Raw genomic sequence first — 251,111 nt, forward strand, 5'->3', positions numbered from 1 at the left:
ATAAATTAGATTATGGCGGGGGAGAGGGAGGAGTCAAGGATGATGCCTGGAGATCTGGCTGGGTATCTGGGTGGATGGTGGTGTTGCCCACTGAGAAGGGGACTTTGCCATCCCTGATATGCTCTGGGTCCAGGCTCTGCCAAGGCTGATCTCAGAAAGTAGCCTGAGAAGTGTACAGGGAGGGGGGCCCTGCTTTGCAAAAGGGTCCTTGTTCCTGGCCCACAAACTGGCATGAGGCCCCATGTGCCCGGGACTGGGAGGGGATCTTGTCACCTTAGGAATCAGAGAGCGGCTCTAGAGAGGGGCATGTTGAGTTAAGGGGTGCTGCTTGGAGACCCACGGAGCCCCCACTGTGGGCTCTCAGCAGAATAAGTTGCCCTTACCAGGCAGCTCTGAGAGCCCTGTGCCCTCCCAGGCTGAGAGAGGCTTGATCCCACGTTGTGGAATCAGGAGGATTCCATCATAATGCCATGGATGAGCTGGGGTGCAGACCAGGGACCTGGGTCTACTGGCCGGTCCAGGGAGGGCAGGGGTTGGTTCCAGGTCCTTGGTCCTGAGTGGGAGTCCTGGGGCCAGGGTTGGGTCTGGAGCAGGAGTGGTGAGCACTGACTGGAGTAGCTCTGGAGTCCAACTGCTGTTGTCAGGTCCCAGGTTCATGGTGACCTGTTAAGGGTTCTAGGTCCAGTCTGGGTCCTGATTGGATGTCCTGGTCGTGGGTCCCTGTCCAGAGTTCTTGTTGTTGGGTCTAGGACCCTGGCCTGCAATTGACCGTCCAAGCCCAGGTCTGGGCCCTGCCCCCAAATCCAGGCTTTAGGGTCATGATAATGGGCTGTGTCTGGGATTGGAATCAAGGTTGGGGGTCAGTAACCAGGATGGGATCAAGGTTGTGGTCTGTGGTTGGGATCAGTGTTTGAAGTCATGGTCCAAATCTGGATCTGGGGTCCTGTTGGGGGTCTTGGGTCAGTGTCAGGGTCTGGCTGTGGGGTCGGAGACCTAGGGTTGTGATCCAAGGTCGTGGTCAGAGTCTGAGGTGGTGGTCCAAGGTCTGGGTCTGGGGTCCTGTTTGGCGTCTGGGGTCAGTAATGTTATCCAGGTCTGATGTCAGGTGGTGGACTGCGTCCAAGGTCAGAGTGGCGGGTTTAAAGCCAAGGTCTGAGACCCAGGTCCCGGGGATCGAGTTCTGAGGTGCCAGCCTGGGGTCAGGGATGGTGGAATCTGGGATCCGTGTGAGGATCCGAGTGGCGGTCAACGTCTGGGTCTAGGGTCTCCTTCGGTGCCGGGGCCCTGTCGCGTTCCGGGTCTGGGGTCAGGGCGCACGGCCAGGCCCGGGGAGGGGCCGGGGCCGGAGGGCCGAGGCCAGGTCGGCTGCGAGCCGGGGTCGGGGCGGCCGCGGGGGCAGGCTCGCTCCGCTCGCGCGGCCTCCAGGGGGCGCCGCCGCCCGCCGCCGCCGCCCGGCCCCGCGCGGGTTCGCAGGCGCTGTGCGCGGCAGGCGGGGCCGGAGGCGGCGGCGGCGGCGGCTCCGGGGCGCGGGCGGCGGCGGCGGCGGCGGCGGCGGCGGCGGCGGCGGCGGCGGCGGCGGCCCGACTGCAGTCCCGGCGGGAGCGGAGCGAGCCGGGGCCGGGCCCGAGCCGGCGCCATGGGGCGGCGCCGCCTGTGAGCCGCGGCGAGCGGAGCCGCGGGCGCCGAGCGGGCGGGCGGCAGGCGGGCGGCGGGCGGGCGGCGGCGCCCGAGGCCGACGGAGCGGCCGGGCCGGGCCGAGGCGCGGAGCGGAGCCGAGCGGAGCCGAGCGGCGGGAGAGGACGCCGCCGCCGCCAAGATGGCGGACCTGGAGGCGGTGCTGGCCGACGTGAGCTACCTGATGGCCATGGAGAAGAGCAAGGCCACGCCGGCGGCGCGCGCCAGCAAGAAGATCCTGCTGCCCGAGCCCAGGTGAGGCGGCCGCCGGCGGCTCCCCGCGCCCGCCCGGCCCGGCCCCGCGCACCTGAGCCCGGGCGCCCCGCGCCGCCTTCCCACCCGCTTCTCCCCGAGCGCCCCGGCCCCGCTCCGCCCGCTTCCCCTTCCTGCGCTCTGCCCGGCCCTCTTCGCCGGCAGCCCCTGCTCCTGCCTTCTCCCCGGGGGCCCCATGCTCCCTCCATCCTCCTCCGGCAGCCCTCGGTCCCCGTGGGGTCCCCTCCTCCGGCTGCCACCATCTAGCTACCTGGCCTGACTCGACGGCCCACCCTTTCGCTGCCTCTGTTCTCAGCACCCCTCCGTGGGGTTCCACTGCCCCCTCCTCTAACCCGCTCTGGTCAACACTTGTGCGAGGTCTGGGGGAGACAGCAATCTTCCGGGGTCTTCCCCACCCTTCTGGTGGGTCACTGGCTTGGAGTGGGGGTTGACAGTGCTTAGGGGACCGGGGTGGTGGTGGGGGACAGGGTGTGGTCGTGCCCCATCTCAGTGGGAGAGACACCCACTCTCCCTCTGCCCTCACATTCCCCCTCTGGTGGGCCCTGCGTTTGGTGTCCTGTGGGTGCTGTTTGCAGGGGAACATCCTGGAACCCCTGCAGCAGCTGGACCAAGGCTGCCACCTCTCCGTGAGACATCTGATGTTGTTGCACCTGGTCTCAAAGTTTAAACTGTTCAGCATGTATACAGTATACATGTGTACAGTAGTATACAGCACACAGATGATAGCTGAGGCTTGTCCAGCATTTTATGGCTCCTAGAGTATTTTCCCGTTGTTTGAGCCTGACGGCAGCCCATGGAAAGGTAGGACAGGTGTGGTTTTGTTCTCGTGGAACAGGTGGAGAAGCTGAAGCCCCAGAGGTGAGTGGCCTGCCCAGTGTCACAGGTAATTCAGAGTGGGGCCTGGCCACCGGATCAGGGCTTCCGGCTTCTGGTTCCACATTGTGTCCGCCACCCTGGCCTGAGCTGGGGCCTGGCTGTTGTGCATCTACGAGAGCCGTGTGCCCACCACAATTCCTCGTGTCGTGTGGCAAGGCCAGTCTCAGCAACTCCTCCGTACCTGCCTGAGAGCTGGCATGCTGGTGCCTGGCCGGCCCGGGAGCCTGGGCCTGTGCTAGCTGTTATGGTCTTACCATGTGACTTTGGGCAAGTCCCTGGCCATTTCTGGGACTTGGTTTTCTCATCTGTGAAATGTGGATGGTGTGAAATAAGGGCCGAGACTCTGCAGCGTCCTGAGTCTTTGAAGCAGGTCCCAGAGCTGCAGGGGTGCCACGCCGATGTCTCCAGTGACCCCATCCGTGTCTCATTCTTGCTGGGTTTCGGATTGACTGAACACCAGGCCCAGGAGAGGAAAATTGGTCTGCATTTTGAAAAGGCCGTTAGGGCCCTTTTTTTTCGAAGACATTTGCAATCAGATTTCTCAAAACAGGAACCAGACTGACTGTCAGCTGGGGGCTGTCCAGGGAGCAGCGACAGTTAGAACAAAAATGAGTTCAGAAATGACAAAGCCACGAGGGAGGAAATGGGGGAAATCAACCTTTGGGTTCGCAACGGCTCTCCTTGGTGGCCACGGCCTTGAGACCCTCCTGCCGGATGGAGTTCTGCAAAGTGTGAGGCAGGGCTTTTTCTGGAACTCTCTGCCTTTGGGTAATCTCTCCCCAGAATGCATTGCTCCTGATGGGGCCCCGCCTTGGGTTGGCTGTGCAGGTGTTAGAACCCTGAGAAACGAGACATTCCTCTTTTCCTGTCCCCTTTACTGTCCGTAGTACTGATGGTAGCAATAGGAGTAATGGCGGAAATTATACTAATTTATTGTTTATTTTGACATCTGTCATCTCAGTTGATCCAAAGCCAACCTGTGAAGTTGGCAAGGCCGTGCCTCGCGTGTAGTACTTGCTCAAGAAATATCAGGACTGTGATGTCTGGAACCAGGGAGGCTGTGAGTTTTAGGGGAATGGCAGGAAGTGGGAGCCAGGTGTCATGGTTCTCGCATAGGGTCGCCATCTGGCACATGATGGTAGGCAGATTGCCCCCATTTGTGAGATGGACCAGGGGCTCAAGCAGTGACCATCAGTGAGCTGAGGCCAGGGGAGGGCCAGAGCTGCTCTGTGCAGCAGATCTGGGCTGGTCCCAGGAGTCCGGCCCCCTGCATCGGAGGACACGTCACCCTTTGCTTTGTGCTTTGCACACCCGGTGGATCAAATGCCTCCTGCCCCGGAAGGTCGTTATGACTGTATCTTATATTCTCCTGGCATTTGCTTTTTACTCCATTTTATCCCCTTCACAACTGCAGGCAGCAGGCACAGCAGGTGGTATGCTTCCATTTAATAGCTGAAGCAACCGAGGCTCAGAAAGGGCGGGTGGGGGGCTTGGTCACAGAGGGGAGCTGGAATTTGAACGCGGGTCTCTGCACCCCTGGGGGCTCTTTCGTTGCTGTGCTACATTTCTTCCGCAAACGCCTCTGCACCTCTGGTTTGTGGAATGTGCCAGCTGGCCCCCCTTGTCTGGGGAGCTGTGGGTCTGGGGAGGCGGCCTGGAAGCAGCAGGGCAGCCCCCAGCACTGTCACCTGCCCTGGTTCACAAGGCCCAGCCCCCTCCCCGGCAGCTGGGACAGAACCGAGGTGCCCTGGCAAAGCTGATGCTTGGAGCAGGCACTTCCATCTCTGGGGTCACGTCCCCTCACCCACAAGGTCAGAGTCAGGGAGAAAGGCCATGGTTCGTGCATGACAAGGTGCCATTTGGAGTTATTCCCACCTTGGGGTGGTCCATCTTGGCAGCCTCCCTGTGCCTGGTGCCCGGCTTGTGGCTTGGCCAGGAGCTGGGGCTGGCATCTCAGCTCTGACTTCGCAGGCCTGGGGAACGGGAGCTGTTGGGCACAGTGCCACTTTGAGTTGGCACAGGGGCCTCCCCTTCTGTCACCCTATAGAATCCAAGGAAACAGACCCGTTTCTCCACCTCCGATTGGAAGGAGGGAGCGTCGGGTAGCTGGAAGACAGGAGACCTGGTTTCTAATCCCGCTGCAGTACCAGCTCATGTGGGACCCAGGCACATCCCTGAGGCTGGCTGAGCCCGCCTCACTTGCCACCTTGGTAAAACGAGGGGGCTGCCCCTTCACCCAGGACCTCTCAGGGCTCCTTCAGCTCTCGGGGTCTGCGGTCGGTGCCTCTCCCTGAAGGAGCTGTTGTCTCCCTTCCCAGCAGCGGCAGCAGTCCTGTAATTATTGTCATTTGCTTAATATGACCACGGAGGCCTCGTGTAATTAATCTCTAGGCTCCCAGCTGAGGAGCCCGGCCTGGGCGGTCCCAAGAGATGCCCCTGCCCTCCCTGGTGACAGTGGCAGCCCCAGCAGCAGATTGTCGGAGCCGGGTGCCTCTTGCAGCCTCCCATTTTCTTGGCTCTTTCCTGGTCCCTCCCCCACCAGGGATTTCCTCCTTCCTGCCCTTTCCTGGCTTCCCTGTCTCCCAGACCCCCCACTCTTCCTCTGTTGCTTCTTCGTTCCTGTTAACTCTTTGCCTCCAGGACTTCCTGCCCTTGATTTGTGGGGGAAGGGGTGCAGGGGACGGTTTTCTCCCTTCCTCCTCCCTCCACTTCTCCATCACCAGCAGAAACCCTGCTGTTTCCAGCCTTTATGCCTTACCCAGAACTTTCCACTCCAGTAGCAGCGTTCTCTCTCCTCCTGCCCCTGCAAACAAGATTATCTCTTCGGCAGTCATTCCCTCTGGGTCTTTGAAGCCCTACTTTCCCCAGGAATGAGTCTCTGGGACGCCTTTTCCCATCTGTTCTCCTTTCCAGAGCATGGGTTTCACATTTTTGCCATTAAGTTGCTCGCCCGCCCGCCGTTCCCTTGGTAAATGGATTTGAAGGGAGCGTGAGCCTTACAGGTTGGAATCCGTGCAGCGGAATCTGGGCTCTGTCAACCCAGGAATAATGTGTCCTATTAATGCACGATCAATTCCTAGTAGTAAATTCCCGGTGACGTCAGGTGTAGGCACACTCTGCAGCGGGCGTTTCCTCCCGCCCCGGGCACCCAGCTCGGCTTTGCAGGAGGACTGAGCACTCGGGGGCCTACAGCTTCGGCTGCGTGCACATGGCTGAGTGCTTCCAGGATATTCTGCTTCTGCCTCGGAGCGAACAGCAGGGGTCACGCACAACTGCACAGACTTCATCACACCTGCCCTTTCTTCCTGCGGCCCCTCCCAACTCTCCTGTGGCCACGAGGACCCAGTGTCCCCCGCTGGTCGTATAAGATGGGGTTACACTCAAGTTATCACTGATCTCTTTCAATTAAGAGACACTAAAATCGAGGTGTTTGGCTGCAGCTTTTTTCTAAAACAGTAACGTTCCTTCTCTGCATCGCCACTCTCTGCAAAGGGTAGCGTCTACGCCAGCTGAAGAGCAGAGTTTCAGAAGTGGGTTTTCTGCGTTAACACATTAGCAGCTCCGTTCTCTGAGGGGGCAGTTCTCTGATTCTGGAGGCCGTCCTCGGTTTGGGGTGGGGGACAGCCTCCTCCTGGGAACTGCAAGGCAAGGAGCCCTGGAAGTTTGTTCTTGTGCATTCTAACGTGGTGGCAGTAAATTGCAGGGTGTGGTGCTCGTGTCACGTTCGTGTAGAAGCCATGGCATATGATAAGGCCGCCGTAGTGCCTCTTCCTGCACATCCTGCATGGAGCCACTTTGAGGCCACCGTGCTGTCGGGAGCCTGGGTTGCTGTGGACATTCACGGTGGGCCTGTGTGTGTGGTGCCCGGTGGGTGTCATCTCTTCCAGGGCCCAGGCTTGCTCCAGAGGTGGCCCTGTGGGTTGGTCTTTCCCATTTGGTGTGTGGCCCCGTCCTTGGACTCTGAGGACCTTGTCAGCCCCAGGGAGAGTCATTGAGAAATATTAATAAGAAGCTCCAGGGGACTTCCTCCTACCACTGCCACCTCAGTGCCAGGTTTCCTGGAAATGCCACAGAGGAGTGTCTCAGCCGCGGCCACGGCCTCTGCTCTGCTGGCTTGTTAACCATCATCTCCCAGGGCCCAGCTGTTCCTGGCGGGGCTGCACCAGACCCGCCAGGCTCGTAGCCCCCGTGCCGTCTTGCACCATCCTGGGATTTCGTGGCTCTGGCATCCTTGTCACACAGGAGCGTAGGACCCATGGCCCCTGGCCTGCCGGGTGCCAGCCAGAGCTGCCCCAGCCTGCTGGGCTTCCGGAGGGATGCTGTCTGCAGCCAGGGCACGAGTCCGGGGTCCCCTGAGACCCTGCACCCAGCTCTTCCACAGACGCCGAGGGGCGGCCTCTGCCTGGTGGAAACCCTTTCTCAGGGAGCCTCAGATGTTTTCTTGCCACTAACTCAATGTGGGACACGGCGAGCTGCTCAGCTCCTTCTCGCCTTGATTTCCTCACCATCAAAACAACTGTGTTTGCCTCTGACCCCTGCTGTCCCTCCTAGTCCACACAAGCTACGGTCTGTGACCCTGAGTGGGAGTCACCTGTGAGCGCCCAGGCCGCTGCGCCACAAAGCGGGAGACTTTGCTTTTCCTCTGAGCCACATGGTGCTGAAAGGTACCGGAAGTTCTCCCCCTCAGCCCTCACCCCCTTCCTGCCATCCTGTCACCTCAACCTGCACTCGGGGCTGGAGGGAGGAAGTGCTCTCTGCCCCCAGCGTCAGGCTGGGCCTGCTCCTCAGCAGCGGAGGCCCGAGGGAACAGCCTAGGCTGCAGGCGGCAGTGCCCTGCCATGATAGAGTGGGCCTCCTACCAGGGGCCCTCGAGCCTTTGGCAGGGGAGGTATTGGGCTCTGCCCGCCGGGGCCCCCAGCTGAGCAACGTGAGTGTATGAGGCTGGTCCGGGAGCAGAGTGGAGTTGCAGCCGCTTGCCTGGCTCAGGGACTGCTCATGGGCCCAGCCCTGGTCAGGGCTCCCTGTCAAGAGGCCTCCTGGCCATAGGCCCTGCCCTCCGAGGACATGGCAGGTGTGGGACAGAGACCTGAACAAGACCATGTAGCTTATGATCACATTCTAGAAGGTGCAGGCTGTGGTGTCCCAGAAGGAGGGCTCCCTCCAGGAGGCGGATGTGAGCTGGCAGCCCTCGCAGCGAGGCTGGCCTCTTAAGAGAGTGCTCCTTCTTCTGTGTCCTCTCTGGCTTTTTAAATGGCCAGTGTGGTGGTGGTAATCAGCATTTTGTTGACATCCTCGTTTTATAAATGGGGAAACTGGACATTTAAAGTTTGTGATTTGGCCTGGCCTCCAGGGAAGGAGGTAGGGAGAGCCATTTGGGACCCAGGCCTGGACGTCCAGCCGACCATGAGAGTAACGGCGGCCCCAAGGCCCTTTCCCAGAGGGGCTGGGTGCCTTTGGTCCATCTGGTGGGGAAGATGTAAATGTTTGGCTTTCTTGACAACCCGGAGTCGATCTGGGAGCCACGTGCTCCTGGATGTCGGGGTTGTTGACCTGGGCGGGGGCAGGAATGCTGCACTGGGCTCGTGGCCACTCCAGACTCTGCCAGTATGGGAGCAGGTTTTGGAGACGAAGGTGACCCAGCCCAGAAGGCTGCCACCGCCTCCCGTGCCAGCCTGTACTTGCCACCCTGACGAGAACATCCCCTATGGCACATTTTTCTAACCTGCCAGCTCGCTTGGCCACCAGCCCCGTGGGAACGGATGGGAAACCCTCACGTTGCCGCTTCGCGGGCCTTCCCTTCGAGGGCTCTGTTTGAGTCTGACCTCGTGTTTGATTGGGGGGGGGGGGTTGTTTATTTTATTTAGAAAACATTTTTTTCTTTTTAAGGAAGAAAGTGGAGTGTTGTGGGCTGGGAAGAATGCTGTGGCCATCCCATGCAGGCTTCCGAGGGGGGGCGGGGTCTGCCGCCAAGGCAGCTCAGAGCCCAGGGCCTGCTTTCTGCTGTTCCCTGGGCTGAGCCGCCAGCAGAGCTGCCGGGAGGCAGAAGGCTCTGCATGGGCGCAGCCCCTGAGCACGGCCGGTTCCCGCCTCTCCCTTCGGAGGCAGGCCGTCTCTGAGAGCGCGTTTCCTGGTGGGGACCTTGGCGTGTCCAGTTCGAGGCTGCTCTGGAGGGCCGCCACGTCACATGGCTGGAAGTGCTCCCTGGCTCCCGGGTGGCATTCCCACTGCGTCGCCTTTGCTGAGCTGGCGCCAGTCTTGCTGGTTCCCAGGAAGCGAGTTTGGGGCTCAGGAGGGCTTCCCAGGGGCTGTTTCAGTGGCTGTGCCCAGCTGCCTGGTGGGGTCATCCCTTACAGGCTGGGCTCACTTTGCCTGTCATCTGCATCTACCTGTCTGACATTCCAGCTGACCGTGCCTGACCACCGTCTGACCAGCTACCTCCATGGAGGATCCACATTATATGATATTTTTTCCTTCCTTCTAGCTTTTTCTCATCCTCTGCTGCAGACCAAAATGTCTTGAAACACAGGAATGGGTGCAGACGCAGAGAGCCAAGACCTGAGCCAAGGGGTCGTGAGGGTCCAGCCTTCCTGTCCCCATCACAGGAGGAATCCGGGCATGTGGCCCTGGTGGGGCTCCCGGACTCCACACCCCTGACTCCTGGCTGCCTGGTCTTGAGACCCTGCCGAGCCTTTGCTGCCTTGGCCTAGGTCCTTCTGGCCGCACTCCACCCCAGCACAGCCCTGGCCTGTCCCGCCGTCTGAACAGGAGGTCCCAAGCTGTCCCTCGCAGAGCCCAGAGCCCTGATTGCTCAGTGTGGACTGTGCCCTGTGGCCTCTGGGGGCTCAGGTCTCCAGTCTGCAGGCCCCAGGGTGGGGGCTGTGTCTTTCTCAGTTTCATAGATTTTTCAAGCTCCTGGTGTTTGTGAAGCATACATGGGACTTGGAGTCTGGCCTTGCCTCTTGAGTCCCTCTGAGTCCCACGGGGCCAGCGGGACGTGTCCTTGACAGTGGCTGGTGGACGTGAACTGGGGTGTGGCTCCAGGAGGGGCAGGTGTGCCAGCGTGGTGAGGGCCACATCCCGGCCCTGGAGTCCCCACCGGTTGTGGAGGGTGTCCTCACTTTCCCAGAGGGAACCTGAACTGGCAGCTCAGGGCCACCGGCCCTCAGCTGGAGCTTTTCTCTTGTAGGCCTGAGTCACAGGATGGGGACACGGGACGGCTATCCTGGTCGTCAGCGCCCTTCTTCCTGTTGGAGACGGTTTCGGAGGAGGGCGGGGAGGCCGGAGAGGGGGTCATGACTTCAGGATTGTGCTGACAACCGCTCTGCATGCTCCCGGGTTATCTTGCGTGGCCTTTTCTGTGTGGCTTGAATGTGGGCAAGGGCCTGGGAAGGCCGGGGCCTGGCTTCCACTCAGGCCGTCTCAGTAGGAAAGTGCTAAGTGGACAAGGGCAGGGGTCCCCAGCCTTGGATCCCAGGCCCGGAGGCTGGGCAGGGTCCACTGGCCACGCTGGTCCTGCCTGGAGCCCACTCTCTGACAGGGCCCCAGACCTCGAAAGGCTCGCAGGCTTGGCCCGCCGTCCATCTGGCCTTGTTGACTCTTCTCCCATCCACAGCCCGAGCTCCTACCCCACCTGTCTCTTTCCCTCTTTCCTGGCTCAGTGTCATCATCTACATCTACCTGGGCTCCCGCCCATCGGTGCCTCTGGTGGAGTCTGTGCACTCGCCGCCCTGGACCCAGCTTGCCAGGTTCCTCTGCCGAGCCCCCTCCCTGCCCGATGGCCTCCTCTCGTCTCTGGCCGTGCCTTCTCCTGCCTGTCCCCACGTTCACCCACCTGCCCTGGGCTTCACCACCTGTTGACATCCTCTTTGCACTTGAGGAACGCAGTGAAGTTCCGCCTTCTCCACACAGCCTGTCCCAACAGTGCAGAACACTTCCCTCCTGAGTCTCCTCGCACTGACCGGGCCCCCCTTAGGCTTTGTCACATGGTGTCTACTGTCATAGAACCACAGACGCAGGACATCTGCCCTGGGAGGACCTGCCTGCATGGCACCTTCCAGTGGGTGGTGTGCAGTGGGTCCCCGTGAACAAGGCTCCTCCGAGACGGGGTGCAGGGACGCAGAGAGGCAGGGGCACAAAGCCGGACCTTCTGATCCGAGTCCTCACCAGCCGTAGTCTCTTCATCAGTGGCCTGCTGGTGACCCCACATTTCCTAAGGGCTGTGTGAGCATTGCATGGGCTCAGGTGTGACTGCCCAGCACGGCCCTCGGTATGGGCAGCTTGAGAACATTCCTCAGGAGCCTGGGCTAGTGAGGGCCAGAGGTGCCCACAGCTGGCCATCACAACAGCCAGGCTGGCAGGGCTGGACTGCAGGTGGCCCGGGAGCGGGGAGGAGGGGACAGCAATGTTCGCCTGAGACATGAAGTGTAGCCTGGCTTTACTCTCCTAGACGGCGCTCGGTGTTGGGGTGAGATAAACAGGCGGGGAGCGTGGGGATGGGCTTCTGTGGTCACAATGGCCAGCCTCTCACCTGCTCCCCACCAAGCAACTCAGGCGCAGGGGGCACATTTTAAATATAGCTGTTAGGGCACGGAAATTGAGGCTTGGCTTTTTATTTTTTTTCTATTTTTAAAAATTGGGATGTAATTCACATAACGTAAAATTCCTCATTTATAGTGTACAATTCAGTAGATTTTAGTAGATTCACTATGTTGTACAACCCTCACATAATTCAAGAACATGTGCATCACCCCAGAAGAAACCCCGTACCCATTAACAGCCACTCCCCTGCCCTAGCCCGGTCCCTGGCACCCCCAGTCTGCTTTCTGTCTCTGTACATTTGCCTGTTCTGGACAGGGGTGTAGATGGAATTAGATGATATGTAGCCTTTGTGACTATCTTTTTTCACTTAGCAAAGTGCTTTCAAGATTCATCTGTATCATAACACTCGTGTATTTCAGTGCTTCGTTCCATTTCATGGCCGAGCAGTATTCCACTGCAAGGATAGGCCACATTTTGGTTATCCATCATCTGCTGATGGATGAGGCCTGGCTTTTGAGGTTTAGCCAAGTTCCCAAAGGCAGCACGAGGCAGCACTGGGACCAAACTCTGAGCAGCCACCTGCTGGCCACCCTAGCTTTTGGGGACAGAGCCTTGGTGGGCAGGCACAGGCTTCCTCAGGTCCCTCTAGCGTGACATGCGGTCAGGTCTGACAGGGGTGGCTGCCTTCCTGGAGGGAGTGGTGACGCCCACCAGGAGTGTCCTCCACTCCGGATTCTGGGAGAGGAGGCAGCGGCCTCCCAGGGAAGCAGGGTCAGGGGAGGGCCAGCAGGGCTGGCCGGAGCCTCGAGGGCTGCGAGTAACAGCAGCCCCTCTGTTTTCAGCATCCGCAGCGTCATGCAGAAGTACCTGGAGGACCGGGGCGAGGTGACCTTTGAGAAGATCTTCTCTCAGAAGCTGGGTGAGTACAGTGGGGGCTCTGCCAGCCCCAAGGACTTTCTGCCACTTGTCCAGCTGCCCAGGCCCGGGGCGTGAGGGGCAAGAGGACCCCGAGGCCGCCTTCCAGCCCCCGCCCCAGCTGCCTGGGCTGTGTTCCCCTCTCCCAGGAGACTTGGCCTCCCATCCACTGGGGTATAGGACAGCCAGCGAGCCCCTGGGTGGCAGTGGGGCTGCTCAGGGCCGTGACCCGTAATGCCTCCCAGCCCCTGGCTATTGGCCCAGGGAGCCCCGTGAAGGGGGTGGGGGCCCAGCAGTCTTCCAGGGCCGCCGGGGAAGTTCCTCCTTTGGGGTTTTTGTTTTTGAGAGTTGCAGCTTCCCCTTGGCGCAGGCACAGCTGCTCTGGGCCGTTGGTAGAACTGACAGGAAGGGGCGGGGCCCTTCCTGTGGCGCCTGCCGCTCTGTGGTCGGCCTGTCCCCGCCCCCGTGGGCCCTCTTTGTGAGCAACCTGCTTTGGCAGGCCCCTTCATCCTTCTCCTCCAGTGCCTGTTGTCTCAGACGTATCGTGGGTCCACCCCACAGACCTGGCCCACAGGGCAGGCTTGGAGCAGGTCGCAGGGAAGCAGGCTCCAGCCACACACGACTCTGATTTGGCCTTCTGGAGAACAGGATCTCAGCTCTGAAGTGGGAGGGGCCGGGCCTGTCCCGGCCTGGCAGGATCAGGCCTTAGAGGTCAGGCTTGGGGAGTCAGGAAGCCCACAGTTTGGGTCCCCTGCCTGCACTGTGTGACCTTGGGCACATCTCTTCACCTCTCTGAGCCTGCTGGTGTCCTCATCTGGGAACCAGGACTCCGGAGCCCCACTGCCCAGGACTCTTGGAGGATGGTGGTCAGCAAAAGCCCCTGACCCACTGGGAAGCCCTGGTCACTAGTTACCCAAAGGCACGATATTGAAAGGCCAGGCCACTGTTAGCAGAAGTGGTGGCCGCGAGCTCTGACAGAGGTGCCCAGGGAGTGCCCCCAAAGAGGCACGGGAAGCCACTAGTACAAGCCTGGTCACCTGTGTCGGGCTGGAAGGAGTGAGGACCACCCTTACTTCCGCTTTGCCCTCCAGGGTTGCTCGGGGGCCAGGCCTCAGCGCCCACTCGCTGGGAGGGGAGTGGGCTCCAGTGAGCCCTTTCCATAGCCTGTCTTACCTCTTCCCGTCCCCAGTGGCCTTATGCCCTTCAGGTCCCCCTGCAGCATGGCCCCATCCCCAGCCTGTCTTTCCCAGGACCTGCCACCTCATAGAGGAACCTCATGTCCTACTGATGCCTGCCACATACCACCTGCCCAACACGCCTCTCCGAGCCTCAGTTTCCCCAAGTGGACCTGCCCTCCCTGTCTGTTTCTCAGGGCCACTGTGAGAATCAGCCAGATGATGGAGGGGGTGCAAGGTCCGGGGAGAGGACTGTGGCCCCCCCCGGAGGCTGCCTTCCTCCCCATGCTGTGGCTCTGGCCTGGCCCAGGTGGATCTCATGGCACCCTCACAGCCTGCCCGGTGGGGATGTTGCCCTCGGAGGAGCTGCAGGCCCAGACTGCAATGATAAGGCAGGGGGCCTGGGCGCCAGAGCCAGCTGTAGCCTCTGCCTCACCCGGGTGCCCATCACATCCCAGCTGCAGTCTGAGGAAGCAGATTCCGGGAAGGGTAGAAATGCAGGTGCCCCTACCCTGAATCCGCAAATCTGCAGCTGGGGGCAGCCTTCAGGCTGCCTTGCCCTGCCAAGGCCCCGCCTGGGGCAGGGACCACCTCTCCTGCCTCCTTGGCCAGTTCTGCCCAGGGAGCCCCAAGCCCACACCTCCCCTGTGATGGGAAGGCCTCTGAGGAATGTGGCTCAGTGCGGCCAACACCTGCTTTCAGGGTACCTGCTCTTCCGAGACTTCTGCCTGAAACACCTGGAGGAGGCCAAGCCCTTGGTGGAGTTCTATGAGGAGGTGAGGCCAGGGGGCTACTGGGGGGCCGGCAGGGCCTGGGCCCTGCTCTCGCAGGAGCAAGGGGAGGAGGTTGGGGCTTCTTTTGTTGAATCCACAAGATGCCTGGTCTTGGCGTCCCATGTCACCTGTGGGGACGTTGTCCTCTAGATCAAGAAATACGAGAAGCTGGAGACAGAGGAGGAGCGCCTGGCCCGCAGCCGGGAGATCTTCGACACCTACATCATGAAGGAGCTGCTGGCCCGCTCGCACGTGAGTGCCCCGGCCAGCTTGTCCTCAGGCCCAGACCTGCGCGCCGGCCCAGAGCGACCTGGGCGTTGGGAAGGGATGAAAGGACCCTGCGGAGAATTCATGGCCACCTCTGTCTTCCCCAGCCCTTCTCGAAAAGTGCCACTGAGCACGTCCAGGGCCACCTGGTGAAGAAGCAGGTGCCTCCGGATCTCTTCCAGGTGTGTGCTGGGCTTTTCCCCGCTGCCTCGCAGCCCAGCCAGGGTCACCTGGGGCAGCCCAGGTCAGGGAGCCTAGTCGGCTCCCCCTCTGGCTCAGTCACCAACCTCCAGCTTCCTTCTTTAGCCATACATCGAAGAGATTTGTCAGAACCTCCGAGGGGATGTGTTCCAGAAATTCATTGAGAGGTGAGAGCAGGGCGTGTGCGGGAGAGGCAGAGGCTGCCGTGAGAAGGGTTATGGATGGCGTGGAGGAGAGGGGCTGCCTGTTTTAGGCCCCGGCAGGCAGGCCCTGGGCCCATCTGCAGCCCAGTGCAGGGACCCCTGGGTGGTCAGACAGATTCCCCATCACCTCTGCCTCTGCACTCCTGCCCCACGCTTCTTAGCACCAGGCATCTCCAGGCCTGTCCTAGGCGATTCTCCAGGGACTGAGGGGCCACCGATGTGTCTTTCTTTCCCGTGGACGGTCTAGCACCTTGCTGGGCCCATCTGGGCTGAGATGCATCAGGGTGGTGGTCGAGGCGGGCACGAGAGGGCACACTGCCCCCAACCCTGTGGCCCTCATGGCCAGAGCCGCCCTGGTGGGTGGGGGTTGTAGGCAGATCTCAGCTTGAAGTGGAACAGCTGGGTTAGGGTCCTGGCTGCCCAGCTATGGAGTGGGGGCTTCATGGGGAGTGGGTGCTGTGTCGCTGGAGGTGTGCAAGCAGGGACAAGATTAGCATTGTCAAGGATATGGTAGCAGGAAGTCTGGGTCAGGCTGGAAGACTCCTCTCTAGGCTTGTCTGATCCCAGCAGGAACCCAGAGACAGGTGGCCAGGCCCGCTCAGGCCAGCACTGTTCCTGGGCGGTCCCAGAAGAGGACCTGAGGCTCGGGACCCAGGGAATGGCAGTGGGGTGGGGCAGGCTCGCGCTCAGCATCATTCCAGCCACCTTCTGAGGCTCATCTGAGCCCTGGGTTCCTCTCTTACAGCGATAAATTCACACGGTTTTGCCAGTGGAAGAACGTGGAGCTCAATATCCATGTGAGTGGGCTGGGTGGTTGTGGAGAGCCGTGTTCCCTGCTGCTCCTCCTGGGGAGCTGGGCGCCGTGGCTTGGCCAGGGCTGGGGAGGTCAGGAGAGTCTGCCCTTCAACCCCCAGGGCAGTGGCTGTGGGGTCAGTGCCAGGATCCCTGGGGAGGGGGGTGGCTCAGGGCAGGTAAGTGTGTCGTGAGGGTGGCCCTGGGTGTGGGGACCCTGACATGGGACCAGCCCCCGCTGCCTGGGTGCCTCTGTCCCGGGGCGGGGCCCGGGCAGCCTGCAGTGACCCAGTTGGTGCCACCCCCACAGCTGACCATGAATGACTTCAGCGTGCACCGCATCATCGGGCGCGGGGGCTTTGGCGAGGTCTACGGGTGCCGGAAGGCCGACACGGGCAAGATGTGAGCATGGGCTCAGCCACCATTGGGTGGGATGTCTGAGGAGGGGAGGGCCCTGGGGGTACCCTGAAGGCATGGGGCGTCCATGGAGAGCTGTGACAGGGACCAGGGCCCCAGCATTGAAGGCCCTGGGAGCCAGGTGGCAGGATCCTGAAGTGGCATGTGTCTGCAAAGGGCCATACACCATTCCCTGCACCCCACTGTCCCCCTCCCTCGCATCTTTGCTTGTGCTGTTATCTGCCTCACAGAGCCCCTGACCCACCATTACTTTCTCCTGCCTTCTCTGCGTCTCTGATTCTCTGATGTGTGTCATAGCTTGTTGTGGTAACTAGCCTTCCCTCCCCGAGAGGCAGCCCTGCGCTCTGCACAAGTGTGCATGTGGACTGACTGACTGACTGACAGCCCCCTCCCCCTCCCAGGTATGCCATGAAGTGTCTGGACAAGAAGCGCATCAAGATGAAGCAGGGGGAGACCCTGGCCCTGAATGAGCGCATCATGCTCTCGCTCGTCAGCACCGGGGTGAGCCGGCGGGCCCAGGCTGGCCACCGGAGCGGCCTTAGGGTCCAGAACCTTGGGCAGCCCTGCTGACCTCCCCTCCCATCCCCTCCTAGGACTGCCCATTCATTGTCTGCATGTCGTATGCATTCCACACGCCGGACAAGCTCAGCTTCATCCTGGATCTCATGAACGGTGAGTGTGCGGCCTGGCCCCAAGTGGACTGCAGGGCTGGGGGCTGGGCAGGGAGCTGAGCGCCACTTGCGGGGCTGCCTCCCTCAGGTGGGGACCTGCACTACCACCTGTCCCAGCACGGGGTCTTCTCCGAGGCCGAGATGCGCTTCTATGCGGCCGAGATCATCCTGGGCCTGGAGCACATGCACAACCGCTTCGTCGTCTACCGGGACCTGAAGGTGAGGCGCCACCACAGTCCCGTCCCTCCTCAGCACAGCTGGCTGCCAGGCCCATGGGAGTGGTGTCCCAGGACAGGGTGGCCCGGCTCCTCCCCTTGCACCCTCCCTCCCACCCAGCCATTTTCTGGATTTGAGTTGTGATTGGGGAAGGAGGGGACGCCCCACCTGGGGCCTTTGTCCCTGGACACCCATAACCCTCTAGAGCGAAGACAGTGACCCAGCTGGCATCTTGCCTGGCCGGGCCCTGCCCTGAGCCGCCCTGGGGCAGCTCACTGGGCTCCTTCCACAGCCGGCCAATATCCTTCTGGACGAGCATGGCCACGTGCGCATTTCAGACCTGGGCTTGGCCTGCGACTTCTCCAAGAAGAAGCCCCACGCCAGCGTGTGAGTGTCCCAGCCCCCCACTCTCCCTTCCCACACTCTCGGCCAAACCTGCTCATGGCCTCCTTGCCTCCATAGGGGCACCCATGGGTACATGGCCCCCGAGGTTCTGCAGAAGGGTGTGGCCTACGATAGCAGCGCCGACTGGTTCTCCCTGGGCTGCATGCTCTTCAAGTTGCTGCGGGGGTGAGTGGGCCGTCCCGGGGAGCGGGTAGGCCAGGACAGAGAGAAGCTCTTCCCCAGGCCAGGCGGGAGGCTGGGGGCCGGGAGCCCACGGCTGCTTGGGTGTTAGTGGAGGCACCATCCCTGGCTTTGGACGAGGATCATTCATGCTACCTGCCTCAGTTTCCCCATTCCTGTCTCTGACCTTGGACTTCGGCCTCTCTTGCCTAGGCACAGCCCTTTCCGGCAGCACAAGACCAAAGATAAGCATGAGATTGACCGCATGACGTTGACAATGGTGAGTGTAGGCTCCCAACCCTGGGAGGCTGGGTGGAGGTCCGGGGGGCTGCAGTGGGACTGGGGTCTCCTGTGGGTATGAGGGTCATGGACTCTTGCTTCTCACCAACTAGCAAGATCTCGAGCCACTTATCCCCACTCTGGCCTCCTGCCCCGCAGGCTCCCCGCTCTCTGTGTTGTCAGAGCAAACACGTCCGCTGGGGGGGTTAGGAAGCTGTGCCCTGTCTCTCCCTGTGCACTGGGGCCCCAGATCTGTGATGGGGCCAGAGGCCCTCCCTTGGCCTGTCAACACCCCACTCCTCCTCCCGCAGGCCGTGGAGCTGCCCGACTCTTTCTCCCCGGAGCTCCGCTCCTTGTTGGAGGGGCTGCTGCAGAGGGATGTCAACCGGAGACTGGGCTGCCTAGGCCGAGGGTGAGTGCCCGGGACCAGGGCCACTGTCCCAGGCCTGCCCTCCCTGTGGGCCCTGGGCGCTGGGGCATGCTGCTGTGTTCAGCAGGCCGCTGGGCCAGCCTGCCCAGGCCTCCGCCTGTGCCGCCCTGAGGACAGGGCTGTGTCCTGTCACTGGAGCGCCCTCCATGGTCCCAGCTTCCTTTGAGGAGCTCACAGGTTGGGGCACGACCAGCCCCATCCAGTGTTCTCAGGGTGTGGGGCTGCCCCAGGGTGCAGCTGCCAGAGCCGCCTGGGGACCGCCTTCCGGAGGGGCCCTTGTAACAAAGACAGTGATGATAACGATGATGACAGCAGCTTTTTATGTTTATTAAACATTTACCAAGTGCCAGGCATGATGTTGCAAGAAGTACAAATACTAAGATTCAGAACAGCCCTGCGATGTGGGAACTGCCGCTCTCCCCATTTTAGAGATGAGGAAACAGGCTGAGATTTAAGGAACTTGGTCAAGGTCACAGAGCCAGGGTGGCAGAACCAGGAGGTAGCCTGGGCCACCTGCCCCAGGGCCACACTTAGCCCCCAGCCTGGATGACCCGCACCTCCCCACAGGGCCCAGGAAGTGAAGGAGAGCTCTTTCTTCCGCTCCCTGGACTGGCAGATGGTCTTCCTGCAGAAGGTAAAGCCTAGGGCCGGGCCGGGCGGGCGCCCTGCAGTGCCTGGCCCTGCTGACACCCAGCCCCCGTTCTGCTGCAGTATACGCCCCCGCTGATCCCCCCACGAGGGGAGGTGAATGCGGCCGACGCCTTCGACATCGGCTCCTTTGATGAGGAGGACACAAAAGGCATCAAGGTACTGGGCCTTGCCTGGCCTCTCACACCTGAGCCCGCCCGGGTGGCGGCCTCCTCCTCCTCTGCCCGTGAGACCCCACGGCAGCCCTGTCAGCTGCTGGGGCTCAGGCTCCTCCTCCCCAGACGTCCCTGAGGGTGGCGGTTGGACCAGACCACTCTGCCCCAGGGTCAGGGCTGGGCAGGCCCGTGGCTGATGGCTGTTCCTGCCCCGTCCGCACGGTGAAGTTACTGGACAGCGACCAGGAGCTCTACCGCAACTTCCCCCTCACCATCTCGGAGCGGTGGCAGCAGGAGGTGGCAGAGACTGTCTTTGACACCATCAACGCCGAGACGGACCGGCTGGAGACCCGCAAGAAAACCAAAAACAAGCAGCTGGGCCATGAGGAAGGTGAGGATCCACGGCTGCGGTGGGCGCCCACTGCCCGCTCTAGAGATGAGAAACAGGCCCGGGTTCAGGAACCCAGCCACGGCCACAGCCAGAGAACAGCCAGACCAGGATCCAAACCCAGGCGGGGCTGGGCCGGGCTGAGGCCGCCTCTCTCGCTCTCTTTGGTCAGACTACGCCCTGGGCAAGGACTGCATCATGCACGGCTACATGTCCAAGATGGGCAACCCCTTCCTGACCCAGTGGCAGCGGCGGTACTTCTACCTGTTCCCAAACCGGCTCGAGTGGCGGGGCGAGGGCGAGGCCCCGGTAAGGAGCGGGGCTGGCGCCGGGAGCCTGTGGGGTCGGCGGTGGCTGGGCCTGGCCTGCGCTCTCACCGCCCCCTCCCCGCCCCGCAGCAGAGCCTGCTGACCATGGAGGAGATCCAGTCGGTGGAAGAGACGCAGATCAAGGAGCGGAAGTGCCTCCTTCTCAAGATCCGGGGCGGGAAACAGTTCGTCCTGCAGTGCGACGTGAGTGGGGCCGGGGCAGGCAGGCAGTGGGGGCGGGTGGGAACAGAGGGGCCTTCGGGGCGCCCAGCCGGCCTGACAGCCTCTGGGGCGTGTGCAGAGCGACCCAGAGCTGGTGCAGTGGAAGAAGGAGCTGCGGGACGCCTACCGCGAGGCCCAGCAGCTGGTGCAGCGGGTGCCCAAGATGAAGAACAAGCCCCGCTCACCGGTGGTGGAGCTGAGCAAGGTGCCGCTGATCCAGCGTGGCAGCGCCAACGGCCTCTGACCCGCCCGCCCACCTGCCCGCCCACCTGCCCGCCTTTTATAAACCTCTAATTTATTTTGTCGAATTTTTATTATTTGTTTTCCCGCAAAGCGGAAAAGGTTTTATTTTGTAATTATTGTGATTTCCTGTGGCCCCAGCCTGGCCCAGCCCCCAGGGAGGGGCCCGCTTGCCTTGGCTCCTGCTGCCACCAACCCAGCCACTGTCTGGCCACCCTCAGCCCTGACCCCTCAGGGGCCGCCCGCTCCCAGTGTCTTCCTGTGGGAGGAGAGCAGCCCCCAGCAGCCCTCCCACCCCTCCCCGGGGATGACGCCACCCCGAGTTGTGCCACCTCAGGCCCTGTGGGCTGTGCTCTGCGCCCACAGCACAGCTGGGTGGCCCAGCGTCCCCCACCCCAGGGGAGGCCGCAGCACAGGGATGCTACTTGGAGTTTCCCACCGCGGCCCCTCCTGCAACAGGGACACAGGCCTGCACTGTCCTGCCCTCCAGCCAGGGGGTGGAGGAGGGCCTCCCACGGTGACCTGCGCTCCTGCACCCTTGCTCGGGAAGAGCACCTGTGTCACTGACTGCCTCCATTCCCACCTTCCCTGGACACTGTGGGCTCAGCCAGGAGGGTGGCCTTGGCAGTGGGCACTGCTGCCCTCACTGCAGCCCCCTCTTCCTTCCGCCCCAGCGCCCTGGCTCAGGGACCACAGAAAGGCCACTGCGGGTTGTGCCACACTGGCCTAGCCTGGCCCCAAGGTCCTCCTTTCCCCTCATCTGCCCAGGACCATAGGGGGCCAGCGGCTGGCCAGGCAGCACAGTGAGAGGGGGCCTGGTGGGGCCAGCCCTCCCTGCCCAAGCCGGTCAGAGTGCCCCCCGGGCTGTCTAGCCCCACAGCCCGACGTCCCATCAGTGCCACCGCCTGTAGGGCGCCACCTCACCCACCGCATGCCCCCTTGTGCCAGTCGCGCTGCCATGTGTGGTGTCGCACCCTCTCCCCCCGGGGCTGGGTTGGCGCACCCTCCCCCATCTACTCACTCCCCAGGGCGTTTCTTTGCCGAATTTTGAATGTGATTTTAAAGAGTGGAAAATGATACTATGCGTTTTTATAAAAAATGGTGCCTGACTCCTTGGCTGTGTCAGACTCTTTTGTGCCCCATGTTAATTTTCAGCCTCTGCTGGGCGGGGCCTGAGGGGAGAGGGTCTTGGTGGCACCAGCTCCCCTCCCCTTCCATGGCAGGCATCCAGGGCCCGCCGCCTCAGGCCCAAGCCCTCTCCGGGGCGGGGCACTCCCCCTGCCCTTCTCCCACCCCGACAGCTCATCCTCCCACTCGGGGAGCAGGAGGTCTTCTGCCCACTGCCCAGGGGAGCAGGAGAAGGTGCTTGCAGATCGGCCCTTGGTATCATGTTTGGACTGACGGACGGAGCACCCCAGCTTGCCAGGCACCGTGCTGAGGACACCCTGCCCTCAGGGCCACACCGCACCCTCTGGGCCCTTGGCCTTCTCTGGCTTTGGTCTCCCTCTGGCCTCACCATTCAGCCTCCAGGAGGAGTCCCTGAGGCTGGGGGGATCCCCCAGCACCAGGCCTCATCTGCCCAGAGGCTCTGGTCAACTTCCTTTTCCCCGTGTCCTTGCCTGACAGGCCCCCGTGGGTGGTGTCCATTGCTGCCCACCCTCCTCGGGGCTCTGCTGGGCAAGACTGAGGGACTCATGGAGTCTCGGAGGAAATGGCCTCTGTGCTGGGCCTCCAGCACTGGGGTGGAGGAGGTAAGGGGACATTTCTGATGCAGGGAAGGGCCAGGCAGTCAGGAGTGTCTCAGGTTCGGGAAAGAGCCAGGCCTGGGAGGTCCTGAATGCCAGGATAACCTGGCCCAGAGCCCGACGTGCACTTACTGTCTACAAACAGAGATGGGAATGGACGTGGAGCCTGGGCTGGGATAGGCTCTGGGGAGGCCTTAAAGGCTCTGGACAGGGGCTGGGGTGATGAGAGCTGGCTGGAAAAGTAAGTCGCTGATGACCCGTGTGTAGGACGCGTGGAGGGCGGCGAAGGATGGGAAACAGGGAGAGGGGTTAGGGGTCACTGCTTCTGTCCAAGGAAGAGATGTCATAACGGTGGTGGGAGAGGAAGAGACACAAAGAGGCCAGATGGGAAGAACACGGCCCAGCAGGAATGGGTGGGACCTGGGGAGGAGAGAAAGGTGGCAGTCCCAGATGGCACACAAGGACAGCCAGGAGCAGAGCTGGCCTGAGGGGAAGAGGGTGAATGTGGCCGGATCTGGTTTCAGACATGCTGATGGGATAGCATGGGACACTGGGCACAGAGATGTCCCAGAGGGAGCTGAAATGTGGTCCTGGAAGTGGCATCAGAGTGACGGTGGGAACAAACAGGCTTTCAGCCAGGGAGAAGTCCGACTTGGAGGTCGGGGAGGGGGAAAGGGCCCCTGGAAAAGGTTTGAGAAGACAACAGGACTAGGATCCAGGGCCAGTGGGGAGCTGTGTTCCAGACCGCAGAGGTCAGGAGAGGCTGGGCCCCAGAAAGTCCTGCTGCATTTGGAGTGAAGACGGCTTGCAGAAGGGGTGGCCCTTTTAAGAAAGGTGGAAGCTAGAGAGGGCGGCAGCAGTGGCGGCCAGCAGGGCCTGATTTTAGAGTTCTGGACATTCAGAGGCCTTTGAGCTACTGTAGACCAAGGACATTACAGTGACCTGATGACACTACACGGCAAGGTGGCTGAGCTATCCCAGATGGCCCAGGAGCCCCCCAGGCACAATGAGAGGGCAGAGGGAAATGGCAACCAGGACCTCCCAGCCCAGACTCAGCTCAAACTTCTAGATCACACTATCTAGTCATATCATAGCTAGGAAGACTGAGACCAGAGGGTCAGCCTTGGCCAAGCCTGGCCGCTGCCTCACCATCCAACAAGAGCCAGGGCTAGACCCAGGCTAAGGCAAGGGTAAGGCCGCCATTGCTTGGCCGACTGAGGCCTGCACCCTGGTTCCGGTGTGGGTGGAGGGGCCAGCCCTGATTTCGAAACTCTCCTTCCCCTCCTGACACTGGCAGCAACGCGCAGCCTCTGCAAAAGGGCTCCACGCAGTGGGTGAACGCAGCCGTTCACGGTGGACAGTCCTCCACCAGGGGGGGCCAGAGCCAGGCCTGCTCCCCCCCAACCCCCACTGGCCAATACTCCCAACCCTGACTCCAGACCCCTGAGGAGCCGCCTCCCTGCGTGGCTGGGCCCAGCCCGTGGTGTGGCCACCACCAGACACCGGCCCCGGTCCCTGGAGAAGGCGCTTCATGCTAAGCTGGCCAGCATTTAGGGGTATCTGCGAGGTGATGGAGCCAGGAACTAGGACCTCCCACCTCCCCCGCACTCAGAGGCATAATCAGTATCTGCGAGGCCTGGGGTAGGAAGACCGGGACATGGGCGGGTGGCTGCTGGGGAGACGCAAGTAACCCAAGGCAGCAGGACCCGCAGCCCGCTGCACACGCACGCGCACACGCGCGCGCACGGCCCGAGAGCCCAGGCCCCACCCCTCGCCGAGCCGCCCCGCCCTCGGGCGCCCTCCTCCCCCTTCCGGACCCGCACGGAGGGGTCTGCGCTGGGCCTGGAGCGCCCCCTGCAGGCCGCGGGCGGAGTTTGGCCAGGCCCCGCCCCCCGGACCGCCCCCCGCAGACCCCTGCCCGGCTGAGGCCCGGGCGGAGACCGGGGTCCCGGCCTCGCCGCTGGCGCGCGTGGTTGCCATGGCGGCTGGGCAGCGCCCCCCGCCCGCCCCCGGCGCGCGCGGGTCCGGCTGCGGTTGCCATGGCTGCGGGAGGCGAGGGGGCGCGCGGCCCGACGCCCCGCCCCGCCCCGGCGCAGCCCCGCCCGGCCCGCCAGCCCCGCCGCCTGCGCCGCCGCCGCCGCCGCCGCCGCCACTGCCGCGGGGGCGCGGGGCCGCGGGGGCCGCGGTGGGCGCAGCTCGCGCGTGGCGTGGACGCGAAGCGAGGGGGCCGCGCCAGGCCCGAAGCCGAGGCGGGGCCGGGCCGCCCCCGCCGCGCCCGCCCGCCCGCCCGGGATGTCGCGCTGAGGCCCAGCATGGCCGGCCCGGGCCCCACCTTCCCGCTGCACCGGCTCGTCTGGGCGAACCGGCACCGCGAACTGGAGGCCGCGCTGCACAGCCGCCAGGTGAGGCCCGCCGGGCACCCAGGCCTTCCTCCGGGCCCCCCACCCAAAGCTGTGGTCCCCATCCTGGAGGCCGCCCGCCCCTGCTCAGCTCCGCAGCCGCTTCCCTGCGCCCCCTCCTCGGCCCAATCCGAAGCCCAGGGCACCTGCCCCTCGCGCTTGAGCCTCTGGCCTCGGCTCCCCGCGCTGGGCCCTGCCCTGCCAGTCTACCCACTTCACGCTGCTTCTAGCTCCCGAACTCGCGCCGCACCACGCCTGAGCCAGGCTGAGAGCAAGCCGCCTGGTCCTGGTCCCCAGGCCGGTCCAAACTCTTGACAGCCGCAGCTGCATCTCTGCCTGCCCAGACCTCGCCCCTGGACCCACAGCTCTGCCCCTGGCAGAGGGCAGGAGAGGTGGGCAGGCCCTTGCCGCCTGCCGCCTCCTCTCCCCTATCAGGACACGCAGGCCACCCTCTGCCATTCCACCTCCTGTCTGCCATCCTTATCTCCTGCGGTGACTCCCAACCCTGTTCAGCCCAGTGGCATTCTTGCCCTGGCCTCTCCTTACTTGTCCTGTGCTAAGTGTCCCCTCTCCCCCAGCACGACATTGAACAGGAGGACCCCCGGGGGCGTACCCCTCTGGAACTGGCTGTGTCCCTGGGGAACTTGGAGTCCGTGAGAGTCCTCCTTCGACACAATGCCAATGTGGGCAAAGAGAGCTGCCAGGGCTGGGCAGGTACTGCAGAGGGTAGCGGGGCTCCCCTGAGGCTGACAGCAGGGTTGGTGGGTGGGTGTGATGGCTGGTCCTGGGGCCATCAAGAGAGCTCCCCTCAGTACCCTGCCACCACCAGTGCTGCAGGAGGCAGTCAGCACTGGGGACCCAGAGATGGTGCAGCTGGTGCTCCAGTATCGGGACTACCAAAGGGCCACACAGAGGCTGGCTGGCATTCCAGAATTGCTCAACAAACTCCGCCAGGTACAGCAGGGCACAGAGGTGTGGCCAGTAAGAGGGGGTGGGGTGGGGCGGGTACCATGGCAGAGGTCCATGACAGACTGCATGGGGATCACTCTGGCCACCCTTGCCAGGCCTGGCCTTGGAAGGGCTTCAGCCTGTGTGACATGCTCTCCCGACGCTGTCAGCGAGGTCCCTCTCTGTTGACCCCAGTGCAGGATCATGTAGGAAGGAGAGGAGTCCAGGCCCACATGGGTGAGAGTGGGCCCTTTGGGAGGAAAGCCTTTGCCAGCATCGAGGGTCCCTTGGTGCCAGAAATCTCAGCAGAGCCTAGACCATGGCTCCCTGGAGGGAGAATTTCACCCTACTGAGCGTATGGGGCCTGGGCCCCTGGAATACCTGTCCCCACTTCTCAGAGCACCCAGTGGGGCCCGGCTGGGAGAGCACACTGCCTACCTCCTGCCCCCCACCCCAGGGGCAGGCCCAGAGGGGCTCATTGTGCCCTCTTTACAGATGAGGACTCTGGGGCCCAGAGGGGCAGAAGCTCCCCCGGGGCCCCCCCAGTGGGCTAGTGGCCAGGTTGAGACTGGCCCCCATGCCTCCAGATGCTTATAGCCTGATTACTCGCAGACCTTCTTTAGGGCCCCACTTGGCCCACCCTTTCTGGTTAGGGTTTGGTTGGGGTGGGGGCGTGGCTGGGCCATGGCTGCTCAGCAAGACTTGCTGAAGGGCTGGGCTCTCAGAAGGGGGGCTGCCGACAAAGAGCTCCCCAGGCCGCTGGCTCCCAGCAGCGGGCAGGGCCCTGACAGGTGCTCTGGTCCATCTCAGGCCCCCGATTTCTACGTGGAGATGAAGTGGGAGTTCACCAGCTGGGGTGAGTTGGACCACTAACCATCCTCGGCCCTGGGGTTGGGCTTTTGGGAAAGAACCCCGGTGACCTCTGCACCCCCTACAGTGCCCCTCGTGTCCAAGATGTGCCCCAGCGACGTGTACCGCGTGTGGAAGCGGGGTGAGAGCCTGCGGGTGGACACCAGTCTCCTGGGCTTCGAGCACATGACCTGGCAGCGCGGCCGGAGAAGCTTCATCTTTAAGGGCCAGGGTGAGTCCTGGGGGACTCATGGCGAGCACGCGGGAGGCCAGAGCCCGTGGATCTTCCCACGGCTTGTAAGGACGATGCTGTCCTTCCTTTCCACCCTTCAGATGTGGAAATGGAGGTTGGGGGTGGAGGTCACATCCACTCAGCAGCAGGTGGCTGAGGGCACCATGATGGCCCTCTCCCTGCTGCCAGGGGCCTGGCCCTGATCTGTCCCCCCAAAACACCCCCCACCGCCTGGCAGAGGCAGGAGCCTTGGTGATGGAAGTGGACCATGACCGGCAGGTGGTGCACACGGAAACGCTGGGGCTCGCCCTACATGAGCCAGAAGCGCTGCTGGCCGCCATGCGGCCCAGTGAGGAGCACGTGGCCAGTCGCCTCACCTCTCCTATTGTCTCCACCCACTTGGACACTCGAAACGTGGCCTTTGAGAGGTCAGTTGGGGCCCGGCCACACGTTGGGTGGTGCCCTTGAGGCTCCTGGTTCAGGCTTTGAGAAGCTGAGCCACTCGCAGAGGCTGCTCAGGTTGGGGAGGGAGTCACTGTAGGCCCCGTGTCCCACCCAGACCGCCTGCAAGTGGCCGGGCCCCCAGGGCAGCCTTCAGGCCCCTGCATGCCTGTCCTTGCTGGCAGCTGTCTTCCTGGGACGGATCCTAGCTAGGTCAGAGTGTCTCCAGTTTCTTGACTTCTGACCTCACATGTTTTCCCATAAAAACAGGGATTTAGGCTGTGGGTCAGGGCAGCTGTTCCCAGCAGTGTTGGCTTCTCCATGGTGTGGCTGTGTCTGGGCCAAAGAGTCCTTTGTGGGGAGCCTAGGAACCCGACGCTTCCAGCCAGAGTGTTATTTCTCTGGCAACATATGCCCCAGTTCCAGTAATAGACTTCAGAAATGCTATAGAAAAGAAGACAGATTTATTGAGATATAACTTTATGTGCCATACAGTTAGCTTATTTAATGTGTACAGTCAGGGGTCTGTGGTGTATTCACGGGTAGACAGTCATCATCACGGTCAATTTTAGAGCACTTTTCATCACCTCGAAAAGAAACCCCATCCCCTTTAACTGATCGCCCCCATCCCTTATCCCCCCATCTTCTCCCTGAGCCCTAACCAACAACTAATCTCCTTTGTGTCTCTATAGATTTCCCTATTCTGGATTTTCATATAAGCGGAATCATACAATCTGTGGTCTTTTGTGACTGGCTTCTTTCACTTAGCATAGTGTTTTCAAAGGTCACGCAAGTTGTAGCATATAACTACTTTATTCCTTTTTATGGCCAAATCCGTTGTATGAGTATACCACGTTTTGTTTATTCATTCGTCCGCTGATGGACATTTGGGTTGTTTCCCCCTTTTGACTATGATGAATAGTGCAGCTGTGAACATCAGTGTACAAGTTTTTGTGTGGACTTGTGTTTTCCTTTCTCTTGGGGATGTACCCAGGAGTGGAATTGCTGGGTCATGTGGTAACTGCATGTTTAATTGTCTGAAGAGCTGCCAAACTGTTGACCGAAGGGGCTGCAGAATTTTACATTCCTGTCTGCAGGGTATGAGGGTTCCAGTTTCTCCACATCCTCACCGACACTTATTATGGTTCATTCATTTATTTATTTTTGGAGTTTAACCATCCTAGCAGGTGTGGAGTGGTATCTCATTGTGGTTTTCATATGCATTTTCATAATGTCTAATGATTTGAGCATTTTTTCATGGGCTTATTGTCCATTTGTATGTCATCTTTGGAGAAATATCTATTCAGATCCTTTGCCCATTTAAAAAATTGGGTTATCTTTTTATTATTGAATTGTAAGAATTCTTTATATATTCTAGATATAGGTCGCTTATCAGATATATGATTTCCAAATATTTTCTCTGATTCTGTGTGTTGTCTTTCCACTTTCTTGAAGTTGTCCTTTGAAACACAAAAGTTTAAATTTTTTTTTTTTTCTTGAGGAAGATTAGCCCTGAGATAACATTTGTGCCAGTCTTCCTCCACTTTATATGTGGGTCGCTGCCACAGCATGGCTGACGAGCTGTGTTGGTCCCTGCCCAGGATCCGAACTTGCAAATCCGGGTTGCCAAAGCGGAGTGCACTGAACTCAACCATTACACCATGGGGCTGGCCCCCACAAGTTTTTAATTTTTATGAAGTCCATTTTACCTGTTTTTTTCTGTTGTTGCTCATGCTTTAAGTGTCATAACTGACAGTAGTTTGCCAAATCCAAAGTCATGAAGGTTTTTCCTCATGTTTTCTTCTGAAAGTTTTATAGTTTTAGATCTTACATTTAGGTCTTTGATCCATTTTGAGTTAATATTTGTATATGGTGGGAGGTAAGAGTCCAACTTCATTCTTTTGCTTGTGACGATCCAGTTGTCCCAGCACGGTTTGTTGAAAAGACTGTACTTTTCCTGTTGAATGATTTTGGCACCCTTGTGGAAAATCAGTTGACCAAAGACGTATGGGTTTATTGTTGGACTGTCAGTTCTTTTCCATTGATCTGTATGTCTCTCTTTGTGCCAGTCCCATACTGTCTTAATCTCCACTGCTTTATAGTAAGTTTTGAAATCGGAAAGTGCGAGTCTTCCTACTTTGTTCTTTTTCAAGATTATTTTTGAGTATTCCGGTTCCCTTGCAATTTTAGATGAATTCTAGATTCACCTTGTCAGTTTCCACAAAGAAATCAGGTGGGATTCTGATAAAGTTTGCGTTAAATCTGTAAATCATTTTGGGGAGTGTTGCCATCTTAACAGTGTTGTCTTCTGATCCATGAACATGGGATATTTTCCCATTTATTTAGACCATTCCTTTCTTTTAATGATGTTTTATAGTTTTTGGAGTATAAGTTTTACATTTCTTTTGTTAAATTTATTCTAAGTATTTTATTCTTTTTGATGCTATTATGAATGGAATTGTCTTCTTAATTACATTTTTTAATTGTTCATTGCAAATCTATAAGAATACAATTGATTTTTGTATATTGATCTTAGATCCTGCAATCTTGCTAAACTCATTTTTTTAGTTCTAATGGATTTCTTATGATTTTTTTATATGTAAGATCATGTCATCTGTTAATAGAGTTTTACTTCTTCCTGTCCAATCTGGATACCTTTTATTTCTTTTTCTTCTCTAATTGCTCTGGCTAGAATCGCCAGTAGAATGTTGAATAAAAGTGGCAAGAGCAGACGTCTTTGTCTTGTTTCCGACCTTAAGGGGAAAGCTTTAAGTCTTTCACCATTAAGTATGATGTTAGTTGTGGGTGCCTTTTATCACATGGAGGAAGTTCCCTTCTACTCCTAGTTTGTTGAGTGTTTTTATCATGAAAGGGTTTGGATTTTTTTTCAAATTTTTCTGTGTATCAATATGATCCTGTGACGTTTATTTTTGTTCTATTGATGTGTGTGTGACATTAATTGATTTTCAGATGTTGAACCAACCTTGTATTCCTGGGATAAATTCCACTTGGTCATGGTGTGTAATTCTTTTCATATGTTGCTAAATTCAGTTGGCTGGTATTTTGTGTCCCTATACATAAGAGTTATTGGTCTGTAGTTTTCTTTTCTTGTGATGTCTTTGTCTGGTTTTGGAATCTGGGCAGTACCTCATAGAATAAATTAGGCAGTGTCACCTCTTTGTCTATTTTTTGCAAGAGCTTGTAAATAATTGGTATTAATTCTTCTTTAAATGTTGGGTGGGGTTCATTGGTGGAGCCACTTGGGCCTGGGCTTTTCTTTGAGGGTATTTTTTTAAACTACTAATTCAGTCTCTTCACTTGTTACAGATCTATTCAGATTGTTTATTTCTTCTTGAGTTAGTTGTGGTGGTTTTTCTCTCTCTAGGATTTGTCCATTTCATCCAGATTATCTAATTTGTTGGGGTACAATTGTTCACTGTATTCCTTTATAATCCTTTTTATTTCTGTAATGTCAGTAATAATGCTCCTTTCTCATTTCTGATTCTAGTAATTTGAGTCTTCTCTCTTATCCATCTAGCTAAAGGTTTGTCAATTTTTTTGATCTTTTCAAAGAACCCGTTTTGGTTTCCCAGCTTTGGTTTCATTGAATTTCTCTATTTTTCTACTTACTTTTATTTCCTTAGTTTTCACTCTGATACTTATTATTTCCTTGCTTCTGCCTGCTGTGGGTTTAGCTGCTCTGTTCCCAGTGTCTTAATATGGAAGATTAGGTTATTGATTTGAGATCTTTCTTCTTTCCTCATAGAGTCCTTGATAGCTATGAATTTCCCTCTAAGCACTGCTTTAGCTGTGTCCCATAGTTTTGATATGCTGTGTCTTCATTTCCATTCATCTCATGATATTTTCTGATTTCCCTTTTGATTTATTGTTTGATCTATTGGTTGTTTAGGAATGTGTGGTTTATTTTCCACATGTTTGTCAGTTTCCCAAATCTTTTTTCTGTTATTGATTTCTAATTTCATTCCATTGTGATTGGAGACATACTTTGTATAATTTCTACCCTGTAAATTTTATTGAGTTTTCTTTTATGGTCTAGCATATGGTCTGTCTGAAGAATGTTCCATGTGCACTTGAAAAGAATGTGTACTCTGTTATTGTTGGATGGAGTGTTTTAAAGGATGTCTGTTAAGTCCAGTTCATGGTGCGTTCAAGTCTTCTCTTTCCTTGTTGATCTTCTGTCAGCTTGTTCTGTCCATTATTGAAAGTGGAGTATTGAAGTCCCCAACTATTATTGTTGAATCAGACATACTTTTAACTTTTTATTATGGACAATTTTAAACATATGAAAGAAGAGAGAATCGTCTAACGTGCTCATCACCCAGCTTCATTTATCACTTTTTTTTTTCTCCTTTTTCCCTGGACTGTCTGAAAGCACATCCCAGACGTCATATCATTTCAGCAGTAAACGCTTCTGCACGTGACTCTGACAGATAAGGATGTTTCACAACAGCCAGCCCCACCACCGTTATCACATCTAACAAAATTAGTGATAATCCCTCAGCGCCTTCCAGCCTGCAGCCCTTGTTCAGTTGCCCCCAGGTGTGCAGGCATCCTCTTCAAGGCCCTGCCCGTTTCACGGTGGAAGGGCTGCTTGGGGGGAGCGGTCTTTGGAAGGGGAGGCTCTGGCCAGGGCTGGGGGGTGTGGGTCCTCACAAGCTCCTGTTTGGTCTGTTTCAGGAACAAATGTGGTATCTGGGGCTGGCGGTCTGAGAAGATGGAAACCGTTAGCGGCTACGAGGCCAAGGCAGGAGAGGCTAGTGGTGGGGGCTGGGGTAGGAGACGAGGCCCAGGAACCCTGTGCTTCTCCACATCCACCCATGTGGAGGGAGAGACAGTGGCCCGTGGGCTCTGGAAGCCCTGCGCGGCCATGGGGACTCAGTGGGGCCCTGGGTGAGCATGCAGGGATCACCCACAGCATGGGCCCCCACCCGGGGTTCCAAGATGAAAGGAGGAGCATTTTCCCCCCAGTAGTGACTCCCTGGGGTTCAGACCCCGCCCCCTCCTCCACTGTGGGCAGTGAGATCTCATCTGTCCCTGCGGACAGGAGAACTTGGGTCCTGTGCTGATGAGGCTGAGTGTGGGGAACAGGCTCTGAGCCCCCAGCTTCCCCTGTGTCCCCCCTACTCCCTAGGTGTACAGTGCCACCAATGTGGAGCTGGTGACACGCACACGCACGGAGCACCTCTCTGATCAGGACAAGTCGAGGAGCAAAGGTAAACCCAGGTGCGCCTGCCTGCTGCCCAGTCACACCGCGTGGTGGGGTCACCCTGGTCTAGGGGGGCCGGCATATCGGGACAAGCTGGGAGGCCTCTACATTCTCATCTGCCCTGTCTCCATCTCCCACCTGACAGGAGGCTCCCATGATGGAGGGTGGGTGGGAACAGTCTGAGAGCAGTGGCCCAAGTCCCCTCATGGGCTCCCACTCCTCCTTAGGGGGGAAGACTCCGTTCCAGTCCTTCCTCGGGATGGCCCAGCAGCACTCCTCCCACAACGGGGTGAGCCAGCGCTGGGGGTGGGGGCTGGGGGGTGGGCCGGGCAGGCACCGTCCTGCTAAGCCCTGTCCTGGGGCCCACCCAGGCTCCTGTGCAGCAGGCAGCCAGCCCCACCAACCCCACAGCCATCTCCCCCGACGAGTACTTCGACCCCAACTTCAGCCTGGAGTCGAGGAACATTGGCCGCCCCATCGAGATGTCCAGCAAAGTACAGAGGTGACGTCTAGGGATTGGCTGGGGACTTCCTTCAGGGTCCCCCTGAGCCCTTGTAGACTCCTGTCACGGGGCCCACCGGAGTCAGGGACCCACTCACCCAGCCAGCTTCTTCCTAGACTCCACCCCTTGGGGGCAGGAGCCGGGTCTGTCTTATCCCTTGGTCCTTGGCACCTGGCAAGCTCAGGCTTGGCCCGAGGACTGGTCCTCTTCCTTGGTGAATGAATTGGCAGCACCACCCATGCATGGTTTTCTCTTCAATTTAATGAGCACCCGCTGGGAGCCAGCTTATGGCAGAGTGGGAAGGGCACACAGCTCTGCCACCTCCTGGCTTTGTGACCCGAGGAAATGCCTTCTGCTCTGAGAGTCTAGTCTCCTCAGTAAAATGAGAACAGTCACACTTGGCCGCCTGCTCCCACGGGCGCCATGAGCATCTGAGGAGCTGTGACAGCTGATGCTGAGCCCAGCACCGCCTCAGGGACCTCATGGAGACTCTCAGCCACCCGAGGGTGGAGCTGGGATTCAAACCCTGGCAGTCCGGACCCCTGGGCTCTGCTGAGCACAAAAGCATAGCAAAGCGTGAGGCTCTGGCTGCCCGTGGGCTGAGGAGGAGGAGGGATTGTGGACAGGGCCCAGACCGAAGCCAGCAGCCCGGCCCTGCCCTCCTCATCCAGATGAGCTGAGCTGGCGCAAACCACCATAGGCCCCAGCGTGGGCCCAGGGTCTGGGGGGCAGCTCGGGCCATAGGCCCAGAAGGATACAAGCTGCTGGAGGAGGCAGGCAGGTGCCCCAGGCCAGGTCGGGGCATGAGTAAAGGCGGGCGTCCAGCGTGGGTGGGCCTTAGCAGAGGAGCCAGCAGAGGTTCCTTGACCAGCGTCCTGCGGTCGGCTGGGCAGGTTCAAGGCAACATTGTGGCTGAGTGAGGAGCACCCGCTCTCCCTGGGTGACCAGGTGACGCCCATCATCGACCTGATGGCCATCAGCAACGCTCACTTTGCCAAGCTGCGAGACTTCATCACCCTGCGCCTCCCACCTGGCTTCCCGGTCAAGATTGGTGAGAGCTGGGGCCGAGGCAGCAGGAGGGCCTCGGGCAGTTCCTGGAGAGTCACATAGATATGGGCTCCAGCTCAGGGTTGGCTGTCTCCTCACAGAGATCCCCCTTTTCCACGTGCTCAACGCCCGCATCACCTTCAGCAACCTGTGTGGCTGTGACGAGCCCCTGAGCTCAGTGTGGGTGCCGGCCCCTGGCTCGGCTGTCACAGCTTCAGGTACCACTGCAGGAGGGAGGGGGGCCGTGCGGCTCGCTGGTCTCCAAGCAGTGGGGGCTGAGTGGGGCGCCTCCGTCGCACGCAGGGAGCCCTTTCCCGTGCGAGGTGGACCCCGCCGTGTTCGAGGTGCCCGAAGGGTACAGTGTGCTGGGCGCGGAGCGCAGTGAGCCCCTCCGTGACGAGGACGATGACCTGCTGCAGTTTGCCATCCAGCAGAGCCTGCTCGAGGCGGGCGCGGAGGCGGAGCAGGTGGGGCGCGGGCAGGGCCGGCCCCTGGCCTCTGCAGCCACAGGTGGCAGAGGCAACAGCTCTGTGCTCCGGCTACTGCAGGTGACTGTCTGGGAAGCCCTGACCACCACCGGGCCTGGTGCCCACCCTCCTCCCCACGTCACGGCTTATGAGGAGCAGCTTCAGCTGGAGCGGTGAGGCCCCCTAGGACCTCTCGGTCCAGGTCTCGGGCCCGCCCTGCCTCAGCCACCCTGCCAGTCAGGGGTCCTTGGCTGGTGGGGTGCAGGGAGGTGCTGGTCCCAGGACCCCATGCCCTCTCCAAGGCTACCCATCAGCTGTGCTGCCCCCACTGAGGTGTCATGAGGGATGGGGACACAGGGCCCCGCCTTGTCTCTTCTCTCTGGTCTCCCAGGTCCTAGCCACCCTGTCTTTGTCCTTGTCCTCTAACCATGTGCCAGCCCTTGGCCTCCTCCCCTGGCCTTAGTGCTCACCGGTCTGCTCTCCCCTCTCACACCTTGCCTGGAAGGGCCCTCCAGGAAAGCCTGCGGATGTCCACCGAGCCCCGGGGCCCGGGATCCCCGCATAGGACGCCCCCGGCCCTGGCCCCCCCCAGTTTTGAGGAGCAGCTTCGCCTGGCCCTGGAGTTGTCCTCACGGGAGCAGGAGGAGCGGGAGCGACGGGGGCAGCAGGAGGAGGAGGACTTACAGCGGATCCTGCAGCTGTCACTCACGGAGCACTGAGCCCCGAGGCCCGGCCCGGGAGGGCTGTCCGGCTGCACCCCCTCCCGCTTTTGTAACTTATTTATTTATAAACTGTCTGCTGCTGGGCTGGGGGCCTGGAGCCCTGGGGGCGGGCTTGCGTTAGAGACCAAGATGGAAATAAAGAGACCTTCAGCAGCAGGCTTGCTCTGCTCAATGGGGGTAGTAAGGTGCCCCCCCCATTAAGGCCTGATTGTCTGATCTTCCCCAAAACCTGTCTGTCCAGTCCTGCGTCCCTAGGTCCCAAGGGGGGCGCTGAGGGGAGACTGTGGATGATGGCCTCAGACCTGGGTTCGAATCCTGGCCATGGCCCCCTTAGCCTCTCTGAGCCTCAGTTTTGTCAGCTGTAAAATTACACCCCCGTCCCCCAGGGTTGTTGGGACGGTCGAATGAGCCAAGAGGTGTGAAGGGCCCTCACAGAGCAGGTGTTCCCTAGACATCAGTGCTCCGGAGCCCTGTCCCACCTCCTAGAGACCGTCGTTCCTCCTGCCCCCCAGGCTGGCTTTCCCAGAACCCCTCCGCGCTCCTGTCGCGGATGGGGAAAGGCTGGGCCTCCAGATCTACTTACAGCCAGAGCCCCTTGCACCCTGGACCTAGGTTCCTTGGGCGTGTTCTCGGGTATCAGAGTGACTTTGGGCAAGTCACTTCCCTTGGCAGCAGCTCTGAACTGCGCAGCCCTGCCCTGCTCACCTCCAAGGCGGTGGCCCTGAGGATCCCCTGGGAGCCTCATGGGTTAGTTCTAAATCCCTCCTGATTTTCCTGAAGCTTTGCCGGTCTCCCAGTGATTCATGCAGAGCATGGAAGCTGAGGGCCAACCGGCAAGGAGAAAGACGTTTGGGGTGCCCCCCCCATTAAGGCCCAATTGTCTGATCTTCCCCAAGACCTGTCTCTCCAGTCCTGCGTCCCTAGGTCCCAACTCTGCTGGGTAACAGAACGGTTGAGGCCCAAAGCAGAGCTCAGGTGACCTAACTGGGCGGAGCAGCGAGGGCAGGGGCAGGGGCGCTTCCTGAGAGGAGGGATCGAACCCCGCGATGAAGGCAAGGGGCCCGACCTCTGGCCACGGCCCTGAGGGCCGCCGGACTCCGCACCTGCGCCGCGCCCCGCCCCGGCCCCGCCCCCGCCCCCGCCCCCAGCGTGTTTGCGGGGCGCGGGCGAGGCGGGCCGAACCGGAGGAGACGCGAGGGGAGGGGCGGCAGCCGCTCGGTGCCGGCTCCGCAGGCCGGGCTGCTCGGGTGTCTGGCCCTTTAAGGGCCACCCCCGAGGAGGTGCCAGGCCCTAGTGGCTCGGTCTCTCCTTCCTGGTCCTGCGGGGCAGCCACTGTCCGTGGGGCTGTGGGAGGACCCCGTGCCCGGTGCCGGCCCAGGTGTCCCCGGCCTGGCCCCATGGCCCTGGTCACAGTGAGCCGCTCGCCGCCGGTCAGCGGCCACTCCACGCCTGTGGGGCCCACGGTGAGTCTGGCTTTGCTGTGGTCCTGCCCACGCAGTTGGCTGCTAGCTGGGCCTGGGGAAGTGGGTCCTGCCCAGGGGCAGGCTACCTTCAAGCCTGGGGGTGTGTGCAGGGGGACACCAAGTCTCAGGCTGGAGGGGATTGAGGGGGCTCTGGAAGCTCCCAGGAACTCAGACCAAGTTAGATCCAGAGCCCTGAGCGCCAGCCCAGCCTGCGGGAGGCCCTACCCACTTCCCAGCCAGCCGGAGCTGGGCCTACCCAGACACCTCCAGCACCCCTCCCACCCTTACCCCTGCTGCCCTACCTGGACCTGGGCCTGGGCTCCCCCAGGATCTCCAGATGGGGAGTGGACTAGGGGTGGGAGGGGATCTGATACCTTTTCTGGTTCCACTCCCCACTGGAGGGCGATTCCCACACTCCCCCACTTCCCCAGCCCTGAGAGCGGGGAGGGGAGAGGAGTCCTTACCCCCTCACTCTGCCCTGGGGGCTGCTTTCTCAGCAGGACCAGGCGGCCAAGAGGAGAAGCTGGCTCCAGCGAAGGTGAGCGCCTCCCCCAACACAGACACCCCCATCCAGCTGCCAGGCCTGGCCCCTGCCATCCTGGAGGACTCACCAAAGCCACCTACTGACTGTGTGGGGCAGTGTCGCCCGTGAGCATAGCTGGTGGGCACGGCCAGCTTGCAGCACTGGTCTGGCTGCCTTTGTTTTGTCTTCCCGCTGGTCAGTTGGGGCTCCTTCACCCACTATCCTGGACCCTGGCCCAGGCCAGTGGTCACAAGCCAAAGGGCAGGATGGGACAACAGGGCCTGAGGACTCCTGGGTCCCCACCAAGTTTGCAGCATCTCCTGAGGTGGGCAGGTGGGAAGGGAAAGGGGACAGCCTCCGCCCCCTCAGGAAAGAATGGATGGGCTGGGGGCTTCAGTGAGTGCCTCCAAGGTGTGGGTCTCAAAGTGTGGCAGCATCTCCTAGGAGCTAGCTAGAAATGCACATTCTCAGGCCTCCACTGCAGGCCTGCTGACTCTCTGGGGATGGGGCCCAATGCCTGTGTTAAGAAGTCCGCCAGCTGATTCTGACACAGCCCTGTCCTAAGGGGCATGACCGGCCATATGGTTTCCCTGCCGCCCTGCCAGGCAGAGCTTTGCAGTGCTCCGCGGGGCTGTCCTGGGACTGCAGGATGGCGGGGATGGTGAAGATGCAGCTGAGGCCAGCCCGGAGCCAGCGGAGGAGCCCCCGGGCGAAGAGCAGCCCTGCAGGGATGAGACAGACGACGGGCCTGGGCCCCAGAGTCCCCGGAAGCAGGAGCAGAGTCAGCACCTGCACCTCATGGTGGAGCTGCTGAGGCCGCAGGACGACATCCGCCTGGTGAGGGGCTGTCCACCCCAGGGGTAGGGAGAGGAGAGGGCCAAATGCAGCCAGTTGTCTGTCTGGGGAGCCCTGGTGTGAGGGCAGGGGGCACCCTGGGGAGTGCAGGGTTACCCAAACCCCGACAACCCTGCTGTTTCAGCCAGAGTTGTTTTAACACAGTGATGTCATGTCTTCAGGTCTCCGGAGGGCTGGGAAAGGACTGGGAGGTTTGTCCTGCTTGAGCCCGTAGGGCCAAATTAGGTCTAGGTCCCAGAGCTGGGAATTACACAGACGCGGGCTTCTGTGCAACCAGCGCGAGACCTTCCTGAGATATGAGTTGTCCATAAATGGACTGGCGTTTGGGGGGCCTGCTGAGCCCCCACCAGGGGCTGGCGTGCTGGAGGGGCCCGTGGGGGGATGGGACGTGGGTGGCAGTCGGGGGATCACTTCCCAGATGCCTGTGGGACATCTCACTGTCCACAGCGAAATGGGAAAAACAAGATGCAGGCAGTCTGTCGTACAGCCGAATTTATTCCACGGAAGCACCGTGCTTTATTGTGAGGTTGTGTCCTTAATATTTCTTTGGTGAGAAACAATTCTCGAATCAAATGGTGGTAATGGCAAGTGAAAGGCTTTTTGAAACCTCCTTCCTAGGCAGAAATAAAAAATGGACAATCTACATCAGGCCCACTCTCTCCTTTTTTCCATACACATCCTCCTTTAGGAAAAATTTTTAAACATTTTGTTGGACCACAAAATCCAATAGTTGGGAACCACTGGGTTGTAACCAGTGATCTGGTATCTGGGAAGAGGGGGATGGGCACAGAGGGAGCAGGTGGCAGTCTGTTCCAGGCCCGGGTGTGTGTGAGGTGGGGATGGGGGAGCAGGGTCCTCTGGGCCACTGTGACCCTGGGCTCGTCCCTCCCCATCTTCCTCAGGCAGCCCAGCTGGAGGCAGCACGGCCCCCCCGGCTCCGCTACCTGCTGGTGGTTTCCACAAGAGAACCCCTGAGCCAGGATGAGACAGTCCTCCTGGGAGTGGACTTCCCTGACAGCAGGTGGGAGCAGGGAGAAGAAGGGAGGGGGGCAAGGAAGTCAGGGGCTGGGGGTCAATGGCTTTCCCTCTGTCCTCTGCCAGCTCCCCCAGCTGCACCCTGGGCCTGGTCTTGCCTCTCTGGAGTGACACCCAGGTGTACCTAGATGGAGATGGGTAAGAGGTGGCAACTGGAGTGGGGAGGGGACAGGAGGGGCCTGGAGAGGGAATAACCAAGGAATTGTATCTGATGGGGCATTTGGGCATTGAGGAGCAGTAAAGAACTCCAGGCCGGGTGTCTCGGCCTGGGCGTACTCAGCTTTACCTCAGATTTGCTGCGTGATCCTGGGCAAGTCAACTAACTTCTCTGGGTCTCACCTGCCCCATATTTGGCAAACGGGGCTTATTTTGAAACTCAGATGGTGTGTACATATTCTGAGGGCCAGCCTCCTAGGGTGGCTGGCGGCTGGGCCTCTCAGGGCTCTGTCCCAGAGCCGAGAGTCGGGTTCCACCTCTACCTGGTCTCCTGCAGGGGCTTCAGTGTGACATCTGGCGGGCAGAGCCGAATCTTCAAGCCCATCTCCATCCAGACCATGTGGTAAGGGCTAGGGTGCCCAGCTCAGGCCAGTCTCCTCTTCTCGGAGACGGCTGCAGGGTCTGGGAGGGGCAGCAGGGAGGACAACATGACCCAGCCTTCCCTCTGTCCCAGGGCCACACTCCAGGTATTGCACCAGGCGTGTGAGGTGGCTCTGGGCAGCGGTCTTGTGCCAGGGGGCAGTGCCCTCACCTGGGCCGGCCACTACCAGGACAGACTGAGCTCTGATCAGAGCTGCCTCAACGAGTGGACGGCCATGGCTGACCTGGAATCTCTGCGGCCTCCCAGCGCTGAGCCTGGCCGGTCAGTGCACGGAGGGGAGGAAGAGCGGGGTGGGTGCCATGGCAGGCGGGGAAGGGGGCCCTGGACTGACAGACTCGGCTCGGCTCCCAGGCCCTCAGAACAGGAGCAGATGGAGCAGGCGATCCGGGCCGAGCTGTGGGAGGTGCTGGACACCAGTGACCTGGAGAGCATCACTTCCAAAGAGGTGGGCAGGGTGCCAGGGCCGGGCAGGGAGCTGGGCCCAGCGGGGGGCCCTCAGTGGGGCCCAGGGCTTCCCTCTCCTTGGAGCGCTCCCACCTTGCTTTCCTCCCGTCCTGAGCCTGTTGCGGATGCCTGACCTCAGCTCCTCTGACCAGATGAGACAGTTACCGTCCTCACAGGCCCCAGAGGGAAGGGCGGGGTGTCAGGAAGGTTGCGAGGCGCCCCGGAGCCTCTCCTCCCTTCTGGCTCTGCCTGCAGATCCGCCAGGCCCTGGAGCAGCGCCTGGGCTGCCCTCTCCAACAGTACCGCGACTTCATTGACAACCAGATGCTGCTGCTCATGGCCCAGCAAGACCGGGCCTCCCGCATCTTCCCTCACCTCTACCTGGTGAGCTGCAGGGCAGGGTGAGGTGAGGGCAGGGGTGGGAGATGAGGCCTGGTACAGCCAGCGGAGAGGGAGAATGGTGCTTCTCTCCCTGTCCGCAGGGCTCAGAGTGGAATGCAGCCAACCTGGAGGAGCTGCAGAGAAACAGGTAGGGTTCCGAGCCCACTCGGGACCACCCCGGCTCTGTCCTCCCCCTGCGCTTGGCCTCCCCTAAGGGGCAGCCTGGACAGAAACCGCTGACCCCCTCAAAAGCGGCTAGCTCTGTTTCCTGGAGCTGCTCCCCTTGCTTGGCCTCAGGCCAGGAAAGGAGAACAACCTTGCTGCCCTGCAGGCGCTCCCTGGCCCACCCCCTCCCTCCCCCCACTGTAAAGCAGAAAAGCTCCTCTCCGCCTGAGCACCTCCAGGAGAAGGAGGTGCCCCTCCCCCAGGGGGCACCTGGCTGCCTTCTCCCATAGATTCCTGTCATTTGTCCACCACAGGCTTCTAGGAAACCTGCTATGGCCTCTGTCACTCAGTTGCTGAAGATCCACTTGATCTCAGCTTAGCTCAAAAGCTGTGCTCTGGGGCCAGCCCGGTGGCACGGCGGTTAAGCTCGCATGCTCCGCTTCGGCGGCCCAGGGTTCGCAGGTTCGGATCCCAGGTGCGGACATGGCACCGCTTGTCAAGCCATGCTGTGGCAGGCGTCCCACATATAAAGTAGAGGAAGATGGGCACGGATGTTAGCTCAGGGCCATTCTTCCTCAGCAAAAAGAGGAGGATTGGCAGCAGATGTTAGCTCGGGGCTAATCTTCCTCAAAAAATAATTAATTAATTAATTAATTTAAAAAGTTGTTCTCTGACTTCCAAGAATAATAGAAGGGTCAGTGTTGCGGTGGACCCCAGCAGCTACCTGGACTCGAGGGGAAACTCAAGCCCAGCGGGGTGAAATGATTTGCTCAGGGTCACAGTCCTCTTCTCCCCCCACCATAACTGTGCCGCCCCCACCTGACTCAGAACCGAGAACTAAACAGAAAGCCCCAGGGTCTGCCGGGTCCTCTGGCCCATGGGCCTGGCCTCACACTCCCTGCTGCAGGGTCAGCCACATCCTGAACATGGCCCGGGAGATTGACAACTTCTACCCTGAGCGCTTCACCTACCACAACGTGCGCCTCTGGGACGAGGAGTCCGCCCAGCTGCTGCCCCACTGGAAGGAGACACACCGCTTCGTGGAGGCTGCAAGGTGGGCATCTCCCTGCCCCCCTGCTTACCCCACCCCAGCTCCAAGCAGTCCTATGCCCTCCTGCTCGCTCTGCCCTCAGCTCTGGGACCTCGGGGTCCTTCCTTCTTTCCCCCTCTCCTCTGGGTAGTGGGCCCACCACGTGCCCTTCTCCCATGCTGCAGGGCTCATCACAGCCAGGGGGTGGGGAGGGGGCGCTGACCATGCTCTGCCTCCACAGGGCGCAGGGCACCCGGGTGCTAGTCCACTGCAAGATGGGCGTCAGCCGCTCAGCTGCCACCGTGATCGCCTATGCCATGAAGCAGTACGGCTGGAGCCTGGAGCAGGCCCTGCGCCACGTGCAGGAGCTCCGGCCCATCGTCCGCCCCAACCCCGGCTTCCTGCGCCAGCTGCAGACCTATCAGGGCATCCTGACTGCCAGGTACTGGGGGGGCACAAGGGAAGGGGGTGGGCATGTGTGGATGCTGGGGGTGGCTGCTGGGTCAACCAAGCTGACTCAGGGCCACCTCCTCACAGCCGGCAGAGCCATGTCTGGGAGCAGAAAGCGGGTGGGGCCTCCCCAGAGGAGCCCCTGGCCCCCGAGGTCTCTACACCATTCCCACCTCTTCCGCCAGAACCGGGGGGTAGTGGGGAGGTGAAGGTTATAGAACCAGAGGAGAGCCAGGCAGCCCCAACAGAAGAGCCTGGGCCGCGACCCCGCATCAACCTCCGCGGAGTCATGAGGTCCATCAGCCTCCTGGAGCCTCCCTCGGAGCTGGAAAGCACCTCAGGGGCTGAAGACCCACCAGAGGTGAGGCTGGGGCTAGGGAAGGAGCCCCAGCTGAGGCAGGGTGGGGGCCAAAAGGAGGAGGGAGCAGATGGCAGGAGGATGGAGAAAGACCAGGACTGGGGGCACCTGAGCACAGAGACCACACCCTGGGCAGCTCCCTTTGGTCCCCTCAGAGCAGCCGAGGAGCCCTGGGGAGGGCAGGCAAGCACTGCCCTCCGCAGAGCTGGGGAGCCGTCATGGGCCGGGGCCTGCGTCATGGGCTGGGGCCTGCGTGTGGGCTCCGTGCTGGGCCGGTCCTGGGCTGAAGGCTGCAGGCAGCCCTCAACCTGACGCGAGGACTCTCTTCCGAGGGGCTGGGCTGCCCAGCCATTGGGTGAGCATCCTCCCCAGGCCAGTAGCTGGACAACCAGCTGCTGGTCCTGGATGGGGTGGACAGGACGAGCTCTGCAGGCCCTCCCAAATCTGAGGGGCAGCCCATCAAAGGATGGGGTGCAGAGGGGTCAGGGCACTCACACCACCAAAGGACTGGCTGAGGCATGGAGCACCCTCTCTGTGCTGAGTGCACAGGGCACAAGGGTAAGACCAGGAGCTGGCCCTGGCCTTAGGAAGCCAGGCCCCCCACAGGACTCAAGGCCAAGATGGCTGATGGGGAGGAAGGAGCACTCATCTCATGGAGGGCAGGGACATTTAGGAGAGGCTTCCTGGAGGAGGTGACACTGGGTGCGGAAGGATGGGGAGGGATGGGTGGTTGATGGATAGGTGTGGGTGTTCCTAAAGCAGGGTGCCCTCACTTGGGACCCAGCACAGGGCCTGGCCCCGTAAGGAGTTTCACTTGTGGCTCACCGGACAACTGTACCGAGGTAGAGGGAGCAAGAGGAGGAGGAGAGGGCCTCAAGGACACGGCAGGTGCAGGGGAGCTGAGGAGAGCTTCGGGGGGCCAGAAGGAAGCTGCAGACGTGTGAGGGCCCAGGAGCGGGGGCAGTAGGGCTGGGGTGCTGTCTTCCCTCCTAGGGAAATGGGACCCTTGAGTAGCTCAGTATTTCTCTATTCATTCAACAAACATTTGGCACCTACCCTTTTCCAGGCCCTGTGCTCCAGGGGAGACGTCCCTCTGACTCTTCTTCCTTATACTCTTACCCTTCCAGGTTTTCTCTTCAAACGAGTCTTCAGATGAAGACCCTCCACAGCCCTTCCCTCAGCTATCAAAGGCCAAGGGAGGTGGGCGGGTCGGCAAGGGGCCTTGGCCATCCCTGAAGTCCCGCCAGTCTGTGGTTGCCCTCAACAGCGCCGCCCTGGTGGCCAGCCGGAGCCAGGTCTTCCAGGAGCAGGGGGAGGCTGGCCGCTCCTCCACACGCAGGCTCCGGAAGGTGGTGAGGCAGGCCAGCGTGGATGGCAGTGGGGAGGAGGGCGAGGCCTAGCCCTCCGCATGCCCAGGCCCCTAGACACGAATAGAGGTGCCTGAACAGCTCCCGGGACCAGCACCCCTCACTCCTGTCAGCCTGCAGCCCTCCTCTTAGCTCCTCCCCAGGAGGCCCCAGACCCCTGTCACTACAGCCCCAGCTGCACAGCCTTAAGTCTTGGACCCATGTCCACCTGTCCAAGGGCTCAAGACTGTCTCGATACGGGGATGAGGTAGAGAGACTAAAGGTGCCTTTGCGGGCAACAGCACCAGCTGCATTCTCAACTGCTGCTGAACCTGGAACCTTGCCGCCACGGAATAAAACACCAAGTTCCCCAGCGCCGAAAGCCTCCGGCTCCTCCCTCACCCCCACCTGTGTGCCTCATCCCTGCCCCCTCATTCCTGGGGCCCACTAGGCCAGAGGACCAGTGGCCCCAAAGGCTGAGAGTAACTCAGTCCGCAGTCCCCAGCCCTAGGGGGCTCTGAGGAGCCGAGGCCGGGCCCCCCTCCAACAGCCCACAACCGGCCCGAGTCTTTTGCTGCTGCCCGTCACCCTCCCCACCCCCCACGGCACTACACTGGCTCACAGAGCACAGACCAAAGAGTCTTCTCTTCGACCTCACGGCCTCTGACCAGTTTTTCATAGTCTTCATAGTATCTGGCTTTGTACTTAGAAATAAAGAACATTTTCATATTATTTTCAATTTTATGAGAAAGCCGTCTACCCATCAGCCCTCTCCTTCTCTGGTTACAGAGTTTGGCCTCTCCTTACCCCTTCCAGGCGCCTCACAGTTCCCAGGTGTCTCGTGACAGGCCGTTTAGCGGGTGGTGTTTTTGGTGGGGAGGGAAGAAGGTTGGGGAAGGGAAGAGGGGAGGTCAGCCTGTCTCCCTTGTCTCCCAGGGCAGGGCCTGGGTCCTCGTTAGCTGCGCACGCCCGTCAGGCAGGGGCCGGGGAACAAGTGTACACGGGGCAGCAGGTGCTCGGCTCTGTTGGGACAGCTGAAGGCAGTTACCCAGGAGGAAGGAGAAGCTGCCAACGCCTATCTGGACAGGACCGAGCCTGTTCCAGAAGCGAAGGCTCCTTTTGGACATTTGGTGCTAGTTCTTGAGCACACTTTGGACCCCGAGAATCTTCTTGCTACAATGCAAGGCAGCCGGGTTTTCTAAGGCAGCCCATCACTGCCAGGGAAGAAGGACCCTCAGTGGGCCCTCCCCTTCTGCCTCGGGGTTCCGTCGGCTCAGTCTCAGTGTTCATGAAGAGTAAGTGGTTCCATCTTTGTCACTTCTAATCTCCTTTTCCCACGATCATATTCTCCGCCATATAACACACTACTTTGGTTGGGATGGGTACACAACTCCTTCCCTCAAAGCAGGCCTCAGAGGCAGGAGCTGGCACCGGCTGTTCTCATTGAGCCCTCATGCCCAGCGTTAAGAATGAGTCTCTCACCCAGACCCTGAGGGGCCCCCCCGCACTGCTCTAACCCCAGAGGACTGAGGGGCAGGAGATTTGGTTCCAGCCCCGGCTTTACCACTTACGAGTTACGTCACCTCGAGTCTTTCTGTAAAACAAAGGGATTAGACCGCGCAGTCCCTAAGTGTCCCCCTCCCACCTTGACATTTTAACAACACATGTCATCTAGACGTTGATGAATTCAGTCTCGACGTGCTCTCTAGAAGAGGCATCATTTGTACCTGTCTGGGGGGTGGCATGCCTAGGGTCTCAAGGTGGGGTACAGAGAAGCTGGTTCTGATTCTCGATCCACTTGGCCGGTCTGCTCTGTTGAGCAAACACTGGGGGCTGCCTGCCATCGTACAGCCAACCCTGAGTCCCACCCAGACCGCCCTTTCAGTAGTCCTAGGCCGGGGGTGGGGACAGGTGGGGGTGACAGTGTCAGGAGGGAAGCCAAGGCTGTGCAGTTGGGAGGGCAGGGTCCAATCCTGAACTCAGAGCTGTGGGGCCAATAAGAATCCATGGAGGACCCTGAGAGGTAAGAATTCAGCGTGTGGGGATAAAAAACTAGAGAGGAAACTGTTTGCATAAAAAATGCAGACAAATGGTTAAGAACTGTATATATAAAGCACACCAAACTGCTATCAAGGGCAAAAAATATATTTTTTAAAAATATAAAATGAAAAGTATGTCTCCCTCTGATCTTGTCCTCTGATCCTTCACTGGCAACCATTGTCACCAGTTTCTTCTGAGTTCTTTCAGAGACATTCCATGCTTATATCATCAAATATATGTGTGCATTCTTTTGTAAATATAAATTACAGCTCTTATACTATTCTGCACTTTGAAAATTTTTTTCATATCACAAACAGTTGCACATCAGTACAGAAAGCTCTGCTTGATTTTTTTCTTTAAAGATTTTTTTCCTTTTTCTCCCCAAAGCCCCCCAGTACATAGTTGTATATTCTTCGTTGTGGGTCCTTCCAGTTGTGGCATGTGGGACGCTGCCTCAGCGTGGTTTGATGAGCAGTGCCATGTCCGCGCCCAGGATTCGAACCAACGAAACACCAGGCTGCCTGCAGTGGAGCGCGTGAACTTAACCACTCGGCCACGGGGCCAGCCCCCTCTGCTTGATTTTTAAAATAACCACACACACTCTATTTTATGGAACCCATCGTTTATTTAAGTGGTCATTTACTGATGAACATTTAGGTTGTTTATGGGTTTTTTTCCCATTCCAAGTAATGCTTAAGTACGCATGTATATACTTTCTCGTGCCACAGCCACTAAAACTGTAGGACACATTTCTAGAATTACTGAAGCAGTCTATGTGCATTTGTAATTTTGAAAGGCATTGCCTAATTTCCTTCCAAGAAGTTGCACCAATTTACAGCGAATGGTAATGCCTATTTGTCCTTAAAGGACTGTCCAGCCTACACATCAGTGTCATGATATGAACCTTGCAACACCGCCAGAGGAGAAAAGGCAGGCATTAACGACCACTGTCTTAGAAATAAGGAAACTGAGGCCCAGAGAAGTAACTGAGACTCTGACAGAGGCTGAACTAGGTCCCAGTTTCTAGATCTCAGTCCAGAGGTCCAACTCGGGAGGGGAGAGGGTGGTTCCCGGGCAATCAAGGCACTGAGTTCACAGTCCTGTCCAAGGTGGGTCGGAGGGTCAGACCCAGCCCTGCTCACGGAGCCCCGACTCAACTCCCACCTGACATAGGAGCCCAGCCCCGACTTGACACTTGCTGGGACAAGGAGCTCGCGGCCCCCGGGCAGCCGGTCCCTCTGCGCCAGCTCCCACCTTCACAATGTTCTCCCCGCGCCGGGCCCGGCTCGGTCCCAGCTGGGACGGGCCACGAGCGGACGGCCCCCCATCCGGACAAGTTTTCGACCGGCAATATCGAACGCGCCGAAGAGCCCGCGCCCCCGTCCCTTCACCCTGCATCTCAGACGCCTCCGAGCCGCGGCTGCCGGGAGAAACTACCTGTCAGGCCTCCGCGGCCTCTCCTCCGCCGGCAGGACCCGGGGTGCTGGGATCCCAGCGACTCGCATCCCACCGCGACGCTCGGGCGCCATCTTGCGTCCGTTCCTCCGGCCGCTGGCTGACAGCCCCGAAACCACAACTCCCAGCGTGCCTAGCGCATCCGCGCAGGCGCAAAGAGCCCCCTCTCGTTTCCATGGGAACCTCGCCCCCCGGAGTCCCGGCGGCTCAACTCTGCCCAGCGTGAAGCTGTTGCTCCCCCCAGGTTCCCCGGCGCTAGGACGGGGGTCTGTGGACGTTTGGGGCGCAGAGGAGGGGGCCTGAGGGGAGGAGGCCAGGCGGCCCTGCCTCCTGGGACCAGCGCTCCCAAATTCTCCTCGGCGTCCGGCCGTCCGCGCTCCCGGGGCCTCGGCGTTCCAAGGCCAAGGCGCCCAGGGCGGCCCGGGTTGGCGAGGCCATGTTGGGCTCCGGCCCGCACGGCCCCCTCGCTCCGCGCCAGCGCCTGTCACCCCCGGCCGAGGGCCTGCGCGCCCAGACAGGTACTCCCGGGGCGCGGGCCGGGCGCGGAAGGTAGACGTGCAGGTGGCGCCGGGCAGGGCAACGGGCGCCTGCGGTCGGATCCGGCTCTGCCTCTGAGGGAGCCGGGACCCGGGGCTCAGCCTCCCTGGGCTTCAGTTCCCTCTCTGTCAAATCGGGCTTGGACTGGAATTCCACTGCACATGCAACTCCGTTGCAGAGCAGCCCCTGGCTCTCTCTGACCCCAGGGACAAGTTTCCTTCTCTGTAAAGTAAGGAGGTTGAAGCAGGTGACCCCTAAGGTCTTTTTACCGGATATGGAATCATTGCCCCTAGTTGCCCACCAAGTGCAAGAAGGAAGAAAGGGAACTGGGTGGTTTAAGCTCAGGGTCTAGAGTCAGAGAAACTTCGGTATGTGACTCTGGATGAAGTTGTTACATCTCTTGAGCCCCAGTTTCCTCGTTTGCAAAACGAGGTCGTGACAGTACCATCTCAGGTTTTTGAAGATTAAATGAGACAATGCATGTAAGCTTTTTGCCAGGGGCCTCCACATAGCAAGCGCTATCTCAAGTCCCAGGTGTCATTTCTGATATTTTAAAAAATGTTCCTTAGCCACTGTGAGACCTTTTTTGAATTTTTGGAGCCGTTTCCTTTATTGCTGGACAAATCCATTCTCCTAGGCGGGATGGTTATGTAGGCAGAGTCCGATGGGGAAGCCTGCGTCTTCTTCCCCAAGGCTGGACACTCATAGCTGGTGTATCTCCTCACTTCAGCTGTAGTCCGGGTCAATCACTACGGGGCAGCATCTAGGGAGGTGCAAACCCCCCACGACGTAGTTCAGGAGATACTTTCCCTTCCTCGAGATTCATAGAGGTTGTGAGCTCTTACATATTATGATGCAGAAACAGCTGGATATTGAAATATAATATTTACATAATATTATAACATTTACATAAGCCTGGATACACACAGTTGTAAGAAATACCTAAGAATCTTATGCTACTTGCATTGAGTTCAAGCTTTGTGTTAATTGGGAAAATCCTAACAAGGAGTTTTAAATTAGTGATAAAGAATGTTTTTGGGTTTTTTTTTTTTTAAGTCTGGGAACTCCCACTAGCTTTATAAACAAGGCTTCACTCATCCAACAGGCATGTTTATGTGGAAGCTGTATTCCATGAGTATTTTTTGAGCACCTATTATGTACATGGTACTGTGATGGGTATTCTGAGGGACACAAAGATGTATAAGACACTCTTTGCCCTCAAGAAACATAGAGTCTAGTAGAGGAGATAACTAGGAATACAAAACAGATAACACAAGTAGAAAGCGATGTGTCATAAGAGAGGGAAAGGTAACTAACTCTGCTGTGAACGTTCAGAGGCTGGGGACGCCACTGCTAAGTGGCTATATAATGAGAGCATCAAGGAGCACACAGCATTTGAGTGGGGCCTTGAAGGATGTGGAAAACGTGGATATGCCAAGAAGTAGGGAAAAGATACTCTGGGCACCCTCCTCACAGCCCTGAGATGTGGAGGAGAAATTTCTAGCCCTGACTACATGGTGAGCTCCTGAGAGGCAGGGACTGGGTTTTGGTCAGTGTTTTTTGTTTTTTTGTTTTTTTTAATTTTAATTAATTAATTAATTTTATTGCAATAACGTTGAATTATAACATTATGTAAGTTTCAGGTGTACATCGTAATATATTTCAAATTCTCTGTAGGCTACATCATGTTCACGACCCAAAGACTAATGACAATCCATCACCACACATGTGCTTAATCACCCCTTTCACCCTCCCCCCTCCCCCTCTGGTAACCACCAATCCAATCTCTGTTGCTATGTGTTTGTTTGTCATTGTTTTTATCTTCTACTTATGAGTGAAATCATATGGTGTATGACTTTCTCCGTCTGACTTATTTCACTCAGCATAATACCCTCAAGGTCCATCCATGTTGTCACAAATGGCTGGATGTCATCGTTCCTTATGGCTGAGTGCTATTCCATTGTGCATATACACCACATCTTTATCCATTCGTCCCTTGATGGGCACCTAGGTTGCTTCCAAGTCTTGGCTATTGTGAATAGTGCTGCGATGAACATAGGGGTGCATGCATCTTTATGCATTCGTGTTTTCAAGTTCTTTGGGTAAATACCCAGCAGTGGAATAGCTGGATCATTTAGTAGATCTATGCTTAATTTTCTGAGGAAACTCCCTACTGTTTTCCATAGTGGCTGTGCCAGTTTGCACTCCCACCAGCAGTATACAAAGGTTCCCTTCTCTCCACATTCTCTCCACCACTTGTTGTTTCCTGTCTTGTTAATTATAGCCATTCTGACAGAAATGAGGTGATATCGCATTGTAGTTTTGATTTGCGTTTCCCTGATGGCTAATGATGTTGAGCATCTTTTCCTGTGCCTGTTGGCCATCTGTATATCTTCTTTGGAGAAATCTCTGTTCAGATCTTTTGCCCACTTTTTAATTGGGTTGTTGGTTTTTTCGTTGTTGAGACGTATGAGTTCTTTGTATATTTTGGATATTAACCCCTTATCTGATATATGGTTTGCAAATATCTTCTCCCAATTGTTCGGTTGTCTTTTCGTTTTGTTGGTGGTTTCCTTTGCTGTGCAGAAGCGTTTTAGTTTGATGTAGCCCCATTTGTTTATTTTGTTTTGTTTCCCTTGCCTGGTCAGTTGGTCAGTGTTTTATTCCCACCTTGGCACGTGGATGGCATGCAGTAAATGTTAGCAAAGGAACGGGGGCTATGAGTTTCCTGCAGAGAGGAACCAAGCGGTGGTCTCACTCTTACCCTGAGGCCCTTTTGTTAGGCTCACATGCCCTCTTACAGCCACTCTTTTAGGGGGAGAATGTGAATAGGCAGATGATTATCGGGCAAGGGCCACATTGTTGGCGTATTTAGTGCAGGACCAGCCAACCTGGAGCCCAGTGAACAGGGTCGCCTGAACCAGTAGGAGAGTTTGTGAGCCTCTTTCTCTGGAAACGAGCTAAACAACCACAAGGGGTGGAAACTGCAGCCCAGGGTCATGAAGCAGTCTTGAGGACCAGTGATGCATACTCCTTTGGCTCTGGTGGCATTTGTGTCTCTTCTTGGCTCTTCTTTTGCTATGGCCCACCTACCCCCAGAGACATTTTTTTTCTCATCTGTGACCCATCTGGGAGTGGGAAACTATGTCCACCATGCCAACAGATTGCCAGGCCTCCAGCTGCTGCCAAGGATGAAGTTGGCTTCAGCAGCACCATCCTCAGGCTGATTTCTGGGCCCTGCCCTTCCAGTCCTGCCTAGGGCTGAACCTGTGCCAGGAGCTAGCACTGCAGGAGACCACTCAGAGCAACTCTCCAGTGGCCCTGGGGGTGGAGAGCTCTCTGAGGATCTGGGGTGGAAGTGTCGCTTGAGGAGGGAAAAGCAGAGAACGTTGAAAGGGGAGTGGCTTGAGACCAGGGCAAACCATCCCGCATCCTGTTTAGACGTCCCCCTGGGATCCTCTGTCACTCACAGAGGGTGCAGTCATCCTCAGAACAAGGAAGCTGGGGAAAGGTTAAGTGGGTATAAACAAAGAAGGGTTGGGGCACCACTGACTGCCTGTTTTGTCCCTAGATATGGGATGGTGTGGGACTTCTAGGGGCCACAAATGCTCCTTTTCCTGGAGATGTGACCCAAGCTGAGCTGTTCCACCATCTTCCTGACGATCCGTGCTCCCGTCCTGAAGCCCTGCTCTTCCTCTCCGTCCTGCCTCTCCAGTTGGCTCCCATTCCACTGGCTGCAGGTAAGTGCCTGTCGGGTGTGTCAAGATGCCTGTGGAGCTAAGTGCTGTTGGAGCCTTAATAACTCCAGACCTGGCACTTGAGAGGTTACAGCAGCTCAGTGCCTGCCATAGAGGCCTATGTCAGCCTACTTCAGGGGCATGTTGATCTTTTACAATTTACAGCAGCTGGAAAGTCTTTTTTCTTGTTTTTGAGGAAGATTAGCCCTGAGCTAATATCCACCACCAATCTTCCTCTTTTTGCTGAGGAAGATTGGCCCTGAGCTAACATCTGCTGCCAATCCTCCTCTTTTTGCTGAGGAAAACTGGCCCTGAGCTAACATCTGTGCCCATCTTCCTCTACTTTATATGTGGGATGCCTGCCACAGCATGGCTTGCCAAGCCGCGTGTTGGTCCGTGCCCGGGATCCGAACCTGTGAACCCCAGGCTGCCCAAGCACAGCGTGTGAACTTAACCGCTACGCCACCAGGCTGGCCCCGGTGGAAAGTCTTGTATTACAACTTTCACTTTTCTATCTGAGGGATCTGCGTTCTTAGCTTGTAGGTCAAAGAGCCAAATGATGGCATAGAGACCAGTGATCTTTCCACTGCCTCAGCTCTCACTGAAAGGCTGCCATCTGCCTACTGGTGAGGCCACTGTCCTAGGTTAACCTGAAGTTAGACCAAGACTCTCCTTCTTTCCCATTTCAGCCGGAACTTCCTGCCAATTTTCCTCAGTCTTCCAGCCCAGCTCAGCTTCTCTCCATCCTGGGACATATTTGCCAGAGTCTCTCACTCTCCTGCGCTCACTAGACACGGCCTTATTCCCATGGCAGCAGGTCCCATCAGAGAGCTGGGGCTCGTCCCCTTACCCTGGCAGGTTTGCCCACTCCCAGGCAGCCACCCTGGGTAGCTGGGACACTTTAGGGGATTCTGTATCTGGGCTAGAGGACCAAGAATATGGAAGCTATTCTCCTACCAGTTGGGGAGGCAAGTTGGCCAAGTTTGCCTCGTGGGATTCTCTGACCTGGGTCGTAATGCTGCAGCCCACCCCAGTGGCCCCCCTGGTGGCAGCTCAGTGAGTCTCAGAGGTAAAGGTGGGGAGGTGGTGTGGCAGGAAGGGGCACACGGAACAAGCCCAGACTAAAGCAAGGCCCCACATGCGGGCCTAACTCAAGCCAGATGTGCTTGGGCGGGGGTGGGGGTGGGGTGACAGAGGAGGATGCCCCTGGAGGCTGGAGTGGGAGATGGAGCTCATTATATGCGCCCCACATAGTTTATCTTCATGTGGCCTGAGAAGGCCTAGAGCTAGGCAGCTGTGCCCAGGACGGCAGCTGCCTGTCTCCCCAGGCAGCACACTGCTGTGCAGTTCATCTCTTGGTTTGGTGGACTGACTGCCATCCCATGAAGCCCTCAGGAGCCCTTCTTCATGGCTTCCACCCTCACTGGTGCCTCGGCTAGATGCCTTCTCCAGCCTTGTCCAGTCTGATTGTCTCAGTGTCCCAGATGTTCCCATGCTAGGCTGCATGCTGCCTCGTCAGGATGTCCACATTCCTGCCAACCTCAAGCTCTTAGTTTGGGCAATAGATGGGATATTTGGAGTTCAGTGGGATGCCCAAGCTGGTAAGCAGAGATCCCCCGACCCCAGTACCACCGGGTATCCCATGTGGCAGGTGGGGCTGGCTAGAGCATAGCCTACATCTGCTGCAGGCCGTCCCTGCTGCCATAGCCACCATCCAGCTGCAGCCTCCCCGTCCCCCTCAGCCCTGCTCTCTCGTCTTCCCTCTCCCCCTCCACCCCTGGCCCACCCCCACCTAAGCTTCTCAGGAGTACCCATCTTGGCTGCAGGACTGGTACTCCTTGCACATATCTCTGATTCCCCTCCTCTCACAGAGGAAAAAAGACTCAGATAAGAGAGGAGGTTAGGGCAGGAAGATGGAACTATGTGCAGGCTGAGTGGGAGGGAAGCCAGTGAAGGGACGCCACCAGAGAAGGACTGCAGGTACCAGTTCACTCTGGGTTGCAGGGCCAGGTGAGGCTGGTCCGGTGGAGAATTCTTTTCTGGTTGGACCCTGTTTGACAGCCTGAGGACCTGTGAAGGATCCCTTTGACAGGAAGGATGGGAGAATATTAAACCCATTCTTTTTTCTTACAGTTCATCTCTGTGAGTCTTGAGCTGCAAACCAGCCTCTCCTGATGACTTTCCTGTTTCCTCTCTTCTCCTCCACCCAGGTGTAAACCTCAGGGGGATAACTCTCACTTTCCACGTTTAATCAGTTGTCATATTCTGATGGTCCGTCTAGCCCAAGTCCCTGCTCCGATGACTAGGCTACTGCAATAGCCGCCTAGCTGGTTCCACCCTTCAGTGGGTCCAGAGCACCATGACTAGATTAATCCTTGGAAGTATTGCATCACTTCCTATATGTTACTCCCATGTTTATCGCTGTCGGTGGTGCTCCCCATTGCCTGCCAAGTGCAGTACAGACTCTGTCCTTTTGCTCAGGGCCTTTCCCAATCTGGCACCAGCCTACCTTTCTGGCTTGATCTCCCAGAATGTCCGAATATGCATCTTTCACTCAAATCAAACTAGACTACTGACTATTCCTTGAAAACACTTTCTCCATCTCTTCCCCTTTGTTCATGCTGTTCTCTCTATTTGGGAGGGTCCCCTCTTGCATTCATTTATTCATTTAAAAATATTTATTGAGCACTTTCTTTTTATTTTGACAACTTCAGACCTACAGAAGAGCTGAAAGGATAGTACAATGAACGCATACGTACCCTACATCTAGATCAACCAGTTGTTAATCTTTTGCCACATTTCTTTCTCTTTTTTCTCTTTTTTTCTGGACCCATTGAAAATAAGTTGCAGGCATTAGGACATTTCACCTCTAAATATTTTGGCCCATATCTCCTAATAATAAGGTATCCTACATAACCTCAATATCCTTTTTTAAAAGAAAAAAATTGTGGTAAAATATACATAACACAAAATTTATTATCTTAACCATTTTAAGTGTACAATTCAGTGGTATTAAGTACATTCACAATGTTGTGCAACCATCATTGCTATCCATTTCCAGAACTTTTTCATCATCATAAGTAGAAAGTCTGTACCCCATCCCCCTGGTAACCTCTACTCTACTTTCTGTCTATAAATTTGCCTATTCTAGGTACCTTATATAAGTGGAATCACAATGTTTGTCCTTTTGTGTCTGGCTTATTTCACTCAGTATAATGTCTTCAAGGTTCATCCGTGTTGTAGCATGTGTCAGAATTCCATTCCTTTTTAAGGCTGAATAATATTCCACTGTGTGTGTATGTGTATAATACATTTAGTTTAGCCATTCATCTGTTGGTAGACGTATGGGTCGTTTCCACGTTTTGGCTGTTGTGAATAATATTGCTGTGAACATTGGTGTATAAGCCTCTGTTTGCACCCCTGCTTTCAATTCTTTGGGGTGTATACCTAGAAGTAAAGTTGCTGGATCATATGGTAAGTCTATTTTTAACTTTCTGTGGAACCGCCCATCTGTTTCCTTTAGCAACCAAGAAATTTCACAGTGATGCAATATTACTATCTAGACTACCAACCGTAATTACATTTCTCCAAATATCCCTAAAATTTCTGTTATAGCTTTAAAAAAAAATTGTATTCGGGTCAGGGATCACGGATTACATTTGGTTGTCATGTCTCTTGATTCTTCTTTAATCTAGAATATTCCTGCCGTTTTGTTTTTCATGACATTGACATTTTTGAAGAATCCATGCTAGTTGTCTTGTAGAAGAATTCCTCAATTTGGATTTGTTTGGAATGTTTTCTCACAATTAGATTCAGGCTAAACCTTTTTGCACGAATACTAGATAAGTGATATGTTCTTTCTGTTTCATTACCTCTGTCACATAATATTGCTTTATCTCATTGTTAATGCTGAATTTGACTATTTGGTTAAGGCAGTATCCGCTAGATCTCTCCGTTGTCAAGGAGCCCTTTACCCTTTGCAGTCATAAGTAATCTGTGGGGTGGTAAGTTGAGACTGTGTGAATATCCTGTCTCCAGCAGTCAGTCGTTGGTTTCAGTATCAAGTAATGATCTTTGCCTAAATTATTTCATTTTGTTTTTTAAAATTATATCATTCCTTCTGCATTAAATATAATAAGGTATTATTCTTCAGTAAAGAAGAATTTTCCCTAGTCTCCTTTTTTAGTATCACCCAGCTAATGTGTTTTTTTATTCAGCATGTTATAAGCCCTTACCTTCGTTATTCTTTGAGATGCTCAGATTTTCCTTTATTTGGCCAGTGAGAGCTTCTTCAAGCTGGTCCCAGGTCCTTTTGTCATGCTCCTATTAGTGTTTGAGCACGTTGGTGCCTTCTAGCCCAACATAATGTTCCAGACGCACCTTGTGTCTTCCCTGTCCTGAACCTGGAGTCGGCTATTTGTCCACAGACCTCTGGTTTCTTTAAGTGGGAAAGATTTAGAAACCAAGGTCTATGTTCTGGGTGCTCGTTGCTGCTGGGGTTTATTCCTTCCAGGCCTTTGCAATGGGCAGAGAATGAAAACTGCATTTTAATCATTGAATTCTAGGACTTCTGCTTCTGACCATGTTGGAGCCTTCCCATTTAAACAACTACAAAACTGAGAAATATATATAGGGCAACTGTTATTAGGCTTTGAACAGTAAGTCGAACTGTGAGTAGTGAGTGAAGGAAAACCCTTAAGGTGAGCCCCACATTAACCCTGGCCCCCGCCCCTCTGCCTGGGAACAGTTTGCTGACCACAGCACAGAGCTGGAGCCCAAGCAGATGACAACAGTTCCGCTGAGCTGAGAAGGCAGAGATCAGAGTTGGAGGCTGCTGAAGCAGCTGGACATTGCAGGGCACAGTGCTGGAAAGGTGGGAGCTGTGCAGAGCGGGGGATACCCAGAAGTTCATATGTGGGTTCTCTGTGGGTCCTGAGCTGTGGGCTGGGCAGCACAGGTGCAAGGTGAGACTTCGTGTGACCTGGCAGAGTTGCTGCTGTGGAGTTGTGATTGGAATGGAGATACTAAAGATCACACAGTGCTGGGAAAACTTGAGTTCTGGCCTAGCCAGAGAGGGATACTTCAGTAATACCCTGGGTATTGGGCTGAGACACGGGAAAGGCCATGCCTGAGCACTAAGGACTATGACCTGGAGCAGAGGTCGGCAAATTATTGCCTGCCCGGATCTCGCCCACGTGGGCCAACGGCGCCCATGCCTCCCTATTTGTTTACATATTGTCTGTGGCTGATTTCACACTTCAGTGGCAGAGCTGAGTGGTTGTGACAGAGACCATATGGCGTGAAAATAATTTACTCTCTGGCTCTTTACAGGGGTCAGCTTTTTGCTAACCTCCTCCTAAGAATAAGGGCTACCCTAGACCTGGCCTAATAAACCTAAAACCAAGACACGAAAGGTTCGAGGAGAATTGCCAGAAATGAATTGCCGCCAGAACAAAACTCAGCATTCTTTAAAGGAAGATGGTATTACCCAAAGTCCAGCATATTACTTAGTCCTTCAAGGAAGGGGAAAACATGCCCCATAATCAAGAAGAAGTCAGTGGAAACACATCCGGAGAAGATGCAGATGTTTACGTTAGTGTGCAAGGACTTTAAAGCAGTTACTATAAACGTGATTAAGGACTTAAAGGAAAATATGGTGGTCTTAATGGGGCATCTTAGCAGAGTAATCGAAACTGTAAAAAAGAACCAAATATATTGAAAAATCCATTGGATGAGGTTAACAGAAGATTGAAGGAGAAGGCTGGGAGAAGAAAAGGCCATGAGCTTAAGGACAGGTCCAGAGATGTTCTCATCCGAAAATCAGAAAGAAAAATATCGAATAGAAATTAACAGTGCCTCATTGATCTGTGGGACAACATCAAGCAGTCTAACATATGTGTCTGGAGTTCCAGAAGGAGAGAAGAAAAAGAATGGGAAAGAAAAAATATTTGAAGAGATGCTGGTAAAAAATAATCCTGAAATTTGATGAGAAACCTTCACTTACAGATTCAAGAAGCTTGGCAAACTACAAACAGGATGAGCACAAAGAAAGTCACACCTAGACTAGGCACGTCATAGTCACAGTGCTGAAAACCAGAGGTAAAGGAAATATTTTGACAGCAGGTGGAGAAAAAAGGCACTTTACATTAGGGAAACAATGACGTGAGAAAATGGAGGCTAGAAGACCATGGAATCGCACCGTTAAAGTGCTGATAAAGAAGAGATTCAGTCTAGAATTCTATAACCAATGAAAATATCTTCCAAAATGAGGGGGAAAAAAGGCATTTTAAGAAAAATAAAAGATGAGAGAATTTGTTGCCAGCAGGCCAGCACTATGAGAAATGCTAAAGGAAGTTATTCAGGTTGGAAGGAAATTTGGAGACTTAAATTTGTCAGAAAGAATGAAGAGCCACAGAAATGATAGATGTCTGGGTAAATATAAAAGAATGGCTTTTTCTTTCTTGTAATTTCCATAAAAAACAAATATCTGTTTACAGAAAAAGTAATATTTTTGTAAGATACAGTTTATGATCTATGTAGGAATAAAGTATATGATAATAGCACAAAAAATGGGGGAGTAAATAAAATTATATTGTTGTGAGGTTCTTATCCTTGTGAAATGTGAAGAAGCCCCATTGGACTGTGATAAATTAGTGATGCGTATTATAATTTCTAGGGCAACCATTAACAAATAATAAAAAGAGATATAATCAAAAAGCAAAGAGAAGAAATAAAATGTAAAATTAATTATACTTAATATAATATATTGAATATTGAATTATAATATGTAAATATAATATTAATTTTATTCAGTTCCTCAAAAGAAGGCAGGAAAAGAACTGAGGAAGAAAAGAACATGTGGGACAAATAGGAAACAAATAGCAAGATGACAGGCTTTGTTATGGGTTGAATTATCCCCCCAACTCATATGTTGAAATCCTAACCCCCAGCACCTCAGAATGTGACAGTATTTGGAGATAGTCTTTACAGAGGTATTACGTTAAGATGAGGTCATGAGGGTGGACCCTAATCCAACATGACTGGTGTCCTTGTAAGAAGAAGAAATTTGGGGGCGGGCCTGTCGCCGAGTGGTTAAGTTCACTCTGCTTTGGTGGCCCAGGGTTTCGCCAGTTCGGATCCTGAGCACGGACGTGGCACCACTCATCAAGCCATGCTAAGGTGGCGTCCTATATGCCACAACTAGAAGGACCCACAGCTAAAAAAAATATACAACTATGTACTAGGGAACTTTGGGGAGAAAAAGGAAAAATAAAATCTTTAAAAAAAAAAAGAGGAGAAGTTTGTATATAGACACGCACAGAAGGGAAACAATGTGAAGACACAGGGAGAAGTCAGCCGTCCACAAGCCGAGGAGACAGGCCTGGAACAGATCCTTTCCTCACAGCCCTCAGAAGGAACCGGCCCTGCCGACGCCTTCATCTCACACTTCTAGTTTCCTGAACTGTGAGAAAATAAACTTCTGTTGTTTAAAGCACCCAGTGTGTGGTTCTTTGCTATGGCGGCCCTAGAAAACTAACACAGACTTAAACCCCGTATTGATAATCCCATTAAACATAAACACTCCAATTAAAAGGCAGAGCTTGTCAAGACCCAACTATATGATATCTGAAAGAGATATAATTTTCATGTACAGGCACAGATAGAAAGTAGAAGGATGAAAAAAGATATACTATGCATATAGAAAGCACAAGAAAGCTGGTATGCCTACATCAATATAAAACAAAGTAAACATCAAGACAAGGAGAATTAGCAGAGATAAATAAAGAGGGACATTTCATAGTCAGAAAAGGGTCAACTGAAGGAAGGTATAATTGTAAATGTGTGTGTACCTAGTAACGGAGCTACAAAAAGTGAAGTAAAAACTGACAGAACTAAAGGGAGAAACAGACAAATGCACAATCATAGAGATTTGAGACCTCCTCTTATTGATAACGGATAGAAAAACTAGACAGAATAGCAATAGGATATAGAAAATCTGAATAATACAACCAACCAACTAGAAATAATTGACATTAAAGAAACTCTACCCCATAATTGTAGAACACATTTTTTTCAAGCACATGTGGAACATTCACTAAGCTACATTACATTCTGGGCATAAAAAGCCTCACTAAATCTCAAAAGATTAAAATCTCACAGAATATGCTCTCTGATCAAATGGAATTAAATTAGAAATAAATAAATAATATATCTAGGAAATCCTCAAATATTTAGAAATTAAAGAATATATTTCCATATAACGAGTCAAATAAGAAAACAAATGAACTTAGAAAATATTTCAAACTGAACAATAATGAAAGCTCAGCATATCAAAATTTGTGTAGTGCTGCTAAAGAAGTGCTTAGTGGAAAATGTATGGCTTTAAATGCCTATATCGGAAAACAAAATAAAAAGGTTTAAAGTAAATATTGTATGATTCTACCTTAAGAAGTTAGAAAAACTTTGGCAGTTTCTCAAAAAGTTAAACAGAATTACCACATGACCCAGCAATTCTAGTCCTAAGTATATACCCAAGAGAACTGAAAACATATATTCGTACAAAAACAAGTGTTCATAGACGCGTTAGTCATATAGCCAAAAAGTAGAAACAACTCAAATATCCACCAGCTTATGGATGGAGGAACAAAATGGGGTATATCCACATGATGGAGTACTATTCAGCTGTAAAAAAGAATGGAGTGGTTACACACTACAATATGGATGAACCTTGAAAACCTTATGCTAAGTGAAAGAAGCCAGACACAAGAGGCCACATATTATATGATTCCATTCATGTAAAATGTTCAGACTAGGCAAATTCATAGAGACAGAAAGTAAGTTAGTGGTTGGCCGGGGGGAATTGGGACTGATTACTAACAGGTACAGGATTTCTTTCCAGAGCGATGAAAATGTTCTGGAATTAGATAGTGGCAATCATTGCACAACACAGAAATATGCTAAAAACTGTTGACCTGTACACTTTTAAATGGTGAATTTTATGTTATTTGAATTATATCTCAAAAAAAGAATAAAATAAAAAAGCTAGAAAAAGAACAAGCTAAACCCAAAGGAGGAAAATAGCGAAGAGCAGAGATTATGAAATAAAAAAATACACGAAGAACAGAAAAAGTTAGCAAAGCCAAAAGTTGGTTCTTTGAAAAAATTAATAAAATTGATGATCCCCTAGCAAAACTGAAAGAGAAAATACAAGTTACCAATTATCAGGAATGAAAGAGTGAAAATTAATTCAAAACAGATGTTACATCTAAATGGAAAGGTAAAACAATAAAACACCTAGAAAAAAACATAGGAGAAAATATTTGTTACTTTGGGGTAGATAAATATTTCTTAGTACCTGAAAAGCTCTAAAATAAAAAAAAAATTGATGTTAGATTTCATCAAAATTTAAAAGTTTGGTTCTTCAAAAGAGACTGTGAAGAAAATGAAAAGGCAATCTGCAGGCTGGGAGAAAATATTCACAATACATATATTTAACGAAAGTTGTCTATCCAGAATATAGTAAAGAACTCTTACCACTCAATAATGAGAAGCCAAACAACCTGATTTTAAAATGGGCAAAAGAGGTGAAGAGACACTTCACCAAAGAAAATATACAAATGGCAAATAAGCCTGTGAAAAGATATCCAACATTAGGAAAATGCAAATTAAAACCACAACGAGACAGTGCTTCACTCTCATAGAATGACTAAAATTTAAGAGACTGACGATATGAAGTGTTGATAGGATATGGGGCAACTAAAACTTTCATATGCTCTTGATGGGAATGTAAAATGGTAGGCCCACTTTGGAAGATAGATCAGCAGTTTCTCATAAAGTTAAGTGTACATATGCTACATCACCCAGCAGTCCGACTCCTTGACATTTACCCAAGAGAAGTGAAAACATATGCCCACACAAAGACTTGTCCATAAATGCTCACAACAGCTTGATTCATCAGAGCCCGAAACTAGAAACAACCCAAAAGCTCATCGACTGATAAATGGATAGCTACATTTTAGTATATTCATACAATGGAATATTACTCAGCAACAAAAATGAATGAAGTGCTGATATACATAAGCCAGATTTGCTGAATGGTGGCATTTATATAAGTTCTAGAACCGGTAAAACTCGTCTTTGATTATACATCAAATTGCCTAGGATGGGAGAGGAGGGGAGGATGGAATGCAAAGGAGAGTGAGGAAACTTTCTGGGCTGATGGAAATGTTCCAGATCTTAATTGGGTTGCTGGTTACATTCGTGCAGCATTTACCAAAACTATATGCTTAAAATCTGTAATTTTGTTGTAGACAAATTATACTTCAGTAAAGTTAAAAAATTTTAAAATCTACATACTGATAATCTCCAATTCAAATCCAACTCTTCAGGATTCTCACCTTCCCGCATTCCATATTTTATCTCCCTCTTTTCACAGTGCGATCTCTGGTTCCCAGCACCTATATATTTATTCTTTCTTTTCTATCCTTCATGCAAAAAGAGCAAAACAGTTTGAGAATTTCTACGCCAAAACCATTATCCACAACAAACCTATTACGTAAAGTACAAGATGTTTTTTGTCATCCTTGGGAAACCCATGAACTGTATTTAAAATTTACTTGATTCTTATATTCTTTTTTCTATGTGGTTATATTATCAATTTGATATACAGTTTGGTTCATTTGTTACTGTTTGTATTCAATTTTAGGATTTTTAAAATCTCTTTGGATACATTTTTGAATCTGTAAAATATTCATATGATTCAAGAACTGAGACCATATAAAAACAGTACTTAGAGAAATCTCACTCCCATCCTCTCTTCCACCCCATTCTTACCCACCCCTAGTAGTAAGCATTTTATTCCTTTCTAGTTTACTCCTCCTATGTTTCTTTTTTCAAATATGTATTTTATTACCCCTTCTGTCTTACACAACAGGTAGTGTACGACTTATTTAACAATTTATTCTAGAAGTCACTCCATATCAGCTAATGGAAATCTTCCTCACTTTTTTTTTTTTAATAGCTCACAGTACTGCATTGGGTGGATTAATTTAATCTGTCTCTGTGGACAGGAACTTGGGTTGTTTCCAACATTCTGCTAATACAAATAATGCCACAGTGAATAAGCTTGTGCATGTGTCGTTATATGTTTGTGAAAGTGTCTCTTTGGGGTAAATTCCTAGAAGCGGGATTGCTGGGTCAAAGGTAAATGCGACGTCATCTCATTAGTACTACCAAGTTCCCTCTTTAGAGGCTGGCCATGCTGTGCTCCTGCATGTTTCCCCTAAGCCTTGCCAAAAGAGTATATGGCCCAAGTTTTTCAGCTTTTGCCAGTCTTAGAGTGAAGTTGAGCATCTTTTCATATATTTAAGGGAGGACTGAAAACTCTTCAAGGCTAGGGACCCAAGGTGTACGTTCCACCCACTACTCATGCTAATAGGGGCCCCATCTGCACTTGTTAGATGAATAAAACGATGAGCTGGACTCATCATGTTTGGACTCTTGTGAAACCTGTCACCCTGATAAGTTGACTGTTGTCCCAGGGTGGGGCAGTACCAGGTGCCTGGCAGGGATCTAGTACAAGATTAGATGGGCCTTCTAGAGGGAGCAAGTCCTGGACCTTCCCGCTGCCAGGACCCCACCATAAAGACCCATAGAAGACCCCCTTCTCCCAGTAGGATGTAAAGAGTGCAGCATTTTGAGTCCAGAGACATCCACAAAGCCATGCAACATGTGACCCAATAACCCCTTTACCCGAGTAGCATTGTTTCTGTTATTTTTATATCTGTTAAATACATCCACATAGACATGGTAAGACTTTTTTCCTATTGATTGATTAAATAGGTCATATAGTTACACAGTTCAAAATTCAAAAATACTGGTCAAGGAAAAACTTCCCCTCATTTCTGTTTCCAAGCCACCAAGTTACCTTCCTCTCGACGGCAACTGATGGTATCAGTTTCTTGGATGCCCCTTCAGAGACATTGTATGCATAATACAAGCGAAGTCCACACACACATTTTTACCCAGGTTGTAGCGTGTTATACACACTGTTCTATAAATCCTTCTTTTTTCCCCCACTTAGCTATATATTTTAGAGATCATCCTACTTTATATCAACACACAAAGAGCTTCCTCGAACTTTTTCACAGTACAGTATCCAGAGTGTAGCATAACTCACTTTCTCAGTGCCTTATTGATAGACATTTAGGCTGTTTATAGTCTTTGCTATTACAAACAGTACTATAATAAATAAATAAATAATAGGTTATTTTACACATACAAGTGTATCTGTAGGATAAATTTCCAGATACGGACTGAAAGGGATATGTGCATTTATAATTTTGATAAATAATGCCAAATCGGCCTCCTTGGAGTTATACCAGTTTACACCCCAGCCTTGTGGACTAGTAGCATCCTGGGCTGCCGTGCTCTCGAGGGCATGTAGGGAAGTGGGCCGGATGGTCCTCTGCACTCCAGATGGGATGATGGGCTCTACTCTCCCATCTGGGAGGACCTCAGATGAGCACTCAGCAGGCTGGCCCAGTGGGGGCCCAGGCTCTGAAACAGGAAACGAAAAGGAGCTTGCTTCTGGAGTTGACAGCTTTGATGCCTTCCTTGCTAAGAAGTCTTTAGGAAAAGCTGGCTCCTGCCATCACAGCCATGCAACCCCCGGGAGGAGTGACTCAGATGGAGACCAAATTTCACTGGCATTTACAACTGGCCTTCACAACTGGTGCATAAACGATTCTCACAGGCTGGACTGGGCCAACAGGCCAAACAGTAGGTAGGAGTGAAGGGGGAAAGTTCCATCAGCTTTGAGTGCTTACTATGTAGCTATCCCTGTGCTAGGTACGCTGACAAGGACAAAAGACTCTCTAGCAGAAACATCTTGTAGCGTTGCCATGTGCTGTAATAAAATATAAACGGGTTACCGCTGGGACGCTTCTTTGGGAAGGCTGCACAGAGAGAAACAGCTTGCCATCGAGGGTAGCACTTGCAGGACCAGGAGCCATTGGAACCTCTAGGTGAGGTGAAGGAGGCATCCACCCCAAAGGTTTCTAGAAAATGCCTTTTCCGTCAAGAGACACAAGACCAAAGGAGGGCTCAAGAAGGACCCAGGACCTTGTCCACCTTGTGGCAACCCCTACTCATTCTTAAATACTCAGCTAAAGGGCCTTCTTCAGGAAGTCTGAGTTCCCACAGCATCAAGTTCACACCTGTCTTGAGGCAATGTTTGAATTCACTTGCGCGTCTTTTCTCTCCCTCTCTCCCACTGCAGTAAGCTCTTAGAGCTTAGGGACTGGGGTTCAAATCATTTGCATCTGCCATGACTAGCACGAAGCCATTGTTTTCCAGTTTAGGACTCGGTGGATGAACTGGAGACCTACCTGCAGAGAAAACTAGCGATCGTATTGAGGATCCCATAGGTCCTAGAGGTGGTGTTAGCTCCAATCCGCCTCAAGCTCGCACTGCTGTGGCTTCCATCTACTTCAAGATTAATTCCGAAACCTGTTCCTTTCCCTTGTTTACTTAGTTTCTTGGTACATTAGCTCCTTAAGCCTTCATGCTACTGGTGAGTTTGTCTGAGTTTGAGTGTGGATAAACGTTGCCACACCTGAGTCAATAAAGAACGAATCGGTGTGGCCCTGATTGATGGCTGTGGCACTGGTTACTGTGACAGCTGGGGATGCCAGAGAGAACTATGGAACGGGGCCAGAGGGAAGTGGGAAATGTGGGGACAGAATTAGGGTGAGCCGTCCTGTAGCCTTCCCGTCTCCTCCTAACGTCTTCCTTGATGTCTCGGCAGTGGCACACCAGCCGCCAGCACTTGTGAAGCTCTCCAGCACCTCCCGGCCACTGCTCTGCCTCGACTCTCCTGCCACTCTGACACTCTCTCCTCTAGTTTGCTAGTCATCCACCTTCTTCCAGAGAGAATTTTCCCGAGTGCTATCTTTGGTCCCGTCTTCGCACCCTCTTCCTGTCTCTTTTTACTCTGGGAGAACTCTTCCATGCTCATGGACCCAAGTGTCAGTTCTACGCAGGTGATTCCCCTCTGTCCCCAGGACACCACATTCTCCCCTGACCTCACTGCTGGTTTCCATTGCCTACTAGAGGTTTCCATTTGGGTGTCCTGTCATCATCGCAAACTAAACGTGCATGAAATTGAGCCTGTCTTCCCCTCCCAGTTTGCGTTTTCTGCCCGTGGCATCAGCATCCTCTCACCCACCTAAGCTCGAAACCTGAGTCATGTTTGCTGCCCCGCTTCTTCCCTTCCCAAACACAAGTCTTGCCAACGTCCTTTGCAACATCTCTTATAGCTCTTTGTCCTGTCCATTCTGTCTGCTAATCCAGGGTCTCAGTGCCTGTGTGTTGAGTATTTGATAGCTTCCCACTTGGTCTTCCCACCCACAGTTTCTTCCCTCTCTAGACTTTCTTTCATACCTGGCCAGACAGACCCTCCAGAATGACTGTTTTGATCCTCTCTCTCTCCTACTCAGAAACTTCAGGGGCTGTCATCACCAGAGATAAGTCCAGACTCCTTTGCCTCAGGCTCAAGACCCTGTGTTTGGTTCCAGGTGACCTCACTATCCTTATCCCGCATGATACACATGCAGTCTCTGGAGCCGGACTCTGGGATCAAACCCTATTCCCAATACTTAGAGGCTGTGTGACTCTGGGCAAGTACTTCATCTCTCTCTGTGCCTGAATTTCCTCTTTAAAATTGCGTCATAAAAAGTTTGATAATCACGTCTAGGGTTGCTGTGAGGATAAAAGGCACTTAGAACAGTGTTGGATGCGTGGTAAGCACTGAAATGCTAGCTTTTTATTGCACTGATTTTCGCAGAGTGAGTCTGCAGTCTGCACGTTTCTCCCGGGGGTGCACACATCCGCCTCTCCTTGTTGCCTTTGCGCAGCCCAATCCCTCCGTCTAGAATGGTCTTCTCTGCCCACTGACTCTTACTCTCTAAGGGCCACTGCCCTCCCATTTCCTTCCAGTAAATGCTCGTTCAGTGTTTTCTGCAGTGCTGCTCAGCTTGCGCTGGGGGGTGGCAGGCGTATCAGGTGTATGAAGCCACCCATAGGCCACACGTGGCACATCTTCCTGGAGAGTTCATTCCCTTGATAAGCAAGTTCATCTGTTTAATGTTACAACAGCTACTCCAGACATATCTTGGAGAACACAAAACTGGCCAAAGGTTTGTAAGCTAAAACACAGAACTACTAAGAATATTCAGAGTGGAAGTGTCTTGGGCCAAGCCCAGCCCCAGGGCAGGGGGAGTCTGCTTTCATTCTGCAGGGGAAGGTCTGGGAAGCAGGGACATGTGAGTGGACGGGGCTCGGTGCCGATGAAGTAAAGCAGGGGTAGTACCAAAGCTGCGGGGGGCGGCTGTCCCTGTGCCCAGGGCCCCATGGAGAGGGCCCCGTTACCGGGTGGTGCTCTCTCCTTCCTGAGAACTCCGTGTCTATACTGCTCCCAGTTGCCCCGAGGGAGCCCTTGTATTACAGTGTTCTCTAACTTTCCACAAGGGTAGGTCATCTGTCTTCAACACCATCCTAAGCACGGTGCGCAGGTGCCGGTGGGAGTGCAGGTGCAGGGTGATGAGTGGGAAGACAGACCTGGTGAGAATTCAGGCCCTGACTGAGTGAGTCTTCCTCTCAGCCTCCGTTTCCTTATCTGTGAAACATGGCTAGTACTTACTAATGAGATTGTTCTGAGGAGTCACCAGAGAGCGGAAGTGCAGGATTCGGCACCGCGGAGGGCACGGGTGGCACTTAGCAAACCTCAGCTCCCTCCCAGCGTCCCGGGCTCTCGGCAAACATCTGATTCTCGAATGTTCCCAGCCCCAAACGTAGCCCCTGCCCGCCTCTCCTCCCATGTCCTCTGCCTCCCTTCCTGTCACGGTGGACGCTCCTCTCTAAGGCCATCCCCCTCCTCATGTGCTAGTCCTGGCCCTTCTCACCTTCACAGAGACCTCCCTCCGACAGCTGCCGCCTCCGTCTCCTGCAGCATCAGTGTCCCTCCCTACTGGATCACTCTCTTCACAGTGTAATTGTGCTGTAATATCACTCTGTCCAAAACAAAACAACAAACAAAAAACCCTCCCTTGATCCCACACCCTTCTGCTTACCACTCCGTTTCTCTGCTCCATTTACAGTAAGCAGTCCTTGAAAGAATTGGCACACTCCCTGTGTCCACTGCTACTGCCATTCCCTCTGACCCCACTCCAGGCACACTCTTATCCCCTTCACTCCATGGAAACCACTCTCATCAAGGTCTCCAGTGACCTCTGCATTGCCAAGTCCATCGTGCTGTTCTCAGGTTTCATTTTACCAGCCTCTCAGAAGCATCTGAGACCTTGAAACACCCTCTGGCCAGGCCTCCCAGACCCCACCCTCTCCTGACTTTCCTCAAGTCTTGCTGGCCACTCCTCAGTCTCCTTAGCTGCATGCCCTCTTCTCTTTTCCCTCGTCTCTAAGTGTAGAAGGCAGCAGGGCTGTCCTTGGACCCCTTCTGCTCTCTATCTCTACTCACTCAGGTAACTCATCCACACTCATGGCTTTAAATGCCATCTAGAAGACGCCAAAACTTCCATCTCAAATCCAGAGCTCTCCCCAGAATTGCAGACTTGCATGTCCACTGCCTAGTCCCCATCTCCGCTTGGATATGTCACAGACTTCAAGTCCAATGCGTCTAAAACTGAACCCTTGATTCCCCACCCTACCTTTCCCACAGTCTTCCCCATCTTAGTGATGGGATCTCTGTCCTTCCAGTTGCTCGAGCTAAAACCTTTGGGGTTATCCTTAGCTCCTCTCTCTCTCTTAAACCCCACAGCCAACCGATCAGGAAGTCTTGTCAGTCAGTTCTCCCTTCAGAGGAAGAACAGAAAGAATCCGGCAATTTCTTACCCCCTCCATCTCCCCACCCTGGTCCACATCACCGTCACCTCTCACGAGACCAACCCCAATAACCTCCTGAGTGCTTCTGCTGCCTCTTGTCCCCCAACCCCACAATCTGTTCTCCACCAGCAGAGTAATGTTTTCAAAACAGAAGTTTGATTATGTCATTTATTGGCACCACCAATGTCTTCCTGTCTCACTCACAATAAAATCCAGATTCCTTATCCTGGCCTGCAAGGCCCTGTGGGAAAGACCTGCTTCTTCTCTGGCCTCATTTCCCAGCACGCTGCCCTGGCTCCTTCCGCCCCGACCGCCCTGGCCGCCATGCTGCTCCTTGACCAGGCCGGGAACACTCCTGCCTTGGGCGGGGGGGTGGGGGGGGGTGGGGGGTGTGCTTTTTGTTCCTTCTGTCTGGAGCACTCACAGAGGTGCAAGGCTCGCTCCCGTCCTTCCTTCAGGTTTCTGCCCAGATGTCCCCTGTCAGAGAGCCTTTCCTGACCAATCTCTCTTAGCACCTTTGGCATCCCCTGACCTCTAACCCTAATTTTGCCTATCACTGACCACCACCTGACGTAATATTTACGTGTTTGTTTTTGTCCATCTCCTCACCACTAACAACCCCCAGGAGGCCCTCCAGAGCCTGGCACGCAGCAGGTGCTCAGAAACAGGCAGGGGCATGGTACAGATAGGAGGAGCCCTGGTCTCTACGCCACCACCAACCTGCTGGAGCTCCTGGGCAACTTTGCACAACCTTTCCAGGCTTCAGTTCTCTCTCTCTGGAAAAGCTACCTCGCAGGCTTGTTAGGAAGTTTAGAGATAAGACATTTGAAGCATGGTCAGTGATCAATAAAATGGGGGTGAAAAAGGCCACTTGGCCACTCTCTGGGCCTGTTTCCCAGGAGTTAAGAAGGCTGTCTCTCTTTGCCCCAGGATGCAGGGCTGGTCCATCAAATGAAGGTAACAGCATATAAGGGGTCTGCTTCCATTCTCCATGTCATACGGTCCCAAGGTCCCCTAAGCATTGTTTCCAGCTCCAGCCAGTTTTCCTCCATCCCCAGTACCATCCAATTCTACCAAAGCCCCTCAGATGATGGCCATCTCTGAGCAGGTCCTGCAGGTAGAAACCTTCCCCCAGCCCTGCTTTGGATGCAGGTGGCCCCCATGTGGGAAGCAGAGATACTTGCTTGGAATGTGCAGGTGTGTCTGCACTTTATGAGCCATGGGGCCCATGGATCCTTCTCTGACAAAGGACCCATTTTTGTGAGGTGGGCAACACTGGGCAGACCAGTTTGGTAGGTTTTCCCTTGCTGGTCAGTGAAGGGGACCAGAGTCGTTTCCCTATGCACCACCAGGGGGCGCCAGAGGTTGCTCAGCTCCAGTGAGGACTCGGCCGTTAGTGTTTAAAGGTGTCTTTCCTCCCTCTCAGGTCTAGGGTTAGGCAGCGGAAGAGGCCAGTGCACCTCGCAGGAAAGGGAGGTGCTAGCTCTCTCCCATCTGTCAAGCTGCCGGGTGCTGCCAGCCCAGGCAGGGCCACAGTAAGGGACTGGAGGTCAGGCTTCCAGGCTCAGTGTTCTTTATTCATAAGCATCAGTGAACCCCTTGCCCTGTGAGCTCTGCCAGTTCTGCCCTTCGATTCCCAGCTTCAGGTGGGGAGTAATCTCCCCCTCTTAGATCATCCGTCTGACTCTGGCTCTGCCTAAGGCTGCGCCTCGTTTGCCACCCCATCCCGAGGACCACAGTGGCAAGCACTGGAAGGGTCATGGCCAAGTCTTTGTCCTCAGAGACCACTCTCCACGTCGGAGGTGCTCGGCTTCAGCGGCACTGGCTCTCAGACGTGGCTCCAGGAGCCTGCTGGTCAAATGCAGGGCTGAGCCGTGGAGACTTCCAGATTCAGCTTCTTTCCTTCCCTTTGAGACTCTTTCCTGCCAGACATTCTCTACAGCAGAGCTGAGCTGAAGGGCAGCAACTGGCTCGTGTTTGTGTCCTGAGGTTCTCGGGTAGCGGGCAGGAGGTCTTAGGTGGTGGTTCAAAGGGGATAGAGATGCCAGAGGCTGTGCAAGGGGAGGGTGGGAGGAGAAACCAGAGAAAGTCACTTAAGGTCCCTTGATCTGATTTCACCAGCCCCAGTTCTTGGCTACGGCCTATAGTCCTTAGCCAACTCCTCAGTACTAAACAGACAGTCCCTTGGGCCCTGGATGCACCCTTCCCCCACCATTTGCTCAGAGATAAGAACTATTAAAGCAGCCTTCTGCCCTCCTGAGGTGGCACTCCTGCCAGGCACCTTGTAGAACCTTCTTGCCTGCTCAGCAAGGACTCCCAATTGCATTGATTTCTCCCTCAGATCAGGGAAGCTCCCACCTGGGCCAGCAGGCTGGTGGTGCCCGGAGAAGGCCCTGACTCCTCTGAAAGCCCTCCCAGCCAGTCTCTGACCTGCACTGGACACGGGGATCTCCAGGGTGGGTCTGCAGCACCTGATACACTTCTAAGGGAGGCTCCAAGCCCATCTGCTTTGCCCGATGCCAGCGCTGCAGCCGTGTGATCCCTGCCCAGAGGGAGGAGAAGACATTGGGACCTCATGGAGGGCAAGGAAGAGTGCAGGCTAGAGAATGTGTGTGGAGGGGTGTGTCAGGACCTTCACACACCCCCGTCTCAGGAGACAGTGCCCGAGAGGGTCGAACAGGGGCTTGGGTTGCTTCAGAGACATGTGGGTGACAGGACTGGCTCCAAGATGTGCTCCTGGGGCCTGAGGGCGTCCTCACCTGTACAGGGCCCATACTGCCAGGCCAGGTCGAACTGCCTCAGCAGCTCCAGCTCGGCTTCATCCACATTCAGGGTCTGGGGCTCTTCCCCTGCAATGACACACTGTTCCTCAGGCCTGCCCAGGCCTGTGCCCTGCAGGGCTGGTCCCCTGCCCCTCACCTCCCAGCTGTCCCACTGCTCCCCAGCCTTCACCAGCCCTTTGCTTCTGCCGTCCGCTGCCAGGCCTGGTGTAGGAAGTAGAGGACATACTTCACTTCCTCCTCCATTGCCCATGTCCACCCACGTCCTCCCATGTCCCTCCGTGTCCACTCCTCCCCTCCCCTCGTCCCCCCACCTCAGAGACCTAGGTCTGGTGCCAGCTCCCCCTTGCAGTGTCCAGCGGGGCCCTCCCTCCTCTTCACTACAGGGTAGGAGTCAGTGATGAGCCGCTTCCGGCCCATGGCGGCCACCCAGGCAGGCGGAGAAGGAGGCGACTGCGGGGAAGAAGAGAGACAGGCCAGCAGGCACGAGAGAGACAGCTGCTGAGAGGGAGTGAGAGAGGGCTGGGGCCAGAGAGCGAGCCTGGGGCCAGCGACGGGCAGACAGGATGACCCAGACAAGCAGAGAGAGGAAGTCCGCCAGTTCCAGGGGATGACGCCTCTCCTCCACCCCAACAAGCACACAAACATCGAAGACTAAGCCAATGGCAGGCCGCCTCTGCGGGGCGGGGCCTGACTCCAGCCAATGGCAAGCGGCGCAGGCAGAGGGGGCGGGGCAGCTGCTGCAGCTGTGTTCTGGGAGAGAAGGGGTGAGGCTGGGGTGGGGGACCTGTCAAGATGCCCCAGACTGCACCACCTCCTCCTGCCCCCCCCCCCCACTGGTCTGCAGTGGGTCTCGGGGGACTTACAGAGCGTTATCCTCAGCCTCTCACTTCCCGTTTTCCCTTCCTAGGCAAATGTTCTTTTCAGCCTCACTAATCCCCGTGGCCGGTTTGTAACTCCCCAGAGCCCAGCTGGAGCCTTCCACTACCGCCCCTTGGCCCTCAGACTCTTGTGGGGGGCAGGTCTGGAGGTCCGACGAGGGTATGGGCTAATCCAGCCCCCTTCCCTGCTCCCACCCTACCCCCACCGGCCCCAAGGAGACCTGACTAGAGAACCCATGGGTTCACAAAGCTCCTTTCTCACAGTCTGTGCTCAAAGACACTGCCCACTCCTAGTCCAGGCAAGCGTTTGCCTTGTTGGCTCTCCTGGGGTCCCACAGCCTGCCGCTGCCTGCCCTGCTAGTCAGGAAGATCCCACACCGAACAGGAGGCCAGAGCATGTTTGGATCCCCAGTTATTCATCAGTAAAATCTGCCTTGTCTGTCTCACACTAATGTGAGATATGAGCAGCGAATACCAACAGTAAACCGAATACTCATGTGGCACTGACAGTGTGCCAAGGACCGTGCCAGGCACTTTCCCACATCCTCAGCTAAAATAATGTGAAAAGGTTCTTGACAGTAGGAAGCGCTGATAGGCACTGTGGGGCCCCAGTTAAAGCACAGCTCCTCCATGCCCCCCAGGAGCTCACAGGCTAACAGGGCAGGCAGACAGGACGCAAGTCAGTACAAGGATAAAATTCCTAACAAACGGGAGATAGGGAAGGGTAGGTCAGAGATGGGTTGGACCACAGGGCTGGTTTAGCACTGGAAGACCTCCTGGAGGAGGCGGGCTGCTGTAAACACTGTCTTGCAATTCTCCACCCATGACCTTTGTCCCTTGGGCTCCTGTCATCGCTGACTCACCCCTACACCCGCCTCCCCCTCACCAACTTCCTGGCAGCAGGCGAAAGTGCTGGCCAGTGGGAGTCTGGGAATCAGCACAGGGACTGGCCCAGCTCTAATCGACCTCTAGAATCCCATCTAATTCTTCCTTCCAAGGTGCGAGGGCCTGCTCGGAGACTTCTGCCTGCCCCCTGCCGTCACTCTGGGGTCTGGGTGGGCACAGGGAGGACAACGCTCTGGAGAGTGGACCACCAGAGGGGAGGAGCAGGAGCAAGCCACGTCTTCAGGGGCCTCCTCCTGCCGGGCTCTCCCCATCTACTTCCTTGAGGAGGGCGGAGTGGAGGAGTGAGAGCTCGTGGGCGCGCTGCATGGAGCTGGAGGGCCCGTCGCTGCTTTATTGTCTGGGCTGGGCCTGGTCTAATCCCCTCATCTGCCTCCTGGACTAAGTGGGGCCCACACCGAGGGAGGCAGGGGCCCTGCTGCCTGGGGAGGGCAGCAGGGAGCCCTGTCACTGGGCCTGGCAATGGCTCAGGGGTGGGGTCCAGTCAGGCACTGAGCACTCTGTGGAGGGATGGTGCCCAGGCTCTGTGGGACTGACCACCTCCTCCCCAGAGGGTGTTCCCAGAGGTGTGTGGCACCCAACTCCTGAGCCCACAAAGCCCTGAGGGAGTAGGGAGCCATGGGTGAGGCAGACCCCTCCTCATTCCTGGTCCCTCCCACCCCTGAAAGCTGATAGCCGTGGGGCCCTGCCACCGCCCAGGGAGCGTGAAATAGGGTGTGCCACTGGGCGGCCACAGCGGCTCCTTCTGCCGCCGGAGCCTATTCCCTCTCCCCTCTGGCACCCTGACCTGCTCTGTGGGCACTGTCTGGGCCATCCCTGCCAGCTGCCCCCGGCGCTGCCTGGCTCAGACCCTGCTAGCTTCTCCCACCCAGCCTGAAAAATGTCTCCCTTGGGCTTCAGATGCCCCCAGCCCCAAGAAGGAGAATCAGGGTGGTGAGCTCAGTGCAGGTACCCTAGGACTGGCTTTCTGGCCTGGAGTTGAGGGGACTCTCCACAGGCAGCACTGCACTCCTCTCCTAGTCAGACAGCAGTGGCTCAAGCCCCTAGGCTTGAAGGAGTTGTCACCAGGGGTTTTGGAACCATCCCTGTCCAATTGGCATCCTTCCCTGACTTGGCATCTGGATCCCTACGGTGTGCTGGCAACTAGACCAGACCTTGGCCTGCCCATCCTGGGTTTTTTTCCTTCTTTACTCCCCCAACCCTGTCTGCCCCCATCACCTTCCTTCCTGGAACCCCTCAGGCAGCCTCCTGGCCTGTCCCCAAAACTGCTGTCCTGGAGCCTGTCACAGTTCCAACTTGTGGCTGAAGGGCCAGGCCTGAGGTCTGAGTTGGGGGGCTAACCTCTCTCTCCAGGGGATTTCCTGAGACTTAGGTGTAGGTTGCTGTGTCAGCCCTGACCCCTAGAGGCAGATGATGGGACTAGCAGGAGTGACCTTTGCACCTTGGCCTGGGAACACTCAAGGCCCTTGCTTCATGGCCAAGGCCAAAGTTGGGGGAACCCAAGAGAAAAGGAGTGAAAAGAACTGAAACAGAAGCCCAGCACCTTCTACGGAGGTGGGCTGAGGCCCACCACAGACTGCTCCAAGGGGAAGGGAGATTAGGCCTGGTTTAGCTCAGACAATGGCAGGATGTGGTGGGGGGTGTCATTTCTCAGCACTGCACATGAGCCCTAAAAGCCCCTTCCCCTCCCCCAGCTCACAACAGGGCTTGTGGGGAGAGCCAGCTAGAGCTAGGAAGGTAGGGGCAGGTGGAGGGAGGGAAGCAGCTGCAGGGGCCCAGTGGGCTGTGAGGTGTAGCCCCAGCACCCCCCTTCCTCCGGCCCTCAGGCCCTGCCACCCACCCTGAGCTGGAGATTCTGGGCAGCCAGACTCACACTCCCAGCCCCCACATACTCACACACCCTGGGCCCCATTCCCCACCCTGTGGGCCAAAATTCTTTCAGGCAGCTCCTCCTCGTCCCTCACGACCCTCCCACACATCCCACTTCTCCCTGCCCCAGGTTCTGTAGCCTAGTGGGCTTGATGGAAGGCAAAGGTTTCCCTGGGTCTGAATTTTTCTGCCACTGGATGTCTCTTCTGCCCTGTCCCAACCACCCCCTCCAAACCTCCTCCTGTCACCTCCCCTTTCACCTAGGCTGCCTTGACTCTAGAGAAGTTCCCAGGAAATTAAAAAAGGGGCCCTTCTGACCATTCTTCACCTTGGCCACCAGGTGTCAGACTTTGTCCAGCTGGTAGGAAGGTCCTAGTTTCCACTCCATCAGCCAGACCTTGGAGATCAGGGTAAGCTGGGGAGGGGCCTAGGGGTGACCTCTGAACTAGGGAGGCTGAGGGACCCTGAAAGTTGAGACGAGGGAAGGACTGGAACTCTGGTTCTAAAGCTCACAGTTACTCCCTCACTGTCCCCACCCACCCCTACCCCACTGACAAGGGCTTTGTCCACTGCTGGGAAATTGGGGAACCAGGCTGAGTCAGGGAGCTCAAGAATTGAAGGGACAAAGGCAGGGAAAGTTGTGGCTCCAGAGAAGAAGGGGGAGCTAAGGGGGAGCCACCTATCAGAGCATTCAGCCAGGCCCAGATCACTGGCTCTTGCCCTCTAGGTTAAGGGGAACAAGGGCCTCCTTTGGCCCGCCCCTATTTGGGGTGACAGTGGCAAGCGGGTGAATGTGTGTGTGTGAGTGTGAGATGAGTGCTTGAATGAGCCTCCTCACATACAGAGGGAGCCCTAAGTCAGTCTTGGAGAAAGCAGGAAGCAGGCAAGGCGTGACTACCTTTTGCCACCCCGCATCAGAGCCTCTTCTGTTCTCACTCTTACCCTCCTAGGAGTTGCATCTCCCAAGGGACAGTTCTCCATCTTGTGTGCATCCTCTAAAACACAGGGGTGTTTCCAGGTCCCCAGGATGCCGATGAGATTTCTAATCCACTCCGTGCTATCTCGAAATGACAGAGAGGAGGGCTTTCTCTCCCTCCCTCCCACTGTCCCTAGGCTCCCTGGGAACAGAAGGACTTCTAGAGATAACTGCCTCCCCCATGACACTGCAGGGCACAGGTATGCCAGGGTCTTAGGTTGACTTCTGCATACCTGGGCCCCTGACTATAAGGCCATACTTAAGAGGTGGAACCTAAGAGCACCTATGAAAACTCACTGCCTCTCCTGAAGCAGCTGTGGATGGAGAACCAATGACAAACTCATTCACTGGAAAGCCTGATGAGTTGTCATTTACCAGGCACTGCCTGCTCTGTAGTCCACAGTGCCAAATCCGGAGAGGGCCTCACACCCCTGACACCATCAGTAGGGAGCTATTTGGGGGAGGGTTCAGGAAGTCAAACTGAGGCGCCCTTTCTGCCTGGGCTGTCTGCGTCCACCCTGCCTTGCTCCTTAGGATGCACCTCTGCATCCTCACAGGGAGTGAACTCCAGCACTCCCCGCCTTTTCCCGCTCACTCCCTCACCCTGCATGGCTCACAGCCTCTCCACAGTACAGTTTCTAGCCCTCTAGAAACTCTTGCCCCTTGCTTCTCTGCCATTCCTCCCTTGTCAGTCCTCAGCCTTGGGAAAGGCCCTCTCTACACTCTGTCCCCACCTCTGGCGATCTCTGGCTTGCTGGAGAATGTCACAATCCATATTGAATGGGCCCACGACACAGATGTGTGTGCTTGTGTCACCTGGTTCCACATGGCTGCCCAGCAATGCTTTTGATTCTCCTCTGTCTGTCCCTGATTCCACGCTTCAGGCCTCTCACTTCTCCAGCCGCCACCCCTCACACAGCAATGACATGTTTAGATCTCTTCTGTTGAAACACAGCGACAGCAAACCAACCAACCAAAAAAACACCTCCTATGATCCTGCTACCTCTACATGCTCCCTCTGCCACCAAACTCCTGAGGGAGTATATTTACCCCTTCTACCTCCTTCTCACTGTTTCCTTCTTGAGTCTCACAATTTGGTGTCTGCTTCTCAACTGCTCCTGGAAAGGTCACCTGTGACTTCTTGATTACCAAAGGCAGTGGATTTTCCCTGTATTCTTCTCTCAGTTCTTCTGGGGCATCTGACAGTGTTGATCAACTACCTGTTTAAAACTCTCTTCTCTTGACTTCTAATACACTATTGTCTTGACGCTTTTTCAATCAGATTAAATCAAATTATCGAGAACTTTAGTCTGCGCCCAGCATTGTGCTAAAATGCTGTAGAGATGCAAAGATGAATAAATTGTGGAGCCTGCCCTCAAGATGCTACCTGCTTAAAAGGAAGAAAAACACACTCAACTAACCCTTGTCCTGCCCAGCCTCCAAGAACAGTGTCAAATCCCACCTCTCCTGGTTATGTGAAGGCACCTACTGTGTGCCAGGCATTGGAAATATTATAGCCGTGACTTTAGACACCATTGCCTCCCGGTAGGGCTCACAAACTAGAAGGGCCCTCCATCACTCCTTCCTTGACTTCCATGGTATTTTGCTTGGGTCTTTCTGCACTTAATCAAATTCTGCCCTGGCTTCTAGCATTTGCGGGGAGGGCAGCTCCTACTCCCTTTTCCAGATTGCTTTATTCAACATGCTAATTGAACACCTTCTCTGGGAGTGACCCTCAGCTGGGTGCTAGGATAAAGAGATGGGGAAGACTTGGAATCTGCCCCCAAGAAGCTCACGGTACAGTAGTGTGGGGCATACCTTCCTTCTCCCTGTATTCCGTATTGCCCTTTGCTTGGTGCCTTACACCTTACAGGCTGCTACTCATTTTGCCCTGCATGGGGACAGGCCAGATGCCCTCTCCTTTCTGTCTTGTAGGGCAGGAGGCAGGGCCTGAAGGTGCCCCTGGCCATGCCAGGGCAGATGTCTCTGCCTGGACCCCTAAGGGCAGACATGTTTCCTCCAACTTGGGCCAGGTGACTCAGGGACATTCAGCAGAGAGTGGCTCGCCCTACCCACAAGCCAGTCCAATAGCTCCCGCAGCTATACTCTGACCGCTGCCTTTTCCACAGCTCACACAACTGTCGGAACTTCCCTGTGCATGTTGCACATGTGTGCTTCTGTCCTGCTTATTTCAGGTAAGCTGGTCTTCTCTTCCAGGATAGAACCACAGGCTCTGCAAGGCCGGGAGCCAAGCCAGGTCTTGGACTTCTTTTGGCTTTCCTACACCAGTTAGCAGTGATGGGCAGGTAATTAGGTCTTTAAAACATTTGTCAACTGATTGACATCACCATCATTTGTTACTTCCTTCGCTTAGGGCACTGTCTCCAGGAGGCCCTTGTAAAATACCCATGTATTACCTGGGAGCAATTAGCCCATTAATTTACCCAGTGGCTCTTCACTAGAGACTCATGACGTGCTGATTGATATGTCCCGAATAATCTGTAATTACCAATTGCTGCTGCTGCAGCCAAGCATCTTACCTTTATTATTTCTCTTATCCTTTCCAGCAATCTTATAATGGTATTTAATTATCCCTACTTTACAGATGGGAAAACTGGAGAATAGAGAGCTTTAAGTAATTTATCCAAGGTCACTCAGCTACTAGGGTATGAACCTGGGATTTCAATTTAGGTCATCCCTTGAATAGCATCTTTCCCATTCACTTGTAGTCCAATAGGAGTTTTTCTCTTGCCCCCTAATCTGCCGCCTTACTTGCAGAGAAAGGAGTAAAGTCACAGTGGAGACTTGTGACTTGGCCGCAGTCTAGCGTCCTCCCTAGGAGATGAAGGGTATTGTGAAGGCTAGGGTCACTCCTGGGGGGCGCCAGTGGGCCACCACAGGTGGGGGTCCTGGGGAAGCTGAGGGTTGAATGCGCGGAGCTGACTGCTTGGAGAGCGCACTGGAGGGGCAGATAGAAAACTTTGTAGGGAGACAGACCTATAAGACCATTAAAGCAATCCAGAGAGGTGAGGCCGACTGAGCAAAGAAACAGACAAGATACTGGGGAGGACTAAAGGAACCTGGTGTTGGTGGACGGAGCAGGAGAGAAGCCTGCTGTATGTACATCCACCCGGTGGAGGGAGGGAGAGAGCCTCTTGCCCAAGCTCTCTGCCCCTCCTGAGCCCCCGGGCCTTCCAGGCTCTCCACCAGAGGTGGTGGTTCACCTCCGTCACCAGGACGGTGAAGGGCCAGGAGAACAAGTGACGAGAGTCAGGAAGAGGGGCAAGGCCAAGCAAAGAGACGCAGCTCTGGGGCAAGCATTTTATTTGTTAATACAAGAATAGAAATTCTGCAATAAATATCATCTAATAAATAACATCTCCAAATAAATAAATATTAATACAACAAACTTAGAGTCATGAGTGGGTGGGGCTTGGAGGGCAGGGCCTGGGGGAGCTGCCCCCTGCACCCCAAATGCTACTGCAATGTAAACTTTCAGGAAATCCTGTGGCTGTGGCTATGGTTGCCCTCCCCAGCCTGGGCAACCCACAGATACCCTGGGAAGGGGGCAAAGGGGGCACTGTGATGCCGGCAAGAAAATGCAAGGCAAGGTCCTTTTGGTTGCCACCCTGTGCCACGGATTGCCTTGGTGACCCCTGGGTCCAGTCTGCCCCTGCCCCTCTGCTTTGAGTATTACCTCCAATGCAGACCCCCACCTCTTCCATTTGCAATCCCATCTCCTCCTGTTTGGACTTGCCACCGTGTTTGTTTCCTGAATTGACGTATTGAGTTATTTGGGGGTAGGAGAGCAACACCCATCTAAGGAGAGTGGGGCAGCCAAAGGGCTTCACCCCAGAAAGGCACGTGCTATGGTGGCCCCCTCCCTTCCCTACAGGCATGCTTCCTAGACGTGCCACTCGAGGGGCTAGGTGGGCACTGGCAAGTGGTAGGCAGGAAGCAGGAAGCTGTAAGAGCCTTGGCGCCAACTTGAACCACTTCGGGCTCCCTTGAGCATTACTTCCTGTGGAAATGGGATGGGGCCTATTGCACCTCTTCCCCAGACCTGTAGGACTTTGGGAAGCGGGGAAGGGACAGGCCTTATTGCATCACACCCTCCTCCAAGTCTGGGGAGGGCCAGAGGCTCATGGCTTCTGTCTCCTGGCTCAACGAGTGTTGGCACACAGGTTTCTCCCTCCCAGCGTGGGAGTAGGGTTTGAAGGAGGAGGGGAAAGAGAAGGTGGTAAAGGTCAGAGATCAGAAGCCATGGGCCTCCAGGCGCAGGGTGACTGCAGCTGCTGGAGGCTGCATCTTCTTCTTGAGCCGGTTGAAGTCCTTGGCTGAGCGCCACAGCCAGGTCTGCAGCTCCTTCAGCAGCCAGAAGTCATCCATCTTCTGGAGGAAGTCGCTGTGGGCAGGGTCAGGAGACCAGGTGGGCTCAGTCCCAGGCAGAGGCTGGGGCAGTGGGTAGCCCAGAGCTGCCATGACACCCGCAATGCTGCCCAGCAGACCCTGGAGGCTGGTGCAGAAGTGTGCCAGGCTGCGGCGCAGCTCGGCTGTGGCGGCCTGGCGGTTGAGGCCACGCAGGTAGCACAGAAGGTGGCTGTAGGCCTCGTAGTTCTGGGTCAGCCGAAGTTTGTCACTGAGGTTTTGCCACACATCCAAGTTGACAGTGGCCCTGGGCAGAGTCTCTGCCCCCAGCCGAGGTGGGTTGAAGTCAGGTTCGTTGAAAGGGGGGCCCAGGTAGTTAAGCTGTGAAAAGGAGAGGGCGATGGGGACGGAGGAGGGCGAAGCAGCCAGCTCACTGCCAGCACATACCTGCCCCCAAGCTTCTATTTCCTATGTCACCTGACACTGGCTCCATCTCCATGCTAGGCCTCTCTGTTCACAGGCCTCCCCTAAGTTTCTCCAGGGATGTCATCTGCATGGAGGTGACAGTTGCAGCAGTGAGGTGATGAGCTCTCCTATGGAGAGGTGTAGAGAGAGAAGAACACTCGGGAGATACTCAGGAAGGATGCGCTGATTGGCTGTGTGTGCAAGCCTTAGGAGAGTGCCCACCAGGGACCGGGCAGAGAGGAAGAGGAGCCACGAGGACCAGGAGGCTGGGCTGCAGAGGTAGAAGGTGGACGAGAAGAGTGCAGAGTCAAGAAGAGGAGTTCAAGAAGGCAGCAGTGCTCAACAGAGTGGCTGTAAAAGAGAGAGCAGGGAGAATGAGCCTGAGAAAGTGCTGTAGGGTTTGGGAAGAAGAGGTGCCTGACGACCTTGGAGAGAACCGATTCAGTGGCCTGGAAGCCAGATTGCAGGGGGTTAAGGAGTGAGTGGGTGGAGAGGAAGTGGAGGCAGAGGGTGTAGACCACTCCTTCGAGAAATTTGGCAGGGAAAGCCAGGAGAGAAAAAGGATCGGGAGCTAGAGGGGGTAGCAGAGTCAAGCAAAGGTTTTCTGGATGGGGAAACCAGAGAGGGAAAAGTGGGTGGAAGGCAGAGGGCCCGTGGGCATCAGGGCTCCGTTTGCCTCTTGAAGCTGAAAGGTGGGGGACAGAAGGTACTCCCTAACTCCCCAAGGAAGGGCTCGTAGGAGCAGGGCTGTAGAAGGAAGAAACTGAGGCAGTCTCATGAGTAGGGCAGGAGGAAGGGTATGGAAGACAGTCTAGAGAAGAGGACAGAGCCTTGCCAACCCTCCGGGGAGAGGCCTGGGGCCCAGGGAAAGGGCTGAGGGAGAGTTTCAGGCGGGAGAGAAAGGGAGACGATAGGGGCGAGGCCTGGGATAGGCAAGGGCCCGGGGGGCGGTTCACACGCTGACAAGCACAGAGACAAACTAATTTCCTCGGTGTATCCTGGGGCTGGAGCCAGCTCCCCCGCCACCCTCCTCCCCTCTCTCTCCCTGGCTCCAGAGTAGGGCCTGGGATGTGGAAGAGGAACACGGGAAGAGGGGGCCGGTTCCCCATGGTCCTCAACAACTCTGACCCTCCTTCCTTCTCTTGGGCTCTCTGAACACCTCTGGACTGCCCCCAAATCCTTACGGCCCAACTTCCATCCACACCCTGAACTCCCTGCCACTACTGGCCTGGGTTCCCTGCAGCCACCTTCCCCCAAGTCCCCCCTAGGAGGCCCAGCTAGGATGGGAGAGGCAGACAGAAGGGAGGCCCAAGGGTCCAGAGCAGCAGGGCCCCAGGTCTGGGGCAGAGGCGAGCTGGAACACAGGCATGGGAGGTGGGGCCCCTCCATCCCCACCCAGCCCCGCCCGTGCGAGAGACACCACAACACGGTGTAAACAGAGGAGACTTCCCCGGCCCCCAGGGGGAGGCGGGTGGCTGGGCTGGCAGCCAGTGGGGCAGTGGGCCAAGGCGGGTGCGAGGCCTGCCCACATGCCTAGTCCTGGGGCCAGGGATGGGGAGGAGGGGGCACCTAAGAGGGAAGGGCAGGAGATAGGCCAGACACGACACGGAGCCTGCGTGGAGCAAAAGGGCCCCTCCTCATCACCCCATCATTCGCCAAGATCCCTCTACCATTCTGTCTCTCTTCCCCCAACTCCTCTTCTCATCCTTTACCCAACTCCCAGACTCCTAAGCTGCCCTGGATACTCACGTAGGTCCCAGCCAAGCTGCGGAGTTGGTGCTCCAGGTAGCGGGTGAGGTCATAGGTTTTCTGGATGGAGGGGCCAGGCCCTGGGTCCCCAGTGCGATTGAGGGCTGGCACTGCAGGGAGGTGCCAGAGTACGGTGCACAGGCAAGCTAGCATCCCCCACGAGTCCCCTGTGGACAGGATGGGCAAGAAGCATGAGGGCGGGCCCCATCGAGGAAGCAGCTGGCAGCCCCTCAGGTGTCTGTCCCCACCTTGGGCTGGGAGGGGGGGTGAGGGTGGGACGCCAGATGGGAGGCAGGGGGGATGGAGGAGGGAAGCATTCCTGGCCCGAGAAAGTGTGTATGTGTGTGTGTGTGTGTGTGGAGGCATGTATGTGTTTGAGGAGGAAGACTTGGCCTGTGTGCGTGTGTGTTTACCAGTAGACACTGGAGAGTATATTTGTGTGTCAGCTAAGAAAGAGTCACTGTATGTGTGCCAACACGTATGTGTGTGTGCACCGATGGACGGGGCCAGGCCTAGGGACTGCAAATCAGTGTTCCCAGGGTCCAGTTGTACCTCAGCCTCCTCTCCCAGCTTCCCAGGCCCACTGCAGCTGTGGGCGGGTGGGGGTGAGGGGTAGGAAACAGCACATGTCGGAGCTGCCAGCTGAGAGCAGTCAGCCCTGGAAGGGGCACAAGAGACAGGCTGCCCGAGAATGCATCTGAGTCGAGCCATAGGAGGCAAGATGTAGGGTTAGACCACTGAGGTCAGGCTGAGGGACACAGGGCTGGCTCGTGTAGTCAGTGATGGGATATGATTCCTGGGTGCGGAAAGTGGAGGATAGGGTTAGACTGAAGGAGATTTAGCATTCACTCCAGGGACTGGCTGCAGTATGGAGGTTTGCCCCATTCTTATCTAGCGTGTTAGATGGGGAAAGTTTGACCTGAAGGAGGCCTTCTGATCAGCCTGCAATGAAGAGAGAGAGAGAGAATTTGATGAGTTGGGCTTGTCAGCTGATGGTGCTGGAGAGTTTGGGTATCCCAGGATGCCAGAGGCCAGGGGTCAGGGCTGTGAGGACATAGGCACTTGGGAAAATATGATTTTCCAGGCTTTTAGGTGAGGTCCAAGGTCAAGAGCATTAGGCTAGGATTCAGTGGGCATTGGAACTGGGTACAGGCAGGCAGGGTTAGGACAGGGTAAGGTTGTACTTGGCATTGAGCTAGGTTAGGTTTAAGGGCTGGGTTACTTGTAAAGTTTCAGGTTAGTTTATTGGGATTTGGCTGACTGAGTGTGGTTGAGGTTTGAGTCCAGCTGGGGATGTGGTTAGGCTTGGGCAGGCAGAAGGCTGGCTGGGACTAAGGTTTGTGAATCTGTTGATTTAGATGTCAGATGGGGCGATGCACGGCGTGTCACTAGGAGTAGGGCTAGTGTGGGTTTTAAGCTTGGATAGGTCTGAGATCATGAGTGGTTTCTTTCTTCTAGGTTATATTTTATACTTTCAAATGTTCTATAATGACATATTGCTTTCATGGTTAGAAATAAGTTGGACTGTACTCAGAGTTGGGATAGGTTTGGAGTTAAGAAACAAGACAAAAAAAAAGAAAAAGAGAAAGAACAGAGTGTAGGTGTCAGGTGGTGACTTCTGCTGTGGCCCAACTGGTCAGTCCTGACTCTTTCATTTTTTTTTTTTTTTTGGAGGAATATTAGCCCTGAGCTAACTACGGCCAATCCTCCTCTTTTTGCTGAGGAAGACTGGCCCTGAGCTAACATCCATGCCCATCTTCCTCTACTTTATACGTGGGACGCCTACCACAGCATGGCTTGCCAAGCGGTGACATGTCCGCACCCGGGATCCGAGCCGGCGAACCCCGGGCCGTGGAAGCAGAATTTGCAAACTTAACCGCTGTACCACTGGGCTGGCCCCAGTCCTGACGCTTTCAGATGCTTGACTGGCTGGCTTTACTGATGGAGCTTGGGAGAAGGGGTGCCACTAGTCTCAGGGACCCTGCCCCCATGATTTAGGGCTCTTGGCTTGAGGGTGTGAGTTTGTGCATGTGTGCCCTGCAAGCATGTGTGTTTTAGGACAGAGAGCAGAGTCAGGCACATAAGTGCTCCCTGGGGAGACAGGCTCCCCTTTTCCTCGTCCTCATCTGCAGCCTGTGGCTTCCCTCCTAAAGGCTTGGTCCTCATTCTTCCTTTCCATCCCTAGCTCTTGCTGACTCTCTGAATTCTTTCTATTCACAGTGGTTCTTCACATCCCAAAACAACTCCAAGCCATTCTCCTCTGCAGGAAGCCTTGGGCTGCCCTCAGCCTGGCTATCTGGCTGAGTCGCCTCCAGGTTCCTGTGGGTACAATTTGGGGTTCGTTTCAGAGTTTGGAGACCTGCTGAGGTGGGCAATGCCCCTTCCAGCCTTGAGGCAGCTTTCAGGACTGAGTCTGGCCTCGCTCACAGTTAGTGGCAATGCTGGGGGGTCCCAGCTGAAGCCCTGCTTTGGGCAGCCCTGCTGGCCAGAGTTCTGGGACTGGGCTCTGCCTGTCCCATGGTGGGGTTGGTCAGGAACCCAGCTCCTGGCTTGCTTCTCCCCCTCCCCTTCTGGGCCCTGTGGGAGATCCCTGGGGAGGACTGGCTCCCTACACAGGGACAGCAGGGGGAGAAACCTTTGGATAAACAAGAGCTAAATCATCTGGGCAGAAAAACGGCTCATGAAATTAACCAGACGAGGCCGGTGTTTCCAGGAATATTTCAGTTCTGAGGTAACTGTCACTGCAGGCTGGGGAGGGGGGCAGGGGAGAGAGCAGAAGGATCCGACCGACCCACCCGTGGAGAGAACCAGAGAGAGGGAAGAAGTCTCAGAAATCCAGAGGGAGAAGAGGCTAGGAGAGGAGACAGGGGACAGGGCTCTACCCTCCATTACGACAGCTTTCATTCTGGGCAAGCTGTCCCCATATCTCAGGCAGCAAAGCTGAAAGCCGCGTGGGGCAGAGGACACCTGTGCTTTAGTTGTAAGCACTGGAACTTGGCGCAGCCCACAGCTTGCCTGCGTCCCTAGGAGGGAGAGTGCGGTGGGCACCCTGGAGCCCTCATCTATCCTCCTCTCCAGGCTCCTGGTGTGCAGGTAGACTCGGTCACTGGGGGCTGTGTCCTGGGCCCCCTCCCCCAGTCCTGGCCCCCTGCCCGGCCCCCCGCCCCAGCTCTGCCTCTGGCTGCTGCCCACTGATTGTTTACATCCCGTCTTCCCCTGTGTTTATAAATCCGGCTGAGCACGTGAGGAGCTAATGAGTGCAGCTCACGTTTCCTGCTGCACCCCCCCACCCCCCATCCTGGCCCCCGCCCTGCGGGCCAGCCTCTAATTCCATCCAGATCCCTGGGCCCTGGGAACCGAGGCCCCCCCTCATGAACACACACACACATACTCAGCCCACGCAAGCGCATGGCCACCCTGACACGGCTGCACAGGCAGGCATACGCTCGGACGCAAGCCTTTAGCCAGCTGCCCCTCAGCCTGGGGCTTGTATCCCCCAAGCTGACCTCACTCAGTGAGGCGGGGGCGGGGGGCTCAGCAGTGCAGATGTGCCAAGGTGGTCAGAGTGGGCAGGACAAGTCAGCCAGGAGACTCTGCACCTGGGATTGGTGGCTAAGAGTTATCAGCCAAAAACGTGGGAGCCATGGAGGCATCACAGAGCTCCAGAGGCTTTGGGCTAAATGTGGGAGCCAGAAGGAAAGGCCCTGCTCTCAGGCCAAACCAGGCCCAGCATCCTGGGGACTCTGGAGGGTCTGCTGAGGGGAATTGGGGGAATGAAGCAGTTTGGGGGGTGGTGTGTCCACTGTGGTGTGAGACCCAGGCATTGAGACTGTAGGAAATGGCCCTTGGGGGTGCCACCCGACTGCCTTCCTAGGGAAAAGCCCACAGAACAGCCTGTCCTGCCTCGTCCTCCGGGCTGGCTGCCTTCCCCTCTCTTCCTCCTCTCCCTTCCGTCCTCTCCTTGGTTCCCTATCTCCCAGGCGGCTGAGAAGTGGCTTAATGAGAGGGTGCCCATGTGCCCAAAAGTTAGGAGACCTAGTTTTGCCACCAGCCCGTCAGGTCCCTGGGCTTGCCTGAGGGAGTTGCACTGTGCACACTGAAGTTCCTCTCAGCCAAACCATGGGGGCTCCATCTCTGCTGTCCTCTTCAGCAGCCCCTCCCTGCCCTTCTCCTCCGGTCTACGTGACAGAAGAAGAAACTGAGGCCCAGAGAAAGAAGCAGACGGCGGGCCAGCGGCCCTGCCTTGTGAAGTCAATAGGGACACAAGGAGGCGGGCTTTGGTTGGAGTGAGAGTGTTCCAGGTCATGCCGCAGGAGAAAGCTGAGTGTGCTCAGGGAGAGCAGGTGAAGCCTGGGGACGCTGGGCAGCCAGCTGAAAGGGTGTTGTTATCCAGAGGTGTGGGAGGGGCTCGGCGAGCTGGGGCCAGGGTGCGAACAGGCAGGTGGGATTGTGGGGAGGAATGTGAAGTGTCACTCACAGAGGAGCTGGTGTGGAGGGGTGGTGTGCCGAGGTGTGAACCGGGCAGGAGCGAACCGGGCAGGAGTGCGGGGCTCTGTGTGTGGGGGAGAGGGGCGGGCATTACACCAGTCAGGAGGACAAGCTTCTGGGGTTGCTGGGTGACAGTTGCTGCCATCTCTGCCTGGTGGCTGTTTCCTCCCTGGTCGAGTGTGTGGCTCCAGGCAGGGAGGGTGTCTGAGCCAGTGGGGGGAGCGGGTCTGGTCAGCAAGGGTGTTTGAGCCAGTGGGGGGAGCGGGTCTGGTCTGGCAGAGGAATGTGTCCCTGTGTCCCGAGGGAGGGCAGTGTGTGCTTGGGAGGGGAGCGGGGTCTGTCGGGGGCACTGAAAGCAAGGAGATGTCAGCCGGCTGGGTCAGGGTCAGAGAACACCTGACAGAGGAGTGTGTCCAGTGTCCCCCACCTACAGCCTCTGTCTGAGGCTCGGACCGCGCCGGACCTCCAGCCTCTGTCCCCTCCTGGCAGCCCCCCTCCTACCCCAGGGGGCAGGGCCAGGCTGGGCGCAGAAGGAAACAGGGACGGGTCCTCTGGGATTGGGGGTGTGGGGAGGGCTTCTGGAGCGCAGTGTGGAGTTGCTGGGAAGGAAGGCGGGGAGAGGAGAGATGAGGGAACTCAGGCGAGGCCCGGGGGACTTGGGGTTCCCTCGAGCGGCCCGGCGCGGCCACTCGCCGGCCCACCCCGCAGGCGGTGACCTCTCGCTCCCGGCCCCCTCCCGTGGCGGCGGCGCCTTCCCCCTGTGTGGCCCCGGCGCCCCCGGCCCCGCCCCCGGCCCGCTCCCGCCCGGTCGCTCCCTTCCCGGCGGCGGGGGCGGGGGCGGGGTCCGGGGCGCCGGGCTCCGGGCTCGGCCGGGCCGCTGCCCTTTCCCGCGCGTCAACTCCCTGCCCGCCCTCCACGGGCCGCTGGCCCGAGCGCCGCTGCCGCCGCTCCCCGGCCGGTGACGGGCTTTTTCCTGCCCGGTCCGGCCGGGCTGCGCCTGCCCCCCCGGCGCCCCGCACTAATGACTCCCAGGCCACGGCGGGCCGGCCCGGGGCTCGCGGACGCCACCCGCCCCGCCGCCCGCCCCTACCTGCCGCCGGCTCCGCGGCCGCGGGCAGCATGGTGGGCTCCGGCCGCGCGGCGCGCAGCGAGGGAGCCGCAAGTCCCGCGGCCCGGCCCGGCCGGCTCTGCCCTCCGCCCTCCTCTCTCCTCTCGCCCGCCCTCCTTCCCGCCCACCCTCCCGGCGGCCGGGGAGGGAGAGCGGCGCGGCCCGAGGTGTCGGCCTCCCCTGCCTCCCGCCGGCCCGGCCTCGGGCTCCCCCGCCTCCCGCCCGCCCTCCCTCTTCCTCTCCCGGCCCCCTCCCCCCGCAGCCCCGCTCCCCGCCTCGGACTCGCTCGCCCCGCTTTTGCGCGGGACTCTGTCCGCCGGGATCCCCGGGACCCCGCCTCGCTGGGGCTCCAGGTGGCGGCTCCCCAGATCTGCGGCTCGCCGGGCTCCCCGCCGCGCTCGCGGCCACCTCCCGGCCCGCCGACCGGACTGCAGGAATGCCGCGTCCCCGCCCGGCCCCTCTTGAGGGCGCCGGCCGTGCCTCCCCGGCCCGAGCCCTGCAGGCGGGGGCAGCCCCGGCGCCCGCCCGGCCCGGCTCGGGGTCCGGGCAGCGACGGAAGCGGATCTCGCGGCTCCCGGGCGGGGGCGGGGGCCGGGGCCTCGGACGCCTGGCTCCTACCTGCTCGGAGGTCCATGGGGCTGGGGGCCGGGCCGGCGGGCGCGGCTCCTCTCCCGGAGGCTGGCGGAGTGGGAGGGCGAGCCGCGGCTCCGGCGAAGCTTTAATAATCCCATCCGCCAGGCCCACTCGCAGGTTTTTTTCCCTCGGTTTCGGATTTTTTTTTTTCGGTGTGGGACATTCTGCAAACTTTTTTTTTTTTTCTGACGTGTAAAGCTGTAACCACAAATTGTAGCGGCCCTCCCCGGGGTGGGGGGAAGCGGGGGGAGGAGGGAAGGGAGGGCTTCTGGGGCTCCTCTCCCTCCCACAACACCGAGGGGGGGTGAGGTGAGGCGAGGCTGCGGCGGTACCACCCCGGGCCCCCTGGGGGAGGGGGCGAGGAGGGCATCAGTCCGTCTGCAGACTCCCGGGGCTGGGGCAGTGATCCTCCCGCTCCTTTTCTTCTCCCTCGGTGTCAGCCTGGGGTGCCTGCCCCCTGCCTCGTGCGGGGTCCCTTCTCTCACCCTACCTCTGCCTCCTCATCACTAACCTTCCCTCCCTCCCCCTCCCCCTGAGTAAATGCAGTGACACATTCTCTCAAATGCCAGCGAGCTGGCCTCGAAGCAAGTGATGGTGTTTTTCCTGCTGCCCTTTGTCTGGGCTGACCGCCCCCCTTGCCTATTGTCCCGCCGCCTGTCCCATTTCCAAAAGCTGGGGCTAAGGCGCCGGGGCTGGGGCAGGTGACTAACCGGCTCACAATGCCCCCTGTGGGGGAGGAAGAGGGCACCACCGGCCCACTGCCCAGCTCGAAGGAAAGAAGAGGGCACTTGGCCCAAGGTTTTCCCTCAAGTTCACAAGCTTCTTCATTCTTCTTCCCAGTGGCCAGGAGAGTGCACATGGGTGGGGGATTCGTAATTCATTAATCAGCACAAGGCACCGGACCAGTTTCAACACCAGAGGCTCCACGGGTGACTCAGCGGGAACGCTCCCACTCAAGGCGATGGACAGACCAAGAGCCCCATTTGTGAAATGCTTCCCCATAAAGACATTTGGCTTTCTCCTGCCTTTGGGGTTTTGGGTTGTTGGTTTTTTCCGGTGGTGGGGTAGGGGTGGTTTGGCTGTAGAGTGCTCTCCCTCCTTCCTTCCCTCAGGCCTGGGCTGGGACTTGCTGGGCGGGATACCTAGGGGACCCATAAGCCTAGAGCTTCCCTGGAGAGTCTGCCTTCATCCCTCTACAGAGGGCTGCCAGGGAGAGTGCAAAGGAAACAGCTCCCCTCTGGGGCATGCAGACATCCCCACTTCGTGACTTTTCCTGGGGGACAGTCCTTTGGTCTCCAAAGCTTGAATGCTCTAGAACCCGACCAGCAATTAAATCATTTTGTAGTGAATTGCTTTTGTTGCTGTTTGTTGTTTCAAAGGGGGAGGGGGTGGTGGGCCAGACCTGGAAGGTGCTTCCTCTCTCTGGAATGGCATCAGAGCCTTCACTCCCCATTCCTGCCCTGATGCCCCCAGAGGAGGCAAAGCGCCCGTCAGCCCTGCCACAGCCCCTCCAGCCTGTGGGTCAGAGCAGTCGTCGTGGTCATGACCAGTGCCGGACTCCCAGGACGGCTCTTCCCTTTTCTGCGCTGCGAGGACTGGGGTGGGGGGGTGGGGGGAGTGGGGAAGAAGTTTGTTTTCAATTACCTCACTGGAGTGGGACAGACTTTGTTGTTGGGTTTTTTTTCTCTTTCTTTTTTTTTCCCTAAACAAGGAGAAAAAGAGCTGGGAAAGGGGAGCTGGCCTGGGGGTGGGGGTAGGGGACTTTCTGGGGCAGCAGCAGCAGCTCTGATGAAACCTGCCTTGGAGGGGCTCTTCTGAAAAGTGCTGGGGGGGGGGCTCCCTCTTCCTCCTCATCCTCCCTCCCCCAGCCAGAACGCTGGAGTTTCAATGACATTCTTGGCGGGTGAGCCCGACAATCTTTTGATGCCCAGCCCAAGGTCAAGAAGGCAGATGCCCAATGGGTGACTGGCACTCTGGCTGGCCAGGAGGTCCCCTAGCAGCCACCCTTTCAGAGAGAGGGAGCCACAAAGGGGAGAGGAGGGGAGGGGAGAGGGAGAGGGGAGCAGCTCCAGTCCTCCTCGGGTTTGCAGCCTGCTCCTGTGGAGTGTCTGCACAGACAATGTGGTTTGGATTTGGCTGAGCCCCCTCAGCACCTTATAAAGCACCTTGCTGAGTCAGGGAGAAAGCAGCCCCAATGCGGGAGGGGAGGAGGGGGCCAGGAGAGAAAGGGGAAAGGGAGAGAGGGGAGCCGAAGGAGGCGGGTGGGGGCTGAGGGAGGACAGAGAAGCCTCGGGCAGGACAGAGGAGACACAAAGAGGAAAGAAACGGTGGGAGTGGGAGGGAGGGAGGAGGCAGGACCGAGGAGGAAGAGGAGCGCACCGCAGTGGAAGAGGAGGGCGCTTACTGTGTTGCCCCCCCACCCCAAGCGAGCGTTCACCTCAGAGTCTAGAAAGCATTGGTTTGCAGGAACTGAGGGCTGCGGCTCTGAAATGAGGACCCAGGCCAGGTGGGTACAGGGACAATTGGCTTCCACACAGCCCCCCCCCCCCACCCCCGCTTGCTGCCGCAACCCCACAAACTGGGGAAGTCATATTTTCCCTCTGCCTCTTGTCTGGACTTGCATCCCTGCCCTCTCCCCTCACGTGGGGGTCAAGCCTCTCCCTTCCCCCATCTCCCCCACTGCCAAAGGGAAAATCAGCTCCGTCTCCAAGCTGCCAGTGCCCCTCTGCCATGTCTGGGCAAAGGCAGCAGGCTAGGAGCTGCCAGTTGGGGTGGGGTGGGGTGGGGTGGGGGCTGGGATAAAGACTATGTCTTTATTCTGCCAAATCCCAAGTGAGGGTGGGCTGTTGGAATTGGGGGGAGAAAGAAGAAAGCAGAGGCAGAGCAGGAGTAGCCCCTCCTGGGTTTCTGAGGGGTGGCCGGGCACAGGTGGCTGCCCTCTGATTTCTAGCTGGGGACCTCATGAAAGTTCCTGCTCCCCTGTGGCTCTTATAAAGGATTCTTGTTGGGGGCCCTTCTAGCTCTAATAATCTGGGCTTGCTGGGGGCAGGGAGCAGGGCAGAGGTTAGAGAAGACCCTGCTCCGGACCTTGAGCTCCAGATCCATCTGTCCCATGGTGCTTGTGCAAGCATTTCCTGAGCCCCTGCTGGGTGCTAGGCCCTGTAAAGGACAGAGGGACAAGGAAAACCCACCTGCCTTCAAGAGATTCACAATCTTGTGACAGGGGGCACTCACTAAACCATCTGCGATCAGAGGATGGTGAGGGAAGGGGAGCTCTGGGAGGAGGTGGAGCTTCCGGGTGGAAAAGTGGCTGGATGGCAGGAGGGGCAGTGGCAACCATAGGCAGAGGCGCCGAGGTAGCACTGGGCATAGCCCACATGGCTCCCTGCAGGGGCAGAGGGCCAGGCTGGGAGTCAGGATGCCCGGCTTCCAATTAGCCAGCGTGGCCTTGGGTCATGGCCATCACCTCTCCGTGGAAGGGGATATGACCACCTCTGCTCTCCTCCCACAGGATGGTGGCAGTATCAGCGAATTGGTGAGGAGAAGACTGCTTTGCTGCCTTCTCTGGTCTTCCAGACTCCAGGCCTCAACATCCGCAGGGTGAGTGGCAGGGCTGGCACCAGGTGATGACTGAGCTGCCTTCCGAGGGTGTAGGGGTGAGTCAGTATTGTCTCAGGGACAGGCTAGGGTCCCATTGTTCCTCCCTCGTCCTACAACTAGCGTCCCCAGGGAAGGTCTCCAGATGCCCAAAAAACACCATGTCCCACACAGCTGCAGAATTGGCATTGAAGGGGCCCTAGCCCCGGGGTGTCCTGGATTCCCGAACCAGGGAAGCCTGTAGTCTGGTCCCCTTTGATAGGTGAGCAGAGGCGTGGTGTTGGAGAAGCCCACAGAGGTAAGAAATTCACTAATTCATTCATTTGTTCACCAGACATTCCATGCCAGGTCCCAAGGACACAGAGAGGAGCGCTGAGAGGCCACAGGGTTGAGGGGAGGAGGCTGACCTGTGTGCAGGCAGGAGAAGCAGGGACCCTCCACCACGACTCTGTCAGCCTGCTACCAGGCCTGGCGTCGCTTGGTGACATGTTACTCCTTTGGGCCTCTAGTTTAAACGTACTGAGCTCTCACCAGGCTTCACATGGGCCATCTCATTTCTTTCTTACAATAACTCTACAGATTAGGAAGTGTTCTTTCCCCATTTTATACATGAGGAAACTGAGGCTTGGTAAGATGAAGTCATCTGTCTCAGGTCACACAAGTGGTAGAAACAGGACTGGAACCCAGGACTGTCTGCCTTCAGCACCACGCCATTTTATATGGTGCGGGTGCAAACCTTGGGGCAGGGGTGGGGGGCACTGAGGTCGGGGGACTCGTGAAAGAAGAGGCTGGCAGCTGAGAGCAGCTCCAGAGACAGCAGGACTGGCTGAGCACCCCGGGCTATGAGCTATCTAACCGGGGCATGCCTGGTCTCTTCAGGACACTAAGCCGTTCCTTGGGACAGAAAGAGAGTCCCCATGTGCCTGGAGCAGGAGACCTGGACTCTCCTGCCCACCAGTCACCACCCACTCCTGACATGAACTGACTGTGTGACGCTGGGCCAGGCACCCTACCTCGCCGCCCCAAGAGCGCTTGAGTCCAGGCTCAGAGCCCGGCCTGAGCTGCCAGGGCCTGACGAGGCCCCCTGGGACCCACATCCCTAATGCTCCGCTCCAGTGTGAATGTGCAGGCGCCTGGGCCACCGAGGGCAGGAGGGGGAGGGAAGGCAGCAGAGGGGTGCACTTGCCCTTTCTCTCCAGTGGGCAGAAGCCCAGAGGGCATTGCCTCACCCTGAGCTGGCCATGATGTCAGCAGAAACCCCGGGGCCTCAGCAACAGCCCTACCCTGCCCTGCGTCCCCCACCCACACCTAGACAATCTCCGGCCTCCTGGAGGACACTGGCCCCCCACACCCTGCTTCCCCGTGAAGCTGAGAGGAGCCACGTCCTACTGCTGCCTCTCCCCGGCCCTATCTCCCCATCTGCAAGGATGTCTGGGTGATGGGTGTGTGAGGAGGGCCGGGGCAGAAGGGTTACCCCCAGGTGTTCAGCTCCTCCCTCGCCCGCCAGGAGCTTTCCCCGCCATTCTCTCAGGATGTTCCATTGCCCTGGCCAACCCATGCCGCGGGCTCCGTGACTCCGTCTCCCCTGGCAGAGGAGTGGGGTTACCTCTCCCTGGGCTGGAAGATCCTTATCCTGCCCTGCTGAGTCACTACCGGCTCCTCCCGCTCTGTCCCCTCCCTCCCCACCCGCCTCCCTCCCTCAGGCTTCTCACGGCTTTCTCCAGACTGTCTGGGTTCCTCAGGGGACTCACCCAGGGGTCAGAGGATGGACAGCACCTTCCCTGGGGCCATTGGGCAAGTGACCTTGGGCAAGTCACTTGACCCCCCCCCCACACACACCTCAGTTTTCTCCTGCATAAAACAGGGATGACGATAATGGTACCTTCCTTAGAATAAGGGATGACTGAGTTAATGCAAGTAAAATCTCTGGCACTTAGCACCCAATAATGGTAAATATTATTCTTGTCGGCCCCTCATGCCCTATCCTCCTGTCTCTGCTAATGATGTCCCCTCTCTAGTCTGCCACCTCCCCCTTGCAAGCCCCCCATGTCTACATGTCCCCACCTTCTCTGTTCTTTTCATTCTGCCTTCTTCCCGAGGCCCGTCCCCATCACCCCGACTCTGACTCCCCACACAGGGCACAGACACAGACTCTCTAGGGGCCATTGCTCATCTCTCCTCCAACAATGAAGGAGTCCAGAGGATTTGACCTTGCATCCTAGACAGCCTCCTCTTAGGGATTTGGTGTGTTGAAGGGGAACAGTGTGAGCCCTGAAGGAATGGGAGGAGCCAGCGGATCCTGGTGTGCAGGGGCCGGCCCCATCTGTCTGCAAGGCGTGGGTGGTTTGGGTCTGTGAAGAGCTCAGCCCTCCCCGGCCCCCACAGGCACCTTTCTGAGGTCCACCTCGTGGTCCTCAACAGAGCACTCTGAGCATTCGTCAGGATCAGCCTCTGACCACTGCAAAATTTGTTAAATGAAGTAGCGACTCCGGAACTCAAGAAGGTGTGCCAAGGGCTGTGGTGCAGAGAAAGGAGAGGTCAGAGGAGAGAGGAGCTGTCAGGGAAGACTTCTAGAGACCCTGAGGAGAATCTGAGTGGCAGAAAGGGAAAAGCCACTTCTGGTCTGGAGCCAGTACCGAGGCAGGGGGGGAGCTGACACTCAGACCTCTGGGGTTCAGTCACCCCTCAAAGCTTTCGGAAGCACCTCCTATATGTGCAGACTGCCCTGAAGAACAGTGTGGACCTACAGAGACCCACACCCTGCTCTCCTGGGATAGAGGGCAAGATGGCTCCAGAGCCGCCGCCCTCTTAACTAATGACCTTCTCCCTGCTCTGCCCTCGGTTCCCTGAGGTCTTCCCTGTCCTCCCTCCACTGCAGGAAGCCCATCTCAGCCAAGAAGGATGGCTTCTCGGGCCCTCTCTCCTCGGGTGCCTAGCTCAGCATGCAGCAGCGAGCTGGGGCCCACAGTCGCTTGCTTGCCCGATGCAAGGCAGAGCAGCCTGGTCTCTGTTCTGGGAGCTGGGACTGGATGCGGTGTCTGTCTCCCTCTGCTGGTCCCTCAGGGGACAGCCCGGGTAGATGCTTTCCCCAGAGCTGATGGTGCCCCTGTCTCCCCAAACAGAGGATGGCGAGTGTTGGGGCGGTTAAGGAAAGGGCCTGGGGACTCAGGCTGGGCCCCAGCCTGCAGGAACACGGCACTGCCTCCTGGGTCCCTGCAGGCCGGAGCCTGCCTCCAACAGGGGCCCCGAGGGGTGGTCTGAGGGAGGCCAGGTAGCCTCCCCGATGCCTTCCCCAGGGGCCAGCGGGCCCCGAACAGCCTCCTTTCCCTTCCAACCCATGAATGGAGCTGTCATCCATGGATTATCTAAACCTTTTGTGAAGCTATTTCTCTTTCCAGCCGAGACCACATCTTGGGGTAATGAGTTCCATCGGTGTCCCCCCCGCTGGGCGAAGCACGCTGCCTTTGATTTGTCCTAAACTTACCTCACTCGCGCTCAAAGGGGGCCCTGTAACTGCAGCATGCCAGGTTGTGGTGAACAAGCCGGAGCTTTCCCCTTCCCATCCCCGCTGTGGGTTTAAAAAATTCCATCCCCTCTCCCCTCCACCTCCAGCCCTGCGGACTGAAGAGACCTGTCTCTCGTCTGCGCGTGGAGCCCGGCAGTGTGGGCACAGCCGTTACTCATGCCAGCCTCCGGTAGCTTGCGAGGACGGCAAGGCCTCACATTCTCCTCACGAGGCAGAGGGCACCGAGGACCCAGAATCAATGGAGGCATGGGCTGGTGGCAGCAGCCGCAGCCTCCCCTCCTGTCCCCACCCGAGTCCTCAGGGTATTTTCCAGTCCCCGGGCTCCAGGCCTTTTCTTTTTAAAGTTTCTCTGGGGGGGACTTTCCTCCCAGGTTCCTCGATTCACCCTTGCTTTGTCCACACTAATGACTTATTTTAACCCCGGTCCTGGCCCTAGGATACTGTGAGGGTACTCTCCAGAGATGGAGGACGGAGGTGGTAGGACACAGCAATGGCAACACTGACGGTGTGTACTAAGAGCTCTATAAACATTGGCTGAGTTCATCCTCACGACAGCCCTGTGAGATAGGGTCTGTTATTGCCCCCCCCCAATTTACGGATGAGGAAACTGAGGCTCAGAGAATATAAGCAACACGTCCATTTGTACAGAACTTGAAAGCGATGGAACCAGGATTCAGATGCGGGCAGGCTGGTGCCTAGAACCCCACTGTCCTCCAGACAGACAGACAACTTGAGTTCAAGTCTTGGAACCTCTCTGAATCCTATACTCTTCAGTCTTTCCACATATGCTTATGAAACCACTGCTACGTGCCAAACTTGTTCTGGTTGCTGGGAGAAATGCTGGGGAACGGGAAAGGCCTGGGCAGCGCTTGCCTGTGGGGTCTGGTGGCACCTGGTATGCCACAAACGCAGGACACGTGCGCAAGTAGCACTCTGCCAGCTTAGTGCCCCCAGCAGCTCAGAGCTGCCTGGCTCGCTTGGTTACCCCAGAATAACCCACAAATACCATTGTCTGTGTGTGCACAGCACAGCAGACTGCCATCAGAGCCTCGGCACAGGCCACTCCCTCTGGTCGGTCTCTGCCCCAGAATGGAAGCCACAAGAGTGAGGATTTTTGTCTTGAACTCTCTTTCCCGAACTTAGAAAAGTGTGTCTAATATGCATTGAATGAATGAATTACTGAGCTCTGGGGATTCCTGCGACTTCAAGACCAACCAGTTGGTGAGAAATGGTGGCTGAAAGGAAATTTCCCGACAGATAATTATTTTAAGAGTTGATACGGTAACCACTTCCCCCATTCCATATCTGCCCCCCGCACACACACATTCCCACATGCTTACATCCTCAAGCATTTGTAGGAAACCACCTCTAACGGGGCAGTGGCAAAGACTGTGAGAACTTTGGGTCTGAAAGGATCCTGAGGGAGCCTCTCATCCAACAGACTCATTTCATCAAGGAGGAAACTGAGGCCCAGAGAAGGGCCTCGACTTGCTCCAGTCTGGCACAGACCGCACATCGTCTTTGGGTCCCTAGACCCATCCCTTGCCCAACACAAAGGGTCCCTGATGGTTTCGAGGCCCCCGTCCCCTACTGCGCATCCTCCCTTCTGGCCCTGGAAGGTGCTATTGGCTGCGCCAACTGCAAGCTCGAAGAGGCTCTTGGCCTCAGATTGGAGAGCTCCCTGCCAGCCCCCCGACCTGGGGGAAGCAGGACAGCCAATTACAGCTCCTCTCCAGGGCTGTGGCCAGATGAGGGGCCCAGGGAAGCCGGGGGGCCCCTTCAGGATCATGGCGTGTCAAGGTTGGAAGGGACCTCAACAGGCATCTCATCTTACCAACCACATTATACAGACAAGGAAACAACCACAGAGACAGGGAGACACTGGTATAAAGTCACAAAGCTTGTCATGTTGAAGCACACACTAGAAACCCGGGACTCCGATTCCCAGCTCTACGCTCTTTTCTGGTGTCCGAACCCTTCAGAAGGGTGAGGTGATTCCTGACTTTTGGCAGGTGTGTGTGTGTGTGACTGAAGAAAGACATTAAAAGTCCTAAAGAGGGGCCGGCCCCGTGGCCGAGTGGTTAAGTTCGCGTGCTCTGCTTCAGGGGCCCAGTTTTTTGCCGGTTCGAATCCTGGGCATGGACACGGCACCGCTCATCAGGCCATGCTGAGGCAGCGTCCCACATAGCACAACCAGAAGGACCTGCAACTAGAATACACAACTACGTACTGGGGGGCTTTGGGGAGAAGAAGGAGGAAAAAAAAAGATTGGCAACAGATGTTAGCTCAGGTGCCAATCTTTAAAAAAAAAAGTCCTAAAGAGTTACGTCTCTCCCCCTTTCCCCAGGGCCTCGTTCCAAAGACCTCAAGGCCACAGGACCTTACAGCCCCGCGGGGGTCAGAGGCAGAGGCACGGCCATATGGTCATTCTCAGCTTCCCCTGCTGGCCTTTCAAGGAGCTTTGGCGTCTTAGGTCCTGTTGCAGTCGGGCTGCGCAGGTCATGGTGTGGGGCAGGCGTGGAGCTGCCGGGGAGGCTACGCTGATTCACACGGGGATAAAAAGAGAGGGAGAGAGATTCTGAGAGGAGGAGGAAAGGTAAGGACGAGAGTAGCTAATGCTAGGTTCTTTTGTCTCTTTGACAGACCGTGGGGGGACAGCTGTTGCCTGGGGAAGAGGGGCACTGTGGGCAGAGGCTGCAAGCGGGATTTGTTTCTCTCATCACAGCTGCGTGCTAAAAGCGACTGGGGGCAACTCGGCTTCATTTGGATCACACATTTATTCACTGAACACACACTTAGTGACCATCTACTGAGGACCAGGCCCTGTGTGAGGCACAGGGTGGGTCCAGCAACAAGACATACTCCCTGCCCTCACGGGGCTGACATAGCCACGAGGAAGACAGCCATTAAATAAGTAGATACACGTAGGAAAGAACGTTGAGTTGTGGTTAAGTGTTGCGTATAATACAGCAAGGGCTCAGCTGGAGAGTCTGGGGACGGGGGGCACCAGGGGCAGAGAAGGCCTATCTGCGGATGGGCAGCTGAAGCTGAGCCCTGAGGAAGAGAAGGAGCCAGCATATGAGAGGGAGGAAGAGCATCCCAAGTGGTGGGAACAGCAGTGCAGAGATCCCAAGGTGGAAAAGGATGAGGTGGGTTCAGGGAACTGATGGGGCCAGCCGGCTGCAGAGGAAAGCCAGAGACAGGAAAGATGGGTGGGCTGGCTCCTTGCAGGTTCAGGGTAAGGAGCTTGGATTTTATGGCAAATGTAGTAGGCGGCAACCACTGGAGGATCTGAACAAGGGAGAGGGGGCTGGCCCGGTGGTGCAGTGCTTAAGCGCGCACCTTCCGCTTCGGCGGCCCGGGGTTCGCCAGTTCAGATCCCAGGTGCGGACATGGCACTGCTTGGCAAGCCATGCTGTGGTAGGCGTCCCACATATAAAGTAGAGGAAGATGGGCATGGATGTGAGCTCAGGGCCAGTCTTCCTCAGCAAGAAGAGGAGGATTGGCAGCAGATGTTAGCTCAGGGCTAATCTTCCTCAAAAGAAAATAAAAATAAACAAGGGAGAGGTGCGACACAGATGTTTCAGGAAGGTCACTTTGGTGTCATACAGAGAGTGGACTGGAGGAGACAGCCTGGAGGCATGAGACCACTCAGAGGGCTCTTACATCCTCCAGCTGAGAGATGACAGTGGCCTGAGCCAGGGTGTCAGTCGGGGAGATGGAAGAGGAGGGCAAAGTGGCCATCTGCTTGGGAGGTGGAGCAGTCAAGACTTGCGGAAGGATCGCAGTTTGTGGGGTGAGGGAGAGGCTGCTGTCAAGGATGACTCCCAGTGATCTAAATGCCTGGATAGAGGTGGTGTCATTTGCATTGATTCTCCTCCCGGGAAGGGGGAAGGGAAGAATTACTCCCCGCCCCCCACCCCGGTGCTCTAGGGAGGGGCCGGCTGAGAGCAAGGAGGAGAAACAGAGTAGGGTCCAGAATTGCAGGCCAGGAGCCAGAGGGCAAGGGGGCCCGCAGACAAATACAGCCTACTCACCGTAGACGGCACGAGAGGGGCAAGACCAGGCCGGCCCTACAGGAACGCAGGGATGCCCAGGGTCCTACACAGAACCTTGGTGCGGGGGGACTGGAGGTCAGCGAGCCCGTGCAGGTGATTCCCTCCCACCTTACACACGTGGGGACTGAGGCCCTGGGCAAGGGGCAGACCTCCCCGCTGATGAACCCCTCCTTTTGCACAGTCCCGGAGTCTTTTTCAAACGGCCCCATAAGCAGGAAACGTTTCCAGCGCTTCGCAGCACTGCCCCTCATTGCTTGGCAGCCCCCACCCCTCTGCGAGGCTCACAGACCCACTTCCGCCTCCAAGGGCAAAGCCCCCCGCTGAGCCTTTACTCTCGCTCTTCCCGTGCCAGGTAGCCCTTCCGCCCCCTTCTACCCGGAGAATCTTCTGTTCTTCAAGGCTCAACGAAGGATCCTCAAAGCCAGAGTGAACGGCAACGTCCCACCCCGGGATCCTGCAGCAAGCTGCTTCAGTCTCTTTTTAGCGCTGCTGGTTGCTGCCAGTGTCCGAGTCCCCGACCCGGACTGGGTGCGCACGGTCTCGCTTCGACCCGGTCGCCCCGATGACGCCCAGGAAATCCGTCCTAAATCAGTGACCCAGGAGTGCGGGCCCGCACGGCTCAGGACTCCGAGCCCAGGGCTCGCTCCCCCGCAGCGGCACCTCGTGTCCCGGGCCGCGTCCTCTGTGCTCCCCGCGTTCGCGGGCGCAGCCGCCGGGTCCCCAGGGGCGCGGGAGGCCGGGGCGGGCCGGGACTGCGGGGACCTGCGAGCGCAGCCGGCGCCGGGCGCTCCCCGCTCACGTGACCAGGGCCCGCCCCGCTCCAACTCCGTCACGTGACGGCGGGGCGGGCGAGCGTTTTTCTCACGTGACGGAGGCGCGGGTGTGTGGACCAATGAGGATGCGGGGGCGGGCCCGCCGGGGGCGGCGCGCGGGAAGGGAGCCCCCGTATCGGCGGCGGGCGGCGGGGGAGACCCGGAGGGGGCCAGCCGCCAGTCTCAGCCCGCTCGCAGGCCAGGCCCGGGCTCGGGCTGGGGCAGCATGAAGTGTCTGGTCACGGGCGGCAACGTGAAGGGTGAGTTGGGGTCGGCCGGGGGGCGGGGACACGTGTGACGGCCCGAGGCGCCAGCCTAACCCCCGTTTCTCCTCTCCTCCCCGCAGTGCTGGGCAAGGCTGTCCACTCCCTGTCCCGCATCGGGGACGAGCTCTACCTGGAGCCCCTGGAGGACGGGGTGAGGGGCTGCGATGTGGGGAGGGCTGGGATGCCAGCAGGGAGGCCCTAACCTGGGCGAGTCCCCTCCACCGGGCGGGGGCCGGTGGGCAGAGTGTCTGCTGAGTTTCAGTTTCCTGCCCGGCCGCTGGGGCTTCACGTTGGGCCCTGTCATCTTCCCAGGCCAGTGCGTGAATTGAGAGCAGTTGCCCTCCCTGAAATGCCCAGTGGCGGGTGGGGCGACTTGGGGAAAGGTAGCAAGAGTGCTGACGGCTCTGTAGGGCCCTTGGCCATGGGAACAGCGCTGAGGTGGACTCGGGGAAGACTTCGTGGGGAAGGTACCCGCTGACTGGAAGGAGAAGGGAGGATGTCCACAGGTGATGGTGGAGTTGGAGGGGATTAGGGCAAGTGTGTGAGCACAAGTGGACCAGAGGGCTGGGCCTGTCGCTGCCCCTTGACCGCATCCCTCCCCCTTCTTCTCCTGGCCCAGCTCTCCCTCCGGACGGTGAACTCCTCCCGCTCGGCCTATGCCTGCTTCCTCTTTGCCCCGCTCTTCTTCCAGCAGTACCAGGTGGCCACCTCTGGTCAGGACCCCCTGCGCTGTAAGATCCTGATGAAGGTGAGACCCTTCCCTCACTAGTGCAATGCACCCCTGCCCCCCAACCCCCACCAGCAGTGCGTCTGCTCTCAGGCACTGAGTAGATACTAACTGGGGAGAGAGACTGTGCAGAGCAATGCAGTGCAAAATGCAGTGAGGGGCCTGGTAAAGACACCCACAGACGGTCATGGGGGTATGGAGAGGGGTACTGATTCTGCCAGGGACCTGGAGAGAGTGGTAACATTCAGGCATGTCTTCCAAGGCATTCAGATACGGAGAACAGCATGAGCAAGGGCCTGGACGTGTGTAAACATCCTGCATGTTGCGGGAGCTCCTTTCCTGGTGCAACAGTGCTGAGCTGGTGATGGGCCAGGGCCTACAGGGGACATGAGAGCTGGCTGGTGGAGGCGCAGCACTGGGCTAATATGTTTCCCCCACCCAGTCGTTCCTGTCCGTCTTCCGCTCTCTGGCGATGCTGGAGAAGACTGTGGACAAATGCTGCATCTCCCTGAATGGCCGGAGCAGCCGCCTGGTGGTCCAGCTGCACTGCAAATACGGTGAGTGGGCAGCCAGCTGGCCAGGGGGTCCCTGGGGTGTGGGGGTGGAGGTTGGCGAGGCCTACTGAGACCCTCTCTGCCCATCCAGGGGTGAGGAAAACTCACAACCTGTCCTTCCAGGACTGCGAGTCCCTGCAGGCTGTCTTCGACCCGGCCTTGTGCCCCCACGTGCTCCGTGCCCCAGCAAGGTGAGCACGCGCCCTGGCCGCAAGCTGAGCCCTGGGTCCCTCTCTTCTTCCTGGGGCCTCGAGGGTCCATTTAAGGAAGGTGCCTTCTGCATTTTCCCTGCAGGGTTTCTGTGAACCTCAAAGAGTCCAGCCAGCTCAGTTTGCTCTCATTCAGGTCCTTGTCTGGCTCTTTAAGGGCAGAGGCTGGAGTGGAGGACGAGCAGGGTACTCCCTTCCTTCACGCGCCTCCCTGTCTTCAGAAGCCTGTGTTCTCCACCCCAGAGGTCCAGCTTGGCTTTCTGGTCACTCAGACTTTCAAGTCATTCTGACGCCTCTTCTCGAGAGGAGGTCTCTGGCCTGTCCTCATATCTTCTCTGGCCTGAGCAGCCTTGAAAGTCCCTTGTTAATCTTTGTGGCTCAGGGGCTCAAAACTCTTCTCTGGCCTGGTCATCCTTCTGGGAATGCTCCCCGTTCAAGGGCAGCCTCTCTTCCTACCTGCCTGGGCTCCAGCCTTGAGGAGTCCCTCGGCAAGGCAGGAGGCTGAGTGGGGAGGTCATGGTCCACGACGCCTGCCTGCACAAGCAGCTGTAGGGTGGAGCCCTTCCGGACAACCAGAGCATCTAGAGGCTGTGCAGGACCCCAGAGGGGGACTCCAGTGGAGGCGAAGTTTCCTGGTGAAGACCACAGAGAGGAGTGGCTCCCCTCCTGCCCTGTGCTGGACGCTGCTTGCATTTAAGTGGCCCAAGGGCTCGTTCATTTCTTTTGCTAGGCGTAGGATGCGATAACCCGAAGGTCCCTTTGGGTCCTGACAGTGTGTCCTTCTGCGTTCTATTGAGATAGCACTGCTCAGGACTCCTTCAGGTAGAGAAAGCAGGAAGGCTGTCACCTCTAGTCTGGATTTGAGGCTATTTCTTTCTCTCTCTTTTTTTTTTTAACTTTTATATTTATTTATTCATCTTTGAGGAAGATTAGCCCTGAGCTAACATCCACTACCAATCCTCCTCTTTTGCTGAGGAAGACTGGCCCTGAGCTAACATCCGTGCCCATCTTCCTCTGGTTTATATGTGGGATGCCTGCCATACAGCATGGCTTGATGGGTGGTGCGTAGGTCCCCGCCGGGATCCGAACTGGCGAACCCTGGGCCCCTGAAGCGGAATGTGCGCACTTAACCACTGCGCCACCAGGCCAGCCCCCTTTTTCTCTTTTTTTTAGTGAGCAGTTGTTGCTCTTTCTCTTAGGGACACCTTCAAATACATATAAAAGCAGATGTCAGCTTCTGTCCCAATTGTTTTGAGGCAAATTCCAGATGTTACTTCATCTGTAAATATTTGTCAGTGTGTTTCCCTAAAAGCAAAGGATTTCAGGGCTTTTTCTGAGGGCCGAGTTTATAGGGACAGCATGACTGTGGTTTCCCACCCGTGGATGGGCAGGTACTGCCTGCCCAGTGCAAACAGCCCATCCCCCCTGCTGCCTTCTCTGAGCCCCGCTCTTGTCTGCCCGCTCCCTTGCAGTGGACTTCTCTCCCACAGCAGCCTGGGAGCCTTCGATGGGGCAGGGGCCTGTCCTCCTGCCCGCGCGCATGCTAGGCCTGGCCCACGGCATTTATGGGACGCTGGTGTGTGTTTGCCGCCCTGCCTTAGGTCCTCGGAGAGCAAAGCCACTGGGCAGGGCTGGGCCTTGGGTGTACAGTCACGCGTCACTTAACGACAGGGATCTGTTCTGAGATGTGTGTCATTAGGTGGTTTTGTCATTGTGCAAACATCATAGAGCGCACTTACATAAACCTAGATGGTATAGCCTACTGTCCACCTAGCCTACGTGGGACTAATCTTATGGGATCACCATCGTACATGTGGTCCATCGTGACTGACTGAAACGTCATTATGCGGCACACGACTGTAATGCTGTGCCCTCTGTACAGGGTCCTAGGGGAGGCTGTTCTGCCCTTCCCCCCTGCCCTGGCCGAAGTGACGCTGGGCATTGGCCATGGCCGCAGGGTCATCCTGCGTAGCTACCAGGAGGAGGAGGCAGGTAAGGGAGCTGGACACAGCCTGGGACAGGGAGGGGAGCTGGGGTGGGAGGGGGCGGGGCCCAGAGGCCCTGGTTTCTCCTGTCCCTGCCCCCACAGACAGCACCGTCAAAGCCATGGTGACTGAGATGAGCATCGGGGAGGAGGATTTCCAGCAGCTGCAGGCCCAAGAAGGAGTGGCCATCACTTTCTGCCTCAAGGAACTCCGGGTGAGGCTCCCCGCACACACTCACCACCCTGTCCTCCCGGCCTGCCCAGGGCCTGGCCTCACCGCTCTGCCTCTCCCGTCCCAGGGGCTCCTGAGCTTCGCGGAGTCAGCAAACTTGTCTCTCAGCATTCACTTCGATGCTCCGGGCAGGTAATTCCCAGCCTCAGGACAGGGAGGGGAGGGCTCTGGGATGCCAGGAGCTGAAGGGCCCTGACCTTGCGGGGACCCATCACCTGCCCAGGCCAGCCATCTTTGCCATTGAGGACTCTCTGCTGAACGGCCACTTTGTCCTGGCCACACTCTCGGAGCCGTACCCGCACTCCCAGGACCTGCGCTCCCCGGAGCTCTGCCGGCCAGCGCCGCAGCTCCAGGCGCACAGGTGAGGGCCCCCCCACCCCGTGCACCCTGACCTGAGCCCGCTCCTCCAGTTCCTGCACCTCCCCCACACACACTTCCTGTCAGGCCCCAGCCCCTAGTGTTCATGGCTTCCAGCCGGCAGGCTCGGCCTTCCTGGTCAGCTGTGCTCGCAGAGCCCTCCCACCCAGGGAAGTGTCCCCAAGGTCGGGCTGGCTTCCTTCTCTGGCTGAGGCCTCCCCTTCGAGTCTCCCCCAAGGCCAAGGAGGGAAAGGGCTGCCGGGAGGCAGGGGGCTGCTTGGGGTGGGGGAAGCAGGTGGCTGGAAGGGCAGGTGGGTTGGGGAGGATGGGCCCAGTGTAGTTTAAGCAGAGGAAGTTTGGCCTGGCCCCCCGCCCAGCATGTCCCTGGGCTCCAGTGCTCTCCAGCTCCTGTCCCCTGGGAAGGTGGGGGCTTAGGCCCTGGGTGGCCCAGCTCACAGGACTTGCTGCTCCCCTCCCCCAGCTGAGCTAAACTTGTCCCCAGGATGCCTCCCTCAGGCCCCTACCTGAACTCTGATCAAACGGATTCCAGGCCCACCCCCTCCAGGAAGCCGCCACTTAACCCCCCCTGCATCCTCTCCCCTCCAACTCAGTCAAGAAGTAGTAAAACCAAGAGATCACCAGTGATCAAGAGCTCCCTGCAGCCCTCTCTGAGCCTTCCAGGTTGGGGCTCTGTGTCTGTACCCCCTCCTCTCTCCTTGTTCATCGATGACACCATCTCTATCTGCAGCACACCCCTCCTGGATGACTTTGCCAATGACGACATTGACTCTTATATGATTGCCATGGAAACCACCGTGGGCTGTGAGGGCTCCCGGGCACTGCCCTCCCTCTCCCTTCCACCTGGCCTCCAGCCCCCCTGTAGCCCTGGCCCCCACTCAGAGGAGGAGGAAGACGAAGACGAGCCCAGTACAGTGCCTGGGACTCCCCCACCCAAGAAGGTAGGGGCCAGAGTTGGAGGCAGGGGATGGGAGGCCAGGAGGGAGCAGCCTCCAGAAATTCACTCAGCTTCCTCTTTTCTCCTTCCAGTTCCGTTCCCTGTTCTTTGGCTCCATCTTGGCCCCTGCACACTCTCCCCAGGGCCCCAGACCTGTGCTTGCTGAAGACAGCGAGGGTGAAGGCTGAACTGACATCCTCAAGTCTGTGTCAAGAGGCCCTGGGCGAGATGCAGCCACAGCCTCCCCTTGCCCCGGCACTGGCCAGGGGCAGGGCTGGGTCTCCGCCCTGGTGGGTGGTAAAGCTCAGCTGGCTGGTCCTGCTGCCTCCTCAGGCCCCGCCCGGCTATTGGTGACTGGCCCTCCAACCCCCAACCAATCATGTCTGTTCCCAGGCTTGGCACTGAGCTGCCACCTGACAGGAGGTCCTTCACTTCTTATTCCAACCATGTGGCCAGGGCTAGACCCCTGCCTTCTTAAGCCCACCTCCCTAAGAAAAAAAATCACAATGGGGCTGCTGGCCCCTGCTGATCCACCTTCCCTGCCAATCATGATCTCTCTTCCTTAAATTCTGGGCACACCTCTGGGATCCGCTGTGGCTGGCACAGACTATTTTTCTTGCTTTCTCGATACACTTGGCCCTGGCTTGGAATTCTGAGCACCCCTGTGGACCTGAACGTGTGGCTGGAGTTGCCCTGCTGGGGCCTCGTGCCCAGTAAGCCTGCCCTGTCAAGTGGCTCCAGGCAGAAGGGCTGCCAGGCCCAGGTGTTTGGGACGAGGGAGACAGAGGCCAGAGTGAGAATCCAGCTTTGACCTTTATTCAAGAGACCAGATGGGTTGTCCCGGGGTCCAGCTGCCAGCCGTGAGGCCAAGCAGGGCTGGAGACCCACAATCTGGCCCTGCTTTGCCCTGAGCTGCAGCCTCAGCCCCAGGATCCTGCTCGCAGCCACCACAGGTGCAGGCAGAGGGAGCCCTGGGGGACCGGACGCTGCTAGTGATTCATTAAAAAAAAAATACACCAAGGCTCCGTGTTCCCCGTGACGATGGGCCTGGGGAGCCCGCGTGACCCCCACGGCTGCATGATTTCTGTATAATCCACCAGCTGGGGTAGAGAGCGGGCACGCGGAGGCTATTTCTTGGCTTTGGCGGAGTTGCGGGGTGGGGTGATGGGCCGGCCTCCAGGGTTCAGGCCACTGAACTGCCCGTATTTCCCCTTGTTCTTGTCCGCGGGCTTGAGGATCTAAGAGAGACAAAGCTGGTCAGGCTCATGGGACCAAGCCACAGGGCCACCAGCCCCTTCCTTCCCGTTTCCCACCTGGAAGGAGCACATGAGCGTCTCGTCCACGCTCATCATGGCACCTGCGTTGTCAAACTCGCCACAGTAGTTGGGAGCTGAGAAGAGTGTCACCAGCTGCCGCTTGGCAAAGAACTCATAGCCATCTTCCACCACCTGGAGGGGGATGGGGGCAGCTAGTTCAGCGGGTGCTGGCTGCCCAGGCCCCACTCCCACCGGACCAGAGCTGCCAGCCCACCTGGTGCGCCCGGCAGATGAGGTCCAAATCGTGCTTGTGCAGGAACTTGGCCACCACCTCAGCCCCGAAAGTAAAGGAGACCCCACGGTCGTTCTCGCCCCAGCCCTGCACGTCCTTGTCCGGGTCGGACCACAGCAGGTCACACAGCAGCCCCTGGTCAGGCACGTCTGTGGGCCGCATGATACGCCGAATCTGTTCCATGGACTGCAGGTCGGGCGACAGCCCTGGGGGGTGCAGAGGGCAGGTCATTTCCTCAAATAAGCATCACAACAAGGACCCCCTCCTCCAGAAAGCCTTTGGTGGTCAGCCTCTGCCGGCCCCGTCCCCCACCTGGCGGTCTCCTGGGAGCCCAGGCAGGCAGAACTCATCACCTTCTGCCTCTTCAAGTCTCTGCCCTTAAGGAGTCAGAGCTCCTTGGAGAAACGAGACAAGTGAATTCCACGCTCCGTGCTGAGGCCCCCATGGGGGAGTGAGTACAGCCTAAGACTGGGGTGCGGGGCATTTCCTGGAAGAAGGGATATCCAAGCCCGGACCCCAGGGAGAGCTGTTCCAGGCACTAACAGCTCCATCGCGAGTCCCCCGGGGATGTGGCCGGGCTCCTCCTTCCCAAGCACTCCCTCAGCAGGTGCCCCAGAGCCGCCCTCACCTCCGTGGCAGCAGAAGATCTTCTCGTCCACGATGGCAGCGATGGGCAGGCAGTTGAAGCAGTCGGTGAAGGTTTTCCACAGTTTAATGTTGTAGCGTCTCTTGCCTGCCCAGAGGAAGGAGATGGCTCGTGAAGAGGCCTGGGTGCTCCACCCTCAGCCTGGGTCTCTCGGCCCTCCAGGACATTTTGTGGGCTGTTTAGACACAGCTGGGAGAAGAGAGTGGAAAGCAAGAAGGAAAACCCCCACCCCACTGCCTGCCAGCATTCTAAGGGGTTCTAGAGCAGCTGGGTCCACAGGGACCCCCAAGTTCCAATCTGGAACAGCCTCAGGGTTGGCACCCACCCGTGAGCAGGGAGCAGGGCCAGGCCAAGACCAGGTCTGGTTTATCTCAGCTTCTGGCCGGCACAGTCCGGTCCAGATAGGCATCCTATGTGCTTAAGTAACGGATGTACTGGAGGGAGTGTCACCAGGCAGGGCCCTGCATTAGAATATGGTCAGCTCTTCAGTCAGCAACCATTCACAGACCCCTCCTGAGTGCCAGGCCCTAGGCCAGGAGGGCAGGGCCCTGCCTTCACGGAGCTCACAGTCCAGCAGGTATCTGCCAGACATGATATCCTTACCACCAGGACAAGGTGAGGGTCCCACCGAATAGCGGAGGGAGCTCTTCAGGACCTGGGCAGCCCCAGACACCCAGCCCACTCACACTCATCATAGAAACCGTAGATGCGGTTGATGCTGGCACACTCATGGTTCCCGCGGAGCAGGAAGAAGTTCTCGGGGTACTTGATCTTATAGGCCAGCAGCAGGCAGATGGTCTCCAAAGACTGCTTGCCCCGGTCCACGTAGTCCCCCAGGAAGAGGTAGTTGCTCTCTGGAGGGAAGCCACCATACTCGAACAGCCGCAGAAGATCGTAGTACTGGCCATGGATGTCACCTGTGACCCAGGGAACCGGGTCAGCAACACTAGGCGCAAGGTCTAGACTTGAATCCCGGGCCAGGGTTGGGCTCAAGAAAAGAGGGATCCAGGGACTTTGGGAGGCCAGTGCCACTTTCAAGAAGCAAGGGAGCCTGGGTAGGGGGCTCACCACAGATCTTGAGGGGCGCCTCCAGCTCCAGAAGAATTGGCTGGCTCAGGAAGATCTCCCGGGATTTGAGGCACAGACCACGGATCTCGTTCTCTGTCAGCTGTACATTCTTTCCAGGCCGTGAGCCCTGCACTGGGGGCGGAATGGGACGTCAGGACCCTCGTCCCTCAGGCAGGAGGAGGGTGGGTGACACAGGTGGCCCCAGGGGCACTTCTGGAGGCTCCCAGGCCCCTCCTTGCTCAGGGGCAGCTGTTGCTGTTGGGCCTCCCGGGACCTCCGCCTCAAGCCTCCCAGGACGAAACCCCAACTACCCTCCAGGCACTCGAGGGGACTGCCACGGAAACCCCATAGCAGGACCCCTTCCCGGGGGTGGGTGGGGGGGGGAGGCTAGGTTTCTCCGGCTGCTCCCTCATCCCAAGAGCCCCGGCCACCCCGTGCGACCCCGGCCCAGGAGAGGGGGCTGCTCCCGTGCCGGAGCGGCCCCAGACCTCCTAGGCGCGCCGCGAGGGGAGACGGCCGCGGCCCTCGAGGCCCGTCCCCGCCCAGTCTAAGCTGGCCCTGGGAGCCGCAGGCCCGCCCGCGCGCCACTTCCGGGCCGGGCTGGGGGCCAGGGCGCGGCGGGCGCCCACCTCCCCCGCCCCGGCCAACCTTCCAGCAAGCGCCCGATGATAGAGTCCAGGTTGAGCTTCTCGCTGTCGGACATGGCGGCGCCGCCGCTCCGGCCCAGCAGCTCCGGGCCCACTCCTGCCTCCCGCCCTCCCGCGGCCTCCTTCCGGCCTGGCACTCCTTCCGCCCTCCCCGGCCCGCCCCGGCCCGTCGCCCCGCCTCCTCGGCCGCCCGCCCCGCCCCGCCCGGCCCGTCCCCGAGGCCCGCCCCGCCCCGCCCCGCCCCGCCTCGCCTGCTGTCCCAGCGCTCTAGCGCCTCCGCCGGACGCCGAGCGCAGGGGCGCCGGAGGCCCGGGAGGCGGGGCCTCGACTGTGGGCGGGGCTCCGTGTGCCTGGGGCGGGGCCTGCTCGGTGGGCGGGGCTTCGTGGGGCAGGGTTGAGTCTGGCCCCGCCTCTGGGGATCACCCAGTCTCTTGGGGGAGGATCTGGGGCCGGAAGGACTGTAGAAGTTGTTTTTCTCTTTTAAAAGCTAAACAGTCCTGCCCACTCCTGCCCTGGGAGGGAGGGCGGTGTGAGCACGCTGATAACCGTCTCCCCAAAGACTGGGGATTAAGTCTTCGAAGTGCAGAAAAGGAAACAGCTTTAGCGATCGCAAGGGGCTGGTCCAAGACCCGGCCTGACTTTCACGGAGGACCTCTACCTCCTGAGTCTCTGTGGCCCCCAGACACTGACCTGACCCAGACACTTGCCGCAGACCTCCGAGCCCATTTTGGTCCACACTGCCTGTGGTGCGCACTAATTATTATTTTTTTATAAGCCCCATCATAATCTGCATCGTGTGCTTGTTAAAAGCATTACTTTGTAAAGAATAAACATTAAATAATTCTTATAGGAACCCCGAATTGGGTGTTTTACATGCCAGTAACCTCAAAACTGGAGATGACCTGGTCTGTCTGGCTCTTGCAGACCTTGGCCTCATCAACCCCCCTAGCACAGGAACCCAAGCCTGCAGCCACCGAGCCCACGGGGAGGGTGGGAGGAGCCCATGGCCCAGGGGCACTGGGCAGGCCGGAAGAGCCTCGGGGAGGAAGGGGGGGACACCCCCCCACACTTGGGAGGGGCCCCCCAGTGGGTTGCTGAAGCTGCGGCTGTGGAGGAAGTGAGAGGAGGAGGTGAGGTGCAACTGGGAGGTAAGCTGGGCTGGTGGGGACGGGGGCTGGGCCAGGGGCTACTTCCTGTACGGAGGCCTGGCCTCTCTGCCACTTCGGGGCCTAGCCCCCCCCCAGTAGAAGAGAGAACAGAAGGAGCTTGGTGAAATACCCTGAAACCTCCCCCCTCTGACCCTACAGCCAGGCCCTCAGGCTGGGGACCAGCTGGATGGGAGCTCAGGCCCAAGGCCGGCCAGGAGCTGCCTCTCACACTGGCTCTCCCCACGTCTTGCAGCCTGTGGCATCGGGGGGCACCATGGCCCAGGCCCTGGGGGAGGACCTCGTGCAGCCTTGCGAGCTGCAGGATGACTCCAGTTCTTTGGGGTCTGACTCAGAGCTGAGTGGGCCCGGCCCATATCGCCAGGCTGATCGCTATGGCTTCATTGGGGGCAGCTCGGCAGAGCCAGGGTAAGTGGGGCAGGAATGGGGGTGGTGGGGTACTGGGATTGAGGATGGGGTCTGAGGGCTGAATTCTAGAGTGAGGCCCAACCTCAAGAGTCCTGGGGCCTAGGGACTCAGCCAGTGCCACCCCTCCTCAGGCTCCAGGTGGAATCCCAAGGCTGGCAGGGCTAGGGGTAGGCTGTCCCTGTATATCTCTTTTACCCCCAACCTCTGAAGGTTTGCACCCACCCTTAGGGCTGACCCTTCCCCTTTTAATCTCTGGCCCAGGAATCACAGATCCAAATCATAAAACCTCTTCTCCCACCTTCACCCGTTCCCAATATACAGACAGAAAAACAAGTCCAGAGACAGGTAGGAACTTGCCCAAGGTCACACAGCAGATCAGAGCCAGAACCAGACTCAAACTCAGGACTCCTGTCTTCTAGTCCAGGGCTCTGTCCACCCAGCTTCCCCTGTGAGCTGTCTGTGTCCCTATCCTGGGGGACAGCCAACTAGACCCTCCCCCAACACACACCTACACACCCCTTCAGTCTTTCCTGTTTCCGCCCGCACTGGAACCACTTTCTTTCCTGTCCCCATGACAACCACTGGCAACTCCTGGGTGACAGGTCACCTCCAGGGCTCCCCAGAGATCTCCAGGGCCAGGACCTGGACTCACCCAGGTAGCGTGCAGGATGGCAGATATGGGCTCTAGGTAACGGCTGCCCAGCACCTGCATGTCTGTGCCGTGTGCCCCCCAGACCGGGTCACCCTCCTGCAGACCTCATCCGCCAGCGGGAGATGAAGTGGGTGGAGATGACCTCTCACTGGGAGAAAACCATGTCTCGGCGCTACAAGAAGGTGAGGGGACAGTGGTCCCACCCAGGCTTCCTTGGCTCATTTCCCTTTGCCTCCGCCCATGCCCTGGCAAAATTCACCCATCCTGTCTCCCGCACCTCCTGCTTTTTCTCCCTACCACCCAAAGTGCCCCCCAGCCCCTGCCCAATGACAAGTTGTGCTTGGGGCCTGCCGACAGGAGCAGGGGAGGCTAGCCTGGCCGGCCTAACGGGGCCCCTTGGCCTCACCCACAGGTAAAGATGCAGTGCCGGAAAGGCATCCCCTCGGCCCTGCGGGCCCGGTGCTGGCCCCTGTTGTGCGGGGCCCATGTGTGTCAGAAGAACAGCCCTGGCACCTATCAGGTAAGGGGGTTGGCAGGGGTCCTGCCTCCCTTCCCAGAGCCCCTCATCACTCTGAGCCCTCATAGTCATCTTCTGCCCACCCACAGGAACTGGCTGAGGCCCCTGGAGACCCACAGTGGATGGAGACCATAGGCAGGGACTTGCACCGCCAGTTCCCTCTGCATGAGATGTTTGTGTCACCCCAGGGTCATGGGTACGAAGCCAGTGATGCCCAGGGCCCCCCAGCCCCACAACCCCCAGGCGCTTCGGCCCAGTCTCCTACCCCACTTTATATCCTTGCATCTTGGGGGACCCAGCGAGGCCCAGGGGGCTGAGGCCTGGGCAGACGCTGCAAGAGGGTGGGAAGGGATGCCCAGAGGACTGGCCCCTAATGGGGTCTTCTGGCACAGGCAGCAGGGGCTCCTGCAAGTACTCAAGGCCTACACCCTGTATCGGCCTGAACAGGGCTACTGCCAGGCCCAGGGCCCTGTGGCTGCCGTGCTGCTCATGCATCTGCCCCCAGAGGTGAGTGCCCTTGACCCTGCTCCAGGGACCTGAGACCCTGAACCCTCAGCCCCAGTGGGACCCAGTGATCCATGACACCCAACCCCAGGGACTCTGACTTCAGGGACCCAAGACTCTTGATCCCCCAATCCTAGTGACCTAATAATCCTATGTCCTGGACCCATGACCTCCAACCCCAGGAACTCTGGCCTCAGGGACCTGGGATCTTGACTCCCAGATCCTGTCCTAGTGACTCGGGGCCTCATGACCACCAACCTCAGTGACCTTCACACCCAATGACCCTGACACTGGGAACCTGGGACCCTTGACCCCGACCCTTACCCCAGTGGTCCAGGAGTCTGGCGTTCTCACCTTGACCTCATAACTCCTGATTCTGAACCCTGTGATCCCTGACCCCAATAACCCCAGGGACCCAGGATTTGAACTTCGAGACCCTCCTAACCCTTGGCCAGTGAGCCCCAACCCTGTGACCCTCAAATTCAACACCCAGAGCCCTGTGACTTCCAACCCCTTAAACCCATCAGTTGGCCTCCATCTGGGTGGGGGAGGCTTTTGGTAACCGCTCCCCCACACTAAGTGCATGCTCCTGGCTCCAGAGTCACCCCAGATGGTGTCTAGGTCCTCTCCTGCACCCCTTTCCCCTGCCCTGCAGTCCCCTCCATGGTCCCCTCTGTGTGGGCACTCACGGCCTGTGCCCTGCCCCCAGGAGGCCTTCTGGTGCCTGGTACAGATCTGCGAGGTCTACCTCCCCGGCTACTACGGGCCCCACATGGTGAGAGGCTGGGATGCGGCCAGAGGGTACAGGGGGAGGGGCTGGGCAGGCGGGTGGCGGCCTGGGGACCCAGGGGACAGAGGCTGGGCTTTGGGAGTGGAGGTGCTGATGGGTGTGGCCGCAGGAGGCCGTGCAGCTGGACGCCGAGGTGTTCATGGCCCTGCTGCGGCGGCTGCTCCCGCGCGTGCACAAGCACCTGCAGCAGGTGGGCGTCGGGCCCCTGCTCTACCTGCCCGAGTGGTTCCTGTGCCTCTTCGCCCGCTCCCTGCCCTTCCCCACAGTGCTGCGTGTCTGGGACGCCTTCCTCAGCGAGGGTGAGTGGGGTGGCTGGCTGGGCGGGTGGTGGTAGGGGGCGCAGTGCCCAGGGCTGGGAGCCTTGGGGTGCGAGGTGCTCACCAAGTAAGCACGCCAGTTGTGCTCTGCCCCGCCTACCACTGCCAATCCTGGCCCTGGGTCTGGGTGCGCCAAGGGTGATGGCGCCCTGCCCAGCTCCGGGGAGACAGCCCAGCCCCTGGCCGCACATCACCACGGTAGTGAATGGTGGCTCCTGCCCGCTGTGATGAGACACCACAGGGAGGGCAGGCTCTGCGTGGGGCTGGGCTGGGTCTGGGGAGGCTCCCCCTGAGGCAGATGGAGCAGGAGCTGGGGAGACCACAGCAATGGAGGGGCTCAGCGACTGGGCACAGTGGGGGCATGGCCCACAGGTGAGCCCTCGCTGGTAGCAGGCACTGCTCTGGACACTGGGGGCCACCTACCTGAGTGAGCGAGACCTACATTCCGCTGGGGGTGGGGATAGGAGGTAACCAAATTAACAAGATATTTATAGATTGTCATAAGTGCCACGAAGAAAATAAAACAGGGGATGTGACAGAGTGTTAGTGGAGCGGCGGGAGGACGTGCTGTTTTTAAAGATGCTCCGGCTGCTCCACGGAGGAGGCAAATGGGCAGGGGCGGTGTGGAGGGTGGGAGGCCAGGAAGGACACTGTCCACAGGGTTCAGACTGCAGATGACATGGCGTGGGAGGTGCGTGGAGAGAGGAATAGTCAGAGAGGTGGACGCCAGGGCCAGGCCGAGAGTGGGGGCGAGTCGGGGCAGAGCTGAGCTAGACTCTGGGTCTTTGGAGCCCCGGCTCGGTAACCCCATCAGTAACCCACCTGCATTCTGGTCCACGTGGAATGCTGGCGGTTGCACCTAAAAAATGGTAGATATCAATCACTAGATTTATTGAGTACCTGCTATGTGCCCAGCTAGCTCCAGGCCCAGCCCACTGGGAAAGGACCACGGACTGGCTTAGAGCTCTGACCATGAGCGTCCAAGTCGCCATCTACGCGTCACCTTCCCTCCAGCCTCAGACCTCGAGGGCGGGGCAGGGCAGGGCCCAGTCAGTGTGGCTAAGCCATCTTTGCCCTCTCCACCGCGGACAGCACTGCTCCAGGCTCCCGTTCATAATCATGGTGACATTCGTAGTTGCTATTGGCCCTTTACAAGTCACAGTTGTCACTAGACCTCACTGGTCCCCTAACTACTCTTCTCAGCTGATCTGAGGCTGTCAGGAAGGGATTCTGAGGCTCTGGGAATGGCCCAAGGTCACACCCACGTGCGTGTGCGTTCGTGAGTGTGTGCACGTGTGCACCATGCTCTTGGCTTAGGGGTGGGGAGCTCTGCCTAGAATCTCTCTAGAATCAGACAGTCACAGATGTGACCTGGAAAGGCCTTCAGGCACCCCTGGCCCTTCCGTGTGGAACGAGGAGCTGAAGCCCAGGGACAAGGCTTGGCGTGAGGTTGGCAGTAGCGCCTGGCTCCTGCAGGCCACTCTGCCCAGGAGTGTCTGCGCCTGCTGAGACTTACTCACCGGTGCCCCCACATTGCGACCCCACTCTCAGTCGTTGCTCCTGGCCTGAGTCAAGGCTGCAGAGCAGCAGGAGGGCAGAGGCTGGCTGTGGGCAGGTTCAGGTGCGGAAGTGAGGAGGGGCAGGGCTGGTCCCCCACTGAGTGAGCCCCTGCCTGCAGGTGTGAAGGTGCTGTTCCGTGTGGGGCTGACGCTGGTGCGCCTGGCGCTGGGCACTGCAGAACAGCGCCTGGCCTGCCCGGGGCTCCTGGAGACACTCGGTGCCCTGCGAACCATCCCCCCAGCCCAGCTGCAGGAGGAGGCCTTCATGTCCCAGGTCAGTGCCCTTTGCCTGCCCTCTGCAATGGGCCAGCCCCTGCTGCACAGCTGGGGAAACTGAGTCCCAGAGTGGGAAGTCAGACTGAGAACCGGGGTTCAGTTCCCTGTCCTCTGAGCAGCAGAGAATGTGAAAACCCCAGGCCTCCAGTGGCTTTCTATGACTCCCTCAGCGAGGCTGTCTGTCAGCCCCTCAGCCCTCAGCCACTTCCTGGGGCTGTCTGCTGCCCGCCCTCGTCAGGACCTCATGGTTTCCTGCCCTCCCCCGGTCCAGGCAAACTCAGTACCAACCGCTCCCCACAGGTGCACAGCGTGGCCCTGTCCGAGCACGACCTGCAGCGGCAGATCAGAGCCCAGCTCGCCCAGCTGCCCGAGTCGGCGTCCGGGCCACCCCCACGGCCACAGGCCCGCCTGCCCGGGGCTCAAGCCATCTTTGAGGCCCAGCAGCTGGCAGGGGCGCGGGGAGGCACCAGGCCTGAGGTGCCCCGAATTGTGGTGCAGCCCCCAGAGGAGCCCAGGCCGCCCCGGCGCAAACCCCAGACCCGAGGCAAGACTTTCCATGGGCTCCTGACTCGGTCCCGGGGCCCCCCTATCGAAGGCCCCTCCAGGTCTCATCGAGGCTCCACTTCCTTCCTGGACACCCGATTCTGAAGGTCCTGCTTCTGAAGGGACCGTGGACTCAGTGTCCCCCAGCCCCAATTGCCTGAAGGGCTGATGCCAGCCTCACAAATGGGCACTGCACTTTAAGGCTGGGATTTGGTGACTCGGCTCCCCTCGCACGGACTGTATCAGGCACAGGGATGAAGGAAGGGGTAGGATTTGGGGGACCCAGGCCCGCCATCTGCCCACGGAGCTGTCCTGGAGCCTGGGCACTTGCAAGCATCAAGCTGGCGCTAAGGTCGTTGGCCGGGCTAGGGGACCCCAAAGGGCTCCTGGGAGGCCTGGAATAAAGTCTGACTGAGCAGAAGCCTGGATGGAGTTGGATCAAATGCCTTCCACCCCCAAACCCGAGACCAGAGGCCCCTTCCTCTCCCGCCCTCACCCCGACAGCCCCACCTCTCCTGGTCCAGCCCTGGTTCCCACAGGACACCCGAGGCTGCCCATTGGCTGCTGGCAGGTGTTTACCAGCAACAGGAACCAGTGGTGAGCCGCCTTGCCCAACCTCTTGGGGGCAGGTAAGGCTCCCGCACCTGTAGGAGGAGGGCCCCCCAGGTGGATGCTGGCCCTAGAAGTGGGATTCTATCCCCTGTTCTGCCCCCTGCGCCACTGGTTCGGGACACCCAGGGGTGGGTAGACTCTAATCCAAGTCCGCCCTCCACCCATGGTCCTGGTCCTGTCCACAGAGAGAGCCAGCGAGAACAAAGGCCTAGTGTGCCAAGACAAAGGAGAAAGGTCCCACTGGCCCTTGCCCCCTCCCTGAGCCCGGCTGCACCCCCTTGGGACTGCCGCCATGGAAACCCCCTCCCACACTCTCTAATTGCCCCCATGGGTGCCTGGGGTGCCTGGGACGTGAGCCATCGCCAGGAGAACGGGGCTGGTTCCATGCTGGCTTGTGTCCCTGCAGTGCCCGTTCCCGGTGTCCTGCCTCCCTGAGCATCCTTCCCCGAAGAGTGGAGGGTGGGGGGCACAGCAGGATTCGGGGGTGCCGGGAGAAAGTTTCTGAAGTCGCACTTAAATGGTGGAGTGTTCAGTCTGCCCATCCCAATGGCTGTGCTGGAACATGGGCGTGGCCACCCGTCAGACCACCGATTCAGAATGGCCTAGTGACAGAGCCACCGGGTGCAAGAATACACTCACTCTACGTATGTTCTTGTGGCACTTACTCTGTGACTGGCCAGGCCCTGGGTCCGGGGAAGACCATCCCACTCCCCAGGAGCCTGGAGGAGGGAATCATGGGGTTCCAGACCCAGATCCACTGTCTCCTGGGGGGAAATTGAGGCTCAGCAGGGGAGGGAACTTGGCCAACGGCAGACCCAAGGTTTACCCCTGCCCCACATCGGCAGCCATGAACCTGCCACCCACCACTGGGAACCCACCTTGGTCTGTCGCCCGGGGTGCTCTCTCTCCTGTTCCCGCCCACTCCCCCCAGCCCTGCCCCAGCCTGGGTCCCAGCCCCTCTGAGTGTGGGGCAGCCGGGGGGGGGGGGGGGGGGCCCCTGTGAGTTAAAGAGAGCTTGCCGAGCCCTCCCTCTCCCCTCCCCTCCCCCCTGGGGTCCCTGCAGCTTAATAATGACCCACTCACCTGGAGTTCACAGACCCCTTTCTCAGAGCCCCTCCCCACCCCACACCCCCTCTCTCTGCAGGGGGCAGTGACAGCCTCATTAGAGCAAGGGGAAATGGTGAGCTTGAGTACCGGGGTCCAAGATCACAGCGAGGGGCAGAGCCGCTGAGCACAGATCTCTGTGCCTTCTCGACAATGTCTTAGCCTTTGAGGGGCATCTAAGGAATCCCAGGCGCCGTGTGGGGCAGGGGGTGATGGGACACACCTGCAGGGAGCTTAGGGAGTCCGCCCATAGCTGCCTGCCCTCCACGGGCTCAGCTCTTCTGCTGGGAGCGGAGGGGAGCAGGGAAGTAGCAGCCTCGGCCCCAGGCCGGAGAGTCCATCATGAGCCAGGGAGGGGGCCACGGTGGCAGTGAGTAGCCCTGGATATAGACCCGAGGGGCAGGTGGTCTCCGGTGGGGCCCCTCCAGCTGGGGCTGAGTCACTGCCCTTTCTACTCAGGGAAGCATTTTCTGGGCAGGCCTTCCCCAGGTCCCATTATCAGCCAGCCACCTACAGGGCCCGAGCTGAGCTGAGGGCTCAGACCAGAAAAGCAGCTCTCCTCGTACTGACGCTTTTCTACACACCGCTGTCTCCACAGGGCTGCGCGAACCCCTCCAGGCATGTGCAGCCCTGCGTGGTAGAGGGGAAGTGACCACTCAGCCAGGTACCTTTGTGCAGTGAGCAACCTGCACAACCATACTCAGTGAACCTGGCAACCCCAGCTCCCTACAAACTTACCTGGAAATGGGGCTCAGAGAAGGCAAGCCATGTACCTGAGAGCACTCAGCGTGCAGAAGCTGAAGCTGGGATGGCTCCCAGGGATGTCTATCGGGCTGGGTCAAAGTGGAAGGGCAAATGGCTTCCTGCCTTGGTGTGGGGTGGGGAGAGCCCATGGTCTCCATCCTGCACTGCTACCCACCCCAGAGGATCCCGCCATCCACACACTGTCCAGAGGCCAGACTTGGACTCCCTGCAAAGTCCCTGCATGAGAAAGTCCCCGTCACTTCCTCTGAGCCTCGGTTTTCTCCTACAGAGAATGGGATAATAATTGCTCCCCCCACCCCAGCCCCAAGAGCGCTCGTCAGTCTCATTGTTGTGATGATTATTGTCCAGTCCAGCTGAGCAGCAGCGGAGACCTTGCCTCTCCTCACCCCACCCCTACCTGGCTCAGCTCAGCCTCCAGTGAGCTCTAGGCCCTCCTGGTAGGGACAGAGCAGAAATGCCCTGCGAGGCTGCTTGCCCCAAAGTCCCAGGGCCCTGGGCCTGAGCTGCAGTTGCCCAACCCTGATTTTCCTCCCTGCATCCACAAGGCAAATGCCATCACAGCCGGGGCCCAGCTGGGATGGTCTGGGACCGGGCACAGAACCACACTGCTGTCTGTGCATGTATGCACGCACTCTGGCAAAGGGAAGAGCCCAGCTCCACCTCTCACCAGCTGTGTGACCTTGGTCAAGTCATGCCACCTCTCTGAGCCTCACTTTCCTCATCTGTAAAAGGCAGAGAATCATAACTGCGACCTCACAGTTAAGTGAGATACAGCATGTAAAAGCCCTCACCCAGCGCCTGGGACAAGGTCAAGAAGTCCTTGCTGACCCTGCTAGGGAGTGCTCACCTCCCACCTGGTGCCCCTGCAGCCGAGCCTGGGCTAAAGGATGCATTGTAATCCCCACCTGAGGACGAGAAAATTGAGCCCACAGAGGCTGCATAGCTTGTGTTAAAACAGGACAACAGGCCCCGAATGGAGTCGCTTATGCTAAGCCCCAAGTCACCACACTGAGGGCTAACTTAGTTACAGTTTCGGCTCTCCCAGAAACGGAATCTTAGAGCAGTAAGTCAGGAATCACCCAGTCAGCACCGGTCAGGTGATCCGCCTGAGAGACCCCTGACACCCCCTAAAAGGAAGGGACCTCGCCATCACCAGCCCGCTTTGTTACCAGGATAACTTCCTTGTTCCTCCCTCCTTCAGCCTGGCAAAGTCTTGCATTTTGCACAGCTCCTTGGAGCTCCTTTCAACCTGCCGGATGCGATGCTGTCCGATGCATGAATCGTTGAATAAAGCCAACAAGATCTTTAAAAACTACTCAGTTGAATTTCGGGTTTTACCCTTAAGTGTCAAAGCTCATGCTCTTTGATGCCATCGGTGCCCGGCCTCTGTCCCACCAGTGGGCTTGCACTGAAGCGTGGGCTACCCACGTAGAAAGAGAAGGGACCTTCTAGGGTGGCCGCCCCTCGTTCCAGGAGGCTCTCAGGGACAGCCGGGGGGCTCTAGGCAGAGGGTCTGAGTTCAGGGTGTGAGGTGGAGGAACTGTGACAACATCCTACACGTGTTGGGCGCAGGCCCCTATGTTAATCCTCACCACAGCCCTGTGAGGTGGGCACCCGCCCCATTTTGGGCAGGAGAAAAGAGAGCTTCAGATCAGAAAGGGGAGGTGCCCGGGTCCCACAGCTGGAGCTAGGATCAGAACTCGCCTGGTGTGACACACTCCGGGAGAGGGTGTGAGTCTGGGCATGTTTCTTGGGGTGAATCTGTGGCTGTGGGAGCCAGCCCTGTGGCCAAATGGTTAAGTTCCCACGCTCCGCTTCGGCAGGCCAGGGTTTCACCGGTTTGGATCCTGGGCGCAGACATGGCACCGCTCATCAGGCCACGCTGAGACGGCGTCCCACATGCCACAACTAGAAGGACCCACAACTAAAAATACACAACTATGTACCAGAGGGCTTAGGGGAGAAGAAGGGAAAAAAAAAGATTGACAACACATGTTAGCTCAGGTGCCAATCTTTAAAAAAATAATAAAATAAAATAATAAAAAAAATAATAATAAAAAAAAATTGTGGCTGCAAGCCAGGTCTCTTGGGGTGTGTGCTTCTGTGAATGCTTGGGGGGGTGCACCTGGGTATAAGGATGTGTGTCTGGAGGAGACTGTAGGTATCGCTGCAGGTGTCCAGCTGACCTGGGGGTTGATGGGCAGGGCAGATCCTGTAGACACCCCCTTTCCCGTGCTCTCACCCACTGGAACCCCCCCAGGCTGGCCACTCCCTTCCCTCTTGGCCCCCTGCAGGCAGAGGGCACCCCAGGGAACTGGGACTGCCCTTGTGGGGCTCTTCCTGAGTGGTTACTACTCTAGTAGGGGCCGGGAGAGGTGAGAAAGGGACCCGCGGATGTACAGGGACCCCTGCCTGAGAGCGCCTGTCTGGGAGAGCCTGCCCTGGGGCAGAGAGCTCGTGGCTGGGACAGGCAGCCGCGGGGCTGGGAGTGCCTGAGAGCTCAGGACTCCATCCAAGGGCAGGGCTCTCCGCTGGCTGTGTGCCCCAGCCCTCTCCTGGCCACTCCACCCCCAAGGGCGGGCCCTAGTACCAGTCTGTGCACCCTCCAGCTGTCCCCGCCCTTCCCCTCCTCTCCCCCTCTCTCCCCATTCTCTCTCTCTTCCATTACGGGACTTTCTCTATCTCTGCGTCCCCGTCCCCATCTCTGTCTTCTCTTTACCACAACAGCCCTATGTCTGTGACCCTCTTAGACCCTCCCTGACCATTGGTACCTAGTCCTCTGTTCCCCGTAGTCTGTGTCTCTGAAGATCCCTGTCTGTCCCTCTGGCTGGCTCTCCCTGGCCCGCCCAGCGCCCTGCCTCTTGCGGGTCGGATGTCACCCACCCGCTGTACCGCGGGTCCTGGGATGGGTTGAGTGTTTTGGTGGGAGGTGCGGGGCGGGTCCCCGGCACAAATAGCCTGCCCTCCCCCCGTCCCCCGCCCCCCGCGCCGCCCCCGCCAGGCACTGGGCATGCCCCTGGCGCTTCTATATAAAGTGGCACCGCCTTAGTCCCGAGCCGTGCCACCGCCGCCGCCCTGCCCTGGCCCGTCCGCCGCCCGCGAGCCCCACCGAGCAGCTGCCGCCCGCCAGGTACCCCGGCTCCTGCCCGCGCCCCGGGGAGAGCCAGGGAGGGGGGCTGCGGGGGCAGGGGCCGCGGGGACGGGGACCTTGAGCGCCCGCGCCCCCCAGCAGGACCCGCGACGCTACCCGCCCCCTGCCAAGCGCGCGAGGACCCGACGCGCCCCCCCAACCCCACCTCCGTTGGAACGGCCGGCCGAGGCCGAGTGCCGGCACCCCGGGGCTGCCCAGTACAACCCGGGATGTGTGAGCTCGGGGTGCAGGAGCCATGGGGTCCAGCGGACAGGAATTCCTCTGGCTCCTTGGGCTGGGGGTGGGGCAGCTTTGAACACCTCCTGGCAGGGACAGGACAGAGGCGCCAAGGCGGCCACCTCTTGGCCTCAAGAGTCTTAGGGGCTGGGCAGTGGGGTAGAGACCTGGCGGCCCTGACTCTCTGCTTTGTCTCTGTCCCTCTGTCTCTGTCATCAGTCTCTCAGCCTCTCCACCTGTAAGATGGTGAGTCTCCTCTGGTCTCTCCCCACAAAGGCCCAAGCCCCTGGGCAGAGGGAGGGCCCAGGGGCAGCCTCTGGCACCCAGAAGCCTACCCCTGGGGGATACCCTGTGCAGAAGCTCAGACCCCTGACCAGCTGCACACACGCCCCTGACTCCCCACTCTAGACAGGCAGCTATTGTGTGCCACACACTCCACCTCTCCCCCCTCAGCCCTGGGAGGTGGGCGCTGCTGGACCCCTTGGCATTCATTCATTCTGTAACACTTATTGAGCACTTGCTGTGTGCCCGGCACTATTCTGGGTTTGGGGACATGGCAGTTAGCCCACAGTCTGGGCTCTCAGGGAACTCACCTCCTAAGAGAAGGCACCCAGGCTCAGAGTTTGGCACCGCTGATCCAGGATTCCAGCCCAGGTCCGAGGCCCAGACTCTGCCCTCCTGGCCACTGCACACTGTCTCCCCATGACGGAGGTGATTCTCGTGGTCCTAGCCTCATCAGCATCCCAGGGTGGGAGAGGACAGGTGCCAGGCACCCACAAGGCCCAAGGAAGCCTCACGACTTACCCAAGGTGGCCCAGCCTGTCCCCTGGAGGACAGGCCCACCTGTGTCCCCATGTGTCTTCACCCTGAGCCTCTGAGCAGCCCCATGCGGGAGTAAGCCAGTTTGAGAGGGGCAGGGGTGTAAGATTTCATCCCAAGAAAGCATTTCCCTGACTCAGAACACGTGAAAAGAAGGTGGCCTCCACCATTTGCCTACCAATGCCTGGCACAGGGCTGGGTGCACAGTAGGTCCTCAGGGCCTACTTGGAGATGGCAATGGAAAAGATTCACCTACACATTCAGACCTCAGCAGAGCTCCATGAGGTTAGATGGGTTACCGAGGCCAGAGAGAAGTGAGCGGCCCGAGAAGGAGTGCTTGGTTCATTTATTCTTCAGTCCACAGCCATTTATTGACCAGCTACAGGGGGCAGGCACTGTTTCAGGTGCCCAGGCTGCCTCGATGAACAAAACTCACAAACACCTCTGCCCCTGTGAACCAAGCTCAGGCAGACCCGGGCGTGGGATGGGGGGCAGTGGTCCAGCCAGCAGCTCGTTGCCTTCTGCCCCCACCCCCCAGGGCACTGCACACCCAGTTTACAAAGCACTCCCAACTACATGTTCCTGGTAACGGGCCTTCATCCCCCAACCCAACCCCATCCTCTCCTGGTTCCTGAGACAGTACTGCCCCGAACATAACCCAAAGTTAGGCGAATGGGGGGCTTACACCCGTGGGTGACTTAATGTGCTCCTTGCCCACCCTGCCCGAGACCCACCACTTCTGCCCCCTCAGATCCACCTGGATCCACTGAGTCCCGAGTGGGACTGCCCCCTGGGCTCCAAGGACCTGGAGGAAGAGGAGTGCCCTTGGGGAGGGGGCTCTGGCCTGCCGCCCCCAGGCTGCTTCCCTGGCTCCTGGCGCCACGACGTGGGCCTGGACTGCAAGGGCTCCCCCGAGGGGGCGGAGGCCCAGGCCGGGACTGTGTACTACTATAGCCTTCTGCAGAGCTGTCTGCAGCAAGCTGGCCTTCCGGAGACCCAGGACCGCAGCCAGGTGCCCCGCACAGGTGCCCGAGGGCTCCACGGAGGGTGGCCTTCCTGGGGGGGAGGAGGGTGCTTCCCACCCCTGTCAAGGTTCACCTGAAGCCAGGGAGGCAAGGCCAGTCAGCCTCCCGCGGGCAGGCACCATTTCCGAGGGCATCTGGCACCAGTGGAAACCGAGGCTTTCCTCCTGCCCCCGGGAGATCCAGCCCAGGGATTTGCAATCCATGTTCTGTGGAGCCAAAGCTTCTCTAGAAGTGTCTTGGGAGCTGCTTAGAGGCAGCTGGCAGTTGAGACCGAAGACTCCGCCCCTGCTAACCTGTCTTTATATCAGGGGGCCACAAAAGATTTCATGTGCACAGAGGTTTCATAGCTAGAATACCTGAAAATCATAGACTTGGCCCCACTGTACAGATGGGGAAACTGAGGCCCACAGACTCCTCCGCCCACTGCACAGGGCAGAAAGCGGCAGAGCTCAGGCTAGAACCCAGGTCTCCGGTCACCCCGCCTCCAGTGCCTTCCGGACCAGCTGTAGAGAGAAGGGAGCCAGCCTCACAGGGCGGGGATGGGCAGGCAGTTTCCTCTTCCCTCCCCAGCGCCCTCTCCATCCCGTTAGGGAACATACTGGGAATGACCTGGGGGCCCAAGGCTGAGGGCAGGGCTGTGGGGGTGGGGAAAGGTGGACAGAAAGACAGCCAGAGGACCCCCTGGTGAGCTTGGTAATGTTCTCTTCCCCCCAGGCTGCCCCGGGGCCGAGGTGACCTTGTGCATTCTCGGATCCCCCAGCACCTTCCTGTCCGTGCTGCTGGAGGGTGGGGTCCAGAGCCCGGGTGAGTGTGTGCCCAAGTTCCCCACCCCCTCCTACAGAAAGGGCAACCCTGCCCTGGCCCGGCCACATCCCAAAATACCCGGCAACTCTGGCAACTGCCTGCATTCCAGCGGACCAGCTGCCATGCTCTGAGTGGGGGTGGGTTCTGGGAGCAGCTGCCCCCTGCTACCCAGGGGCCCAGGCTGGAGTTGGAGGGCATAGGGGCATTAAGCCTTCCCTGGCCAGCAACGCTCCTCCCTCTGCCCACAGGAAACATGCTCCTTTGCCTGTCCCCTGCTTGGCTGACGAAGGTGCCAGCACCCGGGCAGCCGGGTGAGGCGGCCCTGCTGGTCTCCAAGGCCGTGAGCTTCCACCCGGGGGGCCTGACATTCCTGGACGACTTTGTTCCCCCGCGCCGTGCCACCTACTTCTTGGCGGGCCTGGGGCTGGGGTCCTGCTGGGGTCGAGAGGCAGCAGAGCTTGCTCGCGACCTGACCTGCCCCACAGGAGCCTCTGCTGAGCTGGCCCGGCTGCTGGAGGACCGGCTGCTGACGAGGCGATTGCTGGCCCAGCAGGGTGGTGTGGTCGTGCCAGCTACACTGGCTTTTACCTACAAGCCACCGGTACTGCTGCGTGGAGGGGATGCCAGCCAGGGACTACGGCTGGTGGAGCTGAGTGGCAAAGAGGGCCAGGAGACGCTGGTGAAGGAGGAAGTGGGGGCCTTTCTCCTCTCCGAGGCCCTGGGTGATGCTCTGCAGGTAACAGGCTCCTGCCCCAGAGGGCTGTGCAGATGCCAGCGGGATGGGACCCATGGATGTGTACCAAGTTCTGCTGGGAAGTTGTCCCCAACTTTGAGCCCTGTGGCTGCCCCCTCCCTCTGTGGCAATCCCCTGCCTTCTTACCTCAGTTTACTCATTGGCTCCTATGGTATGAGCACCCCACCCCGCAGGTACATGGGGTGGTGAGGAGGCCCCCTTCCCCTCCCTGTTGCAGGTGGCTGTGAAGCTCAGCGGCTGGCGCTGGCGGGGGCGGCAGGCGTTGCGTCTGTACCCACGAGCAGAGCTGGGTACAGTGGTAGACACGGTGCTGGCGTTACTGGAGAAACTGGAGGAGGAGGAGAGTGTGCTGGTGGAGGCTGTGTGCCCACCTGCCCGGCTACCCTTCCCAGGTGAGAGCCACCTGGGCCAGCCAGTGATGGGAGCTCAGCTCGGCCTCCTGGCTGCTCTGTGCTGGGCTCAGGCCTCACCATCTTCCCCCAGGCAGTCCCCCACCCGGCCCTGAGCTGGCTGTGCGTATCTGTGCTGTGGTGTGTCGGACACAGGGCGACAGGCCCCTGCTGAGCAAGGTGACTGTTGCCACAACCCAGCCCAGCCCCTCTGGGCTGATGAGGGCCCCTGGGCAGAGAAAGGACAAAATTTTGGGGCGAGATCTTGGTTGTCTCTGGGAGGACTCCTGGGTCTGACACTTTTTCCCTCCACTTCAACCCTTCCTGCACCCCTCCCGCATCAGGAGCCTTGCCTGGAACCCCATGCTGGGTACTGGGGCCCAAGGTTGAATCCTCTTCCCAGGTGCTCTTGCCCATAGAAGAGGCTGACTCAGGGTCCCTGATAAACCTCCAGTGCCTGGAGCCCCAGCCTCCAAACTGGGGAGCTCAGGGAGGCTTGGGGACCCTCCTGGGTACACAACTCTGGGCCAAGCTGAGAGGGAGACTCGCCCCTGCCCTCAGGGAGCTCTAGGGCTGGGCACACCAGGGAGGCACAGCCCTCCTGGGCTGCAGCAGCTAGGAGCAAGCATGCTTGGAGCCCTCCCTCCCGAAGCAGAGACCCTAGCTGGGGTCTAGGCATCAGATGGACAGTGGCAGGGGAAGGTGCTTCGTGCAGCGTAAGTCACATTGGAAGACGGGGCTTCTCGAATGTCCAGTGAGGGGTCTGGCCCGGATCTTGGCACGAGGGAGGCCGGTAGTCCTCGGGGAACTCCTCCTGGGCCAGCCCCCTGAGACTCCCCTTGCCCAGGTGGTGTGCGGCGTGGGCCGTGGGGACCGGCCTCTGCGGCACCAGAGCTCCTTGCCGCTGACGCTGGAGGTGGCGCTGGCCCAGTGCGGCCTGGGCGAGGCGGCGCAGGTGGCGGTCGTGCGGCGGCGCGTCAAGGCGGCGGCCGAGGCCGCGCTGGCCGCCGTGCTGGCCCTGGAGACCGGCCTGAGCGCCGAGCAGCGCGGCGGGCGCCGGGCCCGCACTGACTTCCTCGGTGAGTGCGTGCGGCCCGGGCTGGGGGCCGGGGCCGGCGGGGGAGGCGAGGCCCGAGGGCGGCCCGCGCTGACCCCGCGCCCCGCGCCCGGCCCAGGCGTGGACTTCGCGCTGACGGTGGCCGGGGGCGCGCTGACCCCCGTGGCCCTGGAGCTGAACGGCTGCCTGTGTCTGGAGGCGTGCGGCGCCCTCGAGGGGCTGTGGGCCGCGCCGCGCCGGGGGCCGGCGGCCGAGGCGGCGGCGTCCGCGCCGCTCGTGGAGACGATGCTGCGGCGCTCGGCGCGCTGCCTCATGGAGGGCAGGCAGCTGCTGCTGATCGGCGCGGGCGGCGTCAGCAAGAAGTTCGTGTGGGAGGCGGCGCGCGACTACGGGCTCAAGGTGGGCGGGGCGCGAGAGCGCGGGCGGAGTGGTGGAGGCGGGGCTGGGGCGGGGCGGGGGCGGAACCCGGGCGCAGGGGTGCTGTGGGCTTTGGGGCGGGGCCAGCACCTCTAGGGGCGGGGTCTGCGCGGGGCTGTCCGGCTGGGGCGTGGAGCCCAGGTGTAGAGGCGGGCCCGCCTCGCGGCCCAGGTTCGGCGTCTCAACTTTTGGCCCCTAGCCGAATTCTGTCCCCGCCAGGTTTAAGAGGCCCCTCGGGGAGAGCACACAGCCCTCCAGGAAGAGAGAAGCCCAGGGTAGTTGGGCTGGAGGGGCGGGGGCGGCATTCAGCGCTAGTGCCAGAACCGGGGCCTTGAATGCCAGCTAAGGCGCCTGGCTCTAGCCTGCAGAGAACAGGCCCCTCGAGGTTGAGTTCCTGAGGACAGAAGGAGGGTGGTCGGGTGCAGCTTACAGATCTCGAATCAGGTTCACAACAGTAGGCTCACGTTACAGAATCTGGAGCTGTGCAGGCAGGTTAGACCTTATTCCCTCTGAACAGATAGGAAGATGGAGGCCAAAGGTCTAGGCTCTTCCTGGCCCCTGTCTACCACGGTGACCTCCTCTCCCCTCTCCCACAGTACAGCACCCGCTTTGGGTACCTTCTCCAGCCGTTCCTAAGCTTCTTCGCTCCCTGCCTTGTGCATTACGTCCTCCACCTGGACTGGCTCTCTGCTCCTCTTGCTGCCAAGTGCTAGAGTGCTGACAGCCACCCCCTCCTCCCTTTTCAGGGGTGGCCTCTGCCCTGGGTACCAGCTGCTTTGTGTCTGTGCTCCCCCAGCGGGCAGTGGGCTTGGGGGGCGTGAGGCCCCACCAGAATCCTCTGTGGGCACCTCCCAGTGTTGGAACATATCGTGTGAATGATGACCAAGACTGTGATGCCCAAAGACACCAGGCCACCTGTCGAGAGCCCCAAGCCTGGTGTTTCCCACCCCCCCACCCCCCGCCCTTTCTCTCTTGCAGCCACCTTTCCTCTAGCTGACTCTTATTCAGCTCCCAGCTTAAGCTGGGATGCCTTCCCTCCCCTCCAGGCTGGGTTCGGTGTCCCACCTCTCCACCTTCCATTTATTCGACCACCAACAAATATTTTACGAGCACTTAGTGTTGGTGAACCTGTCTCCCTTGAGGGCCAGGACCACGTTCTAGGCCTCGTCTCTCTCTCTAGTGCCCAGCGTGGGCTGATCTAGGTGTGTTGCCCTCCTGTGGTTTCTGCAGCTGCACCTGGTAGAGTCGGACCCTAACCACTTTGCATCCCAGCTGGTGCAGACCTTCATCCACTTTGACGTGACAGAGCACCGGAGGGATGAGGAGAATGCACGGTTGCTGGCGGAGCTGGTGCGGGCACGTGGCCTGCAGCTAGATGGCTGCTTCTCCTACTGGGATGATTGCCTGGTGCTCACAGCCTTGCTCTGCCAGGAGTTGGGTCTGCCCTGCAACCCCCCGGCTGCCATGCGCTTGGCCAAGCAGAAGAGCCGCACCCAGCTGCACCTGTTGCGTCGCCACGGCCCACCCTGGCCTGCACCCTCCCTCCATGCTGTGCCTTGCTGCCCGCTGGAGAGTGAGGCCGACGTGGAGCGGGCCATCCGCCAGGTTCCCCTGCCGGGTGTCATGAAGCTGGAGTTTGGGGCAGGCGCGGTGGGCGTGCGGTTGGTGGAGGACGCACCGCAGTGCCACGAGCACTTTTCCCGGATCGCTCGCGACCTGCAGGGCGAGGCCGACCACCCTGGCATTGGGCTGGGCTGGGGCAATGCCATGCTGCTGATGGAGTTCGTTGAGGGCACTGAGCACGATGTGGACCTGGTGTTGTTTGGTGGGCGACTGCTGGCTGCCTTTGTCTCCGACAATGGCCCCACGCGGCTGCCTGGCTTCACTGAGACGGCAGCCTGCATGCCCACCGGGCTGGCACCGGAGCAGGAGGCACAGCTGGTGCAAGCAGCCTTCCGCTGTTGCCTGGGCTGCGGGCTGCTGGATGGGGTCTTCAACGTGGAGCTCAAGCTGACCAGGGCTGGGCCAAGGCTCATTGAGATCAACCCGCGCATGGGCGGCTTCTACCTGCGAGACTGGATCCTGGAGCTCTATGGTGTGGACCTGTTCCTGGCGGCTGCTATGGTGGCCTGTGGCCTGCGGCCCGCCTTGCCCACCCACCCACGTGCCCGTGGCCACCTGGTGGGTGTCATGTGTCTGGTGTCCCAGCACCTGCAGGCGCTGAGTTCCACTGCCAGCCGAGAGACCCTGCAGGGTCTTCATGACCGGGGCCTGCTGCGCTTCAATCAGCTGGAGGAGGCCCTGGTGCCCGGCGAGTACGAGGAGCCCTACTGCAGCGTGGCCTGTGCTGGGCCCAGCCCCGCTGAGGCCCGCCTCCGCCTGCTGGGCCTCTGCCAGGGCCTGGGCATCGACGGGCCTCAGTATCCTGTTGCCCACTTCCTGTCCCACTTCAAATAGCGCTGGGGCCAGGGGGCAGGGCCGAAGTGCTGGTGGGGCACTGTGCTGCCCTCTGCTCCCGGGTGCTCTCCCTGCCTCTCTTCCCATAGCCCTGCCCCAACCCTGGCCGGGCCCACTCCAAGGCCTCAGGGCTGTTCCAGAGTGGCAGGGCCATTTTGACACCAAGGACCCCTGGGCTTGAGGGCCACAGAAGAAAGTATCTGGGGGGGGGGGCTGCTGGGCCCTCTTGCCCTCCCAAAGGCCCCAGTCCAGCCCACAGCTGCCAGGGTGGTCTAGCCATGCCAGGACTCTAGCCATGAAGGAGCAACAACAGCTGCCCATACACACACATGCGCACCCAGGGAGGTGGAGTGGGCCCAAACCCACCCCAACCTCCCCACCCCTCCAGCGCTCTCTCTTCCTGCCATCTAGAAGAGGAGAGAACTGGCTGGCTCCTGGCTTTAGACAAATCCCAAGAAAACCTGAGACTAAGCCCCTGTCCTCTTACTCTCACCCCCCCATTTAACAAATTCCAGTCTAGTTCTTGAGCCTGCTGACACCTTTTGGCAGTGCCTACCTGCCTCATTTGGCCTGAGCAGTGGAAGCCGGTGACCTGGGGTCAGGCGTAGTCATCTCCCCTCCAGGTAGACACTATGGCCCCTTCTACAGAGGAGGAAACAGGCTCAAAGCGGAAACACCATTGCCTCGAGGTCTTACCACTGTGGGTGGAGGGTCGAGGGACAAGCTGCAAGGGCCAGCTTTCTGCTTTTATTGAGTCTTACATGCCCACTCAGCTTCTAGGACCCGCTCACCTCCCTGCCCTCCTTCCTTCATATGTGGCCCGGAGACATGTGAACACCCCCTTCCCCTGCATCTTGCATCTTCTCCAAGCTTCAGTGTTTTGGGCTCTGGCACACCTAACTAGCATTGGCAGAGGAGAGTGTACTCTCCCTTCCCGATTCAGGGAGGCTGCTTGAAGAACTCCCGCCGCTTCACAGCACAGGAGCTGTGGACAGCTCCACAAGCATCCCTCATACAATAAAGGCTTATGGACTAGTGAAATGTCTGGAGTCTGGCACAGATTCTTGTGGCTTAGACAACATCTCTCAGGCTCAGCTAGGTGGAGTGTGAGGAAGGGAGGAGGGAGAGGTGGCTAGGGGACTCCTGTAGCATCTGGAGCTAAGGATAAACCGCCACAATGGCCAGATCTTTGGGCTGACCTTTAATGGGGGCCTGCCAAGGGCACTCACACCATCACCCCAAACTGAGGGTCTCCTGAGGGTGGAATTACAACCAGAGGGCCACGTCCAACCAGATAACCCTCCCCTCCCCAGCCTGGAGACCCCCTGAGTTCTGTCCATCTGAGTTCATATCTAGCCTCCACTGTCCAACTGGAATCACCTCCAGACAGCCTCCGGCAATCAGGACTCATCCAAGGCCCGGTCTGGCCCAAATTCACCCCCACAGAGCCCCATCCAACAAGAACCCATGCCCAAATCTAAAGTCACAGTCAGGTTTGGGGTGTTCCTTCATTCATTCTTTCAATGGAGTTTTATTAAGTGCCTGTTCTGTACCAGGTAGCCGAATTACTAAATGTGCTTAAACCGGCAACGGAGAAAACGCAGCACAAGCCCATATTTACGGATGGATCAATGAGATCCAAACCCTTTGTGGCGGGAGCCTGGCAACATCCAGTTTACCCTGTCATCCAGTAAACGCTCTGACCTGCAGGGTCCTCGAGGCTGGAGGCACCTTAGGGAGACCCTGATGCAGCCGCCTCTCTTTCAGCGGCGAACAGAAAGGAGACGCAAGCTGCCTCTCGTCACCCAGCCAGCCTGGCAGCGCAAGGCTCCACTAGGAATTACATTTACGCTCACACCTGCATGCGCTTCTCTGCCCCATCCAAATTCAAACTATCCCCAGAGCCAAGGTAGGCGCCTTCCAGGCCAACCTCTGTCCGGTGCCGCCCCTGGGGAGCTGTCCTGGGAAGACAGGGTCCCGGGAAGAGGGTTCCGCAGGCTTTGGCATCCCCACACTCTGAAACTACAATTCCCGCGAGGCCCTGCGGCGGACGCCATCTTTTCTCCCCGGCAGGCTAAGCAACCTGCTCGTGGGGCGTGGTGGGGGGGCGGGGATCGGGCGGCGGGGGAGTGGGGGAGAAAGCCTTTTGCGTCATCTGGCGCGCGGGGCCGCAGTCGCGGAATGACAACGTACAGGGTCCGGCTCCGGGCTGTCAGTCAGAGCGCGGCCCGGTGCGGGCCGAGGGGCCCGCGGGGCCAGCGCCGCCATGGCGGCCGTGTTTGACCTGGACCTGGAGACAGAGGAAGGCAGCGAGGGCGAGGGCGAGCCAGAGTTCAGCCCCGCGGTGAGTGGTCCACCCGGGCGCGGCTCGATCCCGGAGCCGATCCCATCGCCCAAACGATGGGATCCCCCCGCCTCCCCCCACCCAGAGTAGGCTCCGCTCCTGCAGACCGCGATCTTTCCCAGATCCTGGTCCTATTAAGCTCTGACCCTACCCTACCCCGACCTGTCTTCCAGGATCCCAACCCTTCCCCTGATTCTCCCTTTACTGCCCTCCGCCTCTCCTCCCCAGTCTCGGTCCATCACCTGACAGCTCCGGTGCCTGACCCTCTCCTCTCCTGGACCAAGCAGTCTAGCTTAGGGGGGAGGGATCCTGGCACCTCTCTTGGCTCTTACCCCTCGGTTTCTCACAGGACGTGTGTCCCCTTGCCGAGTTGAGGGCGGCTGGCCTGGAGTGAGTGAGGGTCGTGTTGGGAGAGGAGGGGATGGGCTGGGGAAGGGGACCCGGGCCTTGCCCCCAATAACTTCTTGTGTCCATAGGCCTGTAGGACACTATGAGGAGGTGGAGCTGACTGAGACCAGTGTGAACCTGGGCCCTGAGCGCATTGGGCCCCACTGCTTTGAGCTGCTGCGTGTGCTGGGCAAGGGGGGCTATGGCAAGGTACTGGCTCTCTCTCCTTCCTCACTGGCCTGCAGCCTCAGTCTTGCTGCAGCAAAGGGTTCTCAGAACAAATTAGATTGTAAGTCAGTAGAGCCTCTGATAGACATCAGACTAGACACATAAAGGAGGGAGGGGCAAATCCTCTCAGAGTCAGACCTGAAATCTTTACTGCCCCGCCCTTGGGTGGGCCTAGGCCTCCTGGTCCCAATGCCAGAGCTGCAGGGTGGGGCTTTTTGACGATAGAAGGTGGAGAGGGAAGTTGATCCTGTCTCCCCTGCCCCACAGGTGTTCCAGGTGCGAAAGGTGCAGGGCACCAACTCGGGCAAAATATATGCCATGAAAGTCCTGAGGAAGGTGAGTCATTCATTCAACCAACAAATCCTTACTGAGTGGCTGCCATTCTCAATGCCCTTCGCCAGGCTTTGGGAAGACGGCAGGGAACCTGACGGAGGAGACGGTCCCCGTCTTTGCATTCACTGGTTTATCGTCAATTGTGATTATATTGTTTTGCAGTAATTCTCAACCATGGGCAGTTTTGCCTCTCAGGGGACATTTGGCAATGTCTGCATACGTTTTTGAGTCACGACTAGAGAGGGGTGGTGCTGGCATCCAGTGGGTCGAGGCCAGGGATGCTGCTAAATATCCTCCGGTGCACAGGGCAGTTCCCTACAACAGAGAATTATCTACCTGAAATGCCGTTAGTGCCGAGGTTGAGGAACACTGTGCTGGAGGATAAAGCAGGATGATTGCTGCTTGCAGGCAGCAGAGTTATGGAGAAATATGGAGGGACAGGGGCTGGCAGAAGAGTAATGGCTGGAGGGACTGAAGGCGCCCTGGGTGCTCAACTTCTGACCGATCCCTGTCTCTCCAGGCCAAAATTGTGCGCAACGCCAAGGACACGGCACACACGCGGGCTGAGCGGAACATTCTAGAGTCAGTGAAGCACCCCTTCATTGTGGAATTGGCCTATGCCTTCCAGACTGGTGGCAAACTCTACCTCATCCTTGAGTGCCTCAGTGGTATGAGTGCAGGCCCAGCAGGGGTGTGGGCAGGGCCCGGGAACCAGCACAGGGAGCCCTGGAAGTCTGGGGGAAGCCCGGGGAGACGGGGTGTGTAGAATGGCCAGGGGGCCCCCACACCCGTCCATCCATCCATCTGTTCGTCCCTTCATTCATTCATTCATTCATTCATTCAGCAAACATCTGTCCAGCACCTATTGTGTCCCTCACCTGTGTTGGGGGTGGATGGGAGCATTGGGAGTTTGTATACAAGTCCAGAGGGTTGTTTTGTCCATTGCCACTACTCCTTCATGTCCTGTTCCTCTCTCCCGTGTGCCTGCATCCAGTCAGGTCCCAAGTCCAGTTGGTTCATTCTCTGCAGTGTCCTCAATCCTCTCCTCTTGGGGCAGGTGGGGGCGGGGGGCACACTGTTGGGGAGGCCTCCAGCTCACCCTCTTCCTAGTATCTCCTCCACTAACTCCCAGGGTCATCGCCTCAGAGTACGGATTGTCCCCAACACTCAGAATTCCATGGCTCCCTGTAACTGCCCAGAGAAAGCCTGGCCTCCTTGGCCTGGTTCCCCTGTTCGTCATGAAGCAGTCCGGGCTGCTTCCCCCAGCTGCCCTGTCTGTACCTGACGAGCGCCTGAGCTTCATTCCCTGCACTCCATCTCAGCACCCCCTTTAAGGCTTGTTCTCCCCTCACCTCGGGATTAATTTTGTCCCCCTCTCTCTCCTCTGTGAGATGTCTTGGCTTAAGCTCTCGGAGCTGCTGCCTCCATCTGGTGTGTTAGAGCAGCCACGTGCATGTCTGTCTCCCCAGTAGACTGAGCGTCCCGAGGGCGATGGCTGGGTCTCTTCATCTCTGTGTCCCCAGCTTCGCCTAGCACAGGGCCGGGCACCGAGTAGGCGTCGGTAGATGTTTGCTGATTGAATTGAATCCCCACGGCAGCTCTGTGAGGCAGGTAGGGCGGGAATGACGAGCCCCACTCTCCCCGAGAAGAAACCAAGACTCAGAGAACAAAGGAGCTTGGGCCCGGCACACAGCTGCTGACGTGTTTGTGTCGCAGGCGGTGAGCTCTTCACACATCTGGAACGAGAGGGCATCTTCCTGGAAGACACGGCCTGGTAGGTGTTCCTTCCTGCCTCTCTCCTGAGGGGCTCCCGGGATCCCTCCCCCAAAGGCCTGGCTCCACCCCTGTCCTTGCTGTCACTCTGTCCTGTCCTTGCAGTTTCTACCTGGCAGAGATCACGCTGGCCCTGGGCCATCTCCACTCCCAAGGCATCATCTACCGGGACCTCAAGCCGGAGAACATCATGCTTAACAGCCAGGGTGCGCATGTGTCGGTCAGAATCTGTGGGGAGGGATGGGGAGCCCCGTGGCACCCTTCCAACCCCCTCCAACATTCTTCCTCAGGCCACATCAAATTGACGGACTTCGGACTCTGCAAGGAGTCGATTCATGAGGGCGCCGTCACCCACACCTTCTGTGGCACCATTGAGTACATGTAAGTGGCAGCTGGCTGGGCCCAGGGGTCAGGAGGACAGCCAGGAAGGGCCTGGCTTGACTGACAGTTCCACCTGGCCCCCAGGGCCCCTGAGATTCTGGTGCGCAGTGGTCACAACCGGGCGGTGGACTGGTGGAGCCTGGGGGCCCTGATGTACGACATGCTCACTGGATCGGCAAGTCCAGCTTCCTTGGGAGGATGGGAGTGAGGGTGGGAGGGGGGCCCCCTCCCGGGGCAGGGGCAAGGCCCACCCACTGGGAGGCCCACAAGGGTCCTCTCATCCTCTGCCCTCTCTAGCCACCCTTCACCGCGGAGAACCGAAAGAAAACCATGGACAAGATCATCAAAGGGAAGCTGGCACTGCCCCCCTACCTCACCCCGGATGCCCGGGACCTTGTCAAAAAGGTGGGCTCCCTCTCCCTCCTGCCCCTGGTCTGGCCCCCCCCATCGCTTCTCCCAGGCCCTGCACGGGTTCCTGAGTCTCCCTAGGCCGTGGGGATCCAGAGCCATCCCTGCCTGTGCGCTGGGCCTTTGGGATGCAGGAGCACTGGCTTTGGGGTCCAAGATGCTGAGCTTGGGCCTTAGTTCTGATGCAGACCAGCTGCTGACCCTGGACAGGTCCCTCTTCCAAGTCCTGATCAGCAAAATGTTCAGGATGAGCTCGCTGCTCTCCCATCAAAGAGGCAATCAACGGGGGTAAACATGGGGGGTAGGTGCCCCATCCAGATTTGCAGTCGGATCCCTACTAAGGTGCTCCCCGGGGCGATACTGGCGGCCGGGCACCTTTGTGAAGGCTTCCTGGAGAAGGGGCCACTGGACCAAACCTTGGAAGTCCTGAGGGCGTCAGTAGGTGGAGACTACGCTCCAGAGGCCTCCTCCCCGACACCCCATCTCACCTCTCCACACCCAGCCAGCCCCTGGGAACAGGGCGCACATGAGCAGGACCTCTCCCCAGACTCTCCCCCTCTGCCCTTGTCCTGCAGTTTCTGAAGCGGAACCCCAGCCAGCGGATCGGGGGTGGCCCAGGGGACGCTGCCGATGTGCAGGTGGGCCTGCGACCACCATGAGGGGGCAGGGGTGCAGGGGGCAGGGCCTTAGGGCAGAGGGAGCTACCAAGGGAGCCAAGGAGGGTGAAAGGTTGGCATGTTGGGGGGCACCCTACCCACAGAGGCACCCGTTCTTCCGGCACATCAATTGGGACGACCTCCTGGCCCGCCGCGTGGACCCCCCTTTCAGGCCCTGTCTGGTGAGTGGAGATCCCGTTGGCCCTGTGGCGAGTGGAGGACTCCCGTCTTGACGCCCCCTGACCCCTCCCCTCGCGGGTCTGCCCACAGCAGTCAGAGGAGGACGTGAGCCAGTTTGACACCCACTTCACGCGGCAGACGCCAGTGGACAGTCCCGACGACACGGCCCTCAGTGAGAGCGCCAATCAGGCCTTCCTGGTGAGGTCCTGGGGGCCCTGAGGGTTATGGGGACATGGGTGGGGATGGTGGCTAAAGAGACCCGGACACGGAGCATCGCCCAGCCCTGCCTCTGCCCCCCAGGGCTTCACGTATGTGGCGCCCTCCGTCCTGGACAGCATCAAGGAGGGCTTCTCCTTCCAGCCTAAGCTACGCTCCCCCAGACGCCTCAACAGCAGCCCCCGGACCCCCATCAGGTACCCCAGGGCAGAGGGGAGCGTGGAGCTGGGGGCAGGGGGCTCCGGTGGTCCTAGCTTCGGTTCTGCTGTCAACCCCAGGGCTGCCTCAGCCGAGTCTCTTAACCAGTGTTAACCTCCGTTTCCCCATCAACCATGAGGACCTCTCGTGGCAGGGGCTGCCTGGATGGGCACTTGACCTCACAGCCCGGGCACCCAGGCAGGTGGAGAAGTCGGTCCCCTGCCCTGGGGCCAGGAGGCACTGACTCCGCTTGGTTTCCCCTGCAGCCCTCTGAAGTTCTCGCCTTTTGAGGGATTCCGGCCCAGCCCCGGCCCACCAGAGCCCATGGAGCCCCCGCTACCTCCTCTCCTGCCGCCACCACCGCCACCCTCGAGCACTGCCCCCCTCCCCATCCGCCCCCCCTCAGGGACCAAGAAGTCCAAGAGGGGCCGTGGGCGCCCTGGGCGCTAGGCGGACGGGTGGGGATGAGGGCAGCTGTTGCAGCCCCTCCCTGCAGGCCGTGAGGGCAGCAGGACCCTGGGCCGGTTCCAGAGGCCTGGGGTGTGTCTAGGGGGCAGGAGTGAGTGTGATTGTCTCTGGTGGGGGTGGCTGTGCCCCTGAATCATGAACGTGAAGGGTTGCGGGCTATGGCTGCCGCTGGAAGGCCTCCCGCAGCTGAGCGTTGCCCTTGGGGAATTAAAGTACTGAATCATGGCACTGACCTGCCTCTTTTTGGGACTTCTGGAGGTGGGAGTGGGTGGGGTCGTGTCAGGAGGAGCCCCTGCTTGGGGATGGGGTGGGGTCACTAAAGAACCACAGAACCGCAGGGCTGTAGGGGTTTTATTTCAGATGGCTGCCCAGTGCCCTGGGTGGGCACGGGATGGTGGCCTTCTGGAGGGGGTGGGGATGCACAGACTGGGGGACTGAACTAGTCGAGGGAGTGACAGTCTGAGGCTTTCCATGTGGGGCTCCAGGGCAGGCTGTGTCCAGCCACGGCAGCTTGGGAAGCAGATGCACAGTGACAGGGATGCGACCCCAGGGCTGGCCCCTACAGTGCAGTGACATGCAGCTCCTGGCCCCCCGCTGGCCTGGCGCTGTCGTCCCAGGCCGCACTGCCAGCAAAGGCGTGCAGGTCACTCAGCAGAGCCTCAGCACTGCCCCCTGAGCCCGCCGGCCCCTGGCAGCTGAGGGCCAGGGCCCCTTCGGCATCATCAACATCACTGGCATCACCATCGTGTGCTTCTTCCACCGGCCCTGGGCCCTGCTGTGGGCTGGGCTCCTCTCCACATGGCTGCCCCTCTTCCCGGGATTCAACCTCCTCCCGGCCACCTTCCATGTCGTAGTAGTCATCTTCCACATCCTGTTCATCCTCCTGCCGCTCGGGGTCCTCATCTGGAGACCCCAGCTCAATCCGGGCCTGGAGCCAGCGGCCTGGTGGGCTGGCCCAGAACAGGCGTCGGGTGCGGCCCCACAGCGCGGCGCCCAGGCGGGCGGGGTGGTAGTAGCCTCCAGAATCGCGGCTGAGGCGGCGCCAGGCCAGTGCCAGGCCAGTGGCCAGCAGCAGGAGCAGGAGCAGCAGTAGGACGATGGTGACAGAGTTGGAGCCAGCGCCCTCCTGGGCACTGTTACCCGAGCCCAGGACCCCCGGCAGGGCCAGCAGTGTCCCGAGCCCTAGGGCACAGGACATGTCCTGTGGGGAGACAGGCAGGGCTCATCACCGGGGCTGGGGGCAGGCCGTGGTGGGCAGACTGGGTGACTGGGTCCTCGGTTGCCTCTCGAGCAACATGGGGACAGTCAAGCAGAAAGGCCCAAGTCCTTACTCGGTCAGTGAGGCCCTGGCCCTGTGAGGCCCGGCCGCCGATGCTCTGACCTCCCTGCCCCTCGCCTCCCTCCCTCCCTCCCTCCCTCCCACTGCACCAGGTAAGCCTCTCCTGCCAGGGGCCTGGACCTGGTGGTTCCCTCTGCCAGATGCTCCATCCCCAGAGCCACATGGCTGGCCTGCTCACCTAACCTGACCTGGATTTCTCCCCTGACATTCACACCCGCAGCCCAGCCCAGCCCTCTCCGTGCCCCGCACCTGCTGTACTTTCCTCTCCTCCCCAACTCCTAGCACAGTCCACAACTCTGCTTGCCCATTAGGTTTACTGTCTCAGCTCCCCGCCAGAATAAGCCGCAGGAGGACAGGGATCTTTTGGGCTCTAGCGTCTCAAGCTTCCTGGCTCACAGAAGGTGCTCAGCACATCCTGGTTGACTGTGTCAAGCCTGCTGCCTGGACTGGGATGGGGTGGGATGGAAGGGAGGGGGGGAGCTGCTCTTCCTGAGGCCCGGGATGGCGGGACCGGCTCCCAGGCAACTCTTCACCCTCTGCTTTGCCAGGTCCCAGGATGAGGGTCCCAGAGACCCCTCTTCCGCCTTCCCAGCCGCGGGACTGCCCCAGCTGCGGCGTTTCCGTTCAACTCCCCGTCCCTGGGGGCCTGCTGGGGGCTGGGGGAGGCGGGTGCAGCTGCCAGAGGAAGCCTGCGGTCGGAACGAGGCAGGTGGGGGGAGGTGGGGGGAGGGGGGAGGGGGAAGGGGGAGGGGTGCCGAGGTGCAAGCAAGCCTCCCCTGCCCGGGGCTCTGTCTGCCCAGGCTCCAGGGATGCAGGAGGGGCTGTGCCGAAGTCGCAGCTCACCAGAGGAGCCGGTGAGAGGGTCTATCCCCGGTCAGCAAGGGGGGCTGGGCCTGGAGTGGGGCCCTGGGGGCCACACCCTGACTCCCAGGGCGGCCCAGCTCTGGGGAGGGGTGAGAGAGAGGCCCAGCTTCTGCCCCATGGCCGTCCTGGGTCTCGCCCTGGCTCCTGACGGGTTGCTTCTGCCGCTGGGCCTCCGCCGGGGGATACTTCCTTAGCTCCCGGGGCCCAGACGTTCCGGCCCTGACCTCCTGTTGCCCCGACCCCACGGACCCAGTGGGCCACAGTGCTCACCATTTGTCCGCCGGCCTCTCAGAGCTGGGCGCCCACCTCCAGCTCTGGCTGAGCTGAGTGAGAAGTGAGCTCTCGCGCTCTCAACTGCAGCCAGGGGTTACTCGACGCTTCCGCTTCCTGCCCGCAGCACCCCCCCAGCCCTTCTGCCACAGGACCCTGGTGGGGGCCTTGGGCCTCTCACACCCACCCTGATGCACACCAGATGCTCACAGGTCTCACTGGGCGAGGCTGGGGCTGTGGGGCCTCTGACCAGGCCTCCAAGAGGAAGGACTGGGCACCCAGCTCAAAGCAGGACACACCCTGGAGGTGTCCACAGGTCTTCTGCCTCAGTTTCTCTACCTGGCAGAATTCAGGGAAGTGATGGCTGTGGGGGATACGCATGGCCCCCAGACCTTTCTTCTGTGATCCCTGTGGGCCTCCTCTCTCCCCAGCTTTCCAGACTTCCTTCCCCAGCCCCACCCTTGCAGCAAAAGGGCAAACCCGGTTTTAGAAAGAGAATTTTATTTGAAATGAAAATAGAGAGCCCATCCCTCCAGCTTCCTCCAGGGAGGGAGTGAGGGCCAGGCGGGGTGGGGGAGATGGTCCCTCAGAGTATAAGCTTGCCATGGTACAAAAATCTTCCACAGTAACAGTGACAAAAGCCAGGCAGTGGCTCCAGCCTGGGCCCACAGGATGGGTCAGGGTGTGGACTGGCCCCAGAGGCCCTCGGTAGGGGGCAGCCAGCCTGTGGTGTGACCTGCCAACAGAGGCTGAGTGAGAGGAGGTGGAGGTGAGGGCAGCGGCCTCCACTGGGCCTGTGGTCCTACGCATCCCCATTCTCCATGCGCCCCAGCTGTTCCTCCAGGCGGCTAATGCGCTCCCCCTGCTCCTTGACCAGCGCTCTCAGGGCCCGCAGCTCCTGCATCACCTCCTCCAGCTTCCCAGCCTCCTGCAGGGACATCATAGGGGTCACGGGTCACAGAGTTGCAATGCTCCCTAAATCTACTACCAGGCCCAGAGAGGGACAGGGAATGATTTAGGCACACACAGCAGACCGGGGAAACAGCTGGCGCTTCCCAACTCCACCCCTGACCGCGGGGTACATACCCTGGCTCCAGTGAGGCTGCCACTGGGGGTGGTGGCAGTGGTAGAGGCAGCAAATGTGGAGGCCCCTGGGTGGGCGGAGCCAGGGGCCACGGCGGGCCGGCTGTCGGATAACACGTTGCGCCGGCTGACCTTCAGGTCCCGCTGTTTGCTGGGCACGTAGGCCTCCCGCAGGGAAATGAGGATGGGGTCGGCGTCCCGCCCGCTCACCCACTCCTCCGCCTCCAGGGCCGCCTCGGGCCCGGCTGTGTCGGGGTACAGGTCATCCTGGAAGAGGTCCGACTGGGAAGGGGTGGGGGAGGTCTGGATCAGCTGGGGACCCACTGTTAGGGTCCTTTCGTCTGGACCCTGGGTCGCCACCTCCTCATCACTCTGCTGGCCTCCAGGCTTCCACCCTGTCAACCCGTCTTCCAATAGCCTAACCCCAAGTGACCTTTTGAAAGCTCAAATCTGTCCTTTCACTTCCTTTCTGGATATTGCCAAGAGCTCCGTCTGAAGCCTTCCCCAACCTTCCTATAGCTTCGTGGGATTCTGGGAGCTACATCTGTGCCCCATGGACCGTGAGCTCTTGGGGCAGGCCCTGTCAGCCTCGTTCACAGCTCTGCTCCCCCGGTCGTGCCTAACACGCTGAATGTGCACTCAGTAAGTACTGGCTGGCGAAAAATGTGCATCCAAGGCTCTTGGCTGGGCATCTGAGGCCTGATCCCTCCTCATGGGAGCCTCCACTGCAGCCAGACTCCATTCCCACCTCTGCGCCCTTCTCCTAGTCTCTACCTGCCATTGGAGGGCCCCACCCTAGTCATGCTGTAGGTCCGGCCTCCTATGGGGAGAGCTCCGTGGCTGCCCGGTGTCTGTCTCCTGTGGCTGGTTCAGGGCAGCTCACACTGCATCTCATTCCTGCTTGTCCCCTGCCTGGCACAGCCCAACCCCTGTGTGGGTACAAGGGCAAGCTGGCACCTGTCCAGCCCACTGACCACACCCTTATTTGGCTACGGCCCATTCACAGGTCTCACCCCGTTCCCCCCTGCATGGGCTGTCTGCCCAAGAAGGGAGCAGTGGGTGGGCAGGGGATCCAGCCAGCCTCACCTTTCTTGGCACAGTCATGACAATAGGCTCACACTTGCGTTCATGCAGTTTGTAGAACCTGGGAGAAGGAGAGGGAGGGAGCCATGGGTGGAACCTCCTGCCACCATCTCTCCGGTCACCCTCCACTCTCCACTTCCGGGCCTCACCTCAGCTCCTCCCACAGACTGACCCCTGACCCTGGGCCCCCTGTGGGCTGGTTCCTGCTCCTGAGCAGCCTCTTATGATCTGACATGTCACCCTGGATGCCCACAGCCTGGCCCCTGCGCCCCCCAGGCTGACCCATCCCCCTATAGCCGGCTGCCTCGGGGGTCCCTCTTACCGGGCGATCTCACACTTGCTGACCTCCAAGCCCCTCTTGGGCATGCTGCCCATGCCCCTCTGGGGCTCTTTGCTGGTGAATGTGTTCAGGAAGTGGATGTAGGGAGGCTCGTCTGTGATCTCAAAGTACCGGATGCTGGAGTCGCCCTGCAGGGCAGGAGTGGGCAGGAGTGGGCAGGGGTCAGCACTCGGGCATCCCTCTTCCCTGCCCCCACACCATGCCCAGCCTCACCTTGCCGCAGACATAGACCACGCTGGTGTCGGGGTCGTAGAAGGGCAGCAGGGCTCCGTTGCTCGAGTCCAGCTCCTGCAAGGCCATGGGCTCCTTGAAGTTCTCCTGGCACACGGGGTTGGGGACAGTCAGGCCGGGCCAGAACCTCCTCTCTCCCATCACTGTCCCAACTCCCCCCATCAGCACTGGGCCCCAACCAGCCACACATGCCAGCCGCTGCTGCCCCGACCACGCCGGGTGGGCTCCCTCCCACCTGTAAGCCTTTGCCCACACAGTGTGCCCCACCGGGCCCTCCTGGCTCCCCTTAACTCCCAGGGCTCCACTTTCCCAGCCTCCTCCAGGTCTTTAGCCAACTCCCAGGCCACCGAGCAAGTGCTGAGGAAGTCCCCACCATGTGGGAACCCGGGTGCCAGGCAGCACCAGCCTGCCTCAGAGGGGCCCCTGGAGGTCACTATACAGAAGCATAGGGCTGTGCGACAGAGCACTCCAGGGGAAGCGCTGGCAGGCTTCCTGGAGGAGGGGGATTCTGCAGCTGGTGGGAACAGGCAAGCAAAGGAGAGAACGGCCTTTCAGTTGGCAAGAAGAATGGCAGACACAGAGGTAACTGGAGGCAGTGAGGGAGGCCAGAGAGCAGGGGCAGGGAGAGGAGAGGCTGGCGCGTTCTGGGGCCTGGGAACCACAGGCCTCTCCAGGGTGACTCCTGCCCTCTTCATCCAGGGTGGAGCCCAAGTCTCAAGCCTGTCCCCTCAGGCCGGCCATGGCTACTCACCGGGTCCCAGAGTGCCAGCTGCCGCTCGCTCATGCGGCTGAAGCCTGTGGTGAACACCTTGCCATCTGCCAGGAAGATTGCCCGCATGGGCCGGGCCCCTTCATGAGCCTTCTCCCGCTCCTGTGGCAGGGGACAGAGTGGTCAGTACAGTGACCCAATAGAGCCCCTCGGCCTGTCCACTGCCATCCTTACCCTCCAGGGCCACGTACCGCCACCAGGGTGCCCCGGCGGGGGTCGATGATGCGCACACTCTTATCCTTGCAGGCGGAGCAGAAGAGGCTGCCATTGTGGTTCCAGCTGACGTTGTAGATGAGGTCGGGGTGCAGGCTGTCCAGGCGGTACAGCTCCTCCGCCGTGCCCACGTTCCAGATGAGCACCACGTTGTCGCAGCCTGCCGGGCAGGGGGCCGTCAGCCCACCAGGCCAGCTCTGACCACCCTCCTGGGACCAGACCCTATGGGCCTCAGCTTTCCCATCTGTCAGATGGCGCGGGAGAGGGTGTGGGACGTTCCAGAGCTGTGCATGGCCAGGGGTGGGGAGCAAGGGACCAGTGCAGACCTGCGCTGAGTAGCACGTTGCGGGCCGTCGGGTGCCAGGTGATGATGCCCACTCGCTTGGTGTGGCCCTCCAGCACCACCACCGGCTCTGTCAGTGGGGCAGCCAGCCCGTTCTCCGGGATCTGCCACACCTGCGGAAGGGGTAGGGATGCGGGCTGAGGCCCCTGCTTGGCCCTGCTGCAGGCAACCTCGAGTGACAACTGCCACCCAGACCCAACCACAGCCATATGCCTCACCATGACCGTGCAGTCCTCCGAGCCGCTGGCAATGACTTCATCATTGTGGGGACACCAATCAATGTCAAGGACAGGTCCCGTGTGTCCACACACTGTCGGGTAGGCCTTGTCAATGCGGCCCGTCTGGGGGCATGAGAGGAGTAGTCAAGGGGGACCCAAGACCCTGAGGGTCCACCCCTCGCAGAGCTTGAGGCTTCCCCTCCATGCAGGGAAAAGGGTGCCTGGCCCACAGATGGCCCAGATGTGACTCTCACTGCCTCTTGCTGACCCACCTCTTCCTCACAGGCATCATCAGGTGAGCAGGAAACATCTGTTGCCTTTGACCCTGACTCTGTGGCAATAAAAGACTTTCCCCGTCTGTGTTCACGCCTCTCGGGCAGTAAATCTGGATTATGACACCTGCCCAGCAGTGTGGGGCCGGGCAAGATATGGGACGTGAAATACACAGACGCCTGGCAGGTGTGGCCCAGCTGCCTGCAGACCTTCCCTCAGCCCTGAGGGGGCCCACCTTGCTTAGGGGGAGCACCAGGAAGGCGCCCCCACCGCTGGCCTCCACAATCACCGCCAGGAACTTAGGGTTGACTGCGCAGAAGGTGCTGTCCCAGGTGACACGCGACACGCGAATGTCCTCATAGCACTGATCATTCTTGACCGGCTGCCCGAACACATGCCGGAATTTGCTCTGGCGAACCACTTTGCGGAAGGACATGTCTGCAGGGCGCAGAAGCCTGGGTCAGCCCTGCCCATCATGGAAGCCCCCAACCCTCCCAGGGCTGCACAAAGGGAGGTGGGGAGGATGCAAGTGCGGGCCTGGTCGTTAGAGCCCGCCTGGCTCTCAGTATCCCCTGTTACAGAAAGGGGTGAGAGGTGCAAACCCTGGCTGCCTCCCCCCGTGCGCTGATCTGAGGGGGGCAACGTGCTGACCCCGCAGCCCACGCTGCTCAGTCCTGAGGGGCTTTGCAGGACACTACCCAAGGCCTCTCCCTGGCTCTGGTATGTGTGTGGGGGAGGTAGGAGGTGCCAATGTTGGAGCAAGCTTAGCTCCTCTGGGGGTCCCGGTCAGTGCGGAGCAGGCTCCTTCCTGCCGGGGGTTCGGAGGCTGGGTGATGGGGAGGACGGCCAGAGGAGCAGGCCGTGCTAGGCCCCAGTTCTGAGTCCCAGGGAATGTGCAGCGCCTGCAGGAATGTGCGGGGAGCTGCAGGGAGCCCCAGGCTGGCCCAGGAGGCCTGGCAGGAGGGGGCGGGGGTCGGGACAGCACTCCCAGACGCAGAGCATCCTCGGAGCCGAGTCCAGGGTGAACTAGGAGCCCGATTTCCAGGGACCCCGGGCCAGGAGGGGACAGGCTGGGCGGCCAAGGGGAGCTGGGACTGAGGGTGGGGCGCCGCGGACGGGAAGGGCTCCTCGGACCCAGGCCCCCCAACCACAGCCCCCCGCGGCTCCGCCCCTGCAGCCCCGCCCCGCCCGCCGCCCGCCGCCCGCGCCCCCAGCCCCGGCCCCCAGTGCTCACCGGGGGCGCCAGGGGCTGTGGCACCGGCCTCGGGCGGCTCCGGATCCCGGCCTCTGGGAAGCAGGAAGCGGGAATCAGGAAGTGACAGAGGAGCCGGGGGCGAGGGGCGGGGGGCGGGGCGGGGGCTCGCGGGGGCGGGGCCGAGGTCACGCGCGGAGGGGAGGGGCGGGAGGCTGCGGGCGGAGCCTGGAGGCCGGGAGCGCGGGGCCTCCAGGGCAAAGGGGCAGGGACGGGGTGGGGAGGGGGCTGCAAGGGCTGCACCCCGGCCTCAAACCCGGCCCCTTCCCCATGCTGCCCCTCAAGGAGGCGTCCTCAGGAGTCCCCGGGATTGGGGGGAGCCCCGCCCCCCCACTTCCCCGCCCCATGCATACCTCGAGGATCCCCCAGTCCACTCCTGACTCCAAAATATATCTACTCAGACAGCTGAGATATGCACGTGCCTCTTTTTGACTTACAAAAGTACGTGCTGTGGGTTAACAGTGTAAATAAAACGGGTGTTTTAAGAGGCGGGTGGAAAGCCCCAACCATTCCATTCCTCCCCACGAACACCCCTGGGTCCTCCCGGGCCTCGCTCTTATTAGAAACAGAAATGGGGCCGTGCCCCCCAGATCCCTGACACCTTCCTTTCTTTTCTCGCCTATCTCCCACGGAGGCCCGGAGGTCGGACCACAGACCTCTCCCTCCTTCTAGCCCGCTCCTGTGGCAGGAACCCAGACTGGCCTCCCCACATCCGCCCCATCCCTGTCCCACCCTGGAGGCTTCGGTGTCCCTCTAGGTCCCACAGGCACAATCTGTCCCCTCCACCAGGGGCTGGTGTTCCTGGGGCACTGGTCACCTCCCTCATCCCTTTCTTGAGCATCTGCTGCCCTGGGGGACCTGGGAGTGATGGGTAGGGTCCCTTTGGCAGAAAGAGAGGAGTGGTGGGGGAAGGGGGGGAAAGCAGAAGTCAAAAGGATCCTTGTCTCAGACTGCACGAGGTCCCACTGTGTGTCCCCATTAGCTGGGGCTTGTAGCGGTCTCATTCCCCTTGCCACACCGTGCTGAGGGAACAGCTCAGAGAGGAGAGGTGCCTGCCCCAGGTCACCCCGAAAGGGTTCAATCCCCATCTGTTTGGCTGCAAAGTCCTTGCTTTTCCCACTGCTCCGTAACCCTGGGGCAGGCTGATCTTTCCAGCCTAGGACAGGAATGGGGGTGCTGGGCAGAGGGAATGCAGCCATGAAGCCTGCCTCTCCCGTGTGTCCCCTGAAAACAGCGGGGATCTGTCCGGAGCTCAAACCAGATCCCCTACCCTAAGCCGTCCCCTTGCTCCTCCTCTCAACATCTGAAATAATGTCCACAGTCACTGTGCACCCCCCACCCCTCGTGAACTACCACCGTCCTCTCCCTGCGTGTGGCCCAATGACACTGACCCTCCTGTCACTGAAACATACCACCGCCTTCCTTCCCACCCCAGGGCCTTGGCACATCCTGTTCCCTCCATCTGGAAACTCTTCCCCCAGGTCTTGAAAAGGCTCCATTCCCCCAATCCCCCCAGGTCTCTGCTCAGATGTCACCTCCTCCGAGGGCCTTCCCTGGCAACCCCAGTCGCCCGTCACTCTCTGGCCTTCCCTGGTCCCTCTGTATGGTTCTTAGTCACGACCTGATGTTATGTGATATAGTTATTTGCTCCTGGTTGGCCTGGCCCACTAGGCTGTCAGCAAGTTGAGGGCAGCACTTGCTCTCGTTCGCGCTGTGTCCATGGCACCTGGAAGGAGACCTCGCACACGGCGTGTGTTCAGCTCATGGATATTGGATGAATGAATGAATGAACAGCAGCCCTGAATGGAGACTTGAAAAATGTTCATATTCACAACTCTCAGAATCCACGGCGGGTCCCTGCGAGGGAGAGGGAGGGGTGTCTCTCACCTGGAGAAGGGTCGGTCCCCCAGAGGGCAACAGGAGCCCAGCCTCATGGGGGGGGGGGTTGGGGGTGAGGTGGAGGGGCTGTGGAGTGCGGGGATGAGCCCTTCCCTCATCCCCTCTGGCCTTGGGTGTGCATGTTTCCTCCAACAGGAAACCCTCCTCTACGGGCCACCAGGAGGACTCCTCCTGATCCCACAAAAACCCTTCCTGGTGCCGCTCTTTCTCCTGGATAGAGATTACCTAATATGGGTGGGACTCCCCTCAGGCACCTTGGAGGTGGGGCTGGCCCATTTTCCAAGAGGCGGGGTTGGGAGTGTAGACCAGAGTTGAAGGCAAGGTCTCAGTCCAGGATCTGCTTGCCCTGTTGACGAAGCTTTGGGACCCCTACCTGGGAGAAGGGAGAGGGACAGTCCTGAGCGCCCCAAGGGGGCATCAGTCCAGACCCTGCCCTCAGGGAATGTGCTCTCCAACAGGGAGTGTGAAAGCGTTTCTGTGGAGCAGGAGGCAGTGTGGCGGAGGGAAGAATGCCTGGTGGACAGGATGCTGTCACGGGGGGCTGTGGCCCGTGGGTCAGTGCTGGTCCCAGGCCTGCCTGAGGCCTGGGTGCCCACTGGTATAATCAAACTAATGGCTATCAATTATTAAGCACTTGCTCTGTGCCAGGCAAGGATCGAAGCACTTCACAGGGATTAACGCTCCTAGGAAATGGGAGCCATTTTATGATTCCCATTTTACAGATGAGGAAACTGAGGCCCAAAGAGGCCAAGAGCCTTGTTGAGGGTCACACAGCTGGTGAGGGGTGGAGCCAGGATTCAGAGGAACCCTTAGGGGCACCGGAGGCCATGCCCTTAACCCCACCCGTGTGTCTCCAAAATGGAAGGCTGGCTGGAAAGGTGCCAGCACGTGCTCGATAAATATTTGCTGAATGAATGAACTCAACAAATTTGTGCCTGTCCAGATTTCTCTCTCCAACTGGCCTCAGTGCCCACAATTCCATCACCTGGACATGCTGGTCTCACCACCCTCCCCCAGCAGGGCTCCGTCCCCGGGCTCAGTTAATGAGAACAGCAGCCAACCTTGCAGGGGGATGTTATCACCCCATTTTACAGAGGAGAAAACCGAGGTGAAGAGAGAGTGAGAAACCAGAACCCAGATCTGCCTGCACAGCCTGCTGCCCTTTTAAAATGCAAGCACTCCAGGGAAGGCTGACGCAGAAAATGTCATCGCCATTTACACCTCCTGGTAAGGGCGTCTCTCAGCTGCTAAAGGTCATAGGCTGAGCTAATGGGAAAGGATGGGGGAGGGGGTGACGAGGGGAAAAGCTTCATGATTTGGGAACGCTGGGGGCTGAGAGAAAGCTGGGTGGGATGGGTGTCCCAAGAGAGTGATGGGTATAAAAGGGAAGTGGGGTGGGGATTGGAAAATAGACCTTCAGCACTTCCTAGTATTTCTTGCAGCGTCTGCAGCTTGAGAGGGAAGAGACGCTGGGTGACCTCCGGGGGGCCTGTGCCTTTTCTGGTGCCACTGGTCTCCAGAGCTCTCTGCTTGGACACATTCCCATCCCTGCCCCTGGGCTGAGTGCATAGAAGGAGCTCAGACGGAGGCCGGACCAGGACACTCTATCTGGGCCCCAACATGGTGGGCAGTGGGGGGCAGGTGAACACTAGTTGAACCCTTAAATGGAGCAGAACCTAGAGTCCCCTGAAGCTGCCCAAGGCACAGAGGTGGCCCCATGATCTTGGGCCACCTGGATGTCTACAGGCCGGAACTGGTCATGGGCACCTCTGATCTGCCCCGAAGCTCACAGGCTCCCAGATGCTGCGATAGGTGCCTCCTCCTATCCATCCCCAGCCCCTCGAGGGGCATCCCTGGGTGCCAGTGAGGGAAGAGCATCTGTTCCCTGAGCCCCGACTGTGTGCCAGGCTCTTGCTGGGCACCTCACACACTTTCTCCTTGAATCCTCACGATGGCAGATGGAACAGGAGCTCAGAGGGTGAAGCCGCTTGTCCAGAGTCCCCTGGAGCCGGGTTTGAATCCAGGCTTCGTAGCTCTCGCCTGTGCTCCCACAGCTTGCTGGGAGAAGTCCTGCCCGGCCTCGCAGCCTGCTGGAGGCGGGCAGCTGGTGGAGAGGACTTGGCCATGCCTGGCCAGCTTGTGGGCTCCTAGGGCCCCGGGGCTCCTGCCGGATCCTGCCGGCTCCTGAATGCCTCCCTTCTCTGCCGGGTCTTCCTCCTTTCTCCTCCTCCTCGTGCCCAGGTTAGAGGATGGGGCGGGGGAGGGGAGAGACGGAAGGATCAAAGGGAGATCAGATCAAGCCTGGAGACATCCCCCCTGCTGTCTTCTCCTGCAGGATGGAGGCAAAGGAGGAAATCGTTGGTGGGGTCTGGGGGTGTTGGGGGCAGGGCCCAGCAGGACACCATCAGCTGTGACAACTCAGGGGGCTGTTGAGCCACTGTGGTGGGGGCAAGCATGGAAGAGCTTGGTCGGACCTGGGCAGGGACGCGACGCTCACAACAAACCATCTGGGACTTTTGGCCGCTTCATTTTCACTTCCCCTGAGTCCTCCTGCCAGGCCTCGGGGCCTTGGTGGGGTTTTCCACAGCGATTTCCTCCACGGCCCCCCTCCTCCCTGACTGCTGCTTCCTCCGTCTCCCTCTGGCTCTTCCTCTGCCCTGGTGGGCCCGGGCTCTCCTAGACGCTCACGTGGGGCCTGCACTGGGGTCATCCTCTTGGGGGTCACTACCAGGACTTTCTCCTGTGGAGGCAGCGGGCGTGGTCAGGTCCTCAGGGGCCTCTGGTGGGGCATCTGTGGATGGGACAGAGGAGGCTTCATCACAGGGGCTGGAAACTGAGCTGGCAGCAGTTCCGGGGGTGCGGGCCTCAGGGCTTGCCTGTGGCTGAGCCATGGAGTCCAGCTGAGACTGGACCACAGACTCTGACTGCGGTTGGGCTGTGGGATCTGCCTGTGGCTGGACCACAGAATCCAACTGTGGCTGGGCCATAGGGTTCACCTGTGGCTGGGCCGTGGGATTCTCCTGTGGCTGGGCTGTGGGATTCTCCTGTGGCTGGGCTGTGGGATTCTGCTGTGGCTGGGCCATGGGATTCGCCTGTGGCTGGGCCATGGGATTCACCTGTGGCTGGGCTGTAGGGTTCATCTGTGGCTGGGCCTCAGCTGTTGGCCCTGGCAGAGTCTGACCCCCAGGGTCCACTTGGGCCTGTGGCTCGGCTGGCATGAAGCTGCCTGGCCGTTCCTCGCAGAGAGCTGCTGCGAAGGAGGAGAGCATTGAGTGCAGCAGGGCCCGGAGGTCGGCACTGGCCAGGAGGCAGAGGAAGGGACTGAGGCAGCTGTTGAGCAGGATTAAGTAGTCGGAGTAGACCAGGGCCTCCCAGAGCAGGTAGCCGGGGTAGATGTCCCACAGGAAGGCCAGGTACAGCAGCTGCGCCAGCTGGTAGGGCAGCCGCAGGACCACATAGGCTGACAATATGGTCTTGGCCACACGGGCAAAGCCACGGCAGGCTGTGGGCATAGGCTGATGGTGGCAGCAGGTCCTGCAGGCAGCGGCCTGGGTGAGCACGTGGCAGACGAGCAGCAGGAAGAAAGGCAGGAAGCCCCCCAGGATCTCGAACATCCGCAGCGGCAGCTCCTCACTATCCCAGAAGTCCAGGCAGATGACCAGGTCGTACCACCAGACGGCGGCCTCGGGGAAGACCAGCCAGGGCACACTAAAGAGTGTGGCCAGCACCCAGACCCCGGCGCAGACCCAGAGGGGCAGGCGGGCCGGGCGATGCGCAGGGTACCAGCGTGGACACAGCGCCAGCAGGCAGCGGTCCAGGCTGAGGGTTGCCAGCAGGAAGAGGCCAGAGGAGTGGGACACACCCCATAGAAAGTAGTAGAAGCGGCAGGCAGCTGTCCCCAGTGGCCAGTGCCCTCCGTGCTGGATCTCCAGGATCTGGAAGGCTGCTGCTGCCAGGAACAAAAAGTCAGAGAGGGCCAGGCTGAGCAGGAGCAGAGCGAGGCGTGTGCCTGCTCCTTGCCGGGCCTGTGAGCCGGCCAGCCACGCCATGAGCCCATTGGCTGGCAGCCCCAGGAGCAGCAGGGCCACCAGGAAGACTGTGTCCCAGCCGCCCTGGGGGTAGTAGTCCTCGTCGTCCAGCTCCGTGCGGGGCCTGAGGCCAGCAGCACCCAGGTTGGCTTCTATAGCAGCGTCCATCTGAGGTCCCCAGTGTACCTCTGGACACAGAGAGGGCGCCTGGTGAAGCAATGAAGGCATGAATGATTGAGCGTGAGAGAGAGGGTCTTGTGCATCTCCAGGCGAGTCGTGGTCCCTTTCTGGGCCATTGTCATCACTTTTTGGGTAGATATTCTATGCTAGGGACTTTAAATAGACGACCCCACCTAGGCCTCATACAACCCCTTTTACAGCTGAGGAGCGGAAGGTTCAGAGGACGAGGGTACTTGCCCAAGGTCAGAGGTAGGATGGGCGGCCCCAGGACCCCAACGCAGACCTAACCATTCTGCCCCACGGAATCCCTGTGTGTGTCTGGTGGACTAGACCAGAGGCTTTCTTTCTTTTTTTTTTTGAGGAAGATTAGCCCTGAGCTAACGACTGCCAATCCTCCTCTTTTTGCTGAGGAAGACTGGCCCTGAGCTAACATCCATGCCCATCTTCCTCTGCTTTATATGTGGGACGCCTACCACAGCATGGCTTTTGCCAAGTGGCACCATGTCCGCACCCGGGATCCGAACTGGCGAACCCCGGGCTGCTGAGAAGCAGAACGTGCTGACTTTGCAGCGCCACTGGGCTGGCCCCGACCAGAGGCTTTCAAACATATTTTTTAAGCTGGTGAATATTTTCTTTAAATGAAATACTACAGTGGAATTCCTATATGAACTCAAAGGGGGTGCTCAGATTAAAGGAGGGGAGGGCGCTCCCAGAGCTCCAGGGAGCACAGTTTGAAAACCATTTGGTCAGATCACCACAGGCTCCTTTTTGTCTGGTATCCTGGGGTTCGAGTGTTTAAGGGTCCACGCGGGGAGGGCTCAGGGTCCCACTGGCCCGGAGGAATCCGAGATCGGAAGGGAGTCTGCGGCAGAGGAGGCCCCTCCTCCCAGCGAGAGCAACTCGTGAGCTCTGGGAGGCCTGAGGCTCAGGCGGGGCAGCCCGCAGCCAGGAGGGCTGTCCTGGGAGCAGCTTGAGCCTCTTTATCATCCTCTGCCCCACCTGGGACCCTCTCCCTCTTCTCACAGCTCAGGCAGAAGGTGGCCCCCGTTTGTTTCCTGGAGCAATTAAACAGGAGGGGGGGCGCAACAGCTTGATGAGGAGGAGGGTGGCCGGCACCCAAGGCCTGCTGCCCCCACCCCCTTCGCTCGCTAGCCTCTAGGGAGTCTCCCTCTGAGGATGGACAAGGCCCTGGTGGCGGCACAGAGTCGGGGAAGAAGCAGAAGCCCCAGAAAGACTGGATCCTGCCTGTGGCCTTTAGCCCCATGGCCTCTCCACCCCCAGGGCCCTTCCTCAGGCAGACCCCACTCTGCAAGCTTCAGCTGCTACTGCATCAGAGCCCTGGGCTCCCCCGACCCCCACCGGTGAGGCCTGGCTTACCTGTGAGGCGCAGGCTGCTGGCGGGGAGGAGCTGGGCGTGCCTGTGTGCCCAGTGGTCCAGTCGTCCGCATGGCCCCACACCAGGGCCCGCTGCATGGTGCCCGGCGGCGCTAAGGCGGCCGGCATGAAACCCAAGCTCAAAGGGCATCAATCATTCATGGGGCTGCTCGCCGGGAAACCCTAACCCTGGCCCAGTAGGACCAACTGACCGGCCAGTTCCCCCAACCCTGGGCAAGGTCAGATGGCTAAAGCCCCCTCACCCTGGGCCTCTCCAGCTCAGGGCAGGCCCTGTGTCCCCCCTGGGGTCCACCTCCTCTGACATCACCTCCATGACCCTCAATCCGGCATTCAAGGCCTCGGTGATCTGGCCTCTCTTCCTCAATTTCATATACCCTCTGCTCCAGCCAGGATGTCACCCATGAGGGGACTGCGGTGGGCAGCTCGTCCTATGCTCTCCCACCTTCCAGCCTTTGCCTACCCTCTCCCTCCTGCCTGCGATGCCTTCCCGTGTCCTCTCTCAGCTAAGTCCTGCCCGTGTCACACAACCCGGCTGAAGTCTCGACTCTTCAGCAATATTGCTCCCATTCTATAGATGAGGCACGGAGGCTCAGAGAGGTGAATTTGCTGGGTCTCCCAGCTCTGAGGTGGCAAAGCTGGAGTCTAAGCTCGTTGCAGCTACCATGTCTTGGCACCCCTTGTTGCTGAGGACAGTTCTCTTGACCCATCTGGCTCTGTCCTGGCCACCCCTGAGCTGAGGGCCGGGATTAGGGCCTGGGCTGCCTGCCTCACTTACCCTAATCCCCCTCAGGGCCCGATCCCAGGCCAGCAGCTCCCAGGGTGCGGGTGCATAAGCAGCTTTATGGGTCCCAAGAGCCAAGGGTGCTCCGTGGTGCTGCATCTCTGAGCCCTGTCGCCCATCTCCACATGGCCACAGAGCAGGCAAAGGGGCAGCATGGCCCAGACCTGGCCCCCGGCCCTCAGAAGCCCCTTGAGGGGGCCATGGCTCCCACGAATGGGGCTGAGGGGCACCCCTTGACCACGAGGAAGAGCAAGAGGGGGCTTCGAGGGTCCCGGAAGGGCAGCTCTGGGGAGCAGACCCCCATCCAGGGCCCTGAGGCCCCTGGGAGCAGCAAGAATCCCTCTAGGACCGGAGAAGGGCAGGAGGGGCCAACCCCTGCAGCCCCTGGGTCAGCCTCTCGTCGCCAGTCCCACCGGCATCGTTCTGACCCCCAGCATGATGCTGCTCAGAGGACATACGGGCCCCTGCTCAACCGTGTCTTTGGGAAGGTCAGGTGGGGCCTGGGCAGGGTTGGGAGTCTGAGGGTCGGGGTGGGGACTCATGTCCTCAGGCTCAGCCCACCCTGCCCCTAGTACTGAGGGCTCCTGTCGCTTCTGCTTCAGACTCAGGGATCCTGGGCTGTGGGGGCTGGGTTTCAGCAGTTTGGGGAAAGATGGGTCTTGGGCTGGCCCAAGCCCTGGCTGGCTTGGGGGACATGCTGGACTATACCCCTACAGGACCGCGAGCTGGGCCCCGAGGAGCTGGACGGTGAGTGGCCTTTGCTGGTGGCGGGGTGGGAGGTGTCCCTGAGCCTGTCTCCCTGGGCCTGACCCTCCTCCCCGGCAGAACTTCAAGCTGCCTTTGAGGAGTTTGACACCGACCGCGATGGCTACATCGGCTACCGGGAGCTGGGCGCCTGCATGCGGACACTGGGCTACATGCCCACTGAGATGGAGCTCATCGAGGTCTCGCAGCATGTCAAGATGCGAAGTCAGTGCCTGAACCCACTGGCCAGGGTGGGGTAGGGCCCGAGCCGCCTGGCTTTTCCTGGAGGCTGGGTAGCCCTGGTCCTCTCCAAGCCTCATGGTTCAGGGGGATCACGAGGCGGTGGTGGGAGGTGGCTCTGGGAGTGTCCCAGGGGTGATGGCGGAAGTGGGCAGGGGGCAGATTCCAGGGCAGTTTGACAGTTGGATGTTGGCCCTGTCGGATGCAGGGACACCAGGGATGGAGGAAGTCACCTGGTGATCCAAGAGAGGCCCTCGGGGCATATCACCCCTCCCACCCCCACCCCCCCCCCCAACCCTGCTCTGGGACCGCCCCGTGGCCCAGTGGTTGAGTTCACGTGCTCCGCTTCGGTGGCCCAAGGTTTAACCGGTTCAGATCCTGTGTGTGGACAGGGCACTGCTCATCAGGCCATGCTGAGGCGGCGTCCCATGTGCCACAACCAGAAGGACCTGCAACTAGAATATACAACTATACGCCGGGGGGCTTTGGGGAGAGGAAAAAAAAAGGAAGATTGGCAACAGATGTTAGCTCAGGGCCAAGCTTTAAAAAAAACAGTTCCCTGCTGGTACTAGCCACCCCCTCTCTCTCTTTCTCTCAGACCCCCCGCCCCCCCGCCAGGCTCCTGAGAAGAGCCTTCTGAGGTTCTCTGAGGCCTAGTGTGACAGAACTCTGGCCGGTCCTTGCGATTAAATGTCGGATGGGCGGCACTTGTGTGATTATCATTAGCTCATTTGTCCTCAGACCCATATCAGATTCCCTTCCTTCCAGAACACCTGCATTATTTTTTTCTTCACAGTTTCCCAAATGGGATGTGATTTACAACCGATGTGAACATTTAGTGTCATCCTTCTTTTCTTTCCCCCAAAGCTGTTAATTGACCATCAGAGCTTTTTTTAATGGATGCCGTCTTAGAACCAAGGGACCACATGGGTCTGCTTAAGGGGCATTTATTGCCGCCTACGGGGTTCCAGCACTTTACAGCCATGAGCTCCAACCCCAACAGCAGCCCACAGAGTAGCTTCTGCCATCCTCGTCCCAGGATGAGGACGGAGGTTTCATAAGTCACCCAAGGCCACACACAATCCGCGGCAGAGCCAGGGTTTGAACCCGGGGCTGTCTGGTTCCAGAGCCTGGTCTCTTTCCCCCACACTTGCGTACTTCACTGAGTGCACCCAAGCTCTTCACCCCCCAGCAGAAAGCAGGGCTCCAGCTGCCTACACCCCGCAGGGCATGGACACCCATGTTCCTTCCTGGAAGCAGAGCTGGGGAGGGGCTGGCCCTCATGACGTCCCTCCTTGGGCCCCAGCCCTCACCATTGTGACGCTCTGCCTGGGTCCGCAGTGGGTGGCCGTGTGGACTTCGAGGAGTTTGTGGAAATGATGGGCCCAAAGCTGAGGGAGGAGACGGCACACATGTTGGGGGTGCGGGAGCTGCGCATCGCCTTCCGAGAGGTGTGGAGCGTGGTCGAGGCGGGTGGTGGGTGGGTGGCTGGATGGCATCCTTGCTAGCCTCCCCCCCAGGCCAGGGGAAGCTGGTGGCTTCAGCCTCTGGAGGCCCAGAGCCCTGCAGGTGGTGGCACTGGGATCAGGGAGGGGTCAGAAAGGGTTTGGCTCACCTCCAGCTCGGGGATCCCCCAAGGGAGACTTCTTAGAGAGGGGGCCCCCTGTCTCAGCCTGGGAGGAGGAGGGAGCTTGGATGGGTGAAAATGGGGGCATCCAGGCACAGGACGTGGCAAGGTGGAGACCGGTGCAGGCAGAAGCAGCTTTGGGTGGGAGGGGCTGAGCCCTGCTGGGATCCTAGTTTGACAAGGACAGGGATGGACGAATCACCATGGCGGAGCTGCGACAGGCGGCACCGGCTCTGCTGGGGGAGCCGCTGCTGGGTCCTGAGCTGGACGAGATGCTCCGAGATGTGGACCTCAATGGGGACGGCACTGTAGACTTTGACGGTGAGTCTCCCTTCCGGACAACCCCTACCCCTCCAGCTCCCAGGCTGAGCCCAGCGCCTCCTGGGATCCCTGAGCTGGACCAGCCCGAGCCCCACCCCTTCTCTCCTGCAGAGTTTGTGATGATGCTTTCCACCCACTGAGGCTCCAGGAGGGGAGACTGCGTCACCCCTCTGGCCCCAGAAGCCAGCAGGGTTCATGCTGCACACCCTCCCCACGAGGCCCGAGATGGAAGAGACCCAGCAGCCCCCAGGCTTCTTCTGCCCCTGACGACACCTGGCTGCAAAGTTGGCTTGTGATGTCACCGACTCACCCTTGTCCTCGTGTCCCTCCCACGGGAGCTGCCTGGAGGAAACCTGCCCTCAAGTGCCCATCATTCCCCGGTGTGAGCAAGATTCGGATCTCTCCAGCCCCTTGGGAGGTAGGGAGCTCCCTGGCACTGGCAGCATTCAAAGACGTGGCAGTGCTGGGAGGGAATTCTGGTAACATGGGGAATAGAGGGGGTGGCTGGATGCTTCCCACTACTTATTTGTAGAAGTGTTTAAAAAAAAAAACCAAACAGGGTGAACTTCAAAGAAAGAAAGGGATGACCCCAGGTAGTAAAGCTAGGAGGTGGGAGGGAAAGACACCATGGGGGCTTCAGACTTGCAGAGAGGTTCGGGAGCCTGGGCTGTGACACTCAGGGGTGACAAGGGACCTGCAAGAGGCTGGGGAGCAAGACGTGACCCTGAGTCCATTCTAGGGTCTCAGAGGGCGACCCTGTTCTTGAGAAGGGACCAAACTATGCCTCGACCTAGCAGGCTGAGGAAGTGGCAAGGTTACAGGGGTTCAAGGCCTCGAGCAGGAAAAGCTTCCCTGGAGAATGTGAAACTCGGGGCTGCACCTCGAGCAGGAGCGCGGTCTGTCACTACGGTCCGAAGAGCTGAAGAAATAGGAAAAACCGCTGAGAAGGGCACTCTCTCCACCCAGGGCCCAGGAGGCTCAAAACGAAAAAAACAACCACCCTGTCACTTCTGAAGATGAAATTACAAATGAGACGAGGCAGATGTGACAAAAACAGACTCAGCACCCAAGTGTGTCAATGATAGAACAGTCCAGAAGAGACCACAAAGTCAATGGAAAAAAATAAAGATAAAAGAAGGAAGAGAGATCAAGATGCTGTTACAGGATAATATGAGAAGAGAAAAGGAAGATTTAAAAAACAGTAGCCCAGGGGCTGGCCCCGTGGCCGAGTGCTTAAGTTCGCGCGTTCCGCTGTAGGCGGCCCAGTGTTTCGTCGGTTCGAATCCTGGGTGCGGACATGGTACCGCTCATCAAGCCACGTTGAGGTGGCGTCCCACATGCCACAACTAGAGGGACCCACAACTAAGAATATACAACTTTGTACCGGGGGGCTTTGGGGAGAAAAAGGAAAAAAATAAAATCTTAAAAAAAAAAAAAAGTAGCCCAATGGACCTTCTAAAAATTAAGGATATAGCCATTGGAATTTAAAAAATCAGTGGATAAGTTAAAAAGCAGATGAGACATAATTTAAGAGATTAATGAACTGGAAGGCTTCTCTGAGAAATCACTCATAAGCTAGCCCTGAGGGATAAAAAGATGGAAAATATTAAAGGATGGTTAAAATTTGTCATTAGGAGTCTCAGAAGGAGAAAGTACAGAGAATGGGCATGAGGCAATATTCAAAGAGATGATGGCTGAAAATCTTCCATAAAGACTTCCACAAAGACAGGTGCCCAGGAGCACCCTGGAGCCAGGGAAGGATAAACAAAAATACATATATTATCTAGATGCTTCCCAGTGAAACCGCAGAATACAAAAGGAAAATCTCATAAAGAACTAGAGAGAAAACTCAGATTACTTACCGAGGAACAGGAATCAGACTCTCCAAAGACTTTTCACTGCCACAACAGCTGCCAGAAGATAATGGAATAAATTGTTCACTGTGCAGAGGAAAAATGATTGCCAGCCAAGAAGCCTATACCTAGCTCAATTGTGATTCAAGAATGAAGGTGAAATGTAAACTTTTTTCTTTTTTTTCCCCTGCTTTATCTCCCCAAATCCCCCGAGTACATAGTTGTATATCTTAGTTGCAGGTCCTTCTAGTTGTGGCATGTGGGACGCCACCTCAGCACGGCCTGATGAGTGGTGCCATGTCCGCGCCCAGGATCCGAACTGGCGAAACCCTGGGCCACCGCAGCAGAGCGCGTGAACTTAACCACTTGGCCACAGGGCTGGCCTTTGTTTTTTTTTTTTTTTAGGCAGATTAGGCCTGAGCTAACTGCTGCCAATCCTCTTTTCTTCTGAGGAAGACTGGCCCTGAGCTAACATCCATGCCCATCTTCCTCTACTTTATATGTGGGACGCCTACCACAGCACAGCTTGCCAAGAGGTGCCATGTCCGCACCTGGGATTTGAACCAGTGAACCCCGAGCTGCGGAAGCAGAACATGCACACTTAACTGCTGTGCCACCGGGTGGCCCCATAAACTTTTCCGACAAACAAAGGCTGAAAGAGTTTTCCACCCACATACTCTTGATGAAGGGTGGGCTTCAGGAAGAAGGAAATTCAATCCAGAATGAAGGCAGAATACATACGAAATAACAGTCAGGGAAAAAATCAGTAAATATATTGGTAGATCTAAAGAAGCGTTAACTGTAAAAATATTAATTTGGGGGAATTTAAAAACAAGGAGGGACTAAAATAATAGACAAAAGTAAAATGGAAAATGGGAGGGGGTGCTTTAGACATGCTGACATGGTTTTCTTTTTTTTCCTAGAGAAGAATAGATTTATTGATTAACTTTAGACTTTGTTGACGATTTCAGGGTAACCATTAACATAACAGAAACAGAGGTAGAATGTTCCATTCAACAGTCAAATCAACAGAGGATGAAAAAGAGGAAGTGAAGAATTACTGATTAAGCCAATAGAAGGCTGGGAAAGAGGGAAAAGAAAGCAAAGAAAAAGAACATAGAAAACATTAAAACAGAAGGTAGAAATAATGCTTAAAAAAGTCAAAAATTACAATAAACATAAGCAGATTAAGTTTTTCAGTTAAAAGTCAGAGAGTCTCAGTCCAAGAAGAAAGTATCAATATTAGACTGGGCTCCCCGGGAGTGACAGGGACCCAAAATAACAATGCTTTAAACTAGAGTGAAGTTTATGTCCCCCACAGAAGTCTCAGGCAAAATCCAGCTGTGAGGTCTTGAGGGCCCCAGGCTCCTTCTGCTGGCTGCTCTGCCATTCCTAGGGTGTGTGCATGTTAGTTTGTTTTCCAGGTGGCAGAACAGGGGCAGGAATAGAGAAGGAAGGCTCCTTACCTGGTACACCTAGCTGCAAAGGATGCTGGGAAATGCGGTCTTTATTTTGGGTGGCCATGTGCCCAGCTAGTTACCAGAGGTTCTTCTACCCTAAGGGCAGAGAGCAGTACCAAAGGGCAGCTATCAGGCTCTTCCCCATGGCTGAGTGCAGGATCTAAGAGACACACTCAAAACATAACTATGACTGAAAAGCTGAAAGCGATGGCTTGGAAAAAAGATTCACTAGGAGAAAACTAACTAGCAGAAAGCTAGTATAACCACAGGCATATCAGACAAAGATGGGCTATTTGGCAAAAAGCATTAGGGACAAATTGAGTTACAATTCACTAAGGAAATCCAATGTTCCTAGTCTGGATACGACTATTAATGTTTTCCAACTAAAAGGAAATTGTATTTAGAGTTTAGATATTCATTATTCTCTGAGGATAGTGTGGCTGTCAATCCAACTTGGATTACATAAATTAACCACCAAAAAGCAAACGTGTTGGTCACATTAAAACTTTAAACATTGTATTGGGGCTGGCCCCGTGGCTGAGTGGTTAACTTCTCGCGTTTTGCTTTGGCGGCCCAGGGTTTCACCGGTTCGAATCCTGGGCGTGGACATGGCACCGCTCGTCATGCCATGCTGAGGCAGCGTCCCAAATGCCACAACTAGAAGGACCCACAGCTAAAATATACAACTATGTACTGGAGGGCTTTGGGGAGAAAAAGCAGGAACAAAAAAAGGAGATTGGTAACAGTTGTTAGCTCAGGTGTCAATCTTAAAAAAACCCAAAAACTTTAAACGTTATGACTCACAGTGTTCTGCCAGTGTTCATACAGACTGAGGGTTGGTAAGCTTTTCTGGAGAGGGCCCACAGCAAAGATTTTAGGTTTTGAGGACCATGTGGTTTCTGTTGCAAGTGCTCAACTCTGCTGTTGTCGTTTCTATCGCCAAGCAACCAAAATCAACATACAAATGAGTGGGGGTGGCTCTGTTGGAAATTTAATGAATAATCAGTTAACCAAACGTGACTTGTTGACACTAAAATTTGACTTTTATAAGCTTTTATGTGTCCCGAAGTCTTATTATCTTATTATTCTTTGACTTTTTTCCAACCACTACTAAAATATAAAAACTCTTCTTAGCTCAGGGGCTGCAGCGGGCCTGTGGGCTCTGCCGTGCTGGCTCCTGATACGGTCTTAGGATATGGAGAATCACCGCTTCTGGAATAACTTTCTGTTTAGTTAAGATTGTGGAATGCCAAAAAGTTACGAGCACAGTAGCAACTCCCTGTATGTATCTTCAGTTTGCTCACTTTCAACGAATGGTTTTGTCATTTTTTTTCTGTTCTGATGACATTCATTGAAATGTAATTTTATGTCTAATTAACCTGGTATTACAAACTGTGGGCTTGTACTCTGTATGTTTTTTTCCTTTCACTTTTCTAGTTTTCATCTATCTTACAAAAGTACTGGTCCATGACGGACTGGAAATGGAAACTGGCCCCTTACCACAGCTAGTTTGAGATTTCGGAGTTCCTGCAGGCAAGTGGTGCCCCCAAAGTGCCTTGACTGAGGGCTGAGGGTGGGAAGTCTGGGTGTTCATTCCTTCAACAAAGCCACAGAAATCTAAAGGCACTGTCCTGGCCGCAGCAGACACAGTTGAGGCCAGCCCCAGCCAAGTCCCTTCTTAATGGCACTCAGGTCTTACCAGGGGAGACAGACTGAAAATGCGGAAGTCCATGAACTGGGTCTCCTAAGCCCACACTCATTCAGCCAGCCCCTCCGCTGGCCAGCAAGGGACCACACCAGCTCGGTGCCTGTCTCCTCCCCACTTCCTCCCCAGTGTCATAGAATGTGCTCTGGGCCAGGGAACCCGAGCCCTGGGTTATGTTCCTCTGACCCTGGGTGAGTCAGTCTCTCTGGGCCTTAACTTCCTTATCTGTAAAATGGGGCGGAGGTGGTGAGAGTTACCAAAAATAACCTGTGTTAAATGCTTAGCACACGGCCTGGCGCCTTCTCAGAGTTTGATAAATGGTGGTTATTATGAGTTCGGATTTCAGGGTTCTCAAAGATTCTGTTTCTTGGTGCCTAAGATTCCGAGATGCTCGGACTTTCCAAAATTCTGAGATGATCTGTTTTCAGCGTTCTGCGGTTCTGAGAGTCTTTGATCACTGAGGTTCTCTGTCATACGGGCCCTGCCGCCCATGTCCTTTGCCCCCTACTTCTCCCAACCCCTGGGCCTGGGAAGTAGGGCAGTGAGGGGAGGGGCCTGGGCTGCTGCCTTGTCATGGCCCACATTCCGAGCTGGCTGTGGCAGCCCAGGGCCCCAGAGCCAGGCTGGAACCAGAATACCAGCCTCCAGGCCCCAGGCCTGCGTCATCTCTGAGTGCCCTTGGCCAGGGCCACCAGGGCAGGTGGCAACACTGCCCCTCCAGGTAGAGACAGGGGGAGGGCTGACTCTGCTAAGGGCTGGGGGAGCAGGGAGGCTGGAACACCCTCCTTCAGGACGGAAGGGCAGAAGAGTTCCAGGCCCAGCTCCGTCCCTAACCAGCATGTGACGTCAGGCAAGTCTTGGTGCATCAGGACTGTCACATGTACAATGGGGAGATGGGTGGTCCTGGAGGCCCATCAGCCCGGGTCAATCCTTTCTCAGCCTTTGTGGGAGTGGGCTGTTTCCAGGCTGGTGGGCTGGGCAGGGCTGGTGGGAAAGAAAGACCAATCGTCTCTGCTGGAATTAAGTACCCCTTTTATTAGTACAAACCACCACCAACCCAGCAGCCCCAAGGCCGGAGAATAAGTTAAGGCACAGAGCAGGCGAGGGGCACTTTCCCAGGCCCAGGCGCCCCAAACTTCCTGAGCAAACTCCCAGTGGAGCTAGGGGCTCAAGGGTCCTGAAGGGGCTTTTCCCTTGAGATGAGGGAAACAGCGGGGCGCGGGCCCGAGGAGCGCCCCCTGGGGACGCGAGGAGGCCGCAAGGGCCGCTCGGAGGCGACGCTGGATGCAGGCCGTCCGCCGGCGGCTCACTTCTCGAAGTAGGGCAGATAGAAGAACTGGAAGCCCCGGTGGCCCTTGACGGCGCAGTAGATGAAGACCACGTGGTACACTGCGGGGCGGGGCCTGTCAGCGCCGAGGCCCCGCCCAGGGACCCTCCCGCCCCGCATCCGGCCCCGGCTCCGCCCCGCCCCTCCCGCTGCCCGCTGCCCGCTGCCCGCTCCCGGCTCGCACCTCCCGGGACCAACAACAGGAAGCCGGGCACGAAGAAGATGGCGCTGGAGACACCTGCGGGAGGAGGGGAGTGGCCGGGTGAGGGCAGGGAGGCGCCGGGGCGGGGCTGAGGGCGTCCCAGCCCGGCTCCCTCTCCGCGGCAGAAGGGGCTGGGTCCGGCTGTTAAGGTGGGAGCGCTGGCAGGTGCGAGGCCTTGCCAAGGACCCGGGTAGGGGGTGTGAGCGCTGCCTGCCGCGGTAGGAGGGGACGCTCACCTGGCGAAGGGGCCACCTCCAGTCCCACGCCGATCAGGATGAGCACTGCACACAGATGGAGCCGCGAGGGTGAGGGTGGGAGCAGGGTGCAGGGCGGGGACCTCTACCCGAAACCCCCAAAACGGCTTAGGCCTGAGGAACGGGTCGCCCACCTGAGCTGAAGATCCCCTGAGCAGAGACCCTCCCTGGGGAGCTCACCAAGCTCTGTGTTTTCAGAGCGGGGCAGCTGGCAGGCCCTGGGAAATGTCTGTGAAACGAGAGATTTCTGTCTGCTCCTTGGTGTGGCCTTTGAGTCAACCAACAAACATTATGGAGCACTTGCTGGGTGCCAGGTCCTGGAAATCCCGTGGGAAAAAGCAGATGAGGTCCCTGCCTCACGGCCCTTCCCTAGTGGAGCAACCAACAAGAAACTCCCAGCTGGGGCCGGCCTGGCGGCTCAGCGGTTAAGTGCGCATGTTCCGCTTTGGTGGCCCAGGGTTCACTGGCCCGGATCCCGGGCGTGGACATGGCACCGCTTGGCAAGCCATGCTGTGGTAGGCATAACACATATAAAGTAGAGGAAGATGGGCATGGATGTCAGCTCAGGGCCAGTCTTCCTCAGCAAAAAGAGGATTGGCAGCAGATGTTAGCTCGGGGCTAATCTTACTCAAAAAAAAAAAAAAAAGAGAGAGAGAGAACCTCCCAGGTACAATCAGGGTGGTCAGGATATGGTGGGGGAAGATCAGGCAACCTGGGGGATCAGGGAGGGGCTTCTTGGAGGCAGTGGCGTCTAAGCTGAGCAGGGGTGGCAGCAGCAAGAGCGGTCAACGTTTAGTCACCATTTACCAGGTGCTGCCAGCCTGGGCTAAGTGTGTTGCATGCAGTGCCTTATTTAACTGTCGCCTGGACCCACTGAGACAGGTGTTACCATCCCCATTTCATAGATGACTCGAGGTACAGAGGGGAAGTGACTTTTGGTGCATTTGGAAGGGGGAGGCCTTGCCATGGGCATCGCACAGGCAGAGGCAGGGGAGTGTTCCAGATGGAGGGAACAGCCTGGCAAAGGCCCCGAGTCTGGGGGGAACCTGGGGCTTTCTAGGAGCCTCTAGCTTTTGGCAGACTGGGGGGGCAAGAGGCCAGGCTTGAGGAATCTGGCAGGGACCGCAGGCCCGGGGAGGGACATGGACTTCGGCTGAGGACAGGGGGCATTGGGGAAGGTGAGGAGGTCATGGCTGGAGCAACTTTTCAGACTGAGAGAGAGTGCTGGGTCCCCAGTTGGAGGACGGGATGGGGAGGTGGACCCTGCAGCCAGGGGGGCAGTTCAGCCGGGAGGCTCGAGGGGCCCCCACGGACTGCTGTGTGTGTGCACCCTGCAAAGAGCACCTCAAAAGGGGTGGGCTGGGGGCTAAAACTCACTCCCTGCACCTGGCTCAGGGCCGTGCGCTCGGCCCACTCAGAGGTGGCATCTTTTTCTAATTCCTACAAAGGCCCGTTATGGGCCTACGGTGGTCCCCAAGCCTGGTGATGTCACTAATGTCGGTTTAAATCTCAGCTTGTCTAGTTCCCAGCTGTGAGCAGAGCAAGTCCCTTCCGCTGCCTGAGTCTGTGTCCTTCCTTCCTCACCTGGGGTGGTAGTAACGGTCGCTCTGCTGGGCACTGAGAGAGGATCAAACAAGATAAGGCAGGCGGCCAGTGCGAACACTGGCCAGTGTGCAGGGGGTGTTGGGGGCAGTGGAGCTCCCTCCCCTGCACACAGACACCCGGAGCTGAGGCGAGGACCCTGCTCAGCTCTGAGGCCAGGGGACTTCGACCTTCCTGGAGGAGGGAGGGCAGCTGCCACGGCTGGACCCTTCTTATGGCCACTCTTAATCCCCACTGTAGATCTCTTCCGGGGACTGTGACTCCGCAGCCCCATGGAATGACTGTGGGAGTCAGAAAACATCTGGCCATGAGAGCTGCCTGCCTCGGTTTCCCCTCTGAACAATGGGGGTAGGAGAGAGGTCCTCATCAACTCTGACTCTGGAGGAGGGGAAGTGACAGGTGCCCTGCGCATCGGGCTGGCAGGGCACGCAGCATCCCTGGCTCTGAGCACCCGCCCCTACAGGTGGGTTCTGGGTCAGGGCCCAACCTTTCACTTGCTGTGTGACCTCTGCAAGGCAGGGAAGACAAGCCTGCCCCACACCCGGCTCGAAGTAGACACAGAATAAACGGCAGCTGTTACCCTTCTATTCCCTTATAGATTAAACAGGCTAAGAAAAAAAAAAAAGTGTGGAGCACTAACTGGGTTCCATTTTCAACACATGTGATTTCCTGGCTGTGTGACCAGGAGGCCAGGCCTGCCCCTCAAGGTCTCAGTTTCCTCACCTGTAAAATGGGGCTGGAGGGATAGCAGCCAGCTGCCCCTCAGGATGCTGGGAGGCTCAGAGTGCCCAGGGGGATGGGAGAGTGGACCCCTCTAGGGTGGAGGCCGGGGGCCCTTGGGGGCACTCACCCAGCCCCAGCAGCAGGAGCAGGAAGGAGGCCAGCACTACCCGGCGGTTCTTCTGGATCAAAGGGTGTTGAGTCCAGCTGGCGGCAAGAGAGCAGGACAGGCGTGAAAGAGGTGAGAGGAGCGGGTGGAGGAGGGTGGAGGGGGAATAGCCAGGGCTGCCTGTCCTGGGGCAGGGGCCACAGGTGGCTCAAGCAGGGCAGGTCTCACCTGCAGCAGGCACGGTAGGAGCGCTGCGTGCTGTTGCTGATGGTGCTAAAGGACCACTGGGAGCTGCCGATGGATGTCTGGACGGAATCCCTGTAGGACAGGTGGCCCAGTGAGGGGGTAGAGGGAGGCAAAGAAGGGGGTCCCTTCGGGACAGGAGTCATGATGATGTGGCCGGGGTGTGCAAGGACTAGGGTTGGGTGTTCCTGCAGGACAGGGAGCACTGAGAGGGGATAGGGTGAAGATGAATTCAAGGGCTGGAGCTTTCTGCAGGACTGTGGGTGGAGGAAGCTGGGGATTCGAGCTAAGGACTAATGCAGCACAGGTAACCTGTGGGACGTAGGGGCCAGACCAGGCTGGGAGTATCTGCAGGATAAAGAGCCTGGTGGGGATGGGTGGGTGAGGCTGGCACTAGAGTACGGTGACCCTGCAGGGTGAGGGACCCCATGAGGGGACTAGGGGTCAGGCTAGGAGTCCCTGGAGGACAGGATGTGAGAGAGCTGAGTGAGGTGAATTTAGGACTGGGCAGGGCCCTGGGGACAGGAGTCAGAGGCATGCAGCTGGGGTACAGGGTGGGTCCCCACCTGGCCCTGACCTGGTGCTGAGTCCTCCATCTGGCTCCGAAGAGGGCTGGGCTCCATCCTCATCATTCTCCAGGTTCTGTTTCAGAACACAGGGTTCAGAGGGGCCGTGGGCTCAGGCCCCTCCTCACTCCCCTGTTGGGCCAGGAGGGAGGAGGAAGGTAGGCCTAGACAGCTGTTGACCTGGCCGCTTGACAGCTGTGCACCTGGCCCTCCGCCCTCCCCGCAGAACGGGTTTGATGATTCACAGAAACCGAAACCCAGGTAGGAGGTAGGTGCTAGGGACTTTGGGGGGCAGGGGCCAGCAGGGGCAGGTTGAGGCTCCCAGCATGGGTCCCCGGGCCAGGAGATCCCTCAAGTGTGGGTGTCAGGGTAGGGCTATCAGGATGGTATTTCAGGGGCCCAGGAAGGAGGCTCTGGATTTGGGGTGCCAGGAAAGGGCAGGCCCAGGATTTGTAGGTTTAGAGCCCAGAAATCTGGTCCAGGTCTTCAAGAAGAGGATCCTAGAGTTGGTGGAGGTCCTCTGGGTAAATCGGGGTTTCCAGTTTAGTGGGAGTCAAGGGTGGGCAAGGTCTCATGTGAGGGGGTCCTCCAGCTTTGAGGGGAAAGGTAGCGTGGGGACTTCCAGAACTGAAGAGGGGTGCAGGGTCCCGTTAGATCATCTGGCCTGGGCTTCAGGGGGCTGCCCCTGAGTACAGGCAAGGTCCGGTTCAGGTACAAAAGAGCTCCCCAGCCCAGCAGTGGGAACGGGGGGAGGGTCGGTACCCAGCATGGACGGAGACTCCAGATGGGATCTCCAGCTAGGGGTGGGGGGCGAGTTCCCGGTCCGGTCTCTGGGCTCTCCAGTGGTGGCTGGCGACCGAAATCAGAGCTGAGAGGGTCTGGGCAGGGCTCTGGATCAGGGGCCACGTCAGCGGGGCGGTCGCCCGCTCCTGCTGGGGTCTCTAAGCAGAGTCTCCGAGTTGGGGTTCTCCGGGCGCCGGCCTGGGGTCCCGCCCAGGGGGTGAGGTGGGCCGGGCCGTTCACCTGGTAGCGCAGCCGGGACTGCTTGTCCTCGTCGGCCACCTCGAACCGGGCCCGGCGCTCGAAGTGCAGCGGCCCGAAGCGGGTGACGCCGCTGGACTCGGGCCCGGGACCCGCGTCCTCCAGAGACAGCTCGAAGGCGTCATCGATGCTGAACTGGGGCCGGGCGGCGCTCATGGCCCGGGCCGGCTCAAGAGCCCTGCGCCGCCGCCATCCGCGCCGCCTGTCCCGCGTCGCCGCGGCCCCGCCCCCGCGCCGTCGTCCAGGGAGCCCGACGGCCCGGCGTCCAGGCCGAGGCCCCGCCCCCGCGCGCTGGCCCCGCCCCACGCCGCCGTCTAGGGGGCCCGGCGACCCGGCCGAGGCCCCGCCCCTCGCGAAGGCCCCGCCCCCGCATGCCCCTAGCAGGCCCTCGCTGCCGAGCGCCGAGCGGACTCGTGGGCGGGGCCTCCTCTCGTCCGAACGGCGCCGGGCCCGCGGTGCCGCCTAGCGGCAGCTTCCGCAAACAACAGCAGGTGCCGCGCTCGGACGCAATTCCTAGGTCTGTACCAAGGGCTTGAAGAGGCTGCGCCAGCCTCCCAAACCCGAGATGGAGCCTTCTGCGTCCCAGCCGGCTCTTCGAGTACCAAGGAGACTCCTGGGAACTGACTGTTCCCCACCCTTATTCACCACGGCCCTGCACGGGAGGGATATTCTTGCCACCTTGCAGATGTGGAAACTGAGGCTCAGAGACCTTATGTGTGGCTTCCACTCCCCTCCCATCCGGTCTCCACGCAACAGCCAAAGTGACCTTTTAAGCCATATCTGATCCTTTGTGTGTTATTCTTAAATAAAACGTTTTTCTTTAAGTACCCTGCTAACTCACTCCTCTGCTTAAAACCGTCCCTTGGTTTTCCACTGTGATTAGAATAAAATCTGAACTCGACTCTGAATGCTCTGGTCCCTGCCCATCTCTCCTAATCTCAAGTCCACCTCTGCCCCTGTGTCACCCCACTCGGCCACACGGGCCAAGCTCATGCCCACTTCAGTACGTGCTGTTCCCTGTGCCTGGAAAGCACTTAACCTTGCTCTTCCACGGCTAGATCCTTTCATCATCCGAGTCCCTGCTCAAATGTCACCTCTTAGAGAAGCCATCCCTGACTAAGCAATCTAAAGTCAGTTTCACACCACATAGCACTTAACCTGAAATTATCTCATTTTACGCCATTTTATTCACCACAGTGTCTACAGGGCCCGGAACCGTGTTTGGCACTAAACAGATGCTCAATATTTGCGGAAGAAATGAACGAGTGCTTTGCCAAAATCCCAAATGCTTGCCCTTGGTAGAAATGGGATTTGAACCCAGGTCCACCTAGCTCCAGGGGTGGTCATCCTCCTCCACCCACCCACCCCCACTTCATTTTATGCCCTCATATACAGAGTTGAGTCACTCCTAGTCTCCGTTTGTGCCACAGCATCACTGTGAACAAGCCCTCTCTCCAGTTCTGTTCCTTGCTTTTCCCGCCTTCTCTCCCCATCTTCCCTCCTCTCCCCTTGCTTTTGCAGGGCCCCACGTCAGTGTGCTCAGTCAGTGTCCTTGAATCCTGCCTGGCCCTCCACTGCACCTGGCATTGGCTCAAGGTGGATGTTTGCAATTTACAAACGTGGTGTCACGTATAAAACTCTGTTGTTTACATTTTTCCACTCAACACTAATGTTTTCCACATGCACGTCATTTATTGCTTCTACCAGTTGTACGTGGTAACTGTGTTGGGCATCCAGGATTTTTATTATCTACCACCCCCACTCAGGGATGCACACTTAGCTTGGCCTCAGTGCCCCGTCACACACATCACAGCTGTGAACATCTTCACACTGTCCCTTTACGGACTGTGGGAGAATTCTTCTTGGAGTAGGACTTCCAGGCCATAGGGTACATGCACCCTTGACATCACAGAGTGCCACGGCTGCTCTTCTGCGTGGCTATATGAATTTACACGTCCACCACGAAGGCTCCGGTTTTCCTTAGTACCGGTATTCCAGATTTCTAATGCTTTGCCAATCTGATTCATCTAAAGTGGTGCCTCACTTTTATCTGGGTTCTCTGACCACTGAAGACTTCAGGCAGCTCTCCATGTACTTGTCAATCATGGAGGTTCCATCTTCTGTGAATTGTCTCTTCATATCCTTTGTCCATTTCTTCTATTGGGTCCTGTCTCTGATTTGCACGTCTGTATGTATCTAAGTACTCCTCCCTTGCTGGGTTCTGATGTTGCCCATATCTCCCTCCTGTCTGTCTTTGTCTCTCGACTTTGTGTGAAAGAACAATCCTCATTTTTATATAGTCAGATCCATCAGATTTGCGCTCTGAGTCTTCCCGGAAGTGTTTCTTCACCTCCAGGTTACAGAGATATTCTCCAACATCTTATTCTATTGACCTGATAGATTTACATTCTAGAAAAGTGTTGTAACAATATGGTTCACTGCCTCTGAAGCCCAGCTGCCTGCACTGGAACCCCAGCTCTTCTCCTTCCCGGCTCTGGGACTGCCCTTGGGTGAGACATTTAAAGGGACACCAAAAAACTCAGTAAGCAACATAAATAATATTTTAATGCATTATTTAAAAAAAATCAAATTTAAGGCAAAAACCCATGATGAACAAAATATCAAAATTTTAAGACAGGATTCGATCTTGCATGACTCCCCTCACTCGCCTCGCCCTAGTCCTGGCCTTGCCTTGAGCAAGTTACAAAAACCTCTCTGTGCCTCAGTTTCCTTGTTTGTCAGATGGAGGTAATAACAGTGTTTCCTTCATGGCATCAGTTTAGGACTCAGTGAGTTAATACACAGTAAGGAGCAGAGCACAGTGCCTGGCGTGTAGAAACACTCGATTGGTGTCAGGTATGATTACAGCTCATACTGGGATCCTGAACCCTGTGGATTCTATATTTGAACGTGTGCAAGAAGGGATCCATATTTATGTCAACGTAGAGTGGGCCAGTTCTCCCAGTACCACCTGCCAAAAAATCAGTTGTCTCCCTCTGAACTCTGGGACTATTTGTGTCATATATCAAGCATATAGTTGTTAACATACATATCTATTTTGAGCTCTTTTTGGTTTCTTTGGCCTGCTTGACTAATTCTCAAGCAACATCATACGCTTTTCACGACAATGGTTTGCAGCGTGGTCTAACATGGCAGGTCAACTCCCCTCCTTTGGTCATCTTTTTCAAGCTTTTCGTGGATCTTTATTCTTCTATACAAATATTACAAAAATGTTTTCCAAGTTCTTCAAAAAGCCTCTCAATTTTCACTGGAATTTCATTGAATTTCTAGACTAATTTCAGGAGAAATCAGAGCTTTAAATGTGAAGTTGTTCAATTCATTTACAAGGTATGTCACGTCAGTTATTCACATCTTCTTCCATGGCCTTAAAAGTTTTTTTTTCTCCAAAAAGTTCCAGGCTGTGCTTTTATTTCCTAAATACGTTCTGAGTTTATTGCTGTTGTGAATGGTACCTTATTTTCTATTATATTTTTGAGTGGATTATTGACAGTGTGAAGAATGTTGTTAATCTTTGGTAGTTTATTTTATAGCCCTGTAACATTGCTGAACTCTCTAATTTAATATTGTCTGTTTGTAGATTCTGTTGGATTTTCTGTGTAGACAGAATCACTCTCATTTCTCTTTCTTGGTTTATTGCTTTGGCCAGGACTTCTAATCCAGTGCTAAAGAGCATCATTGACAGAGAGCATTCCTTGCCTCGTTCCTGATCTTGAAGGGAATATGAATACTTATTCCACCCGACTTAATCGCAGATAGCTTTTATCCACCTGAGAATGTTCCTTTTCTGCCCTGTGAGTTTTTACCCATAAATAGTCATAGAACTTCACCCAGTGCTTTTTCTGCATACTTTGAGATAACGGTATGAGTTTTCTCCTTCAGTTCACTGATGTGATGAATTGCAATAGTAGACATTTCTAATATTAAACTATTCTTACATTCTTGGATGAGCCCTACTTGATCTTGATGCTTTTCTTTTTTTTTTTTTTGACAAATTTAAAATTTTTAATTGTGATAAAATACACATAACACAAAATTTACCATCTTAATGGATTAAAGAACAAGAGCCAACAACATGCTGCCTCCAGGAAACACATCTCAGCTTCAATGACAAACACAGGCTCAGAGTGAAGGGGTGGAAGACGATACTCCAAGCTAATGGCAAACGAAAAAAAGCAGGTGTCACAATACTCATATCAGACAAAGTAGACTTCAAGATAAGACAGGTAAAGAGAGACAAAGAGGGGCAGTATATAATGATCAAAGGGACACTCCATCAAGAAGAAATAACACGTATAAATATTTATGCACCCAACACAGGAGCACCAAAGTTTATAAAGCAACTATTAACGAACCTAAAAGACGATATTAAGAATAACACAATAATAGTAGGGGACCTCAACACTACACTCACATCAATGGACAGATCATCCAGACAGAAGATCAACAGGGAAACAGTGGAATTAAATGAAAAGCTAAACTAGCTGGACCTAATAGACAAATATAGAAGAATCCATCCAAAAACAGCAGAATACACATCCTTCCCAAGTGTGCATGGAACATTCTCAAGGATAGACCATATGCTGGGAAACAAGGCAAGCCTTGATAAATTTAAGAAAATTGAAATAATAACAAGCATCTTTTCCGATCACAATGCTACAAAGTTAGAAATTAATTACAAGAAAAAAGCTGAGAAAGGGAATATGAACAAAAACATGGACAAAGAAAACAGTTCAGTGGTTACCAGGGGAAGGGGGGTGGGGGAAGGGTGCAGGGGTGAAGGGGAGCACTTATGTGGTGACAGACAAGAAATAATGTACAACTGAAATCTCATATTGATGTAAACTATTATGAACTCAATTAAAAAAAATTTGCCATCTTAAACATTTTTAAATACACAGTTCAGTAATGTATATTCACGTTGCTGTACAACTAATCTCCAGGACTTATTTATCTTGCAAAACTCAAACTCTATGCTCATTAAACCACCACTCTTCATTTCCCCCTCCCCCCAGCCAACCACCATTCAACTTTGTCTCTATGAATTTGACTACTCTAGGGACCTCGGATAAATGGAATCATCTTTTTGTGAACGACATTCATTTGGCACAGTTGCATTTTTATATACACTAGTGCATTAACTTAACATTAGCTTAATATTTCATTTAGGAGTTTTCACATCTATATTAATAAAATGGGTGTTTCCTTGTCTTGCGTTACGGGATACTTATCTGGTTCAGGAATCAAGATTAAACTAGCCTCACAAAATATGTTGGTCATCTTCCTCTTTCTCCATTTTCTGGAACAATCGAAGATACAGACAACTTGTTGCTTCCAAATTTGGCAGAACTTGCCTGTAAAACTTCCTGTGCTGGTAAAAAACAAAATCGAAAAACAAGCAAACAAAGCATGTTCCCCTTTCACCTCGGAGGTCGCACCACTCCCTGGGGACTTCTTGTGGGAAACTGACCAGCGTGAACATCTGATGCACTTCGCACCTGGGTCACAGGGGACGGACAATAACCCTTCGCAGTGGGAGCATGGGCTGAAGACAGTGCGCAGGGCCCACGACACTCCCCTTACTCGGTTCCCAAACCTCGGAAGTGGGAGCAGAGGCTTCTTACAGCGATTGTTCCAGGGGCGGAGAGAAACGTTGTCTTAGCCCCCTCTCCTCTATCATTCATGCGTTCCCTAATATTTACTGGGCACCATTATATGCGGGACACTGTGGATTCAGTGGTGACGACATATCCACCCCCGACCCCACAAGCGGGGGAATGTCTCTCGGGGAGCTTACGATTCCCACAAGGATCCGAAAACCCTCCTTCCCCTCTCTCTTACTCCTGGTTTTATCTTTTATGTTTTTGAAAGAGAAAAATCCAGGATGTAAAAGTCACCACTATGGTGCTAGAGACGCAAAAGAAAAGGCCAGAAGGGAATACCTGAAAGTAGTAGTTTTAGGGGGTGGGCTTACGGATGGGGTCCCCCTATTCGCCTAACCCTGTAACGCTGTCACACTACTGCTACAACTTTAAAGGGAGTGGCACCCGGCCACGTGGGAGGGCCGCGGTTCAAACCCGTTCCGTGACGCATCCACTAGGGACGCCCCGCCCCTCGGACGGGCCCCGGTCCCCACCCAGACAGCCTCAGGCCCCGCCCCCTTCCGGACCCGCGCGCTCAGCCGCGGCGCAGAGAACCAATCACTGTCCGACCCCACGCTCAGTCCCTTTTTGGCGTCTGCCCTCAGCCAAAATGGCGCCATCTCGGAAGTCCCCGAAGCTCTAGAAGCTGCCGAAGCAGGTCCGGAAGCTGCCGAGCGAGTCCGGAAGTTGCCGAAAGAGAGCAGCGGGGAAGGAGGATGGCGGATATCATCGCAAGACTCCGGGAGGACGGGATCCAAAAGCGGGTGATACAGGAGGGCCGAGGAGAGCTCCCCGACTTTCAGGATGGAACCAAGGTTCGTGTCTAGCCCCCTCCCCTTCACCCATGTGCGGCGCGGTGCGCATGCGAGGCGGGAGGAGGCCTTAGGCGAGAGGTTGCGCATGCCCAGATAGCAGCGGTCGGTGACCCTACCACTCGCACGCGGAGCTCGACGCTGATTAGTCTGAATTTAAGGGGTGAATTCGGACCTGTCCGCCCCGCCCCCTGGCTTGGCCGTGTGGCCCCATTGGTCGGAGAGGCCGTCAGTCATCTCTAGCGGGTTGCGGGGCTTTGGCCTGTGTGCTGCTGCAGACCCCATACTGGAGGAGACCCCGAGCTGGAAACCCGGGACCTGGGAGGAGCCCCCGGGACTGGGGAGGGACCCTGAGACCTCTGGGTTGCAAGATTTAAGATCTTTTATAGATGGAAGGGCCTTCTGAAAACACTTAGACCAGCTCCCATCGTTTAGATGGGAAAACTGAGGCCCCGGGGAAGTGCAACCCCAGAGAACGGGCCCAGAGGTCGGATCTGCTTGACTGGAACCCTTTGGCAGCTTACTGACGCCTGTACGTCGCTTCGTTCGGGCCAGATAAGGGCTGGGAAGTACAGAGCCTGCCATCTTCTTCCTTTGTACATCCAGGCCCCCAGCTCCGGCCTTTCCGACCCCCTCCCCTGAACAACCTACATCTCCAGACTTCCCTGCTTGTGCTCATGCCGTTCCCTCTTCCTGGAGCCTTTCCCAGATGCCGCTTGTCTGTAGAGTAAGGAGCTTTCCAGAGGCAGCCCCTGTGCCCGCAGAGCAGTCACGCAGAACATGCATACTGAACAAATGAGTAGAGATCCTGGCCCATACTAGGGACACCAAAAGTAAGAGCTACTGTGAATGAGCGCATGCTCCCTGACCAGGCCTGTGCCAAGCTCATGCTTCCTGACCAGGTCTGTGCCAAGGTCATGCTTCCTGACCAGCCCTGTGCCAAGGTCGGGCAAATAAAGATCCCAGCCTGGCCCAGTGTGAGTGCTCTGACAGCAGAGGGGAGCTGTGTGGCTCTAGTGCTCATTGTATTAAGATGGATCCTTTCTGAGTCAGGAGAAGGTGCGGGTGTGGGCGTATGCCCCCATGGGCTGGGGAGTTGGTGACCTTGAAGAAGGTCCTGGAAGGGAGATCCTGGATGGAACAGACACCAGAAAGAGGGAACATGTGAAAATGGTGAAGACCTGTGAACGATGGGACTGAGAGAATGGGGCTAGGTAAGATTAAATAACCAATCACCAGTGTTGAGTGAGTGCTCGCTCCGTGCTTCACACGTTTATGTCCTTCCGTTCTCACACTGTGGGATGGGTACTCTTGTTGATTCCATTTTACTGATACGGAAACCCAGTTCAGAGAAGTCGTGCGGTGTCGTGGTGAAGTGTGGGCTCCTCTAACCATATCCTGTCGAGGGTTCCGTCTTCAGACCTCTTCTCTCTGCACACACTCGCAGATGATCTTATCCAGTCTCCTCTCTTTAAAAAAACCACTCCGTGCCCGGACTACTCGCAAATGTCATCTCGAGCCTTTACCTCTCCCGTAAACTGGACATCCAGCTCCTACTCACCATCTCTTCCTGGATGTCTGCTTGGCAACTCACACTTCACCTGCTCCCCTCCAGCCTTCCCCATCTCAGTTAAGGGCACCTCCAGCCTTCTGACTGCTCAGGCCCAAAGCCGCCAAGCCTCCAGGGCTCCGTTCTCTCACGTCCAGCAGCAAATCCTCAGAATACACCCAGGATCCGACCACTCCTCATCGCTCTACCATTGCCACTGTGGTCCCAGCCGCCATCGTCTCTCCCCTGGGGTCCTGCAGTCACCTCCTTCCTACCTCACCTTCCTGCTTCTGCCCCCGTCCCTCTACAACCTGTTCTGACCGCAGCAGCAGAACCCACATCAGATTGTGGCCCCCCGCTGCTGGGAACCACCCAGTGGCTTCCATCTCAGAGCAAAACCCAACTTCCTCACCACGGCTGACAGGCCCTGTGGCCTGTGAGCCCGGTGACCTGGTGGTGCAGCCTTCCCCCTCATTCTTCTGCTTCTGCCACGCTGGCCTCACTGCTTCTTGGACGCACCTCACACTGCCCCACTGCAAGGCTTTTGCAGCTCTGTTCTTTTGGGCCTAGAAAGTTCCCACCCCAGTCTATGCCTGGTATGCTTCTCTCTTAGTCCCTTCAGATCTCTGCTCAAATGCTGCCTCAGAGAGCCCCCCCCTCCCCCCCAAACTCATCCAGCCTTACCTGCTGCATCTTGTTTTCTGATCCATTGCACTTAGCTCCACCTTACATAGCACAGTGTTGTTTGAGGCCTCTTTCTTCTAGAAGTTCCATGTGAGCCCCATGGGGGCAGGGCCTTGGGGCTACTTTGCTCACTGCTGTGTCCTGGTGCCTAACCCAGAGCTCAGGCACACAGTGGGTGCTCAGTAAAGATCCGTCAAAAGAATGATGGGAGCCAGAATGCTTGGCCTCTCACCCCAGCCTGTCCACCCACTAGCCATGTGACTTGGGCGCCTTACTTGCCTCTCTGTGACTTAGTTTCCTCGGCTGGGTGGTGCAGTGAAGCCAGGTATAAGGTCAGGTGGTGACCCCTGATGAGCTCTGTCCCTTGTGCCGTTGGCAGGCTGGGGGCTGGGGAGGGTTTGTGCCCTTCCCTGATCTGCCTGTGGCCCGCAGGCCACGTTCCACTACCGGACCCTGCACAGTGACAAGGAGGGCGCCGTGCTGGATGACAGCTGGGTGCGTGGCAAGCCCATGGAGCTCATCATCGGGAAGAAGTTCAAGCTGCCCGTGTGGGAGACCATTGTGTGCACCATGCGCGAGGGGGAGATCGCCCAGTTCTGCTGCGACGTCAAGGTATCCTGGCCTCTCTTCTGCCTTCTCCTCTCTGTTAGTCAGGTTGCAGCCAGGGGACTGGTTCCCAAATGCAAACGACCTGTACAGCTCCTTGCTTCAGACCTCTCTGGCTTCTGGCCGCCGTCAGGCTTGAGTGTAAGCTACAGCTGCTCACCTGGCCCTGTAGGGTCTCGCCCTGCCAGTTTCCCTCTCCCACTCACCTCCTTGCCTTTCCTTTCCATCCCCTTCTTGGCCAAGATCCTCCCTCATTCAATGCGAATTCCTGGGTCACCACCCCCAGGAAGCCCTCCTTGATGGCTGGTGGTTGGCTTGAGCTCTTCCTCTGAGTCCTCCAACCCCTCATGCCCTGCATGGCCAGGATCTGGTTCTCTGCCTGGGTCTGAGCTACTGCAGGGTGGGGATCGGGCCTGTTTACCTGTAGCTTCAAGTTGCCCACTATGGGGCCACCCAGAGCCGAGACTCAGGAGCATCTGCTGGCTGGCTGGACATTAGCCCAGCAGTCCACCCCGTGTGGATGACAGGGGCCGTGAGAGGAGCTGGTTAGACTGAGGCGGGGGGTAGTCTGGCGCCCACCATCTCAGCAGCCATTCCTAATGATAGGTCAGAGGCCAGGTCCCCTACTCCCAAGGGTTATGAAGTTGCTGCCCTGGGCCCAGCTCTGAGATAGGCCATGAATCGGGTAGGGATGGGGCAGGAGAGAAGGAACAGACGCTGGGAACAGAATGCGGAGGGACCCCAGTAATGGTGAGGAGTCTAGCCTGGGGGCTGCACCCCTGTGGGGAGGAGGAGGCAGAGGTAAGAATTCCACCGGGCTTGTAAGGACAAGAGAGACAGCTTGATGGTGGGAGTATGTTTGTGTGGGGGGTCGGAGGGGTAGGTGCTTGGCTTGGTTTGGTGGCCAGACATTGTGGCAGGAGCTGGGGGCTTCACCGGGAGAGACGGCTGGGAGGCCGGAGGTGTCCCGAGGGAAAAGGCTTCCTACGTTTCAACAGAGTGGGGCCCTGAACCAGCTGCTGTCCCTCTCTGGGCCTCAGTGTCCTTTCTCAGATGGTGATGGGGCAGGGGGCTGGGCCCGGTCACCAGCCAGCCCACACTGACAGAACCCTTGGTGCCCACTTGCCCTCCTGCAGCATGTGGTCCTGTATCCACTGGTGGCCAAGAGTCTACGCAACATCGCGGCCGGCAAGGACCCCCTGGAGGGCCAGCGGCACTGCTGTGGCATCGCCCAGATGCATGAGCATAGTTCCCTGGGTCATGCTGACCTGGATGCCCTGCAGCAGAACCCCCAGCCGCTCATCTTCGACATCGAGATGCTGAAGGTGAGGAGCCCCCAGGCCCCAGGCGCCTCGCCAGACCACCACTGCCCAGCCTCAGAGTGAGCGCCAGCCCTGCCTGCGCACCCAGGGCTGGATGGACTGTTGGGGGTTGGGGCAGGGCAGGTACAACACCTGTGCAGGACCCCTGACAGTCCCCATGGGTCCCCCTCCTGGGGCCCCTCCTCTTCTGGGTATCTTCGAGGGCTGGGATTTTCAGTGTCTCGTTCAGGGCTCTGTTCTTAGAACCTGGCACAGTGCTGGGCACGTAGACGCTCACAAACATTTGTCAAACCGTCAGTGAATGAGCAAGTGATTCTGCTTCTGGAAGCCAATGTCCGGAGGCCCGCCAGCCCCGAGGGTGGGCATGTCTGTGGCTAGAGAAGCTGTGGTGCCCCCGGGGCCTCACCCTGACTTGGCCCACGCCCTGGCAGGTGGAGAGCCCTGGCACGTACCAGCAGGACCCATGGGCAATGACAGATGCTGAGAAGGCAAAGGCGGTGCCAGTCATCCACCAGGAGGGCAACCGCTTGTACCGCGAGGGCCACGTGAAGGAGGCCGCCGCCAAGTACTACGACGCCATCGCCTGCCTCAAGAACCTGCAGATGAAGGTGCTGGCCGGAGGCAGCGGCGGGTGGGTGCAGGGGGCGAAGTGGAGCCGTGGGGCCCAGGTCTCAGCATCTTTCCCCCTCTCCCTGCCCCTGTGCCCTCAGGAACAGCCTGGGTCCCCTGACTGGATCCAGCTGGACCAGCAGATCACACCGCTGCTGCTCAACTACTGTCAGTGCAAGCTGGTGGCCCAGGAGTATTACGAAGTGCTGGACCACTGCTCCTCCATTCTCAACAAGTATGATGGTGAGTGCTGGGCGCTGGGCTGCCGGGGTGGGCCGGCAGGCAGTCAGGCGAGCGGCCTTCTCATCCCTGTCACCACTGGGCACTGGGGCGCAAGACCGAGCCTTTGACGTCACCCCCATTCTGAGCTCCCACAGGAGCCCAACCAAATGTCCCCACCCAGGCAGGGCCAGGGGCCCTGTTGTGCCAGTGAGGTATGAATGGGGTTTGGGGTGGAGTTGGCATCCTCAGGTCGGGAGGGCTCTGTCCCATGATGGGCCCAGTGTCTCAGGAGTCAGGCTGGGCAGCTAGCTGTTCCCCTCCTGATGCCCTTGTGGGCCTCTGCCCACCGGTACCCCCTGCAGACAATGTCAAGGCCTACTTCAAGAGGGGCAAGGCGCACGCGGCCGTGTGGAATGCCCAGGAAGCCCAGGCTGACTTTGCCAAGGTGCTGGAGCTGGACCCCGCCCTGGCGCCTGTTGTGAGCCGGGAGCTGCGGGCCCTGGAGGCACGGATCCGGCAGAAGGACGAAGAGGACAAGGCTCGCTTCCGGGGCATCTTCTCCCACTGACAGGGCCACCCAGCCTTGCCCACCCTGCCAAGCCCACTGCTGCCACTGCCAGCCCGGCTGCCCCCGCTCTATCATGCTTCTCTGTATATAAAGGCCTTATTTATCTCTCTTCGGGTCTGCCAAGTTGATCCACTGGGAGATTTGGGGTCCTCACCTGGCATTTCCTGGTACTTGGGTGGCCCTGGGAGGCAAAGGATAAGGGTTTTACTTCCAGCTCCCCATAGCCAGCTCCGAGACCTCTCTTGGGCCTCAGTGTCCCTGACAGAAAGTGAGGAGGATGATCTCTGTCACAAAGGAAATGTCCTTTGCTGGCAGGGCTGGGGTACGCGGGAGCCTTCAGTCTTAGGGGGAGACAAAGCAGGCGCAAGCCCAGAGGCTTGGTGCCCGAGTGAGGTGGTCTCGCAGTGCAGCCCTCCCCCAAGCCTCTGGTCCCATGGTCCCCTGGCCTCAGCTTCTGGCTGCAGAGGTTCTGGCGAGAAGCCAAGTCTGGGTCCCTGTGAACTGAAAGGCTGGCCCAGGTGGGGTGGGCTGGGCTGGGTGGGCTGACTCTGTCCAGGGGGAGGACAGAGCCCTCCATGAGACCTTCGAGGCTGCCCTGTGATGCCAGGTGGGAGGAGAATCAGGTGGGATGCAGGTGGTGTTTATTTTCACAATTTACACACTAGAGAAGCCTCTGGCCCCCCCTGCTCCCTCCTTCCTCCCCCCGGGACTGGGTCCCTCCTGTATGGAAGGGAAGTAACACTGAGGGGCAGGCAGTGATGCAGGGTGTGGGGCTGGGCCCCCAGCCTCCCGCACACGCACTTGGGCCCCTCATGTGTGTGAATAAATAAGCCAGGTCCAGCCAGAGGTTGGGTCTCACTCTTCGCTGTCCAACTTGAGGCTGACGCTTCGGGCCTTGCCCCGGGCCAGGGTGGTGGGCGGCGTCCCCGGGCCCTCGCGCTCCGCCTGGCTGGGGCCCCGTGAACGGAGCAGCTGGCTCTGTTTGCGGAGGAAGTCCACAGGGGCAGCCCCCCCATAGCTGCTCTTGGCCAGGGTGGCCCTTGAGGGCGCTGCGGGGGCATGAGGGTGTGAACCTGCCTCTAGTTGGCCCAGATGGGCCACGTAGCCATCCGACAGGAACTGTGGACAGAGGTGGGCAGAGATAAGGGGACGGTGGTCTCAGGCCTATACGCTGCTTCACCTGCCCTCCCTAGGTTGCTGGGCAGTGCTGGCTGCCTGGCAAGCCTGGCACAGCCTGACCCAGAGAATTCCAGATAGGAACTCCAGGCTGGGAGCCTGGGCACCCTGGCTTTACTCCTAGCTATGCCCCTCTCTGGGCCTCAGTTTTCTCATCTGTAAAATGGGATCGTGGGGTGGCGGAATGATGGCCATGAACATTTAGCAGGCAATTGCGCTGTGCCCAACGCTGGGCACATTGGTGTGCAGTAAATCATGTCATGTTCGCAATAGCTGTTGAGGTTGGTGCCATCGGCCATTTGACAGACAAGAAACAGGCTCAGAAAGGTGGAGGACCATGCCCAGGGCCATGCCAGAGTGGAGCCAGCACTCCAGGTCTTGAGCACACTCCAACCTGAGTGATCAATCCTGGTCTGCCTGGCAACTCCGAGCTGCTCATGACTCTGTCCTAGGAGGAGCCCAGGTCCCCTGCGGCTGGCCAAGCTTCTCAGAGCCCCTTCCTCAGCTGCTGCTTAGCACAGGTGGTCCTTATGGCCGCAGACCCAGGCTCCTGCTCCCCGCCTTCCCTTGGCCCTCACCTGGCATTGCGCCTGTAGCTTCCTCACGGCGCGGCCCACGATGTAGGTCTGGCTCGGGGACAGGCCCAGCGCCGCGTAGACGGCCACGTCTTTAGGGGACCCGTAGCCGGCCACGATGTTCAGTTCCACCTGTAACCAGAGGGGCCAGCCGTCCGCTCGGGGGAGGGGTCGTGAGGCTGGGCGTGGGGCCTGTTGGGCTTCCCGGGTCCACTGTTTGCGGGGCGGGATCACTGGGTCTCCCCAGCAGGCCCCAAGGACTAGGAGCTCCTTGGACCACGAGGGGGCAGGACCCTAAGGGCCTCTCCAGTCAGTCAGGGTCGGGGGACCGGTGGGAGTGGGACCAGGTAAGCCTCCACCGGGCTACAGCCCGAGGCGGGGGCGGGGGCGGAGGCGGCGGAGGCGGGCCCTTCCCTGGGCGCGCACCTCCTGCACCAGGCTCTGCAGAAACATCGCCTTCTGGCGCAGCGGGTCGTGGGTGAGGCCGTCGCAGAAGGAGACGACGCCGTGGGGGAAGTTGTGCTGCGACAGCCAGGCCACCACGCGGTGCTTCTGCATGTCGGGCCGGCCTGTCACATACACGATCAGGTAGCCCGCGTCCTGCCAGTGCCTGCGGGGTGGGACGGCCGTCAGCTCCACGCCTGGGGGGTGGCGCCGGTCACCGCGGCGAGCCGGGCGGCGGCCGCTCTTACCTGACCACGTCCACGGCGCCGGCGCGCACCTTGGGGTCGCTGCCCATGATGGAGACGCTGGCGGTGAAGGAGCCGTCGATGCTGAAGACCACGGCCTCGGTGCCGCGGGCCACCACGGTCAGGCAGCACTCGGCGTACGTGTGGTCGCCCCTGTGGCCCAGGGCGGCGTGAGCGGCGCGGGGCCGAGGCCCGGGGAGCCCTGCCCCGCAGAGGCCCGGCCGCCCCGCGCTCACCTGACCACCATGCGCACCGGGTAGACGCCGATGCCCAGCGCACGCTCGGTGGGCACCGGGAAGGTGAGGCGGCCCGAGCTGTTGGTGACTTCGGTGCCAAAGTGGATCCACTTGCCGGACAGCGGCTGCGTCATGATGTAGACGTCCACCTAGCCGGGAGAGGGGGCGAGAGCGTCCATGGGGCGGAGCCCCCGGGCACCCTCTGACCGTGACCGGAGGCGGGCGGAGGTGGGCCTGTCGTTGGGACCGGGAGCTGTCCTGGGGACGTGAGGCGGGACTGGACGTGAGCTCCGGGCTGGGGCGAGGTGGGCCCCATGGGGGCGGGTCTACCGGGGCCGAGGCTGTGCGTCCTGACCTTCTCTCCGGTGAGCGTGACCACGTCCAAAGGCCCGTACATGAAGCGCCCGTTCAGCACCTGGGGGCGGCCCTCGCACACCACCGTGTCGCTCGCCCGGTGGTTGGAAGTGACGTTCTGACGGGAGGAGACGGCATGAGGCCGCAGCCAGGAGATGGCGGGGATGCGGGGGGAGCTGGTGAGGGGGACCGGGCCTAGATGGCTGCTGCGGGAGAGCGGCAAGGCCCAAGGGGTGGGCGCTTTTGCGGACCCCGACCCTAGGCCATGAGTGCGTGTGTGTAGACTGCAGTTCGGAGGGAGCGGAGCCGAGACAGGTCGGAATGTGGAGGATGAGGCGGGGTGGGGTGAGCGCGCCTCGGACACCTGACTTGGCTGGGAGAGGGGAGGAGACCAGTGGTTCCCAGGGGCGGGGCCAAGGTATGAGGAGGCGGGGCCAGGACGACAGCGGGCGGGGCGGGACCGTGAAGACCATCCGAGCGAGGATGGGTGCTGGGGAGAGGACCTGGCAGGGCCTAGCTTTTGCCGGGAGTGGCAGGGTTCATACCCGGATCTTGACTTGCGTGCGTTTGCGCTGCCATTTCTCCCTGGGGAAGGCCGGGCTGTAGATAGACGGCTCCTCGCACTCGGTCAGCTGTGGCCGCTCCTTCTCGATCACCTGCTCAGGATCCGGCGAGGCCACGTGAACGGGGGTGGGGGTGGGTGCGGGGGTGCTGCTGAGGCTTCCCCTCCCCCGGCTCCCCATCCTTGTCCGGTTCCCATCTCCCGCCCCTTATCCCCGGGCCCACCTGGCGCAGGATGAAGGCTACCACATCCGCCGACTCCCAGTAGCTGGCATGGAAGAGGTGGGGCAGCGTGACGGTGGGGAAGGCGGTGAGCGCCTCGGGGCAGTAGAGTGAGTAGTCGATCCGCTTGGTCCCCCACCAGCGCTCCAGGACTGCACGGCCACGCGGGCAGTGGGTCAGGGGTGGCCTCCCACCCGGTGCCCACCCGTCTGGCCCCTGGGTGCTCTTCCCGCCCTCCTTTCTGCCAAGCCTGATCTTTGCTGAGTCTGGGCTGGGTGCTAGGGGACGGGGGTTGCAGAGCACATGCTGGGGGCAGGGGTGCTTCAGCTGGAGGTGGAGTAAGTGTCCCCCCCACCCAGGCAGGGTGGCTGGCTCACTTACTCTTAACCACCTCACTGGTGGTGCTGGGGGCAGCTGGTTGGGCAGGTGGCTCAGTGCCTAACTCACTGCCCTTCCAGAAGGCACCGCTGGCAGAGGTGGGTGTTGAGGGCACCAACGTCTCCAGCTCCTCCAGGAAGAGGCCTGAGTGGGTCTGCAGAGTGTCAGCTGGGGGAGGAGAGACAACCTGAGCAGCAGGCGGGGTCAGGCTGCCCGCCTCTCTTCCCACCAGGGGCTCCAGGACAGCTACGCCCCCATGCCTCTGCCATCTTCCATGCCAGCCCTGCCTGGTCAGGTCTTGGCTGAGGCTGAAACTGCCCCATATCTGGGTGGAAGTGAAGAGTGGGGGGCATTCTCTCCTCTTAGCTCACCCTAACAGCCAACAGGGCACCCTAACCCAGCACAGGCACACTTATCTCATGGGGCCAAACGGGTAGCCACTTGCATGCATACATGTGCATGCCCCACACTGACACATGAACACAAGTGCATATGGAGACACAGTGCACCCTACACACAGACACAGCAGCCCCTCCACACTGGCGGCTGCGCTCAGACACTGGCACACCACTGTGACTCTGTCTCTTCTCTCTAGCCCAGTCATCACCACTGCCCCTCACTCCTGGGCAGAGAATGTCAGAGAGTCCAGGGGATCCAGACCCCTCAAGGGGCCAGGGTAGTGTTCCCTGGTCCTGGGAGTGGTGATTTGAGTTTACCAATGATGTAGGAACTGCCTTGTGTGTTCTTGGATGAGGGGGCCCATCCTCATCTCTCTCTCTCGGTACCCTCTTTCTTTCCTCCTTTATCTTGGTTGGGGGCGTACCCAGCAGCAGGGACGAGCCGTCTCCCAGGGGGAACTTCTGGTAGCGGGGCACGGCCAGTGGGGCGATGGCCTGGAACTTGGGGGCCAGTAGGGGCTCAAGACGGGAGGCGCAGGGGTCGGCCGCGTGGAAGAGGTTGTAGATCTGCTCACAGGCTGGGCGCATCTGGGCCACTGGTACCCAGAAGATAAAGGGGAGAGGGGGCTCAGCTGGGCATTCTGGGAGGTAGGGGGTGTGGGAAACAGCACCCTGACCGGCTGTGTGACCCTGAGCCAGCACTTCCCAAACTGCATGCCCTGGGAGGTCACCAGGGTCCTGCTTAAAGTGAGACAGGCCTCGCCTTAGAAGGAATCAGAGCCTTCGATTTACTGATTCAGTTCAGGATGCAGCATTTCCCATGCCCCTTGGACCCCTTCTCATGCAGAGCATCTGTGGGCGTGAGTTCCTCCCAGTGCACTGTGGGAAACTCAACCTTAGCAAGTCCCTTCTTTCTGGGCCTCACGTTCCCCTTCTCTAGCCAGGCCACTTAATTTGTACAGTGGGGGAGGGCAAGAACACCAGCATCTCAGGTGAGACAAAAGACCAGAGGAGATGGGGGAAGGGCTGATGAAGGATGAGGCAGAACCCCTGCCCTGAGGGCTCACCCTCCAAGGCAGGCATCACAGTTTTGCGCAGAGCCAGCACCAGGCCCAACGGGGAGCCGAAGAGGAAGAAGCCAGAGACCTTGAAGTCGAGGCGGGCGGCGCTGGTGGGGCCATCCGAAGCCTCAGAGGGGGCAGCAGGCGGGCAGGAGGCTGTGCTTACCCGCCGGGGCTCCCCAGAGGAGGCAGTTGGGGGGGCCGCCTGCAGGCTACAGAGGAGGGGTGCTCAGTGCTGCTGCCTCTGCAGCCCAGCACAAGCCCAGGGCAGGAGAGCTGGGGCGGGAGCGTCACCTGTTCTGAGAGCCCTCGAGCTCTGGACTGGCCAGATCGCTGGGGGCACGCTGGGAGGGCAGGGCTGAGGGTTCTGGGCTGGCCCGGCCCAGCCCCTCAGCCCCATCTGCCAGGGGGTCCCGCGTTGGGCCAACCTCCGGGGAGAGCAGCTCATTGTTCTAGATGGAACAGGGGACAGAAATACCTTAGGCCTGAAGACAATTCAATTTCTACTTATTTGGAAGTGAGGAGAGAGGCTTGAGGTTTGGCAAGGACTCAAAGAAAGAAGGTGGTCAGAGCCCCAGAGGGGATGGAATGAGGCAGCAGGGGGACCTGACTGCAGAGAGGTTACATTCCATAGGGCAGAGACCTAGAGCCGGAGAGATACCCCCTTCCTGAAGAGGTGGGGTTGGGTGACACTGACCATGCTCCCTCTGCGGCTGCTGCCCCGGCTCCCTGTGCCTGCGCTGGCGCTATGACAGAGCGCATCAAAGCCCAGGATTCCACCGACGCCATCTCCGATTAGCACCACCTGTGCGAGAGGGTGGCACCATCAGGAGGGGCTGCAGTGAAGGCAAGAGGATGGAGGGCTCCGATGGCAAGCTTCCCAGGAACATCCCTAGCCTCTGACCTGCCCGCAGAAGCCAGCGCCCTCAGATGAGCGCAGGAAGGCGGCATAGGCCTGGTTGGTGCGGGCAATGACGGTGGCCACAGCGCCCTGGTAGCGGGAGGATGAGGTGGCCAGCAGCGGCAGGGCAGCCAGTGGGATGTGGTCCTGGGAGCGGGACAGGCTGTCACCATCATGGCTGTAGGGGCTCAGGCTGCAGAAGGAGGAAGTATGGTGGGTGGGTGGGGGGCCGCCAGCCGGGCTACTGCCCCCTCCAAGTCCCCTTGCCCTGCTGGCAAGTCCTAGCACCATGGGCCTTTGTGGGGAGCATCAGCATGCAAGAGGCCTTTGTGATGGAGCCATTGACTAGAAACTGAGGTCCGGCCAGGTAGGTCTCTGGCCCAGGTTTATGGCTTCCCTGCCTCCTCCCCCTTCCCACCGTGGGGCCTCACTCAACCCAGGAGCCGCCAGGTGGCTGACTGCACCTTGGAGACCCTGTGTGTCCCCCACCCTGCCACCCAGGACCAGTACTTGGAGACAAGGGCATAGGCGGCAGCACAGATGGGTGGGCAGGGCACCAGGCGCAGCGCCACGTGGCCTAGGGCCTCGGGGAAGTGGATGCGGGTGACGGCCTCGAAGGCCAGGCTCAGCGTCTGCACGTCTGCCTGCTTGGAGTTGGCGTCTCCAGGGCCCGAGTCCAGGATGTTGCCACTGTGCAGGATGAGGAAGAGGGCGTGGACTGCACAGGCCTCGGCCCCCAGCTCCCCGGCTCCGTCCGGGCCCTGTGGGGCACAGTGGGGTGCCAGGGGTGTCAGGGTAGTGGCCCGGCCAGCAGAGGCGCAGAACTGTGATGTGGGGTGGCCGACCACACTCACCTCTGAGTCCCTGGGTGCTCGGGCCCCTTCCCCGATGTCCTTGGCGGCCTCAGCTCCAAGGTCTATAGGACAGGGGAAAGCCAGTGAAGGAGCCTGATGGGTTTGTGGGGATCCCCTTATCTGGTACTTCTGGTACCCCTGCTCTGCTGTCTGCCCGAGTGGCCCCTTGGCCCCCCAGCTTCCTCTGACCTTCTCCTCTCACCCGACTCTCCCAGGTCATTTCACATTCCTGGGCCTTTGCACATTGCAGGGTCCTGCTGCTGTCAGTGATGCCTCTCCCCACAATGCCTGTTTGCCTGGAAAATTCCTTCTCATCCTACCCTATCCAATCTAGTTGCCACTAGCCACATGTGCCTATTTAAATTGAAATGAGTGAAAGTACAATACAAAATTCAGCTCCTCAGTCACACTTGCCACATTTCAAGTGCTTGACAGCCACATGTGGCTAATGGCTAGAACACTTCCATCATCACAGAAAGGTCTGGTGGACGGAGCTGGTGCACTCCTTCAAAATCCAGCTTAGACATCACCTCCCACGTGAAGCCTTCCTGGACTCCAAATTAATTCCTCCATTCTTTGTGCTGTGTCTGAACCGTGAATACACTCCAGCCACGCATCCATCCATCCACCCATTACCCATTCAGTATTCATCCGTGTATTTAACAAGCACCCTCTCTGGATTGCCATTCGTCTTAAGACCTCATTAAACTTAGGACTGAGTTGTTCTCTCAGTCCCCACTGCATACGGGGTGCTGGTGGCTGGCCACCTGGTGCAGGATCTTTACCTGGCGCCCCCTCCGCCTCCATAGGAGAGGCAAAGGCATCGATGAAATCATTGGAGTTCCACTTGGTCATCTCCTTGGGAAAGACCTCGTCACTGTCCGAGAAGCCTTCTGAAGGGAGAAGGGGCTGTGTCATGGGGGGTAGGAGCTGCTGAGGGACAGCCCCACCCCCCAAATGCGGCTGCAGCGCTGACCGTGGGCATCAAAGAACTCCTCCTCGGAGCTGTTCTCAGAGTCTCGGGCGATGTTCTGCATGCGCCACTCGGACAGGCTCTGGGGAGACACGCCTCCTGCAGGGCCACATCAGCCTCAGCCTGAGAGTCCAGCCTGAGGGTCGCTTCCTCCTGTCCCCGTGCCCCAGCCTCACCTCCATGCTGGGACGAGTAGGAGGAACGGGAGGATGAGGACCACTGCTTGCTGAAGCTGGCATCCGGTGAGGCATCAGGGCCAGGGGGGGCCTCGGGCCCATCGGGGGTGCCAGCATGGCTGGCCCCAGCCCGGGTCTCGGTACTTGGCTTCCCAGGGGGCTGGGCCTCAGGCCCCTCACTGCCCATGTTGCACTTGGCCATGCGCTGTGCCAGCATGCGGGCAGTCTCTTCCTCCAGTGCTCGGATGTCAGCCATGCTCAGCTCTGTCCACTCATCCTGCCAGCACCAGGCCTGGCGGTGGGCCCGCAGCATCACCCGGCGCAGACCTGTAGGTGCCCAGGCATCAGAGCCTTGCTCCCCTGCTCCCGGGTTCTCTGCTGCTGCAGCCGCATGCCCAGCCCTTGAGCTCGGGTAATGGCTCCCCTGGGCACACCCCCCACCCAGAGCCACAAAGTAGGGCGGGGCAAGTGCCATCCAGGAGATGGGAGTGGAAATGGGCACATCTGTCTTCCTGCCTCACTTCCCTCCCTGCCCACTGCTTCTTCTATCCCTCTGGACACCCCAACTCTGAGCACAGACCCCATCCCAACACCCTGGGAAGCTGGGACCAATGCTTGTTCTCCCTCTCTTTCAGCTGGCTTCCTGCTGACTTCCTCAGAGGAGTTAACAATCAAGGCATTAACAGTTAATGAAATTGTTGATGGTTAATGAAGGTATTAATAGTTAATGGGAGTGTTGGCACTTAGTGAAAGTTGTAGCGAAAGATGATACCCATTCAGGATATTTTCATCCTAAGCAGAGGAATAAAGTTAGAAACTTCCATATCTAGAAAATAAAGTAATAATGGTTGAATTATCGTTATAAACTTCTGGAAGGAAATATATCAGAATCTTAATAGTGGTTATATGTGAGTGATTTTCATTTTGTTATTTGTGCTTTTTTGGTATTTTTCCAAGTGCAAGACAAAGAGCCTGTATTACTCTTTGAGCTCAATTTCCTCATCTGTAAAGTGGGAATAATAAAAGTCCTTACCTTGAGGGTGTTGTGGGGTCAAAGGAGATCTTGCATGAAAAGTGATTAGCAAAGGATCTGGCAAGTGTGATCATTAGGTCAATGTGAGCTCTTAATGTCTGGCCCGACCTCCTCTGCGTTTACAGAAGAGAAAATTACGGAGAAGAGGTGGGAAGTGGCTGGAGGTTCCAGGACAGTCTATAGCGGAGTGGAACCCAGGCCCCTGGACGCCCCCATCCAGGGATCATCCTACCAGCAGGTGGCCCATCCTCAGACCCGGGAGGTGGGGCAGGGCTGAACTGCAGAAGCTGAGGGGTTAGGTTTAGCGGGGTGTGAAACAGGGGCTCCTGGAGACCAGGATGGGACTCTGGGAGCCGAGGGTGGGAGGGACCTTGAGAGAATGACATCAGAGTCACAGCCTTAGCCTGCGCTCCTTAGCATGTTGCCTCCTGAGAGTCTCTAAGTCTCACTCAACTCATAGAACATTGGAGAATCTTAGAATCTTAATGGATTAGAAGCAGCATCTCTGTCAGAGCTGGCATCGACCTCAGAGATCATGTTGCCAGCTTCTTGCCTTCTGACTCTTACTGTGCTTCAAGGCTAGGCTCCCGCGACCCCCCGCCAGGCTCTGCTGCTCCCCTCTGCCTCAGTGCTCACACATCAAATGGAAGTGATGGCTTTATGCTTCTGTGTCCCCCGTAGACGGGGAGCATCCATGGCTCAAACCCGGGGCCTGGTGCATGCTGGGTAAATGGAACCTCCCGCGGCTGGGCGCTCACCAACATCGTGGATGAACTGCTCAATCTTGGCCTGCATGCCCCAGTAGCGGAACTCGACCTTGCACAGCTTATAGGCGCACATGAGGGGACCCGTCTGGGCCGCGGTACGCGCCCAGTCATCAGCCAGTGGCCCCCGGCCCGTCTTGGCTGAGCGGTACAGCCGGGGGTCCTCTTCTGCTTTGTACTCGCCTGGGGCCACGGCATCCCGCACGATGTCGATGGTGTCTGAGGGGGTTCCAGCAGCACTGAGCAATGCCTGCCCCCTCCAGCCCCTGCCGCCCCTTTCCCGCCTGGGGTGGGAGGGCAGCCTTTCACAGACAGGAAGCCGAGTCCAGGAGAAAGCCTGGGACTTGGCAGAGGCTGCCCGTCAAGGCAGGAGGTGGCCTGAGAGGGGCTCAGGGGTCCCCCCACTGGCTCCAGGCCTCACCCAGGATGCGCTGTCTCCTCTCAGCCCCGCTCAGGTTGAAGACGTTTGGCTGCTGCCCCCCATCAGGCAGGTAATAGGTCTCTATTTCAATGGAGAATTTCTCCACAAAGGGGCAAGTGTACCTGGGCAGAGGGCAGGGGTGAGGGTCACTACTGTGCCCACCAGGGCTGTTCCCCTCGTGGCCCCAGGCGTGCCCCCTGACTCACCGGGTCCGGGTGTAGGGATAAGCGTTCCAGGATTCCTCCTCCACCTGCAGGGCGGCCTTGGGCAGCAGGGCCCGGAACCAGCCTGGGATGTGGGAGCCCACGTGGTACACCTTGTGTGTGTATTGCCCGCTGCCGCCAGGCCCATCCGTGTAGGGCCGGTTGGCCAGGATCTCCACACCGCTGCCCTCGCCACTTGACTCCTCCCGGCTCTTTTTCTGTAGCACAGGGCAGAGCAGAAGAGGCAGCTCAGCCCCAGCTCAGCTCCTGGGGCCCCCAGCTTGGCCTAGCCCCCTGTGCAGCTCTGGGGCCCTAGTCGCAGCCTTTCCAACTCCCTGAAACCTGACCGTGGCCCCCTGCAGCTCCTGGGCTCAGGATCACAGCCACTGTCCAGTCCTCCACAGGGTTTGGCAACCCGGTGCTCAGTCATTCAAGTATTTACTGAATGTCTGCTGTATTCCAGGCATTGTTTGGATTATAGTAATTGGGATCTGTTGATGAAAGAACAAAGACCCCCGCCTGCCCTTGTGGAATTTACGTTCTAGTAGAGGGAGACAGGTAACAAAGAAAGCAAATTATATGGTATCGGAAGGCAGTAAGTGCCATGGGAAAAAGCATAGAATAGGGTCAGGGGCATCGAGTTGGGAGTTGCAATTTTGATCGGATGGTGAGGGAAGGTGTCATTGAGAAGATGACATGACCGTGATTTGAACATGATGAAGCGGGTGGAGGCTGTGGAGCGCATGTGGGGTAGGGGGACGTATTCCAGGCAGAGGGGCAGCCGCTGCAGGCTCCTGAGGTGGGAGCAGGCTTCATGTGCTCCAGGCCCAGCGAGGAGGCCAGGGTGGAAGGATGGAGGAGAGTAAAAGGGGCCCCAGCTCTCTGAGGACCTGACCTGGTCCCCTCCCTCGCTGGACCCCAATACCAGCTCCTGCCACACCTCTCCTAGTTTGAGAGCATCAGCTCCTGCCCTTTTATAGCTCTGGAGCCTGAACTTGGCCCACTCGACCGCTTGAGGCTGGGTCCTGGCCCTCTTGCCTCTGCAGACGGATCTTACATTTCTGGCGAACACATCTGGAGCAGGCCTCTCTGAGGGCCTGCACCAACCCTCTCCCCTCCCTGAGAGCCTGCCGTGGCTCACTCTGCTCACAGCCCAAGCCCAGGGCCCTACCCGCTTCTTCTTAGCCTAGCCCCCTCCACCACCCTCTGAGGTCCCCGCCTGCCCCTCTCTGTCACAGTTTTTGGGGCCTGATCCTTATGCCATCTCCCTGACCACCTGGGGTTGCCAAGATCCTACCCTCTGGGGACTCCCTCCCAGCCTTCTCTACCACTTGGCACCCCTCCTCTCTCCTCATCACTCTTGCCTCCTCATGCTCTCCTTTCCCTACCCCCATGGGATTAGATCCTAAGGAGGATTAAAGGAGATCAGACGTTGGCTGAGCGTCCACCACCGGCTGGGCACTTGGGGGATGGGGTGGCACCACTAGGCCCTTCTGTCCCGGTCCCCTGCCCTCTACATCCGAAAGGGGACCTCTCTCTCCTCCTCCGGCCTCTGATCCCTTCCAAGCCCCGGAGCAGGATTGGCGGGTGTTGCGCTGGGCCTGGCCCCTTGTCCCAGGTGCGGTTACCCCATCATGAAGTATGGCCCCCTCCATCTCCTGTTTCCCACCGCCCTCACCTGGATCATGTAGAGCTGGGCCACCTGGTACTCGTCCAAGCTCATGGGCAGCAGAATGTGGTACTCCTTGATCAGCATCCTGAAGGCTCTCGGCCAGCCGCGCGCGGCCTCCGCTCCGCCTGGCGCAGGGCACCGCGCGGCCGTCAGTGCGGGGCGGCGGCGCGCGGCCCCGAGCCCTGCGCGCGGGCCGAGGGGCTCGGGCCGCGGGACCCCATGCCCGGGCCCGCCAACGGGGAGGCAGAGGCGAGCCCAGCGCCGCCGCCAGCGCCGCCGGGGGCCGGGAGCCGCAGCGAGGCTGAGCGCTGACCTCTTTTCCTCGCAGCCCCCGCCCCCCGCCCGCTCGTCACCATGGCAACCGCGCGCTGACGCGGGCCCCTCGGAGCGGCGGCCCCGGGCCGGTGGGCTCTCCCAGCCTCTCCGGCCGCGACCGCGTCCTAAGCCCCCTGGAAACAGCATCCTTCGGGGACCCGCCCCCAGGAGCGCCGGGCCCCTCCTTCCGTGTCCGCCTTCCACACCCGGCCCCTGGGGGCCGCCCCCTGCATCCCTTTCCCAGAGTCAGTTGGGTCCCGTGTCCCCCACTCTAGACGTCCACTTCGGACCTTGCCCCCGGGGTGTCTCTCCGCGGAGCAGCCCCTTGCGCCCCTCCTCTTAGCATCTCTGTCAGTGTTCCCCACCCCCCGCATCCGAACCTACCTTCCAGGACTAGATTACTAACCCCTCCGCCCCCCGGACCTGCCTTCCTCACTCCGGCTGGCAGCCCAGACCTCAACTTCCCTTTCCCCAGCATCCTTCCTGGACCCCCGGCACTTGTCTATGCAGCCATCCCACCATCGTTCCTGGGGTTGACTCCTTCGGACCGAGGCAAGAGTGGCTCCACTTGGTATCCCACGGGCCCCTTCCCAGGGAGCCCCGCTCCGCCCACCTGCGCCCGGTTTCGCTGCGGGCACCCCTCCCACCTGTCCGCCACCTCGCACCCCGCGAGCAGGCGAGAGGCCGCGCTGTCCCCACTTCCCTGTGCTCCGCGGCGTCCCCGTCCCCCGCCGCGCTCTTGGCCCGCCTGCCGACGTCCCGACTCACCTCTAGTTTAGGGCGGGCGCCCCCCACCCGATGCGGGCGAGGACGGACAGGCCGTGGGTCGGAGCCCGGGGCGCCCTCCGCCTCGGCCTCAGGTTCCAGCAGTGGCCGGACCCTCTGGAGGCGCAGCGCGGGCCCATGGCCCCGACCTTCCTCCGGGTCCGCCCGCAGGCGCCCCTGCCGTCCCTCCCCGCCGCCGCGCGTCACTGCGGCCGCCCCGCCCCCTTCCTGGGCCCGGCTGGCCCTCCCCACCCTTGCGGGGTCCGGGCAGCCCCGCCCGCGGCGGCCTCTGCCTTCCTTCCCCAAGGCAGCGGGGAAGAGGCCGGTCTCCGAATGCGGGCGCTTTTTACTCCCTCTGTGCTCTCTGGGATCCCCGAAACCCTCCAGGTTCCCATCTCCACTCTGGCCGGGCCCTCCGGTTTGCTATGGAAATACGGCAAGCTCCCATCCCCACGCCTTGAACCTGGGACCCAGGGTAGGGGAAATGCCGCACGGCGCCCCTTCCCTGCCCCAGTCTGGTCACAAGCTTGCCTCTGACTTGCCTCTACCCAGGGGCTGGGGTTCCAGCACCCCAGGCCTCTAGGGTCATTCAGCTACACACCCAGGCAGAGGGCTGCAGGCACTCCGAATCCTTGGGATAGCCCCCGAAGGGGGCCCCACCTATACCTTCCGGGTCTACAAGTCTGGCCAACCAGGCACCAGACCCTGGGCAAAGGCTGAGACACGCGAGGGCTGGGCTCATGGGACCACACCCAGTCTGCTAGAAGGCGCTGGGACAGTGGATGGCAGCACCCAGCTGGGTCTCACCCATGCTGGAAGCCAGTCCTCTCCCCTTGGCTCTGCTTCCCAGGGGCTGGGGGAGGGAAGCAGCAGCGACCCCCCCCCCCCCTCTGAGGAGTCTGAGACCCCGTGTATTCAGAGCCTCCCAGGGCTGATCGAGAGTTTAGGATGTTGGGGCATGTAAGGGTGTGGCTTAAGTGAAATGGCATTTCCACCCTCCAGGCATCAAGGCCCATCCAGAGGATCCAGGCCCAGGCTGGTGACATTGCCCTCCCGCTGTGGAGGCAGCCGAGGCCCTGCACTGCCCCCTGGTGGCAGCACGCGATGGAGAGCAGGGCTCTCAGCTACAGAGCTCAACTCTTTCCACTACTTCCAGCTGGGAAGCTTGAGGGCGAGAGACGGGCAGGGTTCCACCAAGGTCAATGGCCAGCTGGGGCAAGGCCAACTGTCAGCCTCTCTCTCACCCACTGGACAGGCCCTTCCCCCTCCCCGAGGCTCCTCTCGCCTTCTTTCTTCCTAGCCCTCCCGGGCTTAGCAGAAGTACCAAACTCAAAGATGAAGAGCTGAGAGAACAACTCCAAATTATCTTTTATTTATACAAAAAGGGCATGTTTAGCAAAAGACACACTGAGAAAAGAGTCGCTGTGGCCCAGGAGACAAGGCAGGGAGGTGACAGGCCTTTTGAGGGCCCGCTGGGGAAGAAGGGGTCTGGGAGAAGTGGTGAGAAGTCCTGGGCAAGTGCTGAGTGGTGGGGGCCACCGAAGGGAGAAAGCTCCAGTTGGATCAGCACTGTTGGCAGGTCATGGGTGAAACTCACAGTGACCTCGCTGCTAACTCTCGTGGGGGTCCCAGTTAGTGCTGCCGACTGGAGTGAGAGCCGCCCCCTGGTTCCTGGAGGGCACCCACCAAGGGACACAGGACAGGAAGCCCAGGATGAGAAGTGCAACTCGGGGTGAAGGCCAGGGAGGAGGCGCTCTGCAGTGGCCGGGAAAGGTCCAGTGGCTGAGGCGGAGGCGCGTCCTGTTACGTGCGGGCATTCCGCTCTGTCTCTGCCAGGCACTCTCTGACTAGGGCCCGGGCATGGATGATGCCTGGGGTGGGGATGCGGGTGGGGGTGGGGAAGTAACATACAGGGTCTCAGTGATCGCCACAGTCTCACCCCCACCCTCCAGAGGAAGACCTTTCCCTCTCCACCCCCTTCCCTTTCAGTAAAAGGGACGGTAATCTAATGAGGCGCTGGATGAGATCAGAGGTTTGGCTAATCCTCAAAATTGCCCTGTTGAAATACAAATTCCCTGGTCCTTCCCTAGAAATTGACTCAATTTCAATTCAATTCAAAATGCCTCTCTGGAGACTGAAATTGGCCCCAGTCTAGGCTTGGCTCAGGGGACCCCCAGATGTCCTTCCGTTCCTAATGAAGGATTGTCCAGTGTTACTCTCCTGGGCAGCAGGGGTGGGCCTGACCTCACTTACCTCTCTTCAGGCGCTCCATGGCGCTCTTGCTGCCAGCATAGGTAGGCCGGATCTCTTTGCCCATCTCCTCTATGACCGACAGCAGGTCTGTGTAGGTGCTCTGGGAGCCCTGGGCACCAGGTGGCTTCATTGCCTATGTCAAAAGAGAACAGGGCAGTGAGCTCAGGCCACGAGGGGGCCTCCAGTCCCCATCCATAGGCCCCACTCACCTGCACGTAGCCCATGGAAGGCGGTCCAAAGTCGTTAAACAGCGGTCTGAAAGGGGCAGCTGCTCCCGGCACCGAGCCCGACGGCGATGGGACGCTTCCAGCTGCAACACGCGCGGTTAAGAGGTCAGTGCGGGGCAGGGACGCCTCCTCCCAGCGTCCAAGCCCCGGATCGGACTCGCCCGATTCCCTCCAAAGGGATGCTTCATTCCAGGCTGCTCAACTTCAGGGACAAATCCCTCCCACTGAGCTCCACCAACAAGCCCTTACGTGACGACGCCCACTTCACAGGCCAGCAAACTGAGGCTCAGCGAAGGTGGCGGGCAGGCCCAGTATTGCAGAACTCAGGCCGTCTCCTCTTCGAGACCTCGACCGCCCGGGCAGGCGAGCAGGGGTGGAGCTGGATCCTCACCTGTAGGAACCGGGGTGCCGGGCCCAGGAGTGCTGGAGCCGGGGGTGCTGCTGGGGGCGGGGGCGATGGGTTTGTAGGACATCCCCAACTCCTGGGTGCGGCGGACGCCGGCCGGCCGCGCCTCCGGGGTTGGCTGCCTGGCCGCTCAGCCGCGCGCTGATTGGTAAACCGGCTGCACGCCCCTGGTAAATAGAGCTCAGGCCGGAAGGGCGGGCGGCCACGAACGTTCCCTCACTCCCTATTGGCTCGCGGCGATGTCACTCGGGCCTCCTCATTGGCCGAGACCGGCCCCGGCAGGCCGCAACCGCTGCTGATTGGTCTCCGCCTTCCGGACCTCGCACCTGTCTGCTCCGGATTGGGCAGTGGCCGACGCCCTCGGCAATTGGCGAGTTCGCGGCCCGGGCCGGCGCGCTCTCAATCCGATTAGTCTCACGGCCCGAGAGGCGGGGCCTCGGCAGCCCGGACCCGGGTCTGGTCCGCCCGGTTCGCGCCGAGGAGGTCCTCCCGGGCGCAGGCGCCGCCCTCACGCCTCACTCGCGCTGCTCCGTACGTCAGCTTCGCGCCGCCCGGTCTCGGTCCAGCTGGCGCTGCTGTCGTCGTCGCCGCCGCCGCCGCCGCCGCCGAGCGCGCCTTCCCTCCGCTCCGGGTGCTGGAGGACGCAGGGCTTTGACGTTCCGAGCCCTGCGCTCCACCCCGTGCGCTTTTACGTCACCTTTCCCCGATTCAACACCCTTTCCCGAGCCGCGCATGCGCGCTCCGAAAGCCGTCGTTTGTTCCCATGGCAACGGGTCCCTCACCAACGCTACCGCTGCATCTCTTCTTCCCCATTGCCTCATCCTCGTAGGATGCTTTAGGTCCAAGGGCGACCTCCAAGACCCCACAACCTGCCCCCCGAAGGCTCCACGCCTGCGCCTCACAAGGACAATAGCTGGAACAGCTAACTGTCGTTAAATACTTACTGCACGCCGCGCCCTGTACCAAACGGATCATGGACAAGAGCACCGACTGGAGTCAGACTGAGGATTCGAATCTCACACCACCTCAACCAGCGATTTCCCCTTGGGCAAGTTACTCACCTCGATATGCCTCAGTTTCCCCATATGTAAAATGGGGACGCTAAGAATAACTATCTCACAGGTTGTTGTGTGGATTAAATGAATATTCATAAAGTGCTTATTGTTTCATTGTCCTCTTTCCTACCCATTTCTCCACCCAGAGCCCTCCCCTCAAATCTCATTCCTCACAACCCTAGATCTTAGACTCGCCTCCAGACGCTAACCCTTTCTCCCAGGGTACTTCTCCCCAAAACCTCTCTGGCCTTGTGTACCCTTCAAGCTCCAGGTCTGTAGATTTTCCTCATCCCCAGGACATTTCTTCACTCAGTCATTCATCGAACAAACATTTTTCTGACTCCGTCCTCCATCCCAAGCTTTGTGCTGGACACAGATGATACAGAAGTGAACTGGCCATGGCCTCTGTCCTCAAGGAGCTCCTAGTCTCAAGGAGAGACAGACAGAGAAGAAAAGGCTTCTTGTATACAGCACATTAGACAATGTGGAGACTGGGATGGGTGCATTACAACTCAGATGAAGGAACTGCCTGGTGACATCACAGAAATCTTCCCAGAGGAGGTGGCATTCAGGTGGTGAATGGACAAATAAACTGATATATCCATTCGGTGGACTATTATTCAGCAATAAAAGGGAATCATCTATCCAGCCGTGAAAAGACAGATAGGCATATTGCTAAGTGAAAGAAGCCAGTCTGGAAAAGCCCCATAGCGTATGATTCCAATTGTATGACATTCTGGAGAAGGGAAACTTATACAGAAGGTAAACAATTATGGGTTGCCTGGGGTGTGAGGGGTAGAATTGAATAGGTGAAGCATAGAGGTTAGTATTTTCCTTTTTTAGGGCAGTGAAACTATTCTGTGTGATACTGGTGAATACAAGACATTAAGCATTTGTCAAAGAGTAAACTTTAATGTACGCAAATTTTAAAAATCATTTAGGAGGTCAGGGGATTCCAGGATGGAATGCAGAAGATGGCAAAAGAATCGAGCTGTATTACAAATATATGAAACAGTTTCACTGGAGGGGGTGGGGGGTAAGGTGTGAATCTGGAAATGAGTGGAGTCTGGAAGAATAAAGGCAAAAGGAACTGTGCATAAGCACTGTGCTCTAGTCAATGAACACATTCCCTTCATCACTTCATCACGGGGTGGTACCCCATCACAAGGTGTGGGGTAACAATGTTGCAACCACTGCGCATGTACACAGGAATTGAAAATTAAGTAAATGTAGGGTGCATGATTCCTCACTGTTGGAATGAGAAATTACAGGTAAGCAGGGGAGGGGGCTAGAATGATCCATGTGGTAATGGATTGGAGTTGGAGACGTCAGCATGAGCTCATGTTTAGCTTAAGATGGATACAGTTGGTTACATACAGAAATATTTAAAAATGTATATAATCACAGGTTAGTGTCCATACGTATCCTCCCACTCTATTTGAGGCCTAGAAGCAACCTAGTGCCAAGATCTTGGTTTCTAATACCATTCTCCAATAAAATGAACTAGAGTTCCTTGGAGAAATGGCTGATTCTAGGATCGGGGTGGGAAATATACAACATGCTCCTGGAGGATCTGGTAGGGTCAGAAAGCAAGAAAATGCAAAAAACCCCCCAAAACACCACAAACCCAGACCCCCACAATGATGGGCGTATGTCAAAGGGACACAGGAGCCAACTAAAAGATCTTCTAAGGACCAAAGCTGGAGAAATTTGAACAAAAGAAAATAGTACTGAGTTACAATTTGTATAAAATAAGTTCTACGAGCCCATACTGATAAAAATAGATGATTGAATAAATAAATAAGTGGGGGAGAAGAGCCAAATCGGTACAGAAGGATTCCAAGGAATTGATGTAGAGATTCTGCCCATAATGAGGATTATAACCTCTCACCCCTCGAGTGTGGGCTGTGCTTCGCGACTCCCGGAGAAAGAAAAAGAGTAATTTTATAGTTCAGAAACCTGACAAACATGACCTCAAGCCAGGTGATCAAGGTCGACATCAATAGTGACGTCATGCTGATAGTATGTATGCGCCCTTTATATCATGGGAAGGAAGGGCATTTCATCTCCATGGTCTTCCTCCCCCAACCCATAATCCCAGACTGATCATGAGAAAAACATCAGACAAATCCCAATTTCGGGATATTCTGTGAATTACCTGACCAGTCCTCCTCAAAACTATCAAGATCATTAAAAAACAAGGAAAGTCTGAGAAACCAGAACAACCAAGAGGAGCCTAAGGAGACTGGATGCCTAATGAGATGTGGTGTCCTAGACGGCGTTCTGGAACAGAAGGAGGACAATCAGGGAAAAGCTGATGAAATCTGCATAGAATGTGGACCTTAGTTCACGGCAATCATGGATCAGTGTTCATTCATCAACTGTGACAAACGTATGGTTCCAATGTCAGATGTTAACCAGCACAAACACCCACTGTGTTTTAGACACCAGGAGCAAAGCAGCAACAACTGTTCTCATTCAAGCCACTCCCATTTCTCCCTCGTGTGATGGTTAATTTTATCTCGACTTGAGTGGGTCACGGGGTGCCCAGATATTTGTTCAAACATTATTCCGGGTGTGTCTGTGAGGGGGTTTCTGGATGAGACTAACACCCACTGAACTGGTGGAGAAAGTAAAGCAGATTGCCATTCCCAGTGTGGGTGGGCCTCACCCAATCAGTTGAAGATCTGAATGGAACAAAAAAGCTGGGCTGACTGTCGAGCCGCGACATCAGTCTTCTCCTGCCCTCAGACTGGAACTTACATCACTGACTTTCCTGGTTCTCAGGCCTTCGGGCTTGGACTGAACCTACATTGCCAGCTCTCCCTGATCTGTAGCTTGCTGACATAATCGATGAGCCAATTCCTTACAATAAATATCTTTGTACACACACAGACACACACATCTATTGGTTCTGCTTTTCTGGAAAGCCTTGACTAACACACAGGAGAAGGTGGAGGTGGGGTATACAGGAACTCCCCGTGCTATCTGCTATCTTCAGAATAATTCTGTCAACCTAGAACTGTTCTAAACGAAGATGAGTGGATGTAATATCTTGATCTGGGTGATGGTTGCCTGGGCGCATGTGCTTGTAAAAATTCATTGAGCTGTGCGCTTAAGATTTATGCACCTTACTGAGTGTGTTATACTCAAACTATTTTAAATGGACTTAATGTAAACATCTGAATTTACAGTTTCTCTTGGAAAACCAGCAGATCTTGTAGCTCCGGGCTGCTCCAACTGGCAACGGTCGATGGAGCTGTGACAGGTGCCCTGTTTAGGTGGGGAAGGGGCTCTTGGTTCAGCACAGTGTCCACCTGCCTGCTCTTCCTTGCCGGCCCTGGTCCTGGGTCCAGCTGTTTTCTGTTGGGACCTTCTGGACTAGAAGCCTTTTGGGAGTGGGAGGGCATGTGTGAGATTTGGGGGAGCCGTGGGCATTTTGGTGCCAGCACACACACTGCAGCCAATTAAGACCATCCCGCCAACCGCACCCCCGTGCCCCGCCCCAACCCCAGAGCCCGAGAGGCTGGGGCCAGGGGGTAGTGGGAGGCTGACTGTGAGCGGGGTTTGGTCTTCCCCTACCGCTCACCCATCATTACCGCCGGCCCCTGCAGAGGGGATGCAGTGCCGTCTGCGCCAGCCGATGGAGGGCAGTGGGAGGGAGCTTGGGCCATGGCTCCCAGAGAAGCCGCAGGGTTGGGGCAGTGCCTCCTCATCCCTGCCTGACTGGCTGGAGAGATCCCCTAATTGAGGATTAAGGATTAATTGGAATCTGCCGGGCGAGTGATGCTGAGGCTGCTGCAGCCAGCCCTGGCACCTCGGCGTCCAGGCTCAGGGCTGGGCGGGGCCCTGGCAGCCGCCCACCTGCTCTGTCCCAAGGCCATCTTGTTGGCAGCAGTGATGTGAGGACCCGGCACAGGTGCTGAAAGCTCCCACCCCTTCTTGACCAGGAGGTCAGGGCCCCTCCTCCCTCCCAGCAGGAGGCAGCGGTGGCGGGTCAGGCAGCGCTCTGCGGACCAGGCCTTTGCTGCAGAGGCTGAGATGCGTCCTGAGGCACCTTCTCCTGTGGGCACTGTGATTTTAGAGGCCCTGGATCCGGCTGTAAATCCCACCTCCTCTTCATCCTAATTGCGTGTGATTTTATGCCAGGCCCTCATCCTCCTGCAGCCTTCTGGTGCCAGGCAGGGGGGCTGGATTAACCTGGGGGCAAGGGAGGATCATGGCCAGTTCCTAAACTGGAGTGTGACAAAATGCAAATGGCATTTTAGAAAGAATAATCTGGCAGCGTGTGCTGCATGGACTGGCGGGGAGGCTATGTGGCCCCTAGCAAGCCGGTTAGACTCAGCTTCTCGGTTTCCTTGATCTGTAAAATGGGGCTAAGAAGATCACGGCAGGGTTGGAGTGAGGAGACGTGTCATTTGGGTCCCCCAGGAAGCAGACGCTGAACTGAAGGTGAGAATGCAAGAAAGAGAAAGAGCAGGGAAGGAGGCCTCCGGGGAGAGCTCTGATCTGCGGCCGGATGACCACGCCACGGCTACCCCAGGGGGCTTGGAGAGAGACCGCCTAAGAGAGGAGCCTTGCATTAGGCAGAAACGTGCGTCCTCGTCCCCGCTGTGCTCAGTCAGTGCCTGGGGGCTCCTAGAAACAGCGAGGTGACAGCGCAAAAGCTGAGGTGTATCCCGAAGGGGCCAATGGCCAGAGCTTGTCAGCTAAAGAATTCCTCCCAGCTGACCGGCAAGTTGTTTCTGGAAGGGAGCTCTAAGCAGCACCCCTCCGGGAGCAAATGAGATCCAGCTTGGGAAAAGCCCCCACACACTTGCGCCACCCTGCGATGTCATCCTGGATCTGTCAGGAGCTATTCACAGGATGAGGGGCCGATGCCCACCCAGCTCTGGCAGAAGCGAGTTGGGTTTACTCATCCAGGGATGTTCCCCCACACTTGCTCAGGGCGGGGCCCAGGATCCAGAGAGGGCCCCTGTCCACCCAGAGTTCACAGTCGAGGGGGCTTGTGACCCAGGACTTAACTTTTGGAGGCCAAATACGGGGTCCTCCAGGACAAAGAAGTGAGAGGTGGAGGCCATCTCCCCAGGCCCGAAGATACTTTATTGTCAGAAGAACAGGCATGGGCAAGGGGGCTTGATGGAGGGGTGGGCATGGGGTGAGGGCAGGCAAAGGCATTGCACACAGGCAGGGGGTGGGGAGGAGTGGTGGAGGATCCCAGTTGGAGGCAGTGGGCTTCCAGGGACACACTGGCAGGCAGTGGCTGTGGTCCCAAGTCCTGTCTGCTGCCTCCAGCTTCTGTGCAGGCTCAGCGAGACATCATTCGCACAAACTCTGCCAGGACAAAGCCAAGGTTTCAGGTCTGCTCTCCAGATCCCAATAGGAGTGAGGCCAATATACTGGCCTTGAAGTGGGAAGGAGTGCAACCAAGGGCAGAGCCTGCGAAGGAGTCCCCTGGATCTGGTAGGGAATAATAGGCCTCTGGGCTAGGAAGAGGGGCTTTGTCTCAGGGACAAAAAAAATCTTGTAACCGAACCTATTTTCCTCTTTGCTTTGGTTGCTAGGAAGCTCAGGAACAACTTTGAAGCCTACTTCAGGGAATTTCTACATACTGATTTTCCTAGGCTTCCTATTATTTATTCCTTGTTTTCCCTCTGTGGGAATGCAGTGTAGAGGAAGAGCTGGGTTCTGGTCAGGATACCTGGATTCATGTCTTAGTTCCGTCCACTTCTTTTGCTAAGCATCGACACTGTCCTAAAAACTGACGGTCTTCTCCTGCTTATGGGGATAATAACAGTTCCTTTCCCCTGGGTTCTCGTGATAATTAAGTGGGAGACAACGTAGATGTGCTCAGCACAGGGCCTGGCACACCGCGATAATGCTCCTTTTGCTATTTCTTTATCTGTTAAAAACCTTCCCGGGCGTGTGGCGCCGAGCGTGGCGGTACCTTCAAAGTCGATCAGGCCGTCCCCGTTGAGGTCAGTGTCTTGGAGGATCTCGTCCACCTCCCGCTGGCTGAGGCGCTCCCCCAGGAGAGCCTTGAGGGCCGCCCGGAGCTCACCTAAGCTGATGCAGCCGTCCCCGTTGGTGTCGAACTGCGGTGGGGTTGGGCGGGGCACTGGGTCACCAACCCGATCACTCACGATCACTCACTCACTCACTCCGCCCTCCAGCCCCGCACCTCCCGGAAGGCATCCCGCAGCTCGCGCACGCCGATCATGTCCGCCGTCTCTGCCAGCAGCTTGGGGCCCATCAGCTCCACGAAGTCTTCAAAGTCCACCTTCCCGCCACCTGGGGGCCACGCCCATCAGAGACCCCACCCATCAGAGACCCCAGGCCAGCAGAGGCCCCTGCCCAGCCCTGGCCCTCTCTCTTCTTCCCCCACCCCTCCCCTCTTCCCCTCCTCTCCCCCAACCTGAGCCTCCTCGGACCCCACCCCCCCCCCCCCCCCCCCCCCCCCCCCCCCCGCGTCTGGACCATCTGTGTTTCACGATGGCTTTCCCTAATTGTCCTGAAGAGTTCCATTGGGTCCAAGTCCTAGCTCCAATGACCTGGCTGTGTGACCTTAGGCAAGTCACGGAACCGTTCAGAAACTCAGTGTCCTCATCTAAAAAATGGGGATGATGGTCCTTGTCCCACCCACCTCACAGGAGGTGGTGAGATTCTCTGGAGGCAGAGACCTCACCTTGAGAATGACCAAGGTACCGGGTTCTGGGGCCAACCTGTGTGGCACCTCAGTTTCCCAGGCTGCCCAGCTGCCTGGCCATGGCCATGGCCTCTGGAGAACCGCAGGTTGGGGGGGGGGTCTGAGGCACATACTGATCTTCTGTGAAATCTCGATGAGCTCCATCTCGGTGGGCATGTAGCCCAGTGTCCGCATGCAGGCACCCAGCTCCCGGTAGCCGATGTAGCCGTCCCGGTCTCGGTCAAACTCCTGGAAGGCGGCCTGCAGCTCTGGCGGGCAGGGCAAGGTCAGTCCTTCTCTCATGTGCCCCTGGACCCCGGCCTGGACCAGCGCAACCTCCTCCCCTTGGCCCAATTGTTATCTCCTTCTAAACATCAGTTTCTCTTTGCTGCCTCAGGGCCTTTGTGCATGCTATTCCTATAATTCATTCTTTCAGCAAATATTTGAGGATCATCTACTATGTGCTGAGCTTTACTCTAGGTACTGAGGATATGGCGGTGAAGAGAGAGAGAGAGAGATAGAAGAAGGAAGGAAGGAAGGGAGAAGGAGGGAGGGAGGGAGGGAGGGAGGGAAGGAAGGAAGGAAGGAAAGAAGAGGGAGAAACATCCCTGACCTCATGGAGCTCACATTCTGGAACACTCTCCCCTCCCCTTTGGTCCTTATGTCACCTACTCCCGGAAGTCTTCCCTCTAAATTCTGTCCCTTCCTGCCCTCGAGAGCACTTAGCGCCCTTTGTGTTTGTGGTTGACTTATTGACGCCTGTCTCCAGAGGCCATGGGCCATGTCTGTCCAGTTTACCGAGGCTCCCAGTGCTCAGCACAGGGCCGGGCACACAGTGGGCACCAGGGGGTGTTTGTTGAATGAACAAATATAAAAGTGACTCGTGACCACCTGGCAAAGGAGACCAGGGAACCGACAGCTGGAGGTTCTGTCACCCCTCCCTGCTCAGTCTTGTTCCCATCTCCTCCAGAGAGTCCCCTGCGGCCTTCTTGACGCTCCTAGTTCCTCCTGGAGACTGCTGAGGCCCCCGTCCGAGGCCCCCCAACCCTGTGTGCCCCACCCTATGCCCACCCTCCCAGAAACCCTAGTTCTTTCCCAAACCCTTTACCTTCGATCTCCTCTGGCCGCAGCTCCCGGTCCTGAGGGGGCACAGAGGGGTTAAGAATTCCCTGAACCACCCAGGCACCTGCCCTCTTCCTTCTTGTTCTTTGGGGCTCCCCACTCAGCCCCCCACAACATGCATGCACTAGGCCTGTGTCTGTCCGACACTGCTCAGCCCTGGCTCCTCCCATGCACTCCTGCTGACTGGCGTGGGTGTCTTGGGTCCCCCCTTCCCTGCCCCTGCCCAGAATTCTCCCAGGGCCTCCTCCCCCAACCTCCCTCCCACCCCTTCCCGTTGGGCAGAACCTCAGGCTTGACCCTTGGGACCTCAATGTCACTATATGTCTCTCTTGTTCTCTCTCTGGCCCTCTCCTGGGGGCCCTGCCACCTCCCTGCCCATCTCCTTGGTGGTTGTCTCTGAGGTTTCTCTGGGTCTCTCTCTGCCCTCTCTTCTCTCTTCCCTGGCATGTCCCCGGGGTCTTTCCCAACTCTGATCTGGTTTCTGTTTCTCTATTCCTCTTGGGACCCCCGGGGTCAGTGGGCCTTTGCTCTGATGTCCCCATCAATCCTCTCCCCATTACTCAGGGAGAGGCAGAGCGAGGGGGCAGCAGGCGGGCGGGCAGGCGGGCGGCCGTACATACGAGCTGGGTGATGGCGATGCTGGGCCGCAGGAAGATGCAGGCGGGGCCCACCAGCCTGTTGAGCACCGCATAGCCCTGGAGGCCCGGCCTGGGGCCCCCCTGATCCTCAGGGCTGGGCCTGGGGCCGGGGCTGTGGCGGGAGCCCCCTGAGGGGCAGCTGGGCCACTGCCAGCGGTCCTGCGGCAGAGCCGGCCATGAGCTGGGGCAGTGGCCACTCACCCCCTCACTCATCAGCCTCTCCTGTTATTGGAACCCAGCACAGGACAGCAGGGGCCCTCACCCATCAACACTAGGCTGGAAGAGTCTACCCTCTTCCTGTTTGGCTGGGCAAACCGAGGCCCAGAAAGGACAAGGGACTCAGCCAAAGTCACTCAGAAAGCCAATGGCAGAGTGGGACCTTGAGCTCAAGCCCTGTGCCTCCCAGGTCAAGACTGGCCAGCAGGGAGCAGGGACGGCAGTAGGGACGGGGCAGCTGGATGGGCAGCGAGGGGCCCGAGGGGCTTGGCAGGGGAGGCCCAGTGGTCCACAGGAGCCAAGGTCAGGATGGGCCAGAGTCTGGGGGCTTCCAGGGAAAACCTCAGTCTAGGACGGTGGGAGCCAGCCCCTCCATCCCACGGCTGTGCCCTCCCTCTCACCCCATCCCAGCCCTTACCCAGGGCTCTGCCCACCGCACCTGACCCTTCCAGGGTCCAGCCCAGCCTCCTGGTCTTGACTTCTCCCCCCTTAGCCCTCCTACCTTGGATCCCCGATGTCGGGGCCGCTTGGCACAGTTTCCCATGGGCCCCTGAACCATGCTAGGCCTAGAGTCCGGGGGGCGCCGAGGGCTGGGCCTCAGTGCATGCTGCGGGCTCCCGCCGGCCCCCAGCCACTCCCAGTGAGAGTCTGGGAGCAATGCAGGGGATTTTCCTAGGGTTTTGTGGGCAAGATCGGGGGCGGGTGGGCAGGCGGGGAGCCCTGGGCACGGGGGCTCGGGTCCTAATCCAGGATTATCTCTGGGCATCTCTGCTGGTGAGGGGGGCCACTCAGGGCCCAAGGCCCCCTGGAAGGCACAGCCTTCCCATGCTCACCCTGAGGGTCTTCCAGACACCCCCCCCCTCCAGCACCCTTCTCCCCCAACCCCTGCCCCTAATCTCTCCCAATCAGGAGAGCTCTGCTGTCTTCAGAAGCAGGGCCTGGACCTTGGAGCAGGGAACCGGGTGCCAGGGGTGCAAGGGCGGCTGGGGCATCTCTCCCCTCCTAATGGCAGACGATACCGGGTGGTATGAACTTGGCAGACCCTCCCCCACTGCCTGTCTTGGGAGAGGAGGCAACCTCGGCCCAGCCCAGGAGGCCCCTGGCCCTCCCCTCGGAGCACTGCCCAGCCCGCCTGCCCTCGGCAGTCCTGCCTGGACCAGCCCCCCACTCTTGCGCTCAGGTGAGGAGCTGAAGAGGTCTGACTCAGGGTGCCATGGGCTGGCAGCAGGGCTCACTGAGGACTGAAGAAGGGAAGGACACCAACCTCCCTCCTGGGCAGCTGACCGACTGACTGACCCCTGCATCAACATGCATGTCCGGGGTCGCCTCCCTGGGCTCGGCCCTGGGTCTGTCCTATTGGGCCCCAGTGGGGTGTGGGGTCCCTGCTGTTCCCTCACCATCCCCTCAGTTGAGGGTGGCCCCACGCTCCTGTCCCATTTACCTGCCCATAGGCCGCCTGCACCCGGGCCTCGAGCTCCCGGAGGAGTGCCCGCCGCCTGGTGGCTGCTGGGCTGGCAAGGGCCTGGCTGGGCCCTGAAGTGCCGTCAGCGGGGCTGGGGTCGCCTGTGGGGAGGCTGCCATCTGCCGGGCCCTGGGGAAGGGCCATGGAGACCAGGGCTTGGCACCGCCTGCCGGCTGAGGGACACCGCCCCACTCCGATCACTTGGGTCTTCCCATTCCTGTGGGAGGGTGGCTTAGTGGGCCACTGTGGGTGTGGTCCCACAGGGTCCCCGCTGTTCTTCTCCCTGTTCCTCCCTCCATGGACTGGTAGGGTCCAAGCCCCCCAAGTCCCATATCTTTCCTGACTCTCCATGCCCCTGACACAGCCCCTCCCTGAAACTCTAGCCTTGCCCCCACCTCGCCACCCTCCAGCCTTCACGCTGGCCACAGACTGCGCCCTGGAGCTCCACCGGCCCGTCCTTGCAGACCCCTAGTCACCTGGCTTCTCTCTCTCATGGTCTCTGTGCTTCCTCATATCCCCTCCTGCCAGCATCTCCCACCCAGCTTCTGCTGACCTCCAACCTCCAGCTTCTCAGGGGAAAGTGGGGAGGTGGGCCAGCAGCCCCTACTGGCCTCTCGCGCCCCCTTGTTATGCCCTTGGGCCACTTACCGCCCAGCCGTCTGCTCCTTACCTCCCAGAATGAGGTCAGTTGTCCTGCCCCGGCCCTGCTCCAGGCCCCTCATAATTTATTCACCTGCACCCCACCCCCCAGCCTTTATCCAAGGGAACCAGATCCTGCCAGACACCTGCCACCTGAGATGGTGGCTCTGGCCTCTCTCTCAGCCACAGGTGGCCATCCATTCATGTATTCCCTTTGCAAACATTTGAGGCCAACTGGGACCCAGTCCTGGTCTAGCTGCTGGGGCTCACACAACTGATCCAGAAAAGGGCTACAAGACAGTCTCCAAGTGCTTGGGGACACTGACTCAAGCATCAAGGAGGCTTCATGGAGGAGGTGAGGGGATAGGGCAACATTCTATGCATTGCCCACCAATGTCCAGCCCGTGCTTGGCCCTGGGCGAGCACTGGGGTCCATGGAAGGCATCAGCCATGGACTTGGAGTGTCCCAGGCACTGGAATCCCAGCGGGTATGTTGGGTGGAAGCCCTTAGGAGGGAGGGAGGGGTCAATAGCCCCTGGAGAGGGGATGAGTTGCAAAAGTTTGGAGAAAATTTCAGAGGGGCTGAATCTTCAGCAAACATATGTGGAGCACCTGCTATGTGTCTTCCTGAGCACTGGGAGCCAGTCCCTGCTTTCTGGAATCTTCCAAGAAGTGGGAGGTGCACGTTCAGCAAACTCCAAATAACAGTGCAGGGAAGACCCCAACAGGCTGTCCAGAGGGAGGAGAATGGGGACCTCGTTGTGACTAAGGGGCTGAGGAAGTGACATGTGAGCCAAGACCAGAGGGATGAAGGGAGGGACCGAGTGAAGGGAGAGGGTGGCCACGTGGCAGAGGGAACAGCCTCCACACAGCCCTGAGAGGCTGTGAAGATCTGAGGAAAAGCCAGAGTTGAGAGGTGAGTGGACGCTGGCCAGGTGGTCAAGGTTGGGAAGGGCTCGTTGCGACCATTCATGCTGACCATGTGATGAGTGATTCTGTGTCCAAAGAACCATCTAAGAAGGTGGGAAGTGGTGAGAAATGTGTGTCCCGAAGTATAAGCCAAAGTCGTTGAGGCCATAACTGGTCAGGGTTTAGTGGGGGGAAGAGTTTTCAATCGAGGAGCAAAGGGTTTGTGTCTAGGTTCAGAAAGCCTTGCTTGGAAATCCTCCCTGGCTTGTGTTCAGTGAATAGCATCCTAGAACATTCATCTTGGTGGCCTTGACTTGCCCAGCCTGACTTAGCCAACCTTGAGTCGCAGCTCCAGTGTCCAGGATGTCCAGGTGGATCATCAGTTGACAGATGAATGGATGGATGGATGGTTGGGTGGACAGGTGGGTGGTTGGATGGAGGGGTGGATGATTTGACGGATTGGTGTTTGAATGGTTTGTGGTTGGAAGGATGGGTGAAAGGATGGATGGATGGACAGGTAATTGGATGGACAGATAGGCGGATGAATAGTTGGGTGAGTAGATGGGAAGTTGGATGCATGGATGAATGGATGGTGGATGGACAGGTTGATGGCTGACTGATGGAAGAATGGGTAGATGATTTGATGGGCTAGTGGTTAAATTGTTGATAGATGGATGGATGGATGATTGCATAGATAGATGGTTGAGTGGATGGTTGAATGAATGGATGGATGGATGAAAAGATAGATGGATAGACAAATGGAAGATGATTGGGTGGGTGAATAGGTAGTTGGCTGGATGGGTTGGATAACTGGATAGGTGGATGTTTTGATGGACTATTGGTCGAAAGTTTGGTTGTTGGATGGATGGATGATTGGGTAAATGGGTGTATAGATGGATAGATGGCTGGGTGGATGGACTTCTGGCGAAGGCCTTATATTCTTCATTAAAATTGTCCATTAGGGTGGAGACCATGTCTTACCTATTTCAGTGTCTCCCGTGATGTCTAGCCCACTCATTTCCTGATACATACTAATCAACCTGTGAATGAAGACTTGTGTCTATCTATCTCGCCCTAATCTGAGCTGTGATTCCTCTGACGGCAAGATGATGGCTCCTTCTCCACCCTGTTCCCCACAAGCCAAACCCAGGCTTGGCACCTGGTAAGCACCATACACAGAACCATGTTGAGACGCCATTTCACACTCACTAGGATAGATCGCTAAAGTAAAAGACAGACAATAAGGACTGTTGGTGAGGATGTGGAGAAGCTGCAACCTTTATTTGCTGCTTTATTTAGGTTTATAAAATGGCGCAGCCACTTTGGAAAAGAGTTTGGCAGTTCCTCAAAACGAGTTACCATATGACCCAGCAGTTCCACTCTTAGGTATATACCCAAGGGAATTGAAACCATAAGTTCACACAAAAATTTGTACACAAATGTATACAGCAGCATTACTCACAGTAGCCCCAATGCGAAACAACCCAAATGTCCATCCAGGCATGAGCAGGTAAACAAAATGTGTGTGTCCATACAATGGAGTGCCATTTGTCCATAAAGAGGAATGACGTACCGAAACAGGCTACAGCATAGGTGAACTTTTCATAAGTCAAAGCAGCCAGACACAAAAGGCCACACAGCGTATGATTCCATTTATCTGAAACATCCAGAATAAGCAAAGTCATAGCGACAAAACAGATTAGTGGTTGTCAGGATATGGGGGAAACGGGAACGAGGAGCGATTGCTAACGGGCACAGGTTTCTTTTGGGGATGACGAAAATGTTCTGCAATTAGATAGCGGTGATGCTTGCACAACTCTGAATATTCTAAAAACCACAGAATGTACACTTTATAAGGGTGGATTGTATGTAGCCATAAAGCTACATAAAAAATAAATATATGTTTCAAAACCTGCTGAAGACAGGTGCTGATGTAAAGGACTGGAGATGGGGGATGGGCACAGGGAGGTGCTGGCCTCCTGGCCCAGGAAAGCTGTGCTGCTGGGCCCCAGAGGAGGAGCCCCAGGGTGGCCACAGAGCTCGACCACAGGCTGCGCCTGTGAAGCAGAGGACTGTGGGTAAAAGCAGCCACCCAGAACACCACAGCACAGCGCCAAGCCATCCTGGGTGACAGCCCACCCAGGGGACCTGAGCATGATGGCTGGAGGGTGTGAGGGTGTGAGGGTGTGATGAAGGAGGCAGACCCACTGGAAGGCAGTGTGTCTCCGCTCTCCCAGGTCTGTGATGCTTGTGCCAAAGGAAGGGCTTGTGTGCCCCTGGCCAGAGCAGGCAGGTGAAGGCACCTGTCTGAGCCTCGGTGTCCTCATCTGTGTAATGGGAACGAGACCCCTTCCCTCCCAGGGTGTTGTGGAGATGAAATGAGACTGTTTATAGGAAAGCTCTTTGTAAGCTGCTAAGTGCTGAGCAGATGTTCCTCCAGCTGTGAGTGAGGGATGAGAACCCGGTTCTGGTGCCACCTCCCCCACCGCCTCCCAGCCCGACGCAGCTGTGGCTCAAGTGGGGCTAAGAGATGCTCCTGACCAGGCACTGTCTGGGTTTTTCCCACGCTTTCGATGGGCCGTTCTGCTCCTGAGAAAGATGCCGTCCTCTCTCCTTGTGGTTCCGACAGGCCCGTGCTCAGGTGTCTGCCTCAGTCAGACCCCAGCTCCCTGGGAAGACCGCCACACCCACCGAGAGCCCCCCAGGAGAGGTGGCAGCCAGAAGGAGAAGTGGGCTGAGGGTGCTAGATGGGCCAGCAGGGAGGCGGGCACTGGGCTCTGCCTGGAAGGACGCAGCCCTCCCAGGTCCAGGAGGTCCTGCCCATCTTTCCATCCACCCGTATCCCCAGGCCCAGCCTGTATTTGAACAGTATAGAGCACTCAGACTCAGTCAAAAACAGTTTGGACACTACAAGATCTTGCAGAAAAAAGAATGAGAGTTCAAAGTGAGGCCCCTGAAGCCAGCCAGACCTGGGTTTAAATCCTGTTTACCAGCTGTGTGACCTTGGGAAAGTCACTTAACCTCTCTGTGCTTCAGTTTCCTCCTCTGGAAAATGAGGATCAGAACAGTACTGAGTCTTAGGGTTGTGATATATGCAAAGCTCTCAACACAGTCCTCAGCCCCTAAGGGTTTGCTATTATCATCATCATAGAGAGAGAAGTGTAAATGGATATGTCTACTGAAATTGCATTCATTCATGCAACAAGCATTTATCGAGCACCTACTGGTGCTCGTGGAGGGGACCCAGCAGTGAGCAAGGCTCTCAGTCCTGGTCCTCTGTGGGCCATGATGACTGAGGCTGTTTGGGTGTGGCTAGGTGATGCTAAGTGTGGCTGCCTCTCGTCAAGCCACTGCCCTGTAGGCAGAGGAGCAGGTGGGCGCGCCGGCCCTGCCCACCACACCCAGCCTTACCCAGAACGTGCTCAGCTCCGTGACTTGGCATATTCCTGGGGCGGGGCGGGGAAGGTGGAGGGCGGGGAGCAGACTCGTAAATATAAGGCCTCTGGGCTCCTGCCCACTTCCTGCTGCACTTGCACTTCGCCGCCGCCAGTGAGTAGGGTCTGGACCAGGTGGGGGTGGGGCAGGCCGAGCTACCTCCTCTGCTGGGGGTCTGACCCCGAGACTGCCTGCCCCTGGGCCCTGCAGCCCCGCGGGGGGGGGGGTCCTCCTTCATCGTTCCATCCGTCTCTCCTAGTGCCGCCCTACACCATCGTCTACTTCCCCGTCCGAGGTGCGGACCCTGCTCCTTCAGGAGGGCGAAGGGCACAGACCGGGTCCAGGCCGGACGCTCAGGCTGACCGCAGGGCGGGGCCAAGGCGGGAGCCGGGATGCGGGGGCGGGGCCTGGACCTCGAGGGCGGAGTCCGGAGCCTCGGGGGCGGAGTCCGGGATCTCGGGGGCGGGGCCGGGATCCGCTTTCCCGGTGGCTGCCTCCTCGTGAGCCACCGGCGCTGCACCCTATCCATGTGTCTCTGTTCTCTTCCTGGCGCTCTGTGTGTCTCCGCCCCGTCCTCTCTTCCAAGCCAGTGTTGAGGCCGTGGTCTCCACTCTTGCCCTGAGGTCCATCCCCTCCCCAGAATGCCTCCTGGGGTTTCGGTCCTATCCCTGTCTACCTTCCCCATCCTCCTGACCCTTCCCCAGGGTGCTGTGAGGCTGGGGTCTCTGCCCATCCCCACACCCCCGTCTCTGCCAGGGCGCTGCGAGGCCATGCGCATGCTGCTGGCTGACCAGGGCCAGAGCTGGAAAGAGGAGGTGGTGACCAAAGAGACCTGGCTGCAGGGCCCACTCAAGGCCTCCTGTGTGAGTGGCTGTGCCCAGGCAGGGGGCAGGTGCTGGGCCTTTGGGGGCAGAATTAGGATGGGGGACAGCTGAGCTCAGCGTCCCTCACTGAGCCGTGCCACCTCCCAGCTGTACGGGCAGCTCCCCAAGTTCCAGGACGGAGACCTCACCCTGTACCAGTCCAATGCCATCCTGCGACACCTGGGCCGCTCCCTCGGTGAGTCCTGAGGTCGCAGGCCTCCCAGTCCAGAAGAGTACCTGACGGGTTCCGGCAGGATGTCCCGGGGCCAGAGCTGTTGTACCTGCAGCCGCTAGGGTCCTGCCTGGCTGGAGGGCAGGCCAGATGGCCCTAAGGGAAGGGATAGGGGGGTTCTGGCTTATGGGGCTGAGGCTGCCAGTCCACCTGGGCAGAGGTCATGCAGCTCGGGCTAGCTCCAGCCACGTAGTCCCAGATGGGTTCGCTGTGCCCATTTCCCAGACAACAGCTCGGAGGAGGCCGCTGGCACCCACGTGTGTGCTGGTGCAGGCTAGAGGCCACTGCGGGTCTGGCCAGGGCATTCCAAGTAGACCTCCTGCCCATTTCTTCCTTCTCTGGCCTGAATCTGGAAAACCCATGGTCACAGGGAGCAGGCCTGTGGCCTTGTTTCAAGGGTGGCAGGAACATGGCTTAGGGAGGTGGCTGCCTCTTCTTTGCCCAGCTTGGGGCGTCCAGAAAAGCCCCAGGTCCCAGGAAGACGTGGCAACTGGGGAAGGGGGCAGAGGAGCAGTGGGAGCCCGCAGGCTCAGGCCCCCGCTAACTTCTGCAGGATCCAGGGCAAGGACAGAGGCCTCCGGCCGCAGCCTGCCACCTCCTCTTCCCACCCCTGGGCTGTCCTGCACTGCCTGTGGCCCTGCCAGCCCACACAGCCAAGTTCTGTCCAGGCCCTACAAACAGCCACCCCTCGGGCCTAGGGAGGCAGGCACCAGAGACTTGGTCCCCTCTTGCGGGGGACAGAGCTGGCAGACGGGGCTTGGGTCTTGGGTCATTTGGCCAGGGAATTTCCACGTACCAGGGACCAGGGGTGTGGCCTAGGAGTCAGGCGTGGGCTTCAGCTGGGTATGTCCCCTTGGACTCTTGGAGATGGGGCAGCAGAGTTATGCAGAGGGGGGCCTCCAAAATGAGGGACCTGGTTGCCCAGGCCTGAGACTGAGGGCTTTTGGAAGAGAGAGCAGCGTGGGGTACCAGCCCAGCCAGAACCTGACCCGCTGCTTGGCCACTGACCCAGGCCTCTACGGCAGAGATCAGCGGGAGGCGGCGCTGGTGGACATGGTGAACGACGGTGTGGAGGACCTCCGTAAGCGCTGTAGCCACCTCATCCGCCATGACTATGTGAGTGGGGGGGCCGCGGCTGGCGCTCAGGGCTGGGGGTGCAGCCGGGGAGGTCATCTGGCCAGGCATGCTGTATGCCGCCAGCTGAGATCACTCCTGTTTGCAGGAGGAGGGCAAGGCCCGGTATGTTCAGGAGCTGCCTGGGCACCTGAAGCCTTTTGAGACCCTGCTGGCCCAGAACCAGGGAGGCCAGGCCTTCATCGTGGGTGACCAGGTGAGTACTAGGTCCAGCCCATTGTGGGTCCATTTCTCAGATGGGCACACTGAGGCCCAGAGGCAGGCCATGACTGGCTCATTGGTTCCCCGCGACCCCACGCTCTCCTCTCCCCGCTCAAGCCCCTCGTGCCCCCTGTCCTGCAGATCTCCTTCGCTGACTACAACCTGCTGGAGTTGCTGCTGAGTCACCAGGTTCTGGCCCCTGGCTGCCTGGACTCTTTGCCCCTGCTCTCGGCCTACGTGGCACGCCTCAGCGCCCGGCCCAAGCTCAAGGCGTTCCTGGCCTCCCCCGAGCACGTGAACCGCCCTGTCTTTGGAAGCCGCAAGATATGAGCCGGCTCGGCCTCCCCAGGAGAGGGTCGCCCTTGGGAACCAATAAACACAGGGAGAAGAAGCCGTGCTGTGGTCACCAAGCCGCTGGGTGGGCACAGGGGACCCTCCACCCCTGCCCAGGTCTCCTCGGGGAGGATGAAGGCTGGGTGGGCATCTGGGCCCTGGAACAGTGTTAGGCCCCCCAAGCTACCAGGAGACAAAGAGGAGCTCCCGGCTCAGGGAGGAAGGTGGAACTTCAGGCCTCCAGGAGGACGGCCTTTGACCCCACCAGCGCTCACAGTTATAGCACCTGGGGGAGCCCTCTCCGTCTGAGACGAGGCGGCCGTGAGTGTCACTGACTGACGGTCCCTGCCGTCTGTCTGTCTGTGTGATGAATCCCATCAGGCACGCAGCAGGGTGGTTTCGGGATGGTCTCTGCACACTCAGACGTTGTGCACACATGCACACTTGGGAGTGACACACACTTGAGTGTTTCACACGCACATCCATGTTGCCCGTTCTCATGTGTTACCCATGGTCTCAGACACCCAGACACCCTTAGCGGGTGCAGCAGGCAGCCAGCAGGGCCCAGGGGTGGGGGGCCCCAGGCAGGCCTGGAGCTCTGGGCAGTGTCCACTGCTTGGGGACCCAAGGGAGGTCAAGGGTCTCCCTCAGCTCCAGGGAGCCTCTGTGAACCCCTCGTGACAGCTCCCAGTCCCAGCCCTTGCTCCCTCCTGAGGGGCTGCAGCCACCTCCTGCCTGGCCCCCCAGCCTGCCTGGCACCTCCTGCAGGCTCGCTGGGCATCAAGGAGTCAGACAATTCCAGAATGCCTGGCACTCTCTGTGCAAACTTCTCAGTGGATACTCGATGCCCTCTAGGTAAAGTCCGCAGCCTGCCAGGCCCTCCTCGATATAAATTCCCCGTCTCCAGAACATTCCCCACCCTCCCTGCCCAGTTCACCCTTAGAGCCCCACTGTGCTTCTCTCAGCTTCCCAGACAGCCTGGCTCTGCCCCTCCAGCCTTTGTCCCTGTGACCCCCTCTGCCCAGCTCTCTCCTACTCACCCACCCACCCACCTGCCGGTGGCCACACCCCTTCGGTGCTCCCTTCGCTGTCCCTCTGGCAGTGGCCCAGGTGACCTGGCACTTTGGCCTCTCCCTCAGCTCTACTCTCCCCTGCCCCCAGGTGGGAAGGCTGACTCACCTTTACCCATCAGGCAATGGGGGTGCCAACACCAAGAGCTGACTCTTTTTTTTTTTTTTTAAAGATTTTATTTTTTTCCTTTTTCTCCCCAAAGCCCCCCGGTACATAGTTGTATATTCTTCGTTGTGGGTCCTTCTAGTTGTGGCATTGGGATGCTGCCTCAGCGTGGTTTGATGAGCAGTGCCATGTCCGCGCCCAGGATTCGAACCAACGAAACGCTGGGCCGCCTGCAGCGGAGCGCGCGAACTTAACCACTCGGCCACGGGGCCAGCCCTCAAGAGCTGACTCTTTATGGCCCACATACTACTACCTCCGGGCGTCAGTGGTGCACTGTTCACAGGCCTGTTGCCCCTACTCCATGGGAGTTATCTCATCTGTCCCTCTCAAGGGAGGAAGCTGAAATTCAGAGAGGTGAGGCAACTGGTCCAAAGCCACACAGCTCATAAATGAGAGAGCTAGAATTCAAACCCAGCTCTGAGTGACTCCCAGACTTATGGGTGGTCCTTAGAAAGGGAAGGAGGGAGGGGGTTGGGGGCCAGAGAAGAAAGCAGGAGACCAATCTCAGGGGCAAAAATGACCCAGGCATGGGCAGGAGCCAGAGGCTGGCAGAGGCTCCTCGGCGGGTGGAGTGGCCAGGGGTACTGGCGTCTGCTGTGGAGGCCTTTCCTGCTGGACTAAGGACTTGGAGTTGATTCCCAGGGCGCTGGGGAGCCACTGCAGGCTTTTGAGCGGGAAAGAAGACATGAAAGAGGACTTTTAGGAACCTTAGACTGAGTCCTCAGGAGCCCTTGAGCGTCACCTAACTCAACACCCTCGCCTTACAGATGGGTAAACTGAGGCCTGGAGAGGGAAATGGGCTTCCCAGCCTCACTGAGCAAGTGGGTAGGTGGGCCAAGATGATGTCGTGGGTCCAAAGCTCCCAGGCCTCCAGCCTGGCTGCTCAAAGGAGCCTCTGCCTGCAGGACCTCGAGCAGAGGCCCTGTGACGAGGGGCACTGGGTTTGGGGGCTGATGGGCAGTTTTGATTTCCAGAGGAGGAGAGCTGACCTCTTTGGGTGGGATGCCCTGGGAAGGGCCCGTTGGTCCCCAAGAGGAAAGTGGTGGCACCCTGAAGCACCCACCGCCCTGGAGGCAGAGTCTGCTGCCTCGGGGTCCCCTGTCCTGGTGGCTTTCACCACGCTGCCCCAGGGAGACTGTGGGGGAGGGCTGAGGTCTGCAGCCACATGGCCTGTGAGTGCCCTGGTCCTTGTCCCCAAGCCTTCAGCAGAGCGTGTTCAGCTCCCAGCCCTCCCCCACCTGATGCCAGCAGGGCAGGCAGCCCGGCCTGCACCTCCCCACGGGGAGTGCGGAACCTCAGGCCACAGAGGCCCACCATGCAGGCAGACAGGACAGTGGCCGTGGGAGGCCACAGAACAGACCTGGGGGACACTTGGGCATCCCGCAGGTCCCAGGGTGGCAGGAGGAAGTTGCTCTTTTGAAAGTTTCCTGCAACCAACTGCTTCCACATTCTTCGGGGTGACTGGGCATCTTGAGTGCGCTGCTCCGGGACCCCAAGAAGGTGGATGGAGGAGGCTCCCGGCAGCTGAGAGGGGCGCCCCGGGGAGTGGCTGGCTCCGGCGTGGGTGGCGGGGGACTGGTGTGAGCTGGCGCAGCAATGCGTGGGGTGACAGGATGGCTAGGTCAGGGAGAGGCTGAGAGCTCTCCAGGTGGAGAGGAGACAGGTGACCCCTGGGCTTCCTCCAAGCAATGCCCCCAGTACTTTACATACCTTAACTCGCTTAACCCTCACAAAGGAACCCACCTGGTAGATGCTATTAATATCCCCATTTTACAGAGGAGGAAACTGAGACACAGAGAGGTGAAGCAACCTTCTCAAGGACACACAGCTGATTAAGAGGCCGAGCGAGGATTTGAACCCAGGCTCTCTGGCTCTGGAGCCTGTGCTTGTAACCACTCTGCCATAGGTCGTGGCTTGAGCCACTATTTTTTATATTCTGGTACAGTGACGGCAGGAGGCTGGTAATTCTGGTGACCTCCTAATTCTGTGGGGCACAGGAATCCCAAGAGAAAGGTTGGGCTTCCAACCTATCAGGACGGGAGTGGAAGTGGGGCTGGTTCCAGCTGGAAGGTCGGGACATTTAAAGACTGGTGACTGGGTCTGCTCCCCAGCTGGGGAGGTGGGACGTGCCAGATACAGATTAAATGCTCCATCCTCCAGGGAGGCTCTTGGGTCAGAAGGGGGCCAATCAGTTCACCCAAGTGTTTGCCCTTTGGTGGCAGCTCTGAGACTCAAGGGTCTCCCCTGGGGTACCAGCCCGGGGAGTGTGGGGGTGAGGAGTGCAGGCATAGAACCCAAGGATTTGGGTCAGGTCTCAGCCTGCGGGCCTCGCTCCCCAGCCACACCATCCAGCAGCCGGGAAGCTGCAGGGACTTTGGCCCCATCCCTCCCAGCCTCGCCTCCTGCCTCTACCACCCTCTCCCAGCTCTGTCAAGGTCCTCGATGGCTCTGGCTTGGGCTCCACCCCCGTGACCCTCTTTCCTGCCCTGGTCCAGGGAGCAACTGGAGGTTGGGACCCCTGGCTGCCTTTACCCAGATGTGCAAGCTTGGACAAGTGGCCGACCCTCTCTGGGCCTGTTTCCTCTTCTGACATCCCCGGCAGTCACAAAGTGCCACACTGTTTACCTCCTGTGGGTCAGACACTTGGCAGGTCTTAAGACTCATTTTACAGATGAGAAAACTGAGGTCACAGCTGGAATTTGCACCCAGGCAGGCTGACTACCAAGCCTGCCTTCTTCCCCAGATGGCCCCAGAAAATGCTCTCAGTTGCGTTCCGGACAAATTCTGGACGAAAGGAGTGGTTATTTAAAACGTTAACGTTAGTTAAATGTTAAATATCCTGATTGAAATCAAGTTGAAACCACAGGAATTTTAGAAGCTAGAGCAGAGGTCACGCCCAGCCCCTGGCCTGCTTTGCCGTTTGCCTCCACGGCCCGGAGAGGCTGGAAACCAGCTCAGCGACGTGCGAGGATGGAATCGGGATGAGCATGTGCACCCGGCAGTCTCCTCTCGCCGAACCATGGAGATGTTTACCCCCAAGAACCGCCCAGTGTTTGTCTGGGAGACGTTTTTGGCAATGAAAGCACATTTGAGCTCCAAACATTCCTGCTGGGAAACTTTGGATGGGGTGGGAGGGGAGCCTGCATTTCCAGATGGGATTTTCTGCCATGAGGTCAGGAAGAGAGCCCTGAGCCCTGCGTGTCTGAATGTTGTTTGCTGCCCCTTCGGCTTGTTTTCGTGAGCCTCGTTCTCTCCCAGGGGAGAAAATAAAACAAAGACGTTTGGCTCACTGCTCGGCTGAATCTGCGACTGGATTCTGGCTCAGAAGTGTGTCAACAATGAAAAGGTGGTGGCTTCTCAAAGATTCAGGCTCAGTATGTGTCAGTCTTCAAATAGACCTGCTGTTAGGCCACCCCTGTGGAAACTCTCAGAAGTTACCATTTTGAGAGTTCGAAGCACTTGCTTTTTCCTGTTATTCCAAAAATAGGGCAACTGTGACTTTGGGTCACAAATCCAGCCAGGGCAGAGTTTCACACACGGCTGGACTGGCCGCCCAGCTCTAGCCTGGCAAGGTCTGTGTGCATCTCTTCCTGCACCCCCTGCAGCCCCCATCGTCCCCTGCTGGGACCCTGCTCCAGACACATGTGACCCGAGCCCAGCCAATCAGCGAGCCGTGGCCTCAGCCCCAGCTCTTGGTCCAGGGGGTGGGCACGTGAATGACAGAGCTGGGTCCATCCTCTGACTCATCACAGACAGCAGCTGGAGAGGCACCAGGGCCCCTCCGACACCAGAGCCGTCTTTTCTGTTCAAGAGGCTGTGAGGATTTAAATCCAGGCAGACTGGGGTTGGTTATAGTTGAGAGAGTGGAGCCCATGCACAAAGAAAAGCATGCGCGTGCGTGTGTGTGAGAGACAGAGAGATTTTAGGTCCCTGGTTCTAGTCCCTGAGAGGCCAGCTCCACTCTTTGGTCATATGACCCCAGAAATGCCTCCTTTTGGAGATAAGTTTCTGTGACTTCTGCTGAAAGGGAGTGATAGCTTTAAAATATGTCTATAAATCCTTTGACAATTTTCCCCTGAAAATTTGGAGCCTAATTCCCACCCTTTGAGTGCAGCTGGACACAGTAGCTTGCTTCCAATCACAGGTGTGGTGGAAGCCATGATGCACGACTTCCAAGACTGGGTCCCGAAAGGCACTGTGGCTTGCTGCTTGCCCCCTCTCTTGGATCACACACACTGGGAGAAGCCAGCCACCACGTCAGGAGGACCCTCAAGCAGCCCTGTGGAGAGATTCAGGTGATGGGGGACGGAGGTTTCCTGCCAAAGCCAGCCCTGAATCACTGTCTGTGTGAGCGAGCCATCTCAGGAGGGAATCTTCCGGCCCCAGTCAAGCCTTCAGATGTCTGAGCCCCAGGTACCCCCTTGATTGCAGCCTCACGAGAGACTGCATTAACCATGTCTTTTATGTTCTGTATTCTGAAGCGCTGACATCTGGGGCCTTGCTGACTCTGGAGGGACTAGTTAAGTCCTAGAGATGGTAAACAACCTTCCTGCCAGTGTGCCTTCCAAATATAAACCAACCAATTCAGAGTCCATACCCCCTACATTATTGGGCTCTCACACTCAGTACCGCTGTCCCCTGCCCTAACCACCCCAAGGCCAGGTACTTGATGACTAGGGATAGCCCCTATGCCCCAGAGCCCACCGAAATTATCCAAACTAGCCAATCTTAAGCCTGCTTCCCCTGCTTTGCCCACTCCTTTCTGTGGGAGCCACAGTAAAGGCTCCTGCCCACACTTCTCCCTCTGCCTCCAGATCGACCCTGGTGCTTCCCCATGTGGCCCCCGTGTCTTTGGCCTGCCCCATTCTCTTGGGATCTGTGAGTCACAAACTGTCTTTTCAATGGTGGTTTCCTCCTGATCTGTTGGCCTTGCTGTACCTAAATGACAAGGGAGCCTGTATTTAAAACAAAGACCCCATGCAACAACTACCCAGCCAAACCACGCCAGAGTTCCCTGCTGAATTCTCAGGGCCGTGCCTGGCACTTAGTAGGTGCGCGATAAATATCTGTTGAAGGAGGAGGGTATCCTACTGCTCTTGGCAGCATCCTCGGGTCAGATCTTGGAGCACAGTTTCTCCCTGGGTGAGCTGTCCTGGCCACTGCACTCCCTGGTTTTGCCTCAGGAGGGTGCCAGAACCCTGGCATCTGGCTTGGGGGCAGCCAGGACTGGGTCTGGGGCCCTGCCTTGGAGAGGTGCTTCCCACTGACGCAGGCTTTGCACCTGACAGGTCCCTGCCTGGGGGGTCTGAGGGTGTGTGTCAGGAGGAAGGAGGGAAAATCCTCGTCTGGGCCTCTGTCCTGACCCCAGCTTCTCCCACACTGGGACGGAGCTCACTGGCTCCCTGGTAGGTGTGGGGATGGCTCTCGAGGATGGTGCTTCCTGATTGGACCCAGAGCACGCAAGAACCCTCGATCCCAGGAGCCAGGCTTGGGAAGCAGAGATTCCAGGAGCAGAAAAGGCATCTGGGAATATCCCAGGGGAGATGGGGAGGACCAGAAGGACCTTCCCTCTGCGGAAGCTGGCCCGATGGGAGGAGGAGAGGCTGCGGCTCCTCCTCGGGGGCTTGGGGGTGCGGGGAAGGGCTGGAGCTGCAGGGAAGGGCTCAGAGCTGCAGGGAAGGGCTCAGAGCTGCTGGGAAGGGCTCAGAGCTGCAGGGAAGGGCTCAGAGCTTCAGGGAAAGGCTCAGAGCTGCTGGGAAGGGCTCAGAGCTGCAGGGAAGGGCTCCGAGCTGCGAGCATGGCTCAGCCCAGGACCAGGCAGGCAGAGCATGAACGACCGCTGGCATTGACTAAGCACTTGCTATGTGCCAAGTGCCATCTCATTTAATCCTCACAGCTTGCCCTCACTCTGCAAGGAATGAAAGTGAGGCAGAAGGAGGTTCTAAGTAGTAAAGCCAAGGTCCTTGAGAGTACAGAGGAGCTGGGTCTTGACCCAGGCTGCTGGCGCCAGACTGGGCTCTTGCCCCTGACGCCTCAGATGGGAGAGTGTAACATGAGTGCTGTGAGGGGGACCTGCTTTCTTCCTGATTTCTCCGGTCATTGAAGGGCCACTCAGCTGGAGACCCTAACTGCGTCTTCCAGGCTTCCAGCAATGCAGGTGGTGTGCAGCCAGCCCTGGAGAGCGTGCACGGGGCTGGGGAAAGGAAGGTGAGAATCAGCGGTGCCTGTGGTCCCCACCTTCCCCAGGGTATGGTCCTGGCACCGAGGGCACACAGACCCGGAAGAGCTTCACTGTCACCAACTGGCCCTGCTCCAGCAAGGCTAGAGATGAAAGCCCTTCTGGGGTTTCCAGTTACTCTGGGAGGTTTGGGGAGATTATTCTGAGCACTAAATTGCTAAATGAGCTCACCCAGATTATCAGGTTAGGCGGGTTCGCCACAAAGGAGGTGGGCAAGACCCTGGAGTGCCAGGAGTCCAGCGCCTGCTCCTGCCTCCCTACCCTCTGGGTAGGTGTGGGGTGAAACCAGCCGCCCTTTGTGCCCTGGGGAGCTGGGGATCAAGCCCCTGGCTTACCCTTTGTGCCCACATGGAGCCCAAGCCCTCGGTCATGCTGCACATGGCAGGACGGTGGGCACAAGGTGACACTGGATCAGAAAGGGACAGAGGCCAAGAGCTTTCACCAGCACCAGCATAAAGTGGAGCTCCGAGCCTAAAATGGGCCATTATCGACAACATTCAGTGAAGCATGACCCTGTACCTGAGGTCCACCAGATGCCCGGGGCAGTCACAGAAATTGGCCAGTCCTCAGCGAGGCCACTGGGGCTGGCTCATTCTCCTCGCCCACTGCGGGCTGCTGAACCCGCCCTGGGGAGGGGCGCAGGGCAACCTGGGGCTCTCAAGGGCTTGAACGTGCCCCTGAGCAGGTGGCGTTGGTTTGGGGACTGCCACCCCCTGAGCCTCCCTGAGTCCCTGCCCACCGAGGTGTCAGCTCCTGGTGCTGGGTGACGGCGGGGGAGCAGGGAGGCACTGCTGTGTCCCAGGTCCTGTAATTTCCTGCTTCACCCCCTTGTTTGGGTGGAGCAAGAATTTCACATGAATTCCTAAGGTGTGGCATTGACTCGTAACTGGGCTGAGTGTACATTCGAGATTGGGAATCTTTCCCTGTGACCTGGAAGCCCACGGCTTCGTGGTCTTTGTACCCCCACCCTTCAATACAGGACGCTTAAGGCCATCTGATTCCACCCTTCTCTATGCAGCCTGGTTTTTTCTCTAGAGAAGCTTTGAGGGTCTTCTTTTTATTCTTGGTGTTCTAAAACTTCTCAGCCATGAGTGTAGGTGTGGGTCTTTTTCTCTTCATTTTCCAGGATCCTGGAGGTCTTGCAATCCAGAGACGTGTGTCCTTCCGCTCACAAAATCCTCGCACGTTATCTCTTGGAGAATTTCACTTTCTCTGTTCTCTCTGTTCATTGGATGTCAAACCTCTTGGTTTCGTTTTCCATGTCTCTTTGTCTTCTTCCCTTTATTTTTACCTCTTCTTAAAATATTGGAAAATGTCTTTTATATTCCAACCCTTCAGTGAGATTTTTATTTTGGCAATCATTCTGAATTTGTAGGAATTCTTTCTTGTGTGTTTTTCAGTTTGCCCAGCTGGGGAGATGCTGTTCCCCATGGCCCAGAACCATTCCTTTCCGAACCAACATGTAATGGCACGTTCACCTGATACGCATGCACATGCGCCCTGATTAAGCACAGCTGGTCCCCAGTTGTAACAAACAAACCTGTTATCCTCTGCTCTCTTGTGTATAAACTCTCCATCAGCACTGAGCTCAGGGAGACGGCTGCTTTTGGCAAATATCCCCCGTGTTCTCTGTTGCTTGTGCAAGCAATAAACCTTTTCTTCACCTACTTCTGCCTTGTTTGTGCTTTTCGGCTGTGCACTCACCAAGAGAGGAACCTGCTGAATTTGGTTACAATGTGGGAGCACTCCCCAGTGATATAGGACTGTCTGGAAATTTCTGGCAAGAACCCTAGGAAGTGGTGCACTTAAGCTGCTAGGGTGGCTCTTAGTAGCAGTGCCCACACTAAGTGAGGTGGCAATGCCAGAACTGCCAGGCTCGAGGGTGGGAGGTGCAAGAAAAAGGCTCAGAGAAGTAGGCATGCTAGAATGGATATTCTGTTCCAGGCCAAGGCCGGAAACCCCACACTTATCAAAGCAGTAAGGCATGCACTGGCCGGAGAGCCCCAGCAGCACAATCAGAGCGGCAGCCCCGGTCCTGACCCTCTTAGAGAGGTATGGAGATGGTGAATAGAGCTCAGTGCTTCTAGGGGCAAAATGGGTGGTCAACCAACACGATTAGTGCCCAATCCGGACCACTCCAAGAAGTCAAGTGTAGGTGATCAGGGACTCTGGGAAGGTGGCCCAACAAAGGTCATGACCCCATGTCCAGTTTGCAGAGCTGAACCAGTTTTCAGGCACAGACTCATTGATGAAAGGCAAACGAGCTCCCCAGACTCTGAGTGACCATTCAGTGAGGCCCACCCAGGCATTTAGAACATGACCAGGAATTCTTCGTTTTTAGGAGGAAGTTTGGCTGTTCTTGGAGTTCTGAGTAACATGATAGTAAAACTAGTTTCTTGTCTCAGCCAGGGCTGGGGTCCAAATGTTGGGACTGCTATGATGCTTGCCAAGTATGCCCACACTGAGCGAGGTGCTGGACCCATACAGCACGTGCCAAGAGACCAACTGACCTATTTGGCCACCATTAGCTCATCACCCATCTCAAGGATACAGAATTATTGAGGTTAAAGAGACAGAAAGTGTGAAAGTGTTTGGAGAATGTGCTCTGGCTCCTAATCCTTACCCTTGGGAGGTGGTGAGTGGTGAGAAGCTAGGACACGGCAGAAGAGAATGTCATTTGATTTTTTTTTTTTTAAAGATCTAGTAATGGTTGTCTGGAGAGACCCCTGGTCCTTGTCAAGTCAGCTAATCTATGATGGGGTAACAAATAAACATTGAAATCTCAATGGCTTAACAGAATAAAAATTTATTTCTCACTCACGTCACAGTTTAATGCAGACTGAGCTGCAATCCTGGGTTGTTCTCTTCCAGACGGCAACTCACGGACCCAAAATTTTTCCATCTGTAGTTCCACTGTTCTGTGGGGGCTTCTTGGGGCCCTCCAACAGTCTCAAGGCAAAGAATAAAGAGAGTGACAAGTAGCAAGGAGGATTGTGTGGGACATTTTAAAGCCATGCCTAAAAGTGGCAGACGTCACTTCTGCCCACATTTCACTATCGAGAAGCCAGTCACCTGGCCTCAACATAGCTGCCAGGGAGGTAGGAAATGTAGTTTTTCGGAATGCCCAGAAAAAAAGAAATGAGATTGGTGAACATATATGCAGTTCATTCCACACACATTTACAATAGAAAGTAAAACGGTCTTCATTCACAGAAGACGTGATTACTTACATGGAAAATCCTCCAACATCTATAAAACAGCTAGAACTAATACATGAGTATAGCAAGGTCACAGATTACAGGGTGTATACACAAAAATCAATCACAAGTCTGTATGCTAGCAACAGTGTTTGTAAAAGGAAATTTAAAAAACAATTGTAAATCTTAAAGAAGCTTAAAAAAAGCTACTAGATTTAACATGTGAATTTTTCGAGGTCACATAATACAAATTCAATATACAAAAATCAGTTGTATTCATATATACCAGCAACAAAAAAAAGGAAAATAAAATTTTAAATACATCGTTTACAGTAGTATCAAAATCTGTGAAATACTTGGAGATAAACTTAACAAATTTTACAGAAGATGTGCTCCGAAAACTATAAAACGTCAGTAAGAGAAATTAAAGAAGACCTACATAAATGGAGAAATGTATTAATATTGTCAAGATGTCAACTTTCCCTAAATTGAATTAGAGATTAAACGGAATCCCAATGGAATCCCAAATTGATTCCAAAATTTATACGGAAAATCAAAGGAATAGACTAGCCAGAAAGATTTTGAAAAAGAACAAAGTTAGCAAACTCCCATTACCTGATTTCAAGACATAAAACTACAGAAACAAATATAGTGTGGTACTGGTGAAAGGACTGATACACAGATCAAGAGAACAGAACAGAGTCCAGAAGTAGACTACATATATACGCTCAAGTGATTTTTGATAAAGCTGCAAAGATGAGTCAATGAAGAAAGGATAGTCTTTCAACAAATGTGCTGGAACAACTGGTCATCTGTATGCAAAAAAATGAACTTCAACCCACACTTCGCATCATATATAAGATTCAAAATGGATCATAGACATAAATGTACAACTCCAAACTACAAAATTTCTAGAAGAAAGTATAAAATAAATCTTTTTGTTCATGTGTTAGGCAAAGATTTCTTAGACACAAAAACATACTCCACAAAAGAAAAAACATTGGTAAATTTTACTTCATTAAAATTAAAGACTTAAAAAAATCAAACTCTGTTAAGAAAGTGAAAAGACAAACTATAGGCTGGGAGAAAACATTTAAAAATCCGTATCTGATAAGGAATTGTCAAAACTCAATAGTAAGAAAACAAACAATCCAACTGAAAATGGGCAAAAGATTTGAACAGACACTTCAACAAAGAAGATATATCGATGGCAAATAAGCACATGAAAAGATGCCCAACATCATTAGTCATTAAAGAAGTGCAAATTAAAATCACAATGAGATAACAATATAAACCTATTAGAATGGCTAGGGAAAAAAGCTGACAATATTAAGTGCTAATGAGGATTGAGAGCAACTGGAATTCTTATATAGTCGTGTGCTGCAAAATGACATTTTGGTCAACAATGGACTACATAGACAAAGGTGCTCCTATAAGATTAGTACCATATAGCTTAGGCATCTAGGTTTGTGTAAGTACACTCTATGATGTTCACACAACAATGAAATTATCTAACGATGCCGTTCTCAGAACATGTCCACATCATGAGGTGATGCATGACTATACGCTGTACACCATTGGCGGGAATGTAAAATGGTACAGCCACTTCGGAAAATAGTTTGGCAATGTGTTATAAGGTTAAAGAAACACTGACCATATGACCTAGCAATCGTTCTCTTAGGTATTTTCCCAAGACAAATGAAAACTTATGTTCACATGAAAACCTGCATGCAAATATTTAAGGCAGCTTTATCCATAATCACCAAGAACCCAAATGACCTTTGACTGGTGACTGGAGAAACAAACTATGTACACCCATACAATGGAATACTATTCAGCAATGAAAAGGAAAGAACTGCAGGCAGACACAAGAGCAGGGATGAATCTCAAATGCACTCTGTTAAGCGAAAAAAGCCAGACTCAAATGCTATATACTGTATGATTCTGCTTCTGTGGAATGAAAAAGACCAAACTATAGGTAAAGAAAGCAGATCAGTGGTTACCAGGGGCTAAAGATAGGGGGAGAGGCTGAGTACAAAGCGGCACAAGGGAAATTTGGGGACGATAGAAATGTTCTATATCTTGGTTGTAATGATGGCTTTTGTCAAACTCACAGAACTGTATGCTAAAAAGGATAAATTCTACTAAATGTAAAGCACACCTCAATCAAATTTTTTCTTTTGAGGAAGATTAGCCCTGAGCTAACTGCTGCCAATCCTCCTCTTTTTGCTGAGGAAGACTGGCCCTGAGCTAACATCCATGCCCATCTTCCTCCACTTTATATGTGGGACACCTACTACAGCATGGCATGCCAAGCAGTGCCACGTCCGCACCCGGGATCCAAACTGGCAAACCCAGGGCTGCCGAAGCAGAACATGCAAACTTAACCACTGCACCACCAGGCCGGCCCCTCAATAAATTTTTTTTTAAATGTTATATTAAGTGAAAGAAGCTAGATACTTACCGATTGCATTTATGTGAAGTTCAAGAAGAGGCAACACTAATCTATGGTGATAGAAATCAAAGCAACGGGTGTCTACGGAGGATGAGTATCAACTGGCAGGGGCCTGAGGGGACTTTCCAGGCAATGGACGTGTTCCGTAACTCGATTGGCTGGTGGTTACACAAGGACATACATTTATCAAGATGCATCATATTGTACTCTTAAAAATCTGTACATTTTTACTGAATATAAATCACTTAAAATTTTTAAGGGTACAGAAACATTAAAAGATAAAAAAGATAGGAAAAAGTCCTAGTGAACATGACTAAAAAGAAGCCAGTGTAGGAACCTTGATATGTGAAAAATATAATTCAAGGCTAAAAGTCACAATGAACAAACAAGGATTTATATGCTCACAAAAGGTACAATAGACAAAGAAGATATATGCACCTAACAATATAGCTTAAGATCATATCAAGTAAAAACTGGTAGAACCCCAGGGAGCTATAGATAAAACAATAATAATACTATATGTCTCTCCTATATTGATAGAACAAACATACAAAAGGAATAAATGTCAAAGGTATGAACAATTATCTACACCCAACAGAAAATGAACGTTTTTTTTTTTGCAGTACCTCTGAACATTTACAAAAATAAGCTATGGCCTAAGCCATAAATAAAACCTCAGTAAATTATAATGGATAAATATGAGACTAATTATATTCTCTGACCATAATGTAATAAGATTAGAAACTAAAAACAAGAGAAATAGAAGCTTCTCCCAATTTAAATTGATAAAAATTATCTCAAAATTAAGACTCAAATCAGGATAGCTTAGAAGTTCCATACGTTTAGAAATTAAATGATATATCATTAAAAAATCCTTGAGTTAATGAGGAAATCACAAAGGAAATATTTGAATGAAGAGAATCATTACATGTTGAAAGTGGCAGAACACAGCTAAAGTGTATTTTGAGGAAAATTTATAGCTTTAAATATATTTATCAGAAAATAAAAAAGGCTAAAAATAAATCAGCAAATCATCAAACTCACAAAGTTGGGGAAAGAATAAAGAGAAGATGTGAATAACTTCTATTCTTTACAAGTTATTCCAGATAACAGAAAAAAATGGGGAAGTTTCCCAGAAAATGTTATGAGGATAGTGAGATTTTGATTCCGAAAACCAGATGAAGACAAAACAAGCAAAGAAAATTATATGCTTATTTCACTTGTGAATATAGATGTTAAAGTCCTAAACAAAATATATAATATTGTATTGAAAATAATACATCACAGGGCCGGCCCTGTGACCAAGTGGTTAAGTTCGCACACTCCACTTGGGCGACCTGGGGTTCACTGGTTCAGATCCTGGGCCCGGACCTACACACCACTCATCAAGCTGTGCTGTGGTGGCATCCCACATAGAAGAATTAGAAGGACTTGCAACTAGGTTACACAACTATGTACTGGGGCTTTGGGGAGAAAAAAAGAGGAGGAAGATTGGCAACAGATGTTAGCTCAGGGCCAATCTTCCTCACCAAAAAAGGCATACCTCAAAAAATAATTATAGGGCCAGCCTGGTGGCACAGTGGTTAAGTGCGCACGTTCCGCTTCAATGGCCCAGGGTTCACTGGTTCGGATCCGAGGTGTGGACATGGCACTGCTTGGCAAGCCATGCTGTGGTAGGTGTCCCACATATAAAGTAGAGAAAGATGGGCATGGATGTTAGCTCAGGGCCAGTCTTCCTCAGCAAAAAGAGGAGGATTGGCAGCAGTTAACTCAGGGCTAATGTTCCTCAAAAAAAAATTATAATAATATATCATGATCAAGTAGGGTTTATTCCAGGAATTCATTAGAAAATGTATCAACATAATTCTCTGCACTAATAAAAATAAAGGCGTAACAGCACATGATAACGTCAAGGAAGGCAGAGAATGCATTTGAAGAGATCTACTTAGTTATGATACAAATTCTTACTAAACTAGGAATAGAAAAGAACTTGTTGAACTTGATGCAATTTTCATTCCAAAAATCTACAGCAAATATTATACATAATGGCCCTCCAGCCCAGACACTCTGACCAAGGGAATGGTCAGCCTGAGCCGTGAGAGATGCTGGTGTGGATACAGGCATCCCCTTTCTTCATCCATGCCCATGTGGGGGATCAGAATTTGCCACCCCAAAATGTGTCTCGTTGGCTTGATTATTTTTCAGAACAAAAGACTCTGACAGGAACTTTGAACTTTCCCCTAACTGCCTAAAAGAATTTTATATAGAAGGCTTCCAGGAAGAAGCTATCATTATGGATAATTATAGTATAGTATAAACTAGGTGTGATAGACAGGGAGGAACCTAACAGGACTTTTTAATCAAAGTCCTCTCCCTCTCTTATTGTCCTTGCAAGGCATGGTCAATATTTGTGTTTATCTAACATTTGCTTTTCCATCTCCACGGAGATTGCCTTCCTCTCCCTTGAAGTTCCAAACCACTGATCCCAACAGCCTCCTTTGTCTTTAGCTGAAGATGGTATTTAAGGTGGTAGCTTCAGCCATTTTGGTGAGTTACTCAGATTTCCTGGGTTTCTCCCCTGTATACATGTTACCAAACTTTGTTTGACTTTCTCCTATTATTCTGTCTCCCACCAATTTAATTCTTCCACCAGCCAGAAGGACCCAGAGGCTAGAGGAATGGTTCTTTCTCCCCTACAGCCACAATGTCTCTTCAAGCTCAGAAACAAGATAATATGATTTTATATAATTCTAGAGGTCCTGGTCAATGTGATAAATAAAGAAAAAGAAATAAAAGGTGTAAGGGTTGGAAGGGAGGAGATAAAATTCTCATTACAGTTGGCCCTCTGTATCCACCGGTTCTGAATCCGGGATGCAACCAACTGTGGATCGTGTGTACTATATTTACGATCCATACGGTTGGTTGAATCCATGGATGCAGAATGCAGAGATAGGGAGGGCTGACTAAGGGACTTGAGCATCCCCAGATTTTGGTATCCTCCCGGGGTCCTGAAACCAATCCCCCAAGGATACTGAGGGATAACTGTATTTGTAGACGATGTGATCATTTATCCAGGAGGACCTTTGGCATCAACACACTATTACAGTCAATAAGAGATTTCAGCAACATTGATAGATATAAGACTACAAAACCAAGAATGTTTCCAGTATTGGCCTACATCTCCAATATCCAGCTAAAAAATAAGATATTATTCACAGCAGCAAGAGACAAAGTATCTAGAACATAGAAGGATACATTGAAACTTCTTAGTAGAAAAATTTACACTTTAACTTGTGTGTGTGTGTGTGTGTGTGTGTGTGTGTGTGTGTGTGAGGAAGATTGGCCCTGAGCTAACATCTGTTGCCAATCTTCCTCTTTTTGCTCGAGGAAGATTGTTGCTGAGCTAACATGTGTGCCAATCTTCCCTTGTTTTATGCGGGATGCCGGCACAGAGTGGCTTGACAAACAGCGCTAGGTACGTGCCCAGGATCCAAACCTGCAAACTCCAGGCCGCCGAAGTGGAGCGGGCAAACTTAACCACTGAGCCACTGGGCAGACCATAAGGTAGGGAAGGATGGTAAAGTTATAAAGATGTTAGTTCTTTCCAAATTCATCTCTAAATGTAATGCCCTAATAAAAATTCCAATTGGATTTTTTGGGAGAAATTTGATTAGTGTATGATAGCATTTTTACAGATGAATAAAGACCCACAAATAACTAAGATAACTTTAAAAAAAGAAAAAAACAAGCTGAAAGGGGTGCTTTTCCCTACTAGATTTATAAAACCATAGTAATAAAAAAATGGGGTGGGCGGCCCCATGGCTGAGTGGTTAAGTTCACACGGTCGGCTTCGGTGGCCTGGGGTTCACCGGTACAGATCCTGGCGCAGACCTACACACCACTCATTGGGCCGTGCTGTGGCGACATCCCACATAGAAGAACTAGAATGACTTACAACCAGGATATACAGCTGCATACTGGGGCTGTGGGGAGAAAAAAAAAAAAGAGGAAGATTGGCAACAACTGTTAGCTCAGGGCCAATCTTCCTCACACACGCACAAAAAATTGTGGCACTGGTGCAGGAACAGACAACGGAAGAGAATAGAGGACCAAAAGGCAGAGCCAGTATCTACAGGAGCTTAACATGTAAGTCTGATTGTTCAGTAGATGGTGTTGGAGAAGCTGGTTCTTTCCGTGGAGAAAAATAAAGCTGGATTCCTACCCAACAGCACATGCAAAGTGGCCTCTAGAAAAATTAACGGTGTAAATGTGAAAGTTCACTGACAAAGTTAATAGACTGATAGTGCTGAGATCCAGGCCAGACTTTAAACAAAGTTTCAAAAGCACAAAACATAACCATCCCCCCGACCCCGCAAGAAAACTGATGAATCTGATTGCTCTAAAATTAAGAAGTCTGTTCAACGAAAGACGCCTTGGACAAAGTTCAGAGAGAGAGTTGACAGAACAGAAGTCTGAAGCCAACAAGACATTAATATGTAGAATAAATCAAGAACTCCTGCAAATCTACAGAAAGTAGGCAGCAAATCCAATAGGAAACGGTCAAGATATGAAGGGGCCGTTTCCAGAAGAGGAGAAGAAAATCCAGTGAGCACGTGAAGAGATGGCTGGAAATCCTGAGTGATGAGAGACATGCAACTTAAAACAAAACACTGCTTTACACCTATTGGACTGGTGAACATTCCAGAGCTGCTAATGCCACGCGTTGGGGGCGGGGGGCACGCGGGGCTGGGCAGAGTCGGAAGAAGAGCCGGGCAGCTGGGAGTGGGGAGCAGACTGATGCGGCCGCTTGGGAGGGCACCCGGGCTCTGCTTATACAGACTGCATCTTCACACACCTGGGTTGAAGCAGTTTTGCTTCTGGGCAGCCAAATGAACAATGTTGCCTGCAGGAAATGAGATGGAATGCAGGCATAAAGGCAACACCCCGATAAATAAATAAATGCCTGCAAATGGCGGGTAGCGGGGGGAGGGGACACCCAGCACAGACTAGCAATGGTAATGGACTAGGAACTGAGGAGCATGTGTGAATGTGTGTGCGCACACGTCCATGCACATGCCCCTGCTGTGACCGTGCTGTGGGAGGAGAGAGGGACCAGACAAGTTAAAAGGAATCCTGGAAACTCTTATGGTCCATGGGCCACAGGCATGGAGATGGGGTGGGTAAATGCTCCTGAGCGTCCTGGGGCAAGCAGGGAGATTGAGTTGAGCTGTTGTCCACTCAAAAAGATGGGAGGGGGACAGAGACCTGGGGTTGCGGCAGGGGGTGGGAGATGGGGGCGCCATGGCCACCCCCACCCCCATTTTAATAGTGCAGGCCCAGGTCCCAACCTCCATGGGAAGACCCTGAGCTCTGGCTGTCCCTCTCAGGCCCTGGAGAGCCCAGAGGAGGAGGCCTCTGTGCTGCCTGGTGAGACTCCAGTCCCCGAGGGGAGGGGAGGTTATATGGGTGTGTGTGATAGTGAGTGTGCGAAAGGGTGGTGTGAGTGTTGGTGTGAGGGTGGGTGTGGATGTGTGAGTGTGTCCAGAGACGGGGGAGTGTCATCTCTGAGAAGGCTGTGGACTTTGCCGCAAGGAGAGAATGTAGCAATGATACTGGCCCTGATATCAGGCTCCCTGCATTAAACCCAGCATATATGGGTTAAAACCAAAACACTCTTTCCCTGCTTACTCCTGGGCTTCCTGGCTCTAGAATCCACTATCCTCCCTGGAGACAAATGGCCAAGGATAACCACCTGGATTTGTTATCTCCTCCCTGCAAGGAGCTACAGGCTGGTGGGAAAGCTGCTGACCAGCAAGGTCATGGGCTCCCTCCTCTCTGCAATAGTCTCAAGGCCAAACAGGCTGGTGGGAAAGCCCCGACCAGCAAGGCCATGTACTCCCCCTCCCCTACCTAAAACCCCAAATAAAAACCCTTCCATTTAGCTTTTTGGGGAGCTTGGGATTTCAGTGTTAGCTGCCCTCTCTCCTTGCTCAGCGCTGTGCAAAAACAAAATTCCTACTTTCTTCCACTACACCCAGTGTCAGAGATTGGCTTGCTGTGCAACAGGTGAGCCAACTCACTTCAGGTTCAATATCAATTTGGTGACCCAGATGGGACAACGTTCCAGGTGGACGTCTCGCCTGTGGCACACCGGCCTCTGCCTGAAGGCCTCTCTTGGAAGCTGTCCTGCAGCTGCCTGAGCCCCTTGTCTCAGAGACAGCCCCAAGCGACAGGCTGCTAAACAGACGTCGTTGGTCCACGGTGCTTTTGCTTTGGTGGTGGAAGAAACTAGGTTCAGGACTTAGGAAGATGCCTCTTGTAAGTAGCTGGTAGTTTTTGTTTTTGTCCTATTGTTAACCTTTTCCAACTGGCTGGAAATAATGGGCACCTGGCAGCCCTCTGGGCTCCGTTTGTTTTAAAGTTGTGACACCTCAGGCAGATTGGGTAAGTCCCCTGGGTGTGCACACCGAGGTCCCTTGTCCTTGCTCATTGGGAAGATCTGCATAGCTGATCTTCATTTGTTGGGCGCCCCCCGAGCGTAGGACACGGACTAAGCAGGTACTGGAAGCACTTTGGTTTTTGGTTTTGGTTTTGGTTTTAGCTTCCAGTTGTGGCTGAGGGTTTTTGGGAAAGCGCGCTTGTTTGGTATTTGTTGTTGTTTGTCTGTTTGTCGTTCCTTTTAAAAGTGTTAACATGGGAGGTGCCGCACCTAAGAACCCCTTGGGAAAAGCGGTGGCTGATGGTCGACCTATAGCTATAAGCCAATGTCTGAAGAGGGATGATTTTCTTTTGTAACACCACATGGCCACAATATTCTTTAGACTCCGGAGGAAAAAAAAAAAATGGCCAAACAACGGATCCTTAAATCTGGAAAATTTTCAGAGAGCTCTCATGATAAACAGCTGTTTTATTGGTTCCTATGAAAAGACCAAGTTAAAAGGAAAATACAATGACTAGTCTTAAAAACTTAACCAAATTTGGGGGTCTCAGCTTCTTCTCCTGGTCTTATAGATGCCAATGAAAATATTAAGTTAACAAAGAGAAATCAGAAAGGGAAGAGTCACAGGACTCAGGCCAACAGAATGAAAATCTTTAGCTAGTTATTAAAAGAAAAATGGGGTAAATGGAACAGCCACAAATAAAGGTAAAACAAGGTTTTAATAAAACCCTGCCTAAGGTTGTACGGCTAAAGGGACCCCCCCCCCCCATTGGCTCCTCAACATTAAAGGACATCAGACAAACCTGTTCTATTCACCCCAGTTTGAAAAATTTTAAAAGGTCAGGAGGCAGAAATCAGATTGAGAAACCTAATCAGCAATTGTTTGAGGCAACAGTTAGGCTGCTAAAGTTAGTAAAACTACACAAATTAAAGTGTTTAAGCTAATATTATACAAAGAGGTTGTCAACTTTTCTTGGATGTTTGCTTTGGGAATAAATGTGACCTTCAACTGGGAATGCTTCCCCTATGCAACAATGTAATACCGAAACTTGTTAATGGAATTCTAATATGTTATAATTAGAATTACTAGAGTTGGGAAAATTAAGATAAAGGTTTGTAAAAATTGGTATATTTAAATGGGCTTTATGCAAAATAATTATGTCTCTTTTGTCTGATTGTCTTATAGATTATGTCATGGGGATAAACATTGTGTCTCACTGGGGAATGTTTCCCCTGCCTGATATTGTAAGAGCATAGAAATCTACCTTTCAGATATTGTTAATTAAACATGCTAAAGGAGATCTCACTTTAAAAAGGCCCAAATGGGCCCATTTTAGTTCACCAAAACTGATGTATGCAACTGGAAAAAGCCAGCTACAACAACAGGAAGCCTATTTTAATCTTTTGAAGCTTCTAAATAAAATCAGAAATACCTTACTGCCTCTTTAAGAGAAAATAAGTAAATAATTAAACATGCCAGCAGCCAAAGCCAAATTGGCTGCTTTTCTCTACTTTCTTGCTGAGCTTCCCAGCAAGCTGAGCTTCACTTCAACTCCCTTGAAATTCCTGATGTGAAATTAAGCAAGTAAAAATAAGTAAACATTTGAGACAACTTAAAATTGTAATGGCCATTCTGGGAAACCTCTGTTTCAGAAAAGAGAGGATTCAAAATCTTTCATAATGAAATGCAGTCTTTGATTGATATGCCAAAACTTCTAAAACACAGTTACTTAACATGATATGAAATGATCTTTGGTAAAGGAAAGCCTGTTTAAGTTTGCTGGTTTGATTTAAAATAGACGTGTCCTCAGGCTTATCAGCACTGGATATGATGGAGACGTCCAGCCTGGGTTTACTGGTCAAATGAGCTCACGTCCTCTCTGCTAGAAAATGTATCAGCAAAACTAACAACTCAGTATAAGAGCTGGATTGTGTTTGATGTCTCATGAGGTTTTTGTAGATGATATAAATATAACTGCTAAAGACAGGTAAACTAAATAAATGTAAAAGGATAAAGGCTTTTGGGGGCCGGCCCTGTGGCTGAGTGGTTAAGTTCGCATGCTCTGCTTCAGCGGCCCAGGTTTCGCTGGTTTGGATCCTGGGCGTGGACATGGCACAGCTCATCAGGCCATGTTGAGGCGGCATCCCACATGCCACAACTAGAAGGACCCACAACTAAAAATATACAACTATCTACTCGGGGGATCTGGGGAGAAAAAGCAAAAAAAAAAGCAATCTGGATCACTTCTACCTTCCTAGCTGACGTGATCCAGGCCTCGTCCTGTTGTTACCTCCTTCAACAGCCAGCATAACATTGGAATAATACGATAATTAACCCAATCAAAATGAGAATTGGGAATATAGTTTTTATAATTTTTCTCCCAAAAATGTCCACTGGCAGAATTTCCCTGGAGGTTTTCCCCAGAATATGCCCTATATAATAGACGTATCCTGTGAAGTCAGAATTAATAGGAAGATTTAGAACAGGTTTGTGTAAGGTAGATTTTAGACTCTGGGCTTCAGAGATGTACATGAGTATTTGACTTATGGGCACACCATTTGTTGGACCCAAAGTGGCAACCTTTTTCCATGACCAATAGTTAGTATCTAAGAATTGGGGCACCTTGGAAAGACAATGTTGTGGCAAGAGTGAGTCCAGCAAGAAACAAAAATAATGCATATTGTCCCTTAATTACTGGCTTGGTCCAGACTCGTGGGAGAGCTGTCCACATCAGCTGTCAGCTGCTTTCCATCCTGGTCTCGTCAGCATAGTTTCAGTCATAAATCTGAAACCCGCTCTGGGGACCAATCCGGAGTAGGCGCCCTTTTTAAGTGAGAAATATGGATCCAAGAGTCAATTCCCTGTAATTTAGCTGCACAGGAATTAGTCAAAAGGTCCTTTCCACTTGGGCTGCAAACAGTTTTTCAAATAGTGACGTTTCCAATACACGTAGTCACCAGGCTGTATATTGTGAGTCCGTATGGCTTCCGCCATGGGTAAATTTGCGTCATATGCATCAGCAACCAATTTCGAGCGTTCCTTTAATAGCTTGATTCAGATTTTACAAGAGTGAAGTGTGTCATCTTTTAGTAATGAAGGTTCATATAATCCTTCATCTAGACACATAGATCTCCCAGGAATAACCTCCCATGTAGACAATTGTATTTCCCAAAGAGTGTTGATCTTAGGTTAAGCAATACCAGTGGAAGGGCTTTAGGCCGTGGTAAAGAAAAGGCTTCTGTGAGCTTGGCCAGTTGGGTGTTAATGACGCCATTTGTTCGTTCCGTTAGGCCTGACGATTGCAGGTGGTAGCTGCAGTGAAGACGCGGCCCATTAGGCCAGAAATTTACAAATTTCCTCCATAACTTGTCCAGTGAAATGAGTGCCCGGTCACTGTGTAGTTCTGCCAGAACTCCCCGTTCTGGAATGGTATTTTCCGGTAGTAGTTTACTTACTGATTGAGCCATGGCCCTTCGGCAGGAAATGCTCCAGCTGAACGAGAGAACATGCCAATCATAAGTACATATTGGTACCTTGGGAAGGAGGCATTTGGATAAAATCCATTTGCCAAATTTCAAACGGTCCCACTGGCAAAAGGAAAGCTCCTTTAGAACTATGCAGGGGTCTCCCTGGTTGTTTAGGGAAGACTAAACATTTAGAGCATATTTTCTGTCTTATGGTAAAAGACGGTTTCCTAAAGTAATGTTTTCCCCAAGAGATCATTTTTTCTGAGGCCCGAGGAGTCAAATCGTGAATATACTGTAGAAATGGAAGTTGAGCTTCTAAAGGATGCATTGGGTGTTGATGAGGCCCAATCCACAGGTTCCTGTGCGAATCAAACCACCCCCCACCCCCTTTTGAACAGACCCTCAGCTGAGACAGAGAAGGACAAGGGGCATGTCAAAGTTTGTGGAATCTCCACTTGCGTGGCAGCTTCCTCAGCTGCCTGATCTGCTAACTTGTTGTTTGGTTTGGTTACTAAAACGTCCACCTTGGAGCAACCTTGTACTTTTGTTATTGTCAATTTCTTAGAGAGTAAAATGGCTTTTAACAAGGAGGCTACTTTTTTTTCCCCATTTTTAATACGTTGTCCGGTAGAGGTTTAAAAAGACCCTTTTTTAGAGCATCCCCAAATTGTGGGCTATTCCAAATGGGTATCTATCGTCAGTAAAAAAAGTCTACGGTTTCCTTTAGCCAAACAAGAGGCTCTAGTCAGGGCAACAAGTTCAGCCTGTTGTGCCGAATGGGGGTCAGGGGAGGGAGCACGCTCAAGAATGGAGATGGGAGAAACCACAGCATGTCGGGCTTCATATTCCCGGTAGGTCCTCGCAAGGATGAGCCATCTGTGAATAATATGAGGTCAACATTAGTTATAGGACTTTCACGTAAATCATCGCTAGGGGTCAAAAGCTGATCAAAATTAAATTAACAAAATTAAAAATTAAAGTTAATTTTGTATAGTCATGATCAGATTTCATTGATTTGGCATCACCTGGGAGCGAGGGGGCAGGATTTAACCTGTTACAGCTAAGTAAAGTTACATCAGGAGAAAACAAAGCAATTTCATAAGAAGTTAATGGACCTGCAGAATAACGTTGAGTGTCATGAGGATTTACCAGGGCTTTAACTGAATGAGGAGCATAAATAGTTAAAGGAGACTCCATTGCCATTTCTTTAGTGGCTTTGCACAGCAGAGCTGTCACTGAAATAGCCCTCACACACGATGGAAGTCCTTTTGCTACTAAGGTTAATTGCTGACTATAATATCTTATAGGTCAACGCTGATCGCAGACTTTACTGACGATAGATACCCATTTGGAATAGCCCACAATTTGGGGATGCTCTAAAAAAGGGTTTTTTAAACCTCTACCGGACAACGTATTAAAAATGGCATTTCCTTTATCTTTGTGTACAAAGAGAAGATGGCAACTTGAGATTAGGGGGACCTAAAGCTGGGCCCTCGCCAAGATGGACTTTAAGGGGTTTATGGCTTTTTCTCCTTCTGGTGTCCATTTCATCAAGTCAGACGGTCAGATTTAAGTCATATATATACATAAAAAGCTGAGCAATGAGTGAAAAATTAGGCACCCAGTTCCTGCACTAACTAGTCAGTTTTTTTAAAAGCCCCCCTCAATTGTTTTCACTACCAGTTTATAAACCTATGAGTTTCTCCATTATAGTCCTGTAATTTTTTAACTTAGTTCAGTTTTACGACCTGAACGTTTACCAGAGACCTGTATTTCATAGTAAGTGCCAGAGTCCTTTTCATGAATTTCTCTGAAGATGAAACATATTTGCAAAAGCAGCAGAGTAAAACAATAATTATCTATAGATGACAAAAGACTTACAAATGGCAATTGACAAATAAACTTGGTTACTTCTGTGACATACCACATTTTCAGATAATAACTAGACTTATGACTGATAACCAGGACGAATGAGAATTTTAGGAATGTTATATAATCTTTAAAACACTTATATTAGTAACATTTACTTATGTAATATAACCTTTTTATCAAGAGCACACCAAAAATTCAAGAAGATTATCCTTTTAAGAGAGAGAAAGCCAAATTCTGATTTTGCCCCAGCTTACTTTTGATATTGAAATTTATTCACATAATTGAATTCATTTTAATCTTAGCTGACTTGACCATGCACAAAACTCTTTCTTAGGGATTTTACTTCCACAAACTTTCTGTCACTTGCTTTTTACATTTAGAATTTGTCCCATTCCTCCTTTCCTTTTCTTCCCCCTAGCACTTTGGGACAAATTTGTCTTTCTTAACAGAACAAATAAAAATATCTCCATTCTTATACCTTCTTTACTGAAACATACACCTTACTTTTCTTGTATACAGACTTTCTAGAAACATGTACTTTCCCATAGAAAATTTCCCAGTGTGGCAGAAAACATGTTCATCAATAAACCCAAGGATCTTCCAGTTCCTCTGAAATAAGGAGCCAAAGGCAGACAAATCTATGCCTAGTAATTAATTTTAACTTTTTATCTTATGTGGAAATGACCTAGACACTCAACAAATTTTTATCATTCAACTTAATTTAGCAAAACTCTAAGGTTTCAAATCATCAAAAGGTTTTGAAGGTATATTAAATACACACACCATAACATGTAATTATTGTTAAAAAGTTCACCCCCCAATTTTTTATCCTTTTCACACCCATTTAATCTACTTGTTCCCAATAATTATATTTAGATTGCCTACAAAAACCTCATGAGACATTAGACAAAATCAGCTATTACTCTAAGTTATTTTTTACTGACAAATTTTGTTGACAGAGATAACATGTTTGCACTATAGCCAATGTTGATAATTCTGAAAACATGTCTATTTCAATTAAACCAACAACTGAAACAAACTTTCATTTACCAAAGATCATTTTATATCTTGTTAACTTGAAAGACATTTGGGTTAATATCTATTACATTTAGAAATGATTTATATAAGTGCTTACCTCAAGCCGATTACACAGAGCTCCTTCAGAAATTTTACCACTGGAGGCAGACAAGCATAGAGACTTCCAACACAGACACACAGATAGACACTAACAGAGATCTTCAAAATTTTAGCCATGGCTCAGGTACAAAACTCAAAAAAATAGCTGCATCCAAATTGTTTTTCTGGCACATGAATTAAATTAAGTTTCTTTGCTCAGATGGCTAAAAACTTTTACTAAAGATTCTTTTCTTTTTTTTCTTTTAGGATCTTTTTTAGAGCAGTTTTTGCAAGCGTTTCACCTTTTAGAGGCTTCTGCATAACAATCAAAGAATGCACTCGGTTGTTTCTGAGAGGTTTTGAATTGCCTCTTTTAAGGGTGACCTTTAAGGTGGGCTTGTCTGAAACAAAAATTCCACGTAAAATTGGCTGGAGTACTAGCTGGCGGCCAGCTGCCACATGTCCCACAGCTACCTGGTTTTGATGTTTTGTTTCCCATTCTGGTTCAGCAAGTCAAACTAGTGATTTCGAGTGTGGATCAGAAGCGTGTTGCTTATGGGCATGGCTCCTCTAAATGTCACCAATGAGTCGGTTTTGCCCTCTATGTACCTCGGTTTCTCCTGCTGATTGTCTAACACAATCGTAGGGGCTCAGAGCACTGGTGATCAACCTTACGGTGCGTCCCTGAGCGAGCCAAATTACTTCGTTATGTGATTTGGAGTTCCCCATGGGACCACTATGCATCTTGAGAATTGATCTCAGACACCACCGCTTGACTCCTGGTCACCTGGAGACCCAATTGGATAGTTTTGATTTTAGCAAGTTGGACCAGTTTCTGATTCTCTAGAGAGCCAATAGGGGAAAACTCTGACATCAGCCACCAACCATCCTCTCTTTTATTTGCCTTGGCTCAAAAGGCCAGAAAACCTGAGCGCCAAGTTTGTAATTCCCTGCTCTGCAAACAGAGGGTGACCTGTCCCACTTGGACAGGTTTATTCAATATAAACAATTCAGTATAAGCAGTTACCGAATAAACTCAAGGACCTTTAAGCATTAATTGGGAGACCCCAGACCCAGGAAAGACAGGCTGCAGCAGGTGGAGCTCTGCGGAGCCAGTGGGCGCAAAGGGCCCTGCTGGTACCACTGCGCCGGGTCCTCTCCATGCTCTGGGAGGTCTCAGACAGTCTCTCTGGGTCCCTTTGTGCTTACCAATCTGTCGACTTAAAGAGTCTAGGTGATATTAGTGAACAGGTTTATTCCCTAATCAGCGAGAGGAGTTTGAGCCCCGGGAACAGCCCACAGGGCGCTCTGCTGGAGCTGCTCCGAGCTCCGTGAGGTGAATTGGGTCTCTTTCACAAACAGTGCACGTGCAGGGAAGAGGAAAAGAGAAAAACTTACAATTAGATTTCAAAAAAAAAGGGATAGAGTCTGTCTGGGCTTTTCTCTAGATTCTCCACTGAAGGTAACGCAAACAAGAATTCCTTGGCTACACATCAAACAAGTTCAGAGATGCTGACCTGATCTGTGTGTGGAGGGGAGGCGAGGATGAGGGTTGTTAATTATTCCCTCCGTCTCTAAGAAATGCAGTTAGGAAACGTGACAGCGAGCTACCCTTTTTTCCTGCTGTGGATCTGTCCAGCTGGCCTCTTTGGCGATGAGGTGTGGCGTTCAAGGCCGTTGGACATAGGCTGACAACAGCCCGCATGGATGCTTCACAGCGCAGCCTGGATTTTACTGGGCTGGCTTAAAGCCTACGCAGTTTGCTTGTTAGATTTGCCTGTTAGACCAGGGAGAGGGGTCCCCAAAATCTGTCCAGAGGGAGTAGGGCCTGAACTTCTTGAAAGGGGTCCCAAGGCAGACAGACGGGGTTAAACAGCACCGAAGCTCGTCCCGGAACACTTTGCAATTGTCCTCAACTCTGATGCACTGAGGGACACAGTTCTGTTTGGCACTATTGTGCCAGAAACGCCCAAGGCTCCCTAACATTACTTTTGAAAAGGGAGTGTCTGGTGTCCCTTTGTCCAGATAGGTTTAAAACCCCTATGGTTCTCCCTGTCATTTTTACAGTGACCTTCTGCATATGACAAGTGGCACCCATTTCCACTTAAAGTGAAACGAAAGTGGAACAGGTTCCATTTTAAAATAAGCGAATTTGAGTCGAAGAAGTGAGGTAATTTAGAGAAAAATGATAAGCGTTGGACCATGACCATGACAAGAACGCAGAAGGTGGCATCTACAGGCCTGATGGGTATGAGAAGCCCACTGGGAGTGTGAGTTTGCACTTGTGTGTATCCGTGTGAAGGGCAGAAGGGTGTGTCCATCTTTGTACAGCGTCTACTGTGTCCTTTGTCTGGGGGAACAAGTGTTTGCATGCAAGGGTTTTGGGCCTCTGAGGTCTGCTACTCAACCATGGAAATAGGCTGGAGTGGGCGTATCCTAAGGCTTCTGGAACATTCTGGAACCTCGACCCCAACCTTTGCCGCGAGTCCACCAGCCCCAGGGGCATGTTGGGCAAACCCTCTACCGGCGCAGGGAGGGGCGCAGCTGGCTTAGGGGGGCTCCGCCGCGGGGATGATGGGGCCGGGTGGCAGGCGGAGGAGGTTGCGAGGCGGCTAGAGCCAACGCGGTGACTCAGCACTGGGGGCGGAGCGGGGCGTGCGGGGCGGGACCACCCTTATAAGCCTCCAGGCAGCAGGCTTGAAGTTCCGCTGCCGCCGCCGCCGCCGCCTGAGCCGCTGTCTACACTGCAACGAGTGAGTCCGCGCCACAGGGCCTCCGAGGGGGTCCCAGGAGGCTCGGAGCGCTCCCAGCGCCTGGCTGGGACCTCCAGCACCGGGCCAGGGCTCCTCGGAGGCCTTGCCCCGCTCACCCCTCCCAGCGCCGGGACGGGATCCGCAGGACCCATGACGCCACCAGCGCAGGGTTGGGGTTCTGGGCGGGGCCCGGGGCCCCCAGCGCAGAGACTCGCTCCTCGGGGGCCCGGAGCGCCCAGAGCAGGGAAGGGGACCCCGGAGGACAAGTGGGTGCGTCTCTCCCATGATGCCCTTTTCCCAGACTCTAACAGACCTCTCTTTGTCTCTCTAGTGCCGCCCTACACCATCGTCTACTTCTCCGTTCGAGGTAGGGGCCCCTACTGGGAAGGAGGCGGCAGGGCTTGAGGGCTGCAGCCCACGCCCCTCGCCCCCCTGAGGGAGACCCCAACCCCCGCTCATCCCTCCATCACACGGCTACTAGTCCGGGCCACCTTCCCTGTATCTCTGAGCTCCTGAGGCTCGGGTATCCAAGCTGGTGGCCATGGCCCGTCCCCTCCCTAGGAGGCTGTGAGATCAGGGGAGGAGTCCCCACACCCCTGTCTCCCCTCCCCCAGGGCGCTGCGAGGCCATGCGCATGCTGCTGGCTGACCAGGGCCAGAGCTGGAAGGAGGAGGTGGTGACCGTGGACACCTGGATGCAGGGCCCACTCAAGGCCTCCTGTGTGAGTGACTGTGCCCACGGGGGAGTAAGGGGCTCCACTTGGAGGGGGCAAAACTTGGGTGGCAGGCAGCCGAGCTCACTGAACTGTGGTACCCCCCAGCTGTACGGGCAGCTCCCCAAGTTCCAGGACGGAGACCTCACCCTGTACCAGTCCAATGCCATCCTGAGACACCTGGGCCGCTCCCTCGGTGAGTCCTGAGGTCACAGGCGCCCCAGCCCAGGGCAGTGGTGGGTGGGCCTTCCCAGTGTTTCTGAGTATCTGCTCAGTGCCCCAGCCTTTTGAGCCTCTTCCGTTGAAATCAAGCTGCCCGGCAACCCTGTGGGGTGGTGATTAAATAACTTTTCCGAGGTCAGGCCCAGGTCTGCCTGCAATCCTTGCTGTATGCCAGGCTGCCTCTCACTGAGTCCTGAGCACCTTCTGTGGGTCAGGACTGTCCCTTCCTTCCATCCACATCCTCCTTCCTGCCTGTGGCCTGCAGGCAGCCACATGGCGTGTCAGTGGATCAGCTGAGAGTTTTGTATCAGGCGCCCAGTCATGCTGTCTGCTCTCCCGACCCCCAGGGCTGTATGGGAAGGACCAGCGGGAGGCGGCGCTGGTGGACATGGTGAATGACGGCGTGGAGGACCTCCGCTGCAAATACGTGACTCTCATCTACACCAACTATGTGAGCGCGGGCACAGGGACAAACACAGAAAGGGGCTTCGTGTCCTCTCACCCCCCCACCCCTCCCGTGGCTCCGGCTGACCCCTCCCTCGGTCAGGGTACCTGGGCTGGGTCCGGCTCTGTGCTGGGGACCAGGAGCCATTATGGACAAGACACAACCCTCAGCCTCACTGCCTGGGCGATGGACCCAGTCAAGTCCCGGGCACTGGCAGAATAGTGCAAGGACAGGAGACATGGAGGCAGAGGGGTCCTGACCCCCTCAGCTGGGGGAGGTCAGGAGGGCCTCCTGGGGGCGGGTGTAGGAGGATTTCTATCAAACTTTTTGTAGGGGGTGCTGGCATTTTCAGGTGTACAAAATATGCAGATAACGGAGCACATTCGGGGACTTGGGACCAATTTAGCAGAGACAGGGTGTGTACACACACGCACGTGAGAGAGAGGGAGAGTCACGAGATGGCGCTGGAGGGGCAGCGGGCCCAGGGCCTGAAGGCCTTGAACTAGCTGGCTTGGACGCTGTCCTGACGGTGGTGGGGAGCCATCGAGGAGTCTAAGCAGGGCAGTGTCCAAACTTGAGGTTGAGAAGGACCCTCCAAGGCATTTTCAGTAGTCTGGTGAGAGATCACGGCAGGAAGGGAAAGGTGGGAATGGAGTAGAGAAGAATCAGTGGCTGAAATGGACAGGTGGCAGTGGCCTGGGGCAGGGAGTGAGCAGAGGAGTACCCGGGGCTCTGGCCGGGGGGCGGAGGGGAGTGATTCACTGAGATGGGGCAAATAGGAGGGGCTGTCGTGGGGCAGGGACAGGGGCTGGGCTGGGCAGCAGTGTGAGGGGCTGGAGGATGATGGCAAGTGGCATCTTTCTGGCAGGAGGCAGGCAAGGAGGACTATGTGAAAGCACTGCCCGGGCACCTGAAGCCTTTTGAGACCCTGCTGTCCCAGAACCAGGGGGGTCAGGCTTTCATTGTGGGCAACCAGGTGAGCATCTGGCCCTGTCCTGCCCCTTCTGAGAGCACGTGAGCCGTGCGTTCAGCAAAGCTGGGCAGACCTGGGGAACGGCTCAGCCTCCCTGTCCCCCGTTCCCCCATCCTCTGGCCCATTCCCACCCGCTGAGTCCCGGGCCCCCTACTCTGCAGATCTCTTTCGCCGACTACAACCTGCTGGACTTGCTGCTGATCCACCAGGTTCTGGCCCCCAGCTGCCTGGACTCTTTCCCCCTGCTCTCGGCCTACGTGGCACGCCTCAGCGCCCGCCCCAAGCTCAAGGCATTCCTGGCCTCCCCCGAGCACGTGAACCTGCCCATCAATGGCAATGGGAAACAGTGAGGGCTTGTGGTGCCCTGGGCAGGAGGCAGGGGCTGTCTGCTTCCCTTTCCAATAAAATTTCCAAGAGAGAAGCAGTGCTGTGAGCATCGAGCTTCCTGGGGAGAGGACTCTGAGACCCTCAACCCGCCAGACGTGGGAGGGGCAGGGCAGCGGGCTAGGGTGCTTGAAATCCTAAAACACAATTGGACTGTCTTCTGGGAGCTCTCAACCCGGGCTGTGTTTACTGAGCTCCAGAAACCAGAAGAGAAGAAAAACAAAGAATCAGAACTAACCACGGGTCCCTGTCCTGGAGGTCCCCACAGTCTAGAGAGAGAGAAAAGGCTTACTCAAACATGCTTGCTCTAGTCCCTGGAGGCCACCTGCCAGAGGGCCTCGGTCCAGGACAGCGGGAGCTGAGGGACCCCTGGTGAGGAGGGGTGGGCAGGAGCCGGGTGGCTCGGAGCAGCCCAGGCTGGGCTGGCGGGAGGGCCAGCCGCTCTCCGGTTCAGGTGGGGCTCTCTTGGCTTCCTCATGCATCGAGTGCATACGAGCAACACTGGACGATCCAGGTGGCTCTCCTGCCACCTCTCAGCATCCGGGTTGCTAAAGGATGGAGGCTGGTAAAGAGAACAACCCAGCGTGGGTGAGCTGGCGGTGGCATGTCCACAGTGGTGAGAGGCCCAGGCAAAGCAGCGGCATTGAGGTGCGAGCAGGTCATGACCCATCCCAGGGCCGGCCTAAGGGGAGGAGCCATGGGAGGCCCCCCGTGGTACAGCCTGGAGGAGCAGACACCTCTGGGGAGCACTGCCCAGCGTCAGAGCCTCCTGCCACCAGCCCAAAGGGGGACCCCCCCCCCGCCATGTAGGGGAGCCCCTCAGGAAGTCAACCTCATTCCTGAGAGAACTCATAGTAGGTTGAGACCTCTAGGAAATGTCACTCGAGGGCCGGGGGGAGGCGTGTGTGTTATGGCCTGCATGCCACAGGGTGGGTGGGTTGGCAAAGGAATTCCTGCACCCATCCCATATCTTTGAGGCCCCACTTTGGGGCCATCCGTGGCGTCAAAGCAATCATGGCTGGAGCACCGTCAGGGAGCCCTGGTGCGCAGAGCAGCTGGGAGCCGTCCAGGTGCTCCCTGGGGAAATGGGTTAGAGGCTGGGGCAGCCATTGCCGGTGGGAGGACTTTGGATTGAGAAAGTGGATCGAAGCTGAAAAGGCTCATATCCTTGAACTACCCACTTGCAAATGTGTGTTTTGGTTTTTTGTCATTATTTGCACTTGCAAATAATGATAACAGTAATTGCTAATGCTTACGGAGGAGCTGCTCCACGCCAGGTGTTAGGCTCCATGTGTTCGTGTGTTACCTGCCTTATGGTCAGTACTCAAGTCCCGTGGGTGGGCATTCCTCCTCTTATCCCTATTTACGGATGAGGAAACCGAGTCACTGAAGGGTTTAAGTAATTTGCTGATGTGTGAATTGAGGCACGAACAAGGTCATTCATCATGTCATTGTTTGCCATCACAACAGATTGAAAATGGCATAAATGACCATTGGCAGGAGACTGGCTAAGCACATTAAATGGACACACACAATGGATTTTGCTGCTGTGATAAAGGACAAGGGGGCCTGGATCAGGCTTTTTTGGAGCACAAGGCACTGGGGCAACTGAGCAGAGCCCTATTTTGCAAGGACTTTTTTCTGCTGTTCAGCGGTGACGTGGAAAAATGGCAGTTCCCTGTCCCCCTTGCAGTCGGCAGGGGCGGTAGGACATGTTCTGGTCTGGGTTGAGGGGGAGAAGCACTTCAGGACGGAGCGTGTCACTGCCAGTGCAGGAGACCCCGGCACTCTCCTCCCCCTGCCGCCACACCCCGTGATGGATGGTGGAGGCTCCGGCACCCTGGTCCCCAAGTGAGGATGACATGGAGCAGAGCCCCTGCTAATGTGTGAGGTTGAGGTTTTACACTGCTGGCAATTTAGAGTTGTTTGTTACTGCAGCATAAGCTGACCTATCCTGTCTGATCTGTCCTTTGTTCCAGCTCAGGCCGAGGGAATCCAGTCACCTCCCACTTTGTCCTGCCTCTGAAGGTGACCAGGGAAGGGGATGAGAGAGAGGGCTATGACTTTGGGGTATTCTCCCCACCCCAAGACTAGGCCCCTCCTGCTCCTTGAGACCAGGCCCTGAGAGTTGTCAGTGATGGGGAACCAAGAAAATTGCTTCACTGGGGGGTGGAGGAAGATAGCAAGCCCAGCCTTCTCAGCATGGACATTTGGCTACTGAGCTGGAGAAAGTGAAACAGATGAATGGGGTCCTATCCAAGGACTGTGGGCACAACTGGTGTTGCTCCTGGGGACAGCACCTGGGCCTGGAGACCCTGGATGGGTGACTCTGGCCACTGGGGAGAGCAAAGGATGGTACCAGAGCTAGACTGGGCCTGCTCCTTCTGGCCCGGGAGTAAATTGCGGATGCGCACTTTGTCCACTGCATCCCAAAGGCCCTGCCCCCATGGACCGCTGAAGATTTTGGTCTGCCTCCATCTTTTTCCCATGTATTCCTGCGTCATCTCTTTTGGAAACTCCGATTGCTTCATAGGTGGTTCCAGCTGCCCTCTGTGAAAGTAAAGGAACACCAGCAAATGCGAGTGAGCATCGACGTTGACTCAGAGCTTGCCACAGCAAGGGAGTCCGCCACCGTCACTTGAGTCAGCAGAGACAAAGGCAGCCCTCAAGGGAGGGCTCTATCGGAGAAAAAGGGAGGCTTCTGATGGGCCCCAGTTGGAGGCTGTTGGCCTGGGGAAGCTGTGGACGGGCTAACTAGAAGTGGGGCATCCTGTGTCATTGCTTGGGGAGCAAATTGGGCTCTCTCTGGTTGGTCCTAAGTTGGAAAAAGGGATAAAAGTTAAGGAAGCTGTCACTAATCAGGTCCTGGATGTCCGGGGTGACTGTCAGAAAGGTGATTGTCTGGCTTCCTCTTGATTGATTGTTCCTGGAGATAGCAGTCTCACTTCCTACGAGTCTGACTGACAGCAGGCCAGCTTCCTGGCTGATTCTTGTAGATAAGAAGTTTCTTGGGCAAGTGGCTGCAGGTTGTGAGGCAGAGTTCTGTTGTCATACATGGTCCGGCCACTGTGGGTTTGTGGATTCAGTCTCACCTCTCTGGAGACGCGAGACCCCAGCCATGCCAACGGAAAGCTTTCTCCTCAGACATGTGAAACTCCAGTCGAGTAAGATGTTGCAAGGAGAAAGCAGGAGCCCACTTTCTAGGAACAGCTCCTGCCTCATTTCTGGCCCCTGAGGGACACGGGACACCTGAGCATGGAGCACCAGAGTACCAGTCTGAGTCACCCATCAGAACACCAAGATATAGAGACGGCGTGCCAAATGACGCTGTCCTAGAGGTTACCGTGGGACCTGCTTGAGCAGGCCCCGAGGCCCCGGGAAGCGGCAGGAGCCTGTGACTCACGTCGACAGTACACCCACACCTGCCACACCTTGGCCTCCAGGGCCCTGGGGACTAACCCCAAGAACTTGGCTTCCCCAGGGCTCTGCACAGCACCACCAGCTAGCTCCAGCCAGGGTGGGCAGCCCCAAAGGACCCTGGAAAAGGATGCTCTTCCCAGACTGAGCTTCAAGTGGTGTCTCTCTGTCAACTTTGCCAGGAAAGAGAGAAGGCCAAGGTCGACATCCTCAGTCCTGGGCAGAGGCTCGTGTTCAGGAACCAGGAGGAGGCAAGACTAGGGGATTGGTGTTGGGGTTGTGGGTGATTAGGTTTAAGGGAGGACCTTGGGGGTGGCCCATGCTTGTCCTGTGGAAATGCTCACCCAGAAGACCCTGTGGCAGAAAAAGGCTGCAAAAAATTGGGGTGTTGACCCCCAGGAGGCTGTCTCTGAGTCCTCCTTCCCCATCCGACCCAGTGCCTACTCATTGGGTTTTCAAGCATCTATTGCTACATGACAAACTTGGCGACGTCAGTCTCCACCAGGAATTCAGGCAGGGCACAGCAGGCCTGGCCTGTGAGCCAGGCTCCTTCACGTGGCCACATTCAGTGGACGGGGCTGGGCAGCCTGCAGGCCAGCAGGAGAATCTGCATGCTCGACCCTGAGACCCGCGCCGGCCC

General features: G+C 56.7%; 21 protein-coding genes across 47 annotated transcripts; 11 read left to right on the top strand and 10 right to left on the bottom strand.

Moving 5' to 3' along the window:
• The first annotated feature begins 1,683 nt into the window (after positions 1–1,683).
• Positions 1,684–21,335, top strand: GRK2 (G protein-coupled receptor kinase 2). Of its 2 annotated transcripts, none has more exons than XM_044762196.2 (21): positions 1,684–1,929; positions 12,204–12,280; positions 14,154–14,227; positions 14,375–14,476; positions 14,599–14,673; positions 14,798–14,859; positions 15,641–15,692; positions 15,998–16,089; positions 16,506–16,605; positions 16,698–16,776; positions 16,864–16,994; positions 17,284–17,378; positions 17,454–17,561; positions 17,769–17,835; positions 18,146–18,246; positions 18,832–18,898; positions 18,976–19,071; positions 19,296–19,458; positions 19,628–19,764; positions 19,857–19,967; positions 20,065–21,335. In XM_044762196.2, the coding sequence occupies exons 1-21, from the start codon at positions 1,817–1,819 to the stop codon at positions 20,227–20,229; spliced, it is 2,067 nt and encodes a 688-aa protein (XP_044618131.2). In that variant the 5' UTR covers positions 1,684–1,816; the 3' UTR covers positions 20,230–21,335. The 2 variants fall into 2 exon arrangements, with proteins under 2 accessions (XP_044618131.2, XP_044618130.2); XM_044762195.2 differs by having other exon boundaries at positions 1,685–1,929; positions 19,854–19,967.
• Positions 21,336–24,097: 2,762 nt separating this feature from the next.
• Positions 24,098–34,960, top strand: ANKRD13D (ankyrin repeat domain 13D). 2 transcript variants are annotated; one of them, XM_014844969.3, is made up of 15 exons: positions 24,098–24,372; positions 24,948–25,083; positions 25,199–25,323; positions 26,128–26,173; positions 26,255–26,398; positions 26,637–26,826; positions 31,538–31,604; positions 31,992–32,073; positions 32,294–32,355; positions 32,438–32,568; positions 33,462–33,619; positions 33,717–33,833; positions 33,919–34,082; positions 34,164–34,255; positions 34,588–34,960. In XM_014844969.3, exons 1-15 carry the CDS (start codon positions 24,283–24,285, stop codon positions 34,799–34,801), a joined length of 1,818 nt encoding a protein of 605 aa, XP_014700455.2. In that variant the 5' UTR covers positions 24,098–24,282; the 3' UTR covers positions 34,802–34,960. The 2 variants fall into 2 exon arrangements, with proteins under 2 accessions (XP_014700455.2, XP_044618046.1); XM_044762111.2 differs by lacking the exon at positions 24,098–24,372 and having other exon boundaries at positions 24,944–25,083; positions 25,182–25,323.
• An 802-nt stretch (positions 34,961–35,762) lies between these two features.
• On the top strand, positions 35,763–44,184 carry SSH3 (slingshot protein phosphatase 3). Of its 2 annotated transcripts, none has more exons than XM_014844722.3 (14): positions 35,763–36,267; positions 36,768–36,805; positions 37,396–37,627; positions 38,548–38,666; positions 38,747–38,818; positions 39,174–39,239; positions 39,351–39,539; positions 39,630–39,723; positions 39,978–40,106; positions 40,205–40,251; positions 41,176–41,322; positions 41,540–41,740; positions 41,836–42,109; positions 43,234–44,184. In XM_014844722.3, exons 1-14 carry the CDS (start codon positions 35,851–35,853, stop codon positions 43,504–43,506), a joined length of 2,298 nt encoding a protein of 765 aa, XP_014700208.3. In that variant the 5' UTR covers positions 35,763–35,850; the 3' UTR covers positions 43,507–44,184. The 2 variants fall into 2 exon arrangements, with proteins under 2 accessions (XP_014700208.3, XP_014700207.3); XM_014844721.3 differs by having other exon boundaries at positions 35,765–36,267; positions 36,765–36,805.
• A 25,492-nt stretch (positions 44,185–69,676) lies between these two features.
• POLD4 (DNA polymerase delta 4, accessory subunit) lies at positions 69,677–71,544 on the bottom strand. 3 transcript variants are annotated; one of them, XM_014844719.3, is made up of 4 exons: positions 71,224–71,544; positions 70,880–70,969; positions 70,551–70,662; positions 69,677–70,171 (listed from the first exon to the last, which is right to left on the bottom strand). In XM_014844719.3, the coding sequence occupies exons 1-4, from the start codon at positions 71,318–71,320 to the stop codon at positions 70,147–70,149; spliced, it is 324 nt and encodes a 107-aa protein (XP_014700205.1). In that variant the 5' UTR covers positions 71,321–71,544; the 3' UTR covers positions 69,677–70,146. The 3 variants fall into 3 exon arrangements, with proteins under 3 accessions (XP_014700205.1, XP_044618524.2, XP_070344367.1); XM_044762589.2 differs by having other exon boundaries at positions 70,592–70,662; positions 71,224–71,541; XM_070488266.1 differs by lacking the exon at positions 70,551–70,662.
• Positions 71,545–78,837: 7,293 nt separating this feature from the next.
• CLCF1 (cardiotrophin like cytokine factor 1) lies at positions 78,838–88,573 on the bottom strand. 2 transcript variants are annotated; one of them, XM_014844717.3, is made up of 3 exons: positions 88,326–88,573; positions 82,112–82,278; positions 78,838–80,278 (listed from the first exon to the last, which is right to left on the bottom strand). In XM_014844717.3, exons 1-3 carry the CDS (start codon positions 88,339–88,341, stop codon positions 79,784–79,786), a joined length of 678 nt encoding a protein of 225 aa, XP_014700203.1. In that variant the 5' UTR covers positions 88,342–88,573; the 3' UTR covers positions 78,838–79,783. The 2 variants fall into 2 exon arrangements, with proteins under 2 accessions (XP_014700203.1, XP_044618525.2); XM_044762590.2 differs by having other exon boundaries at positions 87,690–88,479.
• An 11,827-nt stretch (positions 88,574–100,400) lies between these two features.
• RAD9A (RAD9 checkpoint clamp component A) lies at positions 100,401–106,638 on the top strand. 2 transcript variants are annotated; one of them, XM_014844714.3, is made up of 11 exons: positions 100,427–100,593; positions 100,680–100,750; positions 101,219–101,347; positions 101,769–101,883; positions 101,972–102,071; positions 103,972–104,081; positions 104,179–104,288; positions 104,373–104,437; positions 104,529–104,666; positions 105,411–105,621; positions 105,710–106,638. In XM_014844714.3, exons 1-11 carry the CDS (start codon positions 100,560–100,562, stop codon positions 105,803–105,805), a joined length of 1,179 nt encoding a protein of 392 aa, XP_014700200.1. In that variant the 5' UTR covers positions 100,427–100,559; the 3' UTR covers positions 105,806–106,638. The 2 variants fall into 2 exon arrangements, with proteins under 2 accessions (XP_070344366.1, XP_014700200.1); XM_070488265.1 differs by having other exon boundaries at positions 100,401–100,593; positions 104,179–104,437.
• PPP1CA (protein phosphatase 1 catalytic subunit alpha) lies at positions 106,412–109,686 on the bottom strand. The gene is made up of 7 exons (XM_044762588.2): positions 109,528–109,686; positions 108,880–109,011; positions 108,498–108,728; positions 107,794–107,898; positions 107,148–107,371; positions 106,931–107,065; positions 106,412–106,855 (listed from the first exon to the last, which is right to left on the bottom strand). The coding sequence occupies exons 1-7, from the start codon at positions 109,580–109,582 to the stop codon at positions 106,745–106,747; spliced, it is 993 nt and encodes a 330-aa protein (XP_044618523.1). The 5' UTR covers positions 109,583–109,686; the 3' UTR covers positions 106,412–106,744.
• An 847-nt stretch (positions 109,687–110,533) lies between these two features.
• Positions 110,534–117,516, top strand: TBC1D10C (TBC1 domain family member 10C). 6 transcript variants are annotated; one of them, XM_014844712.3, is made up of 10 exons: positions 110,534–110,656; positions 110,928–111,100; positions 111,835–111,934; positions 112,165–112,272; positions 112,359–112,465; positions 112,662–112,776; positions 113,483–113,548; positions 113,673–113,862; positions 115,559–115,713; positions 116,016–117,516. In XM_014844712.3, the coding sequence occupies exons 2-10, from the start codon at positions 110,949–110,951 to the stop codon at positions 116,361–116,363; spliced, it is 1,341 nt and encodes a 446-aa protein (XP_014700198.1). In that variant the 5' UTR covers positions 110,534–110,656; positions 110,928–110,948; the 3' UTR covers positions 116,364–117,516. The 6 variants fall into 6 exon arrangements, with proteins under 6 accessions (XP_014700198.1, XP_014700197.1, XP_070344364.1 ...); XM_014844711.3 differs by having other exon boundaries at positions 110,564–110,674; XM_044762584.2 differs by having other exon boundaries at positions 110,609–110,674; positions 110,834–111,100.
• Positions 117,517–121,739: 4,223 nt separating this feature from the next.
• CARNS1 (carnosine synthase 1) lies at positions 121,740–130,869 on the top strand. Of its 4 annotated transcripts, XM_044762191.2 has the most exons (10): positions 121,740–121,869; positions 122,326–122,352; positions 123,677–123,950; positions 124,665–124,754; positions 125,003–125,490; positions 125,726–125,900; positions 125,992–126,077; positions 126,745–126,976; positions 127,073–127,353; positions 128,602–130,869. In XM_044762191.2, the coding sequence occupies exons 2-10, from the start codon at positions 122,350–122,352 to the stop codon at positions 129,826–129,828; spliced, it is 2,856 nt and encodes a 951-aa protein (XP_044618126.1). In that variant the 5' UTR covers positions 121,740–121,869; positions 122,326–122,349; the 3' UTR covers positions 129,829–130,869. The 4 variants fall into 4 exon arrangements, with proteins under 4 accessions (XP_044618126.1, XP_044618129.1, XP_044618128.1 ...); XM_044762194.2 differs by lacking the exon at positions 123,677–123,950 and having other exon boundaries at positions 121,799–121,869; XM_044762190.2 differs by lacking the exons at positions 121,740–121,869; positions 122,326–122,352 and adding an exon at positions 122,750–122,817.
• Positions 130,870–131,904: 1,035 nt separating this feature from the next.
• Positions 131,905–137,625, top strand: RPS6KB2 (ribosomal protein S6 kinase B2). The gene is made up of 15 exons (XM_014844709.3): positions 131,905–132,172; positions 132,522–132,562; positions 132,649–132,769; positions 133,055–133,123; positions 133,641–133,788; positions 134,837–134,894; positions 134,999–135,099; positions 135,184–135,274; positions 135,359–135,449; positions 135,572–135,679; positions 136,258–136,320; positions 136,443–136,520; positions 136,609–136,716; positions 136,819–136,931; positions 137,199–137,625. The coding sequence occupies exons 1-15, from the start codon at positions 132,095–132,097 to the stop codon at positions 137,380–137,382; spliced, it is 1,452 nt and encodes a 483-aa protein (XP_014700195.1). The 5' UTR covers positions 131,905–132,094; the 3' UTR covers positions 137,383–137,625.
• A 108-nt stretch (positions 137,626–137,733) lies between these two features.
• Positions 137,734–140,319, bottom strand: PTPRCAP (protein tyrosine phosphatase receptor type C associated protein). The gene is made up of 2 exons (XM_014844710.3): positions 139,874–140,319; positions 137,734–138,601 (listed from the first exon to the last, which is right to left on the bottom strand). Exons 1-2 carry the CDS (start codon positions 139,874–139,876, stop codon positions 137,960–137,962), a joined length of 645 nt encoding a protein of 214 aa, XP_014700196.1. The 5' UTR covers positions 139,877–140,319; the 3' UTR covers positions 137,734–137,959.
• A 38-nt stretch (positions 140,320–140,357) lies between these two features.
• Positions 140,358–145,810, bottom strand: CORO1B (coronin 1B). Its single transcript, XM_044762139.2, has 11 exons — positions 145,661–145,810; positions 144,662–144,864; positions 144,154–144,276; positions 143,919–144,048; positions 143,571–143,752; positions 143,362–143,481; positions 142,593–142,697; positions 142,362–142,507; positions 142,043–142,100; positions 140,960–141,238; positions 140,358–140,801 (listed from the first exon to the last, which is right to left on the bottom strand). Exons 2-11 carry the CDS (start codon positions 144,860–144,862, stop codon positions 140,676–140,678), a joined length of 1,470 nt encoding a protein of 489 aa, XP_044618074.1. The 5' UTR covers positions 144,863–144,864; positions 145,661–145,810; the 3' UTR covers positions 140,358–140,675.
• A 3,005-nt stretch (positions 145,811–148,815) lies between these two features.
• On the bottom strand, positions 148,816–153,299 carry GPR152 (G protein-coupled receptor 152). Its single transcript, XM_014844704.3, has 2 exons — positions 153,163–153,299; positions 148,816–151,812 (listed from the first exon to the last, which is right to left on the bottom strand). The coding sequence occupies exons 1-2, from the start codon at positions 153,286–153,288 to the stop codon at positions 150,262–150,264; spliced, it is 1,677 nt and encodes a 558-aa protein (XP_014700190.3). The 5' UTR covers positions 153,289–153,299; the 3' UTR covers positions 148,816–150,261.
• A 774-nt stretch (positions 153,300–154,073) lies between these two features.
• CABP4 (calcium binding protein 4) lies at positions 154,074–162,793 on the top strand. 7 transcript variants are annotated; one of them, XR_011495185.1, is made up of 7 exons: positions 154,074–154,449; positions 154,678–154,708; positions 154,787–154,930; positions 156,287–156,396; positions 156,746–156,893; positions 157,005–157,311; positions 157,633–162,793. XR_011495185.1 is itself a non-coding variant. In XM_014844706.3 (6 exons), the coding sequence occupies exons 1-6, from the start codon at positions 154,087–154,089 to the stop codon at positions 157,031–157,033; spliced, it is 825 nt and encodes a 274-aa protein (XP_014700192.2). In that variant the 5' UTR covers positions 154,074–154,086; the 3' UTR covers positions 157,034–162,793. The 7 variants fall into 7 exon arrangements, 1 of the variants encoding a protein (XP_014700192.2); XR_011495186.1 differs by having other exon boundaries at positions 157,860–162,793; XR_011495187.1 differs by having other exon boundaries at positions 158,987–162,793.
• Positions 162,794–162,926: 133 nt separating this feature from the next.
• On the bottom strand, positions 162,927–168,263 carry TMEM134 (transmembrane protein 134). Of its 3 annotated transcripts, XM_044762350.2 has the most exons (8): positions 167,958–168,245; positions 166,946–167,010; positions 166,354–166,443; positions 166,147–166,223; positions 163,829–164,011; positions 163,677–163,721; positions 163,423–163,476; positions 162,927–163,300 (listed from the first exon to the last, which is right to left on the bottom strand). In XM_044762350.2, the coding sequence occupies exons 1-8, from the start codon at positions 168,129–168,131 to the stop codon at positions 163,218–163,220; spliced, it is 771 nt and encodes a 256-aa protein (XP_044618285.2). In that variant the 5' UTR covers positions 168,132–168,245; the 3' UTR covers positions 162,927–163,217. The 3 variants fall into 3 exon arrangements, with proteins under 3 accessions (XP_044618285.2, XP_014700193.2, XP_070344369.1); XM_014844707.3 differs by lacking the exon at positions 163,829–164,011 and having other exon boundaries at positions 167,958–168,263; XM_070488268.1 differs by lacking the exons at positions 163,677–163,721; positions 163,829–164,011 and having other exon boundaries at positions 167,958–168,239.
• Positions 168,264–174,158: 5,895 nt separating this feature from the next.
• AIP (aryl hydrocarbon receptor interacting protein) lies at positions 174,159–180,116 on the top strand. 2 transcript variants are annotated; one of them, XM_014844702.3, is made up of 6 exons: positions 174,159–174,450; positions 177,113–177,292; positions 178,423–178,611; positions 179,040–179,216; positions 179,319–179,460; positions 179,802–180,116. In XM_014844702.3, the coding sequence occupies exons 1-6, from the start codon at positions 174,352–174,354 to the stop codon at positions 180,005–180,007; spliced, it is 993 nt and encodes a 330-aa protein (XP_014700188.2). In that variant the 5' UTR covers positions 174,159–174,351; the 3' UTR covers positions 180,008–180,116. The 2 variants fall into 2 exon arrangements, with proteins under 2 accessions (XP_014700188.2, XP_014700189.2); XM_014844703.3 differs by having other exon boundaries at positions 174,221–174,450; positions 179,319–179,452; positions 179,802–180,023.
• A 515-nt stretch (positions 180,117–180,631) lies between these two features.
• On the bottom strand, positions 180,632–193,946 carry PITPNM1 (phosphatidylinositol transfer protein membrane associated 1). Of its 2 annotated transcripts, XM_014844700.3 has the most exons (24): positions 193,738–193,946; positions 192,661–192,779; positions 190,986–191,200; positions 190,780–190,901; positions 190,353–190,577; positions 188,562–188,888; positions 188,389–188,484; positions 188,198–188,305; positions 187,413–187,474; positions 187,069–187,319; positions 186,562–186,751; positions 186,355–186,462; positions 185,952–186,109; positions 185,664–185,869; positions 185,022–185,192; positions 184,202–184,366; positions 183,824–183,972; positions 183,583–183,693; positions 183,039–183,155; positions 182,684–182,832; positions 182,451–182,600; positions 182,185–182,368; positions 181,762–181,890; positions 180,632–181,126 (listed from the first exon to the last, which is right to left on the bottom strand). In XM_014844700.3, exons 2-24 carry the CDS (start codon positions 192,736–192,738, stop codon positions 180,863–180,865), a joined length of 3,735 nt encoding a protein of 1,244 aa, XP_014700186.1. In that variant the 5' UTR covers positions 192,739–192,779; positions 193,738–193,946; the 3' UTR covers positions 180,632–180,862. The 2 variants fall into 2 exon arrangements, with proteins under 2 accessions (XP_014700186.1, XP_044617967.1); XM_044762032.2 differs by lacking the exon at positions 185,022–185,192.
• A 1,138-nt stretch (positions 193,947–195,084) lies between these two features.
• Positions 195,085–197,363, bottom strand: CDK2AP2 (cyclin dependent kinase 2 associated protein 2). Of its 2 annotated transcripts, none has more exons than XM_014844698.3 (4): positions 196,606–197,363; positions 196,197–196,297; positions 195,988–196,120; positions 195,085–195,605 (listed from the first exon to the last, which is right to left on the bottom strand). In XM_014844698.3, exons 1-4 carry the CDS (start codon positions 196,685–196,687, stop codon positions 195,538–195,540), a joined length of 384 nt encoding a protein of 127 aa, XP_014700184.1. In that variant the 5' UTR covers positions 196,688–197,363; the 3' UTR covers positions 195,085–195,537. The 2 variants fall into 2 exon arrangements, with proteins under 2 accessions (XP_014700184.1, XP_014700185.1); XM_014844699.3 differs by having other exon boundaries at positions 196,464–197,336.
• Positions 197,364–202,771: 5,408 nt separating this feature from the next.
• Positions 202,772–207,942, bottom strand: CABP2 (calcium binding protein 2). The gene is made up of 6 exons (XM_070487261.1): positions 207,778–207,942; positions 205,469–205,499; positions 204,495–204,629; positions 203,857–203,966; positions 203,623–203,770; positions 202,772–203,009 (listed from the first exon to the last, which is right to left on the bottom strand). Exons 1-6 carry the CDS (start codon positions 207,940–207,942, stop codon positions 202,984–202,986), a joined length of 615 nt encoding a protein of 204 aa, XP_070343362.1. The 3' UTR covers positions 202,772–202,983.
• Positions 207,943–212,786: 4,844 nt separating this feature from the next.
• Positions 212,787–215,602, top strand: GSTP1 (glutathione S-transferase pi 1). The gene is made up of 7 exons (XM_014844697.3): positions 212,787–212,895; positions 213,041–213,076; positions 213,538–213,644; positions 213,753–213,840; positions 214,889–214,992; positions 215,099–215,206; positions 215,353–215,602. Coding segments are annotated over exons 1-7 (633 nt in total). The 5' UTR covers positions 212,787–212,894; the 3' UTR covers positions 215,542–215,602.
• A 28,428-nt stretch (positions 215,603–244,030) lies between these two features.
• LOC106833486 (glutathione S-transferase P) lies at positions 244,031–247,091 on the top strand. Its single transcript, XM_014844695.3, has 7 exons — positions 244,031–244,318; positions 244,650–244,685; positions 244,933–245,039; positions 245,139–245,226; positions 245,600–245,703; positions 246,566–246,673; positions 246,832–247,091. Coding segments are annotated over exons 1-7 (633 nt in total). The 5' UTR covers positions 244,031–244,317; the 3' UTR covers positions 247,021–247,091.
• Positions 247,092–251,111: the final 4,020 nt, after the last annotated feature.

Source organism: Equus asinus, chromosome 17 (assembly GCF_041296235.1).
Source record: "Equus asinus isolate D_3611 breed Donkey chromosome 17, EquAss-T2T_v2, whole genome shotgun sequence".
NCBI classification, from domain to species: domain Eukaryota; kingdom Metazoa; phylum Chordata; class Mammalia; order Perissodactyla; family Equidae; genus Equus; species Equus asinus.

Bases quoted from the DNA above. Each gene is read 5' to 3' on its own strand.
- CLCF1 (XM_044762590.2), bottom strand. From the start codon at position 88,341: ATGGACCTCCGAGCAGGTAGGAGCCAGGCGTCCGAGGCCCCGGCCCCC. The intron at 82,279-87,689 runs GTAGGGGCGGGC...TCCTGTCCACAG, and splicing joins GGCCGCGGAGCCGGCGGCAG to GGGACTCGTGGGGGATGCTA. The intron at 80,279-82,111 runs GTGAGTATCCAG...TCCTTTTCACAG, and splicing joins GCAGCTTGGCTGGGACCTAC to CTTAACTACCTGGGCCCCCC.
- AIP (XM_014844702.3), top strand. From the start codon at position 174,352: ATGGCGGATATCATCGCAAGACTCCGGGAGGACGGGATCCAAAAGCGG. The intron at 174,451-177,112 runs GTTCGTGTCTAG...TGTGGCCCGCAG, and splicing joins ACTTTCAGGATGGAACCAAG to GCCACGTTCCACTACCGGAC. The intron at 177,293-178,422 runs GTATCCTGGCCT...GCCCTCCTGCAG, and splicing joins AGTTCTGCTGCGACGTCAAG to CATGTGGTCCTGTATCCACT.
- CARNS1 (XM_044762190.2), top strand. The intron at 123,951-124,664 runs GTGCCCGAGGGC...TCTTCCCCCCAG, and splicing joins CAGCCAGGTGCCCCGCACAG to GCTGCCCCGGGGCCGAGGTG. The intron at 124,755-125,002 runs GTGAGTGTGTGC...CTCTGCCCACAG, and splicing joins GGGTGGGGTCCAGAGCCCGG to GAAACATGCTCCTTTGCCTG.
- PITPNM1 (XM_014844700.3), bottom strand. From the start codon at position 192,738: ATGCTGATCAAGGAGTACCACATTCTGCTGCCCATGAGCTTGGACGAG. The intron at 190,902-190,985 runs GTGAGTCAGGGG...CCCTCTGCCCAG, and splicing joins TATCCCTACACCCGGACCCG to GTACACTTGCCCCTTTGTGG. The intron at 186,752-187,068 runs GTACTGGTCCTG...CTCCTTCTGCAG, and splicing joins GCCTATGCCCTTGTCTCCAA to CCTGAGCCCCTACAGCCATG.
- RAD9A (XM_070488265.1), top strand. From the start codon at position 100,560: ATGAAGTGTCTGGTCACGGGCGGCAACGTGAAGG. The intron at 101,884-101,971 runs GTGAGTGGGCAG...CTGCCCATCCAG, and splicing joins CCAGCTGCACTGCAAATACG to GGGTGAGGAAAACTCACAAC. The intron at 105,622-105,709 runs GTAGGGGCCAGA...TTCTCCTTCCAG, and splicing joins GGACTCCCCCACCCAAGAAG to TTCCGTTCCCTGTTCTTTGG.
- ANKRD13D (XM_014844969.3), top strand. From the start codon at position 24,283: ATGGCCGGCCCGGGCCCCACCTTCCCGCTGCACCGGCTCGTCTGGGCG. The intron at 25,324-26,127 runs GTACAGCAGGGC...GGTCCATCTCAG, and splicing joins TGCTCAACAAACTCCGCCAG to GCCCCCGATTTCTACGTGGA. The intron at 33,620-33,716 runs GTGAGAGCTGGG...GTCTCCTCACAG, and splicing joins TGGCTTCCCGGTCAAGATTG to AGATCCCCCTTTTCCACGTG.
- GSTP1 (XM_014844697.3), top strand. The intron at 213,645-213,752 runs GTGAGTGGCTGT...GCCACCTCCCAG, and splicing joins GCCCACTCAAGGCCTCCTGT to CTGTACGGGCAGCTCCCCAA. The intron at 215,207-215,352 runs GTGAGTACTAGG...CCTGTCCTGCAG, and splicing joins CCTTCATCGTGGGTGACCAG to ATCTCCTTCGCTGACTACAA.
- LOC106833486 (XM_014844695.3), top strand. The intron at 244,686-244,932 runs GTAGGGGCCCCT...CCCCTCCCCCAG, and splicing joins CGTCTACTTCTCCGTTCGAG to GGCGCTGCGAGGCCATGCGC. The intron at 245,227-245,599 runs GTGAGTCCTGAG...CCCGACCCCCAG, and splicing joins ACACCTGGGCCGCTCCCTCG to GGCTGTATGGGAAGGACCAG.
- GRK2 (XM_044762195.2), top strand. From the start codon at position 1,817: ATGGCGGACCTGGAGGCGGTGCTGGCCGACGTGAGCTACCTGATGGCC. The intron at 14,228-14,374 runs GTGAGGCCAGGG...GTTGTCCTCTAG, and splicing joins TGGTGGAGTTCTATGAGGAG to ATCAAGAAATACGAGAAGCT. The intron at 19,968-20,064 runs GTGAGTGGGGCC...GGGCGTGTGCAG, and splicing joins AGTTCGTCCTGCAGTGCGAC to AGCGACCCAGAGCTGGTGCA.
- RPS6KB2 (XM_014844709.3), top strand. From the start codon at position 132,095: ATGGCGGCCGTGTTTGACCTGGACCTGGAGACAGAGGAAGGCAGCGAG. The intron at 135,275-135,358 runs GTAAGTGGCAGC...CCTGGCCCCCAG, and splicing joins TGTGGCACCATTGAGTACAT to GGCCCCTGAGATTCTGGTGC. The intron at 136,717-136,818 runs GTGAGGTCCTGG...TCTGCCCCCCAG, and splicing joins GCGCCAATCAGGCCTTCCTG to GGCTTCACGTATGTGGCGCC.
- PPP1CA (XM_044762588.2), bottom strand. From the start codon at position 109,582: ATGTCCGACAGCGAGAAGCTCAACCTGGACTCTATCATCGGGCGCTTG. The intron at 107,066-107,147 runs GTGGGCTGGCAG...ATCCCCCTCCAG, and splicing joins TCATCTGCCGGGCGCACCAG to GTGGTGGAAGATGGCTATGA. The intron at 106,856-106,930 runs GTGGGAAACGGG...TGTCTCTCTTAG, and splicing joins CGCTCATGTGCTCCTTCCAG to ATCCTCAAGCCCGCGGACAA.
- TBC1D10C (XM_044762584.2), top strand. From the start codon at position 110,862: ATGGGAGCTCAGGCCCAAGGCCGGCCAGGAGCTGCCTCTCACACTGGC. The intron at 111,935-112,164 runs GTGAGGGGACAG...CCTCACCCACAG, and splicing joins TGTCTCGGCGCTACAAGAAG to GTAAAGATGCAGTGCCGGAA. The intron at 112,777-113,482 runs GTGAGTGCCCTT...CCCTGCCCCCAG, and splicing joins TCATGCATCTGCCCCCAGAG to GAGGCCTTCTGGTGCCTGGT.
- TMEM134 (XM_044762350.2), bottom strand. From the start codon at position 168,131: ATGAGCGCCGCCCGGCCCCAGTTCAGCATCGATGACGCCTTCGAGCTG. The intron at 163,722-163,828 runs GTGGGCGACCCG...ATCTGTGTGCAG, and splicing joins TCAGGGGATCTTCAGCTCAG to TGCTCATCCTGATCGGCGTG. The intron at 163,477-163,676 runs GTGAGCGTCCCC...CTCCTCCCGCAG, and splicing joins GGAGGTGGCCCCTTCGCCAG to GTGTCTCCAGCGCCATCTTC.
- SSH3 (XM_014844721.3), top strand. From the start codon at position 35,851: ATGAAGGCAAGGGGCCCGACCTCTGGCCACGGCCCTGAGGGCCGCCGG. The intron at 36,268-36,764 runs GTGAGTCTGGCT...CTGCTTTCTCAG, and splicing joins CCACGCCTGTGGGGCCCACG to CAGGACCAGGCGGCCAAGAG. The intron at 38,819-39,173 runs GTAAGAGGTGGC...GGTCTCCTGCAG, and splicing joins GTGTACCTAGATGGAGATGG to GGGCTTCAGTGTGACATCTG.
- CORO1B (XM_044762139.2), bottom strand. From the start codon at position 144,862: ATGTCCTTCCGCAAAGTGGTTCGCCAGAGCAAATTCCGGCATGTGTTC. The intron at 144,277-144,661 runs GTGGGCCCCCTC...TCATGCCCCCAG, and splicing joins TGGTGCTCCCCCTAAGCAAG to ACGGGCCGCATTGACAAGGC. The intron at 142,508-142,592 runs GTGAGGCTGGGC...CCTGCCCTGCAG, and splicing joins TGGTCTATGTCTGCGGCAAG to GGCGACTCCAGCATCCGGTA.
- POLD4 (XM_044762589.2), bottom strand. From the start codon at position 71,320: ATGGGCCGGAAGCGGCTCATCACTGACTCCTACCCTGTAGTGAAGAGG. The intron at 70,970-71,223 runs GTCTCTGAGGTG...GTGTCATTGCAG, and splicing joins GGAGCTGGCACCAGACCTAG to GGGAAGAGCCCCAGACCCTG. The intron at 70,172-70,591 runs GTGCTGCAGACC...CCCCTTGCACAG, and splicing joins CTCCCTTAGAAGTGTATCAG to CCTCTGGCATCTCTATCCCC.
- CABP4 (XM_014844706.3), top strand. From the start codon at position 154,087: ATGGCCACAGAGCAGGCAAAGGGGCAGCATGGCCCAGACCTGGCCCCC. The intron at 154,709-154,786 runs GTGAGTGGCCTT...CCTCCCCGGCAG, and splicing joins GGGCCCCGAGGAGCTGGACG to AACTTCAAGCTGCCTTTGAG. The intron at 156,894-157,004 runs GTGAGTCTCCCT...TCTCTCCTGCAG, and splicing joins CGGCACTGTAGACTTTGACG to AGTTTGTGATGATGCTTTCC.
- GPR152 (XM_014844704.3), bottom strand. From the start codon at position 153,288: ATGCCGGCCGCCTTAGCGCCGCCGGGCACCATGCAGCGGGCCCTGGTG. The intron at 151,813-153,162 runs GTAAGCCAGGCC...TTGCTTCACCAG, and splicing joins CAGCAGCCTGCGCCTCACAG to GCGCCCTCTCTGTGTCCAGA.
- CABP2 (XM_070487261.1), bottom strand. From the start codon at position 207,942: ATGGCCCTTCCCCAGGGCCCGGCAGATGGCAGCCTCCCCACAGGCGAC. The intron at 204,630-205,468 runs GTAAAGGGTTTG...CCTGCCCGCCAG, and splicing joins GCGGCCAGAGGAGATCGAAG to AGCTGCAGGCCGCCTTCCAG. The intron at 203,010-203,622 runs GTACCGCCACGC...TTGTCCTGGCAG, and splicing joins CGGCCTGATCGACTTTGAAG to AGTTTGTGCGAATGATGTCT.
- CDK2AP2 (XM_014844698.3), bottom strand. From the start codon at position 196,687: ATGTCCTACAAACCCATCGCCCCCGCCCCCAGCAGCACCCCCGGCTCC. The intron at 196,298-196,605 runs GTGAGGATCCAG...CGCGTGTTGCAG, and splicing joins CGGCACCCCGGTTCCTACAG to CTGGAAGCGTCCCATCGCCG. The intron at 195,606-195,987 runs GTAAGTGAGGTC...TCCCCACCCCAG, and splicing joins CATGGAGCGCCTGAAGAGAG to GCATCATCCATGCCCGGGCC.